At 41.9% G+C, this 288,358-nt stretch overlaps 9 protein-coding genes across 15 annotated transcripts in view; 3 read left to right on the top strand and 6 right to left on the bottom strand.

Moving 5' to 3' along the window:
• Nucleotides 1-29,461, bottom strand: part of grm1a (glutamate receptor, metabotropic 1a) — a 43,832-nt gene extending 14,371 nt beyond the window's left edge. For both annotated transcript variants that reach the window (XM_072679023.1, XM_072679030.1), the window contains exons 1-3: nt 29,377-29,461; nt 24,438-25,272; nt 18,576-18,825 (exon numbers count right to left, since the gene is read on the bottom strand). In XM_072679023.1, the coding sequence (XP_072535124.1) occupies nt 18,576-18,825; nt 24,438-25,161 (974 nt within the window). In that variant the 5' untranslated portion in view covers nt 25,162-25,272; nt 29,377-29,461. The remainder of the gene's footprint in view (nt 1-18,575; nt 18,826-24,437; nt 25,273-29,376) is intronic.
• A 6,160-nt stretch (nt 29,462-35,621) lies between these two features.
• Nucleotides 35,622-46,438, top strand: cd164 (CD164 molecule, sialomucin). Its single transcript, XM_072679011.1, has 6 exons — nt 35,622-35,799; nt 37,077-37,154; nt 41,297-41,362; nt 41,462-41,533; nt 42,324-42,383; nt 42,516-46,438. Exons 1-6 carry the CDS (start codon nt 35,733-35,735, stop codon nt 42,674-42,676), a joined length of 504 nt encoding a protein of 167 aa, XP_072535112.1. The 5' UTR covers nt 35,622-35,732; the 3' UTR covers nt 42,677-46,438.
• A 4,352-nt stretch (nt 46,439-50,790) lies between these two features.
• cep57l1 (centrosomal protein 57, like 1) lies at nt 50,791-56,490 on the bottom strand. Its single transcript, XM_072678999.1, has 11 exons — nt 56,362-56,490; nt 55,352-55,538; nt 54,557-54,733; nt 54,350-54,471; nt 53,783-53,902; nt 53,377-53,454; nt 53,185-53,277; nt 52,975-53,049; nt 52,660-52,883; nt 52,323-52,467; nt 50,791-51,545 (listed from the first exon to the last, which is right to left on the bottom strand). The coding sequence occupies exons 1-11, from the start codon at nt 56,380-56,382 to the stop codon at nt 51,300-51,302; spliced, it is 1,488 nt and encodes a 495-aa protein (XP_072535100.1). The 5' UTR covers nt 56,383-56,490; the 3' UTR covers nt 50,791-51,299.
• Nucleotides 56,491-59,341: 2,851 nt separating this feature from the next.
• On the top strand, nt 59,342-124,391 carry sesn1 (sestrin 1). Of its 2 annotated transcripts, XM_072678979.1 has the most exons (11): nt 59,342-59,435; nt 60,010-60,302; nt 119,986-120,051; nt 120,213-120,410; nt 120,533-120,715; nt 121,048-121,278; nt 121,404-121,551; nt 121,682-121,794; nt 121,906-122,096; nt 122,210-122,354; nt 122,470-124,391. In XM_072678979.1, exons 2-11 carry the CDS (start codon nt 60,048-60,050, stop codon nt 122,554-122,556), a joined length of 1,617 nt encoding a protein of 538 aa, XP_072535080.1. In that variant the 5' UTR covers nt 59,342-59,435; nt 60,010-60,047; the 3' UTR covers nt 122,557-124,391. The 2 variants fall into 2 exon arrangements, with proteins under 2 accessions (XP_072535080.1, XP_072535088.1); XM_072678987.1 differs by lacking the exons at nt 59,342-59,435; nt 60,010-60,302 and adding an exon at nt 118,795-119,111.
• On the bottom strand, nt 124,386-147,850 carry armc2 (armadillo repeat containing 2). 5 transcript variants are annotated; one of them, XM_072678938.1, is made up of 18 exons: nt 147,788-147,850; nt 146,512-146,893; nt 146,235-146,307; nt 145,983-146,151; nt 143,804-143,951; nt 140,104-140,156; nt 139,571-139,684; nt 135,349-135,539; nt 134,968-135,070; nt 134,610-134,866; nt 133,103-133,248; nt 131,915-132,014; nt 131,017-131,299; nt 129,585-129,707; nt 129,360-129,473; nt 128,231-128,363; nt 127,996-128,135; nt 124,387-126,326 (listed from the first exon to the last, which is right to left on the bottom strand). In XM_072678938.1, exons 2-18 carry the CDS (start codon nt 146,724-146,726, stop codon nt 126,172-126,174), a joined length of 2,517 nt encoding a protein of 838 aa, XP_072535039.1. In that variant the 5' UTR covers nt 146,727-146,893; nt 147,788-147,850; the 3' UTR covers nt 124,387-126,171. The 5 variants fall into 5 exon arrangements, with proteins under 5 accessions (XP_072535066.1, XP_072535039.1, XP_072535058.1 ...); XM_072678957.1 differs by having other exon boundaries at nt 139,571-139,681; XM_072678948.1 differs by having other exon boundaries at nt 146,512-146,811.
• Nucleotides 147,851-163,936: 16,086 nt separating this feature from the next.
• Nucleotides 163,937-205,200, bottom strand: foxo3b (forkhead box O3b). Its single transcript, XM_072678926.1, has 3 exons — nt 203,734-205,200; nt 167,263-168,686; nt 163,937-166,598 (listed from the first exon to the last, which is right to left on the bottom strand). Exons 1-2 carry the CDS (start codon nt 204,256-204,258, stop codon nt 167,277-167,279), a joined length of 1,935 nt encoding a protein of 644 aa, XP_072535027.1. The 5' UTR covers nt 204,259-205,200; the 3' UTR covers nt 163,937-166,598; nt 167,263-167,276.
• Nucleotides 205,201-210,107: 4,907 nt separating this feature from the next.
• On the bottom strand, nt 210,108-242,868 carry afg1lb (AFG1 like ATPase b). The gene is made up of 13 exons (XM_072695887.1): nt 242,763-242,868; nt 239,965-240,356; nt 238,742-238,793; nt 238,041-238,142; nt 237,774-237,901; nt 233,864-233,963; nt 227,039-227,097; nt 216,663-216,745; nt 216,107-216,177; nt 215,824-215,924; nt 211,876-212,016; nt 211,178-211,291; nt 210,108-210,398 (listed from the first exon to the last, which is right to left on the bottom strand). The coding sequence occupies exons 1-13, from the start codon at nt 242,866-242,868 to the stop codon at nt 210,270-210,272; spliced, it is 1,578 nt and encodes a 525-aa protein (XP_072551988.1). The 3' UTR covers nt 210,108-210,269.
• Nucleotides 242,869-243,236: 368 nt separating this feature from the next.
• snx3 (sorting nexin 3) lies at nt 243,237-264,249 on the top strand. The gene is made up of 4 exons (XM_072678915.1): nt 243,237-243,442; nt 259,446-259,541; nt 260,913-261,037; nt 263,178-264,249. The coding sequence occupies exons 1-4, from the start codon at nt 243,281-243,283 to the stop codon at nt 263,281-263,283; spliced, it is 489 nt and encodes a 162-aa protein (XP_072535016.1). The 5' UTR covers nt 243,237-243,280; the 3' UTR covers nt 263,284-264,249.
• Nucleotides 264,250-265,767: 1,518 nt separating this feature from the next.
• nr2e1 (nuclear receptor subfamily 2, group E, member 1) lies at nt 265,768-277,041 on the bottom strand. Its single transcript, XM_072695875.1, has 9 exons — nt 276,345-277,041; nt 272,833-272,978; nt 272,256-272,343; nt 271,130-271,368; nt 269,498-269,644; nt 269,242-269,338; nt 268,963-269,112; nt 268,561-268,666; nt 265,768-267,004 (listed from the first exon to the last, which is right to left on the bottom strand). The coding sequence occupies exons 1-9, from the start codon at nt 276,400-276,402 to the stop codon at nt 266,842-266,844; spliced, it is 1,194 nt and encodes a 397-aa protein (XP_072551976.1). The 5' UTR covers nt 276,403-277,041; the 3' UTR covers nt 265,768-266,841.
• Between the last annotated feature and the right edge of the window lie 11,317 nt (nt 277,042-288,358).

Here is a 288,358-nt window from a genome sequence, read left to right as displayed (position 1 = left end):
CACACACACACACACACACACACACACACACACTCATAGAACTAGCACACACATGACATTGCACAAACTGAAGTGGCTTTAAATTCCCATGTTTCTTTGCCCTGGCTGTCTAAGGTCCCCCGTAGCCTCCCTCTCTCACTGCAGATTCTGGAGCACGCTTCACAAAATTGGCTCCAGCAGCTTCAACCTAAAACACATCCCCCTAAAACAGCCCGGCTCTCGATAGCGGCGCAGAAAATGGCAGAGATTAGAGGGAGCGCGCCTCGTCGGAGTGTTTCATTACTTCAATGAATAATGGATGAAGAGAGGGCCCAGGTAGAGCCTCGCTGGCAAAGCCGCACATTGAGCATACAACACACGGCGCTGTAGTAGCTACGCTCAGACAGAGCAGAGAGGAGGGCTTAGCCCAGATCAGAGGAATCAGGCCTACTGGAGAAGCTCAGATTCACACCTTCAGGTTCCACACCAAAATAGAAATCAGGTTGTACAGTTTTTCTCTCATGCAGTCAGTCAGACAAGATATCTTGCAAATTATGTGCCTGAATCATCATTTACTCGTCTCAAACCATGTCAATTCTTTTAAGTTGATAACATGCTAATATGCTAAGTGGATAGGTATCAGCTTTACATTACCAGTTAGCTGCATTAGCCGTTAAAAGAAAATGTTGGGTACCTTGTCTTGGCTGATTGACTGCACTTACCCTTGTGTACTCTTAACAATCTGTATAGTCCCCTTGTCCAAAGGGTCAAAAGTGACCCTGGTGGCATACAGCTATTACTAAAGTATTAACAAAAACGATGTTTCACCTTTTCTAATGCTGGGGTCACTTTAGGAAAAGTCATTCAGTTTCAAGGAGAAAACAATCATTAAGGTTATAACGGCAGTTTCTCTGCTGTTAAACATAGTGGCGGGTCATTTTTGACCCTTAAGTCAAAATAAGGGTTAAGGTTAAGTGATGTTTGATTTTTAACTGAACCAAGGTTTGAACCAAGGCCATCTCTACATCTCTACGTCTTTACATTGAAGTAGGTGGGGTCCTCATTTTTCTAGTTCATGTATATAATTACATTCATTGTGTTAATTGCAGCCCTCCAACTGACACAGTGCGCAACCAAACAATACAAAAGGGCAGGGATTCGCAGTAATGCACGAGTGCAAATAGGCCATGCTTGTTGTAATTAGGCAGGAGTGTAATTTGATTATTGAAGATGAATTTGCAAAACAAGGGTTTTCTTTGCTCTGGGCAAGGAAAGAGTACTGCTTTCAATTACGGAATCACGTTCAGATTTATCCTCATTTAACGTAGGAGGCTAAAAGCGAAATCACATGTGAAAACAACTCATATTAGTACATTTGACCGACTACTGACACACTACTTGAGGTGTATGCCATCACTGCCATAAGGAGATCTAATTTTTTAAATAGTTTTTTAAAAAGTTATTTTTTCTGTACCATTTCTTTTGGAATCCTGGAATTTTGGAGCGCCACTGTTCTCCCCCAGCCCAGCCTTCTTCTCTTTTCTTCCAGTCTTCTCCTGCTCTCCTGATCCGTAGCATTGTGTCTGTGTGCTGGGTGCAGTTGGACGTGGCCTGCTCCTCTCTGCAGGCTTAGGCTGAGGGCCATTAAAGCTTAGCCAGAGGCCTTTACTAATTCATGGTGCTCCAGTTAGCAGTGACCTGGCACAACGTTCAGCTAGCTGCCTCTCTCATGCCTGCTCTGTCTCTCTCTCGTTCTCTCCCTCTTGCTCACTCTTTGACACTCGCCCCACTCCAGCTTTCATCTGTCGATCTTAAACCCAGCCCCTTCATCAGTCATACACTGCAAGACTCTCTGCATGAGTCTCTTTCCTGCCATCTAACCATGCACACACCTGTCTGTCTATCCATTGATACATATATATGCCTCCATTCATCTGTCCACTATCGATCCACCCAGTTTCCAATAGAGCCAATTTGGGACCAAAGTGAGCTATGATAATAAAATAAAGAACATTACAAAGCACAGTGAACTATTTACAGAAGCTTTTAGAGTCACCTGCTTAACTTTGTAGAGTAAAACTGTTATCATCACTTTGCTTAACTGTTTCTAATGGCATAATTCCATGATTAAACACGTTGTTATGTAATGAATCACATTTACATCCAATTTACATTCCAGATCGACAAGTTACATTTACATTAACAGGCTCATCCTCCTTACCTAATTATCAGCCTGAGTGTCAGCAGGCAGTAAACAATACATGCTGGTGTTCAAACCTGTTGAGAAAGTAAATTGGATGTAAAATGCAAATGGATTACATTTGCATCTAATTAGCATTCTTTATTGACAGGTTTGAATCCGCACTTCCTGCTTGCTTTTTTTAAAGTCAAAAAATGACAAACAAATTATTTTTTATTAATGCAAAACAAACCTTTCCTCCAGTTTATGGCAACATTATCTAGTATTTGTAGCTGAAAATAACATCTTAAAAATGTTTGGCTTGTAACAGGGTTAATGCCATCTCTATCATTGCCACTAACATGCACAAGACCCCTCGTGAGAATCACGCTGCATAGCTGCATAGCTGCATAGCTATAGTCATATTTGTATAAAATCCTATGATGTTACTTTTTCTTTCATCTCAGTACACATGCCCCTTCCACTTGTCACATAAAATGCCATGAGGGACAGCATAGCTCCATGTGTGATTTATATTTATGACAGTGGTGTAAAAAAAAAAATTAATTACACTCCACAACTGTAGGGGGAGTCCAGCAGCGAAAATATTATAATGCTCTATTTGATCATATTAATAAAGTCACCCTTCTGTATGTTAAATGTTAAACTGTCAAAGTCAATGCTGCAAGCAATTAAAATCTTCATTTCCCAAAACGTTTTACACTGTGTGATTACATGGTAAGCAAGTGTAGCTGCAGTATATATGCACAAACTAGTGTTTCTGCATTTGGTCACAGTTTATGTTACTACACTATGTGAAATCTACTAAATGTCAAACGAGATATCAAGGTCAATACACTCCACACTGACCCTGTTCAGTTCAAGACAGCCCTTATAATGATAAATATGCTTTAGTTAGTCGGTCAGTAGCCCAATTGTTTTTTGTCTGAGAAAGTCAAGTTAGTTAGCCACTGGCTGTAGCGCTGGACACCACTTTTGGTGGGGTGGCACCAAATCTATGGTGAGAAAGAATCTTAAATTGCACCAGTGATAACTGTGACATTCAAATCCACGTTCATGCTAAGCTTATGAATTGTGATTTTTAAATTTATTTATTTAATTTTTTTGCATAATTTTAAGGGGATTCTCAGCAACTGACTACGTGAACCAATTTAGTGACATTGGTGACACATGACTATGCGATTGCTCTAGCTGCCCTGACCTCTGAAAGGATGGCCTAGCTTTGAGATCCAAACCTCAGGAAATGCTAAGTTAGCTCCTTCAGCTCCCGGTACACAAATGACCCACCCAATGTGCCAGACTGTAATGTAGCGAGTATGTAATAAACTTGCGTAATTAAGCTGACATTTGGGATTTTCTGTTTGTTGTGACTGCGTTAGCTAGCACGCTAATTGCTAAGTTAGCTAGTTAAAAGTGGAGCTAAATACATAAGTTAAAGCAACACTATTCAATCTGGGCTCCCCCTACAGTTGGGAGGTGTAATTTTGCACTTTAAGACACCAATAAAAAACACGTTTTTCTGGACGAGCTGAGAGACACAGAACCGTCACTGAAAGGAAAAAGAAGCATGTGGACTGAGATGGTGGAGTAAAAATGACTCAGCAGGGTTGCACAGGGTTGCACAGCATTACACAGCGTTCTCACAAGTGTTACCCAGTCTGCTCCTCCAGTGTTACATACTGCAGTTAGTAGTGTGCTGAGCCTTAATCAGCCACGACAGTAGCACTATTCTCCTTATTACAGGTCAGTGCAGCATCAACAAGTTATTTTAAGGTAAATGTGCCACATAATTTTGCCTATATTTTAATCATCCACTGCAGACAAACACAGCAAAACACGGTTATGGTTTCCATCAAATGTATAACAGGACAAGTGCGAGACAGCGGTGTGTCTGGAGTGCCTGCAGGCGTTGTTCACTGTAACGTAGCTGCGCCGTAGGTCACTAAAACCCTTGAGACTTTACTCGCACTCCGGGCTGTTAGTGTTTCTGAGAATAACAAACTGGCATCTCACAGCCAGGAGACACACATACACATAAACACTTACATACACACATATTCTCAAGCACCAAGCCGAGACTGTAACACAAATAATAAAGTTCAGCTCAATTAAGCTAAGTTACATCAAGCAATATTTCTCCACAGCTGCACTTTAGAATCCGTCTCAGCAGAGAAAGGAAATGCTCCAAAAGGGAAAAGACTGTAAAAGAAATGGAAAAAAAAAAAGAATACAAAAAATCTTTCTCTCTCACACTCTGACAAGATTTTTTACACCACTGGGGTTAGGAACCTTCCACCCACACATCCACATAATTCTCTCCCCCACCTCGCTCTTCTTTCTTTCTCTATCTTTCTGTTTTCATTCTCTCTCTCTCTCTCTCTCTCTCTCTCTCTCTCTCTCTCTCTTACTTTCTCTTTCTCTCCCTCACTGCCCTCATGACTAATATATCCTCTAATGTATTCAAAATGGAGGGCTAATGAAAGAAAGATGTTCTGGAAAAGTGAGCCTCAGCCTCCCCGGAGCCTCGTAGAAGTCTTTTCAAACACGTTCGCCCATCATGGCAAAAAAAAAGAAATAAATAAATAGATAGATAGATAAATACATTGAGGAACGGAGGCAGGAGGAGAATGCTATCATGCTGCATGCCTCCGAGCATCAGCCAAGCTCCATACTGCAACAGCACCTCAAGACAAACTAAGAGGGGGAGCGCAAAAGAGACAGAGAGATAGAACTCCTAGAAACACCTCAGAGAAGAGGTGACCCAGTTGAATGGAAGCAGGAGCCACGGGCAGCGCTGCCAAGCCTCAAACTCTGAAAAGGGCCGCTGCCATGCTGGAATAAATCTGAAGCGGGATTTGGCAAAGCGACAGGAGACTTAGAAATGCGCAGGCAGGGGGAGAATCTAGAGCTGGAAGTGAGCCCAGGGATCTAATCTTTTAGCTAAACACATATAGACACAATCAGACTCTTCGTCTCTGCCTATCAGACACTGGTGCGGTATCCGCTGCGGATCTAGGCAAAAAAAAGAGAGCCCTGAAACACGGAGACGCTGAAAAAATGACACTAGTCCTTACAGAAGCAAACAAGCACAGCGGAGCTCAGCAATTTAGGGCACATTCTGGTACAAACAGTTATAATTGGATGCTGTCTGGAGGTCAGAGGTCAAAAGAATCAAGTCAATCTCTGGATTCACTTGCCGGAGCAGGTGTATGAAATCTGCACCGAGAGCCTGTTATATAACAGCCAGATGTTCACCACACTAAAAACGCATTAAGCTAAATAAGCTTATTGATGAAGTGCTAGACCACACATGTGCTCACACATACACACACACACACAAGCACAATTCTATTCCTATACTTATGGGCGTGTTTCACAGAACATAGTACATAACACTGAAGATAAATGCTGCTGAACGTATGCACTGCCAAACTGTGCTAGTTGTGGGAATGTGGATTGCTACGTGAACCAGGCCTCAAGACAGCAGCGTTTCCTGTCCAAAAGCTGGGGAAACGAGCTGGTAAACATGCTAGGCTAAAAGATAACCATGGCTGACTATCTTTACCATCTCTTAAGCTAGCTGACTGCACGCCACGGCAAGAGGACACAGAGAGGGCACAGAGGCAACACTATCCACTAAGACATATATGACAATAATTACAATGTTTTTGTTCCACTGCTAAAAACAAAGCTATGCTATGCTATTTTACATGGCTTTTGTGTGAGCCGCCATAGTCAAAGCAGAGCACATTCAGGGCCTGAATTTCAGTGCGGGATTGCGGGAATTGCGCACTATTTCTTCTATTCCCGCAATTTTAGCTTTAATAATGCGGGAAACTCCCGCACACAATTACAGCAAAAAACGTTCAGCAAAAATGATCCCGGTTTGGATTGTGAGACGGACGGATGGACCGCGCGTACTGGAAGCTGCACTCGGCGCGCTCACTCCTCCTCTGTCTACAGAGCTACGAGAAACTTTTGCTTTAGAGGCATTTCTCCCGGTCAACTTTCAGAACCAACACAGTCCCTGATAAGAACTTGAGGCACACAAACATGGAACGCTGGCTAAAACGCAAATCTCCATCGTCTGAAACTGAACCCGCTCAGAAAAAGGCACCGGAACCCGAACGGACTAGCACAAGCAGCAGCGTTAACGAAGCTAATCCACAGGATTCACAGACAGGTGGCGGCACCAAACTAAAGCAGCAGTCCAAAGATAAGTTTCAGGCCAATTGGCCAAGAATATATCCTTGGCTTGAACTTAATAGCGGTGAAATGAGCTGCTCGATTTGTAAAATGTACGGTGCTGCGCCTTTTACCAGCCGATGCTACAAAACGTCGACTTTAAGTGGCCACTCGGCTAGTGTTTCTCATACAGCAGCACTGAAGAGAAAGCGCGAGAATTCGGCTAAAAATGCGATGGCCAACGCTATTGAAGTTGCGCAGCTGCAGTGTGAGGAAGAAATAACGGGGCTTCTCAAAACTGCTTACTTTATTGCAGAAAACGAACTGGCTAATTCAAAATTTGGGCATCTCGTTAAATTCATGAAAGAGATGGAGTGTCCTTCTTTTAAAAACCTGAAAACTGAAATGTCAAGTTATGGAAGCTACACTAATGAGAAAGGTGTAGCAGAAATGCACCAAGCTATTGCAAGTGCACTTGTGGAAGATGTTGACAAAGCTGTGCTAAAAAGCCCTGTGTTTTCTTTAGTACTGGACGAGTCCACAGACATAAGCAACATGAAGCGACTTATAACATATGTAAGGTACATGGATGACAACAAGATAAAAACGAAATTGTTCAGGAACTCTGAAATTGTTGATGGAAGAGCAGACACCATTTTTGAGGATATTAAGCAATTGCTGGCACAGTTTCAGCACACAAAACAGCCGTAAAACGTTGAAAAAAGTTTTTTAAAAAGTTCTTAAATTTACTGACTTATAACAAGCCTCACCAATCTGATGCTCATTTCAGAGCTTGACCCCTTCCAGAGAGCAGTTGGAATGTTTGTGTTTTTTGATATTGATTTTTGGAGTACAAGAAAAATAGAAAACTACAAAAGAAAGACCAAGGAGAGGACATCAGGGTAGAGAAGAACCAAGAGACAAGTTACAGCAATGTCTATAGTTCAGCGAATATCTTAAGTTGAAGCACAGCAACAAAACTCTTAAAAAGGACAAGGTAAGACCTGTAGTTCAGCTCACCAGTAGTATCCCCCCCAAAATGTAGAAATCCCCCTTATGTGACACATTTAAGGGGGGAATTCCCCCCCATTTTGAAAAATGAATTTCAGGCCCTGACATTAAATAACAGGGCTTTTAAAAGGCCTTTTAACCCTCTGGAGTCTACAAACACAATCAGTTCATCAAATGCGATGTTTCTCGATGTTTCTATTAATATATGTGCAATATCACAGCGCAAAAAAAAACATTTTAAATATTTACTGAATCTGTGGAGTCCGCCCTTTCAATTGCATCTATTTCCTTATGTCCTGTGAGACTAAAATCCGGAGTTAAGAGGCTGTGAAGACGTCCATGTGAGTAAAGGTATGTTTTTACAGGAAATAGGATGGATTTCTAAAATTGGACATTTATTTTTAACGTTTAGGGTCAGAGTATTTCTTTACACAGTGCTCTAGGTCACAAATTGTTCTAAACATTCGGATATAAGGCATGTGGGTATTATCTTATATGCAAGTGCCTTTTATGAAAAAAGTGAAGAAAATGCCCGTAGACTTGACCCCAACCAAAGACGCATTTATTTGACACCAGCTCCCTCACGCCCTTTTCCCAGCCAGACAACACCCCTCTGGTCAGCCTTTCTCCGAGCATTGCTTTTCCAGATCAGCTAACATTAGCTTTTAGCCTTTTATGCCACATTCTTCCAAATAGCCTTTGTGTTTAGCCTCAAAGACTTTTAATAATGGGCTGGGTGTATGTACATTTTTGAGGTGTAAAAATAACGATCAAGACCTGAAGTAGGAGACAGCAGTGTTCGAGGTTCATGAGATGCCACTTTAATGCACCAAACTCTCATTATTCAACTATACCAAGATAAAAACAGTTCTCCATTCTAGAGCACCTTTAAACAATAAGGTGACATGGCTGTCATTTCCAGCACCTGCACACTGGCCTCTATTTCACATTTGTTAAGATAGAGATTAGTTGAAAATCTCTATATTTAAGAAGGTTACATTTGGTTTATAGAACGAGATACTGATTCATACACATACCCCACCACTGCCATCACCCAAATGAACAGCAACTGTGAGAGCGATAAGACCTCAATTTTACCCCATGAGCAAATGTGTCTCAAAAACAACAGGAAAATGACGGCTGATTATGCAAATACGTTTTCGCAATATTCACCCAAAATGAGTTGAGCTGAGAGGCACCACGCTGCTAATTACAGACGGAGGCTCTTGCAGCCGTCTTTCATTTTTTAATGGGAAAAGTTGAGAAATATAACGAGAAACGGGGAAGGGGAAGAATGTGGGCAAATCGAAAACGCTACTGATTTGAATTGAGGTGAGCACATGGAGTGAGATGAAAACTCTGCCACATGAAAATACATTTTGGATTAGTAAGACTTCATCAGAGGCTTGGAATGACAGTAAGTTATGATGAAGGGGATTTTGGTGTAACTTTTTACATTTTTTTGTTCTCCTGATAAGAATATTTTGTTTCTCATGCCTCATGCCTTGTGCAATCCAGCGTGTACCACCCTTAATTCCCTCATTTCATTTGTGGAACAAGCATAGCTACAACTTGTATGTTTTACCAGGATCAATTATTTTTTGCTTGTACACCATGCATCACTAGTCAGTTTTTGGTCAACATAACAGTAATACTGATATGGTATGGTGTAAGTGTGTCAGACACAGTGGCCCTGCTGGAGCACGCAGTCCATCATCCAGAAACATCCAACCAAGAGCCGCTCTCTGGTCAAGAACATGCGCAAGGGGGATGACAACACAAAATCTGCTTCTGGTGGGTTACTTTCTCTAACTGGACACCAGCAAGATGCTGCAAATTAACAATTAGGCATACATCTGTAAAATCTTTGCACATCAAACCAGGCTAGCTAAATATCAGAATATAAAAACAACATTTAAAGAACTGATGTGTTTTTTTATATATATTCTAATCTATTCCTTGATTATCTATATCTTGATTTCCTACCAGCTATCTCTTAATCTCAGATTCTTGTGTCATATATATTAGTAATTTCTGTGCTTATACTTAGCGTACTGCAGATTGAGGCAGCTCCATGTATCAGGAAGTACTAGGAGGTTTACAGAGAGGTTAACTGAGCAGACTTGTGTTACCTGTGATAATGTAACACACCGGGGGGCTCTGTCTGGCTTAGCTGTCTAATGTGGCCTGGAGGTCACGGTGGAATTCGAATTTAGAGACTTGCTTGCTTTGCCATCAGTGACTAGAGTCCAAGAGAGCACAATTGGCCATGGTGGGTACATGGCACTTTCTCCCCTCATTACTGACCCCCTGAATAATGTTCCAATAAGCAGCAAATGTAAGACATATTCCACCACATAAATAGGAGGCTGTGATTGCTTTTGGTTGTTTTGTCCATAAATATATATTTTTTAAACCAGTGCAAACCATATAAAAAAACATGTTTTCCATCACATTACATCCTTGTGCCGTGTTGGTCGGCACAGGCGTCTGGTAGCTGGTGTGGTGAGTTATGGATGGGTGGGTTAATAGTAGCAGTACCAAATTGGACATCTTGAAAGTAGAGTTGAACTGGTTTTATAATGCTCTGATTTGATAAACAAGTACTAATCTATATCAATTTATGAATCATCTGCTAGTTACCATTTAGCACAAAAGCTCTATATGGACCCATTCATTTTCACCTCACTACAGGTTCTCTGGTCTAACTGTGCCAGGTGTCAAATTTTGGACTGGTTTTGAGCTCTACTGTCTGGCCTCTAAAAGCATCTCATTAGTCCATAAAGGTCTGTTCTGTCACTGCCATTGCATCTCTTACTCACACACAGTGTAGTTACTTTTCATGTATGGCTAGACTAATCTGTGTTGGACTGATATGGGTGTTAACCGAAGACTTGATAGAACTTTCTGGAGTGAGAATGTAAGGAGGTGTTTAACACAGAAAATCAGTCAGTGTTTCTAGCTAAGTCAGTGTACTCTTAGCTACGGATGGCTGTGGCTTCACCAGGGATTGGACTGACAATGTTTGAATGATGGGGCCAGCGAGCCCCCCATAGTCACCGATTTTAAAAAAAGAAAAAAAAGTTAATTATCAATTCAGGGTATTATGCAGTAAGGTCGCCACAGCAAGACATGAAGAGAAAGAGAGCGAGCTTTCATTAAATATTGAAGAGAAATCTGTTCCTGAACCAACGGCAAGAGTAGCACTTTCAGGGGCGCTTCAAATCTGGACAGAGTTAGACGTTCCACTATGCAGAGTGACACAGCTTATCTGTTTTGCAGAAAATAAATGCCTGATCATGCATTTAGATGTCGGGGGGAAAATGCTCAGATCAGCCTCGCTGTTGTACCTGATCAGATTAGAAATACTGTCAACATGTGGTGATTAGCTATAATTACTGTCGCTGTACACAAACGTGGTTCAAATCAGAAGTGAATAGATGCTGGATGCGCTTGCTTTCACAATACAAGGGGAAGAATCAAATATTCGCCAATCAGCCATAACATTAATACCTACCTACCTACTACTGAGTAGGTCCCCTTTGTGAGCATTCATGAAGATGTCCTGTGGTATCTGGCACCAAGACGATAGCAGCAGATTATGGAGGTGGGGCCTCCATAGATTACATCAATGAGTCTTAGGTGCCGGTTCACAGGTTGTTCACAGGTGGGTACTATCCACTGCGTACTAGAAAAATCCCACAAGACCTGCCTGATGTTTTGGAGATGTGCTGACCCAGTCGACTAGAACTTCACATTTTTGGTTCTTGTCAAAGTGTCTCAGATTCTTATGTTTGCCCATCACCTTCAAGAACTGACTGTTCACTTGCTGCTTAATGTATCCAACTCCTTCACAGATGCCAGAGTAGATGACGATAATTACTGTTTGTTAATGTAATGGCTGATTAGTGTCTGTAGATCCTGACAGAAATCAAGTTCACAATCTGTGTAAAGCAAAGCTGAATGTCAATGAGCATTCAAACTAGTGGTTGAAAGAATGGACCTGACCCCTTTTTCTAACTAAATGTTAGACAGGGCCCTGTACAGCTCCTATACTTTATTTGTCTGTAAACACACAAACAACATATACAGACACATACAATATTCACTGGAGGACCATACCTGGACAACTGCTGAAGAGGAACATGGAACATTCAAAAGCCACTCTTTTCACTCAAGGGCCATCCACATGCACTTTACATGTCTCTCTCTCTCTGTTTCTCTCTCTCTGTTTCTCTCTCTCTAGTTCGTGTTTTTGAGATAAACATCATCAGCTCCTGTCTTGGCTTGAAGGCTGAGGCACAAATTAGCATGAGAACATCAGACTAGCTTCTGATGAATAAATCTCCATTACGCCCCTAAAGCTATTTTGACCACGATGCCACAGCCATGCATACACACAGACAGAAACCCAGAACACACACACACACATAGAGATAAATCTCAGTGCAGTAGGTAATCTTACCCTAATTTACTAGTGGGTGCTCACAGCTATGAATATTTTAATATGCACACAAGCAAATAAGCATACAGTGCGCTCCATGAGTAATTGGACAGTGACACATTTCTTGCTGTTTTCTCTGCAGTCCGTCACGTCACGTTTGAAATAAAAAAACAGTGACTACGATGCTAAAGAGCAGAGTATTAGCTCAAATGCATGGGTATATATATCTCCATGCAGCATAAATCATATAGAAATCACAGTTTTGCTTATAGATGGCCCCCTATTACATGTGGATGAGAAGTAACTGGAAAAATTTACATAATCTTAAATGGGGGGGATCTGAAAATCCTTTTCAGTCAGATTCTGCTTGAAGTCTGTGACCCACAGACATGACTAGACAAGCCAAGTAAGGGCCCTGCTGATGTTCTGTAATGCATTCATTTTCGTCTTGCCTTCAGCTTTGTCTTCAGAAAGTGAAGTTCATGCTCAAGCTTGGGGTTATGAGACTGACTGACAAGAACATTCCACCTCCTGTCCTTTAAAAAAAACTCTGTGAGTTCTGTTTCAAGCTATTTTGACACTGCAAGGTGGAGAGCCATCCACTGAGATTTGAAGCATTTTGTTAAAGTAGTTAAAATGTTTCTGTACTTCGCTTCCAGAATACATCCTGCTGCTGCTGCTGTCTCTGTCAGTGGCCGGTCACTTCATATATAAATAATGAGAAGGGCGCCAGTTTTACTGGGGTTATCATGGCATGGCGGAGAGGTGGGCACCAACTAGCGCAGGATAAACATGAACGTGTAACATGGACGTGTTGACCATAAAAACAACTATATTTATGTTATAATTGATAGAGTTATATAAAAAAAGTTATATAATATATAAAGTATATAGTATATAATTTTTTGGTCTGTCTCCATTAGCGGTTCGAGCTTGAATGGTGCCCTGGGCGAACCTGGGGTTGCCACCTTTCACAAATGAAAATAAGGGATGCCCACCACCGCTCCTATGGGCCATGACCACCACAGGCCAGACTACAAACATTTTTAATTTAGGAAATGTATACATATTAAAGAATAAAATTTTTTTCTTGACTAATGTATTATTCATTAACTATTATTCCATTAGTATGATTTGTTCTTTAAATGGCCATATAAAATATTCATATTGGCTAATCAATGATCAATCATTCACCTTTAAAAACTCAACATCCTAAACAATCAATCAAACCACAATAGTCTACTAAAATAAGCTATGTCCATTTTACAATTTGCCTTGTAATAATCTCCACTGAGGCTGCCCAGCCAAGGACGTGCCTCCTCCCACTCACGTCTGTATTGGACATTTATGAAAATACGGAACTAAATTGGCTCAATACTGGAAGCAACATTTAAGTGCCAAATAAAGGACGATTCTGTATTTTATGGGATGGGTGGCAACCTTAGGCGAACCACCCTTTAGCACCACTACAATCAGTACAACAGCCCCTAACAGTGTCAACAACCAGTCAAGACTGAAGCCTTGGTGGTGTTCCAACTGCCGACTGGTTTTAGATTGATCTTAATGGTCTGTATGATGAATAAATTGTGGAGAAATACATTTCAGTTTTGACTTTATTTGTGCAGGCATGCCACACTGTCCTCAGCAACATGCCACTCTGACCGGCTGCCCATGTCACTAAAGTAAATTAGCTAAAAAACATTTGATTTGTCACATTGTCTTGGCTAATGCTAACTATAGGCTAGAAGACTTGGAAAAGACTAAAATCTAAAACTCTCATGTCTAAAGACTGAGAATATTGCAGGGTCACTATTAGCAAGACTGCAGCTAGATTCCTTTTGAGATGATTTCCCATCATGCTCCTGGTGGACGTTAACTAGAAAAAAAAAACTGTTGAACAATGGAGCAGAAACAGAAGCAGCTGTAGGCCACAGCTGCCTGCTACTTAACAGTGAACCAATGATTTACTCTTTGGTCTTCATGTTGCCAGACAACAGCTACAGACTTAAATACCACATCATCATTAAAAAAAGAAAAGCAATATCAAAAATCGAGAATTGAGCAGCAATTTGTCCAGTTACTTACAGTTTCCGGAAATGGTGTTATAAATAGTTTTGATTCCCGTATGCTTTATTCAAGTGCAGATGTAACCACACTCACTGTCATTGTTATAATCGAATCTTCAACTACAATCATTTCTATTGTCACTTATGGACTTATGGACAACAATTATTTGCTGGTGGATGTTTGTGCTATGAGGTCAATCTTTAAGTGTGCGCTTTGAATTCGTAACACACAATACAAACACAGGAGAACTTGTTTCAGGATTTTGTGAAGCTTCAGACACAACAACGGGTGCCATTGTGAGAAACGTCATTTTGCGAAGTTCCAACCAAATCCAATTCCCAAGAAACACAATTCCTTTTGTGGATTTTTAATACACCTTTAACAGAGCAGCTGGCATACAGTGATGTGTCAACAAAGCTCAGAGACAACCTCAAATAGACAGAGTCAGGTCCATACGTAATTGGACAGTCCTTAGTACACCACCTTATTGGATCTAAAATTAAACGATCAAGATGTGATTGAAATGTTAACTTTTAGCTTTATTTCAAGGGGTTTAACAAACATACAGCATTAGTCGTTTAGGAGTTACAGCCATTTTTATACAGTCCCTCCTCAAAAGTAATTGGACAATTGAATGTCATGGCCAGTTGATGCCTATTTCCTCATTTACCCTTTAACACTTGAAGGCTTATTACACACTAAGTCGTATTACTCATTACAGATTGGTGGGGCTATAGAAGGGTAATAGAGGGGGGTAATAGAAGTTTGTAATAACACCAGCAATGGCGGACCATAGGATTTTTTTAAGGGGTTAACTGAGTCAAGTCAAGAACATTCTCGACGTTGGAGTATCATTGTCATCAGTGTCTATATTGACTGTGATGTATGTATATACTGAGGGCTTCTCTCAAAATGCAAAATCAGTCAAAAACAAAAAGGACAGATTTTGTTACAGACTTTGTTACAAAATATCTCAAAAGACTGCCTGGTTCTGGAACAAGATTCTTTGGGCAGAAGAAAACAACATTAACTTGAGCATGGAGAAGGAAATGAAGAGTTCATGATCTAAAGTATACCACAAATCTGTCAGACATGGTGGAGGCACTGTTATGGCATGGACATGTATGGCTGCCAACAGAACTGGGTCACTGGTGTTTATTGTGTAAGCAGCAGCAGAATGAATTCTGAAGTGTGTAGTGCTCTACCTTCTGGTCAGATTCAGTCAAATGGTGCTTCACAGTATAGCCTGATAATGAAAAGTCAGCCACCTGACCTCAAAAGCAATTGAGCAGCTTTTCAGTTTACTGAAGACAAAACTGAAGGCAGAAAAAAACACAACCAAGCAGCAACCGAAAAGCAATAAAGTCCTGGCAAAGCAGCTCAAGGGAGGAAACTCAGCATCTGGTGATGTCCATGGGTTCCAGACTTCAGGCACTAATTGACAGCAAGGATCTGCATCCAAGTATGCAAAATGCGCCTTATAATGATGTTATTTGATCCAATTTTTTAGGCCGGTGAAAATGGAGAGACTATGTACAAAAACATCAGTTAATGAAATACTTACGTAAATTGCTTCACTTCACATCCAATGAGGTGGTTTACAGAGGCAAAAAGCCCGCTTCACTGTCTAAACACTTATGGCTGCGTCTGACTGTGTGTTTTGTGTGTGTTTGCCAGCTGACGCATGAGAACTTACGTTTTTCTATCAGCACTAGTGGCAGGGAATCAGAGCTATAGTCACTCTTAGATTACTCCTAAGCAGCATCCAGCTCAGCTAATTTTCACTGGCTGCTGGCACAGACACTTTCACACCATACACACACACACACTGCAGTCAGTCAGTGAATTTGATGTTGAGTGTATTGTTCAAGACTAGATCATTAATTCCTATTCATATTCAAAGCACTGATGATGATGATTTATTTCATTTATTGTACCCCGGTTTGAAAAGGCAGATATAGAACATCTTTTTGCCTGCAGGGGTTTGGCATAAACCTACATTTCCTGAGAGGTTGCTAGATTGAATATTTAATGCTCAGCCAGCAGCATTTTTCCATACCTCAAATCAAACGTTCTCTCTCTCTCTCTCTCTCTCTCTCTCTCTCTCTCTCTCTCTCTCTCACTCTCTCTCTCTCTTTCCCCCACACACATACATACACAGACCCAGCAGAAAACAAGAACAGAGTGTTGACAGAGAGCAGAATTAACCCTCTAGATTGGTGTTCCAGCGACTGCATCACAACTTATTCATTAGTGGTGAAAAGCGCCTCTGTTGGCACCCAACATTTTTAATCTCAACCGTTTCCCTGGAAACTTGTGTGTCTGTGTGTTTGTCTGTGTGCGTGTGTGTGTTTGGTGGCAACACACAGCTAAGCATTCCGTTGCCTGGTCTTTTTTCGAGCAAGTGGAGGAACTACAGGCTTGTGCTTTTTTAGTTTTTTTTTTTATACACGTCCATGCATCTTAATGCACCTTAGACTATGTTCGAAAAGGACGCTCAGAGGATAATGATTTGCTCTGTTCTGCAGCCCTCATGCTAATGCAGAGGGCCGTCTAGGATGAAAAGCAAACACAATATCTAGGTCACAACACCGATAATTGTTTGCTTAAAGTATAACGACCCACAAGGAATCTGTGAGGAGATATTTACGCTCATCTCTGTAGAGAGACGGTTAGGCTGGAGGCTCGCTTGTTCAACAGTTAGATGTTTCATTGCAGGCAGACCCAGCATGCTTAGAGTGGGTGTGATTTCGCACACTAAATAGCCAACTTTCTACTGTACACTGGAGCTCTGAGTATTGCGTAATGTACAGTCCTGCTCTGCTCTTCCTCACCCTCCGATTGTCTGTCATGGCATCCTCATGCTGGTTCAGTTGTCTTATTGTTCTAGGTTTCTAAGCTTTAATGGCACGTTTGAATGCTAGTGTAAATTTTTATTGAAAACGTTTCGTTTGGGCAGGTGTGAATGCAGTAATTGTTCTCGGATGCGGACCAAAACAACCATATTGAGACCCTTGAGAGGAGGTAGTCTCAAACTCAGGTCAGGCCCAAAAAAATGGTTTGTTTATGCTGACAACGTGATTCGACCTCAATCCGACCCATCTATCAGGTGTACTCATCGGGCTTGAGCTAAATAGCTCCCATAGCTTGGTGTTAGTCTGGTCTACTGCCCATTCAATTACTACAGCTATGAACAGATGTCCCCTCTGCACCTAATCTGCACCAGCCCCGAACACAAGACCTTCTTCCTGTGTTTACTTTCTTGCCCCAGCACCAGACAGGTCTGACCAATAAGCAGAGAGAATGATCTCACGTGGTTTGGAGTGACGCATTTTGGTGCACAACAAACCAAATGCTCCATGTTTTCCAAACTCGTTAACTGATTCGCACCAGTGCTAACCAGCTATAGGTGTAAAACCCACTGGTCGTAATGAAAAAGCAATGTTTCAGAATATAGTCTAATATAGGTGAATCAGTATAATGAAGCTGTATAAAATGCATCATGTTACTATATGGACTTAATGTAAGAACCACAGATGGTTTTACACATATAACATCATCCAGTGTTACATTTGTGTAACATCATCCAGTGTTACATTTACAGCGTTACAATGTTTGCAATTTTTGCTGCCCAGCAGCTTGTTTTCAACAAACTGACTTTTATCTCTACGTTCATGTACTTTCATGACAGCCCCAAATAAAGACATTCTGTATATTTTCCCATGACAACCATGAAGTGAGAGCTCATTACGTTTAGAAAGGCTGTAGGCTTTTCTGGACATCTTTCTCTCTGGCAGCATTCCTTAAGAAAAGCTCATCTCGTCGTCAGTATTTTAAGCTTTTTGTGCGTTTTAACCCTTTTCTGTGCATTTTATTTGTGAGTTTTTTGCACTTTTTCAACTTTTGTTGAATTTGGGGGGATTTTCATATACCTCTCCGATGTGCTGCTTATACTACAGATAGTTCCTCTTTCCTAAGTTACATCAGCAAACATCTTAAGACACTAAAACTTATAAAAAAAATCGCTTGGATGGAATATTTGTTTTGAATTATTCTGCTGCACTTTGGCCAATTTGTTGTTTTCATAATGCTCATAAAAGATCAGATAATCAGATAATTATGACATGACATGACTTGAATACACTGTAAAAAGAGGTTAGTCAATTCAACCAAAAAAAAATACAATGACTGTGTTTATTCGATTTAGTTAAGCACATGGAACAAACCACTATAAGACTAAAAGTATGTTGAACAAACCCAGTTTAATTACAAAAAAGGGGGGCCTATATAGTACTGAAAGGAGTTCTTTGACAGAAACAATAGTGGTACCTCTTTTGGTACTTTTTGGAACAGTTCTTAAAAAGCCTATGAACTGCCAACAGGCCCAACGTGTTGTTACAAATTTTATTACCAATGAATAACCCACCAGTTTCTACTAAATTAATTGTACACCTTAGTGTGTAATAAGCCTTTCTGCATTAAGAGGTTAAAGAACCATGTGAAAGAAGTTGTCCATCATAAAACAAAGCTTTGAGTGGTCATGGTTCTATATAAAATCTTTGCCTTTACTAAAGAAACCCTTTTCTCAAGAATGTTTTGAACCCATGCTCTGTAAATTGAGCTAGATGGCTTGTGATTCTCCTCACACCTCACACTGTTACTTTCAAATGGCCTTTGATTTGTCCTTACCTTCCAATGAGCAAGAACTCTCCAGAAACGCCTCGCCGCCGCATGGCCATCAGGAGGCCGCGCACGGTCATGCCCTCGCAGAAGCAGATCACCACGCGGGCTTTGGGAAGGCGCTCCCTCAGCTTCCTCAGAAGACGGTCAAAGTGCTTCTCCCCGGCATTGCTGTAGATTTTGTCAGAGTGGGCAATGCACAGCCCTTCCTCTGCTGCCAGTTCCTTAAATGCCTCCATGCCACTTTCGCCGTAGTTGCCTGAGTTGAGACACGGAAGGGCAGATGGTTTAAAGCACGTATTGGATACCATTGCGAAAAAAGAAGCTAATCATAACTATGGTAATATCCAAAGAATACTACAAATATGAGTAAATTTTTAGGGAATACAATGTAATTATACTTTTATATGCTGTAAGACAATAGGCTTGAATTAATGCATTTATTAACATCCTGAGGCATGTTTCAACAAATGTATCCTTGATTACCTTTCAAATTAAGCATATTATTTAAATTGTATATAGTATCTTTCTAAATAAGTAAAACAATTATAATATATAAATATATAAAACGTATATATAAACAAAAGTACACTGCTGCTGTCATACAAAAACACATATTTCCACACTGATACCTTAACATGAGAAATACCTTTTTTAACATGAGAAATAACTGTCAGTAGAAGGCAAAGTAAAAAGATTTTCTTTGATATTTTGATATTTGCAAAAAAAAATGGCAAACATTTCCAATGGAAAAAAACTGCTTAAAATTCATCTTAATATTTATGACATAGGTATCAGTCCACATGTCCTTTCCATATGCAGATAAAATATTTTATATGTAAAATGTCATTTGTTCAAACAGTAAGTAAAGTGTGTACTACACATTAATACTCATTAATGTCCTTCAGGCAGTTATGCAGGCAAGCAAGTGCAGCATCATTTTAAAAAAGATCCAAAGTGGAGGCTGGGTTACCTCCAGTGACTCAACACAGTCAGAGCAGCCAGAACCCGGGATTAGAAATGGACGACAGTTCACAATGGAAGACACAAAATGGAGACAGGCAACTGAAAAAGACATGAAATGGAGAGATGGTCACTACCATTTGAGAGGCAAATGGCAGCCAGGTTCAGTTAGAAATGGGTCAACACAAAAACAAAACATGAATAATCTCTTGTAAAACAGTTCACCACCTGCACTCCTGACGCTTAGTTACTGTCCAACCCCTCTCTTAAACACACTGATCAGATGACATTCACATTACAAAGTATGCAACAAAATGGGGTTTGCATGGGAAGTCATTCGCCATTAAACTCTACGGTGCCACCAAAAGAAAAAGGCACCCGGCCTCATGCATAATTCAGTGCAAAACAACTGGTGCAGTACCCAGAGTAGAGGTCATTGCTGTTGACTGTGTGCACTCTGGACAGCTCTTTTAATCAGCAGAGTGGGGAAAACCAAGAGAGCCGGTGATTGCATGGGCACATGGACGCAGGCTGAAGCCTGACAGAACTATTTGATTTGAATGGCGCAGAACCCCAATATCAGCTCCAAAGGCTGCTCATGGCATTCTCCACCTTAACTTTGAAAGGTCAACTTCATATGAAGTTCTATTTACAGTAATACATTTGAGTGACATTTGGAGAAAGGAGCACTAGGGAATGGAAAGACCTTACACTTTGAAAGAATTTTGAAATGTTAACCTGAACTGAAATTACGGTAAATAAATGTAATGAAACTGTAAATTAATGGACTGGACTCATTTAAACATATCTACTTTTGTACAAACTTTCAGCTGTTTGCAATAAACCAATCAAACAAGACCAATTTAAACATCTTAACTAATAGAACAAGTGCTTTCTCCACATTTAACACATACTGATACTTTTAATGAACCACTGCAGTCTCACAACTATTCCACCCTCCCTTTATCACAAGCGTCTTTAGTACTTAGTAGAACCATTTTACTGTTATGACCTGCTGCAAACGCATAGCCAGACACCAGCTTCCTAATAAATCTTAGAGGAAATGGGCCTATGGCTCAGCGGTATGTCTGGAGGAGGAAGAATGAAGCATAGGCTAAAAAGAACACTCTGCCTACATTGAAACATGGTGGTGACTCTGTGATGCTCTGGGGTTGCTTTGCTTTTTCTGGAATTGAAAACCTCAGGACAGGACATCCTAGGAGATAATGTCATGCCTTGTGTAATGAAGCTGAAGCTTGGGCGTCATTGGACCTTTCAACAGGACAATTATGCCAAGCATACCTCAAAGTCCACCAAGGCTTGGAACATTCAGGAGTGGTCGTCACAGTCACCTGAATTAAATCTTAGAAGATCTTCAGTGAAATTTGAAGGTTACAGCAGCAAACTCAAGAGTATTGGTAAACTGGAGGCCCCTGCTCATGAGTAATGGGCTAGGATTCTTCAGGAACACTACCAGAATCTGGTGTGTGGCTATGCATCACGTTTGCTGCAGGTCATAACAGTAAAAGGGTTCTGCTAAGTACTAAAGACGCTTGTAATGAAGGGGTTGAATAATTGTGAGTCTGCAGTGGGTCATTAAAAGTATCAGTGTGTGTTGAATGTGGAGAAAGCACTTGTTCTATTAGTTGTGTTGAGATGTTTAAATTGGTCTTTACCCTCTTACAAACAGCTGAAGGTTTCCACATTTTGCTAATAAACTCAATTTGTAGCGAAGGCTGAATCATATCTGGAAAAGTATCGGGACACCTGCTTATTCATTTTTCTTCTGAAATCAAGGGCATTCAAGAGAGTTTATCCTACTATCTCTACTGTCTGGGAGGAAGGCCTTCTACTAGATTTGGAGGGGCATTGCTGTAAAGATTTAATTGTATGGAATGGAATTGATTTGAACCAGATTGAACTGAAATGAAATGAACTGAATTAAATCAAACCTGACTGAATTTAACTGAACTGAACTGAACTAAATTGAGCTAAACTGAATAGAACAGCACTAATCTGAAAATAACTGAAATTGCATCGAATCAGACCTGATTGTAGTGACCTGAAATGAACTTAATCAAACTCAGTAAAACCAAACTTAACAAATTTGAACTGAACTGAACTGAATTGAACTGATTCAACTGAAATAAAGTAAGCTCAACTGAACTGAACTCATTTCAACATTCATTGAAATAAATTTAATTGAGCTGAATTTAATGGAATAAGACCATATTTTCAGTCTGTAGGTCTAGCAAGAGTGTGGTTGTCAATATAATTTTTTCACAACCTGGACTAATTAGTATGAAAAAGTGAGAATTGCAGATAAATGGATGGAATTATGTGGTTGAATGCTGGAAGCACTGGTCCCTGCCCCAGCTCTCATCATTAGGCTGCAGCCTTTTTGCTGATTGTCTATTTCTTCATTTCTCCCTCGTACCTCTTTTTGACCTCTGATATGTTGTAATGGAACTTGTGTGACACTAAATGAATTCATCTCGACAGTGTACCACAGACATAATTCCGTCTGTTTCTCTCTTGTGCTGCTTTGATGACAGTTGACTGTGAGATTTCATCTATACACCAGGAACACCATTATGCAGTCCAGTTCGCTTGCCATTTGCCAATCAAGGGGAGGACGAACGGATGCCTATTGACACACGGCCATTTAAAAATGCTTTAGTCAGTCAGACAGATAGATCTGAATCTGTCCAGGTAATTAATGCAATCAGGGACCTCTGCTGTTGCTAGGGGCAACAGGCAGCATTGAAGATGTCTGTGGCAGAGGAGTGCAGCTGCTGGTGCGGCGCCTAACTCTGAGTGTGTGTATGTGTGTGTACATGTATGTTCACCCACTGTACACTAAAGGCCACCGCACAAAGGCTGGTTACATGCTTTTGCTGTGCATGAATTTTGTGTATGGGACTATTTTTAACTATTTCATACCAGCTGAGTGTTTTACACACTTTTTATAAGTTATATATATTTATAAGAGTCTACTAAGCTCAATGTTCTACAGGGGCTTTGACTGAAAACTGAAACCCAAGGTTATGGCAGCATCTTACACGTTAACTATTTGAGCAGTCAAGAAAAATGCCAGTTCAGACATCTGTCAGTGAAACATCTGCCATTTAAAAATTAGACAGTAAAGACATTGGCCTATTCCGAAACCAGAAAGGGAAGTAACCTACCGGTTTGAAATCTTACCATTTAGAAGTTTGACAGCTTGGAAAACTGAAAAGGCTCATTCATCTGACAGCTTGGCTGTCCAAGAGTTTTGAAATCTGAGTGGAACATGTCAGAGTTCTCTGAGAAGCACAAGGCCATTAGAGGCCAGTGCGGGAACTGGTAAAGCTGAAGCTGCCTCAGGAGAGCGAGAGGCAGAGGGAAGTATTAGTTCCCTCATTAAATATGGGGAAGGTGATTGATTAATTAAAGCATGCTTAGATATGCAAATAATTAGGAGGAAAGGGAGCCCACTTGTACACATCTAATGGAATAGAATTAGCATTTGATTATACAGCAACGTGGATGGAAAGTGCTGCTCTGACCATTACACTGAAATTCAGCACATCAAACTGCCAATTTCAGTTTCTTCATTTAATACAAAGAGTCAGTGTCGAACAGACAAGTGCAGCCAGACAGATACACAGAAAGACAGACAGATAGACAGACAGACAGATAGTAGATAGATAGATAGATAGATAGATAGATAGATAGACAGACAGACAGACAGTAGATAGATAGATAGATAGATAGATAGATAGATAGACAGACAGACAGACAGACAGACAGTAGATAGATAGATAGATAGATAGATAGATAGATAGACAGACAGAAAACAGACAGAAAGACAGACAGAAAGACAGAGAGACAGACATACAGTAATACAAATAGATAGATATACAGATCAAGTCATAGACCAATAGACCGTCAGACCATCAGGCCGATAGATAGATAGATAGATAGATAGATAGACAGACAGACAGACAGCCAGACAGACAGACAGTAATACAAATAGATAGATATACTGATCAAGTCATAGGCCGTCAGACTGATAGATAGATAGACTCATAGACAGACAGGCAGACTAGATAGATAGATAAATAGATAGATAGATAGATAGATAGATAGATAGATAGATAGATAGATAGACAGACAGAAAACAGACAGAAAGACAGAGAGACAGACATACAGTAATACAAATAGATAGATATACAGATCAAGTCATAGACCAATAGACCATCAGACCATCAGGCCGATAGATAGATAGATAGATAGATAGATAGATAGATAGATAGATAGACAGCCAGACAGAGAGTAATACAAATAGATATATATAGTGATCAAGTCATAGACCGTCAGACTGATAGATAGATAGACTCATAGACAGACAGGCAGACTAGATAGATAGATAGATAGATAAATAGATAGATAGATAGATAGATAGATAGATAGATAGATAGACAGACAGACAGAGAGTAATACAAATAGATAGATATAGTGATCAAGTCATAGACCGTCAGACTGATAGATAGATAGACTCATAGACAGACAGGCAGACTAGATAGATAGATAGATAGATAAATAGATAGATAGATAGATAGATAGATAGATAGATAGATAGATAGATAGATAGATAGACAGACAGACAGAGAGTAATACAAATAGATAGATATAGTGATCAAGTCATAGACCGTCAGACTGATAGATAGATAGACTCATAGACAGACAGGCAGACTAGATAGATAGATAGATAGATAGATAGATAGATAGATAGATATACTGATCAAATCATAGATAGATAGACAGACAGACAGACTGATTGATTGATTGATTGATTGATTGGTTAATTGATTGATTGAGATAGATAGATGAAAACAAGACAGCATTGGTGGTATACTCTCTTACCCTCTGTGTGCACGGCGGAGACATAGGTCCAGTTGTAGTGCTTAACGATGTCCAGCATGGCTCGCGCCTGCAGCGTGTCTGATGGCACGACCCGCAGGAAGTACTTGAACAGGGTCTTGTCGCTCAGGTCGATGCTGGTGGCCGAGTAGGCGATCTGTGGGATGTTGAAAAGCTGCAGCAGGTTCTGCACCTGAATTGCCACGGAGCTGGAGCCGGGCCCGATGACCCCCGCGATGGGCTTCTTGGAGGGCGGCGGGTGGCTAGAGGGCGTCCCGTCCACGCACCACTTGGCCCCTTCCTTGGAATCGTCCCGAATGGAGATGAGCGAGTCGCGGATGAACTCGATGCTTTGCTCCAGCGCCACGGAGGAGTGCCAGCACGAGTCCCGGATCTCGCAGCCCATGCTGATGTTGGGCAGCAGGTGCGGGTCGGAGTTGATGCGGTCCAGTGTATGGAACATGGCCTCCACCCGCTGGATGCCGTACTGCTCGCGCACGTCGCCACACTTACGCTCGGCCACGCGCTCGGCCGACGGCTGGTGGTGCACGGAAAAGAGCGCACCGATGATCACATCGCCGTCCATGCGAGCCACGGAGCGCGCGGAGGCGCGCGGCACCACCGACCGTTCGTGGAGGCTGCCGAGCGCGAGAGGGGAGAAAAAGAGCGCCGCCGGCAGCAGCAGAAGCAGCAGCAGCAGCGGCGCGCGCCACGGGCGATGAAACATGTTCGCGCGTGCCTGCGGGGACTAGGAGCGGCTGGCGGTGCGCGCTGGGCAGACGTTTAACGAAGCGAGCATGGCGTGGCGTGAGCAAGACGGGAGAGCATCCACCACCACCTGGAGAGAGAGAGAGAGAGAGCGATATAGAGAGAGAGAGAGAGCGAGAACAGACAGTTAGAGGCTGTGCGCGAAAGAGAAGTAGGCCAGAGAAAGTGTAACACTTTAAACATCCCCAATTATCCAACCGCGCGCAGCAAACTCCCCAGCGTGGAAGACAGACCTTCAGTGATAGAGGAACAACTACAGTGTCTATTTAAGCCCCGCTGACGCAAATGAACACTGAAACGCACACTGCAAGAGAGACTTTACCACTCTTAGAATGAGCTTGACACTGTAAGAGAGAATTTAACTTTGAAACAGTGAAATCAGCACACTACGAGTTAATTCAACACTGCATATGTGAATTCAACACTAAGAGTAAAAAAGTAAAACACTGTTAGGCGTGATTTCTACACTGAAACAGAGAATCCAACACCCTTAAGAGTGATTTCTACACTGAAACAGAGAATCCAACACCCTTAAGAGTGATTTCTACACTGAAACAGAGAACCTAACACCCTTAAGAGTGATTTCTACACTGAAACAGAGAATCCAACACCCTTAAGAGTGATTCTACACTGAAACAGAGAACCTAACACCCTTAAGAGTGATTCTACACTGAAACAGAGAATCCAACACCCTTAAGAGTGATTTCTACACTGAAACAGAGAACCTAACACCCTTAAGAGTGATTTCTACACTGAAACAGAGAACCTAACACCCTTAAGAGTGATTCTACACTGAAACAGAGAATCCAACACCCTTAAGAGTGATTTCTACACTGAAACAGAGAACCTAACACCCTTAAGAGTGATTTCTACACTGAAACAGAGAATCCAACACCCTTAAGAGTGATTTCTACACTGAAACAGAGAACCTAACACCCTTAAGAGTGATTTCTACACTGGAACAGAGAAACCAACACCCTTAAGAGTGATTTCTACACTGAAACAGAGAACCTAACACCCTTAAGAGTGATTTCTACACTGAAACAGAGAATCCAACACCCTTAAGAGTGATTTCTACACTGAAACAGAGAACCTAACACCCTTAAGAGTGATTTCTACACTGAAACAGAGAATCCAACACCATTAAGAGTGATTTCTACACTGAAACAGAGAACCTAACACCCTTAAGAGTGATTTCTACACTGAAACAGAGAATCCAACACCCTTAAGAGTGATTTCTACACTGAAACAGAGAACCTAACACCCTTAAGAGTGATTTCTACACTGGAACAGAGAAACCAACACCCTTAAGAGTGATTTCTACACTGAAACAGAGAACCTAACACCCTTAAGAGTGATTCTACACTGAAACAAAGAATCCAACACCCTTAAGAGTGATTTCTACACTGAAACAGAGAACCTAACACCCTTAAGAGTGATTTCTACACTGAAACAGAGAATCCAACACCCTTAAGAGTGATTTCTACACTGAAACAGAGAACCTAACACCCTTAAGAGTGATTTCTACACTGAAACAGAGAACCTAACACCCTTAAGAGTGATTCTACACTGAAACAGAGAATCCAACACCCTTAAGAGTGATTTCTACACTGAAACAGAGAACCTAACACCCTTAAGAGTGATTTCTACACTGAAACAGAGAATCCAACACCCTTAAGAGTGATTTCTACACTGAAACAGAGAATCCAACACCCCTAAGAATGATTTCTACACTGCTGCAGAGAAACCAACACCCTTAAGATTCCAACACTGTTAATAATGATTTCTGTACTGCAATAGAGAATTAAGAGTGTTAGGAGTGATTTTTACACTGCCACAGAGAATCTAACACCATTAAGAGTCATTTTTACACTGCCACAGAGAATCCAACACTGTTAGGAGTGATTTCTACACTGCAACAGAGAAATCCACACCCTTAAGAGTGATTTCTACACTGCAACAGAGAAATCAACACCATTAAGAGTGATTTCTACACTGCAACAGAGAAATCGACACCATTAAGAGTGATTTCTACACTGCCACAGAGAATCTAACACTGTTTAGAAGTGATCTCTACACTGCAATAGAGAATCCAACACTGTTAAGAATGATTTCTACACCACAACAGAGAATCCAACACCCCTAAGAATGATTTCTGCACTGCCATAGAGAATCCAACAACCTTAAAAGTGATTTCTACACTGCAACAAAGAATCTAAGACTGTTAAGAGTGATTTCTACACTGCAACCGAGAACCCAACACTGTAAGGAGTGATTTCTACACTGCAACACAGAATCCAACACAGTTAAGAGTGATTTCTACACTGCAACAGAAAATCCAACACTGTTAAGAATAATTTCTACACTGCCATAGAGAATCCACCACCTCTCAGAACCCAACACTGTTGAACTGCAACAAAGAATCCAACACCCCTAAGAATGATTTCTACACTGAAATAGAGAACCCAACACTGTTAAGAGTGATTTCTGCACTGCAATAGAGAACCCAACACTGTTAAGAGTGATTTCTGCACTGCCATAGAGAATCCACCACCTCTAAGAATGATTTCTACACTGCAATAGAGAACCCAACACTGTTAAGAGTGATTTCTGCACTGCAATAGAGAATCCACCACCTCTAAGAATGATTTCTACACTGCAATAGAGAACCCAACACTGTTAAGAGTGATTTCTGCACTGCAATAGAGAATCCACCACCTCTAAGAGTGATTTCTACACTGCAATAGAGAACCCAACACTGTTAAGAGTGATTTCTGCACTGCAATAGAGAATCCACCACCTCTAAGAATGATTTCTTCACTGCAATAGAGAATCCAACACTGTTAATAGTGATTTCTGCACTGCAATAGAGAATCCACCACCTCTAAGAATGATTTCTTCACTGCAATAGAGAATCCAACACTGTTAAGAGTGATTTCTACACTGCCATAGAGAATCCAACAACCTTAAGAGTGATTTCTACACTGCCATAGAGAATCCAACAACCTTAAGAGTGATTTCTACACTGCCATAGAGAATCCACCACCTCTAAGAGTGATTTCTACACTGCAATAGAGAACCCAACACTGTTAAGAGTGATTTCTATACTCAAGGAGTAACATCATTGATAAGGCTGAATTAAAAACTGCAATACTGATTTAAAAAATTGTCAGTGTTTTTTCAGTTGACCTTTATTCATGTAAAACTGACTGACACGTAGAACTGTGAAAAATGAAGTGCATCATTATTTCAGTGCAGAAGAGTAGAATTATTTCAACATTGCAAGAGTGAACTCAACACTGCGAGAGTACAAACAGCATTGAGAGAGCGAACCCACCACAATAAGACTGATTTAGACACTACAAGTGAGTTCAGTACTGTAGGAGTGAATCAATCACTGTTCAATTAAATGAGCAGTACAGCACTACACAGTTCGCTCGCAGCTCTGGAGATTATACTGTGTAAAGAGCCTGTTCAGCATGGACCAATGCTCCTTCAATTAACCCATCTAAAAGTTTTTGGGGCACACACCTACCTTGCACCATTCACTGTGCAAAATAAAACTGCACTAGCACAGCTTCGAAGCCATCCACCGCTCTACGATCAGCTTGCATTTTATGCTGTATTGTAGCTGTACACCAGCGAGGGAACACCAAACCAAAATCGACCTTTTTGGGGTTCCCAGTCGCCCTGCAGCCAGTTTCAGCACCGCGGACAGCGCACACGGACACCTCACGCGTCCTGAAGGTGAAAGCAGAACTGCCCCGTGCTCTACACTAGATCAGCCAAATCAGCAGCTTCACCGTTCTCGCAACGCGAATAAACCCAATACTGATTTCCATCACGGGTCCTCTCTGTACACCGCTGAGCCTCTGTATGCAGCATCGGTCCTCCTCACACTGCGACCTATAGCAGCTTTTACTGAACCACGTTCAAGACGAGCCGTCTCGAGAATGACAATTCATCACAGTGCGCGGTCGTCTTCTCCTTCCCACTCACGCGTTTGCTAAGCTCGCCAGCTTTACCCGTTCAGCAGATGCAGCGACCCCACCGTGTAGCTGAATGGCCATATAGCATAACAGTAAATAACGCGTTCCTTCACATCTGGCCAGCAGCGGGAGAACGCGCCGGTCAGGAGGTCTGGCGTCTGTAGAGGAATTTGGGAGCTACGCACCTGAGCCCTTCATGCATCGCCTTCCCAGCTTCTGGAGCAGCCGGTGCTGGGATGTGATACTTCAGTTTACACCACTCAACCAGTGAGAGACTCTCTCTCTCTCTCTCTCTCTCTCTCTCTCTCTCTCTCTCTGCCTCCTCCTCCCCCCTTGCTTACTCGTCAGTTACAACATTACCACATCTTGGTAGAGCGTGCATGAGATTGCATTCAGATCAATAATAATAATAATAATAATAATAATAATAATATAGCAATTGTTTGTTTTGTTAATTGATTAATTGATTGATTGACCCTTTGAGACAAAGGTCTTTTTTTTACAGTGGTGCACTGTAATAAATAGTAAAATACATACATACATACAACACATGATAAAGTCTAAAAAAATGTGCTTTAATTAACCATAGAACTATAATTGCATAGAATATCTAAACCCTGAGAGCAATATATCAAATAAAGCATGAATTAATAATAAAAAAAAATAAAACTTAGTAAAACAAAGTAAAACTTTGAAGTCTTTAAGTAGTTCAAATTTACTACATTTACTAAAAGGTAGTAGAGGTATCAAAATGCCTATTTTGTCCCTCAGTCCCTAAGTCAGACTGCACTAACAGAGCATTGCATGAAAATGCAATTCTTACCAAATCCTGTAGATAAGAATATCACCCAACTAGACAATCTTTTATCTCATTCATTCTGAAAGTAAGCAGAGGTGAGATGTATAGAGGACGCTTATTCAACAGAGCTCTGTAAACATAAACCAACAGGTGGTGCTTCCTTCTTATGTAGAGGGACGACAAGCCAACTTTAAACAGAGCATCAATTTAGTTTTAGTCAACGGCAGATTGATTCAATATTCATTTCAGAAAGTTGATCATTTCTTTGAAAAGTGCCATCCAGTGTTTCAAGGAGATGTTTTCAGGCTAGATTCTCTGATGTAATGCTAGTTTTAATTCTGCCTGTGGTTAAAGGCTTTGGGTTAGGACTTCATAGGGTACCCCTTAGTAAAATCTCTACTATTTAATAACAGTAGAATTGCTACTAATTCCTTTAATAACAGAAGAATTCCTAAGAATTCCAAGGCACGTTGGGTTAGTTAAGCTATTCCACTGGCTAATCTACTGCTATTCATGTTTGGATTTTGCCCTATTTTGCACCCTTAAGTAGCTAAAAGTTGAATGGAAGTATGGAATGAATATCAAAAGACTAACACTGGGAAAAAGAAGAGGTGATTTTAACCAGTTGGTCCAAGTCCAACAACATTTTCAGACTGTTTATAAGACATAAGATTCAAATGCAAAAAGACTGAATACTTTTTCCACATCTTTTTTTGTGATTGCAGTGATTTTCTTAATGGCACATGATGATAATGGAGGTTGTTTTTTTGTTTGTGTGTTTTCAATAAATGGCATGTCTTCCGGTGATCATTCGTCTGCTTGGCTTCGGTCCATGAAGCACATGTGGATGACTAGCGGACATTCTTCTCATTTCGGGTGAAAGAGGGAACAGAGCTGTTGGTGTACCACCAGCTGGGTGCATTTCATCCCCTAACCTCAAAAAACAAAAAGCAATCCATGGGACATTTAGTGCCCCCAAAAAGCTAAATATATAGCCAAACGCACACGCTTGTGTTGTGCTGCCACACAGATGAGAACAACAGCAGTGCATGAAATGCTCCACCAGTATATTGGCAGAGGTGGGTAAATTAGGCCAAATCCATACTGAAGTAAAAGTATTGTGATTAACTAATAGACTAATAGAACTAATAGAACAAGTATTATTTTCCACATTCAACACACATTGATACTTTTAATGACCCACTGCAGTCTCACAGTTATTCAACCCCTTCATCACAAGTGTCCTGCTGCAAACGTGATGCATAGCGAGACACCAGCTTCTGGTAGTGTTCCTGAGGAATCTTAGCCCATTCCTAATAGGCAGTGACCTCCAGTTCACTCATTTGTGACTGTGACAAGTACTCCAGACTCCTCCAGGACTTCTTCTGAAACCAAGCCTTAGTGAAGGTATTCTTGGGATCGTTGTCTTGTTGGAAGGTCCAATAAGGTCTAAGCTTCAGCTTCTCACAAAAGGCACAATCAAGTTTTCTAAAACTTGATTCATTCCATCTTGCCATGAGTCCACACGCTGCAGGTTTCCAGTGCCAGAGGAAGCAAAGCAGCCCCAGAACATCACAGAGCCTCCACGATGCTTCACTGCAGACAGGGTATGCTTCATTCTTCCCCCTTCAGACATACCGCTGATCCATAGGCCAGAAGAAAATTCCTGTTTTGCTTCAGCGCTTCACAGAACAGAATTCCACAACCTCTGTGGATTATTTATCTGGTTCTGAGCAGATTTGAGCTGACTCTTCTTGTGCGTTAGGGTCAGTAGAGGTCCTTGAATTTTGGACATGGAGATCTTCAGTGTTTAGTATAAAACTTCTGTGCTTGCTGCCACTAAATATTGCTGTTGGTCTTTATGCATTTACTACCAGGTTTTTGACCACCTGCCTCCTCATAAATCTGGTGCTTCCTCTTTCTGCTACGTCCAGGTGATGTATCCAGTGGTCCTTTAACTCTGAACTTTGTGAACTGTGCTTCCAGCTGAATCTCTAGGAACATTCGATGCCTTCAGTGCTCTCCTTCTGTATCCTTGTCCTTGTTTGTAAGGGCAGTGATCTCTTCTCTGAACTTTCTGGACAACTCTCTTGACTGAGTCATATTCCTAACATGCAGTCAAACACCACAGCCATCATACACAGTCCAGTATTTGATGGGTTTTTGAAGCACACCTGAAGAAACCAATGAAGCCCTGATTTGAAACCTGATTTGTTAATGTGTGTCTTATGAAGGATTCTGTTTGGGGGGCTTGAATAATTGTGAGACTGCAGTGGTTCATTAAAAGTATCAGTGTGTTCTATAGTGCAACACTCAGCAGCAGCACATTGTACGAGATTACATGTGTGTGTGAAGATGCACAAAATGTTCAACTCTTGTCAAAGTAAGAGTAACTTTCAAGAAACAGTTTGAGAACAATTACAAAAGTAGCAGGTTTAAAACCCCTTGAAGTATTGAGGATATCTACTTACAAGACTTCATATGAATTACATTATTAAAAATACTGTTCATATTCCTGCATTATTCAGTTGTTGATATGGAAACGAAGTCAGAGTGGTTTGCTGTGAATTGGTTCATTGTTAGAGAAGCCAACTCCAACAGTGATGGTGATGGGTACAAATTATGAAGTACACTGTTAAAAGTAAAAGACTTTTGGAGGTTCTTCAGTTTGACATTGTGGAGAAACCTTGTAAGGTGCTTTGATGAACCTTTAATTTTTTATTTTAAAAAAACTTTTCTTGAAGGTTCCTCAAAGCATCTTAGGATGTCCCTCTACAGTTTTTGATTGAGGAACCTCCAAAAGTACCTCAAGAATCTCCCACTCTTAACAGTGTACATGTAATCTCCATCACATGTGAATCAATAACACATGCAATCGGGCCAATAGCTTTGTGAATAGGGAGACCATTTAAGCGATTAAGATGTTATTGAAATGTAGAGTTTCACATTTCTTTCAATGAGTTTAACAAAGATACTGCATTAACTGTTTTTACAGCTATTTAAATACTGGTAGCTGTTAATAGGAACACACCTATAAGAGAGACTTTAAGAGTGGCCAATTCAACAGTGGTCATTATTTAGAAAATGGAATAAACTGCTGAAATCAGCAGCATCAGGAAGGCCAGGAAGTCAACAGAAGACAGCTAAAGTGGATGAACACAGGATTCTGTCCCTCTACGACATCTAGACATGTCAAAAGCACTATTGAAGAGACAGAGCGTGTCATTGCCCAAGTCTATAATCAAGAGATCCCTTAACGAATGTAAACACCAAGGGTTAACCTCAACATGCAAACCACTGGTAACACTCAAGAACAGAAAGGCCAGATTAGATATAGCTAGAAAACATCTCAAATGCCTGTTCAGTTCTAGACCAAGATTCTTTGGACAGATAAAAGGAAGATGAAAGGAAGGGCATACCCCACCATCTGTCAAACATGGTGGGGGCATTGTTATGGCTCGGGCATGTATGGCTGCCAATGGAACTGGATGACTGGTGTTTATTGATGGGATGGGAAACACGGGATGAATTCTGGACCGTTAAGAACTAAACTTTCTGCTCATATTCAATCAAATGCTGCAACCTCATATGATGGCCCCTCACAGGATTATGACAGAATCTGTCACCTGACCTCAAACCAATTAAACAGCTTTTCACTTACTGAAGACAAAACTGGCTACAGACTACAAATGATCTGCTTTCTTAAGTATTAGAAATATCTTTATATTTATCACTGTGCTCGTCTCAGTACTTTATTATTAATTTATTTATTATTAATTTATTAATTATTAAGGTGTAAATGCAATATTAATTCATTGGAGTTATAAGTCTACACTTTAATGTGTGTAGCTGTCCAAATCATTTTGGACATCACCTTATAAAACCTAGTGTTGATTCACTACTTCCCATTACCACCACCAAAGCATTACACCTCTTGAATAGCTTTTTTTTTTTTTTTTAAATACCTACCTCAAATTTCTACCTCAAAACTATTCATGTAATGCTGTGCTTCACGATCAATATCATATTTGTAATCATTTCATATAAAAACTTCTCTTTGTGTATGTTTTTTTCTCGAGCGTTGAGTCTGAGTGACTTTAAATTGTACAGTTTAACTATGTAAATGAATCTTCCCATTTAAGGCATCTCACACATCTTTTTTTGGTCTTAGAGAAACTGACACGTCCCACAAGTGAAAGGTGGGCTTGATCACCCAGCACCAAGCAGCACAAATTCTCACCAATGGATCATAATAAAATGAATGGGGAGAAATCCTTTGTCATTAGAATATGCCGAAGATCCATCAAAACCTGAGTACTGGAGTACATGTAACTGAGTAAACCAAACCAGTTACTTCCCATCTCAGTGTATGGGTTAGGCCTGTGTCTGATCCCAAATTTCATTCAATATGCAATGACTACACCGCACTAATAGGATGAAGAGAAAGCACATCTAAAAGAAGGAAAGCAGAAGGTTTGTTCTTCTTGTTGTAATTATCAGACATGTGGCGTCTGAGGCATCTGAAGATCAATACAGTACTGGACTAATGACACATTCATTAAGAGCCTAAGGCATCTGAAGTCCTTCTGGGCAAACAGTGGACGGATAACGCGAAGCGCGCCATCTGGCGGTCGCAACGTTCATAAACTCCTGATCGCGATGTTCTCCTGACTATTAATAATCAATTAATAATTCATTAATAATTCATTAATAATTTCTGACAAACTCGAGTACGCTCGAGAAAAATATCTGGAACATAAACAGGTGTGTTAGCCATGAGACAACACACACACACACACACAAAGCACATTTTAGGCTCAGTTTAAATTCATTGATGGTGCAGTGCTGACCTCTACTGGTCAACGCTAGGATGACGCGTGTGTTGAGTATATTTCTCCCTCAGGTCCACGTCGGCCTGCTTGGATTTAGGATTCAGTCATTAATTACTTTTAGCTATGTAGATTTCTGATCCTTACACTCAACCAGTCTGTTTTTGTTGTTGGGTTGATGTCTTTTATTCTGATTGGCTGATTTGTGCTGGGCCTCATTTACAAAGCTGGGCTGTTTTGCAGCCTAGCATCCATGTGTAGACTATATAGATGTGGAAATCAGGAAGAAATCAGACAAGTCACACAGGCAAAGACAAGAAGCATAAAATACAAACAAGGACAAAGTAATGAATTAAGGATTGTGGTGTGTGGTTTGCGCAGCATTGGAGATGAGGGTGAGGATATGATTTAATATAATCCATTATATCACCCATATATATGGTCAATGTACAACGATCACACTTCATGATATAAAGCTTGTATGCAATCCAGCAGACGGCGCTGTAGGACATCGAGTGGTCTCTGTGTTTATAAAGAGTTGTGCTGAAGGATATCAGAGCCTCTCCGCTTCCAGTGTTGATGTAGCTGCGTAGTAATTATCTGAGGTTTGTCGTGGTTGTCTGTCGATCCGATTAGCCTGTAGATACTGAATATTCATAATGATTAGTATATTAGTATGTGCCCATCGGTACGCCTGGAGAGACAGGAGGAGCAGAAGAAGGAGGAGGAGGGTGAAGGGGGAGGGAACACGTGGCATCAGCTGGGGGGGGAGGAAACCTGCCACATGACCGAGAAAGCAGGAAACGCCGCTGACCATCGTCACAAAGTACACATCCAGCATTCACCTCCTCTCCAGAGTCTGGGCTCTAGCGTGTTTTCGGCGGTCTGAGTGGGGGAACCTGAAGCTGAGACCATGTTTTGGAGAGCGTTGTTCGTAACACTGGTGATCGCTGCTCTGGGAGTCAGTTTCCAGGAAACGAGTAAGTGAGATTGTTGATCTGTTAGCAGGTTAGCACCGTGGCTAAGCTAGCTAGCTGTCTAGCTAACTAAATAACTAGCCAGCGACCCAGTCTCTCCAAGTTTTGGAGAAGTTCTCACTCGACTGACATTAACGGTGATGGTTCGAAAATAATATAAGGGTGTCTATTCTGAACACAGTAACTTTTTTGCAAACGTAGCTCGGTAGGAAACGATTAAGAGCCGAGTGTAGGAGGACCGAGGTTGCAGTTCGGGTTTGCTAGCTAGCACTAGCTGGAACGCCGGGTTAGCATCTTCTGAGTAGCCAAGTGGCCTTGACTTTCTGGCTCTCAGCTGTTTTTTTTCTCTCTCTATCTCTTTTTGCTTCATATTTGCAAAAGAGTCAGCTGGGCTAATGTTTTACACGCTGTTTAAACCTCACCGATTCTTCTGGCGGTGTTGTCTAAGGCGGTGTAATCAAACGCTAGTCCTAGACGAGCGGCTGCTGTTATGCAATGCGTAGCTGTTGTTTTTGTGAACGTTGGTTGGTTAGCTAGCCGAATGTAGCTAGCTAACGTTATTGCTTTAACATGGACTAAGAATATAAGCCCTTGTAAAGTTCTCCTTTATCCAAAACCTAGAAATAAAAACGCATGTCTTGACATGTCTGCGCCGTCGTACAGTAAACCGCCTTAACACCTTTGTCCAGAACTGTAGCTGCTGGGATCTTGGAGGCCACCTTAAGAAGAAAGTTCTCGACTAGGAGGGTTTCTCTCGGTTTCAGGACGGGATGATGATGATGATGATGATAATGATGCCGGCCTGGTTACAGATTTTATATGACATTTGCTGGTATTTTGTTATTCATCCAGCCTCCGTTGCTTTGGTCCACCTTAAAATAATGTCAAAATCCGGCTAACGTCCTGACTCTATACCAGTGAAGCAGGGGTTGTCACTGCTGTGTGCTGCGCCAGGAGACAGTGGAAGTTGTATGCATGGGAAGGGTATAAAGGTGTACAAACAGGACGTGAGTAGAGCTGGGCAATATGACGATATTTTATCATATTGTGATACATTTTGGTATGGTGATAGATAATCCAGAACAAAATAAAGACTTATCAGCTGCAGGTTTCGTTACAAACTGTGTAAGTAGACACGAGGTTATAGTAGGAAGTGTTGTTGTAACATAAATTATTTATTGTATATAAAAATTGTGTATTGTAAAAATGTCTAAATATTGTGATCTAGTATTTTTACTATAGTAATTTTTTGTGTGTTTATTCTCTTTCCACTTTTGCAGACGGAGAGTCCAGTTGTGTCGGACTAACAGATTGTGAACAATGCACGAATACCAGTGGCTGTAACTGGATGAACTGCAGTGAGTTTCTATTACTCTTATTACCAGTTTTAAAATTGACCGAGGTCTGACTGATTTTAGCCAAGCCATTGCAATCCAGCACTTTTTTTCCCCCCCAGAAACAGCCGGGTCCCATATTTTTTGTTTATAATAGTTTTAAACTATAGGCCCTCTTACTCTTCCCTACCGAGCTCAAAAAGTACTTGTGACTCACTGTGGATGTGGAGTTTTTCCGTTCCACAGTGTAGGTATCACCTGATTCAATTAGTGGCAACATGAAGAACGTCAGCACTTATTTCATTGCTGGCTTAAGTAGATTCGTTTAGATCCTTCTACATCATGTGATCTGTGCAATATATAATAACCTTATGTCAACATGAAGTCTGTAAGGGCAATATAATAAGACTTCGGACCTGTTTATGAAGCACAATATTCATTCTAAGCAAAGGTGCCTGTGGGTGAACACTGGGATGGTTTCAAAGAGCTATTTTCAGGGATAACAACATCACTGGCTATATTTGCTTATTGTTGTTTTGATAGTTGGCTTTTTGGACAACTGACTGGCTGTAGGCCAGTGGCCCTGCCTTGTCCACTCACAGGCAACTGCAAAGTGGAGCCATGTGACTGGCTATCTCTCGCTCGTCCATAGTTGTAGTTGTTTTTCCAAACGTAAGTGTCAAAGGAACAGGGTTCTCGTTGGACTACAGTAGTGGCATAATGTTGTGGTGTTCTTCACATAGTAATCGTTTGTGCAGTTAGATGAACAACTGACTGCCTAAGCTTGTGTCCAGAGCTCCTTAACCGTTTTAGCTGATCCACCCAGTTGCACATAAGAACATAACCCTGGCAGAGCCAGCTGTGCTCCTTCGCCAACTTCGCAGACTGCAGTGCATTTCCCACACCCTTGTCTTGGAAATTATGTGTCAGATAGAGAAGCTGCTTCTGCTGGAGCACAGCGTTATATTCTGCCACTCTAACAGTGTTTTGAAATTGATAGAAGAATAGGCCACTGTGTGCTCATTCATCTTGTCAGACCAAAGCTGAGCTGAGCGTCAGATGAATTGCACACGCGCACCGTATTTGTTGCAAATGAAAGTCAAGCACTGTGCACCTCAGCAACTGCGTGTCAGATGCCCGAGCAAGCTTTCCTTCAGTGTGAGGGACTTGGGAACCTGTTGAGGACAATAATGAATAAAAAAGGCTTATGTTTCATAAGGAAAGTGGGCCAGCAGAAGTTTATCCTGTCCTGCTGAGAACCTGCGAAGGTGTCTTTACGTTATTATGGAGTTCCTCCACCTCCTGGGTATTTGAAACTGTTATGAACCACTTTCCCCAGAGCTGTCAGAAACCAGTGGGGGTAGACTTTGCCCTCAAAGCCAGATCAGAAGGCAGCCATTACCACGCCCAGTGTGCACATTTCAGTGTGTTTCAGCTTTTATAGTCAGGGCAGGGTGGAGCGAAAGTGGTCCGACAGGACTGAGCAGACTTGCCATTTACAGCTGAGCCCTCTCATAACAAAGCCCGCAGCTTTAGCTTTGGGCTCAAGCGTTGTTGTTTTGTTTTTCTTTTCATAACACTTATCATAGTACATTAAATATTAGACTATTTAGAGGCAATGAGTTTTTATTACTGCACATAAAGTGAATCAGCTTATTCATTTAAAGGTTAACTGCATTACAGCATATTGCTTATTAATCAAAATGTGATCTGCTGTAAGATTTGGCGTAGAGCTATGCAATATGACTAATCTAATTGTTATTGTCCTGATAAATCCTGACAGTTTTTCTGAGCACCTCCTTTAAAAAACATTGTCCAATCATATCTTCTTTAAAAAAAAAAATCATTACTATTATATGTAGTGCTGATGTAAGTTTTTTAAAACTTTTTTTTTTTATTTTTTTTTTATGAAAATGATCCATCTCAAAATAATACTTTTTGCCATATTGCCCATATAGCTAGGTTGAAGCGTCCTTTGTGAGGTGGTTCACTGCAGTGATCAGTTCTTAAGTGGAGGACCCTAAGGGGCTTCACTTGACATTCATCGAGCCAGAAAACTTGTGTAGCAGAACAGACCGCACAGACACGGGCTGAACACGAGTGAGTCCAGGAGAAAATGGTCATTGCTGAGACAGCAGCCAGAAATATCTGCTGACCCAGTTAAATGCTTTTAAACTGATAAGATAAGGACAAGCCTCAGACATTGTTGATCCGTAATGGGTGCTGTCACTGCCTGGAAATGATACTGTGACTCTGACATACTCTCCAAGTTATAAGTATGTTTGCCCTCTGGATTTGGTGTAAAACTTGGCTTTATCTGCAGACTGTGTAAAAACAAAACAGCGAAATTGATATTCTGTGTGTTGGAAAGTGATAGTCAGTGGAACCTAATAGCTTCCCATCGAAGCTGTTTAACTGTTAAATCAGCTTTCATGACTGCGTTTAACTTCAGAAGTGATCCTCCTTTCAAACCGATGGCATCACAACATGGAATGTCCATGAGAGCGCTACCTTTCACACAGGCATGATAGATGAAACATGCTGTTCCTGGTATCTCTCGCTCTCTCACAGGCAATAACAGTTATCTGCACATTCGTTCACTCATTTGCACACCCTCAAAAACATTCTGTCCCTGTGCTCAGATAATAGTGTGACATGTGTCCGATCAGGCTAAGGTTTGGGAGAGTGCACGTACTTTATAATTGAGTCGTAAATGTAAAAATGTGGTCTACAGATAATTGCATTCCTCAAAGTCCTGGATATAAACACTTGTCTGTTATCCGTGTTCTGGCCAGGATTAGTTTGCATATGTCTAGAAAGTAGAGAGGTTCTGTCAATTATCCACAAATGCTGTTTATGTAAAACAGTAAATATCCAAACTAGGGCTGGGCGATATGGTAAAAATACTGTATCACGATATTTAAAAACCTTTATCATTTATCACAATACATTCAAATTACAGACTAAAAACATCAGTAGCGACAGATTCTTATAACCCAATATTCAGATACTCTCTTGTACTGAGTAATTTTTATGCAACATCTGCTGCTCTTTATTTAATTACACTGTAATGAAAATGAAATGAAACCTGCAGCTGATCAGTGTTTATTAAGCACTAACAGTATCCTCCATATGCTAGAAAAGCATATTGTTATAATGAATTTTTTTATCACGATTCAAGAAAATATCGCCATATTGCCCAGCTCTAATCCAAAGCTTTTGATACAATTAAAAGGCCTAGAAGCCTTTATTGTTATTGTTTTTATCATTAGTATGTATTATAACATGGCTATGGACAAATCTATGAGCCTTCATCAGGGGCAGTTTTCGTCATGTATTTGTATGATGTTTAAGATTAGTGAGAGGATCAGTAAACGCATTAGCTGGTGGTTACAATGAACATCATGCTCATTTTCAAAATCTCTTTGGTTTGAAATGAGCGGTGCTAAAAGTGAAATGAGTTGGTTTTCAAATCTTGATACCAAATAAATTAAATTGAGTCAAGTCAGGCGCGAAGCTATGTTTTACAAGAATTCACTGCCAGTTAAATGAATTACCCAACCCGACATACCGCTGTTACTAAGAAGTAGGCCAGCTCGCAGGCGCCTTGTATTAACCTGAATCTGTAAATGTGCACCTGTAACTAAGGGGCTCTGAAAAGGAAACTTGGACTGTTTGTGTTCATATGGAAGGATTGTTGCCCAGTTCAGATTATCATTATGTTTTTTGCATATATTTTGTATAAAGCTTTCCGCCTTGATTCACATTTCTATTTGTCAGTGTCGCCTGCCTGTGTCTTGAAATGAACCGCATGTCCACATAGCCATAAAAAAAGTCATGTCTACATGCATCAGCAACACCAACACCAACTTTGGTACCGACTTTAAAGAACTGCTACTGCCGCCACACTGTGAACACTGAATGATGATGGTCATGTGCATGCAAATTTGATCTGACTATACTTATGAAGGGCTCGTGCCCCCAAATCAAATAAACTTCCAACATGGGACCATGACGCTGCTTTCCAATGAAAACTATCTCTATATATGATAATATAGCCCAACACACACTCTCACCATCTCTCATTCTGTCACAGAAGTTTAAAATTCCTGCTCTCATATTTGTGACCTATATTTGATTTCTTTTCATATTTGTTTGCCTCTTAGCCAACACTACTGGTTGTTTTAACTCCAGTTTGCTTGGTGAGAACTGCACCAAAGTCGATTGCTCAGGTAAGCTTGTACTAAGTAGTATCCTTAAAACAACAGTATGCAGCCTATCGGTATTATGAGACTTAAGGTTTGAGCCAACTTCCTGTTTCTTTCCGCCAGTTTTACCACATCCATCTACGGATCCCACAGAGGGCCCCACAACACCCAACACCACTTCCATTATTCCAACAGGTAAAATCCCTCAGTCTTGCATTCTTTATCACATAGGAAATGGCACACAGTGCAACAAGCTTAACAATACAGCACATAATTGCTTTAGACGGATGTTTCAAACTGATATTTAATGTTTAGAAGACACAGAGTTTGAAAGCAGAAGTCATTACATATTGATAAAATTAAGACCTGTTATTATATGAACTCAATTCCATTTTGATTTTAGGATGACTTTAATATTGATAATGGAATACTCTCAGAGATATTAACAAATGTTGTAATGCAGAACATCACTGATCACATACATGTATTATGGACAGAGTCATGGCAGTATGATAATACATCACCAAGCAACCATCACCATGCTTCACAGTTGGAACAATGTGATTTTTCGTTCTGTTTCTCTTTGTGACCGAACGACTTAATCTGTCTCCTCTGACCATTAAATCCGGGCCATATGGTCAGCTGTAAACTTTAGTTGAGCTTGAAGGTACTGATTTCAGAGTGAGTGCTTTTGTTTAGGAAAGGAGCCTCTCTGGCCATGGTGATGTAAAACTCTGACTGTAGACAGTGACCCTGGTGTTCCAGCAACTTCCAGTTAATGGCAGACCTGTGCCTTTGGTTGCTATGTTATTCCTAACTAATTTATTGTAGAATTATTATCTATATTGAATCATTAAATACATTGAAGGCGTAATATTGCCGTTACCTTTGTGTTTATGTAACTGTACATGTACATAGCAACTGGAAAGTGTTCCTTTTCTGCCAGACCACAGTCATTTATTTTATTATTTATTTTGTTATTCAGCTACTCCACAAACCACCCACCTACCCACGTCCGTCCCAGCTCAAAACACCACCACAGCAAGTAAGTGTCTGTGTAGAATAGAAGAAGTGTTTTCTATAAAAATATTAATTCTTTCAGACTAAAAGTAAAAAATTATACTTAAGATTGTACTTGTTTGCTACTACCATATTTAAGCTAAAACCTTTTCCACAGACGCAACCACGATAATCCCCACCTCCCCTCCTTCGAAGAGGTCTACATTTGACGCCGCAAGTTTTATCGGCGGTATCGTGCTAGTGCTCGGCCTTCAAGCAGTCATCTTCTTCCTCTACAAGTTCTGCAAGTCTAAGGACCGCAACTACCACACTCTGTAACATACGTTGCCGCCATCTGGAGGCACCACCTTGCACTACATAAACACTGAGCTCACATAATCCATTCACTCACACGCACACATGCACACACACACGCACACACATCCCCAGTTTCATTCTCACACACGCAACTTGTATTCTCCCATCCTCCTGTGTTGTCAACCATGATAATGTATTTGATGCCTGTGGTTTGAGCTCTACTTTTCGATGAAGTCAAGGCTCTCACAAATGTGTAGATATACACAAAGACACACCTGTTGCCATAAATGTGACCCCCTAGAGCAGTGGCATTTCCCTGTTTGAATTCCAGTATTCTCAGTTGCAGCTCATCTCCGATGTAACCGTCCCATCTGCGTGAGCTCTTCATTGAGCTCTTATCCCAGTAGCTTCTATTATTATTAATAATAATGACCTTGCATAGGTTAAAGCTACCCTTTTGCTCCAGTTGTATTCCTGCAAATGGTTTGAAATGCCACTGCTCTAGGAGGTAAAGGTTTAATAACACCAGTTAATGCTAGCCCATGGCCCTTACATTAGCTTAATCAGAACTAAATTATGATGTTATGACAGTACTCAAAGTCACACTGGCTAGCTTATTTTTCTGGTGCTGATTGTGACCTGTTATGTTCATTCAACATAAGCCTTATAAAAAAGAAGGAAAACTTACGGATCCATCCTCCCAGAATCCTTGAAGCCATACGTGCATGTTGAAAATCAGTGAAGAATAATTTAAGTTAATAAGTGGAGGTTTTTTTTTTTTGGTTGTTTATTTTGTGTTGAGCTTAAAGCCCTACTAACAGTCACAGGCCATTTATGTGGTGTTGTTTTTGTAGCTTATGGCTGTTGTTTGTTTTGCTGCGACTCTCATTTTCTCCAAACACAAGAGCATGACCTCCTTGCAATAAATCAGAGTACCTAGCTCAACCTTTTGCCATTTACGTCTGTAATACAACCGATTTAAGTCTGGTCTAGTACCTGTTGCCAGGATTAGTCGGTAGAAACCCTCTAGCCAAATCCAGTACTAATAATGGTAATAGCGTATTGTAAGCCAGAAAGTGTTGGTGGAGGGCTCTGGATGGTCGTTTCATAAAGAAACTGTGTCGGCGTGCCTTCAGGGTTTTTGTTCACCGTGGCTTGTTCCGCTTGTTGTCGGTTATTGATGCTCTTCGTCTCCACTCCTTCCCTCTGAGCCTTAAAAGTATGAATGTGTGAGTGCTGACCACCCATTGACGCCATGCATGGGTTTCGTGGTCTGCCACCTCCTGCTGGAGCGGGCTTCGTGTTTGCACGAGCGTGTGCTCAATGTTCTCAATGAAGTTGATGTAAAGTCTGCCAGCTGGACTGATTGCTATATTATGAAGAGTCTATTAATGGAGAGATGATTAGTTTTGGTAGTTTAAAAAAATTGCCATGTTATGGTTTGTATAGTCACCTAAAGCCTTGGCTCTGTTTATCTAGCCTTGTGCTCGTCCACAAGAGCTTTTTTTTTTTTTTCCTTTCCCTGCATCTCATTGGTCCGCAGTCCCTTCTTTCTTTGAATGCAGTCATTTGTAGGTCTATATTGGTATAATTTAAGCAAAAGCTTGTATTTAGTCATATAAAAAAAAACATAAAGGTACTTTATATACTAAGCAAGACCCCCCTCTCCTCCCCAGATGGACAGAAGGAAAAGAAACTATTTGAATGCATCCCTTTTGCCAGTGCTCAGGTCAAGGGATGGCAGGGCTCAGCTCTGGCCACAGGTCAGAGGCCCTTTATATCCTGCTATTGTCTAGTCCTTGTGCTAACAGTGAGCCAAGTTCTGGTGGGAAAAAAAAGACCCTAAAACATTAAAAATATGACCAGAGCTGTTTATGTCTACCTAAGCAAGGACGATTGTTAAAAAGCTAGGTTCGTTTGTGAGAGCTAAACTCCTCAAATTTAGAAACTCAATAAGGCCACATGGTTTGGTTCGCTTGCCTAGTTTAGAACGTCTGTATAATTATCGTGGTCTGCGATGACCGACTGTAGGTTATTCCTGAATTGGATTGCATACCAAATTTCCTTGTATATGTGGCATTTCATGTACTTTGTTTGATACTCTCTTCATTTCGTTGCTTTTATCAGGCCACCACAAGAATGTGTGTGTGTGTGTGCGGCTGTGTAGATGAGGAGACGAGTGGCCGCATTGAGATGAACGGTTGGAATTCCCGTGTTGAATCGAGTAATCTTGAATAGCTTGCTGCTAATAATGTGATGTCACCTGTTCTGATGAAATGTCAGAATTGCTTTTTATTTTATTATATATATTTCCTCTGCAGTTTTTTTTGCATTGATCTTTGTGCTGTAGCTGTGTGTTGAGTTATTTCTTTTTCCTGTGGCTCATGCTTATTCGCTGACCCATCAATGACTCTGCTTAAATATTGCTGTCGCTTTGATTTTTTTGATGTATTTAAGGTCTGCGGTCAAGGCCTCCTACACGTTTCACCGAAACCACTTAAGCCAATTGTGCAGTCTTTGAATAGATTGCTTCAACGCCAAAGTTGTCTGTCCTTGCATGATTTTAGGGGGTTGCTGATTTGCTCCATCAGCTTTTGCCTTGCACTGTTGGGACTGTTGGTCATGTTTTAATGCTAAAGGAAAAAGAGATTGAGGGCTTGCCTGTTTTTGCTGGAATCATGCCAAATGACATGTATGCTAGATTACTAGATTGTTGTTTTTTGCTCTTTTCTGCACATGATTGGGTCTTTAATAGTTTTTGTTACTAAATGCCATAGATACAGAGCGTAACTAACTGGAGTCACACTATTGCATGAACAGCGTTAGTCTACATCCAAAGATCCCGTTGTGTTGGTCTGAGGCTGGAGCTTGTAAGAGGGAATGTGGAATGATGATGGGGTTGAGTTCCAGTGTTCTGCCCACAGAGAAGCTCTTAGGAGTGCCTAACTTTGCCCTGTTTTTCTCTCTCTCTTTCTCTTGCTCTTTCTCTTTTGTGCCCTCTCTGTCTCTCCCTTTTGCTCGTTCTAGTGCTCACATTTTCTCTCTCACTCTCTTTTGCACCCCCCCACCCCCACCCAACTATTTTGGTCGTTTCTCTCAGATTTATCATCCCTCATGCCGTGTTGCACCTCTTGAAGACGAAGTGCCTTAATTATGCAGAAGGTTAAATGATGAAGATTCTAATCTTTAAACTGATGGTTCTTAAAGGGACTTTGCATGTTCTTGCCTGGGTGAAAATTTAGTTCACTATTAATGTACCTATATAAACGCTGAGAGCTGAGCTTAGCGCCTAGTTTGCACCATTGCACCGCTCTGTATTTGACTCTGTTTTATCTCTGATTACTTATGAGTGGTTTGTAGAATGCGCAGTCATTTAATTTCATTTTCCAGTGCTTAGCTTTGTGTCTTTTTTTTTTTTTTTTTTTTTTTTTTTTTTAATAACCTTTCTGGTCCTTAACAGTGTGTAAAAGGAATCGTAAATGAATCTGAGGTTGGTCCAGATGTGTTAAAGGTTTCCACAAGTGCATTTTATTTGAGAGCAAACGCACATGCATATAGACACCCTGCACCTACACTTGCTATCGCATTGTGTTGCCACAAAGTCTGCCTTAAAGGATGTTTTCAGCTCTGTTGATGTTGGTTTTAGTTTCCTGGAAATCTCTTTCATTCTTTTGTTAGTCTTTTCCCTTTTTTTTTTCTTTCTTTCTTTCTTTTTTTTGTGAGATTGCAATTAGGTTGAAGATGTTAAAAACAATAATTAATTAAAAAGTGAAAGTAATAAAAGTTCTTCGTTTGTGTTTCTTATACATTGGTCCATATTTATCAAGCTTCTCATAGAACGAATGCTGGTATTAGTTGATGCTTTGGCACTGTTAACACAGACTTCAATTAAACAGCTAAGGAATGCTGTTCTTGAATCGGTACTTGTCTAAGATGCTTGATAAAGCGGGCCTATTTTGTCCAGATTTTATATATCATTACCTCCAGACCTTGAGGACCAGGTTTAGGGGCCACAAATATGAGACTAAATACAAAGAGTGGCAGTGGTCGGAATCCTGCCTGGAAAAACCACAGAGATCTCTATCCAGAATTGATACGTTGATCAGAGCTTTGAGAAGGTCATTTGGCCTGTAGTGTTCTCAGGGGAGGAGGAAGAAAATGTACAGCCCATTCAGCCCATTAAAATTGCTAAAATGGCTAAGTGTCTTTTAAACCTGTAGTTTACCTATAAAAGAGGAAATTGGCAAAGCAGCCTGTGTTCGTTTTATCCGATCCGAATAGGGAAATAGTGTACCGCTAACTGATTCTTTTGTTTTGCTCCTGGTTCTTACTCCCAGCTCTAATCACAACCACTGCATTCTCAGGTTGAAATTTTACACAAATTAAATGTGTGAAAAAACGACCCAAGAGCCGTTATGTCAGTAATAAACCTTTTAAATCAGGCCTTCACAAATAACGTATTGGTAAATGAAGCTGTCTCTCTCTTCAACTGTGGCACAGCTGGTGCTTTTGTGTCAGTGCACAGGATATCAAACATCTATGCAGACCTTACAAAAAAGGCTAATCAAAATATCCATTTGAAAGAACCACAGCAGGCAGCATTTTATGCAAACGTTTAATTTGAATGTGGACTGGGGGCTTTACGGTCTCCCTGGAATTCCATGTTCTGACCTGGACGCCAATGATCGTTATAGTACCCTCAATAGTACACAAATGGGGATCTGTTTCGGTCAGTGTAGTTCTGGGAGCAGTTCATTCATAGTTCAGAGCAGTTTATTAGGATTGCTATACTAATACTAGATAGGGCCTCCTTTTGTTCATAAAACAGCTTGAACTCTTTGTTGTCTGGATTGCTGGAAACGTTCCTCTGAACTCTTTCTGGAGCACTTTCATGCAGCAAATATCCTGTTCTACTACATGCCAAATTCCATTGGATTCACATCTGGGAAGTGACTGGGAAAGGCTGCTGAAGAACGCTTCACTCATCGTCCTGTTCATGAAACCAGTTTGAGACAACTTCTGCTTTGTGACATGGCGCATCGCCAAGCAGGAAGTAGCCGTTAGAAGACGGTAAGGTAAGCCGTTGGCGTGAAGGGACACACATGGTCAGCATCAATACTCAAATGTGGATTACAAGCCTTGAACGGTTGGTATTAACAGGCCCAAAGTGCACCAAGAAAACATTCCCCACATCATTCCTCCACCTCCACCAGCCTGGACTGGGCACACAATGCAGGTTATGTCCTTGGATACATGGTGTTGGTGGCAAATTCTACTATCTGATCTGTGTTCCTCTGTAGAAATCTAGATTTAGTCTGATCAGGCTACCTCAGCTTTCTGTTCTTGGCTGGTGGAAGTGGAACCCTGCGACATGCCTCAAGGTTTGACATGTTATGTGTTCTGAGATGCTTTTCTGCTCACTCTCAAGCGTTTATCTGAGTTACTGTAGCTCAAACCAGTCTGGGCATTTCCTGTTGACCTCTATCAAGAGGTCCCCTGATTAGATAATTGCATAAACTTAATTCCTAATAAAGTGCTCAGTGTGTCTACACTGGATATTATACATCCATTGGTGTAGGTTCCATCATTGCTTTCTCACAACTGTGTTTCTATTCTTACCGACGCTATTAAACATTTGACTCATCCTATCTCTCTGTTCGTGTTGCATTATCAAGTCATAAGGCCAGTTATCTGTCCAGTTCCACTCCACAGAGAATGGCTAACAGGATACACGCTCACCCTCAGGGTCACTTTAATTCCTGTTGAGCCAGCAGTGATCACAGTTCACTTTGGACAGGACGTGTGGGGGAGAGATGCCCTTTTCTACAGTTTCAACGCTCAACATCTCCATTTGCAAACAACAGCTGGCCACTAGAGGACAGGTCTGGTTCTGCATTTCTCATTGACATTTTGAAGCATGACAAACTCCAGCTGTCTCACACCACCAACAGCACACAATGGAATACGTGTCCTCTTCGGACGACACAGATCAGCCATAACATTAAAACCACCTGTCTAATATTGTGTAGGTCCCCCTTGTGCTGCCAGAACTGCTCTGACCTGTTAAGTCCTTTGAAGGCTTCCTCTGACATCTGACATGGAGATGACAGCAGCAGTTGGAGGTGGAGACTCCATGGATTCAATCAGTGTTGATCACTTCACCTGTTTTAAGAAGCATTGTTTTTTTTGTCTGTACCTGAGGCAACTGCCTCTTCTTGGAAAAGTCTTACGAAATGTCTATACTGGTTTATATCAGTTATCATAAAAAGCTTATGTAGGTATCATATAGCCCTACAAACACAGCCCTTCTATAAAGAGTTACCTAACTGACAAAAAAAAGCTGTTGCAGAAGAAGCACCACTGAGACGCAGTACAGGGTTCACTGCATGGTCTGCCCACCCACTGTAGGTTAATGCAATTTATTGACAGTTACAATGTAATCCAATAAGACTGACTGGACAAAGCACAGAGTTGACCGTTTCTCTGTATTAGTGTGTGCAGTATGTTCTTGTCTACAGAATATCCTTGTTGTGTTGTTTCTTGTTTCCATTTCCAGATTCCAAGTTGTGCTGCGTCTTTGGTTTTCCCCCCACCCCCCCTTCATATTAAGCCATAAAGATCTGGACTCTTCCCAGAAAGCATGTATGTAACTGTGGGTAAACGTCAAACAGGTCACTCGTCTTATGGAAACAAAGGACGAGGATATGCATATCTATTCATCGGAGTAATCAGCCCATCCAAATGCTTACTTAATAAGTAACTCCACTCCAATTCCACAGACAAGGGGGTAAGATAAAGGAGGATCAGCTGGATCAGCTCCCATTCCAACATATGTTTAAGCTCAAACTCTTCTCCCAAAACCACCATAAAACAATGTCTTGCTAATTATTTTGAATTTTATGTAATATATTTCTTAGGTAGAGCTTTTAGAGACCATAAACTTGTTGGGTGTCTGGCATCTGTCACCACCACTGTGAACAGGGCCCTCAGCATTGTACTCAAGTGTCATTTTTGAGATTGTTTTGTACAGTACCTGTAAATGAGATCACTTTCAGCCCTCCCCCTTCATCGTGTTTAAAGCTGTTAGAGCTAACGTTACAAGGTGATGTGCTATTTGTATTTGTGTGTCCACTCAGTTAAGCTTCTGGACTTTTGGGGGTTTTCCAGCTATAAGAATATGCCATACAACACCATATGTCACCACCACAGCAGCTGTTGCTTCTGTCTGGTCTTGACACACACACACACACACACACACACACACACACACACACACACACACACACTCTCTTTCCCTTACATAGACCAGAAGAGGAACACTTCTGTACGAGATGGCCTTGACCCCCAACATGTATTCTCCTCTTTAACAAGGAGATTTTTAAAAAGTTGTTTAATCATCTCAGTCCTTCTCAGAAGTGTTGACTCATACAGTGCTCCAGCGCAAGGTGTGGAGTTTCCCGTTTATCACAGGGTGTGACACTTTTTTTTTTAGCACTTTGGTATGACACTGACAGTACGAAATGTCAGCATTTTCTTGAAGCACAAGATACACAGTGCAGGTAAACAATATAGGTTACCTTCACTGTATTAAAAGGCTGGGACATTATAGATGACCTACAATGGAAAATCTTTGGATGGCTGGAAAACAAACCAATTCCAAAACCCCAAAATAAAAGTCTTGACTCATTATATTTAACCCTTAAATTACATATATTCAGCTCACTAGCAAAAACCTTTCGAGGCTGGGTGCAATAGATACTTAAGACTCAAGGCTAAAGGTTAACGAAGTGCTGAGCAGAGAAAGCATTGCTCAAAGTATCAGAACGAGAAAGCCAGGGGGAGTGCCAAAACACTAGGCCCGAAAACCTGGGAGCTCCATATACACCACAGTAATGCCAGTGAATCAAGTGGGTGCTAGGCTACAAGCTAACTCTGCCGACTGGCTAGAATTTCCACAGCTAGCTGATCTCACACTGAGCAGAGAGGACACAGGAGAGCAGCACTATCTGGTATTTATTTGTATTCAAGTATATAAACAGTTCTACGCTACTATAGGCAGCTATATGTAGTTACAGTGAATTAAACTAGCCAATAAAAAAAAGTGTTTTTCCTTTTTTCTTCTTTAACAAGCCCACTATAAAAGGGAAATCTGTGTTTTTTTTCCCCCTCAAGTCAAAATAACAGGCCTTTAATGACCATGTAAAACCACATCTGGGCATTTTACACTCACAAACTATTTATACTATTTCAGGAGTAGAAATGTAAAGCCCAAATTAAGTACATGAACAACTGAATATGCCCAGGACACGGTTTTATTAAAATATCTTAATATTTATACACTTGAGGGTTGCGCAGAGCATGAAAATAAAACACAATAATAAAAAAAAGAAAACACTGACGACAAAGAATTTGATAAAACAATGCATTGGAAAGACATAAGCTTACGAAAAAAATCCAATGAGTTGCACCATTGAGAAATCTCAGCCCATAGTCAACAGCCTACTTTTTGTCTTACCATGGTGCTGCTACATTCACTTCATACCACAATCATGCTAAACATTCTTCGCGCGTTTTCAGAGCTACAGCTCAGTAAGGGTCATGTCCTATTCCAGTTTTCTTCTCAGTTCCTACACTACGGCTGAGCCTACGTTTCCCAGTTGATGTCCTGTTCGCGGAGACTTGAGCGTAGCTTCTGGGTGTCTCTGAGGAGCTGCAGGCGCTCCTGACTGACCTTACGATGCCTCTGTGTTGTGGAGGACGAGGCTTTAACGGGTGAGGAAGGCAAAGCGCGGACCCCGCTCATACCTCTGTCCACATTACGGCCATCCGCGCTGGCTGCACGCCTGGGCCTCTGCTTCTGCTTTGGACTACTCTGAGAGAGCTTCTGGACCTGGATATGCACACACACAGACTTTTATTACAGTGGCCCATCAGTGCATTCCTAATTAAACAGACATCATGAAAGCCCTTAATGTGCCCCTGAGTTGTTTATCATAACCCTCTAATGTGCCAATTTTATGTGGGTAATTTACAGGCAGTAGTGCCAGTTACAGTTTGCTCCACCTAGTATAATAGTTCCCTTAGAGTAGAGGAACAGCCTGTAGTGCATTAAGCAGTGAGCATGAACTTCCATATCAGGTCATATTATGTAGGGTAGTAAGTCACAATTGGCTACAAAACTCAAAAGCCTAAGTTATTAGAATAATAAAAAATAAAACTTTGCATTTGGAAGAGTGCTTCTATTCATTTTACAATTTTCAAGAAATAAAAGCTGAAGCCCAACTCTCCCAAAAAGACAAAAAATATTTCAGAAGTAATAGTTAGTTTAACGCCAGGACAGCCATTCATAAGCTATTTTCCTGGCAGAAGTGGTTTTGCTGGGGTTCGTCAGTGTAGTCATGTAATTGATAGGAAGCTTAGCATGGCATGGTGCTAACTTGATAGCAGCTTACAGCTTAAGGATTTAGCTTGGAACTTGCACTTGTGAAATTTGCTTCTGCATTACAACTGCATGCACCGAACCATAATGTCTGTTACTAGACAGTTCTTGTTGAATACACGTACCGTCACACCCCTATTCCTCATACGTATTACACAATTAAATTACAATTATTAGAATGACCTACTTTGCTTTAAAATGGATGTTCAACCACAAACATGTACTCACTGTTTGCTGGTGCTTGCGTAGTTTGCAAATTTGGGCCGCTTTCTCCTCCATCCTCCCAACCAAGCAATCCAACTCTCGCTCCAGATCGTCCCTTAGTTTACACTGATCAGTCTCATCTATCTGCCTGACCAGTTCCTGATGCTCACTGTAACATACGGACACACAGTTCTGAATCAATGTGGTACCAAACAGCATGATGCCAGCTCTCAAATCAGTCGTAAATACCCTCAAATATTGGATCATTAGTGCTTACACTGGTGCTATCTTTGTATGAAATGTTCACATGCCTTTACCCATATTAAGCAAGATTAAACCCCTACATCCCACAGTTACCCACAAGCTCATCCGGCCTAGTTCATCCTGTAAGGCTAGCAGCAGTTCAGACAAACTGCCCAGAGCGGCAGCTCCATCACTGGATGATGGGGCTTGGCGAAGGCTCCTGCGGTGTTCTGTTCCGCTCTGCAGAGCACGGACCTTCTCACACAGTCGTGGCTGCCTGGTCTTCATCAGGTGCAGCACACTTTGAACGTTGGCATTAACAGAGTGACTGGGGCTTGTCGACTGCAACAAAGAGAACCAGACAAATGTAAATATTAACATCTAGCTGTGGAGGAAGGGGATGGGAGATGAATCCATCAAAATCCGTACTTACTGTTCCGGCAACGAAAGGCATGCGATTGGCTTTGGAAAGGCACTGAGAAACTGGGACCTCCGTTCTAACTGATTTCTGAAATTATGAATGTTGTTGATTGTCGGGACCGGAATGAAGAAAAAGAAGCAGCTCATAAAATTTCTCCAATAACACCCATATTATTTGAATGTAGTGCCATCTAGTGTACATCCTAGGACAGGCAGTTGTTACCTTACTCAAGGCCTTGTCTTTACTCTTTTTCTTTTTCGGTTTAGTCTCAACAGCTGAAAGGGTGACCAGATTAGCCTCCAGTTCTCTCTGTAACTGCGGGTAAAAAGCACAAACATTTACACAACACTGATATTGGGTAAACAAGCATGCCAACAGTAAGCTGATCCTCTGGGTAACTGTTTTTGTCTGTACCTCTTCTGCTTTCTCTTGCACAAGTTTGCGTTCATGTTCTTCTTTGAGTAACTTCCGTTCCAAAAGCTCAATCTTCCTCTTAAAAGAACACACAAGTAGATTACTTGTACTTGTACAAAGCACTTGAGAGAAAACTATTAGTACCCAATCAAATCCACAGTGAAGGTAAAGGTACAGTAAAGGTAAACAGAACTAGAAAAACATTCATGCAAGCTGAATTGTTGGATCTAAGGGAACTCTGTTACTTAGATTGCTCACTTGTCACCAGACTGCATGCCAAGACATTGTTGCCATCTACCAAATGTTCTTAATTATTTGTGTCTTCTATTTGCAGTAAACAGTCCAAATGGCAATTTAATCGATTCTGAATGAATGACACTTTTGCTTGAAGTGAATGTATCCATACCTCTGCTTCGGACTGTGTATTGGTGAGCTTATGGTATTCTTTCTCCAGCCTGTCTAGTTTCTGCAGCTGATCTTGGAACCGCAGATCAGTTTGTAAACTCTCATTCTGCTGCACACTCTCCTACAAAGATAAAAGGGGGGGTTTATAGAGAATAAAAATGTAGGAGAATAGAGAATAAAATATCTAAATTGTAAATATATCAATTACTTAAATTGACTGATATCTGATTAAGCCAGTTCAAATTATATCCAAAATAACCAGTGTAAAAAAGCTTTTTAACATCTAACTAAACTATTCAAGCATTCATGTAATTGTACAACCCCACTAAATACAACACATTCTCCACCATGCTTAACAGTTGGCAGGGTGTTCTTTAACTGAGCATTAACATTAGAAAAAAATCAGTGGTTGTTACTTTCCCTCCCCACCCCTCCGGGGGTGCCCACATTTTTGCATAATAAATTAACCAAATTAAGCAGGTTACTGAATAGGTGGCCCTACAGTCACTGTTGGTCCTTGGGGAATAGTCTTCCCTCCCCGTTATAGTTCTATGATCCCTGCACTCACCTCTTTGTTAACTGAGGTGATCTTCTCCCTCTCTGCGCTCTCCACCATCCTACTCATGTAGTCCAGCTGTTTCTCCAGCAGAGAGCAGCGTGCTTCTGCTGAGTGCAACTGAGACACAAGCTCTGTAGCAGAGAGAGAATAAGTTGTGTTAGTGGAGGAATGGGACACAAAGGATGTTCATTTTTACAACAGCAGGACCTCAGTCACCTTTCCTCTGTGAAGAGTCTTTCTCTCTAGCACCAAGCTGCCGTTCAGTCTGTGCAGTAGAGCTGGCATACCGGTGGGCAGCCTGGGAGAACTGCTCCACATTCCTCTCTGCCTGCAATCGCTCCAGCTCCAGTCGCCTCATCTTCTCCTGCAGCGTCTTTAGCGCAGTCAACACTGCTGCGCAACACAAAAGCATCTGCCAGTTACTACGGACCACGCACTGCTTACAGTAAGAATTATCATAACCATTTGAAGCTTTAAAACAGATACAGTACTATTTATACTCCTAAGAGAAGGTAAGAGGACCTTCTGAAAAACACAATTCTCTGTATTGCATTATAACTCACCATGCAGGGACACCACAAATGTTCCTACAGAACAAGACCAATTTTAAAGGTACTGTATTCCTATTCCTATTGTATAAACCTGTAATTTAATCCTGTAATGTAAAAGCATGGCCATCATTTGGGTACATTAGACAAAATGTTAGTATTTGCTGTTTACATGTCCACTGAATTGGTTTACCTCACTGTTTTTGTGCGGTGTGGTTGTACTGCAGGTCATACTAAGGTCACAGCAAATATATAACTCGAGTCTGATTTCTGCAGTGGTCCGATACTCAACCCAAGACCATAAAAACAACTAACCATGTACAATTATATAACTTTTAACAGCACCATTATATTGTTTATATAATAGATTTTTACAAAACTAGAAGCCATACTGTACATAAGCGCTCTGCATGGTCACCAGCTGTGCAGAGTCGAAGGAAATCAACACAGGGATGTCCCTCACCTCTGCTCCCAGCCTCAGGCACTGCTTGATACGTCTGGGCATTGATTTTCTTCAGGTGCACAGCTTTGATGCCTTTGTCCGGTCGTAGCGGCACTGTGGTGGAGCACAGCTGATGCGACAGCTTCTCTGGAGGATTATAAAAGCTCCCAACGTAACTTTGTTTTGAAGGGGAGTCTAGACACAAACTCTAAAATGGGAGCAAAAGAATCAGAATATGAAAGAAAAAATAATAATAAAAAAAAATAATAAAATAAAAAAATAAAAAATAAAAAATAAATATATATATATATATATATATATATATATATATATATATATATATATATATATATATATATATGCACATACATACAATAAACATAAACAGGTCACAAAGTAACTGCAGGTAAGAGGCTGTGCAACAAAAGATGGAAGCTAGCTAGCTAGCAGCTGAAGTACATAGCGCTATATAGCTACAGTGTATATATAAACGTAAAAGTAAACAACTGAGAGCATTCAGTCTAATATTAGCCTCATATGAAAGGTCAAAAAGGTCATTCTGTGATAAATGAGTAAAGTTAATACACTTACACATTCAGCCTTCAACATCACCAACTACAGTCCAACGTAGCACCTGATAGCTACCTATCTATAGATGGCTAGTTACTCAGGAGTCATGCAGGAACAGTGCTAACTTAGCTATAGCTAGCTAGCGGCTCGGAACAACAACTGTAGGGTAGTTAGCTACTGGTTGTACGGTAGCACTAGTAAATGATCGGCAGATTCTTTACTTTAGCTTAGGCACTGAACTAAACTGTTAAATTCGCGTTAACACTGCCTCACTGTGTTTTTGTGGCTCTTATCGCTAGTCAGGCTGGATTCTAGCTATAGCTAGCTAGGTTAGCTAGCGCTAGCTACCCGGCTGAGTGTCCACCGTAGCGCTGCTGTGAACGCTAGCTAGGCAACACCGCACCAATTCAACTAGCTAACTCCTCCACATCCAGAGCTGAATTTACGCAGTGTAACATTACCAGATCTCGCAAATGCTCCATCGTTGACCAGTACACACGTCGTCAGCAGTAGATCAGGCTGCAGTACACAGTAGTTAGCTACGCTAAAAACAGAGAGCTAACAGCTGAGTCTGACAGCGGCCGCTTCTCCGCTTTGAATTTCCCTCCTCTGCTGCCGCTCTCTGCAGCTCCGCCTGCGCTCACACTACTGCGCTCGCAGAGCCTCTAGCGACATGTTTCAGACATATCCGATATGATATTATTATAATATCACAAACAGCAACACAGTAAAAGGAAGAAAACAGCGTTACATTAATAACACAGGGTGAGTTTCATTCGTTTGACGTTTTTGATCTGAGGCCGGTTTCACAAAAGTCCTTTATATTATAATAATAAATATAAATTATATTTGTATTTATTGTATTCATTTTTTTTCTTACCTTTTATTTAAAAATAAAATTAAAGAGCCATTGATATTAGGAAAAAAATGTAAATATATTTTCAGCCTCTAAAATGATCAAATTATCACTTAACATAATTCAGTTACTAGAATTATTGATTTATATTCATTTAACAAAATGCTTTCAGATAATATGCCAGTTATTTTTTCAGCGAGGATTTGTTTATTTGTTATTCTGTTTTTCCTCAATTTTAGACATATTTACTAAATAATCTACACATTAAAAAGATCTGCAGCACAAAAGGCTACCATGAAAAATATGAAGTATATGAAATATTTTTAAAAATACAATATTTAAGAACTTACATTGTTAATTGAATTTAGGAACGTTTTAGGAACTTTCTACTCTTCATATTATTTTAAATTTCATTTTGTATCAATGTATTTCAATGTATTTTATTTTAAGCAAGCATTCAAACTTCTATGGTTTCTCTCATTGTAACTGCAGAGTGTCCAGCAATGGGTCCAGTATGCACATGTGTCCTCTAGATGGAGCCAAAAAACCCACTCACGTCCTCCTGTTTTACTCTCCTGTCATTTCTTGGAACTGCCACACTGAGAAGCTGGTTAAGCTGGTAGACCGGCTTGGCTGCTGCCCAGCACAAGCATGCTATGGTTTGCTTGGTCAACCAAAATAACCAGCTTTACCAAAGCAAACAGCTTCACCATTGTGGTGGACCAAGCGCTAACTTGACCAATGTGGTCCACCACCATGACCGCCTTGATTAAGCTGGTTGTCCAGCATTATCTTAATGACTTAAAACCAGTGTAGGGCATGTTGTTCACTGGCAAAGCTGGTCAACCAGTATCACTAACCTGAGCACAATAAACAACTTCACCAAGCCAGTCGGCCAGCATTCCTAGCTAGACTACATCACCAGTATATGACTTGTTTTGTCCAGTTGTTTAGGCCTGCTGGTCTTAGGTGGATGTTTCAGCGAATCAGCACATGTTCTTATCTGCTATAAACCTGTGTTTAAACAGACGTGTCTTTGTTTGACTGTAAAATACTAAAAAAAAAAAAAAAAAGAGCGATAGCTGCAAAGGGCAGCTCATACTATTCTCACACACTGTCTGGCCTACTTATTGGGCAGTTGAGCATGCAGTGACAGAGATTTCCAAGTAGCAGCAAGCCTTGGACATGCTGCACCTATTACTGAGTAATTTAAACCAGATCAGTAGAGAAAGCACTTCATTTGATACCTTACACCCGTCATGTGCAAACCTTGTACTCTCATCAAGAGCAAATGTGAACAAAAGCTTCATTGAGTTACAGTGCAGTTGCTGTTGCTACACTACACTTGCATCGGATGAGCAGCGGCACATGGTTTCCAAAGAGCTACCAGAAGCTGAAATGAGTTGCTCTCAATTAATTTAAAAAAAAAAAAGCATTTTTTTTAAAAAAGCATTCAGAATCATAGCAGGCTCATTTGTGCTGTTCATCTTCTGAAATGTTGAAAACAGATGGACTGTAGATATGAAACGTATCATTTCCCAAGAACAAATTTGATGATCTGACAGTAGCAGCACACCACCTGTGCATTTCTCAGCCTAATAGTGCCTCCTCACAGGTGACTGAAATAGTGTAAATCTTAGGCCGTTTGATGTGGTGAGGAAGTATGAGGGTGACGAATGTGTTCACAGGCTTCTATCATTATCTTTTTTTATATTGAATTTAATATTTTAATATTAGGCTTTACAACACAACCTGCTTACACAAACCGACCAGGTGAGCTTAATGGCCCAGGGTTCACATTGACAGTGATCTGAATCCCAATTCATATCATAAGTCAATTTTGTACAATTTCTGCCAACTACTAAATCATAACAGAGCACTAAACCAATCATGGAAAAATCACAAAGTCATGAGAGGACAGGATGTCTAACTGAAAGGCTTCTGTTGAACATGTCTGTTGTGCACAGCTCTTGCAAAGCACACATAACAGACACCTAGAAGAGAGACTCTGCAGTACAGTTATGCTGATTGTTGTATTGATATATATTTTTAATAATATAATATAATATATATGTGTTATAATATAATTATAAACACATTCTATTCTAAAATGGTAACATAGGCATATCACACGATCCAAAAAGTGCTATTATTTTTTGATACCTTTTTGCAAATGCATATTATTTAACAGTAAATTGCTAATTATTATTAATCCCCGCGTTTCTGTGTGAATAAACCGGTGTATTAGCTTCGGTGGTAATAAAAGCTGAGGATGTGCTTCACGGTTTACGTAAATTATAAGGTTTTGAGATAAACAAGTGGTGGCGGGGCTCTTGAAGTTAACAGCCCCCTCTATGGATGTCGGTAATTGAGGTTTCCTGCTTCCCGAAGCCGCATTCAACGGTATCGCGATTAAAACACGTATAAACTACAATCCCCAGAAGTCCACGCGGCAAATTGCCAGAAACGCCCATGTGTGCGCTGATTGGTTCAACAAACCGTCGTGCCCGCCCACTTGTCATTGACCCCAATTCTGTTGGTGAACAGGGCCTGTCTGTCATCTGTTTACTCCGGTCTCCGCTAGAGGACACTCCTCCTGAGTGCTTCTGTTCAGGACGGGAGAGCAAACAGGGGACGGTCCAACGGGAGCAGAAAGAGCAAGAAAGAATGTAAAAAATTGTGAGTATTAACGTTTGACATCCCGCAGTCCTCCCGCAGTTGACGAGAATGTGTTTCTGTGTCCATTTTTACTAAATACGAGCTCGTTTTCTGTCGCTCTGGGTCACTGTGGGGGGGATTGAATGGACCAGCTCCGGCTAACACAACTTCATAGCTGCAAAACGTTATTCGGTGCCGTGTGTTTTTTTTCTACAGTCAGCTTATAGCTCGTGCGTTGTTGTTGTTGTTGTTGTTTTTTTTTTATAGAAGTGCAGCTCTGTCTAACTTCTCTATAGATTTGCACCAGTGCTATGAAACCACACAGAGCTTTCAGATTATGGCAGTCCTCTTCACTGAGGAAAACATGTTAATGTTAATAAAAATCCTCCTAGGGCTGTGTTTGCTGACATTGTGTTCATACCCAGTGATGCATGCATAGCTTCCCATCTGCAAAGAGCTGTGAGTTGTCTGTAAATATTCTTTACAAATATTGCACATATGAGCAAAATATGTCTGAGCTGTAAATGTATATGGAGTGATCACTGTAAACAGCTCAGCTGACGGATGACCTGAATTCCTTGTGCTGTTGTCACAGCCCACCAGGACTAAAGCTCAAGAATACCAATCACAAAGATGGACGGCAGAGACGGTGTGGCAACGTGGGAAGGGTTGGCGAGTCGTGATGCTGGCTCCAGAGACGCAGCCATGGAGAGCCTTAAGCAGGAGGTGATGAAGAGAGTGGAGAGTATAGGACCTGTCCCAGAGACCCCTTACTCCCCAGCAGCCAGCGACCTCAATCACATACTGGCACGCATCCTCATGCTGTCCAGGAGGTGTCCGTTCGACGACGTGAGGGAGAAGTGCATCTGGCTACTCCGGAGCATTCAGGTGAGAGACAGACAGACAGACAGACAGACAGACAGACAGACAGACAGACAGTCAGGCAGGCAGGCAGGCAGGCAGACAGGCAGACAGGCACATAGGCTGAGAAAGCACAGAAGAGGGGGTGCTTTAAGTTCTGTGTGGACGTGTGCATGCGTTATGCAGTTATTTTTGGCTTTTTGAAATCCCTGCCTATGTGAACAGATCTTTTCTAATTCATGAAGGCTCTCTGGAAGAGATTAATTTCTGCTTCCGTCTACGGATGCCTGACATGGGGAGAAAGCTGCTTAAGCAGATGCGATGGGTATTTCAAATTCTCTCACCATATCTCTGTGATGACAAACTGCATTGACTGAATTCTAGCCGGAGGGTGTGATGAACATAATCCAGTGGTACCTGGTGTGCTATATCGCGATACTTACAAGGACCTTTTTTCAGGATACACACATGTTCAATGACATTTTGACACATGGACAAAAAAGGCCTAGTAGCGGCAGATTGAACATGCGACAACAGTGAAACTATTAGAGCAGTGACTTTTAACTGCACTACATCCAGCTGCACAAGACAAATGATGTAACTGAACATACAGTTGGTCTGTGTTCTTTAGGTATTGTCGATATCAATGATATGCTTAAAAAGGCATATTGTTTATCAGGATACCAACGTTTATCACAATAACGATAAAATTCTGACCTATCGCCGACCTCCACTGCAGCATAGATCTAGCTATTTAAAGACGTATGTTACAGTGCAGATATTTTCACCAATTTACCAGTTTTATTTACTTTTTTCTTAAGGAATCAATAAATCAAAAGATTGCTGAAAGTATTTTCATTAAACAGTGATGATAATTACAGTTCAATTGCAATAGATTTCCTATTCACATTGTGTTCTTTAAGTTTAGCATTGCATAAATTGGTTGTTTTTTAGAGATGGACTGTTAAGTGGTTTTGGGGGCCGGTACAGATCATCTGTTGTCTTTAGACCGCGATTGGCCATTTGTTGAGGCGCGATCGCCTGGATGCACCTTAACCTTTAGTGGCAAACTTGGTAATGCCACATTTTTGGAGTCAACCACATTTAAAATGCTGTGGAACTCAAAACACCAGCAACCAGAATTATCTAGTGCTAAAATTCCTTCACATTGGGTACGATTCCTTTAGCTTTCCGACTTTGCTGCTGTACTTTTGGTGGTGGTTAAGTGTGGTCTGCACTCTTTGCTGTTTTGTGTCATTAGGTGTGTGTGTGTGTGTGTGTCTCTTTTATTTTTATTTTTATTTTTTTAAACAAGCTCTGCTGTGTTCTGATACTCACTGTACTGGGCTGAGTGATGTACTGTCAGTGTGCATCTGGTTAGTGGTGTTAAGTCTTTACCCTCCCTCCATAGTTACTTGTACAGCGACAGATACTGTAAAAATTGCCAGACTGGTGAGTACAGCACAAGTAGTGTGAGTACAATGCTGGCTTTAATGGGGTTCCATCTAGGGGTTGAACAGTACTAGAGCATCCTGTGACTGAGGAGACTCGGCAGAGCTGCTGCAATCCTTAACTCATGAATATGATTTGATCAGCATCAGATAAATCAGGATCATGCCAGATAGTCACCGATCACATATGTTTATACAGTGTGCACATGTTGGACCGATACAAAGCCTACAGATTTTTCCATATCTAGTTGTTTTGATTCTCTCATTAATTTTATTGGATAAAATTGAGAACAATGAACAGCGGAGAAAATAGCCGTAAAAAAACGTTTTGGTGACAGGACTTATCTCTTTATTCCTTTATTGTTAGATGTGCCTTTTTGATCTGTGTAACTCACTATATATGATTATGACTTCGCTAAAATTACTTTGCTTAAATAGTACTGCTGAGAAAACACCCAACACCTGCTGACAGATAAAGCAGAGCTGAGCAATATGACAAAATATAATCGTATTGTGATAAATTTTGTTATCGTGATAGCAACATGCTTTTCTAAGCATATTAAGGACACTGTTAGTGCTTAATAAACACTGATCAGCTGCAGGTTTCATTGCTAACAGTGTAATTAGACTGGTTTAATTAGATGAAGAGCAAGTATTAAGTACAGGAGAATATAGAATCTGAATAGTAGCTTTTAGTAGCCGCTACTGATGTTTTTAGTCTGTGATTACATGCATTGGGATAAATATTGTGTATTGCGAAAAAAAAAACTTCAAATATTGTGATCTAGTATTTTTATCATATTGTCCAGTCCTAATGTCAAGTATTTGTGTTACTGTATATATATTTTTATCTATGTGTGTGCGTGTGCATGCACGCTCAGAATAGGTCTGCCCGGGTTTAAGGGGGTCAGTTCCCACAGTGCATTTTGTTCAGGGTCACAGGGTTCAGCTCTCAGGGTCAAAGAGGATCAGTGGCCCTCCTCAGCCTTGCCAGACAGGCACAGATGCAACCAAGAGGTTAACCAGAAATCACTGGACTGGAACTGTAGCTATAAGACCCTGCCCCATTGGTTAACAAGGGTGTGTGTATGTGTGTGTGTGTTTATGCTAGGGGTGTAAAAACATTGTGCACATAACAGTTAAATGCCATAAATCAGTCTCAGTGTGATGGTCAATTGCACTAGCTTTGAATGCTGGAATAGGTCATTTATTTTAAGAAGCAATAGATTTGGTCATTTTATTTTTTTGGTAAATTGAATGAAGTAATAATAAAATGAAAATGTGTGTCCCCAGGTGGTTGAAAATGTATATCAGCTGCATCTGTAGCTCCTCATTAAGTGATGATGAAAGAGAAAGTTTTCCCACTTTTGCATAGTGGTGGGTAGCAACCTTCCTCATGCTGCCATGCTTTCTACCCTGGCCGCACCTCATTAGGCAACATGCTCATTTTTGACCATAACCTTTTGTCTTTTAAAATGTGCAGAGAGTGTGGAAGCCCCAGCGATACTGAGCATGAATGAGCCTACTGGTTTAATACCTTCTGTAACACTGCATTTACTGCGTTTATTAGGGGAAACTGCAATAACCTTGCTCAAGTTAAAGACAGCTGGACTTGACAACAGCGATCCATCCAAATGACTAAAGAACCAATGATCCATGGACCGCTGTGTGTAGCCAGGAATGTCAGAGTCACTGAGGCTGTTACTCGAACTTGGCACATCACTAAACTTCTAACTAACAGTGGGTTTGGTTTATTTCCCACCGGTTTTCAGAATTGCAGCAGTCCATTAATTTCTCTTCTCTTTAGCTTTCAGCAGTCTGTAAAAGGAAGCTCTGAATTCCTGCTGAATCTGTTTGCACAGTCAGTCACACAACAGCTCTTTCTCGTTTGCGTGTTAGCGGCATTCACACTGAACGCTTACGCTGCCACTCGGTGGGTGTCGCTCCACCATCTGTGATGTCACGTGCATACCCTCTATTATGTGTGTATATATGCACTATATGCTAACTACTGTACACTATACTAACACACTGTATTGCATCTCTACTGAAATGGACCAGATTTTACAGACACATAATTTGAGGAATTCTGGATAAACCAGCAAAAACCTGGTGGTCTGATGTCATGCAGTTGGTCAGATACCTCAAACAAGCCCCTAGCCCTCAATTCTCCTTCTACTATTTTCAGTTATTTAAAAATGTGTCATTCTGTTGGTATATCCAGAATATCATTGGGATTCGAGCTCATTTGCTGGTCCATTGGGTGTTTGGGTCTGTTGTAGGGGCGAGCGTGCTGTGTTTGCCCCTGTGTGTATGGTGCGGGCATATTTACATTCACCTGTTGCTCTTCATTATGCTTGGCTCAGCCCGTCTGGTAATTAACACCAGTGTGTGATTTCATTAACCCCGGATCTCACTTCACTGCATCCCAAATCCACACACACACACACACACACACACACACAAACACAAGAGCCTCTGTTCTCCGAGATCAAACCAGGAGGGAATTCCAGCGGATGTGCAAGCCAACAGCTTTATTTTCTTACTGCTTGTGTCTCCTCAGCTTTGCACAACATGGCCTCTTCTGAGAAATATCAGTGTCTGTGTTTATTTTTCCCCCCTTTTTTTTATAATTTAAATCCATGTGTCTCTGTTTCTGAGAAGCCTCGTTGCTCTTCTTGGGCTGTCGTCTGGGCGGCAGGACGTTTTCCTTTTTTCTCAGCTCTTTTGTTTGACGTGCCTTTTTGACCCTCACTGCTTACTGTATCAGCGTTGAGCGTTCTGCTGGGATGCAAAGGATTATGAGATCTCAGTGGGTTTCAGCTAAAACCCGGCCAACCTCACACAGCACTACTCAAAAATGAAAATGACCTTTGGCCCACTAAGCACCACACATACGCTATGGCTTATATACACACACACAAGCGCACACACACAAGCGCACACAGTGAGTACAGATACGCAATAAAAATGTGTGTTGAAATGCAAGAAACAGCAGTTGTTCAAGTCATGGTTCATTGTCACTGTATCAGGACTTTTCCATTCCCATGCTGTGGTGGGCTTATTGTATGTGCAATGCTATGCAGCCAGCTATGCTAGACATGCAGCACTCTCTCGCTCTCTCTCCTCTCCCCCCTCCTTCTATTCCTGCTTTCATTCGTTCTACACACTGCAATGCAAAGTAGGTCCAAAGCAAATACACAAACTGCAGTGTTTAGGTTGGTTTATGTATCTGCACTCTGGTGTGTGTGTGTGTGTGTGTGTGTGTGTGTGTGTGTGTGTGTGTCTGTTTTTGTCTGTATGCATGTTTGCATGAGGGGCTGGACGGAAAGACAGATCTAGGTCATTGTCAAAGCTTTTTATAATGAAAGGAGAGAAAACACATTTCTTGATGCTGACTCATGACGGTAGATGAGGGCTTCTAGATTTAGAGACGTGCAGGCCTGTGTATTCTTTGAATAAGAGATCACTCGGTTCACTTTCGATAAACATAATCATGAATCATAATATTGATTATTTATGCTCCGATACGCTGCATGCTCTTGAAAAGGGATGTTGTCGGAAGATTTGGGTCCTTGACTTTTTGCACTTACAGTGTTTACACTTCAACTTATGGGGGAGACCGGATTGTATAGTGACCCGTATCTGCATCTTCAGTGTTAATGATTACGCCTTTTCAAAACAGTGCATTTCAGTCACTACTTTTTGGCCTGCATTATTAGTGGACTGAAAGAGTTTCAAGTTCTCTGCTCTTAAATTAGGTCCATGGCTTGCAGGGACTGGCCTGGAGAGTGTGTATTTGTGTGTGTGTATCTGTTGCAGGATGCTTGCAATTGCTGCCAGGCTGAGAGCGATACCATGGCGTAAGGCAAAGTATGGGGAGCTGGAGAGAGATGGGAGAGATGGGAGTTCCGTGCTCTTGTAGGGGTGAGACGAGGGTTAAGATGACCGAAATGCCCCCATGGAAACAATGCAACAACTGCAGCATCACTCAAAAAAAAGCTGTGTGTGTATGTTTGCTTCGATGGTGGTGGTGGTTGTTGGGCTGGAGGATTCTTCGACTTAGCTTTCGGAATTGTTGGGATGGTGGAAAGCTCTGCCTGAGCTGAAAAGTGACTCCTGCTGGAGAGTGAGTAATGGGTATATTGCACTTTGCCAGTTGAATTGCTTTTGGAATGGAAAGGAGTAAAAAATCAATACACACACAGACTTTGACTCCCCCACCTGCCCAGTGTCCATCATGCACAGTTCTTATGCAACGACTAGAAAAATAAATATGAGATACTCCTATTTGATAGGGCTGTAAAACTTGTAAAACACAATTCGATTCTATATGGTGGTGTCCTAGATTCCTGAATATGTGTCTTATGTTCATATACAGTTGTGGGGTCAGAAGTTTACATGTACGGATCCCGATCAGGATGTCTGTCTTTCAGTAAGGTCTTTGAACTCTCACCAAGTTCTTTTTTTCTGGCGCAGAATGAGTGTACAATACACAGTTCTTCTTCTATTAGAGTTTTTGCACAAGTTTTAATTTCTTTAGGGTTTTCTTAAATAAACACAAAGTCTAAATTATACAACCACCCACTTAGACTACTAATGAAGGTTTCAGAATGACTTCCCAACTTCCAAACTTCCCAAGGCCTCTCAACTTCCTGTTAGTGACCATGATTGACTACAGATGGTAGTGTATCTGTGTTCACATAAAACAGGGTTTGTTTAAACGGTCACCCTCAGTTGAAAGAAAATTGCTTTGGATGGTCAGGGAACAACCCAGGAACCATCAGTGCTCAGGCTTTCCGTTAACCTTTGGAAACCCAGATTCACGGTCTACAATTTCATGGACGTTTTATGGTTAGAATGACCAGAGGTATGTTCAGGGGGGCGTTCAACCCCAAGGTCAGGCCTTCCACCCAAGAACACTGTACCCTCTGTTAGGCATGCTGGTGGTGGTTGTGGCATGTAACCTGTACAGAATTTGGTGTTTCAACAGGACAGCGACCGTACACATACACCGCAAACATACTTCACAGGTGGAATGGATGAAGCAGGCTATCCTTAAGCTTTTGTACTGGTCTATCCCAAGTCCTGACCTTTTAACCCTTTCAAAAATATGTAGCTATCCTTAAAGGTAAAGCCTATGCCAGAATACCAGCTAATGTAATTGAACCCTCCCAAGAAAAAGTGGTCAAAGTTTATCGATTGCTACCAAAAGCATCTGGAAAAGAGACATTTAACCACATTTAAATGTGCTGTATGTATAAATCTGACCCCATATGTATAACTGTTTGTGTGTGTGTTTGTGTGTGTATATATATCTAAGCAGCTGTGCTAGCCACAAACCACTTTTTTAGGTCTTTGTGCCCATAAAACCCTTTGCAGCCGCTGTACAATCAAATACCATGATGTAATGTTTGAGAGAGCAAGTAATTAGCTTTAGCAAACTGTTGCTTCAATTGCTACTGCTAAGCAAACCAGACATGATTTATCTATCACAAACATTCACAAATGGGACAAAACCACAAAAATAAGTCAGTGTTACCCATTTCTATCCAGTAGGAATAGATCCACATCATCCCCCTGCCTGATCTACGAACTTTCTCTTCAGTTTTTGTTCGTCAGTTTTTTGTTTTTCTTTCTGGCTGTTTCTCAGCCATCTCTCCTTGACGATGCATGTAGTTCAACATGTAGCTAACGAGTGCCAGATACAGAGACCCTCCCCCCCCCCCGTTGCTGATTGGCTGGGACAGTGTTATGTGGTTCGAGCCGAGCCACTGTGTTTGTTTCCCATTCCCAGATCTGCTTACGAACACCAGACGTTTTGTCCAGCGTTCAAACAGACCGGAGAGCTAGCAAACCTCAAGGAAACATTAGCTGAATTTTACATAAAGTGTATTGAATGGAAATCATATACAGCTCCTTTAATAAAAAGACCAACCACAACTGTATTAATGTTAGTATGTTAGTCATTAATTAATCATAATAATGAACATATTTAAGGTTCCTTATTATATCTTTGATAAGGATTCCAACACTGCATTGATATTCATTCATTTATATTAATATTTGTTTAATTATGTTTAATCAGCCATTTTTGCTTTTACAGTTATTCCTTCTCCTGTGTTGATATTTGTCCTGTTGGTAGACGTGGGAAATATTACAACAACATAATAATAATAATAATAATAAGCTAAATTTTTTTACAATTTTATTTGAAAAACAGCATGCTATTCTGAGCATATTGTGATTATCATCAGTACTTAGTCATATTTCATCACAAGAGCATTAGTCCTGTTAGATAATAATAATAGAAATAATAATAAGTGTAGGGTAATTGCCTAAGGCTTGCAACAAGCCATAAATAAAAGCCTCTCATAGACTCTCATTGCTAATATATCCTAGCAGAAAATAACACGAAATGGATTCAGTACCAGTGCCAGTCTCACCCTCACCCAGATGGTTTCACTATCGGAGGAGGTTTAGTCTTGCTGCAGCTCTTGGTACTAATCTTAGTCTTGCATTTGCTCAGCACGTCATCTTTAAAAAGGAATGGGAGTGGAAAGGAAAAACAGGTGGAGTTAATGAGGGATGGAAGAAGAGAGGGATGGAAAGCAACCCGCCTGCAATGGAGCGGTGGCGGACAAAAGCATGAGGAGGACAGAGAAAGGGAAAACAAATAGAGACAGAAGGAGGGAGTGGAAGAGGGAGTGGGAGACGGCGAGAATGACATGAGAGTGTAGTCTCATGCTGGGTGTGCAGATCAGATTACAGCCCATCTGTTGTTGATTCATTTGATTGAATGGGGTGTAGAGTTCTTGACATACATCCATACAGAATTTGATTTTGGCCAGGCAGGAAGATCTATCTAAGAGAATTATGGTTTGCTATAATGTTAATTATTGACTTTGCTTCTTGCTTCGGAAGTCGTTTTATATTGGCCGTAAAGAAGATCCTGATTCTTGGAATTAGAGCTTTAAGTCATTTCTGCCATGATTGCTTTGATGAAGCCCTGAAAACATACAATATTCCTAAAACTCCCTTTCCTGGTTCTACAGTGCAAACGTTTGGGCTGCAGGGGGCGCTGTTGATCCTTGCTAACATCCAACACCAGCTCCAGCCTTGGCCTGCAGCGGAAATTTCCACAGGCTGACCTGAATGCTTGCAGAGTTTGTGTGTGTGTGTGTGTGTGTGTGTGTGTGTGTGTGTGTGTGTGTGTGTGTGTTTATGTGGGGTTTATTTCTTGACAACCAGATCATTTTACACACACACATACACACACTCCAAGCATGTCAAAGATTACTGTGGTGCTCATGCAGCCTTGACAGGCTTCAGGATCGGATGGCAAAACAAGCGCGTGTGTGTGTGTCAGGACAACCAAATGTGACCCAGGTCCACCCCTGGTGTTCGCCTGAGCCCCGTTTTTAAGTGTGTGTGTATATATGTATGCACCCATAGAACCTTTGCATGTAAATCAGTAATCTCTGACCATGATGGCAGTTTTATCTCCCCCTTTAAAATTTAGCCTTAGTCTTACTTCTTAGTTTTAGCCATAGTGTACGTTTTAGTTATGCACTATTATCATTATAACCAAAACAATGATGGATGACATTGCATTTTAGTCCATGAAGCAATATGTATCTGCATGTATGATCAGTCAACAACAACAGGAATGGGCGCTTGTTGTTGTGCCAGTTGTCAAACATCATCTTTAGATGGTCCTGCCTATCTGATGCTTAGAGCTGGCTTAAGAATCTTACCTAAGGAGGGCCAGCGTGGCTGCAGGTTTTCATTTCAGCCAAGCAGGAGCTCACCTCGTATAGCTAATCAGTGTTTGGAAGCCTGAGACGAACTGATTCAACAAGTGGAATCAGGTGTGCTTCTGCTTGATTGCAATGAAAACCTCCTGCTGCACTGAGCCTTTGTGAATAACACTGGGTTAGTGAGAGTCCTGGCTTAAAGAGTTTTTAAGAAGTTGTTTATGGCCTTTTGCAAACACAAAAATGGGTTTAAACTAAGACTGACCATTTTGTAGTTTAGCATATTCATCTTTTAAAATGATACGGAGAAAATGAATATGACCTCATTGAAGCTGGTAGAAGCATTTTGGCTATTTACTGACTTTAAAGTTGTAAAAGAATTCATATACAGACATGCCAATTCGAGCCATCGGTAGAGCTCCCATGAAAACAACACCTTCATATAAAATGCACAATAGTAGGACTGCGCATTCTTCTTATGCTGCTTCTTATGATCCAAGAAATCCCCAACACATTCAATGATGTAGAGGTCTGGGGTGATCAGTTGTTTTATTGTTTTTTGGACTAATTGCTATTCTTTAGTTGATGTACATGAGCCTTTTTTAACCTAAAACTCACACCGTGTGAACTAAATGAATGTGTAAAACACACAAGCACTTTCTGCTTAAGCAACAGCACAGCAGCATTCTGTGGTCTGTAATGCAGACACATGCGTGAACAGGGTGAGGGCTTGGCTGATTGCATGTTTGGAGCAAAAAATATATATATATATTGACTATATACGCCTAACGTCTTGACTATATGCATTACTGTGCATGTATAAGCCTTCTGCATAAGGAAAAACAAAAGTAAAATGGAAATAAGTGAGTCAGAAACTCAAGTTCAAGCAGTGGTTAAAGATAAAGGGAAAATGGGGCTCCTTACAAGTGTGGATAACCTGATAGGTCACCAAAACTGTCACCATCAGATAAACAGTGCTTTCATGTTTGAGAGAGAAGTTTCTGGCTGTCCTTTTAATGTGAGAACATGAATAAAAGAAGGTGGTCTCTGACACAGTACACTTTAAAGAAGAAGGTTCTTCAAGGGTTCTTTACGAAACGCAGTGGTTCTATATACAACCATAAGCACTCTGAGAACTTTAAAGGGTTCTTTGGATTGGTAGAAAACTTCTGTAGATTGTTCTCTACAGCACCTCCAAATTTTCCACTCTATATGAACTCTTATTTAGTGCTATGTAGAACCCATTTTGCTTAGTGGTCTACATTTGTATCACAAATATACATTTGTATATTATGTGATTATTAGCTAGCTAGTGTTTTCAGAGCCAGTACTGATCACCGGTTGCCTTTCAGTACAATCAGCTGATCGCCAATACCCACCGAGAGTGGAGCTGGATGCCAGTTTAATGTTTCCAGGCAAAGTTGGTAATGAATCATCATGCAGGGCTTTTGTAATGTTCAGCGCATTGTCTCCCAAGATTAGCTTTTTGGAATCGACCACATTGGTTAATTAAAAGTTGGTTGAACTCTGAGCACCAGCTGTGAGAGCCTGTGAATTCCCAAGCAGAACTGCACTGAGTAGCTCAGTGGTGTTAGTGGTCTTGGCTAGCTCTGCTGGGTTCTCATAGTAATTAGAACACAGAGTGATGGACTCTGGAGAGCATTCTCAGATTAGTGCTGTTAAAAGTCTTTACTCTTTCTCCACAAGGCACATTGCTTTTATATAAGTTTTACAAATATATGAGTTTGAATTATATATGAGAAAAAAAGAACTGGTGGTCCGTATTGCCTTTCTAGTGGTTGAATGAGGAACTTCAGCGTCCTGTGACGTAAAATATGTGTCCTATAATCTCAGGATTGACCAAGTTCGAGCTCTCTGTAGATAACTATGCTAAAACATCCACAAGAGTAGACATATCCACTCGTTCAGAATAGCTGAGTTGTAAAAGAGCTGTTTCTGTTCATTTGGGGCCTGCAGTGCCACAGTGTGTGAATTCACACTGAGGAATAGTTCCAGTGTGTCTCAGGAAGTTGTGGCACAATACTTGCCAAAAACTTGCCAATTTCTTATTATTTTCAGAGTTTAAAACCAAATGATCAAGTGTCTACTAATGGAGAAAATAATAAGCAGGTTAATCAATAATGAAAATAATCATTAGCTGGAGACAAAAAAGAGCGTCACCTCATATGCAGCTTTCTTATTTTATTTATTTATTTATTTAAAAGAGAGACATTACAAATACTTCCATTTTTAGTAAATAGTTTCAGGCTTGAATTGCTTGTAAGCTTTTGTTTAACCAAAAAAAAAATGGTAAAAATTGCATTCCTTGCAATGAAGTCAACGTATAATAATGATGATTATAATCAAAACAACAACAATGAGAATTGTGAAATATCATAGTGTGATATCCACTATATTAAGTGACATGGTTATCATTCTGTGAAAACCCTAATGTTGATTATAGATTTTATATATATATATATTTTTTTTTCTTTATATATATATATATATATATATATATATATATATATATATATATATATATACAGAAGTACTGTATGATGTTGTCCAGTCATTGTCACCTTTAAACGCTGAAACATACTGGGCTGCTTTTACTGGTAATGTGCCAGAATGTACAAATTCATAGATGTCATATTTTTCCCAGTAAGCAGGACATGACATCCTCATCCCTGAAAACTCAACTGTAAAAACAAACACGTTGCATGGTGCTTTGCCAGCTGTACAGAAGCAGCCATGCACACAAGCAGGGTCATAATTTTAATTGTTTCCCATTTTCTTTATAGTATGATGTTCAAAATACTTTTCCTGTCATCTAGATGTCATGGGTATTGCACTAGGTCTCGTGCAAGTAAATTGTTGAGCCAGCATTAAGGGGATTTCAGCTCCGGCATGTGTTTACTCTTCCTCTTTTAAGAACTGATAAATACCCAGTGTACCACAATTAAGATGCATGTATGGTGGCTTTTATGTGTTTGAGGCCTTGCGGAACACAATGAACATGAGATGGGTTCTGTTGTCATGACAGGAATGGCTTATCACACAGGTGGACTTTGATTATAGGGATCCTATGATCGGTTCTACAGCGAAGTGAAAGGAAAGTGCAGAAAGTATAATGGGTTGATCTGCTGATTTTATAGAAATAATTGTAATTGTAGCCCTATGTAAAAATCTTCCGAAGGAACACAAGGCAACGACTCCACACCGCTACCTGTTTCTGCTGGTAGAATGTTGTGTAAATATTGGTTTGGGACTTAATACATAATATAATATTGCGTAATACATACTTAATACATACATAATCTACATATATGAGTTTTTTTTTTTTTTTTTTTTAAAGCACCCAGAGGATCACTACCATCAGACTAACTTGCACTCTGGTTTCTGAAATCCCCCGAACAAAGGTTTGGCTTAGCTGGGACCATGGAAGCATGCCTTCATGAGCTGGACATCTTGATTAACAGTGATATTACAGCAGATAGGAACTACGTAGAGCTCCGTCAATCAAGGCCAGTCATATCTACACACCCACGTTAGGGAGTCAGTCCAGGTGATGGAATAATTGTCAATCCCCTAATAATTTTATAGGTGCAAACAGATCATTGTCCATACACGATGTAATGGGTTTGAGGTTCAGCGGTAAGATGACGCAAGCAGACAGCAGGAAGCATTTTTTCAAGCTTGCCTTTCTGAATGCAGCAAAACACTGATACTTTCATTAGAAACCTCTATAAGAGAACACTGTATATCTAAGTTAATGATATGCCTGGTTATAAGTACTGTCTAGAGATTCCAACAAAAACCTCAGAGACTTAGGTCTCTGGTCAGAGAGAGTAATGGTGTGCCCAGGTATAGCCTGTGGGTGGGAAATGCTGTATAATTGGGCCTGGGAATTGTGTTGATGCTGGGTATTCGTTTAAGGTGTGAACAGGACCTACAGAGTAACATTTCTTCTGTAGAAAATTTCTTCTGCGATGTAAAAGTTCTTCTCGGTATTGCTGTAAATGTGCTAGAGATTACCTGCACTCTAGGTAATGCCTTTGCATTAGTAAAATTCATGTTTTATATCTGGTTCTTCTTCGTTTACTTTCGTTCTTTTAAATGAGAAGAGGTAATTAATATTGGGATAAGCCCTTGGGATAATATCTTGGGATAAGCCCTAACATCTGGAACGGTACAAGTGAAGTATCAGTTGTGAAACTGACTGGCTTAGCCACATTTGTAGCTGAAATACTAGACATATGTACGCACGTCGACTGAATTCTGTATTAAAATGTTCATTGCATGGACCATGGAACATGGTACTGAGTCTAGGCATTAGAGTCAATGGCCTGAATTTTCCTGTCACAGTTTTAAACAAACTCTAGCTAAGAACACTTGGGGCTGACAACTACAATACCTTCATGGGTATATGGTAAGTAAACAGGATCTTCATGAGATCAGTGGAATGTAAAGCGATAGGCTACTAGAAGTGTTCTAATGTTCACCCTTTACTAGACCAGGTCAAATGGCAATAAATGCCATGCATGTGATTAGCTTGTCACTTGGCTTGCAATTTATAAGAGTGCATTTTCTGAAGGAAATGTGGAATGTTGTGCAGCTTATGTGGTACCCACTGGTTGCTATAGTGTTCTAGGTGGTTGCTTGCTGTTAATAAGCAGTTTCTAGGTGGCTGCTAAGTGGTTGTTGGCTGCAGTAGTGCTGCGTGGTGGTTGCTATGCTATCCCAGGTGGTTGGTACGATGTTGCTAGATGGTCTGAGGTCTGAGATGCTTTCTGAGGTGTTGCTAGCTTGTAGCTATGGTGTCCCAGGTGGTTATTAGTGTGTTCCTAATGATTGCTGTGATGGTGCTAGAGTGCTGCAAGAATATTGGTTTGGTATTTCAGAAAGCTGATGTGGTGTTTGGGTTTAGTGGTTCCTAGGGTGTTGGTAGATGGTTGCAAGGTGGTTGCTATGGTTATTCCAGATTCTTGCTATGGTGTTTGAGGAGGATGTCAAGTGGTTGGCTGGGTGTTTCTATTGTATTTGTATCATTGTTGCACAGGAAAAGTGCCAACGCTTCTGCACTCCATTTATTCTTATGGGGAGAAAAAAATACAGCAAAACTGCTGTGTAGAAACCTTGCATCCAGTCAAAAAGCTGCATACAAGCTCGGATTGCACTGTGAGACCGGACAATCTGGAGTTATCTGGACAATCTGGAGCAGTGTAGATATCTCGAAAACGGCTGGAAAAATAATGCGCAGCCATAATAATAAAATAAAAACTAAAATGTCTCAGTGTTCTGCATGAGCTTACTGGCCTTTTTTGTTGTTTTGCGCACCAATGTGTGACCTACTTCACACCACCATGCATCACACTTATCGCTTGTGGATGTTTGCTTTTGATATGGTGCAGTGGCATGCAAAAGTTTGGGCACCCTTGGTTAGAATGTCTGATGCTCAACATACACACACACACACGCCCGCACGTGAACTAGGGACAGTGATTTTACACACACCCAGAGCGGTGGGCAGCCAACTCCAGCGCCCGGGGAGGAGCGAGGGTGAAGGGCTATTCTCAAGAGCCCAACAGTGGCAGCTTGCCGAGCCTGGGTATCGAACCTACAACCTTGTCATCAATAGCCTAGAGCTCTAACCGCTAAGCCACCACTGCCCCTCAAGGTAGTTATTTGGTAGTTTTGAATGAAAAAAGAAAAGTAACTATGTAACTCCCTCCCAGTACACCTGAAACACCAGTAATAATTACTGCACAACGAGTGCATTTGCATATTCCACCCCCACATAGCGTCTGACTAACCAGAGACGCATTTGACTGCCAAGCGTAAATGCATGTGGCCAAAATCTAATCAGATTACAATCCAGATGCTAGTCACATGAAGTGACCAGGTGTAGAGAGGGTCTCAGGCCCTAATTAGCTGGGGTTTGTACAAGATCATTGTTCGGAAAGGCCAGGTGATGCAAATTCCAAAGCTTTAGAAATACTACTTAAACCTTGTCCCAAAATCTGAAAATGAGAAGAGAATGGCTTCTACAGCAGAATAATGATCCTAAACACACCACAAAGTCAACAGTGACCAACCTAAAGGTTTTGCTCTGGCCTTCACTGCTGCATTGTCTAGCCATCAGCGTACATCTGTGGATGGATCTCAAACGAGCAGTGCAGCAAGGTGGCCCAAGAAGCTGTGACACTTAGTACTGTTCATGCAGGGTGCCAAAACCTTCGCTTTGGGCCCTTTTCCATTTGCAGAAGGAGACTACTAAGGCAATCTTGCATAAAATATTAACGAAATGACTAGGGTTGCCCAAACTTTTGCATGCAACTGTACATCACTGTGTTTGTGCTAATTGCCTTTCGTTTTAGCTGACTAGGCTGATCCGCAGTGGATTTAACGTGGCATTTTAAATTGGATTAAACTGATATCCGTGCTCCAGCGAAGCAATAAACAGCGCTGGAGGAGCACGGGGTTCACCAGTTGAGTCAGATGACCAAGGATCTGATCAAGCAAATCTTTCTGAGAGCTGGGCTGTGCCCGACTCAGGGCTCTCTTAGGGCTCTCTGTACCAGGGCTGGTTTTCTTAGCAGCATTTCTGGGGCCCTGTTTGTGGCGACCTGGGCTTCTGTGGTGACTCTGGGCGTCAGGGTGCACAGGCGAAAGGAGGTGCCAGAGATACCACGTGAGCCACGGGCCGCATGTGCCGCAGATCACACGTGCACCCAGATGCAAAGAGGAAACTGTGGTGTTGCTCTAGAAGGCATGAGTGTTCATTTGCCGTGTTTCAAAGCGAAGTGAAAAAAAGGAAATCGCAGTAAAGGGACGTAAAACAGGAAAAAAAAATAATAAGAGTTGTCATCTGGAACATTTTACAAAGATAAGCTATGTGAATAAGAGGAGATTTTTGGAGATGCTTTGTAAATTTGACAGGCTTCTATAAGCTAGCCAGCTTTGGAAGCAATACCTGCTCAAAAAAACTTAGCACTGTAGATATATCCATTGCAGTGGCTTGAGGAAAGTAGCTAGCAGCAACTGCATTCCACCAAGTCCAAAACCTGAAAGCTCAAATTAGCCTACTGCAAGCCTCCTGTTTTTTTCCCTCCTCATTTTCTACCATGAACTTGCATTCTTAGAAATACCTCATGAAACCTTCCTTTAAAAAAAAAAAAGACTAACTTGCAGAGATGCCAGGTCCCATACCGCTCTGTTTTCTGAACCGTGCCGTCTCAGCCGGTCATGAGATGTGAGCAGGATGGCCTCTTTCATAACAGTCTCCTGCTGCCACTGACCTGTGGCGTTTTCCTTGCTGTGGTTTCTAAGCAACGTCCAAGTAGTGGCGGATAAAGGCCAAAGACTGCCTATCCTAATGACCAGAACAGTGCCTGCACCTGAACACTATGTTCCTCTGCACACTAAAAAGAGGCGCCATAGTACATCCATTTAGTACCTCAGAATTCTGCTGGCCTAGAGTGCAGTATGCACACTGAAAAGCACATTCAGTAAGGTATGCAAGTTTGCATACTCCAAATACTTTGAAGCAACTCTGCTAGGGAAAAATCTGCTAATAGAATGCTCGGTATTTGGACTGTCCTGCACTGTCCTGTCCTTGAGAAATGCAACAATTACTAGGGATCATATCGAATGCTTGTTGGCTTTGGTAGATAATAATAATAAACCTATGAAATATGAAAACATATTTGAAGAGCTAAAACATTTAACTGCATATTTATCTGAGCAGAATTTGGACATAGAGTTGATACAGTTATTGACTGATACATACAGTTATTGTGGTTTTAGCCACCTCAGCATATCAGAGGTGAAATTAAATAACGAACATGAACTCAAAGTGCAGACATTCAGACCCGGTCATTTCCTCAGAGCGTGCCGGCTGCCCAGGGGATGCCACGCTGGCAGCAGTTAGAAAAAAAGGCAGATGGTGGCTGGTTAAGTCCTTACCCTCCTAGTGTCGGGAGCATTGCCGGTGCTACGGGGAGCTACTAATGAGTGGGTTAATTGTCAGTGCTGAATTGGGAGCAAAAGAAAGTTGATGATTTAAAAATAAATAAATGAATAGACTAGCAATAGGAGCTAATTGAATGCTAAAGTAAATAAATATGTTTGTAAATATGTTCAGATCTTTGGTGCTGCTTTTTTCGGGAGTTAGGATGAGAGAATGCCTCTGCTTCAGTTTCATATGGCAGTAGTGGTCACTTTTTTGTGTGTGTGTGCATGGCTTTCCTTATTTTAACCCCAATCAGTGGCTTGTGAATGGTTTAAAGGGCTCATGTCATGAAATTGAAGAAGAACGCTACTTTTGATTTAGCTAATCCATTGAGTAATTGTCTACCTGAGGGCCAGGTTGTGGCAAATGGAAACCTGATGAAGCTCTGTGTCCAATTTGGTGAGGTCACTCGTGGGCCTCTTAAATACATTCAACGCTTTAGAAAACATGTGTGAGTGAAGAGCAGGAGAAACTCTGTGTGGTTGTTTGTTTATCTTTTATTTTTATCTTTGAGGGTGTGTGTGAGACTGTTTGTGTGTACAACCGAGGTCCAAAATTCCGTCTGTGACTGCTCACTGTGTGTATGGACAAGATGTACGCCTATGCGCAACATAAACACCTCCTGTACTTCTGGAAACAATATAGAACATTGTGTAATGTGTAATGCCAGAGGAGGGGTCACGGGCCATGGTGCTCGGAGAGGAAGAGAGCAGTGGGAGCCCATGGAAGTGGAGCTTATGACTGAGGGACAAAGCTAAAGAATTGGATAATAGGGAGAGAGAGAGAGAGAGGAATTAGATAAGTTCGGTCTTTAAGCCAGAATTTCGTAACCTGGCTCACACACACAAACGTACACACTTGTTTTGCTATATTTGTGGGGAATCATAATTCTACGAAGCTAAATCTTACAACCTATCTGACTTTAACCCTAATCGTGATCATACCCTACACTTAATTAAACAAACTCTAAGCTTAGCCCTAATCATAACCCAACAAACCCTAGTCTTAACCCTAAGCCAAAAGCTAACCTCAACCTTAACCTAAGTAACCTACAAATAAACCTAACCTTAAACTTGACGGTTCCTAAAAAAAGTTACATTCATGTAGAAGTGAGGACCAAGAAAAATGTCCTCCTAATTTTTCATGTATGTATGTTTGTGAGGACTTTTGTTTCTAACCGAGATAGCAGTACAAGAACACACACAGGCAACTGGCCAAGCCAATCCAGTGTTACGAAAGCAAGGTTCTTTAGATTTCCTTGGGCATGACTTTTGATACTGTTGATTGCATGTTATTTTTTTTATTGGCTATTGAAGTCAGTAGTAGTGTTTTTTTTCAAACCTTAAATAGTACTGAAATAGTCCTGTGGTCCTGCAGTACCCTAAAACAGAACACAGCATGCATGGACACGGGCATCGGCTACATGCTAATCCAGCCAAATATTATAAAACAGAGTTGTTTTGGATTTCCCTGCGAAAGACATTTGATAGAGTTGATTAAATGCTTATTTATTGGGTAATGACATAAACCTCTCCCAGTCTAGCGAAGTCTGCTGTGGTTGGCTAACCGGCCATCTCCTCACCTGGCATTAGTCCAGTCCTTGAGGGAAGAGGCCTGGCTTATGACAATCTAAGTTATATTTGAGCTTGGACATGCACCAGTACAATCAGACAAAGGGCCTGTCATGCGGATTGGTATGTCGGAGCTTTCTGTTTATAAAGGATGTAGCTTTTTCAAATTACAGACTGCTAGGAAACCTCCAGCAGGAGCATGAACGGCCAGAACTGTGGTTTGTACCAATAACCTGCCGGCAACCTGCATTTAGCAACGTGTGTCACGCACAGACACTGCTGAATCACTTTATGCACTTTTAGGGAAGTTGGATGAGAAAAGCATTGCCTTCTTCCTCTGCTGGCTCTTTGGAGACCATAGTGAGACTTTTAGGGTGCGTCTGTGTGTGTGTGTGTGTGTGTGTGATCATCTTATCTGTATCGGTTGTTATTATTAATGTGTTTGCATGTTGGACAGTGCTTGTTTTAAAGATGTGTGATGTGTCTGCATGGCAGACAGGAATATGGGCGCATCTGCCTCGCGCTTGTATTTTCGGTGTTTGTTTCCATAGTGATGTCAGCACAATCCCGTCTCTGCCATACGGAGTCAGCTATGTGGTCAGCTGTCGGCCAGTCTTCAGATTCTCATGTGACTTTAGCTTTTCTTTCAGCAGATAAGCCCTCTAAGCCCTCCTCATAAAGTAATCCAGGGATTGTTTGTGACCGCTGCAAAGGGGCCCTATGACTGCAATGTGGGAGATGGGTAATTAGGAATCTAACTGTACTTGCATATCTTTGCGGCCACGCAAATGCAAGCAAAAGCCATTGTCAGTAAACCAATAGAAATCATGTGGAGGAAAATGCATTGTACATTAGATCCCATCCCAAAGTTCAGGTGCATTGTTTTTGCAGTTTTTGTGTGCCCCCTTTGGCCTGTATATCGTTAAACACCTCAGACAGAAGGATAAACCACCCATTATGGTTGTTGTCAGTGTCTTGCTCACTGTTTGACCTCGAAACAGAACTGAAAGTGCAGGCTGGAACTTGTTGACGCAGAATGTAAATCACAGCGGTACGGTGGAAAAAAAGGTTATTTAGTTTGATTTTCCATCTTGAAGAGGAAAAGACTATGAAGCAAAACATTTAGGAGCTTACCCTTTTGTAAGAATCACAGCTTGTAAATGCTGCTTGTAGCACCTTAGAGCTAAGACTCTTGCAGTTCTTGTTTAGGGAATTGTCACCCAGTCATACTTGTAAAAGGCTTCTGGTGAAATCTAGAGAAATTCTTGGGCCGTCTTGCTGTCACTACTTTTTTGAGGTCCATCTACAGATTTTTGATGATGCTAGGATCGTGAGGGCCTCTGGAGGTAGATTATTTTAATGTTTAGAGTGCTAAATTTGCATTTACTGGCCTTTCCTAATGATTATTGTGAACAAGCCATAGACCTAATTAGACCCTACGCTAATTAGACCTTTTTACTGAGAACTCGGTGAGAATTCTTCATCTTCTGCTCACTTAACTACTCACAGTAACATACATTTCGACAAGGGACTAGATGGGTATAAAGCCCCCCAGCATTGAGCTGTGGAGCAGTGGAACTGTATGCACTGGAATGATGATGATGGTGCTCCATCCAACACTTTTGGAATGAGTTGTGGAGTTGGGAATGAGGTACGGTGGTGATCCTCACAGCATGCCTTCCCTGACACTAGAGACAGTTGCACCAGAATGGAAGCAGGGTGAACTTTTTTTTCCTCAAGATCATTGATTTTAATCATTGATTTTTTAAGAAACAATAAATAAGCAGGCGTCCCAATACTTTTGTCTGTATAGTGTAGATCCGTTCAGTATGCAAGACAGAATGCTGCTACTGCTCCATTTGCTCAGTAGAGAATAGAGAGTGCTGTTATGGATCATATGGGAGGTCTCTTTGTGAAGTGTGTGAGCTTTACACTGGGTCACTAGAGTTAATGGCTTAAATGGAGTGTTTCGGAGTTGTGGGGTCAACGTGAAATTCCTGATCATTCTGTGTATGCATGTAGGTATGTGAGAAGGTGCTGAGGTGTGGGTGGGTGGGTGGGTGGGTGGTTGTGTGGGTGGGTGGGTGGGTGGTTGAGTGGGTGGATAGTTGGCTATGTGTGTGTCCATGCAGGTATGTGTGCCGAGGTGTGTGCAGTGTGCCATTGTGTAAGCTCTGTAGGGCATTTCTGTAGATATTTCCTAATAAAGAACCTTAAAGCCACTTCATTTGCCTCTGACCTTTGTGAACAAACTATGAGTTGGCCTTGTCATCTGGACAGGACAACAGTGAAGTCTAAAGGATGTGTTTGGGAAAGAAAATGGTAGAAAACGATTCATTTTGGCAGTGATTTATGTATTTCTGAAACCGTTATTGATGAAGTGGTTATACTGTATTCATTTGTTCAGTTCCAAAAGCAACTCCTCTGAATTACTTTAATAAAAGATTTATTAATAATTATGATTTATAACTGTAAAACTGGGCTCCCTTGAGAAGTTTGGAGATTGTTCTTGAGGAGAATTTATTGTAATGTAGTAATCGTGATATATTCTTACTGGTAGGAGAGATAGCTTTACCTGTAATTTTCGCACATGCCTTAACAAATATGCAAGGGATTCATTGAATCAGTTTCCATCATAACAAAGGCATATTTAACCATAAAAACATCTCAAACTCTCAAATGGTTCTTTGAATTGATTGTGTTGTGTTTCCTTTTTCAAAGCACCGTATGTTGACTGTCAACACAGACCAGGAATCGCCTGTACAGGTCATTTGATAGGCTCCCCGGCCTCTGAGCCTGTCTGTCCTCCTCGATGCTGTTCGGTCTCGGTCCAGTGCAGGAGTGCTTTCATGTTCAGGTTCTTTTCTGTATCCAAAGCTGGATTTCAGTCAATCAGCGTAAGAGTGAAACCACAACGAGATGTTCTTGGACTGTTCAATTGAAATAAAGACCATAAGTGGAAAAATGTAACTCAAGATAGCATGACTGGGCTTCACTAGTCATCTCTCCACTTGCACTACCAAGAAGTCATGCTATGTCAGTCTCATAAATAGTAATACTGATAATTAATGACTTGTTGCATTTGTATTTTATTGCAGTAACACTGTGTACATGTTATAGAGCTGTACTGCAATGGACACCTCTTGAAATAGATTTCCACCCTACCACTGGTTTCAGTTACTAAGTAAGTGTGTGTGTGTGTGTGTGTGTGTGTGTGTGTGGGGGGGGGGGGGGGGTGTTTATATCTGTGTTTGTGCCCCTTCTGACTGTAATGAAGCTAATGTCCAGGTGTTTTTGCTTCTGCTCAGTACAGATAGTGCTTTCAGTTGGAGTTATAGGCTACCCCGCCCACTCACGGGCTTACTCAATAACTCATCTATATGTGTGTGTGGGGTGTATGTGTGTGTGCATGGTTTGGCCTGCAAGTCCTCTGTAAAATGGACGAGAGTCTATTTATGCCAGGTCCTGACCTCTCCGTCATTAATTCAATACGTGGAGAGTGTGCGAGAGAGACCACAAAAAAGTGGGGGGTTGGGTGGGGAGAGAAAAGTAGAGTGCAAAACAACAAGCTCAGTTCTTCACATAGCCAGTATTGCTCCACCCCTCCACTTGTTTCCTATTGGCTGAGACGCACCGCCTGGCTGTGATGCCATTGGTTCAGAGCAGACACACCTACAGACCTCTAGAATGTGTTTGTGCAAAAGAAAAAAAAAAAAGAAAAAACTGAGAGAGCAGGAGAGTGAGCGGGAGAGAGCGAGAGCAGTAGGAGTGTAAAAAAAAAGAGAGGGCTGGAGAATGTGAGTGCCTCAAACATAAGGCTGGAACACATTCAAAAACCTCTAGGAAAGCGGAGAGCTGTTTGTTTGTGGCGGTGCCCGCGAGCCAGAAGGGGGCTGACCCACTTTGGACTACTGCAATTTTTTTTCTCTTTTTTTCCATTTAAATACTGTGTCTATCAGCCACTTTCACAACGCCTTCACTTTTTTACTGCTCCCTCCAGACGTTCCTGAAACCAGGTTTCAAAAATACAGCATTGGCCAAATAGACTTTTTGTATTTAAATGCAAACAAGCCAGGGAGATACACTTGTATCGTAAAGCTGGTAGAACCACACACTAATATTTCAGGCCATTGAGCATTTCTTTTTTTATAGCATTAAAAGTTTCCTGTGTCCCTTGTTTTTCCATCCCGAATAGGAACGCGCAGTAACCTTGGAGCGCCCAGCTCAGATGACTTAAGTGTTTATGAAAACATGTAGACTTCCTGCCCGGTCTTGGCTTTTTCATGCGTTAAATGGAACTCTGAGTAAGGGCTTCAGTTAATGCTTGAGGTGAAGATCACCACTCGTCCCTTTGCCTATTATTGGCCCCGCTCACATTCATTCTACTGTAACATCTAAGTCTATGCATTGTGGGGCATTAGACATTGCTGTGCTGGGAGTTTTTCAGCTCGTCTCAGATCTCCGAGTAGTTATTTTCCATAAAAAAAAGAATGGTGCTCTCCTGCATGTGGTATCAGTCCATAAAATGTATGTTATGGATCTAGGCACACATCAAGACTGTACAAATATGTTTAGGGGCATTTTAGGTATTTAAGTTTGTTTGTGGAACAGGCCAGTGCATTACAACACCTTGAATTAAGTGATAGTATCTTAAGACTTTATACATATATAAGCTATACCTTAACCAAATACGCTAACATGGCTAAAGCTGAATTGAAGGCCTACCAAAATTTTACCAAGTGTACATCAACAACTTTTCCAGGAGGTCACAAACTAACCCAGATGATCTGGGGTGCTTTGTTTTTGCAGGAGCATGAGGACTTGTGAATTCTATGAATTCTGTGAACTATGAATTCTGCTCTTTATCCTGTGCACTGGCACAGGAAAAGACATAGTCACAAAGCCTGGTTTTCTTGTATCAGAAAACTGACTAAAATGATCAACATATTCTCCCGATGTGTTTGAGAATCGTCACTTTCATGTACTGAACTCTCATTATTCAACTCTGCCAAAGTAAATACAGTTTTCCATTCTAGGGCACCTCTAAGGGCATTTTTGGAGCGGTCCTGAGCATGTCTGTACTGATGCTGTTTTCCCTTACTGATATTGATAGCAGTCCCAGACTAGATTTAGAAGAGACTGAAGAGAATGTTTGTGTGTTGTGGGTTATCTAACTGATACCCCATATCTCAGTCAGTATGTGGTTGCTGACATAAACAGCTTAACCACAAGTGTGCCTGGCCATATGCTTCAGCTATCCCTTACCTCAGCTCAGATTCCATAACAATGTCAGCGTCTCTCAAATGCGGGTCATTTTAATACCTTATAATGATCTTCTAATTAAACAGAATCTGGCCGGCTGAGGCACGTGCAGAGCCATTGTAAAATACAAGTTATATACAGATGGCAGTTGATTTCTGCATTAATGCAAGTTGTTGTTTTCTTGGGACCATTATGTTAATGGGCATCCATATCAAGCTGTGTGTATACACATTGTACATTTATGATTATGGTTTTAAATACACTACCAACAGTAACTATTTTGTAAAATGACACTATCTTTGTAAACAGCAAAAAGCACCCTTGATAATGAGATAATGCATGGTCTTGTAGGCACTATATGGACAAAAGTATGGGGACACTTGTTCATTCTTTTTTTTTTATTATTTGAATCAGGGTTGATTAAAAAATAGTTTATCCTGATTTTGTTTAAGGAACAGTCTCTAATGTCAAGGAAAGGCTTTCTACTTGATTTTGGAGCACTATTGTGAAGATTTGATTACAATCAACGACAAATGCGTTAGTGAGGTCAGGACATTGGCTGATCATCACCCGACCTTATCCCCAACTCCCCACCTCCCCCACAGGGACTAGGCAAGATGTGTGTGTGTGTGTGTGTGTGTGTGTGTGTGTGTGTGTGTGTATGCATTTGCAATAGGTACTTCAAGTAGCTCCTTCATCAGAAGGGGTGTCCACAAACATTTGGACATATAATGTATTTCTATATACTGCCAGTACATTGCAACACAATATCAGTCTTGCTGAGCCTGGAGTTCAGCAGGGAGGGTAGTTGGCTCTACTAATAAGCCAGTGGCAAGGTGAGGTGTATTAGTGGAATGACATGTTCATTGTTTGCCTTTTGGGTCGATCAGCAATGAAATATGGTTAGTTTATCAAGGGCCTGAAACTGTCCAGGCCTTTGAAGTGAAACAAAAACAGTGATGTTGAATTGCAAAATATCAGCATTAATTTGAGGGGATTTACATCTTTGTGTCTTCTGTATGAAAAATACAATGATTTACAGTCATTTCAGGTTGACCATAAGTAACTGGCCCAATTAACTTCCTCTAGAGATCTATGAACTACAGGCATTACAAGGTCTTTCTCCATGATGTTCTATCAGGTATATAGAGCACCTGTTCTAATTTCCTGCTATATCCGTGTCCTTGTTACTCAAATGGTTTTTAGGTTGTAATTAACTTAACCAGTCTAGTTCAGAAAACCCTAATGCCTGCTTGCGGCACGTTGGCGCACCATTCCACTGAGTTCTGAGGGATTTGATTGGGGCTGGGCTGGATTTTCCAAAGCATCCTAGCACATAGGCAAATAGCACATACGTCTTTGTTAAATGGCAGAAACAGCAGCACATTAAACACTGCCACAACAAATATAGAAGTTCCTAATATTGCAGGCCCAGTTAAGAGGCTTCTGTACACTTTAGAACTGATGATGCACTAGTCTATTAATTTTTTTAATTGCACTAGTCCTTGTCACAACCTATGCTTACATCTTGCATATTGCTTTTTTTTCTTCATAATTACGCATGTTCTTTTGTCTGGTTGCATGTGTGGCTAAAAGACCATTTCAGGATTTGTTCAATGTGTACTAAATATAGGTGTTGTGCAGATGCATGAATTACTGACGTAACCCAGGCACACAGAAATCAAATGATGTGAACAGAGAATAAGACAAAGCAACCAGTAAAAATGGATTATCTGAACCTAACTTTTACCTTGAACCTAACCCAAAACGTAACCGTCATAGAAGGTGAAATTCTTACAGATTCTGCCTAGAGTTTCTGTCTGTTCATTTGTTTTTGTAGAATCGTGAATATAGCTGTAGAGACACAGGTTGTTTCTCAATACCAAGAATGTAAAGAATGGGCTTGTGTTCTTGGAAAGAGTGTTCTTGACAAGTTACCTTGCAAGAACGAACTCGCAAGAACACAAGGACAGAGGACACCTATTGAGAGGTTCTGTGTACTTGCTATTGCGCAATGCAAAGAGCCCAGCTGACAATACAATAAGCCCAGCTGATCATAGCTAACCAACTTAGCTAAGGCTACCACATGAGTGTATATACGGGCCTCACAGCAGAGCAGACTTAACATTTGTCGTTTGTACCAAATAAACTAAGATTTGACAACTTTACTACCGATGTCTTACCTCATTTTCAAAAGCAGAACCAAGAGCTTCTTCTTCGTCAATGTGTTCTTGAGTATTGGAATTGCAACTTGGACATTGGAAGATGACATCAGGGAAAACACACACAAACATATATTGAGAAACAGACACTTTTCTCAATTCTTCTTCAAGTACATTGTAGACAGGTTGTGTGTGTATTCAGAAAAACAGCGCCACCAGTGGGTGGGAATCTGTATTGTGACTGGGTAAAATATCTAGACCAGACAACCATATTCACCATTTGTGTAGGACACAGATGGAATTTGGCCTCCGCCTTTAACCCATTCGTGCAGTGAACACACACACACATACACACACTGGAGCACTGGGCAGAGAGGGTGAAAGGTCTTGCTTAAGGGCCCAACAGTGGCAGCTTGCCCAGCCTGGGTATCGAACCCACAACCCGTAGCCACCACCTCTACTCTCTTGTCCTCAAATTGAGAGACAATAGTAACAGGCTCCTGTTGCAAATGGCACACCTAGAGTTAACTCTAGTTCTCTTATATACCAGGGTATATAGCTGGAATTCAACAGGGAGCAGTTGAGTGTGAACACAAGCCAGAGTTGAAGTCCTGTTAAGACTGACAGGGAAGTTAATCAGCACGATGTCCATTTCCATAAAATTTACCTGGAAGGCTTTTATGTGTACTGAAGCCAATAAATTACCAGGGAACATCTTGATGGCCAAAGAAGGGCGTTTCCCACTGTTTCTGTTTTCATATATATATATATTTTTTGTATTTTTGCGGTTGAGACACATTTGTAAGTCATGCAGCACTAGACACACTCTTGGCTATTCATGCTGAGGAGGCCCCTCCCTGTTTTAATGGAACTTTCACATGTGCATCTCTATAAAATACTGCTATGGGCTGTGAGTTTAGTTACTGGTAAAGTTATGTTGGTAGAGTTCCTTTGTGCTCTCTGGAAAGGGTGACCATATTCAAAAGGGTATGGTTCCTATGTTTTCCCACCATGTATAAACAGAAATACCATCATATTTAAGCTGAAGATCTGTGCATGAACCTAATTTACTGTTACTACATTCCTTGTCTTGTATAGCAACAAATGAAGTTCATTGTGTGGTCACTGACCGTCCCTCTTCTCCCCTCTCTCTCACTTTATCTCGCTCTCTCAGCTTGTTTATCACCTCAGGAGGGCTCGGGGATAGGAGGAGATGGGGGGGGGTCGTTAGCTGAAGTGTGTGTTTGTGTGTGTGTTTGTACGTGCACCGATCAGACTACAAATAGTTGTTGCATCACATGAGCCCCAGCCTTCTGCTTGCAGAGGGTAAGCAAAGGACACCAGACTCTTTGCCAGCCTCACCCCACGACCCTGCCCCACACACCCCTCCTGTCATCTGTTCCCCACGCTCTCCTGACGTGTTCTTTAAACCCCACCCCTAGCGTGTTTGTGTCGCCAGGTCAGTATCATAGCGGTGCCTCGCTCCTATTAAGTAGTTGTGGACACAAACAGGACTAAAGTTAGCTGGAGCTGGAGAACAACACTGCTGTTTATCACCGCCGGCGAAAGAGGGAGCGGGAGCGGGAGAGGGCGAGGGAGAGAAAATAACAGGGAAGAAATGTGTATACTGCAGTGCTGTAAACACACTGATTAACTCCTATTAGGCTTTAAGAGTCTTGGGCCAGCCCTGCTGCTGAATAAGCCTCTGTTTGTGTGTGTGTGTGTGTGTGTGTCTTTTCCTCCCCCTACCAATCTTGAGATCAGTATCAAATTGTTTACTGCTGATGGTACAAGTGTGGGCATGTTTGGGTCATGCTCGGTGCTGTGGTTTGCTGGTTTTCTGCAAATTTCTCCTTATGTTCCGCATAGTTCTCATTTCCTGCAGAACCTTCGTGATCACCATGGAAAGAGAGACCCTGTGTTTGATCAAGTAAATCATAGGAATTCTTGTTTCACCACAACAACTTCTACAGAACATTATCTGTTATTATAATCTTAACTCAATGTAGCGTTTTTTTGTTAATGACTTTGGAATGTGGGTATAAAACCAATACCCAATACCGTTTTCTTTCTTCATTTGTATAAAAGTTCATTAAACCTGGAGCAGGACGTCTTCTCCCTTTATGTTTAGCATTTAGCTTTTAGCTTTTATTTATTTTTTTTTTTTTTGCTGCTGTGCTACTCTGAGCTAGTGTCCAGACTCACCGTTCATTTTTTCTGAAGATTGTACTTTGAAACATGATGTTGTTTCGCTGAAATAATCAGGGTGCTTGGTAAACAGGTCCATATTTGCTAGAGCCTTGAGACGCCACTACATTGTGGCCACTGTTGGGGTCTACTTGAAGTTCCATTTGCAAAGGGTTCAGCATAGTGATGTTCCCTCATATCGAGTTGCTTTTGGCTCATATCAAAGTTCATGTTGGACAGCGGACCCCTTGGCTATACAGCATTAGACGACCCCACTTTGGGAGCCATGGCTGTGTTCCTTTAAAGTGCAAAAACAAAAACACTGATTTATCTTCTGTTTCACAGAGCAAAGTGCACAACTGCGCGTCAGAGACTTCGAGAAAGACGTGTGCACTCAAACACACAAGCACGCACATACACAGTTGCTCGTACGAGTGCGAGGCAAGGGTGGGTTTCACGCCTGCATGTACCCTTCACTCGTAGAAATGAGAGAAGTTTGTTACCTCGAACAGGAACTAAGGAGAAGTGTGTTGCCCTTCACAGGAAGTCATGCTGCAAGTAAGAGGTTGTCTGTGCCTGGAGGGAAAGTCCCCTGCCACACACATTTATACACACACACACACACACACATGCCACCACACATGCTTTTTTTGTTTGTTTTGGGTAGTGTGAAGAGGTCACATACAGTATGCACATAATGTTGCTATGTAGGAAGTTTATGAACCCTTTACAGGTTGTATTTCTGTTAAGATCTATTTAACACTAATGAAAACTGTATAGTTCTTACACTTGTTTGCTGAGCAGAAGTATCCAACATAAGGTATCTTTGTCTAAAACGGTATGTGAATCTGTAGGAGTATCAGCTCATTTTTATGCTGTAATGGAAGTGAGACTGTTTCAATGAAGATGATGACCGCAGGCCCTCTCGTGTGTAAACAACATAACCCTGGGTCATCACTAACCAAGTCTGATCTTCACCACACAGGTTAGGTTCATCTTCTGAGACGAAGGATATCCAAACAGAGATCATTTAGCACCACTGTTGCTCTCCCAAGGAGTCACCATTCATCAGAAATCACACCAGGAGTGTGACAAGGACCTACAAATGCCTATTGCTTTGAAAAATGTCAATGTTAGTGAGTCCACTATCTGGTAGAGTGGAGTGGAGAGCATGGCAGGATAGCAAGGAGGAAACCACTACTCTCCAAAAAGGACATTGCTGCCCATCTGTGGGCAAAAGCCAGTGCTGAGTCAAAGCCAGTAGCCTATTGGAAGCCTGTTGCATAGAACATTTTGGTTTCAATGAAAAGCGCTATACATTACGCCAATATAAGAACCTCATCCTACCCGCAAAGCATGGGGGTGGCAGTTTCATGGTCTGGGGCTGCTTGGCTGCCTTGGAATCAGGACGGCATACTGTTAATTCCTAGACCTGTGAATTCTGAATTGTACTAGCAAATTCTTCATGAGTGTTGTGGTGTCTGTCCGTAATTTGAAGCTCACACTGACCCTAAGCACCTATCTAGGTGGGTCTGCATAGTAATGATTCAAGGAGAAATTTTGCTAAATTTTGTAAATGACCGGAACTTAACCTAATAGAAATTGTATAGAACCTAATAGAAAAGGAGCAGTTCATGCAAGGAAGCCCACCATTATCACTGACTTGAAGCAGTTTTGTATGGAGGAAAGGGCCAAAATACCTCCAGACGTTTGTGCAGATTTTTTTTTTGTTGAGGTCAAATAGATGCAAAAGGACAGACAATAGTTCTGGTTATATACTTTCTAACGACACTGTTTAAGAACTTGCGTTTTTTTCTCCAAGAAGAGAGCATAGTCATACAGTTCTCACATTCACTATACCTGTCACATTCACATGTATACACACTTTTTTTTTGTCTTTGACAGTGTAAATGCTCTGCATTCAGCAGTTTGTCTATTATACAGCTGTTTTTTTTCCACAGTAACTCATAAGGCTTTGTGCAGTGCATGCTGCACAGCTATCTTTCGCGCTCGCCCTCACACACACACGCAGAATGCATGTGTGAATAGGCAGTGATGGAGGGTTCATTGTTACTAAGAGCAGCTGGCTCTGATCTTTCCTGTCAAAACACACAAACGCTGAGGTGGCAGAGATACAGGCTGGACCGGGGTGGCGTGAGAGGTGTGTGTGTGAGGGAAAGAGAGCGGGAGAGAGAGCGAGAGAGAGAAAGAGAGAGAGGCCTGTGAGAACAAAAGGAAAGGACTATCATCCCACACACTGTGCTCCCCCAGCACAGAGCTTCCTGATCCCGATGTCCACACACACTCACACACTTTCCCTTGTCTTACATTCTCACGGCCTACATTGCATCACAGCTCATTAGCAAGGGTTCTTTATAGTACAGTCTTTAAACAAAGAGGTTCTTCAAGGGTTCTTTCGTAAAGAAAGTGGTTCTGTTACTCAAATAACCATTTGCATGCATAAAAGGTTCTGTACCTAGTGAATGGCCTCTTTAGATTAGTAGTGAAAAGTCTGTTGTAAATGCTTCTATATAGCAGCGTAAAGGGTTCCTCTATTGTTAGGGGTCAAAGACCCCATTTTCAGTATTATATAGACTTTTTTTCTTTTATTTTTGGCGATACACAAAATTCATACATTCAGTGCGATGAGACTATTTGTCAATACGATAGTTCAGTTCTCAATGCAACCAAAATGAGGAGTGCCTTGCATTCAGAGGTTTATATAAACAGCATGCAGAGGTGCACGCCACAGTCATAGTGATGTTTTCAGGTTTGATGAGGTTCAGTAGTGGGATCAAGATTCAGTTAGATAAATAAAAAAAGTTCTGCAATACAGCTTTCACTACATTTATAAGCTCCTCAGAAAAAATACTGATTATTTGCATAAGCACCTCACCCTCCCCTGCACAGTTTTACTTTGATGGGCTGCTCCCAAATGTTTAGTTGATGGTTCTTTCCATGAAAAATTATCGGTGGGAGACCCTCGGAAAAGACAGGTTACAGTTTTAAAACCTGATACTTTTCATACATATTTCAAATTATTATTATTTTTTTTTATTTTAAGATGTGTATTAAAACTAACCCTTAATTAACCCCGTACCATCTAGAAATACATGTTTTTTACAAACATGTAACAGACAGATTGATTCTTAAAAGTGTTTGTTAGACTTCAAAGAATAAGAGCAGAGTCAGGGCTAGAACTGCACTACTGTTCTGAAATTTGCAGTCAGTGTTTTCAGTCATATATAAAAACTAGTTTGGTTGCAGATAAATCTGAGAAATTTTATACCGGACTAAAATAATTTCTGGAAATATAGTTAAGGAATATGCCATTTTCATGTCATATTCCCAAAAAAAAATTAACAGAAAATGACTGTGAGGTTACAGTAATTCACTGTGATGAAATTAATGAGTCCTCACACTGTCATGTAAACGTGTGTGTGTGTGTGTGTGTGTAAGAGAGTTTTAGTAGGACCAGGTCACATAACCTGCATCTTTCCCGCTGGCCTCTAGTTATGACACCTAACCGACAGCTACGTTTGGCCATGTGAATGGACCAACAGGTTATGTCCCTTTACTTGTCCCCCATATATAATGGCCTGTAGGTGTGGGTGTGGGTGTGTTTTTGATTGTCCTCTGACACCAAAGTGTGACATTCTGCATGATGTTCCCTATATGTTATAATAGCGCTCATCTGGACTGATTTTTAGTGTTCAAGACGAGAACAGCTGAAGCTTTTCAGACCAAAGACCCTCCTATTGACTATTAAAACACACGGTGTTGTTCATGTGCAGTGTTAATCAGTCATGACCTCGGAATCTTTGATATATATAAACAGCTTAGCCATAACATTAGTACTACTGACAAGTGAAGTGAAAAACACTGATTATATTCATCTACAGTACTATATTATATTAGGCGGCAAGTGAACACTCAGTTGGTGGTGACGTGTGAAAAGCAGGAAAAATGGGCAAGTAAAAGAATCCTAAGGCTCATGGATGCGATTCATGGTGGTTCCACCTCACAACTTAGAGGTCTTAAAGAATCTGCTGCCACCGTCTTGGTGCCAGATAGCACCAGATGTCTTCAGAGGTCTTGTGGAGTCCATGCCTCAATTGCTCAGATTTGTGTGATGGCACAGGAGGGATTTGCTTAATATTATGTAGGTGGTGCTAATGTTATTGCTGATCGTTGTGTGTGTATGTGTGTGTATTTTTGTTTGTGTGCATGTGCTTGCCTGCTCCTGACTCGATGTTTTGGATCATTTTTGCCAAAGGGAACCTATTCTAGGAAAAGGCTTTTTTATGTGTAAAGACACATGCCAGCACTGAACATAAGCTCATCAGAAACGTTTCTGACTAAAGGCTTCTTCTGCAAGGAACTCTTCAAATGATAAGGGTGTCTTAATCGCACCAGTCAATCTGGAACACACTCCAGTAAAAAGCACCCTGGAACTACATTTTAAGCATTTGAAGAGACTGACAAGTTGTTTTTCTCTTCAAACACATATACACACACACACTCCCACAGAAGTTCAGAGTGTTCTTTTTATTAAATGAAAAACACGCTTTCCCTCTGTCACAAGTTTGGAAGCACCTAACTTTCCAAAATGGTTTTAACAAATTAAAACCATTTACCAATGGCAGTATTTTGTAAGTCACTTTGCAATAATTTAACATACAGTTGCAAGAAAACCAAATGTTTTTCTTTGGAATTACTGCATGAATTGCTAATTGTGGTGCGTTTTATTAAGTTGGTCACAATTAGAGACAAACTAATAACATGTTTTTGATTAAGTGCATAGAGTAAACATCCACTGTGCAGGCTAGAAAAAGTAAGTGACCTTTGAATTGAATACATTTTAGATCCCTCTTCACCCCCTTAGCAGCTATCACCTCCACCAAAATAGATTTTGACTACTTTGATGAGGAATTGTGCATTGTTCCTCCCTGGAAATGTGTTTAATTTCATCAGGGTCGAGAGTTTGATCATGTGTTTGCGAGACCGTTGGTTGGCTTCAGGAGGAAACAAATGCTAGCCTTTATCATAGGATGGGTGAATCATAGCTAGTGGGTGCAAACTTTTCAGTAATAAAAAAGAACAGAAATGAAGATTACTTATCACACGTGTAATATTGACGGGACTAGCTTGTGAATTATACCTCCCCATGTATTTTTTCCCAGCACCGTTAAGGCTGCCCCTTAAACACAAACAAGTCGAATCATCTGTCCTAGACCCCTCTGTCAAACAGTGTTTTTATTATTATTATTATTATTTATTTATTTATTTATTTATTTTTATTATCATCCTAATTATCATATTTCGCCTTGATGCCGATCGAGGGTGGGACTGGATGCCACATTAACTTTTGCAGGCAAATTGGGTAATCCATCATTAAACAGCACTTTTGTAAAGCTCTGTACATTATTTCTCGAGATGAAACGTACTTTGTTTTCTGGAATCAACCACATTTAAAATGTGGAACTCCAAGCACCAACTGCGAGAGTCTGTAAATTCCCCTGGGAACTGGAGCTCAGTGTTCATGTTGTTTGCTATCTCTGCTGATACTCACTGTTCTGGGCTGAGTAATGTGTCCCATTAGTTGTGTAACGTTAGTTTTACACATTTTACACATATTTGAGTTTGAGTCTAATATGATAAAAAAAAATGCATTCTGAGCAGTTTTCAACAAAGGATTTAATGGGTTTCTATAGCTGTGAGTGGTGTTTGTATTGCAGTCTTGCAGTTGAATGAGTAACTGCAGGGTCCTGTCGCCTTACACAACACTGCAGCAACACAGTACAATACAGTATGTCTTTTTACATTTCCAATTTAAAGTATAACAAAAAATAGCAGTAGGAGCTTAATTTAATCAGAATTACAAATTACAAATGTGCTGCCCTTTCCTACTGTTCTGCCTAATCCATATTTTCATATGTAAGCTTGATTTTTGAATCTGTGAATTAAATACAATCAAATCTTCATATTCAATTCAGCTCAGAATTCTGGATACAGCTCTACCTTGATGAAACCTGATTTCCAATATGTGGTTTTAACATTAGTTTGAAAAATGGTATTGTCAAATCACTCTTCATACCAAATAAGACTCATGGATATTTTCTTTGAGTGCTCCATTAGATGTTTAATGTTAACAAACCCTGCGTCTCCAAACCTTTGATAAGCATGGCATATGTACGTGCACGCACATTTGCACCTCTGTCCATTGTGTAACATTCCGCTGGCGATGGCGAGGCGGTTAATGTTTGGGATCACTCTGTCTCCACGATGACATGCATTAGCAACCACCTTAGAAGAAACAGTGTGTTCTCTTGCTATTCCAGATGCCTCTCTGAATCACACGCACACGTATTTTCACAGTGGAAGCTTGTGGAAAGGGTGTGGTGTGTCTCGCTGCTGGGGACCTTATCGGAATGGAAGCCATTCCTATCTGTGGCCGTGCTCGGGGTGTTCTCAGCTCCCTGTGAGAAAGTAGCCCCCCCCCCCCAGTTCTAGAGGTGATACCAGTAGGCTGAAGAACCATGTTTGTAATGGACATGTGTGAATGTGAAGAACCCTATACATTCTTTCAGGGTTCTTTATGGAGCCAAAAGTGCTTCTGTGGCTACGGCCTTGCTCAAAGAACCACTTGAAGCGCCTGTATTCTATATAACACATCTTATCAGCCTAACAGTGGAACCCTAGCAGACCTGGATGTCTGACCCACTACTCTGTAATCAATAAACCAGCACTTAAAACTCTGAGCCACCACTGCTTCATGTTGACTGTAATATAGTATAGCATATACTATCCTATACTATACTATCCTATCCTATACCATGCTGTTGAAATTAGAGTCATGTTTCATACTTGTTTGATTATGAATTTATGTTTCTAAATCTCAGCATTAAATGACTCTGGGCATCCCCAGTAATAGTCATACACACGCCGGTTGCCACAAGAGAGTGCAGAAATGAGCTGGCACTGCAGTGACTTGCCATATAGTAACTCTATCTCACTTCTCGAAATAGTGAGAAATACCTGCAGTTGAGCCTGCTTGTATTCCGGCGTAGTGGACCATGCACCGTGGGAATGTGTACACAGCTTCACAAAGTTATGTGTGTATGTGCGTACAGTATCAGTCAGTAGTTTTAGACACACTTGATTAATTGTTGCTCCATAACCTTAAGGGCATTCTGCTCTCTAGGCATACGCTCTATTTTAAATAGTGAAGTAGATGACTTGGGTATATATGGGTATATTAATGTGGACACTTCTGAAGGTGCTCTGTCTGTCAGTCTGTCATCGAGTCTTAATCTGCTTGCATCTAAATTAAGCGTAATTCCATCTGTTCAATATTGCTTCGATGCCATCGGTACTGTGTGGAATTAGAAAAGAGAGAGAGTGACGGTGGAAAGTCAGAATGCAGTGAGACAGGACGGGCCGTGCTGGCAGGGGTCACCTGATGTCACTCGAGCTGTGGGTTTCAGTCCGCTGCTCCACTACTCTGTGCAGTGATGTCATCACAGCAGCTGCTGCTGCGTGTCTCCCTTCCCTCTGGACTTCCTGTTCTGCAGGGCCATCCTCACCTCTTCCTTCCTTCACGGCGTGAGATTCAGCCTGCCTGATCTGCCAGGCTGGAGGTTTGCTTTTTAACCCCATTAATGTCCTTATTCCTCACTCCAGCAACCACACAGGAAAGCGGCTTTATAGTGGTCACTGAATGGTTCACAGCAGTTAGTATCTTATACTAGGTTAATAACTGAATAATGGACCTGCAGTTCAGTGGGGGTTCAGTTTAACTTCCCCACGATGAATACACCTCGAATCAGTCTTCCTGCCTTTTGTGTTTCAGAGTATTTCTCACTCATAGTTCATTGAAACAGGTAGACAAGAAAGAGCATTTGCAGTATTAAAAAGATGATTTGTGGTTTTAAATTTGATTAAAATTTAGTAATGTGTAATTAGAAGCCTTTTAGTCACTGTAGTATTTAAAAAGCAAACGGAATAGCTGAGACTGTAGACTCCAAATACTCAATACAATGTAAGTCAGTGTCAATAGTAGCTGTAGACAAACACACAGCGCCTTGTGTACTCAGGTGATGGTTGCTCATTTTCTGTCTGACTCTGTCTGGTCTGGTATGATTACGGGAAGTGCATTGCCGTAGATTGCCGCAAATGTGTGTTTGGGATCTCGATATGTGTGAAAAGTAATCCCTGGACCAGACGCAGCCAGTGCCCGTGTTGTTTCTGAGAGGTCAAGGCCTATGCTGACGCTTTTCTCTGTCTGTTTCTCTCTTCTGATCACCCGCTTTCCCTATCTGCTTTTTTTTTTTTTTTTCTGTCTTTCTGTCGGTGAGGCCTTTATCGAGAAAAGGTTGCAGATGACATCACTGGGTTCTGACCCCACCTGGGTGGGCATGGAAACGTGTGTGTGTGTGTGTGTGTTAGAGAAATTGGAACAAGTTGTTATGCTGGGATGTTGTGAATTTGGTGAGTTTAACCAGGTACTGATGTAAGGTACCATTCTGTTTTTCCTTTTTTATCTCCAGCTATGAAAATGGTTGGGAACCCAAAGCAGTCATACAAGTTAATGACATTTGAACTTTACAAATGGACCCAACCTACTGTGCATCAGATGAGTGAATAGTAGCTTAATTTTCTAGTTTTACATAATTAATAACCTTAAAAATGAAAAGAATCTTCTTTTTTTTAATTGCCAGTGCAATGCAGGGTAGTGTTCTGTGTGTAATTCTGCTAGACTGTAAACCTTTCACAGGTTATCTTACTTTTATGGCTACATAAGTGCTTTTCCTGACCAGAAGCTGTGCATTGGGTGACTGTGTGCAAACAATTGAGCACCCCTTGTTGGACCCCTGGTTGAATTACATGTTTCACGATTATTAAAACGAGTCTAAACAAATCTTGCACATGAAGCACAATGAAATAGGGCTTTTCCCCCAAAGTTTAGATCTACAATTTCTGTTACTTTGCTCATTGCACATTTTTTTTAAGGGAACAATTATGTCAGTACTATCAAGTACAGAGTCATGTCAAATTATGTCAAATTACAGTTCAAGCGTAACACACTCCGGGGACTGGTGAGCTGAAAGAGTCTTAAGTTACATGTTTCAAGATCTGACTCAGGCATCTATTTCTGGAATATTCGGAACTTGAAATGCAAAGCTGACAATGGCAACATTTCTAACCCGGACAAACACAAAATAGACCTAAATGCTGAAAAGTGTACCATATTTGATAGCCTGAAAGACCCCTACAACAGCAGCCGTTGCCAATAAAGTTGAACTGTCCAATTGACAACTTAAGTGACGTCTACATTGAAAGCCACGGCCTGGTTCGATTTCCGTTTAGGGAACTCCATTGTATTTATTGTCTTTGTTACTATGTCTATTGTCCTTTCACTGTTGTATAGCCTAACAGTGTCTGGTTGTACTGTACAACCCTGTACAATGTACTGTAAAGTACAATGACAATAAAGTTCAGTTCAGTTGATCTTTGGGTGAATGTCTCTAAGTAATCATGTTTGGGAAAAAACACATACAAGTATGTGCTTCTTCAAAACACACCTTATTATTTTGCTCTCATATCTCACTTTTTTTGCTCAGTACATACACAAAAACCACTGTTTAATTTGAGCTGGGAACTTCGTTACTTGCCTCTTTAAGTTAGTTCTGGGCGGTATGACAGTTCTTTTGGTGGACTGTTTTTAAAAGTTTTGTGGGCTGCCTAGGTCAGAAAACAGCTGGTTCAATTTGGCTCCCTTTCTACGTCACCAGCTGTCTCTTTAGAATTACAGTCTTCATCTACTCATCTAAATATCTCCACCCGCAACCTTTGTGGGTGTTCTGTTTTTTTTTGTTTTTTTTTCCTGGAACCCGCTAGCATTATGCTTAAAGTTTACTGCACAGACCAGGAACAAATCCCCACCACAATTTTTTATGGTGACGTCCCCTTTGTACAGTTGGCGAAATCCTATATGTGTGTGCTAACCACTTTTTAATTAAAGGTAATAAATGAGATTTTCTAGAATGTTAATGGCATTACCGGCTGGAGTTGTGAAATTGCTGTGATATTGGGGTTGGTTCTACATGTCTTGTTAGAATTAGCAGTAGCTTTCTGTAGCTGTTGCTTACGTGTTGTTGGCTTTACATCGAACCAAGTTTACTAAAGTAGTACACATCCAAAATTCAGTGCTAACATAACAGGCAAATCCCAATAACTAAGCTAACCAAGTACGGACAGTGAAACATGTACGGCCTTATTATTATTATTATTATTATTATTATAATTTCTGCTGTACAAAGCCAGTAAGAGCAGCGGTCATCACTATACAAAATCATCAGAGTGCATGCCAGAGTAAAACCCATCTCTTCACTGGTGCATGTGTCATGTGAGATACTGACAGCAGCAGATTTACACACACTTACAACAAGGCCTGTACACTTACAGTCCTACACATTGTGCATGTTTTGACCTACTTTTAGGTCCTGAGTCAACACGCCCAACTTTTGAGCACATTTCTTTTCTGCAAGTGGCTTAACGGCCTAAGGCTAATGAAATGTATGGACGAAAATGATGGCTAAAATGATTTGAAGTTCTTACAGCATAAAATAAACAGAGTAGTGCAATTTGATTCACTTAGAAACTGCAACTCAAGCAAAGTAGCTAAGACTCCTACACCCAGCCATAGTATAGATGGCTACTTTACATGTATATAATTAATAGCCTCATTAGTTAGGTGCAGTTCTAATACTTTCAGTTATACAGCAGCTGTATTTTATTACAGATACACTCAAAGTATGTTTCACTTCCAAATGGAAAGTTTCTGGAAGAGAAGGGTTCACACAAAAGCAATTATCTTTGGTCTGAAAAACGACAAGCAAGAGAGAAGTATATGCTCGCTCTCTCACTCTCTCTGGCAAAGAAAGCAGACTTTGGCTGATAGATGTGCAGGACTGTTGCCGTCTGCTGCTTCCAGCTGCACTGCTGTAGTATATCAGCCCTTCCACAGGCAGAGAGACAGAGCAAGGGGATGGAAAAAAAAGCTGTATAGTATATATAGGTTACCCCTCCTCCATCGAGCAGAGCAGCTTGTGGCGTCTGAAGCGGTGTTGTTTTCTGGCTGTGTGAGAGCGAAAGGGAGGGCCAGCTCAGGAGGAGGAGTTGCTGCAAAGTTATAGCCTTGTTTTGCTCTTCAAGACTGTAGGTTTGGTCATTTGCATCACGCTAATGAGATTTTGCTGAGTTCGCTCCTTTTGTTCCTCAAGAAACTGGAGGCTTTGTCACACACTTGGCACATATTTATGAACTTTATTCTATTTCTGGAAGAATCAAAAACAGTGGGCTCATGCTAGCAGGACTGAGGGGGTTTATTTGCTTACGGAGTGGTCAGTGGTGTTTGTGTTGTGTGGGGGGAAACACGGCACCAGATTAGACGGTATCTTCATTTAGGCAGAAGACGTGAACGCACACACACAGGTTTTTATACCCTATCAGGACATAATAGGTTATATATCCAAATGAGAGTCAGGTCCATAAGTATTTGGACAGCAAGACAGGTTTTGCCATTTTGACTCTGCTACACCACCACAATGGCATAACAAAATTATTATGTTAACTAGTTTTTCCATACTTTATCAGATCAGCAACACAGAAATGTCTGTTCGTTTGTATTATTGACTTTTTGGTCACTTTTTTCACAGACCTTTTTTGGTCTGTTTTTTTTTTTGTATTGATGGCTTTTATTTTGACATGGTTTTTATTAGTGACCTTTTTTTGACCGTGTTCATTTAGTTGACTGTTATTTTGACATAGTCTGTTCATGTGTTTGTATTCGTGACTTTTATTTTGTGTCCAGATTGAAGGAATTATTACTGTAAGAAGTAACATCAGCAGTTACACTGTATTCCACACTGTTATGGTTAACTTTGCTTAACCTTCCTCGCCCCGACCCATTCGTAGTTAGGCCAAGAAATACGTGGGATGATGTCACCAACTAATTTGCTTTTAAATTAGTTTCCAACTAACTTTTAGTTAATTTTTTAATTTTAATTGACAAAGTCCATTAGTCGCTGAAGCCCTAGTACAGAGGTTTATGGCAGACCTCATATGTTTATTAATTCATATTTTTCTATTATATTTACTAATATATTAAATTCAGCAAATAAATAAATACATAGGCCACACATGTATTATAGAAAGTGGGTGCCTATATGTAATGAGAGTAAGACCTAGTCTGACCCAGTCTCGGTCTGGGGTACTATTTGAAAATTGCAGATCACTGCACCAACCTAAACAGCCTGGAGCAAATCTGCCAGAAAGACTGGGCAAGCATCAGACCCCAACAGTGTGCAAAGCTGGTGCACCCTTACTCAAACAGATGCAAAGCTGCTATAACAGCAAGTGGAGCTTCACCTGATCTAATACTTGGCTCAATACTTTTGCAAAGTTTCATTTTTCAAGCTTTCTGTTTGCATTACAATCCAGACAGATCTCATAACTCCACCCACATATATCTTTTATATAGTCTTTATCATTTCTCTTCTAATGCATAATGTATCTTAACTAGAGTCACAATTAGAACAGTCCAAAGTCCAAGGAGTTTAAGGGGAAGGTGGGGGCGGGGGGGTGGTGAAATAGTTTTGCAAAGCACTGTATATAACAATCACGCATCCATAGGTTCGTACAGCTTGCTGAAGGCCCGAGCGCAGCACGTGCAGAACTGTTGAGAATAGCATTTAACTATGTTTGCCTCGGGGCTGCTGAGAGCAGCGCCATCCTTTGTATTCGAGCCTTCTTCTACGAACGCCACAAAATATGTTGAGCGGCGAGGATAGACACTCCTCGAACAGCCAAAGGCGGATCAACACCCTGTTTTCTTAGAAAGAGAGCAGTTCACTTTTTCCCCCCTCCCTCTATCCTCCTATGCGAAGAAGGATTGAGGGAGAAAAAAAAAGTCACTCCGTGATGAAACTCGGCCAAGAAAAATGAAGGTACAGCGCCTTAACTTTTCCAGCTTTACATTGTCGTGGCCAGAAAACGGCGAAGATGAAAGTACAACAAACCTGATTTAACTTGTTCAGAACAAACATGTTTTCCAGAAGGAAGCTCAGAAATCTCGGACACAGTGCTCCCATTCATGGACTCTGGGGTGTGAATGCGTGCATGAGTGTGTGTGTGTGTGTGTGTGTGTGTGTGTGTGTGTGTGTGTGTGAGTTTTATGTAAACAGCGACGGGCTATACCTCTAGGTTTAGGACCAGTAGGTGGATTGTTTAGAGAAGTCATCTTAAATATGTGTTTTGAGCTTGGTATGGAATGTTTTCAGATATGAGGGCGCGAGAGAGCGAGAGCAGGAGAGCGCAACATGGGGAGTAAGCCCCGCTTGTTAAGAGGGTAAAACAGTGGGTTTGGGGTGCGTGTTCTCCACTAGAACTTATTCTAGTGGAGAACACGCACCCCAAATCCACTGTTTTACCCTCTTAAGCCCTTGGCTTGTCAACAGGAAATGAACCTTCTTTTTTTTTTTATCCCTCTCTCTCTTTTTCTCTCTCTATCTCTGTCCGTCCTCTTTGGCTGGTCATTCCGCTATCTGTGTTACTTTTCTAGGAGCAATATTTTTAACAGTGTTACCAAGAATCGCTTTTCCTTGCGTATGCTTGTAGGTTTAAACTTGTGTGAGGAGCTGCTGCTGCTGCTGCTGCTGCTGCTGCTGTTGTTGTTGTTTTTCAGTGGGCTGTGGGTGTGTTGAGGAGACATAGTGACACTCCTCGGACTCTCCTGCATAATGGTTCTACAGGGCTTTTAAACACCCACTCTCCCTGAATTTAGGGGGGCCACTAAACACCCAAAACACACAAACACACAGGTCTCAGACTGGGCTGAAACGAAGACGGCCATCTGCTGCTCCAGTTGTCCACAGGCTGGATGGCTGCCCTCTATTAATGCAGTGTGTGTGTGTGTGTGTGTATGTGTGTGTGTGTTCAGATCACAGTCATTGTATGTGCGTCGGTGTGTGTGTGTGTGTGTGTGTGTGTGTGTAAGGGGGTGGAGGTGGATATATGAATGTGCATGTGTGTATGTGACCGTGGCCATGGTTCTTTGTGACTAGAAGGGCTGTTGCTGGTTAATGTGTGTGTGTGTTTTGGGGGCTTCATTGTGCAAGTCTTTCCTCTCGCAGTCCCAGTGGACTCTTCTGTCGGCCCCTTGGAAATAGACTTTGATTTTTCACCCCCATTATATTATAGAAGCAGATGGGGCAGTTCAGTGAGCCACAGAGTGTTTATAACAAGTTAGTAATTTTAATTTTAGTATTAACACAAGATTTATTTGTGTGTAAGTGTGGTTTATATGATAATTTTTGTGTATGTAAATGCGTCTCAAAGGACCTGTTTACACCTGGCATCAACGTTCGTCTTGTATCTGGATCTACTTTGACTGGATTCTGTTTACACTTGTCATTAAAATGCATCTCCAGTATGATCATATGAGATCAGATTTTACTTTCCTGCATAAAAAAACACCCGATCATCCATTTTTTTGTATTTTACGTCCTGTGAACAACGGCTTCTCACTTAAAACTGTCCTGCTCTGGCTTATCATAAGGGCAAGTGAAATCTGTTCGCGATCCGATCACCAAAAATGCATGCAAATGCAAACAGACTTACTGTGTTCATGTAACTTTTCCCAAGTGTTTTCATCCAGCACCAGGTTCGACTAATCAGTCCTTCAATAAGCTAAATTTTTAGTGTTGCTTGGAGCCAAATCTTTTAAGGATGTCCTTTTTTTGCTCCCAGTCTGTCTGATGTTAGTAAAGAATTTATATTAATTCAAATTAATATCTTATAGCTCCCAGTAACTTACACTAGCAACGAATACCTGTTGTTTTTCCCTTGACTAATGATGTGAAATAACTTTTTTTCAAAGTGTGGTGAATGCGCTATGGTTTGGTTCCTGTAACACAAGCGTGTTGGCCTTCCCCTCTCGCTTTTAAATGCACTGTTTAGTGCAGGTTGCAAACCAAAGAAAGGTGCACAATACTCTTGAGTATATCTGCAATAGCGTCATTTTTAACCAGACATTATTCAGGACGTGGTGTGAATGTATTTTGGTACATGGTTTTGGTGGTATGTGCTAAAATGACTTAAGAAAACTTAAGAGTCTTAAACGCAGCTGAAGCACTAGAACCACAAATCTTACATAACACCTTTGTAAATTACACTGTACAATAGTTCCACACTGCAGACTGTAAACTTTCTTAACTTGTGAGAACGCTCCTCATTGCTGCGGGCTATAGCTAATATACATTAATGGTGCCTAGAGGATGCCAGAGGGTTCTTTAGTAAAAGCAGTGGCTCTAAATAGACCCATAGAAACTTAAACAGAATTTAAGAAGGCTTAACTGGTACAGTGTACCGCAGAAGATCCTTTATAGATCCTGAGCAATTTATTAAAAAACATGCAATAATAATAATAAATGAATGCACTGCACACCTACTCATAATGCAGTTTTCAGCCAATTATATGTTGTGTAATGCCAATATAAATGGTTTTAAATAAGTTGCCCATGTGACTTGACTTGTTTTTTTCCCCCGTTACTCTTAACAGTCATAAAAGGAAATAATCACTAGTTAAAGCCCCCGTCGTTTCTGAGATTGCTGTTGGCTAGCTAAAACGTGATGCAGACGACCTCTAGGCAGTTGAACTTTGCATGGTTGTAATAGCTGGACTTTGTCAGCTGACCTGGTAAGTGAGTCAGTTTTTTTCCCATTTGTTGGGTTCGCTGGGTTCTGAAAATAAACATGGCGGTGCTCCAAAAGGCTCTACGGTTAGACTCACAAGAATTACCACTGACCAAAGAACAACTTCCAATGTTCGTTGTCTAACTGTCTCTCATACTGAATCATTAAAAGGGCTCCTAATCATTATTTTAATGGACATATTAATATAGTGAACAGACTTTATATTGCACTGTTAAGCATGCAAATGGTTTGAATATACTCACATATTAAGTTATGCTTTGGCTGGATAAAGAGATAATAGATAGTTTTACAAAAAGGGTTCCACTATTGTTTTGGGTAAAAGTATAAAGTTATATACTCTTAAAGTGTGAATATAAGTATATATACATAAACAACATATACTATAAAACTTCTATACCACTTTTAAAATACCTCTAAAATACCTTTTTTTAAAGATGTTACAATACACTGTATGGACAGAAGTATTGGGACACCTGCTCGTTCATTGTTTTCTCTGAAATCATCTAACTTTGTCCCAACTTCCCAACTCAGACCCAAAAGTATTGGGTGGAGCACCACACCATCATTCCAGAGAACACAGTTCTTCCACTTCTCCACAGCTCAATGCTAGGGGGCTTTATACCCCTCTAGCCCACATCTGGCATTAGTCATGATGCCAGTATGTTCATGCTTATCTGCTCCAGAGAGTCCTATTCTATTGGCAGTACTTTTCTACAGGGACTAGACAAGCTGTGTGTGTATGTGTGCGTATTTGCACATCTGTGTCAGCAAATGGTGCAGCTTAACGTAGCTGAATGCATTTATTAGAAGGGGTGTCCACAAACATTTGTACATATAGTGCACATTCTTTACTTCTGTATTCACTCATTAAATCAATACTGTATTTCCTGTATAGTGTGTTTGTATATTGTGAACCTACTGGACACTGACCATAATCAAAGGTCGGTCAAGATTGGAATGCGGCAGTACATTGCTTATATATCTGTTGGTTATTAGTGAGTACTGGAGGGGTGTGTGTGTGTGTGTGTGTGTGTGTGTGCACACGTGCGAGTGTGATTCAAATGGTCTTTTAGTCCACTGTCTAATAAAAGGGCCTTAAACATCCACCCAAAATATTGCTTATCAGCCAATTCGTTGGTAAGGACTGCAGTTGTAGCTGAACGATTCAGCACTGATCATCAACAGTACGACAGCATGGCTTGAACACTTCATACTTGTGGTCAGATAATTACATGGGCTCATCAGTGGCTTTCGATCTTTTTTTTTTTTTTTTTTTCTTTTTAAACTGTTCTGGGACAGAATAAGTGATGACATCAACTCCGCTAAAAGGAAATAAGAATGGATGGTCAGGAACAACCCAAAAACCACCAAGGCACAGGCCTGCCATGAACCGGGAGCTGCTGAAACACCACAGTCACTGTCTACAGTCAAGCAGATTTTACAATGGCATGAGCTGAGAGGCTGCCATCCAAGAAAGAAGGTCAGGTCCAGAATCTCTCTGGAGGAAGGTGACAGCCCCAAGAACACTGTACCAACTGTTAAGCATGATGGTGGTAGCAACAGGCTCTGGGGCTGTTTAACTGCCAGTAGAACTGTCGTTTTCAACTGAAGAAAACTCAGGAAAGATGGTCGGATTTGTATGGATCCGTATGTTCCTCTTGTTTTTCCTCATATGTGCGCTTTCAGGGGAAATTGGCTGAAGAAGGTGCTTGATGAAACTCGGATGACCTTCTGACATCTGACGTTGTGCTTGGCTCCAGAGCTGTGCTCGTTTTGCGCCCGTGTTCGCAGCTGCAGACATGTCACTGATTAGTCTCACCTCTCCTCACCTCCCACCTGCCAAAGCTGCTGGTTTTTAATGCGACACGTTTTTACTGTCTCTTGCAAAGTCGCAGGTCTATGCTCTCCTGGTGCTGACCATATGGCACCTCCAGGTTCCGTAGCAGATGCCTACATATATATATATATATATATATGTGTGTGTGCGAGAGAGAGAGAGAGATGCATGTGTGTCTATAAATGGAAGCTAATGAATATCAGGGCACTTTTGATTGTAAGAACGTCTAAAGAGAGAACTCTGCCACCTCTACAGCATCATGGAGCTAAATAACTGTTGACGTTCGGTTCAGCCAGCGCTCCGTTGTTATTGTCACCCATCGCACACTGTTAGTGTGTCTGTTAACAGCGTTGCACTTTTTTTTTGTCTTCTTCTTCACTGTCTTTTTTCGGCATGTTTTGCAACATGTTATTCAGTTGGGGAACTGCGAGCCCGCAGAACCTGTTTCTCTTCTTTTCTTATTCACTGGCTTGGATGGAAGGATGAGGGAGGGAGGGAGGTGGGTGGTAGGAGGGTGAGGGAGAGATGAGGGGGGTGATATTTGGCTTGCTTCCTCATTTTGTCTTCATAAATAACTTTAACCTTTAGTTACCTCGCCTGTTCAGTAACCCCCTGCTTTCTTTTTAACCCCCCCTCCTCCACAAATCACACACAGATACTTCAGCAGAACGGCAGTGGGACATTTTTTAGTGGAACAAAGACATTTGAAATGCAGAGGATGTTTTTGAAACCTTGAATGGAAGTGAGCGCTGGTAACAGTGAAGCATGTCAAGCAAGGCACATGTAAGAGGTTCATTGCGGTTCTGTTGTTCTCCTGGGCTGTGTACAGTCCGTTTCCTCCAGTCATACGCAAGATAAGAGTGTTGACCCCCCCCCCAACCAATGTGTGCATTTCATATCAGGTAGGCCTTTCTACCTGTCTGCCTTTGTCCATTTTTGTTTTCTTTTTTAAACCACCATCTCTCAGAAGTGCTCGAAGTGGAATGGTTCCAGGAAAGGTGTTGACAAGCAGCACAGTGCAGCCCATAGTTGGCTATTTCTAATTCCGCTTGACCATTTTGGTCCTGTTCTCTATTTTAAGAACCCTGACATTTTGTTTTGCAATCAACAGAAAATAAATAAAAGGTGCACTGCAGTCTTAGTCATGGTGTTTTATTTTTAAACCACTTCTAAGTAGGGATGTCCGGATCAGGCTGTTTCCCCGCTGATCCAAATAAGAGTCTCCTAATGCTGAGGTGTGGTATCAGCCGATACCGATCTGATCGGCTCTCTGTGTTTATATGAATGAAACAGACCCACAGATTGGGTCATATGAGCTGCTGATTAATCTGATTAATTAAAGTTCAGTAAAATCCCTTTATATTTAGTATCTGTTTCTATAATCAGATTATCTGGACTGACTGATTTAGTTTATTTGAGACTTTTCCTAAAATGTTTTATAATGTGTTTAATATCTTCCAATCCAGTCTGACTCTCCTCTCTGACCAATCAGGTCCCAGTTCCTTTACAACACTGCAACACTCTAATCACTTCCTGTGTGTGTGTGTAGTGGTACACACTCTGGACTGATTGTTGTTGGGCTTCTGGTGTGTAATAACTGGTTTCTAGTGGGTGAATGTGCTGTGATTGGGGTTTCTATAGTATATGTGTGTGTTAGCATTAGTGTTAGCCTCCACAAGGTTCTGAATGAGCTCTTCAGTGCTGGTTTAAAAACAGAGAAAGGTGTACGGTTCTCCCGCTGGTAAAACTGAGCATTTCAGTAATAGGGTCAGATATTATGGCCCGCTGTAAAATAGCTCCACACTGCAGACCCTAAACTAATTTATTTACTTTCTGAAAACGTCCTCACTGCTGACGACTGGGCAGTAATGTCCATTAATGGGGCCTTGAGGACACCAGATTGCGCTCTGACCACCGTGATGTAAAACAGAGACTCAGAACCGGATTGGGATTAAAATAGCCGATACCCCATCTATTAAAACATGCCTGAATCGGCCCGGATCCCGATCCACTGGATCGTATCAGGAGATCCCCAATTCTAAAATTATTTTTTTTGTGTGTGTGTGTGTGTGTCAATTTTACTATCGTTTATCCATTTCTAGCCTTTATTGCCAGCTGTGGATCCCAATCACATCCCAAACACCACCGTCACTCATTTCTTCCAGTTCAGATAAGGTCACCCCCTCTGACCTTTCGCTTCAGCGCCTTTGGAAAAGAACACTAATTGCTATGTAACCACATGCGTGCCTGATCAGTCTGAGTATTACCTAGTAACAGGATACAGGTGGACCCTGCTTTTCTACCTTCTCAAAGTGACTGCAGACAATTGTTTTCATGAGAGGCCTGGGATTTGAATCTTTGACCCACTGACCCATTGCACCGCTAACTAGCCACCTAATCGCACTGTATTGATCCGCTCTTGTACTGATTAATGACTGAAAAGGAAAAGTATCGGCTTGGATGGAAACCCACAAATAAGCCCGGGTGATTTCAGGTCTCTTCCTCTGATACTTTCTTTGTTCACACCTCTCTCTGTCTTTATCTGTGATTCTTTCTCCCCCATGCTCTCTCGCTCATGCTCTCTCTCCTCTCTATCTCTGTTATTAATTAACTACTAAACAAACAGCTTTACAGTGGTGGGTAGGTATATTTTTAAGGCTGCTAGTCTGACCCCTGAGGCCTTCCCAACGGCTCTTTAGAACGTAGCCTAGATTTTGTGCAACAGTTTTGCTGAGACATGCGAGCGCTGTAACTGCTGATGTTCTGTTTTGCTATGTTTTCAGCGATGCTTTTGCTCTTGCGCATAAATGGACACTGACTCACACGAGCATGCGAATCTGAAAGCACCGCTTTCTTTCCTGTAAATCAGTCAGTGCTGTTTAACTGGCTTCGGGACACAAACTCGGCCTGTAAACACAAACGGCACAGCTCAGGAAAGCCTAACCTAAATATTGACCTGCGTAAACACATGGGCGCCATGTTACATGCATATATGTCTGTCGTGGTGCCTGAGCCTCAGCTATAGGGTGAAATATGGCGGCTCGCATTGTGGGCTGTGTACATATTGGCTGGGTGGATGACTGTTGGTTTGGTGTCATGATACTGTATATGACCTGTGTTTGACTGATGATAAACTTGGAATGTGTATGTGTGCGCATGCATGCGTGCATGCAGACATACCAGGGTGGGTTTTTTTGTGTTTTCTGTAAAGAGAGAGAGAGAGACATCAGCAGTCGACGGTTATTAGTCTTTATGAACATATATAAGGCAGCTGTGGCAAGAAAAGGGTAAAGCAGAAGAATTTTGTAAACAATGAAGAACTAAAAGGCTGCATTGAGATGGGCAGGATACTGGGCCCAAGGCGGGGGCCTGGCCTAGCTCAGGCCTAATTTCAGAGGCCTTTCTTTTAATAGGACATTTAGATATATTCACATTGTAGTTTGGTGATTAAACAATAAGTAAACTTACAGTAAACTCTAAGTAGACTAAAAATTGTTATTGTTCTGGAAAGTAAATACTCACTTTGGGCTGCAAAGTGGAATATTTGTTCCATTATCATGCATCTTAATGCATCTTTATTTTTTTATATACTGGGTTTCTTTTTTCTCACTATGTAAGTCTGCTTGGTACTTTTAAAGCTAGGATTTTTAATCATCCATAATGAATTTACGTCTAATATCTCTAACAAATGGAAGCAATGAGGCAAGTCAGCTGGAAGGTTTTGCAGTGGCACTGTGGTGGGCAAACATAGTAATAGCCTCTCTAGTAGCCTTAAGAGAGTGGGCGACCTCAGCACTCGCTGAAAGGCCAGGTTTTCACATGTAGAAATGTACTCAGTTCAGCAACAACAGCCATGCTGGAGCATTATCAGTATCTAAAGCTAAACCTTTCTCAGTGATCTGCCATTCCCCTGCTCCGTTCTGCTACAGCTCAGCCAGATCTGCACTTGTGTGGCTTTTATTCCCTGCTCTTGTCTGGAGCACATGAGGCGCTAGCTGTCACTCACGCTGTATCTCTGCTCCAAAGTGCACAACATGGCGTAAACGTTCTGGTTCTCAACATCTGAATACAGACGCAGTTCTCTGGCAGTAAAAGTTAGATAGAGAGAATATGTAATTCGGGTGGGAGCCATGAAATCGCTTGCCTTATTGTCCTTTGGTTAGCATTAGCTGCAACAAAAAATGGGCTGCTAACCAGAGGACCACCAAGCAAGCACAGAAGCCAAAGTGCTTACATATGCTATTTTTTAGTGCAGGGGGGTGATTCGATTTCTCACTTTTGTGTGTCTGTTATGTGCAAGCCACAGACTGTCTTGCGTTCCATCAACATTACTTTTAACATTAACATTTAGAAAAGTGATCGAATTGTGAATCGATTCAAAATCGTCCACGTCTGCATTAAGATGTTTAAGAATCTAAATTTTCTCCCACCCCTATTAATGGGGTGCGGCACATCAAGCTGTGCGTTATCCACTTATGGTGTGAAATGATCTTAAAGCTTAATTCCACTGGTTACTGTTGCATAAACTGTAGTAATGCCCATTTAGTTTCACTTGATCAAAAACATATAAGCAAGCCTATTGGAGATTACGAACAAGAATGTCATTATTCTTCTGCTTCCTTCTTCTCGTCTGCTTTTGACTGCATGTGGAGTAAAGGGCAGAAATCTGCTAGTTTGCTGAATTGAGTGAGCGTTGCTAAATAAATGATACTGAACGCTTTCTCCTTGCTTCTCTCTCTCTCCCTCACACACACTAAAACACACAAGATGTTTAAGAAAGGCTTTGTAGTACAAATATACACTGTAACTAGAGGGTCAGTGGACTGTTTGTAAGGTTAGCCCAACGTTTAGAATGCCGTGACTGAGATAGCAGCTTTCCCTTACCTCTCGACTCCTAGGCTTGTCATTCACTTTTTAATCCAGAGACTTATTATTTAGTGACTCCTCAATAATAGTAGTAATCAGAGTGTGGAACCGACCTGTGGGCCCACATAGGCCCTTATCATGGATTATACAGGACCGCCAATCAGAACAGAGCTCTTTATATTTATCTTATGTTAGGCACAGTGACAAAGATAGACTGTCTAAATCTACAGAATGACTGTTTTGGAAATGCACAGATTGCTAGTGTAAAGTGAAAATGTTGGTGGTATGAAGGTAGGGAAATGTGCCTTTTAAAGGGTTAAGGGGACTTTACCCTAGGCATGCATGTGTAAGCCTCTGGGCAAATATGATAGCTTTATTTTCCCTGTAATCAAGCAAAACATGTTTGTTTCCTGTCAGCCTGTCGCTTCGCCCTGTTGATCACCCTCTAGTCCATTCTGCAGCTCATGATTAGCACACCTCTACTGAGATTTGAAAACCGATGACTCACCCCGTCTGAGTCAATAGCTTCTCTCCTGCCTCAATAAAACCCAGTTCACTGACTCCGGCAGGCCTCTGCCTTTAGACGCGCTCTGAGCGATCGTCAGAAATTTGGCAGAAAAAGAGACGAGACCTCATACGGATTTACGACGCTCTTACGATATTACCTGCCATATACTGGCACAGTAACTCACTTAGGCCTGCCAGAAGATGTAATTATAGTCGTGTTGCTGATTGACATGGAGAGAGAGAGAGGGAGAGAGAGAGAGAGACGCTTGCTTTACCAGTGTCTTATCACAGGGGACTGTATTAGGAAGAGCAATTAGTGTTGTTCAGTCTTTTGAGCTGGTGCCAAAGAGGCAAATTGCAGAGCTCAGCAGGTTCTGCTGTGGAGCGGGTTACAGGTTGCCATATCTACAGCGTTATAAAGAAAAGACTAAGCCGTACTGATAAGCTTAGGGGCGTACAGAGTATTACCCTACCCTTTAATCATGCAGCTTCTTGAATTCACAGTTGATTTACAGACATGCAGCACAGCCTGCGAAAGAAGTGTATATCTTAGCCTTAGATGGAATAATGCCACATTACATTAACAGTTACATTACATACACAGTTACATTAACATACAGCCATACGCTCCCTATCAGCTGTGAGCAAGACCTTGACTTCATCCCATTGACGTCACCTTCGCCCTCCTGACTGCAGCGATACGCTCGTATCACATTTAATGCTTTTCACCAGACAGGTTCTTGAACTTTGTACGGTACTCGGGGGCTGTGTCCATTGGTGACCGATCACACTATGGCAGTTAATAGTTCATTTGCATTAGAGTCATAAATGCTGAGAACTGTAGAGCATGGCGCTTGGTTTCTTCCCTATTAATGGATGCTTATTGTGTGTTTCCCTGTGCGCACTGTGTACAGCAGCAGCAGCTGCGGCGAGTTTTCCCTTTTAAAATAACATCCACGGGAACTTTTGGCTTCCTCGCATGCAGAGCGTTTTGCAGGCCTCCGCCTATTCCACTGGCATTCAGCGGCTGTGTGCGGCTAACTAGCTCTGTGCAGAGCAGGAGTGCACTGATTAGATTCCCAGTTCTTGAGTTGAGAAACAAATTACTCACATTAATGGATTAAACTTGAGTTAATCTCTAAATTGCATATGGCTTAAAGAGACTTTAGCTATCATTAATGCACAGCGGACTTCCTAATGATCATGCACGTACAGTTTACATACACTCCTAATAAACATGAACATGAATGTACTGACAGAATTGAGATTTTAATGTTGTTTTTTTTTTTTGTTTTTTTTTATAATATAAAGAATTTAGTGCACAGGTTTACACACAGCCTCCCTAACATTCGGTTAAATGTCCCTTTAGCGAGTTGCACCTTGACCAGACACTTTTGGTAGCCGTTAACAAGCTTGTGGCAGGTTTTGGTTGGATATTTGACCACTCTTCTTGGCAGAATTGGTAGGAAGTTCCGCTTAATGTGTTATTTTCCTGTCACAGAACTGACACTGTCCACATAATTTCAATAAGGTTGAGGTCAGGACTTTGGGAAAGCCATTCCAAAAGCTTAATATTAGCCCGCTTTATCCATTCCCCAGCTATCGCTAATGTTAGTGTGTGTTTAGGATCATTTACTTTGTTTGTAGCAGATGGTTTGAGGTTATACTGAAGGATTCTCAGCAATTCTCCTTGCTCAATATGCTCAACAGCTGGTACAGTGTTGTTGGAAGTTGAATGCCTCATCTTTACTCCCCCAAACATGCAATTGTGCTTAAAAGCTTCTTGTTTTTTTCTATGAAAGATGGGTGTTGTGCAGCACTTAATCCACCTAGTTGACTGCCTAATATATTTCCATTATGTAAATGCCTGATCACAACTGTACCAATGTCCGGTATAAAGTCACTACATCAAGAAGAGATGCAGAAGTTCCTGATCTGATCAGGCTTTTATAGATGTTGGATAGATAACTGTTTCATTTACACTAAAGTGAAATAAGATAAAAACCCCTGATTATTTTAGAGAAAATCCAAAAATGAGGAAACTTTCTATAGTAACAAGACAACAGTGCATGCGTAATTTCGTACAGGTGCGGAGCGACGGTTTGGTGAGTTGTAAACCCAACAGTTATTCAGTTATGAACTGTTGATGCCCAAAACCCCCAGAACTACTTCAGTAAAAGCAACGAGCCTCAAACAGGCCGCCTTAAGTACAGTAAGGAAGTAGCTGCAGTGTGTTAGTTTCTGTGGATGTGTTCTGCGAGCTGGAGTGCTCTATAGTCTTGGGAGGCCTTGGGAGTGCCGTTTCCTCTTCTGTGTGTGTGCGAGAGTATGTGTATGTGTGTGTATCTGTGTTTCTAGCGGGCCGCACCTCTCAGGAAGACAGATGCAAGGCTGGGCTGCTCCAATCAGGCCCGGTTGTCAGAATTCAGAATCGGCAGCCAAGTAACACTGGCGAGGGCAGGGGTGGAGGGGAGAAGGAGAGGAAAGCGAGGAGGGGAGGAGAGTGAGGATGGAAGGGAAGAAGAGAGGATAAGTAAATAGGACTAGAGAGAGAATCTGTGGTTAGAGGATGTAAGACTGTTGGAGAGGAAAAGGTGGATCTGCTAGAGAGCCAAGGGGCCAAACGCAGGCGGGTTACAAACAAAGGCTTATTGAGAGTGGGCTAGTTCTTCTCTGGTCACTGAGCTGGGTCCTGGACTGGTCTAGAAGTGGGGCGAAAACAAAGTGTTAGGAGCCCTAAACAAACAGGACTGTTTGTGAGCTCTTTGGTGAAATAGTAAAAGTAATGGGTCGGCCAGAAAGCCACGTTTACACAATCGTCGGTGCGATTTCTGAATACATAGCAGAGAATACATGCTTTTATTACTCCTGAAATGTAGTAGGATCTTGTTTTACCATTGACTTGGATTTCATGGTTAATTCCTGTTCTTCTAGCTTTATCTATACATTACTCTATGCACCTGGCATTATTTATGCATTAAATAGATGGCACTCACACATGTCACAGCGTGGTGTTACAGCACCGGCTGTCCAATCATAGCTCAAACAGTGTCCACACCTCCAGAGTTCAGTGCTAGAAGTTTGAGCATTTTCACCTAAAGTAACCCCAAACACAATCAATGATTTTGAGGTCTGGATTCGGAGGTAGTCGATCTATTGTTCTGAGAACAGCAGCAGCTTCAGCAGTTTGATGTGTAAATGTACTTTGTTGTCTGTTTCCTTTTCTCAGTAAGAGCTTCTTGATCTGCTCTGCATCCTTTCAGACCCACCGGTTTGAGCTGAAGCACCTGTGGATTTTTTCAGCTTGTTCAGCTTGATTTTGTCCTTTCTTTTTTTTTTTTAATACGATGAAAGTTCTGTTTCGGTTTCGGTGGTCTACCAGTAGGGCTGCACCTAACAGTTAATTTTTTTTTTTTAAGGATTAATCTACTGATCCTTTTTTTCTTTTCTCGATCAGTTGGTTAAACTTATGACTGATTTGTCAATTATTCAAAAGGAGTACGACTTTCTGTGTAATAATAAAAAAAACAAGATTTCCCTTAATATTTGAATATTTTCCTTAATTGTCTGCTCCTAAAAACACATATTCTGCAACAAAACGTACCTCATTGTTAACAGGTAACCCATGTTTTATGTCATAGCATAACCTGTTACCTGTAAAAATAAGTATTAATATTTGCACTTGTCCCAAATCACACACTTCTATACTCAATTACTACATTAATGAACACACTTCCAGTGGTGATGCACCATTCTTAACACACTATTTAGTTTGGTAGCATGTGATTTGGGGCACAGCCCCTGTTTTCATCATGTTAATCAACGTATTTTATGTAATCTGTGATCCCGATTAAGCCAGCCAGTCGACTCTTCTATTATTTTTTGTTTTGTTTTGTTATTGACTTTCTCTTGTCTTATGCGAGTGGATTCTTATATTTGGTCTCTGAACCGAGCAACAAAGAACTTGAATGGGCCATGAATGAAATAATTGGAAGACTGCGTGTGTCCATTTATTTTAGGTGTAATTGAACTGCACAGATCACCGCATTTGCGTCAGAGTTTGGGCAGTGGGGAAAATGGTGTTCATTCATGAACATGGCCTTTCTGAGCCCGTCGCTAGACCTTGTTCTTTGGCTGCAGTGACCAAAGAGAGAGTGTGTGTGAGAGGGGGAGGCAGAAACAATGGGAGAGGGGTGGAGGACCACCGAATTGGCAAGTTCTAACACTTTGAAGTTATGATGGAGCGAGAGGAAGAAGAAACGAGAGAGAGAGAGAGAGAGAGAGAGAGAATGAAAGTCAACTACAGTGACAACATTTCTGAATGTATGGTATTGAATTACCCCCTTCCTTTCCCCTCCTTGTTGAACTGACTTTAAAGAGACCCTTGTCTCTCGAAAGAATAACAAGACTGAGGCCCGCCGAGCGAGCAACATGCAATAAAGCGAAACAATAAGTCGAGCACAGTTGACGTGGGCAAGTGGAAGGACGTTTCTCTCTTCCTCTTTTTTTTTTATTTTTTTATTCTGGGGATAGTCACGCCATATAGTCTAAAGTTCACTGCTGCTTTTAGTCCAACCCGAAACACTCCTGCAGCGCACTAAAGCCCTTAAATAAGCAGCAGGCCAGTTTGCTCATAAAAACCTCTCAATCCTCTACAGAGACTGTGGCTAGGCCTGTGCACACAACTTCATATTGGAGTTCAACTTTTTTTTTTTCTTCCTCCTGTTTGAGGAACTAGAGTGGGGGAGTGAGCCGCAAAAAAAAGATTGGACCCTGAAACTGTTATTCTGGCCTGTGATTGGCTGACTCCTGTTGCTAGGCTTATGTCATTGTGGCTTTTCTATTTTTTTCCCCCTCTCTCTCTGTCTTCCCCCGGCTCTGCGATAGGTCAGGTTAGAACTGGTTGAGAGGAGGGCTGCGTCAGACAACTTTTTTTCTCTGCCACTTGTTGAACATCCGACAGCCTGTGGTTTTAGCGCGGCTGCTCGTTCAGCATGAGAAAGAAAACAGGGCTGAAAGCAGCATTCACACAGAGATCCACCTCTGCAAACACAGATACGCTGTTGCCCCCGAGACCTCTACAACCGCTCGCGTTCTGGTCTCGTTTATCTGGGCTATTCTTGACACGGGTGTCTTTGGTGTGCGTCTAAATAGTTACAATGCACTTCTCGGTTGCAGAACGCAACTGCTTTAAAAAAAATATGTGCTTAGGGTGCCTTTTCGTTAGCCTTCCAGAGATATGTGAGGCACCTGCAATGACAGGATCATTCAAATATTCTGGCAAATCTCTGGCATTTTCTTTCCGGCTAGCCTATCTGTGACTCACTTAATCGTGTGTGATGTGCTCAGTGCGCCGGTGGAGTCGCAACACTGCGAAAATGATGAAATCACTGAAAACACTGACCTTTACAGGCCAGTTTTTATAGGCTGTGTTTTTTTTTTTTTTTTGTTATTCATTGCTTTTCCCATTTGCATTTAGAACAGAAAGGCCTCTTTAGGTGCCTTTAGGTGCTACAGGCCCCTCCATATTGCCCCTGCCAGGCCGGACAAAGTTGTGGCCTAATGTTGTGATATACTGCGGGTACAGTAAAGCCTGTTAAGTAAAGTTTTTTCACGGACAGTCATGTTGCCCGAGCGTTTTTTTTTTTTTTTTTCTTTTTAATAAAGAGAAAGGGATGGCCGGGAGGGCGGGGGTGGCAGGGGGGTAGGCAAACGCTGACCGGTCTCTTCTGTGGGTTTGCTGAGCCACAGGGCTCAGTGGGGCTCGTCCACCACCCCCCTCACCCCCCCCTCTCAGAGAGTGCTGACTCTGGCTCCAGTCTGTTTACACCCCCCTTTACCCTCGGCGCAGAGTGGGGGGAGCCCATGGACACAATGAACATGCTGAATAGCTACTCTCCGTCGCCTGGGCCGTGCCGGACTGACGCGCATGGAGCGGACAGTGTGTGCTGCCCATCACCTCAACCTCACACACAACTCACAACACCATTTAACCTGCTTGTTGAGTTCCTAATGCACTCTTCTCCATCTCCCTCTACTTGTGTGCTAGGCTGTCACTGAAAAGTGAACACTGAATGAAAGTAGGTGAGTCTGGAGTCGGGCACTGCGTTTATTATTATTATTATTATTTATTTATTTATCTCACTTCATAACTAGAGCTAGAGTAAAAAAACTAGTCTTATCTTGGCAATCCTAAAAGATGACATTATACAGATGACATCCTAACAGACGACATCATCATTGCTGTAGTGGGGTTATTTTTTTGTTGTTGTTGTAAAGGTGAAGACAGACATGTTTCGATGAGTCTAGTTTGGAGTGACACCAAATATATTACAATTATTGGTCTTTGTGTTTGACTGTAGTCTTAAAAAGTTTCTCCACACAGGAGAGAGGCCTTGTTTTTCTTCAAGGGACATTAGGTAGACTAATGGTTAAGTGCATGCATGCATGGAAAGAATCGCCCACTGAGGTTCCTCTTTTCTAGAACTGAATCAATCAGTGGTCCAAAAGAATCAATCACCTTATCTCGGGGTGGCCTTCTGCCTCAGCGTGCCATAAAGCGGAAGGCAAGGATTGATCTTGGCTTGTTTTTCTGTTGTGCTGCAGGTATGCCGTCATACTGCTCAGCACTGTCGCTGCCCTACCACATGTACGGCCCCCAAAAGAAGCCCTCTCCCCTAACCCTAAGACTTTACTGCCAGTGTACTTGGCTTTCTGTACCTTCTGCTGCTGCTGACCTCATGTAGACTCCGGGGAACTGCTTGATCAGACCTTAGTGCCTGAAGATGAGGCAAGCTTTTTAACAGCCCTGCAAATGAGGCCAGATAACGGAGGGAGCCTATCAGAGTTGCAGGGACGTGTAGTGAACGTCGCAGGACTAGTTAACACACAACTGAATCGGACCTCAACACACAACAAGTCTGCGAGCTCGAACAAAAGACTGAGGATGTTAGACGTTCATGTTATCAGAATCGCTCCTCCGCTCACGTTTCTATCCATTAGCCAGTGCAGGCTCCTCCTAAAGACCCGCCCCGCGCTGCCCACGATTGGACGCGCGCTGGTTGTTTTCGAAAGGCGATTGGCTGACGGACGCGTCAGTAGCGCTGCGAGCCTTATTTACCACTAGAGGGCCGACGAACAGTGGCCATTCCGCTCCGGAGCTCCAACAGCTGGCAAGGCGCAGAGACCCGATGCCTCAAAGAACAAAAAGACGGAGCTAAGACAAAGTCAGATTATCTGCCGCCTTCTTTTTCTTCTCCTTCTTCTTGTTTTTTTTCTCTTACTTTCACTCCCTGAAAACGAAGTAACGGAAAATTCCAGAAACCAAACAAACCAAGCCCAAGATGAAGCACGCGTCCACAGATAACGACACAGTGAAAAACACTTCTCTGACAGTGACCGACCTGTTCAAAATTTGCACACACTGTGAGCGGCTTAGTAAAAAGGTAAGGACACGAACATGACACAGCGGTTGATGTTATTGCTGGCCGGTGCCTGTCAGGCTTGTTTCTGCCGTCGCTTCTCCTGAATCGGGCTGGTCCGTCAGGTTCAGGCTCTGCGGACGCGCGGCTGTTTTTCTCTAGCTAACGGCTCTGCAGCCCGTCTTTGTTAACTAGCTTGTTTACGGGGCTCGCGGCTCTCCGGTTTTCCTCTCAGCTCCACTTCTCCAACAAGGACTTTACCTGCGGACAGATACCCGCCAGGGTCAAGCGTGTGTCGTCGCATGTTTTGTGGACTTTCTAAGATATCTTCAGCCTCAGAAAATGGGCTCTGCGGTGGTGGGTCATTCATTCAGTCAGTCAGTCAGTCAGCCAGGCAGTCAGTCCGTTGTGCAGCGCAGGAGGCAAACAACCAAAGCCAGACGATTCGAGCTCAAATTAGCAGCCGCTGACATGGTTCAGATTGGTTAACGGAGATGTGATCTTTTCAGAGCCTTTTTGCCTTGTTCATTTCCATGCTGAAAGAAATGAGCTCCCTGAGTGGATCTGGGGTTTAAATCTAGCTCTGTGTGCTGCTTGACTAGCTAGTTGTTTTCTTGCAATGGCAGCTGCTCAAGATCTCAGGGTTGCAACAGATTATGTATTTTAGTCAGAATCCAGTTTTTAGCTGCTTTCTCCAGGGACTGTGCTTTTGGGGTTGGGGAGGGGGGTGGCTATTTGGGCTGAGAAAGGATGTGCAGTTTTTAGGGTTCTGGGCTTTTTGCCAGAAATGCTTGGCTGTACTTTTTCGATTAAACCTCGCTGTCAAGTTAGGTTTTTTAAAAATGCCTTAAACCTGTGGTTGAACATCGTACTTAACAGGATTTGTCTTTTTTTGCAGGACATTGGAGTGCGAATCCCCAGGCCACTGGGAAACGGACCAAGTAAATTCATCCCAGAGAAAGAGGTTAGCCTAAGCACACATGCTGTAATTCACTTACGTTCTTTCTTTCTGTGTTGTTGGACGTTTGTCTGCAAAATTCCCCAACAGTTACATGCACAGAATGAAACTCAAAGTCCGCCTTTGCTGTTTCTTCCTCCCCCCGTCTTCCCCCCTCATTGTCCTAGATCCTTCAAGTCAGCAAAGTGGATGCCAGAACGCAGTCCATATTCGAGGAGGCCTTTTCCCTGGGTCGCCTTGATAACATCTCGCTGGTAATGGGCTTCCACCCTCAGTATCTGGAGTGTTTCCTGAGGACGCAGCATTACCTGCTTCAGATGGACGGGCCGTTGTCTCTGCACTACAGGCATTACATCGGCATAATGGTAAGTTGAACGTCAGAGGCGAACATTCTCAATAGCAGAGCTTTTTTTGAACATGCTCATGTCTTTGTCTGAACATCTAAACATTCCCTATCCCGTCCACCCTCCTGTTCATCTCCTTTTAGGCTGCTGCCAGGCATCAGTGTTCCTACTTGGTCAACCTGCACGTGAACGATTTTCTGCAGGTTGGGGGGGACCCCAAGTGGCTGAACGGTCTTGAAGGAGCCCCACAGAAGCTGCAGGCTCTTGGGGAGCTTAACAAGATTTTGGCGCATCGGCCGTGGCTTCTCACCAAAACACACATTGAGGTATGACATGACTCACTGCCAAAGTCACAAGTCCTGTCCCTCACCCAGATGTTATGTAACAAAATGGCTTTAGTGAGATTTTTTTTTTTGCCAACAGCCCAACAGCTGTAGGTTGTTATTACCTCATTATAACCTTTAACAGTTTATCACAAGTAGGTCAGTTGGTTAATGTTTGAGTTTCAGTGTAAAAATGTGGTACAATTAAGAAGTAATTGTGGCAGCTCTCCACAAACAATAATTCCTCATTTTATAACCATGTGGTAGTTATTACTATTTTATGATGCTGTTAACTTGCATTAACTTGTGTCATTAATGCTGTTTTAAATTAACAGAGTCTACTGAAGGCAGAGGAGCACAGCTGGTCTTTGGCAGAGCTCATCCATGCTGTAGTCCTGCTCACACACTATCACTCTCTGGCCTCGTTCACCTTCGGCTGTGGAATCACCCCAGACATTCACACCGATGGAGGACACACGTTCAGACCCCCCTCGCTGAGTGGCTACTGTGTGTGTGACATTGCCAACGGAAACGGTGCTCTGGAGGAGATGCTGGGAAACCACCAGGTGAGTGTGAATGATTACACAGACCTTTTTGGACCATAGAACATGCAGAGATGTCTCCTTAGCCTGTGTGTCGGTCTAAAGGCAGATGCAGATTGAAACCCTGGTGTGTATGTGTGTGTGCACAGGCAACAGAAGTGTCTGGGGAGGTTGAAGTGCTAATGGAGAGGATGAAGCAACTCCAGGAGTGTCGTGATGAAGAAGAGGCGAGCCAAGAGGAGATGGCCACACGCTTTGAGCGTGAGAAGACAGAGAGTATGCTGGTGGCCACAGCTGGTAAGAACTACTATTGTCATCTGCATGTAAAAACCTGTGGAGGCTAATAGTCACTTCCTGCAGTGAGGGGTTGTTTTTCAAGCTAGCAAACCACAGTGTTAAGTGTGTTGTGCTTATGTGTTATCTGCAGAAGACGAGGAGTGTGTGCCATCCAGAGACGTGTCACGGCACTTTGAGGACCCCAGCTACGGCTACCAAGACTTCTCTAGAAGAGGAGAGCATGTGCCCACCTTCAGAGTCCAGGTAAGTGAGTGGAGGCAGAATGGCAGCCAGCGAATGCTTCTTTCAGTCAGACCTCATTAGTCTAATGACACGGAAAGGTGGACTGATCGAAATGTTGTATGCGGTTGTCAGGACTACAGTTGGGAGGACCATGGTTACTCTCTGGTGAACCGGCTGTATCCAGACGTTGGCCAGCTGCTCGATGAGAAGTTCCAGATTGCATATAATCTGACCTACAACACCATGGCCACGCACCAGGGAGTGGACACCTCAATGCTCCGCCGAGCCATCTGGAACTACATACACTGCATGTTTGGTATCAGGTCAGTTCTCCAGGCCGTCTGGCTCCTTCATTTTCTGCTGATTAGGATCTTGCACTTTGCTTTTAAGTGTATGCTAATATCTCTCGCTCTCTCTTTGTACTCTGACCTCGCAGATATGATGATTACGATTACGGGGAGATCAATGAGTTGCTGGACCGCAGCTTTAAAGTCTACATTAAGACTATGGTGTGTAGCCCAGAGAAGACCACCAAGAGGATGTATGAGAGTTTCTGGAGGCAGTTCCAGCATTCTGAGAAGGTGGGCGTAACACTCATCTATAGTACACTTTTTCTATTTATTTATTTATCTACTTATTATAAGTCTTATGAAGCTGTTATTAACGACCTTCCTTTTCTGTGCCCTTTCCCCACAGGTCCATGTTAATTTGCTTCTTATGGAAGCGCGCATGCAGGCAGAACTGCTCTACGCTCTAAGAGCTATCACTCGCTACATGACATGAAGTGCTATTATCGTTTATCCTTGTATTTTTACTGTCGTTGTTGTTGCTTTCGTGGGACACTTCAATAAAAGTAAAAACAACAAAAAAAAGAGGAAAAACTAAAACTAAAGGAACGGAGAAGAGGCCGAAAGTGTGGAAAGGTGAGGATCACCTTCGTGATGGACACTGGACGAAAGGAGGACAGAAAAAAAAAATATCACGAAAAAAAGTCATCTGAACGCACTTGCTGACTGAAACGTTTGGTTGTTCGGCCTGCAGTGCCAAAGCCCACCACAGGGGGGAGCTTCAGCATACTCCTTGCATTGGGACAGCCTGAGACTGCAAGCTCACGGAGGCCAGGCCTCCTTCTAGTGTTTTGAATGCATCTGCATTAAGATGCTACTCAATCATTATCTTCTTTTTTTGTGAAATGAAAGGAAGAAGAAGAAGAAGAAAAACAAATCACCACAACTCCAGTATCGGTGCAGACAGACTGCACTAACATGCTATTTACTATTATTGTTTTTTTTGTTTGTTTGTTTTCATATCATTTTTGTAGTGCAGGCGACTGGAGAGAGAAGAGCATTATTGAAGCTGCATATAAACGTGTGCCTAGTCTTTAACAGCACTGGAGACGAACGCAGAGGTGCTGTCAGTCAATGCTGCTTTTCTCAACTGAGAGGCACAAGCCTCCACACACCCAAACCATTACCCATTTTATAAGCTAACTCGAGGAACGTTTTGTGATAGAGAGGATGCGACTGGGAGTGAGAAGTGAAGCGTGTATGTGTGAGAGTGCGCGTGTGTTCACACGGCGGGGAGAGAGAGATTCAAAAGAAATCGCTGTCTGAGCCCTTGTTTTTTGGTTTACTGTAAGTCACCACTCTGTCTCTGCTTACCAACGTGTGTTTTCATATATATATATTTATATATATATATATATATATATATATATATATATATGAACCAAAATGTATCTTAGCCTTTTTTTTGGTATTTCAGGCATTAAAAAATATCAAGGCACTTTTGTTTCTGAAATATCAAAATATGCTTCAGCTCTAATGTAGCCGTTTTGGGTTTAGTGACCGTTTCCTAAAACTCACTTGTGTTTTGTCCGAGTGACAAATGAGCGAATTCAAGGAAAAGATAAAAAAAAAAAAAAGACTAAAAAAAAATAGTCTTCCTTTGTGATGTGCTTCCTGTTGCTCTGGACCCTGCTCCCCACCCCTCACCTGTCTTCCCTTTTACAGCATGGTCATCTTAACTCTTTGAAAAGCTATTGTTTTGTTATTTTGGAGTTGTCAGTATAATGAAATACCTCCTTGTTATGTATCTCTTTAGGTATCTTAAGTGCTCTTTGGCGAGCAGAAACTTTCTCCTTTGTGGGTTTGCCTGGAAGTGGGCTTCATCCTGTACTTTCAAAAAGAAAAGAAAGAAAAAAAAAAAATCAAATAAGAGCCAGGCTTTCCTGAACGGCTGTTCGGTCGTGAGGTAGACAGTCGTGCTTGTTCTCATTTTCAGAACTTTAACCAGTATAACTAAGCAGCTTTTTATGTTGAGCGTGTGTGTGTGTGCGTGCGTGGGTGTGTGTTTTAAGCAGGATAGATTCTCTGCTGTCTTCTATTTTTGTTTACTAAAACCAATCAAGTACTGCATTCTGATGATGGCTGGAACAGTCGGGTGTAGGGTGATGAGGAGAAGGAGAGAGGGATGGTACTTTTCCTTTTGGAGATGGATGTTAAGAAGCAATTTTTTTTTTTATCACTTCAGAGACTGATGTCAGTTACTGACATTTTTATATAAGACAACATTCAACAAACAAATAAATAAATAAATAAAACCAACATGATATTTAATCACTGTGTATCATTTTGAAAATATTTTGTTTCCCTGGAATGTTTTGGTTGCATCGCAAAACAATCAAATCCAGTATCCAAAAAGAAAACATCAGCTATCTGAAAACCAAGCTAAATACCTTCGTTTGAACAATCTTCATATCACATTTACAAAATAATAACCCATAACCCAGAGAACTGTTTGTTTACCTATTTTTTTTTTCACCTCTACCTTAATAACCCACTGTTTGTGGCTGTCATATCACACAGCTAGTCATCCATCAGGAATAATGATCCTAATTCTGACAGGTAGGATTTTGAGAAGGTTCCAGTGTTGCAACAGCACAGCATGGTCCACACAGAATCCTCAGCACAGCTAGTATGGGCTATATGAGGACGCGCCTAAGCCCAGTCCCAGCGTCTCAGTGTAGAGAGAATCATAGGAACGGACATTGCGGAATTGGGACTCTTCCCACTGTGCAGTTGCATCACTTGTCTACAAGCCATTTCTCAGTAGCAAGTAAATGTTTATAATCCGTATCTCCAATTAAAGCCCATCACGTTTGAGCCAATCGCTAGTCTGTGAATGTGAAATAGAATGTTTTAGCACCCAAAAGCAGTGGCGTTTGAGAGTTGAACAGCGGTTGTTGTACAGATGGTAGCAGTAAAGTGTTCTTGTTGGTGTTGAAGGATTGTGGGGCGGGAGAAGGCAGTGCCATTTTGTATCAGTTTGATGTTAACTGTTTCATAAGATTATAACTCTGTTCAGTGTTCCTTCTGGTCTTTCCTGTATTTCTTTAATAAAGCTTTTGAGATCACTGCTGTGCTCCTGGGTGTCCTTTACATCACTGAGACTGATGACTTGGTTATGAGTCCCTTTGTCATAAAGATTGTGTGAAGGCAAGGAATCTTAATTTGGAATTTCACCGGATCGTTCCAAACGGTGAATTGGGATTGCAGTCTGGGAATTCTGCTGGTCAGCTTTCAGCTTTCCAGACATTTCAGCTAGAGTTCATGTGTGCCTATTGTGGCATTTCATCGAATTGTTCCAAACTAAAAACCTGGACTGAGAACTGGTGATTTCACTGGTCAGTCAAAGTATCCCAGTATCTTAAGCCAGAAACTTGAGAATGTCAATTCTTAGATAAAAAAAGCACAAAGTGAGTAAAGTCTGGACTAAAATGAGCAGGAACTATCTGACCAGACTAGATCTAAGGTTATTAGATCTAAGGTTATTAGATCTAAAATTATTAGATGAATGGAACTTTGAGTTTCAAGTATTAGAGAAGGCCAATTACCCAATTCCTGTTCATGTGAACTCCCCCTATTACTAGGAAAGTGAAGACTAGCACATGTCTTTTGTGCAAACAATGCAACAACATTTATTTAAACATTGTTTGCAGTTGCTACAGCGTGCTGTCAGATTCACCAGTACTAGTTTCTCAATGGCTTAAGAAAGGGCACCCAACCTTGCCCTGCTACTCCACTGTCTTATAAGACAGCCATCTAAATGAGAGGGCTCTAAAATAAGGAAATAATCACGCCTGTGTTGGTATTCATTCTTCTACATTTTATAACATAGTTTATAACCATTCACAGTGTTCTCACTCATTCTGTGCTCATTCTGCAAGATTCCTTGAATTATGTTGTGCTCATGTTTAAATAATTTGTCATTTATGTTGGCAGACAACGAAACATTGTAAACATTAAAGTGCAATCATAAATACCCTGAAAAATCCTTGTTCTGTCACATACTTGGATACACACGCTATAAGTTTCGGTGTACGTGGTGAATGGTTGATCAGGAAGGCCCGCTGATTGGTTCCAGTACGGTCACGCTCATGCTCTGTATGCGTTTTTTCAGCTTCTGAGCAACAGGCAAAAAGTCTAACTCCCAGCACGACTCCTGGTACTCTCTGACATCCTCACTGGAGGGCCACTGCAAAAATGTCTGATCTGTAAACAGAAGACAACAGGGGGCAGCAAGTCAGGGCCCAGCAAACACATTGCCATTTTCACGTTGTATCATAACTTCTAGAAATGACTGCCAGGCAGGTGTACATGCAAGCTTATGTGGTCATATCAAGGTCTTATCATACAGTCTGTTGTTTTTGTTGTTTATTTCAAATTGGAAAGTAGTAAATACAGCCTCCGTAGCTGATCCTACTGCACAGTTATGTTTCATAACATAAAATGAAAAATCATCATAGTTGGCTGTGCAAAACGTTGGGCACTCTGGGCACTGCAAAGGCTTTTTAGTCTCACAAGGTCTCAGACTTTATAAATTACTCATCAAACATGAATCAGTAGTTAATGGCCACAAGACCACAAGGAATGGCTATTAGAAGGCTATTGGCGAAGCGTTTTCAGCATGCAGTTTCTGCAGTGCAGAATGTTATTAAGAAATGGCAGTTCAGGCGAACTGTGGAGGTCAAGGAAGCTATCTGAGAGAACTGCTCGTGTGCTGATCAGATATATCAAAACCCCTCCTATGACTGCCAAGAACCTGCAGGACAAAAAAAATTGACAAAAACAATTGACCAAAACAAATCAATAATTCAATTACAAGAACTGGATACTGGAACTGGATACAAAAAGCTGTGGATTCAGGCAAAGTATGTACTCAGATTGTGTTTATACTTGTCAACCTTGGTTCAATTAAAACAAACCCTGGTTCATTAGAGTAAGTGTGAACTCTGCCTTTTGAACTCAAGCAGATCAGGACTGCCTTAGAAGGATGTGCACAGGCACGGGCATGGGCACTCCAGTCCGTAGACACACCTGCCATATGCAGAATTCTAAGAGTCAAAGCAAAGTAAAGGTGCAAGTGTCTGTCACTGTACTATGCACAGCTAAATGTGTCCCCCGCATTTGACCCATCTGTGGTGATGAACACACACATACACACTAGTGAACTAGGGGCAGTGAGCACACACACACCCAGAGCGGTGGGCAGCCAACTCCAGCGCCTGGGGAGCAGAGAGGGTGATTGGCCTTGCTCAAGAGCCCAACAGTGGCAGCTTGCCGAGCCCGGGTATCAAACCCACAACCCTGTCATCAATAGCCCAGAGCTCTAACCACTAAGCCACCACTGCCCCTACCTGTGGCCTTCTGTCATACGCATGTCATATGTCACCTTTTTTCTTTTTTTGGTTCGCTTGCAAATATGTCAGTATGAACACAAAGAAAACCAGGACTAAAACCGAGGGAACCTAACTACAAGTATAAACACACCCTATGTCATGAAGTGAGAATTTACATTTACATTACTGTTACATACATACATTACATACTGGTTCAACTAGCTACAGAGGCCGTGTTCACTGCTACTTCTCAATAAAATAAAAAGACAGAATGTGTCACATGGCCAAGCCTGCCAGACATAAGACAAGTGTTAGAGCATTATACAGAGAAAATAATGAGAGATTTGAGTTTTACTAATTCTGGACTTTAGCTCCTACAGAGGGGAGCTTGTTATTCACATTCAGTCTTGTCAAATTAGACTCTGGTGCAGAAGTAATATCCCCCATAGCTGTCCAATCTGTTCACAGATTGGACAGAAGTACAAAGGCAGCAGTTCCAACAGCGCACCATTCTGTTCTTCAGCGTGTCTGTGCATTTGTACCTGAATAGAGTGAGAGTATCTCCAGCAGCTCTTGCATGTTCTGTGTCTCTCCTTCTTCCGTGCAGTTCCAGAGAGCTTGACACACTAGACCAGCCAACTGCCAGTCCCTAGGCCCGAAGTCCCGCAGACAGTCCATCAACCTGCAAACGAAGAAAAAAAAGAATGATAAACAGGTAAAAAGAGGAGAAAACGAAGGACAAGCAGAAAGTCCTGGTGCAGTTCTAAATAGGAGTACTTGTGTATGGCTCCCTCTTTCCTCAGCATGGCTCTGTTCTCGGGATCTACTGAGAGGTTCATGAGGACTCCACATGCTGAGAAACACACATCAGGGTTCTTGGAGTCCAGCATTGCCACTACAAACTGGTGTACTGAAACACAAAAACACAAAAACACAAGACACACAGTCACCCACACATACACAGGTACTTCTTTTTTAGACGTTGGGGCAGAACAGCCTTTTCTTTATTTATTCAATTTCCAGTCAAAACATGAGATATTTGTGAGCTTAAATACATTGATAATATAGATAATCCATTGGCATGAAAGAACAAGTGGAATAAGTGAAACGTCAACCACGCAAGAGCCAGGAGACCACCAAAACTGCCCCATCAAATAAACAGCCTTTAAAAGCGGCCATTTTGGGGAGAAAATCAAGCTCCACTCTTTTAGGTTAGTTTCAGGTCTCAAAAAATGCACTGATGTTTCGGTCCATCCTTCTACCGTGAGAAGATGCCTCTGTGCTGTGCATCTGAAAGGATGTGGAGCTGATCAAGAAGCTCTTACTGAGAAAGGCAAACAAGAAGAGCATTTGCAAATTACACTGCTTTGCAAATCAAACTGCTGAAGCTGCTGCTGTTCTGAGAACAATAGGCAGACTACCCGTGAATCCAGACCTCAACATTATTGAATACAAGTAGTACTTGGACAAAAAATTTTCTTCTAAGAACTGATTTTGGAGGTGTAAAAAGTTTCTCCTGACAATGTCTTCTGGGAAAAAACAAAAAAATAAAATAAACTTTAAGCGAATTTCCTGGGAAAAAAAATAAGGTTTAAGATATTTCTGCAAAACAAAATAAATAAATAAAATTGAAAAAATCCTAATGAAAATGAATAACATAATGCAGATTTTGACTGGAAATTACATAACTTTTTCATAATACTACACATAATATGGATTAAACTGACAACCTGAAGCTCAAAATTTAACACATGATATTTACTTTGAAATATGAAAGATAGATAAAAAAAAAAAACAGGACCACACACGCACACACACACCCACACAAAGTTCATCATGAGGTCCTACCATTACTCAAACCCTTTTGCAGTACTGGGAAAGTGGAAAAGATCTGTGTGAAACGCACCTTTGTTCTCGATGATGAAGTGCCGTACATCTTTGATCTGAGAGAGGTTGCCAAACACGCGTGTGGCCTCTAACACAACATCCATATTAGAGCTTAACAACAACCCCAACAACACTGTGCGCATGCACACACACAAACACACACACACATATATATAATGATTAGTGGACAGAAAACAATGATAAGCACAAATGTCACACAAGCACCTTGTTTCTTTTCTCTTACGCTTAGAGATGTGTGTGCACTGGGCACGGACCACAGAGTTTTCTTCTTGATAGTATGACAGATTGTTGACAGTAGCTGAAGCGTTTACCACCAACTCTGTACTCTCCTCCACCGACCTGACCTCTGAGGCACACAGAGATACACAATGGTCATATAGGAGTTAGTGGCAAGAATGGAAATGGCATTTGTATATGCTTGGTGGCATGGTGTAGTGGATAACACCACCAACTTCCCCATGGAACACTAGGGTTTGGTTCACCAGCTGGGCAAGGACACCACACTACACCAATAAGAAGCCTTGGGGAAGACTCCTAACGCCTAATTCACCTACCTCTGTAACATGGTTCAAATATTAGTCTCTGGATAGGAGTGTCAGTCAAATGCTAGAAATGCAAATATGCTAAAACCATGTATTACCAGTTCACTCCTTTGGTGAACATCTGTTGGTTGCGGTTGCATATCACCTTCCTCTTCAGGTGAGACGGAAACCTTTGGTGAGCATGTTATTATAAATCGTAAATCTGATATTGAGCAAACAGGAATATGATGGTGCACGCGAAAGCACTGTGGGATCCTGTTCAATCGCTGAAAAGGCTGCGGTTTGCACTCAGTCAGTTTTGGTGTCGCCCTGCAAGTGTGTATGCCGCTTAGATGGCCTGATTAGCGCTGAGAACTTTTCTCACTATTTCTGCTGCTCTCGGTTTCTTTTTCCGTCTCGTTTTCGGTCTTTCTTATTGTCACTTAAACAGGAAGTCATTTTAACTTACCAGACAAAGACCAGATGTGTGAGAATAGTCATTTTGGTTCCCTTCTCTTTTTCACTCTTTCTCTCTCTCGCCCTCTCTCTATTTTGCATAAAGGCTGTTTAAGTCATGTGAATGTAAGCTAATGCACAGAGCTTTGCATATGCCTGTTAGCACAAAGGAACCTAGCCTATATTTGTTTTGTTGCATATGATTGAACATGTGACTTTGCCTTGTTTTCATCTGCGGTAACCACTCTTACTGAACTCAAGGCCAAGATCTTGTAGCTGGGCAGTTCCTTACTACTTTTTTTTGTTGTTGGAAAAAGTAGAAAAATATAAACTGGAATTGTTGATTAAAAAAAATATCCCCCTTTCTTTCTGAACAGGAAATGATCTCTTAACCTTTCCCCAGCCAGCACAAAAACTCCTACGCAGGACTGAAAGTGGCTTTTGGTCTAAACCTAAAAACCACAGAAACGCATCTCTGAGAAATATACAGCAGCAGGTATGTGTTTATCAAAACAGGCCCTGTCAGTCACTTCTTGTTATCAGCAGAACTGTAAGCAGCTTGCATGTGTATGCATGCCAGGAAGGGACAGGATATCAGTGCACTGTGCAGCCTCACAAACAAGCCTACCTACATATGTCACGCAAACTATGTGATGCTGTGAACGTTTTCTTGCTTACCCATCACCTCCAGCAGCAGCTGCACACACAATGCATTGGCTGCCAGTGCTCTGCCCACAGTGGGGTGAATGGATAGGTTGGCCAGAACCCTAATCAGCTTCACCAGGACATCCTCTTCTTCATGCTGAGGGTTCTTGGAGGCCAAAAAAGCTGCTCGGTGGTAGCTCTGGAAGAGACCTAAGAGAATGTCTACGGCCCCCTCCCTCTCGTACACTCTTTCCCTAGCCTCGTTGCTCCTGGCTGCCAGGTTTCCTAATGTGAACAGGAGACGCACCACCAGATCCTACAGAGGGCAGAGAAGAGGATGGCAGAGGGGGAGGTCAGAAAGAGAGGGTGTGAATTTGTGTGCTCAGACACAGTAGTTGAAGGGGTAACTGAGAAGGGTGGAAAATCACATGGTTTCACAAGATGTCAAGATGCCCTAACACAGTGCTGGCTATGGCGCTGAACAGCTTCGGCCCCAATGAAGCCCAATCAACGAACTCACCTGATATTTCGCCATATATATATTCAGTGGTCATGTGGGTGGACTTGATAGCCTAGGCTGACCTTATCTAAACAGTTTTGTCTTTACTTAGAGGGAGACAAGTGTAGAGCAGTGTATTCTCTGCAATAAGGAAGTCAAGGGGACAGTATGTTCCCATATGAGGGCTGTTAAGCACAGTGTGTGTACACTAGATGTGGCTATATTGTTTAAGAGATTGTAACACACAGCGTGATCTTGTGACATTGAGCAAAGAAAGTAATGGCTCATTAAATCTCATTTAAAAAAACAACAGGTATATGCTACATATACATATGCATATGCACGCATTCTCCATACATTCAAAAAGAGAAAAAATGGGGAAGAATGTGTGTCTATGTGTGTCTAATGTACATATATTTGGACTGGACTCACCTGTTTCCTGCTGTGTTTGCTCAACAGGTCTAAAAATAACCTGTAGCAGCACGGCGTCTCAGCTAGCGCATAACAGCACCCGGCATAGGATGACAGCTTGCTGGAGACAGGGTGCAAAACATACATGAAACCAAAACACTCTGACTCAACCTAAGTCTGCACAACACAGGTCTATAACAACACAATTAGGCGCTCCCTGTACATCGTTTTTGGCCACTATCACTCATTTAGGAAAGGTGTCTGACTTGGTAAGCAGATTTATGGAGAGATCTAAGGCTTTCGGAATGGGATAAGAAGGGAGTTCCCGCTGTATTTAATGTTCAGTGTATTGTTCAAGGACAAACGGAGCAGGAGAGCACCTCATTGTTGGCTAGTTCTATTGGACATAATGAAACTCTCCTTTTTTTGAAGTTGAATGAAGAGCGTAGTACCATTAATGAAGCTGGGCCTTGGATCACCTTTGTGTTAATCTCACACCTAAAATATTGTCATATATCAACAAGCAAACATTATACATAACTGAAAAATATGTGAAGGGAAAGTAGATGCAGAGATCCAATATTCATGTTAAATTGTCTTTTAGATCATCTATCCTCTATCTATCATCAATTCCTTACTCATGAATGATGCTTAAACTGTAGAATGCATTTATTGAGTGTATTTTAAAGCAGCACTATGGAGAATTAGCATTTCTTGCTCTTGGGCTCCTCCTACAATTGGGAAGTGTAATTCGCACTTTGAGCCACCACTGAAAGACATGCTTTTCTGGGCAAGCTGAGAGATACAGAATAGTCGCTAAAAGTAAAAGAAGCTGGTGGTAGAGTAATATTACAGGATTTTAAACAAACATAACTTTTTTGCAGCATTTTGCAGTTCTTGCTGGCGTTTCCCTGCTTGTGCCTCCAAAGGTACATACTGCAGTTAGCAGCGGGCTGAGCCCAGAGTAGCAACAACACAATATTTTCCTGTTGTCATTGTTTGGTTTTGCTTTTGAATAAAGAGACAACAGCATTTGAGGTTCATGGTATGTTACTTTCATGTACCGGACTTTCGTTGTTCAACTATGCCAAAGCAAATACAGTTCAACATTCAGGAGCCCCTTTAAAAGACCTTAAAGCTGGGTTCAAGCTTAACAGTGGCAACAACACCAGTTTTCTCCAAAATGGCAGGCTAAAATCGGTCTCTCACCTGAATATCCTGGCCACATTCAGACAGACATCCTGGTCGTCCTGGTAAAGATCCATGATTTTACAAAGTGTAGAGAAGACCTCGTTGGATGAGAACAATGGACGTGACTCAGACAGGTCTGCCATGTTCCTCAGGGCTGCTGTCAGCTAGGGAAGATCGAGAGGTCAAAGTCATTAGAAAAGGTCAAAAGAGTCTGTAGAAATGAAAGTATAAGAGAAGTGAAAAAGTGCAAATGCATAATGTTAGTATGTGTGTGCGTGTCTAAAGTGAAAGTGGTCCAATAACACAGTCACAGCCTAACCACTGCCTCAAGGATACAGGTGCATGCAGACACTTCCCCTCTTATAATCAAGGAGAAAGAACGGAAGGTTTTAAAAGAGCCCTCATAAATCTCTCTACCCAGCGCTAGGCCCACTGATTAAGAGCTGTCCGGGTCCGCTAATTTCCGCCTGCCCTGGTGCGCTCCGCTCTCAACATACCCTCATTTCCGCTTGCCCGCAACTTAATGAGAGGTACTGCCTGTGACGTTTGAGAAACCATGCATGCCAAGCTCAGGAAGTTTATTTAGGCAGATTTCAAAGTTTCTGCTCTGTGCTCCTATAGAACAAGGCATACTTTGGTCTAAGGCTGTGAGCCAGAATCCAGCTCTAAAGCACAATATGCATATAAAAGAAAAAAAAGGAAACCTTGTCAGACAAAAACAAAAACAAAAGCCAAGGAAATGCGCATAAAACTGTGCTACGACCCTTAGCAACCCCACCCTTCCGAAGGGCTTGCATTTTGTCCAGATTTTTTGTTCCAAGAGCAAGATTCAGAGAAATCTCTGGGTGGAGTTCGCTCACAGCTTGTTCCTTGACTGCCAAAACATCTAATGGAGAAAAAGGGAGCATACCTTGTTTACAATACAAAGCTATTTCTATGTTAGCAAGCATGACTTGTTATGAGGTTAGTCCTAGTGTTGAGGAAAACTGAACATTCTACATATTGTTGCTCTTACACAATAACTTTGCATCTTTACAGAAGAAGACCAAAACCTTCTTAGCTTTAATGGGTATTTAGTGTAAAAAGATTTTAATACAAGTAATTTTGGAGCATTTCTATTGGTCCCTCCATCATTAAAAGTCTCACACAATGTAAAGAATAACGACTTTTTAGGTCAAAAAGTGAAAAATTGAGATACAACAGATCGGAGTTTTGATAACAGCAACAATATGCTCTTCTAGTATGAAAATTCATATTTGCTCTGTCTCTAACAGCAGTGGAAGGACAACAGAACCACGTTGGCTGCAAGACTAGCAGGAAGTACTATATTGCACTTTTAGGGAGGGTGTTGTTGATGTTCCAATAGTTACTTTTTGCACTTATTGCACCACTACAATAATTTAATGATTTTAGATTGATGCTCTAATATCTTCACCTTCTGTCTGAATGTGTAGATGCTTGACATCCAACATGTCAAACACGATAATATGGAGAGCAGAGTGATTACTAAGCAGTATCAACCCACCTGCACGAGTATGTGTCCTGCTATAGCATTCTGGTCACGTCCTCCTAATGTGTGATCAGTATCAGGTGGAGCATCAGGGTCAGTCAACTGGATGAGCCTTTGGGCGAGCTGCAGCAGGACACTGATAAAGTCTTTAGCCAGGAGCAGCCTGGAGAGGGCGCAGTTTCCAGAGAGGAGCTTCAGGGAGCCCACAGTGTACAACACACTCTCCCCACTGCTATACACGTCCTCACACTGCAGCAGCGACAGGAGCAAATCTGATACACACATACACACACACACATACAATGACCTGATTGTGAAAGACAGTTAATGACTGATCAGAGAGTGAGTGAGTTACGTAGTAACAGAGCGGCACCTATAATGGAGTTGTTCTGAAACAGGATGTCGTTATTGGAGCTCCGACTGATTTTGAAGATGAGCTTGCAAATGTTCAGCAGGTTGTTGCCACTGATATTGAGCTGAAATGACATGATGATAAACAAACGCTGGGTAACTATGACTAAGCATGATTAAAGTCCCTCTCTTAAAACCACCTCAACTAACAAACAAGCGTTTGCATAAAGCACGTGTCTGCCAAGTCTACACTCACTGATTGTGAAACAGCATTGCTAATTTTCTGAGAGGGGGAGGGGGGTTACGGACAAACATTCAGTTTACTTAGAATAACACTTCTATTTCAATTCATGAGTGAGATTAACAGTGTGTTGAGTGTAATAAGGGTACATTGTGTACTCACAGCAAGAATGAGCTTGGCCAGAGTTAGATTGAGTTGGTCTGATCCCAAATCTATCAGTCTAAACAATGCTCGGAGAAGCGTGGACCTTTTCTTTAACTGCCTTCCAAGCATGCCTCTCTCTGCCAGAACATTATGAAGAGCAGTGCAGGCGTCACAAAGATGCTTAACAGTCTCCTCTGACACACTTCCTCCTATATATGTATTAGTGTGAGGGATAAGAGCGAGAGAGAGAGAGAGAGAGAGAGAGAGAAATGTACAGTTTGTTTAGAAGGGTTTTAGACTAGGGCCCCAAATACTGATAAGCAAAGTACTGATAACTGTGGCCAATATTACGTTATATTCATACTAACCTAGAATTAAACTGTTAAACTGTTACTTTGTCATTATGATTGATATATGTATAATGAGATATATAATATTTGTATAATGTTCTGATTAACTGTTTAATTACTTTGAGGTCAGGTGACTGATTTTGCAATTTTTTAATATTCCATTTCTTTGCCTTAAGAAGCTCTTGGGTTCCTTTCACAGTATGTTTGGGCCATTATCCATTTGTTTTGTGAAGCACCATCCTATCAAGTTTGCAGCATTTGACTGAATATGAGCAGAACATGTAACATGATTAACTTCAGAATTCACCCTGCTACTTCTATCAACAGTCCCAACATTAAATAACAGCAGTACCAGTTCCACTGGCAGCCATACAGTCCCATGCCATAACAGTGCCTCCACCATGTTTGACAGGTGAATGTGTCATGAACCCTTCCTTTCCTACTCCATACACAAGTTTATATTGTGTTTCATCTGTCAAGGTAATCCTTGGTTTCATCTTGTTCCAGACCTGGGCATTTTTAGATCTGTGGCTTTTTAGATATTATCGTATCATTCTGATCTGGCCTTTCTGTTCTAGAGTGTTACCAGTGGTTTGCATCTTAAGGTATGACCTCTGTATTTACATTCGTGAAGGTGTCTTTGGTTGTAGACTTTGACAATGATACCCCTACCTCTTTGAGTTGAGTTTGACTTTTTTTCTTTACCAAGGAAAGTATTTATGCCTATTTTGGCATTTTAGTGTTGCTGGGCTCACCAGTTAATTCCTTCTTTTTTTGGCCACTACTAATGTTTTTGCTATCCCTCTGCCATCTCCCATAAACAGCTACCAAATGCCAATCCAACACTCCAGACCTTTTTTTTAAATTTAATTAATCCAGACTTTGTAATGAAATGTAGCGGAAACAGGACAAACCTGGCCGTGAAACTGCTTAGTGGTCAGTTGTCCAATTACTTTTAAGTCGTTGGCAGTGGAGGGACTATGTAACAATGGCTGTAAGTAAGTGGTAAATGCAATACGTTTGTCTCTTAAACTAAAGCTGAAATTCTAGACTTCAATTGCATCTTAATTGCATAATTTCAAATCTATTGAGATGGTGTACAGAGGTAAAACTACAAAAAAATGTTGCACTATCCAAATACTTATGGATCTACTGTTTACTGTCATTTCTTTTCATTTTTCTCCCAATTTGCTACTGCCAATTGACTGCCAATTTGTAGCTCCCCCTAGCACTAGCAATGCTCCCGATATTAGGAGGGTAAGGGCTTGCCCTCTGATACATGCGAAGCCATCCAACCTCTTTTTGTTAGGCAGTCAACACACTCTGAGGAAAATGCAGCATAAGCTTCGCTTAAGAGTAATGAGTGGAGAGAGATCAATTTTGCTGTCTCTGACTCAGGCTGCTGATGGCAAAGCAGCTTGAAAGCATTTTTTCCACACTACATGACTCTTTTCTAAAAAAAACAAAAAAAAACAATCCTGATGAGGATTCTGGATAATATAATTGCTGTAGTACTAGGGATAGAGGAGCGTTTAGGCCCTTTTAGGCCCATAGTCATACCACCCAATGAGTGGTATGACTAGTACTAGAGAATAGTCAAATAAGTACAGTAAACCTGTGAATTCTGATCTATATATCACTGCTCAATGAGCTTGGGCTGAGTCTGATGGCCAAAACTAATCTTTGCTGACATTTCGCTGACATTTATCCCAAACATCAACACCCACTGACAGAGTTATCATGGGGTTCAGCATATGCTCATTTTCTGTCAATGGCGATATGCTAGAGAATGAAGTATATTTAGTTCATAAACTATGTAGGACAGAAGCAAATGAAGGCCTATCCCATACACATAAAACTTCTTGGCCTCCAAGTCAGAGGTGAGATGTATGCACTAGGCTGACTCAATGTTTTTTCTTTCTCTTGAGTGAAAGAGTGTGAAACAGCAGTCACATGTTCCCCTAAGGATGTTTTAGTCTTTTTTTATACATGGACTCTCTTTAAGTTGAGCCAGCATATTCGTCTAGAAGCCATTTTTGTCTAAAAGTTGAGCCTGTGTCTGCTGCAAACGCCAATTATAAACCCCAGGTGAAGCATGCACACACTCTTTCCAATTTTAAAGTGTTGGAGCAGTGGAAAGAGGAAGAGCTGAGGTTTTTGAAACTATTTTGGGTAAAAATAAATGTTGCTCCTCTATTCTGATCCTGGCTGTTTCCGAAAGGCTGGCATATTCTGCAGCTCTGCCCTGTCTGACGACGCCGTCGCGCCTCTCCGCACTCTATTATGCATGAGCTGAGAGGCACTCGGGCACGATAAATATTTGATATTTATTTTTCAAATGAATTTCCATTCAATTTTAAAAGTGCTTAAATATTTACTGCCATTAGATTTCATTTCGTGGTTTTTTCTCCTTTTCCTGCACTCTCTTTGAAAGTTCAAGGCTATGCCAAACCCAACACAGATGTGTTTTTTTCATTCCCCCGGATTCAAATCTTATGTTTTTCTTTTTTTTTCCCTCTGCAGTCATACACTCTCACTGCTCTGTAGAATATGCTCCTAAAGCCAGGATCCTCCGTTAGGATCGAAAACAACATTTAAGACACCACAGAAACCACATTAGTCCTTATCTGAAGAGTAAGCTAAGAGTAGTCTGGTTATGTAAACGTATACATGCAGATGATGACAAATTCAATGAATACCTAAATAAATGATTTGAGGGACATATGTTGTGCAAATGCTTCCAGACAGGTGTATAGGATATTCAGTGAGCGTGATGCAAAAAGTGGACCACATGTTACTCATGTGACTGAGAATGTCGTTAAAGGGCATGATCAGACTAGTGAACTCAGCAAGAACAGCTTGTCCACAACCACACAGAGAGGTTTCTTACAGTAGGGCTAGACTGCAGAAACCCTTAATAACAAACAGCACATTTAAAAGCACAGTAGTGCCAAAACCACAGATAAGTGGACAAAAGTGAGATGGTCAGATGAGTCATCCTTCACCATATTCTCCACAAGTGGCTGGGTGAAGGTCTGGTGTAAACCAAGAGAATGGTTAAACCCTACCCTGAGAGGACATTTTGCAAGCCTGGCCTTCAAAATCCACTTGAGTCACCTAAGAGGAAAAAGGTCACTGAAAATCAATACAAAGGTACACTATTTGGCCACTAGCTGTCCCACACATGTTGAGACACCTGCTCATTTACTGGTATAAAAAAAGAGTTCCTGCTGTAACTGTCTCTACTGTCTAGAGAAGGCTTTCTACTAGATTTTGAAAAAGAATTGCTGTGAGAATTTGATTGCATCCAGCGAAAAGAGCGTTAATGAGGTCTGGAATGCTGGATGATCTCCACCCTACCTGATCCCAAAAGTACTGGATGGAGCACCATGATCATTCCAGAGAACACAGTTCTTCCCCTGCCCCACAGCTCAATGCTGTGGGGCTTTATACCCATCTAGCCCACTCCTGGCATTAGTCATGGTGCCAATAGGTTCATGTTTATCTGCTCCAGAGAGTCCTATTCTATTTGCAATGGTTCTCTATAACACTGGGTGTTGGTGTGCATTTGCACATCTGTATCAGCAATGGGTGCAACTTCAAGTAGCTGAATGCATTAATTATACTATAATATAGTGTATATACTATAATATAGTGTATATAGTATAATATAGTGTATATAGTGTATTCTGACTGATCACCTTTATTCTACAATGACACAGTACTATCTTAATGGAAGTGGAACATCAATTTGTTCTAGAAGTGTCAGAGCACTATAGCTGCTAGATGGTATAAGTGTAAGCAACAATGCTTTGGGTCAACTGGGCTCAATGTAGCTCAAAAACAAGCTGACACTATTTGAACCCGTGAAGTGCTTCGTTTATCCTCACCTGGTATAACAGCCTCAAGCTCCTGCAGGACAGGAAGCACCTCAAAGTTCCAGAACACGGATTCGTCCGTGGCATCTCTTCCTGTCATGTCCCCATGGCCACACTCAGCTTCTGCTTGAGTGCAACACGAAAAGAAACCACCCGAACACGTGCAAACACACATGCACACACACAAGTGCACATATAACATGAACATCGGTTAGAACATTGATGCTGCACACCTACTCGCTTCAGTGGTTCTCACCCTTTCAGCCATTTGTATAGAAATACAGGATGTTCATCACAGAACAAAAAGGTCAACACGTTGCGCCCACACATCCTTTGATTAGCCTCTGTTCTATATAGACACTTTTGTGGCTGAAGATTTGCATTAGACGCGCCATGCAGGAAGCTGTGTCTTCAAGCAGGAAAGATTTTACAAACTGATGTTGTTTCAGATGCAAGTAACACAAGTCTGTTGTCCTACACTGAAAGCCATGCACTGGATCTGATGTGTAGTTGATATTGCTAAACAAATAAGACCAAAAGCAAACCTGTATCTGTTTCCTTTGTATGAAGGTCAGCTCTGCTGGGCTGTAGCATCCCACTGATTGCACACACACATACACAAAAACACACATTGCAAACACGGAGAAAAAACAATGTGGGAAAAGTGAAGTTGAGACATGGTACAATGTTTTGTTTGTTTGTTTTTTTTTTAGATCTTATCTGCCTACAGAGAGGCACACAATGTTCTAGCATATAACAATGCCTTAAAAGCACCCAACAAACTATGTATGTTTTAGCAGCGTGTAAAATCTCATTTCTATAAACATTACATTTTTGTTCTAGAGCCTACCACCAGGTGTCCCTGTTGCAATGTACTGCCACCTATATTTCAGAGCCCTAATGAACTCAACTGGCATCTCCAAGTCTGGCCTAGTGCGTTAGTCTGTCTTGCTGCTTTGCTCCCAACTGTACAGATTCACAATCTGTAATCAGTCTGCAACAAACACTCTGCAGAACACGTATGCGTGCGAGTTGGTCAGGGCAAAAGTGTGTATGCAACAGACAGGAAACCACAGGTTTGTGTGCTTGCATCCAAGTTCATGCAAAGTCATGGTGAGTCTTATCTTAAAAACAGAGGTATCCGCATTTGCGGATGGCCTACGGCTGTGGACCACACTTGAGTAGCTGCAGGAGCTGAACTGTATGCAAACGTCTTTTTTTTTCGCTTTTAGAATGCAACTTTCACTTAAACACGGCACAGGTGCAGCCGGACGTGCTCGGCATGGTCGCTGCTGATGGGCTGCCGAGACGTTTTTATGGTACAGCCGGGCGTATTTGGGGCATTGATCGTGTTTGGCCTTGGTAATGACTTGATAATGCCTCTTTGTTGATGGGCTTTTTTGGTCCGAGACATGATCTCATCGAGAGAGTCTTGAGCGGAGCTACGCTGGCGGTCATCGGAGCAGCTTGCCAGCCAGCCACAAACTGCCCTCATAATCTAATATTGCTCCATTATCAACTACATCAGAGAGAGCTAGAGAGAGAGAGAGAGATAGACAGAGCTAGAGGGTTAAGGATCTGTGTGCTGGGGACTGCCCCGCAAAGACTGGAATCGATGCGAAAGTTTGCCTAAAGTCAAAAAATGATATTTTGTCTACAACTTGCTACATTTACAGAATTGGCTATAGCTATGATGCAAAGTCTAATATGATAGCCTTAGCTAAGATGGACCACTAGATTGGGACAGTGAAGGTTAATACACACCTCCAGCAGTGTCTGGATATGCAGCATTTATGCAGTACTTTGTGGAGAAAAGTAAACACAGTTCCAGGGCTGTGCTGTGGCATCGAGAGCATAGATTCTATTGTCCTGAGATACTGTGTGGGTTTTGTACAATGAATTATGGATGGGACTGTTCGGGGTGATAATCTGTACTTTTGTTTAGCTCGTCAGTTTAATTTCTTATAATCCAGTCTGAGCTCCCGGCCATTAAAACACTGCAGTCAGGTCACTCTGTGTGTATGTGTGTGTGTGTGTGTGTGTTGTTGTTGGCCTACTGGTGTGTAATAACTGGTTTATAGTGGGTGAATGTGCTGTGTGTGATTGGGGTTTCTTTAGCGTGTGTATGTTAGCATTAGCATTAGTCCCCACTCGGTTCTGAATGTGCTCTTCAGTGCTGGTTTAAAAACAAAGAAAGACGTGCGGTTCTCCCGCTGGTAAAACAGTGCTAGTTTTATAAAGGTTCAGGTATTATGGTCTGTTTTAATGTTCCAGTGTAAAATAACTCCACACTGCAGACTCTCGACTCTTTTATCTACCTTCTAAAATGCTAACCAGCGCTGCCTGTTGGCCCGTTAATTAATGCCCGTTAATGGTGCCTTGAGGACATTTCTCATCTTAATCGTTTAGCCATGGCAACACCTGACCTTCCTCAGTCTCAGTCCTCTCTATGAGCGGTACGGCATATCTTACTGACAAGTCGTGTCATTTTTTGTGGTCAATCCCTTCAAACATATCCGAAATTGTTAATAAATAACATTGTTTGAAGGTTTATTATAACTTCCAATGTACAGTGGCAAGAAAAAGTATGTGAATCCTTTTTATGATGTTCTGCATTATAATGTGGCTAAAAAAATAACGCAAAGAAAATATGATCTTGCAGGTCTTGAACACACTCAAAGTGCAGTTCCTTGGACGCCTTATGTTAGTTTCATCTGTCTACAAAACATTTTGCCAGATTGTTTTGGAGTGTCAGTGTGCTCTTTCACAAAATTCAGGCATGCAGCAATGCTCTTTTTAGTAATTAGCGGCCTCCATCGTGGTGTCCTGCCATAGACACCCTGCTTGTTCAAGATTTTACAGACTGTAGACTCATGAACACAGATGTAAGCCTGTACCAATGACACCTTCAAATCTTTGGCTGTCACTCTAGGTTGTTTCTTTACCTCACCGATGACTCTCCGTTGTGTTCTTGGGGTCATTTTGATTGGGCGCCCACTTCTTGGCAGAATAGCCACAGTCCCAAATTGTCTCCATTTGTAGATTGTTCGCCTTACTGTAGACTGGTGAATTTCTAAAGTGTTTAAAATCACTTTGTAACCATTTCCAGCTTCATGTAAATCAACAATTTTTAATCATAGATCCTCTAAAAGCTCTTTTTGGTGAGGCATGGCTTACATACGCGTATCCTTCTTGTGAGGAGCAAACTCTAAAACTTGGAGTGTTAGAGTATTAGTCAAAGTAGCTCTAGTCCACACCTTCAAACTCATTTTCTTAAGAAGACTCTATGCTAACAACTAACTCCTTTAAACTGTTTTGAGATCATTAACTCAAGGGTTCACATACTTTATGTACTGGCACTATGGGGTTTATATGGTTGTTCTCAATAAAGACATGAATGATAAGAATTTATTTTGTGTCATTATTTTAGGCACATTATACGTACACATACACAATACGCTTAAATGAGGATCAGATCATATTTGATGGCAAATTATGAGAATTAATGAGAATTAATGCAGTCCAAGCTTGTGTTTGAGTCATTTTACAGGAGCTTATAAGGGGTACCTTAAAATGTATCCTTCTAACACAATGCACTGCAAATCTGCAAATTTACTAGTCTAGCAACACATAAGCAAATTCAGTTTCTGCAGTGTGTGGTTTCTAAGGTGGGGTCTTGGCAGACGGATCGAATGGCTATAAAAATGGTTTATTGCTGTTATTGGTCACAGTGCTGAGATCAATTCACTGCGGGATTTTAACAGTGTTTTAAGGCTCAAGGTTGCGGTTATCTGCACCTAGGTGACACCTGATTAGGGCTGCACAATATATTGTTTTAGCATGGTCAATTTCACATAAGGCCAATTTAATTCAATATTACAAATTTGCTGCTGCTTGATGCAAAAGGAAAATTCACACTGTTCTCATATTCCTTGACACCAGAGGTAGATTATGTCTGACCAATCTCAATTATTTTACACAGAGTATATTATTAATATTTTTATCTGCTGGATCATTGACTTCTGGTGACTTGTTTTATAATACTGCAATGTCTGTTTTTTCCCATATCGTTTAACCCTACACCTGATGCTACCATGACATGAGTAGCTGTCGTCCTAATGTCCCTACATCTAAATAAGTATGGAAGGCCATCAATACATTCAAAGCATATTTGGGTCCAAGTTGAGTAGCTAAGAGACAAAAGATGACAAAAGAAGAGAATGCAATAGATGATCAAATGCATACCTATGTTTGTTAGGTGGTTCCTCCCTTTCTTGAGGGGCCTCTGTTCTTTTTCCTCTAGGATCAAAATGCTGAAGATTATTGGGGTTTGCTTGCTGAAATGGCTCCATGCTCAGTTTTGTGCGCTCATGACAATCCTTAGTTTGAAGTTCTATAGAAAAACACATACATGTAGGCATACATATAGAGGATAGGCTATTTTACAAATACCATGTTTGTCATTTGTAATGACAAACTACACAGAAAGCCCTTCAGATAAGCCCTTAGCATGGATAGAGTAACGCTGAATTAGAGATGAGCAAATCCAAAGGAGAAAAACTTTGTGGAGACACAAACACACACACACACACACACACACACACACATATATACACTGCCTGGGTGGCAACGCTCCATGCTGTGGATGTAAATTTGTTTATAACACAGCCTATGAAAGAGTCTTTTCATTTTGGCTTTCCAAAGAGTGGAGCACTTAAACAGCTGTCAGAGTGTCTTTAAAGTGCAGGGAGATGGGGACGGGGACGAGGTTACTCTAAAAAGGGGCTTCAATCAGCCTTTAAATTGGACTGACACATGAATAGAGAGAAGTGAATACATGACACAAAAGTACTGTTCCATTGCCAACAATCAAACCTCTCATTCAGCAGCACTTCTACCTTTCCTCTACATCTCTTTCACTCTCTCTCAGCACTTTCTCTGCCTAAGTTCCTATTTTTTCATTTCTTATTATTCAACCATACCACACCTCACATGAAATCTCCAAATTCTTATACACTTTACCTTTGTCTCTATTTGTCCTGTCGTATCTTACCTTCCCCCTTTTTTTACATGTATATCTCTACCCATCTCTTCTACCACTTACACCACTTACACCAGCTTATGCTCTGCTTATTATTCCACTGTTCTCCACCACAAAATGGACAGTGTCCCTTATGGACTGATAACTGGTATTGGGTTCACTTCAGCCATGCAAATATTGCAAAACATTCAAGCCTACTTTAGAGAGGACACTATAGAGTCTAATAAAAGGGTCTGGGCAGCCTTTTACCAAATTTTGTTGGTAAAAGGCTTCTTTCATTGAGGAATAGTAAACTTAGCCAATCCTACCACACCTACTGCTACTACACCTACCTACTGGTCTTAAATCAAGGTCTGATCAGCTAAATGGACATTTACATGCTTTGTAAATTCTACACTCTCTAAAACATATGAAACATGAGCTCCCCAAAGCAAGCGTCTAAAGATGAGTTTTCAATGCCCATAAGGCAGGGGATGGCCAAGCCATTTCTTACTGTAAAAACAGCTATTAGTTTCTACAGTGGCACAATGTTATTAGGAAATGGCAGTTCAGAGGAACTGTGGAGGTCAAAATGAGATCTGGAAGAACAATCAACTCACTGAGAGAACTGCTCGTATACTGGTATGGGAACACAGGAAGCAAAATCTCTATTGAAGTCAAGAGGGTGGTTCACTGTTTCTTAAACATAATATTTGTGGGAAAAGTCAAATGAAGAATACCTTAACTGTGAACTTAATGTCTGAAGAATCTATAAAGCATCTAGAGAAGCTAAATGACTTTTCAAAACAAGTGTTGTGGACGGATAAAGTCAAAATAAAAAAAAACTCACTGGCCATATTGGCAATATTGAACAGGTGGAGGGAATAATAGATTTCTCAAAAATGGCCAAATAGTTCTTCAAATCAACCATAAACAACTTTAAAAGACACAAACTGAAGCTTTTGGAATGGCCCGCACAATCCTCTAACACAAAACATCATTGAAAATGTGTAAATAGACCTTAAAACACACAAGCATGAATGACAACGCAAGAATATATCTAAACTGGAAGCCTTCTGCAAAGAACAGTGGGAGAAAATTCCAACTGCAAGCACTGAATTACTTTTATCTAGCTACATAAAGTGTGATTTCTGGACTCTGTAAGGTGTCCAAACCTTTGCACAGGTGACACTTAGGATTTTTGCTCATTTCTTTATGTTATGGAAGGCATAGCTGAGCTGTGTGTCAGATTTGCTCTAAATCTTGTGTTTTATGTTTGAGTAACAAAGGGCTGTGTTTGCTACTTCTCAATTAAAAGCGACAAAATGAGTAATTTGGCCAAAGGTGCCCAAACCTTTGCACTGAACAGGTTACCCATTCTGTTCCTCATGTACGTCCACATACCTTTTGAGAGTTGAGTCATAGGAGGTAGTCGGGTGAGCGATCGTGCTCTAATTAGTCTGGTACGGGCCCCTCCTGAGCCTCTCCTGTCCTGGCCCGCAACTGGGGGTTTAGGCACAGCTGTTCCACCTTCACTGCAGTCTTCATCCAGGGAAAGGGGCAGCTTGGGTTTCTGGTTAATGATGGTGCTTTCATTTACTTCCACAACGACATAACATGTGATTAATGATGCAAAACAGTTTTAAAAGACCTTACATGCTCCAAAGGAGAGAGACGGGCTCCAGAGCTTGGCCTGGAATCGGAAGCCTCAAAGTTTCGAGCATGAAGACTATGGGAGAAAATATACATTTGCGTCACTACATTCAAGAAGCAGAGTGTTTTAATGTTCAGCAGCACAACTATCCTGATGGTTGCTTGAACCTGTAGTGTCTGTTATGAGTGAGTGAGAATGTGTGAAAATGAAAATAAGTGAAATATGTGCATCATGACAACAAAACATAATTCACGGCAGTCTAGTCTTTTCTTCCCTAACCTGAATGAAGATGGTGGCCTTCTATCACGTGTGCGGGTCGACGCGTCTCCAAAGAGCTGCCTGAGCTCATCCCGTGGGGTGAAGGGCCTCTGAGTGCCGATGATCCGGAGAGAGCGCCGGGCCTCAGTCACTATCTCTGCGCTGGTCTGTCTCCTCGCACCACGACTGAGGTAGAAGGGATCCTGCTTGTCCTGCTTATGCTCCACAGAGGCCATGTGTGGTCTGTACAGCTAAACTAGTGCTAGGTTTAGGCCCACATACACACAATTGCACTGCAAAGGGTGAAGGTGTTCTACATATCTAATAGGAAAATACAGGAAGAGAGAGAGTGTTGTGCTGTGTCAGTTTCTGGGTTAGGCTATGAAAACGCCACCACCTAAATCTGAGACCAACAAAAACAACCACATAAATAAAGACAAAATCAGAAATTGAGGGTATAAGAAGAATACACGAGATTAATGTGTACAAGGATTTATGGGCTAATGGTGGGTTATAACATGATGCCCACAGAATGCCATATGAACGACATTGAAATATCATGGAAAAGAAAACAAAGGAGGTCTTGAAGATATATTATAATTTGGAAATGACCATTACAGCTCTTAGTACTTTTTGGGAATATGACTTGTAGGGTAGGCCCCTAAATATTAAGACACATCGACATCAGTACACTTTATTTAGCGTTTTACAGGATATTTAGAAGACATCGATGGTGATATTTTTGTGATTAGCATATAACTAAATATAAGTATCTGGACTAAAAACGTCTTATACACCTTTATTTGAAAGAAAATGTAAACTGTGGACAACACAGACTGGACACCTTGCAGAAGAAGCTGCTCCTTCCTAAGCACCGTGCACGAACGTCTTGCGCGCGCACGTTCCGTAACCATGGCAACGTGTGTAGCGGTCGCAGGCATTCAAGCACAGGGCGACAAAACAGTGAGTAAACTCGAGCCGAAATGCGTGTGAGAAACTCACCTCACCACAGACTATCAAATGTCCATAAAACATCCACATAATATCCAGAGAGACCCATTAATCTGAGATAAACACACGTGGTAGAAATATCGATAGAGCACAATAAACCAAAACCTGTTGGTCCGCTGTTTCACAGACTGCTGCGGCGAGCCCTAAAGCTAGCTAGCTACTAAAAATCGACGCATCGCTGTTTTAATGAGAAATTAATTAATTAATTAATTAATTAATTTGCATGCTCGGAAAAAAGTAGCCTCTGGTCAACTACCTCGACAAACACCGTTGAAACATGATTTACCTTCACTGTAAGGTGTTCCCGACTTCGTTTCGAGGTCTTCACAAACTACCTAGCAACTCTGTGGCGTGCACGCGCCACGCTACGTCATTACCAGAGCTGCGGCTGCGCGCACCCGCCGTGGTCACGCGCGTGTGTTTTGTAAACTTTGCTAAAAGCAAGAACAGAAGGCTTGAAAAATAAGTTTTTTTATAATTAATATATGAAACATTACAAGGTTATTTAAGGTGTCGGTGAGTTTAGACGCGAGTTGTCTCTAGTGAAAATCCGTGGCGCTGTATCTAAAGGGTTTATAGGACTTGAAAACATGGTTAGGCTTGAAAACATGTAGCTAGCTAGCTAAATATTATGTGAATTTCAGTATGGCGTTCATTTCTCTATAGGGCAGTTGTATTGATTTGTTTCCTAAATGTATTTTGTTCCATTGGAAGGTCTTGGAGGTACATCTTGGGTTGGAAAATATTATTTGGAACTTGAAACCTTAGCTAGGTGAGTTGACACTTCCTAAGGGCACACACATTAGGTAGGCCCCGAATCAGTGATTTGTTAAAAAATATCACTCAAACGAGGTCCATATTTTCCAAAAACAGAATGTTAACAAAACCATATGTTTTTCTTTTATACTGTACATACAGACATTGGTACAATAATACATCATAGATGCTTAATTTTTATGTATGTAATACACAGTGGCATGCATGCGTTTAGGCAACCCTAGTCAAAATATCTGCTACTTTTAATACCTAAGCAAGTAAAAGATGACCTTCAGAAGACATAAAGTTGAGGTTTGCACATTTATTTAATATTGTAAGCAGGATTACTTTTCAATTTCCATCTTTTACAGCTCAAAAATGGCCCAAAACTAAAAAAAGCACCCTGCAGTCAGTAGCACTTAATAGCATCTAGATATATTCAACTTTATTGTCATTAGTCTTTTCAAGGACAAGACCCCGAAATGCATCTACCAGAAGTGCAAATAGTAGCATTGTGCAAGCTATCCCAGGCCACCCAGCTGAGGTTCATCAGACCCCAGCTTGTGTTCCAGTGGCGACCGCCCATGGATCAGCCCTCTTTATCCAGAGCCACCTTGTGGCCTTCTCTGCAGTTTCGCATGCAAATCAAATGGTGCTCTTCTTAGCCACTACTGTTAGGCCCAGTTGGTTGAGGACTTTGCACAGTGAGCGTCCTGCAAAACCTCTACAGCCCACCTCTGTTGGCTCATAGTGAGTTTTCCAGCCCCCTTTCCCAGCACGTCTCCACCAGCTCCTGGTACTTTGCAAGTTTTGTGTGGTGTATTGTGCTATAACATATATGGCAATAAAATGGCAGAATTGTCCAATAACATATGGTGCAAAAAATGGCAGTATTGTGCAGTAACATATATGGTGCAAAAATGTCAAAATTGTGCAATAATTTATGGTGCAAAAATGACAGTATTGTGCTATAACACATATGGTGCAAAAATGACAGTAGTGTACAAGAACATATATGGTGCAACAGTGAGAGTATTGTGCATACATAGAACAGAGTGCAAGAGTAAATGATGATAAATAAGGAATTATTGACATATTGACATCATAAGTATAACAAGGCAGTAGTGTAGCCAGTGTAAGATGGGGTGCAGTGTAATAGTTTGTGCCTGTCAGTGTAATCTATGGCAAGCACCATAGTTTGTAAGCTCTTTTTGTACCTGGGGCCATGTCCACGTTTTCTTCTAGAATTAGTTTGTATTTAATTCAGTTCATTGATACCTCTACCAGTCAAATCTTTCACCATGCTTGTTGTTTTTTTTCTCCAAACATACCATTGCACATTGTGGCCAAAAGTTCTATTTTTACTTGATCAGTCCACATGACTTGTTCCCAAAATTCTTCAGGTATGTTTAAATGTTTCTTTAAAAACAACTGCTGACGCCAAAGCCCGTATGAAAGATGTTCTTCTGAACACTCAGATCATATTTGTGTTTGTGTTGCTGCACAGTAGAACAGTGCACCCAAACTCCAGAGTCTTTCTAAATCTCTAAATCTAATGAAAATGGAAGATTTGTGATTCTAGCCATTTAACAAAGCAGTTCTCTCTAAACATTTTTTAGTCTTTTAAACCTCAACTCGTTCCTGTTAACTGCTATTTCTTAATAACATTATCAACTGAGGAAACAGCAACCTGAAAACACTTTGTTATTAATTTTTTTATGTATTTATTATTATTAATGGTTGTTATGATAATTATTGTAATAATTGTTTAAATTGAGTGTCATTAATTTTCAATTTAGGGCAGCTGATTAGAGGAACCCGTGTCTGTAAATGTTGAGACTTGGAGGAGTCATCCCGAACAAGCTAATGAAGCTCTGAGACCTTGTTTATCTTAGAACTCAAATGACTATTGTACAAAACATACAAGTAATACACTAATCTTCTTTAAAATATTTAACTTTATGCTTCTTGAAGATAAGTTAATCTTCCGCCTGCTTTATCAGATATTGACCAGGCGTAAACTTTTGCATGCCACAGATTTCATTTCAGAATACTGTCTATCCATCTGTAACAATTTGGATGGTAAGATGTTTGCAAAGAATGACAGCTGACAAACACATTTTTAATTTCTTTAATAAAGGTAAATATACAATAGATCAACATATAGCATAGATAGTGTTGCACATATAAAGCCCACTCCCAACAACATTATAAAAAAACATATTAGAAATTAAAGTGGTGTTTAATGTTAAAAGAAATTAGATATTATGTAATGTTTAATAATAATAATGATATATATATATATATATATATATATATATATATATATATATATATATATATATATATATATATATATCATGTTATTTATCAACCCTTGTTATTTACCACTAATCCAGTGCTAGGGAGAACCTAATGCTCTTTGAGTATTTCATGTACAGGATCATTCTCTATCGCACGCATGACTCATATTCATTGCCGTTTGACCTCCAACCACAATCCATTAAGTCACAACACAAGAACAAGGTGATTCAAAGTTGCAAACATTTGCCTTTATTATTTCAGCAACAAATGAATACCCCATACGGAAACTACTCGTGTTTAGCACAGTGTTGGCAAATCGTCACATTTTTGGCCACCATTTCTGCAGCTGTGACGCATTTTTAAAAGCAAGATATACACAAAATGGTGGCCGTGTTACGTCCTGTCTACGTAGTAGAGAGTACTCTATGAGGTTGTTGTTGTTATTTTTTTTTGTTTTTTTTTTCTTACCATGGTTCTCTCTTACAGATTTGTGTCCAGTGCCCTCGTTCTCTGACGCAGCTGTAAAGTCTTTAGAATCTCTCCACCCGCTTTTACCGTCCGTCCGGTGCCCACTGTAAAACTTCCCTTCAGACAAGCCGAGCAGGAGACTTCCAGGTCACCCCACACAGCAGATTTATCAATATTCATAAACAAATCCACATAGATGGAAAGATTCACAGAGGGATCAGGAGTGAGTTCACTCTGTCACTCTTCGCGCCGGAACATTTTAACCTGGACAGCGCAAGTCCGAACAGCTTTATAGTCTGCAAGACTGACTGGATTTGTCCACTAGACCGTATACAAACCTCTCTCTCTCTTTTTTTTTTTAACCTCCACCTCTCTTCTCTTTCTCCTCAATGTAAGATGCACATATGAGCAATCTTGTGCCTATCTGGTTGGTTTTTAAATAGCTCTGCAAGCTTCATTCTCATGGATACAGGGAGTCTTATTGGCTGAGAGTAACTGAAGGGCTTGACCAATCGGGAGTCATTGCCATGGTGCTCTTCGGCCAATGGCTGCACAGAAATGGTTGCCGCTGTTTCATTGTCACTGGGGAGGGGGAGCATAGTGCCAGGGTAGCCAGGATGGTAATCTAACAGCTACCGTGCCGAACATTCAGCATATGGGAACACACATGGCAGGAGGTTGAGTGAAATCTGTAGAGGTATTAGATGCATCCCACCAGAAGCTATAAAGGTATTGGATGCATATCCAGAATAAATGTATTGATCAGCTTGTAAATTCATTCACGCACACATGCACACTCCAGGAGCTTCTTTTACGTCACTGAGGTAAATTGGTTTGCTTTGCAAGGTCCGTGGTCCTTCTTGATGGTGTGTCTCCTAGGTAACCAGATCCTAGTGTGCAGTCTTCGGACACACACTCCCTCAGTGTATATTAAAGAAGCCAGTGTTGACAAACACACATGCACGGACTTGCGCAGATGATGGAGGTGTTTAGGAACATTTTAATTTACAGGCGTCCTTCGTCCTTCTTTGTTCTGCCTCTCCTTGGGCTGTGTGGGAAGATTAAAGGGCACATGACAACACTTCCCTGTTGCTTGTGTTTGACCTGTTCTCCTTATGTATCCATGTATGACAACTGTGCCGGTTTATTTATTAAAAAGCAGTCGTAATTAATTCTTATATGACTGTTTTAGGTTACTGTGTCTTTGAGGATATACAGTACATATATAAGCAGTGATCTGATTGGCTGCCTTATTAAAAAAGCAGTCCATGTTACAACAGCCCTTTTATGGTTAGCATGCATAAAGGAAGCTAGATAGGTTGGTTTTTGTAACATCACAAAAACAATGGCTTAGGAACAACCATATTTACTGTACTAATGTTTTACATGTCTTTACATATTCCTATATTTGTTCTTTCTAGACTGCAGGGTAAAGGGTATTGGTGAAATATTAACATGTTCACACAGCATTTAACAGGTTTAATTGTCGAGAAGTGAGGATTTCCATGATGAGGCATAGAACTCCTAGATCTGTATGTAATTGTGTCCATTTTCACCCCTCATTGCTTTTGAGGCCTTGATATTTTGGTTCTCATTCTCGCTCTCACTTTCTGTCACCCCTGAGAAAAAATGGCATGGATGGACAGATTTAACAGGGATTTAACAAGGTTATAAATAATGTTGGTGTTTTGTTTGTCTTTGCATTTAATTGAGCCTTCCCTGCTGTCCAGTATGCTCAGAGAGAGAGAGAGAGAGAGAGAGAGAGAGAGAGAGATAGAGAAAGAGAAGGAAAAGCAGCTGACTGGTTGGGCTGCTGCCCTTTTCTTCTCTCACACAGTGCCTTTGATAATGACGCAATGACGGCAGACTGGTGATTGACTCATATTTGAACAGTGTAGTCCAAGAAAGCCAACCGTGCACAACCACTTTGTTGTCCCTCTTGCTCTTCAGACATACGAGACACCGTTCTTATTGGACCAAAAAAAAAACAAAAAACAAAACCCAAGGCTTTCTTGTTGGTTGTGGCCACATCTACAGTTCCCCCTTTTGCAATTTTAGGTTTGTTACACCTAACTTAATCATTAAAAAATGATATGACTTATGACTTGAATGCTGCAACAATTCGAAAATGGACAGTATGCAAAGGAGGCATTTCTCAATTTTGCTCAGTTAGTCCCATGTGCCCATTAACGCTAAACCACACATATTTTAAACTACATGGTGTTGATTTACGCTGAGGTATGCAGATGGTAGGGTCGGAATTTGGTGCCAACAGCATGAATCCATTGGCCCAACCTGCCTTGTGTTAACAGTCCACACTGGTGGAGGTGGTGTAATAGTGTGGGAATGTTTTCTTGGAACACTTTGGGCCTTAATGGCCACAGTTTATCAGCTTTAACGGCTACTTCCAGCATGATGATGCACCATGACACATAGCAAAAGTCGTCCCAAACTGGTTTCATGAACGTGGCAGTGAGTTCAGTGTTCTTCAGTGGCCCATCCAGGCCCACTAGACCTGAATCCAATATGACACTTTTGGGATGTGGCAGAACAGAAGTAATTCTCAAGCATAAGGCATTCATATACAAGTAGTAATTAAATTAAGTTCAAGTTCTGAAAGTTGTTTGATTTCTTACTGTAAAGCACTGACTCTAGGGCTAACCAGGGGTGTGTCTGTCTGCTGCTTTTGTCTAAGGATATGGGCTTCCTGTCAGCATGTGTGCTAAAAACCATTCAACATGCTGCGGTGCGAGAGTTGGATTTACTGTTTACATCAATGAAGATTTTCGTGTTGGATAATTCTGCTGTGTGATAAGATCTGACCTCAAAGTGAATGCTTCAGTTCATCCAATAATGATAAGTGATGGGCAGTATTAGTAATGCTAATAAAACAATGGTATGTAACATTAATAAAGTTAACAAACATTCCTTCCTTTGAGTGCTACAAAGCTTGAATAATACATTGGGGGCTGCATGTTTCAGGATATAATAGACTAGCAGTACTGAAGGCACATGGACATAATTGTTATAATTTGTGCCACTAAGACCCCGTTTACATCAAGTCGTTTCTTGTGTTTTGAGTACCAGGATTACATCCGGGTAGAGATCCATGTACATTTACCCAAGGCACATTTAGAATGGATTTAATTCTGATCCCTCAAAGCACTTCAGGAAATGGTCTTTTAGAGGTATTTTAGCCAGATGTTACACAGTTGTAAATGCATATGTCTCTTTTCATTACAGTTAATGTACAGTGTGGCCATCTTGGATTTTGAATTTGGGGTTGGTGAGGCTCTCCCGAGTAGGAAATCCTCCTGTGGGAGCATTCCAGTTGAAATGTCCTACTTAGAATTAGGAAATTTAGGAAAGCATGAATTAGGTTAGCATGCATACCCGCTCACTTCCCTGGTTTTCACCTCTTTGTCTGCTGCTCCCCTTGTGCAGACAGTGGCACAGGAATTTCCCAAGTTACAAGTCCTAGTTTACGTAGCAATCCGTATTTCTTTATCTAGCGGAGTCTGGCGGTAATGTGCATGCTTTAAAAATGACAAAAAGTCTAAAACCAGGTTGTTTTTCCAGCCCTGTTTTGGTTATGCTGGATTTTCTTTTCAACGAAGAGACAACAGAGTTTGGGCTTCTCGGTATATCTTTTCCATGTACCGAACTCTCATTATTTAACTATGCCCAGGTAAACACAGTTCTGACATCTAAGGCATTTAAAATAATGAATGGTTTACTTACACTAAAATCAGTTTGTAGACTTTGATAAAAGTGAGACCACCATTTTTAAGTAAACTCAGCGTTTACAGGAAACTAGAAATCAGTATTGTTGTGTAACACCAATACTGGTATGAATTATATATTGCGCAGCACAAAGCGTGATGATTGTAGTACACCTCTAGGCCATGGAGTAGGAGGATCTCATGTGTCTGTGGAGAGAGCAGGCTATAATGTAATGCCTTTTGTTTGTTTATTTGTCTACTTACAAAAAACTCTTCTGAGCCTTAACCACTGTGATGACTCTGTTCTTTTTACAGAAAGTGCTTAGCATGCAAAATCATCATAGTGGTACCATAACCAACTATTAAAGAAGATCTAAGTTTGTCACTTTTGAGCCACGTATAATAGGACCTTTATCTGTGAGAGAATGCTCTTCCAGGAAAACATGCCAGACATGCCTCTGTTACTTTGTAAACAATCCCAGCTCCTTCACATTATTGTAATGGAAACAGGTGAGGCAGCAGGGTAGCATGATGGAATTTGATGTGGTTCCGCTGCCTGAATATCCGGGCTTCTCTTTTGTCTTCTCAGAGCTCTGTCACCAAACACCTAGAGTATGAGGACGTGTAGTCCACCCCTTTACACGCATAGCCTGCACCTATGTCATGTACAAGGACTCAAACACAAAGACTGTGGTCAAGTTGATTCCTACACAGTTCTGTCAGGTCCGTCTTCTCTAGGAGTCGGTCTACCACAGCACGACTAGCAGCAATCAAAGCTTGAATAATGTATTAGGTGTTGCATGTGTCAGGAAGTAATAGCAGTACTGAAGGCACATGAACAAATGGTAATCATTTGTGCCACTAAGATCCTGTTTACACTTAGCCATTTCATGTGTTTTGAGTACCAGGATAACATCTGGCTAAGAATACATGTAAATATACCCGAGACGCATTTAGAATGGATTTAATGGATTTAAGTCTGATCGCTCAAACCACTTCAGGAAATGGCCTGCGAGGTATTTTAGCCAGATGTTTTACAGTGTGTTATTAAGTCTGATTAGCACATTAGCCGCCAGGCAGCAGTCGCGTTTCAGACGAACTCACTGAAGACGCATTTGACAGTTTTTAAGTGTACATGCAAGTGGTTATGGTCTTACATGTATGTTACGGTCCAGATTCCATGACCATGGGGTTTCATTCCATCATCTATGCCAGACATCCTCAAATCCAGGCCTGCAATCCCGTTTCTGGTCCTGGATTTTGTAACTTGTAGTTACATTGTTTTACCTGTTGATGAAACTGATCGGCCACCAGTTTAGCGTAACTTTATGAAGCTATGTGTTGTTTAAACTGATGCGCTCTGCTCCTGCACGTACACATTAGCCTCTTTTCCACTGCATGGACAGTAACTGTTCCAGTAGTATTTCCATATAGACACAGAGTGGCATGGAACACATATAAATCATTCACAACACAGATTTCTCTGTACTCATAGCTACTCATATGCTGACATAGGGATTCAGTGACTGGTTGTATCTTATCCTCCCTAGTAAAAAGTGCTTATATAAAAAGTCCAGTTCACTCCACTTCACTTCATACCAATAACCACTAAGCATTCAACAGGAGCCACTTAGTATTATCTTAGCAGGTAAGCTAAAGGCTCTGGTCACCACAGAAAAAGCTAGATTCTTGCTAATCGAAAAGCCACCGACACAAGTTGGTAAATCTTATGGAGTGAGGTCAAGCAACTGGTCCTGGAGGGACAAAAAAGCTTTTCTGTGGTGATTGGACATGTAGCCTATAGCATGATACAGTTAATACTAGCCCAATTAGCAGGCCAAATGGGCCACATACCACAGTTTCCTGTTAACCACATACCACAGTTTTGTGGATTAAGACTCAAAATTTAGTGAATGGTTTTGGAGTGACAGCTGAAATTGAACATGTTCTGTGGACTGTGTAGCTGTAAGGCTGTCAGCCGTTGGTGAGCTACATTAATGCACAGGGTTTTTTTTCCCGGTTCTAATTTAGCAGCACAGCAGAGAGAAAGAGAATAACGCCACGGCACAATTTGATGCATTTGGTTCTACAGTTCTAAATAAAGACTGGTCATAGAGAACATAGGAGTTCATGGCTACAGCACTGTTATTTACATGCTTGATAAAATGATCATGGAAGGATGTACACAACAACAGTACTGGAATCGAATTATTAAAAAACTATTTTAACCCCAAATATTGTAAACAACTCCTGAATTGTACAGTGAGCTTTCTTTACTTTTTCAGCAAGTACGATCCCTGTGCTACAAGCCAATGCACTGTATAGTAAAAAGAGACAGGCCCAGATAAGACTGATAACAGGCACTTAGATAGATAAAGAGTCTAATCACACTGCTGTCTGCCGTTAGGGCAATTTCAGTATTTCTTACGAAACCGGACGATCTTCCTTGAAGAGGACACAAGTGTGCCTTGTCCAGAAGTGAATGAAGATGGTTAGGACAGAACAGCATGCATTGTCTACTGCATGCTGATTCTTCAGGCTGATAAGTAGATGAGGAGCATGACATTTCAATGCACTTTTACCATTAGACCATCAATCTCCATGAACCTTGCCAGTCCACACTACAGTTGGGAGACTCCCCGTCTGAATATGCCTGATGTTGCAGTGTGTGTTTATGTGTTTGATAAAGAAGGGGCTGGGTCCATGTGTGGTGTGGGAGGATCGTTAGGGTGCTGGTAAATCATTTTATGCCACATATTTCCCCTCTTGGTGTGACTGACTGTCTCCAAGGGGGCAACAACCAGATTATTTACGACATTACTGCTCCATTGTTTTACCAGGCACAGACAGACAGGGGTCGATGGAACATAGACATGAATGGGACAGTGAGAAGATCTGTCTAATCTAATCTGTGGCTGTTGTACTAGTTGTACATTCTCCCTCATTCTGCCATATGACTCACCTTTTCTAGTATGTGTGTTTGTATGTCTGTAAGAAAGTAATAGGTCTAATATTGTGATTTTAGCATTCCACCATCACTGAATGTTGGGTGCTCTGAGCATCCTTTCCCGATCACATATATTCTTTGTCCGTCACTTTATTCATCACATGTAAAAAAAAAAAAAAAAAAAAAAAAAAAACATAATGCAGGCCACCCCTGGCAATATGCAGCAGTAAAACTGTAGTATAGTGTAATTATTCACACAACTCAAGCTTCTGACGTCCTATAAACAAAGAAGATTGCAAATCACATCTGTTTGTGAATATTCTGTCTGGTCCAAATAACTTAGATTGTGTTGGCACTAAAACTAATTCTGAAAACATCCTGCATGATTTTAAGCCAGACTTTACTGCCACGACTAATCCCAGATCAATCACAACTCTCAGTCTGTGAGCTGTCGCAGATGTCCGATATTTTATAAGTGTAAAAATCTCTGAGCTTCTCTGAGCAATGATGAACAGCAGGCAACAAGAGCCCGAGGTAAAGTCCTTGGGAAGCAAGGCCCCAGCAACTGAAACAATAACAAACATGAAGATAGAGCGTTTTCGGAAAAAAAAATTGTGTGATTATTGGGGCTGCCTGGGCTTGGAGCTTCTTCGTGAATATTTACAGCAGCTTTTCCCTTCTGGCCATTCACAATGTCTGGAAAACTGAGAGAACTATGACTAGAGACGACTAAAGAGACCATTAAGTTCATTTTTTAGCATAACTTAATGATAAATCCGCGCTAATTACAGCTACTGTATAGCATGTAATGGCATGCTAAGCATGTAAGCATCTGCATGAAGATCTGAAAGAAAAGCTATAATTGTTTTCAGCCTGCAGTGTCTACAGTGGCTGAACGTTATTAGGAAATGGCAGTTCAGGGAAATGGTGGAGATCAAGATCTGGCAGTCCAAGGGAAATGCTCATATGCTGGTAAGACAGACAAAGCATAACTCCTATATGACTGCTAAGAACCTGCAGTGATGTACTGTACCAATGTGGAGTGTTAATTGCACACAGCATAATCTGCATGGAAGAGTAATGAGGATGGAGACCTTATTTGTGGCCTTGTAAACATTTGTAGTATACTACAGAACATCTAAAGAAGCCTGATGAGTTTTGAGAGTGCTGTGGACTGATATGGTTAAAAGTTGCCGCCAGTGGCATTAACAAAAATGTGAAGGTAGATAAAATAATGGATTCCACATAATGCCAGCAAATCCTGGTTGCAGTTGTATAGCCAACAGTAAAAAGGCTGATTCTGGATGTAGGATGGCTTTTACAACAGGATAATGACATAAACTACCTAAAGCTTTTGGAATGACTCCCACAGGCTCTAAACTAACCATCATGGCACATTTGTGGATAGACCATGATTTCTCAACAAGCGTGCCCAAACGTTCGCATTAGGACAGTATGTTTCTGTTTGAGTTTAAGAAATGTGACCACTGAGAACAGTCATATTTCGCAAGTGGGTGATTTTTACAGTACAGAAGGTTGGAACGAGTGGGTTGATGTCAGGCGGTACGCATCTCGCTCTGTCTCTCATTCTCGTTTTCTCGCACATACGCATACATGCCCTTTCCATTTTATTATCATTAGATGGCTTTAGAAACAGAGTAAGTAGCGCTCTCCCTTCCCAAGCGTCTCAATTCACACTTTCTTCTCTACCACCCTTCCTCTTGTGCTTTTTTCTACACCTTTTCTGTAAGGTGTTGGTGTCTACAGCTCTGCATGGCTTTCATCTTTTCATCTAGAGAGCGTGTGCGAGAAACGGGGAGGTGTTGAGGGTTACAGAGTGGCATTAGTGTAGCGAAATGTGCCAGTTTTATTGTGTAATTGTGGTTTGTGTTGAAATAACCCTTCATGTGGCCAATTCTAGTCAAGTAAAGTTAATTTCTGTACCATAAAAAAGGGTGCTGTTAAAAAAACTAAAAAAACAAGGCAACATCAGACATGTAAAAAAATGGGCAACATCGCCCACATCCTTGTAAAACTGTTTCCACCTGTATTCCTTCCAGATGTTATGTGATATCAGTGAACATGTGCATCATTAATGTTTTAATTTTGTCCTTATTTGAGGTTTTATGCAGCAAGGTAGCCTGCATGCATCCATTTTTTGCTATGATCAGGGTAAAGCACCTTACAGAGGAGGTAGTAATGGAGACGTGCCACTGGTGATACAGCCAAATCTTTGGACTTTCTTTAACAAGGAGAAACACCCAGTAAAACCAGTGAAGGGGTGCATTTAGGCTTAATTAATTCATCTATTATCATTGAGTTACCAGCCAGCTACCATTACCAGCCAGCTACCATTACTGCCGACGCTGCTTCACAATTATTTCAAATGTCATGAAATAGAAATGTCAAAACTGTGCATTTTTGGGCACAGTATTTGGGTGATTGGGTGGGTAGATTAAGCTAGCTAGCTAGTTAACGTTACATAGGTTTTACAGTTGAAAAGAACATAATTAAAGTGATATAATGTAAAGCATATCGCTCACCTCGTCCAAAAAATCATTGTTTATGATGGAGGCATGCACACGAGTGCAAACAGGCGTTTCATGACTCGTAACACTTTTTTCACAGCACTACATTATATATTAAGGCCATATCATGAGCACAGGAAGCCACAGATCACATGTGACTTGAAATGTACATAGAGAAAGGCAGCCAGTCTTTTGGTAAATAAACGAATGTTAAGGTCAGGTTACCTCAGCTGGCGTTACTATCATACCCTGCACAGCTCATATCTTCAAGCTGGAAAACAGGCAGTTCACAGTGGGGGAAGGATGCCAAGAATTTTTTTCCACCCATTGCCTATAGGACATGTAAGCTGCCACTGCCCCGTTCTTTTCATATCTTTGAGGAAAGGCAGACAGAGTTAAAAATAGATGAACATCGTTTGGCGTTACAGCCTTCACCTAGTGTGGCAGTGTCCATGTGTTTGCCTTTGTGCTGCACATGTGCCCTCAGCAATAAAGCTTAATGGTGTTTCCAGTAACAGGACTGAGGGCGCAGTCCCTCACACTGATGAGAGACAGATCGTATTCTACTGCCTAATGGACACTAGAGCTACAGTAAACCTGAGATCACACGTCTCGGTCTCTGTCTCTGTCTCTCTCTCTCTCTTTCTGTGGGTCACACAAAGCCTCCTTTCAGCAATGACATCACCACACTGCAGCCTAGTTCTCAAATCTCCCGTGTCACCGATCCTTCCTTGCACTGCTCCAGCCAATCAGACTAAGGCAAGGGCAGCGATGACTTCACTTGAACAGAGGTCAAGACACATGAACACGCACACAGGCACACAAGCAAATATTTATGCATATACGTTTGTGGTCAGAAGTATACACATAGTCATCATCGACATGAATGTCATGTCAGTATTGGGCTGTCAGTTATTCCTTTTGAGGCTGAAGAAGATCTTTAATAGAAAATAATGTACAAAGAAAGCTTTTGTTTTGTTTTTGTTTGTTTTTTTTTGGAGGGGGGTCCTGTTTTCGATTGGCTTAAAGGCTTTGGGAATGCCTTTCATCATTGTCTTGTTGGAACACCCAGTTGTCCCAAGTGTCAGTCATCTAGTTGATGGTTTGAGATTATGCGGTAATCTTTCTCTTCCATTATTGCATCCACTTTGTGCAATGTCCCAGTTCCACTGACAACAACACAGCCCCAGAGCATGATGCTTCCACCACCATGCTTAACAGTTGGTATTGTGCTCTTAGGATTGAATGTCCCATTATGGCAAATTCTTTGTCTTTTCTGTCCATAAAAGGTTCCTGCAGGAAGGCTTTGTTGTTCATGTGGTCAGCTGCAAACTTTGGTGCAAAATGCATTTAAGCTTTGTTAATTTATCTATTAGTATTAAGGTACTCTACATCACAGGGGAATTAGTAATGATAGCCAACTAGCTACCATTACTGCCAACGCTGCTTCACAATTATTTGAAATGTCATGAAATAGAAATGACAAAACTGTGCACTTTTGGTTTTTTCGTTGCAAAAAAATTTATATTTCAGGAAGTTAAATAAATACAGGAAGAGGAGAGAAAAGAGATCAGTAGTTCTGGGGCTGTTTTGTTGTGCTGACAACAATAATAAATGTCATGATATAATATATCGCCCAGCCCTAAGCTGTAGTGCAGCGAATGTGAATTAATAAGCTTAATTAAAACTTGTGCACCAAACATGTCATTATATTAATAATGACACATCATTATTGATACATCATGGAAGATATATCATGGAAAATGAGAACAATGCAGACTTTTCTTTTGTATCAAGCAAGTTGTGGCATGACGTGTTTGCATGAAATTTGCGCATGGGACGATATATTGTGCAGCCTTGTTCTGACTATGTTTCTGCTGTGCAGCTGCTTTTGAATGAGGCATAGTACAGGACAGACAATCAGAACAGAGGGCATTTACATGTTTGAGTTTAAAAAATGAGTAAAACACCAGTAGCAAAACTTTGGAGTCTTTGATTTTAAACGTCTCAAGTGGTAAAAATAAAAGAAAAGATAGAGGTGGGATGTCGACCTAACATCACAGCAGCATACTGCATTGATGACAACACTACACTTATGACAGATTTCTTTGAACTATTAAGACTCTTTGAAATAGTTCATTGCTGTTGTGGTTCTGGTTGTAGTCAATGGAACCATTCATGTTTCTCATTTAAATACAGTGATTCAGACAGAGTGTGTCATCTGGAAACAAAACCCTGATGGCCAAAAATATGGCTTCCAAGAAGTCTATAAAACCGTTATTATATTGTGTAATTTTGCGTAAGGGTGGGCGATATGGCATCTTATTTGGAGTGGAGAAAAATAACCAGTGGTGACCGGCGTTTTTTTTTTCTTCTTCCTCTTTTTTTTCATAAGTGCATTGTGAAAATAGTGTTGTAATTTAGAATGATGCCAAATATTAAAAATGTATAAAAGTATATATACATTTGAATTACTGAAACAATATACCTCTGAAAGTCGTGTAGAGCCTGTAAGATGCAGTCTAATAGAGGTTTTGATATCTGATAACAGTTGTCAAGACTCAGCATGTAGATATGCTTAAACACACATGGGCATTCTTTTTACTTAGTATTGGCACAACAAAGATCGCCCTTGGAGTTATGCAACAACTCCTGACCTTTGGGCAGTGTATGTATGCATGTGTGGGAAGGGATGGTGAATTCCAGACATTGCTTGTGGCTCTGGTAAGCATCTTTGCTTGTTTTTTGTTCTGTTACTGTAAAGCAGACAGATCATGCTCTGAAATCAGATAGTCAGAGCCACGCGATTGTAAAAAAATGTAATACATTCACTTTAGTTGTAAAAAAAAAGTATTCAGACATCCCATTCTAATCAGTAAATTCAGCTGCTTTAAGGTATACCAATTGCTGACGCAAGCATTTAGTTGCACACACACATTGTTTAATCTCCATAGAAAAGCATTACAAATTGAACGGGCACTGGGCTTGTAATGGTTACTAATACATTGCTTGACGCCCAAAATATTTCTTTTTTTTTTTTTTTTTAATAAAGGCCTTATTTATTTAATTAATAAAATTAATGCAGGTCTGCTGGTGGTTTTGGATAGCAAAAAGGATATTAGTGTATTTGTGCAAATTTGTGTTGTACATATTATTGGTTCTTTTCACCATCTCTGGTAAGAAAATAGTAACTTTGACCCTGTTTACACCTGGTCACTTCATATGCCATGAGTATCAGGATTGTATCTGGATAAGGCCAAGCCAAGGCCAAAATCCCCTGTACAGTGACTGTTAGGCATTCCCACTCATGGTTTATTGCACTGTTCTACTGCAGTGGTCACTAACCCACCCAGAGAGTATGGTGATTGGGCTCCAGAGAGGTGCAGGCATCTAAGCCCTGGCCCTAACATCTGGTTCAATCCCCACAGCCATTCATGGCCAAGAGTTCAAGAGAGCGTAATTGGCCTTGCTCTCTATGTGGTAAGTATGAATGGCCCTTCCTTGCTAGTTTGGGCATCTGTTAGCTGATGTAGCAGAACTGGCAATTAGTGTTCTTCTCCAAGCGTGTTCAGCTATCCAGGTATGTGGTTGGCTTCATGTGACTCAGAGGACAGAGCACATGCTAGCCTTCACCCTCCCAGCGCTGGTAGATTCATGTGACAGGGGAGTCGTAACTAGCAGGTGGGAAGTAATAACGTGATTCAGACAAATACAGCTCAACCAAGCTTTATTTACATGCGCACCATTTCTTATACAAACTAGATTACAATTCAAAATGGAGTACACAGGGGAAAAAATACCCACTAACATCAAGAAGAGAAGCCATTACTACAGGGTCAAGAGGCAAAGATAAAGGGATGGGCGCGAGGATGGAGGGATATAGACAGGGATAAAAAATTAGAATAGTGGTACTCGTATTGCTGATTCTCAGCATGGGTATATAACACCTTTGATTTATGAGGGATAATAACGCTGGGTTCAAACAGTGAGACAAGCAATCCTGCCTTATTCCCATGGAAAATGTGGAGGAACCTGTAAATTATTCTTGTTTTTTTTTCTCCAGAAGTAGGAAGAAGAAGAAACGCATGCAGGGCTAGTTTGAAGAATAAAGGGAGGAAAACTGGATTCTGTTGGGGTATTCTCGGTGCTCCTAAGTGCTGCTGTTCTCTTTGAAGGATTTTCCAAACAATATGTCAGTTGCAATATGGGATGTCAACTCTTTCCGTCGGTTTGACCGTACTCCATGAGGTCATTACGGTGCATGTATGTGTAAAAATGCGTATGAATAGAGCAGCAGGGTTAGGTTAGGGGGCGGGATCATGCTACAAACCCCTGATGGCACTGTAAGATTGTGTAGCCAGCCATGCACACACTGTCCATTCCCGCAACACTTGCACAGCATTTGGCCTCTAGCTTGTGGGCTCAGAGGCTAGTCTGGCTTCAAAGCAAATAATAATAAAAGGAAGTCTTGGAGTATTTTACAATCTGGGATTTGAAGTAGACCTCCCACGAGTGGTACAAACCCCTTCAACAAGTATGCCCACACTATTGTCATCAATACATCAACTTTCCAGAAAAAACTGGGACTGCGTCATCACAACATTACATGAATTTAAGCAGGATGTACACACACACATATATACACATATATATATATATATATATATATATATATATATATATATATATATATATATATATATATGCGTATTTCACACGATGCATATGCACAGTTACATACATGCATACATGAATGTACGCTGTGGAGGGTAAGTGGGATGGGGAGAAAGACACAGACCATAGAGAGACTGGGGATTTGATGCTTTTATGGTAATAGGTGAGCGTCCTGAAACAAAATTCCAACAGAGAAGGAAAACCACAACCAATATCCCCAGCCCCTCTCTGAAAAAAGGAAAAACAAACAAAAAAAGAAAACAGCAACTAAATTATTCTCTGTTGTTTTATATTGTTGTCTTGTTGTGTGATGTATAAATGTTTACATACCGCAACATTCGTTTTATCCTATAAACAAATTGTACAACCAGGTTGCAGTTAGGTCTAGATGGGGGCCCTGATGTTGTCATGATGACCCCTTTCACCCCTGAGCCATGGTGATGTTGTTTGCATATAGAGACGGAAAGTCCCTAAATTCAACTTTGTATATATATATTTTTTTCGTGGTTTTGGCTACCAGCATCTCCTACATGTTCAAGTAATTTGGCAAATATACAAAAAATAGCTTATTGTTTTTTTTGTTGTTTTTTTTTTGTTTTGTTTTGCTCAGTAAAAGATGGCTTCCAGAGGGAAGGCCTACCCACCACTGAATGCTGCCATATGCTAATCGCTAATGCTAATTGTTAATGTTGTGTCCTTCAAGCCTTGTAAACACACATGGCCTTAATCAAGGACAAGGCTCAACACTGATTATTTAGCACCCGGTATGGCATGGAAATGTTCACAATGCAAGCACATGTTTATTTACTCATTCATTTGGCTACATGTATATGCCAGAAATCCCACGAATGCTTCGCTGGCTAAAAAGCATCCTTCCACCAGCTAAGCTCTCACTTAGAAGCATTGACAAGAGAGCCAGAGCTAATTACCTTTTCTTTCTTTCTTCTTTTTCTTTTTTTATAGTTACATACAGTACACACAAACAAAAGTACTTTCTCCTATTATATTGCGCTACAATAAGGTATTACTTCAGTAATGGTATTAGGCTACTACTTCAAAATGGAGACTGATTATGCTGCTAACAAAATTCCAAACGCAAGCAGAACCTGAAGTGCACCAATTTAAGATGTTACTCCACCTGAGTTGTTAGTTTTTGAAATTTACAAGGTTCTAGGTGTAAAGACTGACGTGATTTTGTCCTTTCATGTTTTGCCCATTTGGATCGGTTATTCTATTGTGAGCGCTTGGAGGATGACCATAGTGACCAAGCATTTGACAAGTGGTAGAAAGTCTTGAATGCAGACCATGAAACTACTGTTTTTTTCTTAACTATGCATTACTTTTCATCCATCCAAAACACTTTGTATCTTGTATCTAAACAGAGTTAGATTATTTAGACTTGCATAACGTATAATGAAACAATTCCATAATTCATTGGAGTCATCTTGTTGTCTTGTTCTAGGAGGATCTGGAAGCTGGCTGGCACTCCTGTGTGGGTCTTAGCAGTCATTCTTTCGTGATGGTGTCATGATGTGTTTGCTGGACTGAAGGTAAGGTTCTCCAGAATTGTAGTCTGTAAACAGGTCTATGATCCAGTGCTTGGTGCTTACGGCAGGCTTGGCAATGGAGGGCGTGAGTCTGTGTAGGATGGAATTTTGTTCGTGTTTATTTTTTATTTTTTGCACTGCAGTTCTGGGCCTAGACAAGAAATAAGAGAAGAGAGATCAGTTAGTTACATTTGGTGTTTGTTTATTTTTTTGTCATAGTAGTCATAGTATTCAAATACAAGCTACTTTGCGTTCATTGGGTGTTTGATTGTGCTGGAGTTTCCAGCATGACCAAACACCCCCCAAACATCCATTTCGTCTCACTGTTCTACTAGTTAAAGGGGATAACTGATGGATGAACGTGGCTGTGCTAAAGAAAAGATTGCAGTGCTCTAAGCCAGGCATTTTTCCTTTTATTTTACTGTTATATTACACCGTTTGTTGTTTCCAATTTCCTGCTATCTACATGTCCCCACGGGCCACCACTTTCTTCTCCCACAGCATGTCTAGCATATGATGACCTGTCACTCACATAACACTGTAGCTGGTAGGACAGCTGGCCTCAGAGAAGCTCTAAACTGACAGTAAGAAATGGAATAATCCATCCTTCCCACCAATTGAATTTTGACAGCTCAGACATTACTGGGAATTAACTCATGACCCAGTAATCAGATGCAACCACTTGTATAACATATAAAGTAGAAAATAATAAGCAGAAAAAGGGGATGTTTGACTTTTCAAAATGACAATAACATGGAATATGAATATAACTAGACCTCATACTGTATACAAACATGAATAGCAGTAGAGCTCACCTTTGCAACAGTTCTCAGCCAGGCACCCAGCTTTGACTGGACTGCTTTGTCCCATTGAAGTTGCCAACAGGGTTGAGGTTTACTGCATTCTGCACCAAAGCATCAAAGTTAAAGTCCAGTCCATCAGAATCCATCAGGTCTGAGCGGATTATGGAATCCACGTCACAGTCGAGACTCCCGTTGAACATGTCTAAGTCCAAGTCTGATGGAAAGCGATCTGTCCCTATTCCACTGCCTCCATTCAGCCCAGAGTACAGAGAAGTCTCGCTCAACAGCATGGACTGCTGCTGAAGATGCTGCTTGGCTGAGGCTATGTTGTTAGCATCATTGGCCAGGCTTGGGAGGCCATTTTTGGGGAGCAAGTGCAGTGAGCCCTGGGTGTTGGAACTCTGATGATGTCGGTTGTTCTGGAGATGGCTGTTCTGACCTTTGAGCCCAGAGCTAAACGATGACATCATGGGATCGTTTGGCAGCATCAGGCCGTTGCGGAGGCGGGAGTTGTGAGAGGTGACAGCTGCGCTGGTCTGTGATATGAGTGGGTCAGACTGTGTCATCATGACATCACTGTGGCTGTGAGTGCCTAGAGAGTCTGAATTCAGCAGCTCCTGAAGTGTGGTGTTCCCAAAGTGTGAAATGCTTGAGAATGACGTCTGCTTGTTCTCCTGGATGGTCTGCATGGGCGTCTGGCGTAGTCCTGCAGTGGAGGGCCCAAAAATGGAATTACCAAATCCTCCGCCATTGCTGCCACCGCTTGTTGAGGAAGTGGAGGAGCTGGGAGAGGATGTGGTGCTTCCAAAACTGAAGGCAGAACCTCCCTGACCTGACTGTGTAGTCTGGACAAGGGTTATGTTGTCCAATAAATCTTCCATAATGTTATCAGTTAGACCATCGTTTAGATTCATGGTGCTTAATCGTGGAAGCTCAGCTGGGCAAGGTTTGGAGTTTGAAGAGGATGACGAGGGCGGAGAGAGGCTGCTGGGACTTGAGTAGAGCATCGGGGAGAGGGGTGGAACCTCGTCATCTGGAACCTCATCTAACTCTGGGTTGGCCAGGATGGGTGACAGGCGGCCACTTATTGTGCTAGCGTTGGAGTTTGTTCGTGAGCGAAAGTCAGTCCAACATGAATCCAGTTCATCGCTGCTGCGCGATGTTGGACTTCCTGGCCACTTGGACAGTCCTCCAGCAGACACATTCTCTAGCGAGCCCTCCTGGGCAGCCTGTAATACTGCTGCCTTCTTTTTAGCTGCACGTCCTCGAGCACCCTTGTACTTGTTTCCATTGTCCATGGAGACAGCACGACGACGTGGTGCCTTGCCTCCTCGACCCCCTTCAGGATTTATCATCCACCAGGAGCTCTTTCCAGTTCCTTCGTTCTGAACACGGACAAAACGGCTGTGCAGGGACAAGTTGTGCCGAATGGAATTCTGTGCCAAAAGAGAGAAAATAGAAAATATTAGCCAAAAACTGAATAACGTTTTCCTTAAATGTGAATCAGGACTAGGGTCATGGTATATAGCTAGAGATGTTGATAGTTTAATTACATTATTATATAATGCAGTATTTAACATTTCACGTTAACATTTACTGTTCATGATAACATAAAGAAATTAGGACTGGATCCACCTGTATTAGGAGGTACAACAAAAAGTCTTTGTCTGTATTGGTGTATTGTCCCTCAGTCGCCCATCATACATTCATTCACAAGTGCACAATTGAGTTCGGACCCGATACATGGAATAAGGCCACAATAACAGTGTTACATAAGTTGGCTTTGTTAGGCACAGACACAGAGAGCCATATGAGTCATGTATCTCATTGATGAAACGCACCCAAAGATAAAAAATAATGTTCCCCTCACAACAGTCTAATCCACAGCTGGAGGTAGCAAATGAGCCACAAGTACTTTTGAATATTAGTCAATGGGAAGCCTGGGCAAAATGGTTTCCTTTGTTTGTTTAGCCTGCAATACGATCACAAGAGTCATTTTCTGTTGATGTTTTCTTTTAAAGCAGGGCTAAAGACATGTTGCCAGTTAGTTAGTGTAAAGAGAAAGACAAGCAAAAGAATATTACTGAATGTTTTTACAGGCGTACAGCTCTATGCGAACGCTTGGGAACGTTTGATGAGAAGTATGAAGCACAGCCTCTGTTCTTTTCAGCAAATCCTAATGCACTAAGTCTTACTCTTACTCTTAGTCTTTCATAACACCCACTCTGGCACAAATCACAGCTCGCAAACGCTTTCCTTTGTAGAAGGCCTCTGGAGATATTCTTGGGTTGCTTTGCATGCACAGCTTGTTTCAGGTCTGGCCACAGATTTTCTATGATGGTCAAAGGGACTGTGGGTTTTAGGGGAAGGCTTTGAATGGCTTAGGGTGACCAAACTTTTGCATAGGCCATGACTGATTGATGAAATCATGAAATGAGATCATTTGACCAATGTTACCCCGTCCATTGCAGCGTTTCACAACTGTTTTTTCTGGAGAGAGTAGTGTGATTTCATACGTATGCAGTGTTGATCTCTCAGTAAGGGGAGAAAAAAAGAGGCTCATTATATCTTGGATCCAGCATTGAGCAGACATGCACACTTACTCACACATACAGTGAGAATACACCCTCCCACACAGTATGTGATGGATCCTTCCTGTATGCACGCACGCACACACACACACACACACACACACACACACACACACACACACAATATAAACAGTATATCAGCTGCTCGTGAAATCTGGAATGACACACATTTACAAAAAGTGAAGAGCACCAAGCATGAACATTAACCATTTGCTTACTTTTGCTCAGTTGAACTTTATTAACCCCCACGGTACTGTATGATAATCCACAAATTATGTGCTGATATATGCAGCTGATATGTTGGCCTACAAAGCCAAGAATGGACAAGCCTCTCCATACATAATGGCAAAGGTCTAAAGCCGGTCAGAACCAAGAGCCCTTCGAGTTTCATGGAAGACAAGCATCCAGGCTTTTTTTGTCCTGGCACCTAAGTGATGGAACGAACTTCCCCTCGGTCGCTGTCTTCAAGCGCAGACTGAAAAGCCACCTCTTCTGAGAGTACTTGGGTGAAGTGTAGTGTCGAGTATTTATGGTGACCTACTACTATTATACTCCATACTGAATTTTGTGTGTAGTAGTATCCAAGATTAGGATTATCGTTTGCATCCTAGTCTATACAAACAAGCTATAAAATATACTTTCTAAATAAACAATGAAGCACTTTTGTAAGTCGCTCTGGATAAGAGCTTGTGTATACGTTGAAGCATTCTTAATTTAGTATGATTTTGAATAGTCTCATTTAGTTTAGTGCTTATCCATAGAGGAGAGCGGGGCACATACTAATGCTGGGTAAAAATTGTTTAGTAAACAAGTTTAAGCAGAAAATTCTTCATGATCCCATTAGTTACTCAAGATTCACCCTGATGAGTGTACCATTGCCATTAAAGTGACTCTTTCAACATAAGTATACTTGATTACTGAGCTGAGGTCAGTCAGGGGTCATATAGCAACATTTTTGAAGGCCATAAGAGCTAGCTAGCTAGGCTACAGTGTGGCCTCCACATGGCAGTAAACAGTTAGGTTAGGGAGTTTTTAAGCACAGATTCATTGTAAATGCACTACAGATGTCATGTAAATAAAATCTATTTAAGCTGTATCATGCTGATTTTAGCGCTGCCTGGCTTTGACTAATAAAAAGAGCCACTTTAATGGCTACACGTATTTGTACATTTGGATTGGAAAGCTTGTCTGGTTCAAATAATGAACTGCTGACCTCAAATTATGGACTGTTGATCTAACGTTTGCACTCACATCCCTTTTAGTTGAATTGTTCATAAACAATAGGTGTTGGAAGCAAAGCTTATATTTGCATGTATATATATATATATATATATATATATATATATATTATGTATAGTTTTGTGCAGACTGTGTAAAAAATACTGTGTACAATATTAATCACTGTCAGCCCCTCGTTATTGCGACCTCCCCCGGGGCTATTCCGAGCCGCCGCCCACAGGCTCACAGAAGGACTTTTGTTGTGTTTCCGTTGTAGTTTGATTCAATGATTTGATTCAGTGTCTAGGTTCATGTTCATGTGTTCAATTCCGGATTATGTCATGTCTTGTTTTGTAATGTGTTTCACCTGAGACGGGGGGTACTTAAGGAGCTCGGCTACAGAGCTCCTCGCCGAGAATTGTGGGTTCAGAGCCTTGAGGTAGCCCGAGAGGCTCGTGACTCAGATCACGGTTTGTTTAGGCCAGTTTGGTTCACAGTTCAGGTCCACGAGCAGACCTTGCTTCTAGCGTTGAGTTTTGCGAGGCACCCTCGCTCGCTCCCTGGATTTATTCTAGCTAGCTGACCCTCTTCGACTTCGTGTCTTCAGGTTTGGTCGGCCTAGCCATTTAGGGTTCAGTGGCTGGTTCCCCTGCTCTCTCTCCCCAGCTCACCTAGCTCAGCTCCCAGGGTCCCCCCTGGTCTCAGGTGCGTTTTTGTGTTCATTGTTTGCTTCGTTTAGCCTATGTGTTGTACCCCTTTTTTGTTAATAAAAGTACTTGCATTGGATCCATCTCTGCGAGTGTTCGTCCCTCTGTGTCTGGCCTAACCAGCCATGACAATCACCTTGTTAAAAAATGTGAATTGACTTGTGCATATGATTTTAAAGCTTCTGATAGACAGACGAGAGCTGAGGCAAGGCCATAGCTTATTATTGCTGCTTAGATTAGCTACTTTTCCATGCAAATGACCTTATTCCACGCATGAGCCAAGATGAACAACGATACCACGAATAGTGGTGTTTACCCAGCAAAGTCTCTCTGGAGATATGACATAATGTTTGTGTGAGTGTGTGTGTGAGTGTCAGTGCACATGTGTCTGAGGAAAGAGAGGTAGGAGGGAGGGAATCACTAAAATCTCAATGGAGGAACATGTTGTGAATGAAGTCATTAAGGTTTAGTCTCTCTTGCGCTCTCTGCTTGGCAGCTGAAAACACATACAGTACCAGAGAGGCTCAATGCCTTTTTTCCATCCTTTTCCAATTTGCTCCTAATTATTACCACCCTGTTTTTTTAAAACTGTCATGTTTTCCCCCGTGTGCCAATACTCTGAGCATGCCAGGTCTTCTGGGCAAGGGTACGCCTTGAATGAGAGCATAAGCACATGCAAGGTCCTCAGTATTTAATTCATCAGCTCTTTTTAGTAAGACCTAAGAGATTTTTTTTTTTCCAATCCCATTAACAAAGGTACAGTTAGCCGTAGCCAAGTGTGATTGTACACCATCGCTCGTACTATACTTGGACATCTACAGTCACATGCATGTGGTTGGCGTAATAATATAACATTGAATTTCCAAATTGGTAACATGAGAATTAAAAGCTAACAAACCAAAAAAATGTTCTCAAAGAAATATTTTGGTAAAAATAGGCTGCTAGGCTAATGTTGTGATCTTAACTGTTTTGTATGGATTTAGAATACATTATGGCTATTAGTTATTATTACTTATATTATTATAATTACTTATATTTTTTACTTTAGACTATTCAAAGAAAAATAAACTCATCACAGTTGAATTGTGGGGCAAAACCACTTTCACTGCTTATTTTTAAAACAATGTCTGTGTTAAGCTATACTAAATTGATAGATTTTTGAAGCAAATACAGTTTGATTTCGGGCATGTGTTTAGTGAGATGAGATTGCTGACGGTCTATGTACAATGCTATTTAGCCACCCTAGCCTAGCATCTCCTGCAGTACTCTAAAGAAGCTCATTTCAGACCTCTCAAATGAAACATGGTTGGACGACTGCATGCGGGGTAAGTGATAAACCCTGTAAAGTACATTTTTTACCAAACTATTCCTTTAAATTGCGACTAGACATGCAACAAGATTTTTATTCCAAGTACTTTTGGACCATTTATATTGGTTATGAAATGGAATGAAGTTATGAGGTTCTGCTAATATTTTATTCATCCTCATATTTTGTATTTATCCAAGTTTTAATTGATGCTGTGTGTGTATGTGTGTGTGTGTTTGTTGCGTGTGGAGGACTGTTAACTGAGAGCCCAGCTGCACACTGAATCTCTCTGGAACACAGAGGCCTTTTTGTCCATCAGCAACATGTGGTAACAATCCATCAATGTCAGCAGCCACACAGTACACACACACACACACACACATTTATAACTTTACTCTCATACTGTTTCTGTGTGAGAGAGGTATGTAGGAGCAAGTGTGGCATGCTCTGAATGTAAATACATTTGCATATTATAGCTGATTCTGCTTCCTAATGACTGCCTTTTTATGTGGCGTGAGTCTCAGTCTGAGGAGATCACAGATTTGTCCAGAAGTTTACCAGAAACCAAACCACATCCACATCGCAACCAACCTTCTGAGTCACCCTCAAACAAGCCACCCTCTCCAGAAACCTACCGGAGTGTCTAACAAACCCCTCGCTTGTACTACAAAAGCAGAAGATCCACTTCACTTCACTTCACTTTCACCACAGTGCAAGAAAGTCTACGGACATCAGCCGCGTATGTTTACTGCGTGTCCAAAGAGGCCACACAGCCAGAGGCAAATGCTGAATCTCGCACTAGAATATGGGAATATGACACAGTCCTGTGAGCTCACTCCCTCAGTGCTCTGGAGAGAGGCAGTGCTCCAGAGAGTGTCAAGGCCAGCCCGCAAAGTAACTCATGACTGCCGATTCCCACCCTCTGCTTTGACTTTCTGCAGCCGATTGGACAGATCCAGTGACCTGACTGTGGCCCTTGCCCAACACATAGGCCTAGGTCACAGCATTCTGAATGCTCTTTATCAGCCGGGATCATAATGGAAAGGAACGTTTCGTCTACAGAGAAGTGTTTATCTTCACATCTAGACCACATCACTTTGGGCAGCATTCGTAAAAACAGAGTTTATATATATATATTCTGAGCTGAATATATCTCAATTCTGATCATTTTCATGGGAAAGCAAAAGCATTCTCAGCTTTTATTGTAAGTTAATGCGACGAGACTTTTTTCAGAGCAATTTTGGAGTACTTCTACTGGTCTACAATCATAATGAAAGTTTTACAATTGAAAGGGGAACCACTACTGTGTTCGGATCAGGTAGAAAAACACAACATTTTTGATAAAAACTGCTGTTCAGATACTCTCCCATACTTAGTAGCAGCCAGCCTTTGCCTCTTTTCCAACTGCCACCAATGCAATGCTATCACTCAACCAGTGCGCTCGGAGGAAAGCGCTGTGTACCCGGCTCTGGCATATCAGCAGATCAGTAGATGCCAGGGCCGGCTAGCATTGCACGGGAGTGATGTGGGGAGAAAGTGCCATCTACCTACCCACTAAAGAGCAAGGCCAATTGTGCTGTCTTGGGGTACGAACCAGCGATCCTCTGGTCATATTGACAGCGCCTTATTCCGCTAGACCACCCGGGGCCCTGATTACTTGCACTCTTAAAAACAAAGGTGCTTCAAATGAACTCCAAGAGTCATGCTTGTAACGGAGATGTGTGAGTGTGAAGAACCTTTTAAAGAACCTCGATCTTTAGCATCCTGCAAAGAACCATTTGAAGCACATTTATTTATTTAAGAGTGTAGGCGCTTTTTGAAAGCTTCCTACCAAGGTTTCCCGGGGCAGTTGCTGTTCACAAAATGATGATATGATATCAGCAGTAAGAAGAGGGAGCTGTCTTTAATTTGCTGCACTGAAGAGACCTGATGACAATCAGCGATGGAAAAAAAAAAAACCCTACTTCCTTATGTGTACGTGTGTGTTTGTGTGTGTGTGTGTAGTTGTGTGTACATTTGCCCTGGTCTGTTTGTGTGTGCTTGTGTTCCCTGGAGGCAGCTAATCCTCTTTTAGCCTCTCAGTAGATTTCGCATACGTCATAACAGTGAAACACAAAACACGCCGAAATGCATGTCTGCATATCATCATGAATTAAGTTTCTTAGTACTTCGCAACTTTTTCCTCTTAAACAGACAATCACACACACACACACGTGCGTAGCTACACCAGGGGCACAAATGTGTTACAGTGTGGGCTGGGGCATTTTATGTGGACGGGTTTGGCAGAACTTTTCACCACAGTGAACTTTCTATGAAATACAGAGAGGGTGTGTGTCTGTGTGTGTCTGTGTGTGTCTGTGTGTGTGTGTGTGTGTGTGTGTGTGTGTGTGTGTGTGTGCCACTACTTTTCCAGGAATAATTTTCAGAGCTTGTTTCTTAGTACGCCTAAAGTAGGTTTATAGTTCTCTGAGCATTTGATTTAAGTGTGTGTGTGTGTGTGTGTGTGTGTGTGTGTGTGCTTGTAGGTGACCGAAGAGAAAAGAAAATACACATTAGCGAGGAAATGTTTTGGGTGTGTTTGGAAAGAAAGCAGAGGGATAAAGAGAGAGAAAGCAGAGAAAGGCATGGAATGGAATGAAATGGAACGGAGCAAGTAGAGAAGCAGAGGGAGAGACAGAGGTTTGGGGTGGGAGAGTGAGTTAGTGAGTTAGCGAGAGAAAGGGCGAGAGAGAGCACAGCAGACCATTGACACTTAGGAGGCAGTTTATAAATAAACTCGGACCAGGCGCTGATGCTGCAAAGGAGAGAGGAGTTATTTATACACACAATACACACACACACACACACACACACACCCCGCGCAAAACCGCTTAGACCCACAAATATACACTTGCTGAAAACACAAGACACGTTGTCACAGATTTACTCTCCCTCACCCTCTCACTCCCTCTCTCTCTCTCTCTCTCTCTCTCCCTCTCTCCCTCTCTCTCTCCTCATTCCCAGCTGCTGTAAGGGCTGGAGTGTAGAAGAGAACATTCCATTCCGTTCTACCAAATGTGCGTTTTCCGGCCAGCATGGGCCTCTCTTTGCGCAAGTGTGCGTACTTTTTGGTCAAGCGTGTGTTTGTGGCCGCTCCTATATTTTTATATGGGTGTGATCGTGTGATCATGCTAAAACCATCAACTGGATAGCAATAGAGGAGGAGGCTCCAGATCTCTTTAAGAATGTTTTCCTGTGTTGTCGTTCTTTCATTTTCCAGCCCATCTGGAGTTCATAGATCATGTAGAAGCGTTTAATATAGAGCCACACACATACACTCTCTCTTTCGCCTCAATGGAAATCACGCTCATTCATACCTACAAGCTCGGTAATACCCCTACATTCTATTATGTCCATAATTATACAATTATGCTTCATTGGCCAACACACCTATGCACACTGGAAAAGGCCTGGTGCCACAGAGATGCATGAGGCGAGCAAAGCCTACTGAGCTTTGCATTATTATTTTGTCCTGCAGTGTAAACTGCACTTATGGGAATTATGAATAAGAGGGGTGGCTTCTTTTTTAACTGCAGGGCCATATGGTTACTAAGGTTGTGTCGTATCGTTCCGCACTTGTACGAACCCAGTTCCTGAATCAGGATCAGGAAGTGCACAGCTAACGCTAGCTAACTTACCGAAGCCATAATTAATGTTAGCAGTCTGCATGCATAGCATATCTGCATGCATAAATCACACTCGTCTCAAACCACATTTATAGATGTAGGATGTCAAATAATGTTGTAATCCATTTAAATAAGTCTGTTCGAAGCTAACACGCAAGTGTGTGAAACGACTTCGGCATGCAGTCAGCACTATGCTAACAGATAGCCTTGGTTCTGGTATAAAAAATGATGTACAGTCACAAAATCAAAAAATAAAACTTATATAAAAATGATATTTGGATTAACTTTGGTTAATCACCACAGAGTTAACTAGCAGTCAGTTGGTGCTAGACACTACAGGAAACCTTTCGAGGTCTTGTTGAGTCTGTGCCTGGACAGGTCAGAACTACACAATATTTGGCTGGTGGTTTTAATGGTATGGGATGATCGGTTTAAGTCCAGTCTGTGGAGACAGTTCTCTGACTTCTGTTTATTTTGTCTTTGAATATTACACATATAACATATTATTGTAAGTATCCTTTATTCCAAGTCATTTCAGACCATTTCTACTGACCTATATATCTTGACATGTTAACTCACTGTAAATGTCAGCTAAAGCTTTCATAGAGTCTGAAAAGAGCATGCAGCGGCAATAATGTGAGAAAAGTCCTTGATCCTCCATTTTTATGCGGCCCTTATTCTCCTAAAGAGTGCTCTGTACAGCTGTGGGCGTGAGTGTGCGTGCGTTGCATAATGGACCATGCTGAAAGACTGCCTTGTTTACCCGAGACTTCAGAACCAAGGGGGTGGCAGCCTTCCCAGCCCACCCTCTCCAGCCAATCACAGCGCTTGGACAGAGGCGTGCTCACCAGTTGCTTGGGTGACCCCGCAGCGGGTCAGAGTTCTGGCCTGTCAAACTGTTATATCACTCGCACGCTCTCTCTCTCTCTCTCTCTCTCTCTCTCTCTGTCTCTGTCTCTCACACACACACACACACATGCATGCGCTAATCTAAACACATGCACACTTCTCCCCGCAGGTGCTTTCAGCCTTGCCAAAGCTTGCAAGCAGCATAACCACCCTCCTGTTGTGCACGTTCAGGACATGACTGACACCTCGGTCCAAATCAAGGCATTGTTATTGATGTTTACTACATAATGCATTGAATGACTTAATCAGATTACTTTAGCAGCTCTCCTAGTGCAGCGCACGGATAGTGCAGGGAACATCTCAGGACAAATTTATCAGTGTCCCTGGTACAGTTTGTTCCGTAGCTGGGAATTTCGTCTCGTGCCAAAGAACCCCACGTCCCGTCCTCTCGAGTGAGCCAATGTAAACACGCACACATTGAGCTAGCTGAGAAAAAAAAGGAAAAAAAAAAAGGATGGAGCAAGGCAGAAAACGAAGAAAGAAAGAGAGACTTTTCAAGAAAAAAAACAAAACAAAAACAAAACAGAGCCAGCTCTTTAGTTTCGGAGGCAGCTAATCCCTTTCATGTGCCCCTTTCTTCTTGTAATTTTATCCATTCACTAGGTTTGTCTGGAGTTTTCATGACTGGAGACCTTTTGCCCTGCAAGCTGCATAAAGTAAGCATGGATCGCTCACTACAATATCAATTCTGGACGGTTAGATTTACTCAAACTGAAAATAAATATCTCATATAATGTGTGTGTGTGTGTGTGTATATATATATATATATAATATCATAATATTTTCAGTATGTATAAATAAGTGCGTCTACTGTTTTCCAGCTGTCCTCCCAAACCATTGATAAAAAATGTTTAGAAAGCAGTCAAGAGTTTCAGGAATCTATCTAGCCAATCCTGTGAGGGAGACGCCCTCTTCCCCCTAATCAGGAAGTGCTAAATGGGCCCTTCCTGTCAGGGGCTGATGAATGACCAAGCAGAGGCTGACCACATCTAAAGCTGAGAGGTTTTGCATGACCGACAAATCACGTTTTACGGAGAGGAGAAACCTTGGTTTGCTGTGCACGCCATCCGTGCACTCACAGGTATTATTTCTCACACATACTTTGCCCATAATGCTCAATCCACGCCCCTCTTGCTGGTCACAGTGCCCCTAACCCATCTTTAGGAGTGGATAACCCCAGAACTGGACACCCTGTACAGTCCCGCCTGGCTAAATCTGTTTCTGTGAAATCACAGACACACTTCCAAGAAAACCTTCAACAACAACAGCTAGATGCAGTTACATTCAAAGCTAATTCACTGAACAAAGTAAGCCACCATTCAACGCCATACCCCTCGTCACTTACAGACAAAGCAGCAGGTTGGGCTGCTGTGCATACTTGTAATCGCTGGGACACTCAGATGTTCTCTGTCAGTCATGCTGTTGTAAAACTGTTCTCCCCCATTCAGAAAAGTTGTGACAAGCTTGTGTCAGCTCTCCACTGACATGAGTGATGTCATTTCATGTTTTAGCATTGTCATATGTAGAGATGGACCAATCAGACAGTTTCAGCTCAGATCCATTACACCACTACTGTCATTCTTTTTTTCTCTTGGGGTTTGAATTGTAACATGGTATTCCAGAAGGATTTTGAGGACACTACAGTCTCCCACAATTCACTTTCTAGTCATCTGAAGTCATACCACAGTCACACTACTGAGTGACCACTGAAAACAAAAGGTATTGGCTCTCGAATCTCGGATAAAACTGTGCGATTAAAAACAAGAGACTGCTGCCCGTTATATAGTGAATTAGCCTAGTTGGGTTTTCAGCTCCATACAAGCAACCAATGTTGTTTGTTGGATGTGTTTCAGTCTTGTGCCATTCCGTAGTCAACAGAATTGTCATTCTGATATTATGAATGGTGGATCTAATCTGGATCCAAGCTGGATTTCTCCATAACAAAGAAATATAATTTTTTTTTTGTGCCCTGTGGTAAACTGAAGCATCCCATACCTGAGACCTTTTGTCCTGTGTACAATTTTCCAAATTGTCACTGGATTCTCTGAATTATGAGGTCTCAAATGACATTATAAGACTGGTAATAAATAAGACTGACAATAAATACCCTCAAAACAAACAAGCAGGCTTTGTTAAATAACATATGGTACATATCTGTTAGGCACAGGGCACAACTGCGGTGATGTTCTAAAATCCAGCTTAGACCCAGAGTTCCTAATATAGGCTTGATGCAGACTACTGAATGGAAGAGAACGTTCTCAAACAGTATGAAAGGTGGAGAAGGTTATTCAAAAGTGGGGTAGAGCATTTTAGATGCTTCCAACAATCACATACAGGTCGGACACATCAACCAAACATTTGTTTTTTTTGGCGTGGTTTGAGGAATGTTGGGTCAGTGTGCTCTGGACTTCAGTAACTGACTCACCAGTCATTGTTTGGACAAATGCAAGTGCTGTGTTGCAATTTCAGCAGAAATGTTCCATGACAGTTAATTGCTTCATGGCTGTTTAATAGAAGTCTGAGAGCCTGGAAGGGTAATTGGCTGGAGAAATCATGTACATTTACTAGCTAGTTTGTTCCCCACAGAGACCACCTCTTGTCCACTGTAAACCCTTCTAATTAATTTGACCTTCTTTAATAGGCACCTACATTTACATTACATTTACATTTGTGGTTGTGGCTGACTGTCATTTGAATCATCTGCTTGCCAGGCAGGCGAATCGAACCCCAGCCTGCCTCGATAGGGTGCTGTTGTTTCCCACTACCCTCTACCACACCATCCTCTACCACAGAACAGTGCTGTAACCACAACGAGCCACAGGGAGTGCTGCGAATTTGACGTGACTACGTTTCTTTTGGCCCAGCTTGCGTGTGCATGTGTGCGTGTATCTGTGTGTATGTTTGTTCCCCTCGTGCCCATCTGGGCTCCATTAAAGGAAGGGCCTGCTCTGCTTTATTTTCCTGTGCGTGTGCATATGTGTGTGTGTGTGTGTGTGTGTGTGTGTGTGTGTGTGTTTAGAAAGAGGGACAGAAAGCTAAAAAAAAGAAAGAAAGAAAGAAAGAAAGAAAATACAGCAGCTGTCTTAAGGGGCCAGGCGGAGGTCTCTGAAAAGGGCTTACTTACATCAACATCCAAGGTGCATGCTTTGGTGCTTTAGTGACAGCAGGTGGTTCTGACCTCTGATTGTTCATGGTCAAAGTTCGACGGCTGATCGCAACTGTGTGCTCTGCCCTTTAAAAAATGACCTCACTGAGAGACTGAGCCATAGCCTTATCAGTACTGAACAGTAGCAGTGCATGTGTGTGTGTGTGTGTGTGTGTGTGAGAGCATACACTCTATTTTGCTGAGCTCATCAGTCAAGTCTGAGCCAGTCCACACGCACTCAATGTCCCTCTTCGTTGCAAAGGAGAATTCAACAATATAACCGTGTACCAGTGTACATAGCAGGCAGTATGTCCTTACGCAGTATGGGTAGTCATGTATATTAGTGCTATCCTGCTGTAAACTGATTACCCTTGCCTCACCACAAGCATTTTGAAGCAAGTATGGCAACAAATAAACCTCGTCTTGACTTGTAGCAGGTAGCCAGAGCATAAGGGCCATGACGGAGGGCAAAATACATACTGAAAAACATACTGTAAAGTCGCAACAGAAAGTGTGTCACAGGATTTTCTGCTGCAGCAGCAATTCTCACTACCCCCCACCCCTAGTTCCTGCTCCCCTCGACTCTCAGGTCACGTGACTTCCTGTTTCGGCTGATGTGTTGGCAGAGGGAGGCAACAGAAAGGCCTTTCGGCTCCAGCGCTCACTGTACATACAGTCTCTCATCTCCTGAGATGCTGTAAATGCGTTCCCTTTGGGGAAACACTTGTTCTGTGACCGTGTGACCTACTTCTGCCGCGTGGCACACAAACACACATACACGCGCTATGGAGAACACCTGAAGATGGGCTGATGCTCAGAAACACACAGGGAAGGCCAGAATCAATCAGTGTGTGATTATGCAGCGCCCTGTTCTGCATACCAGTGCGAATGCATGTGCGGCCTTTACGAGAGTAAACTGTCTAATTTTAGTGACAGAAAGCCAGAGGCATACCTATAAAACACACATGCCTTACTGCATCTTCTTGACTTGCTACTTCTCCCTCTGCCTGGCAGCAGTGGTAGCCTGTAACCAATTAAAGCTCATTGAAAAGCTTGTTACATCATGTTTCTCGCAAGCCAATCTAACACCGGCAAAGCTTTGGCAGATCAACAACAACAACAGCAGCAGCTCAATAAACAACGCGAGCAAACAAACACAAAGTGACCCCTGGGCTCCCTGCAGCCAGAACACAGCGCACCTTTTTTTTTAGTGGGGTTACAGCTCAGCGCAGTAGCACAGACCATGTCTTTGTACGACAGACAAGACGCTTAGATTTGTCACTCTTTCACTCTGTTTCCCCTTTCCCCTTTTTTTTTTTGGTTAATTCTCCGTTTCTCTGTCTCTGTGCCTTTGTTCTGGCTCCGTGAGGCGCAAAGGGCTTAGCCACATTCTCACTAATGCAGCTCCGAGGCATGACGAAACCCACTGAAATCCACCGCACACACACACACACACACACACACACATGCACTCACACTAATGCTCACAGCCCACTTCTCACTCATCTATTGATTTTCCTGCCTCACTTTCTCTTTGTTTGTCTCTCTGTCTCGCTCTCGCCGCACAATACCTTACGTTTGGAGCATCGCATGCGTGTTAGCTATGTATGCGCGCAAGTGCGCAACAGGAAAATAATCCCACAATAGAAAGTAAAGCCGCTAAGTAGAATAGTCTCCGCTTAGGCCATTGACACAGTAGCATCCACAATTTGCTCGCCCATGACCTAAAGCCCATTAGAGTATTACCGGCTTGACCTCACTCTTTAGCCTCCCCGCACCTACGTAGCCACAGGCGTCAGGAGCTCGTCTCTGCTGATCCAAACTGTGTGTGATAATCTGTCAAGAAATACTCCAGCGTTTTTCAACGTGATCTTCACCCACCATAGCTGTAGCAAACAGACAATTACCACAGGTGATGATTTCCGTGCTGTTCTTTAGGATGTTACTGCCGTGCAAAGCAAAGTCTAATCGTGCGTTTTTTGCAAAAGTGAATGATGAATGGACCAGTAGAAATGTTTCCATGCATGAGCATGGTGGTCCCAAGTGTTTTTGGAACATCAAAATTACTGCTTGACAATAAATAATACAGATAAGAGTTTTAGTTGAAAACTTTAAATAGGGGAATTCCACCATTTTTTCTAAATTGTTGCTGAGGTCTATTCAGCTCTATTAAAAAAAATCTGATAGGACATGGTGCATCTTAACTTGCTTAAATTTCCTTAGAAGACACTCCCCAAATTTTCCTTTTTTATTTTTAATTTACCCAATTTTATATTTAATTACCCAATCCCCATTCATGTGAGCTCCCCCTATCACTAGCAATGCCCCCAGCACTAGTGGGGTGAATGCCAGTGCATGTCTCCACATACAGCCCAGCTCCAATACAACAGCTAACAGACGTCAGTGCTGACCAACATCACACTGGGAGTGCCATCAACCCACCCATTAGAGAACAAGGCAATTGTGCTCTATCTGACTCCGACTGCTGATGGCAAGCAGCATGACACGTCATCCTCGGATCACAGTGGCAGTGCCTTAGTCTGCCGGACCACTCCGAGCCCAGACTCTTGTATGCAGCAGAAAAGATCAGCAGTCCGTTGTTCTGCTTTCCTATGCTCCATCTTGTAGCTTGGAAACTATTAAGTATTAATACTTCACTTATTCAGGATGATTTTAGGTATACTCGAGGAACAGTGGCTCCTGCTTTTCAATTATGATACCCTGGGGCGAAAATGATTCCAAGTATTTCGAAACCACACCACAGTTCCTTGAATACTGGCGGCTTGAGTACAGCGTATTGACTGCTAAATTGTGGGACACACTGTACTTTGAAAGCAACAGCGTTGCTTCATAGATGCCCGTTAATCTAGCCTCCGTTTGATCAGCTTACTTCTTTTCCCACTCCCATTTTTACTTTCCTCCCCCCCACACCGCTCCCACCCCATTCATTTGACTGGATGACTTCTCTAAAGGGCATTTCAGTGGTAAACCCCTTAACAAAAGCTCGCCAGTAACTACCTCTCTTCTGTGTGGGGCTCACTGGCATGCTGCCAGAGCACTTACAGACACACACACACACACATAGACACGAACACGCATGCACACTTGTGCTGGAATGCTGCCAGCATAGTTCAACACTCGCGCAGGCCAGCACTCCGGCGGAGCTGCACCCACTTCTTTGAGGATTTAGTGAAAGAAACGGAGGAGGCCCAGAACCTCCATGCACAAGACGAGTGCACATATGCGCTAGCATTCCGGCGATTCAGGCGAAATGGTGTGGAGGAGGTCGAGAAAAAAGGCCCTGCGGGCCTGCCACGAGGAGTGGTCTCCCTGTTCATCACTCTGAGAACAAAAAAAAAAAACTAGAGAAAGGAAAGCGCTGACAAATTTGAGGCTAAGCAGAGCAGGGCACTACCTGAAAAACCTGTGCGGCGGCCTGCTCTCACACGCCAACTCTTCGAACACGCTTGTCCTCTGTCCCTAAAGACTCGTAAATCATGGCTTTAATTTTCGAAGCGCATTTCGTGCGCTTGGGTGTATGCTGATCCAGAAAGTGTGTCAGCACACCTGGAGGCCAATGCTCGTTGCTCTACCAGACACACACACAGACACACTCGCATGCAACCAAACACAAAAACCGGTGTGTAATAAGAGGGCAGGTTGCAGTTTTTAACATGCCTACTTGGGCTCACTGTCCTTTAGAAAAGACCTACAATGACTGAAACTTATTTGGACCAACCCTTCATTTTCTACAGCAAAAAATAGATAGTAAGGTAGCAAATTGGCTGTACAGTCCACCAGTGTCTTCCAGTCAAAGCCTTCCATGTTACATGTGTAACACTACACGTATGCACCCAAAGGTACTCCCAGAGCAATAGCTGAGTCACTGTGGTTTGAAGCAGCCAGTGGAAAAAGGAAATGTGTTTATATTTTGCTTCCAGGCAGACCCAAGCAGTGGTCAGATCACGAGACTCCAGTGTGCTAAGCGAAGGGTGATGTATGTTTGTTCTTTGGTTCCTCTCTGCCTGTCGGCTCTGACGTGGAGAAACTCACTTGTCTGCTAGGGTGCTAAAGGTGTGCCCAAACTGACTCTCTCCATCTTGTTGCTTGCTCTTTCTATCTCTCTCTCCGTCTCTCTTTGCTCTTTCTTCTAGCTCTTTCTAGCTCTGGCTCGTTGTGTGTGTTCAGAGGTGTGAGCTTAATACCTGTGTAAATATAGTCTTCTCACACCATGGCTTAGGAGGACTTCTGTGGCTTTTGTAACCAACTGAGAAGCCGCACTGGACCATGAAGCCACTTTTGAACACTGTAACACTGTTTTTGGCAGTGCACTCCTATATGTTGCTCATGAATAGTTATGCATGTCTGTTTTTGGCATGGTAAGTAATAATGTAATAATGTACTTTTCACTGACCACAGGTAGTTGGGGTTTAAGCTTGGAAGGTTGTAGGAAGGTTGGGGAGTAGGGGAGCCCTTTGGACTTGCAAGCCAAGCTCCCCAGATTTCTTAACTGCTCAAAAAGAGTCCTCGGATGCCAATGAAAAAGTTACAAAATGTAATTCGTCTTGCTCTTTTGTAATAGCGGACAAACCCAAAGGTCCTCGATAGTGACCTCAATGGCTGCACCCTGCCATGCCTCACTGGTTTATACTATTTCTGCAACGAAGCAATAAATGAGTATTGAATGAATGTATTTGTGTGGCCTGTATGAAATCTGGGTAAAGACCCTGTGAATACCGAGCCTGCCATCAGTGAATAATTCATTGGCAGAGCACTATCACTGGCTTTTAGTGTGTGTAGGAGTGTGTGTGTGTGTGTGTGTGTGTGTGTTTGCTTTTAGAGTTTGTTCTCTGTAAAGTGCAGGGACGGTGAAGCTCATGAGTGTTTAGTCTGGCCGACTGGCTTTCGGTCTAGACAACCACTGTCTGGTGATACCAGAGAGGTGACAACTGACGTTTACTTCAGTGCCAAGCTATGTGTGTGAGCGCATGTGTGCATGCATATGTGCGTTGGGAGGGGTTCAAGGTTATTCAGTCGAGTATGTTCGGTAATTCCCTGTGGATGGAGCAACTGCAGCTCTCTACACTTTCAATTAAAGCTATGTGCAAACCAGGGAGTGCCAAAACAGACAGGGCATTTTTAGGGCACAGACTCTCTGAGGAGCTGGAGCTGTTCTCCAAACTCCTATTCTTTATTCAGCCCACCCTCGTCTCATAACTCAAATTAGGGCTATGAAATGTACTGTGTCTGTGTTTTTTTTTATTAATCAAGGTATTCCGAAATATGTGCTTTAATGGGTAAATGATGTGTACAAATACTTTTTAAATTTTTTTAAATGTTTACCCTGTCCATAATTTTAGCTTCCGCCAATAGGCAAGGCAGCCAACGCGCTTGGAGGAAAGCACTGGAAACCCAGCTCTAATACATCAGCCAACAGAGACCTGTGCCAGCCAGCAATACAATGGGAGTGATGTCGGGAGGGAGTGAAAGCTACCCACTCATTTAGAGAGCATGGCCTTATTGTGCTCTCTCGGGCTCTGGCTACTGATGGCGATCCTTGGGCCGCAGTGTCAGTGTCTGCCGACTGCTCAGAGCTCAGTGTCCAAATACATTTTGAGGCCACTGTAGACTACGAGGCATATCATAATCGTGGTATTGTAGCAAAAACATGTCACAGTACTAGCTTTCTAACCCTACTATTGTCGCTGTCAGGCAAAAACTTCTGTTCTTTAGATTTTGACGTATTAGACCAGTAGTAATGCTCCAAAATGACTTGGAATCAGATCTTTTTACATTGACTTTCATTGGAAGTTAAAAGAGTTTTCTTTACTTCTCCTGTAAAGTTGGAGTTTTGGAGGTTTGAAGTAAGGCTGGGCGATACACAGTGATTTTTATTCAACATCTGCTGCTCTTCATCTAATTAAACCAGTCTAATTATACTGTTAGTAATGAAACTTGCAGCTGATCAGTGTTTATTAAGCACTAACAGTGTCCTCCATATGCTTAGACAAGCATATTGATATATGGTAGCAAAATTAATAACGATACGATAAAATATCGTCATATTGCCCAGCTCTAGTTTAAAGGTTTTGCTCCAACAGCGACAATAAGGACAAAGGCTATAAGGACACTTATTGTGAGATATACCAGCACAGCAGTTGGACGGTTTGACCTGTCATCATGGTAACCACTTGCCATTCTCCAAGCATACACTCCTGCTCTTCGCAGCAAGATACAGTTTGCATCACTGACACGAGAATGAGGCTGTAATTACCGAGCTTCTCTTCAGCCTCAGACAACTGTTGCAAAAACAGGAAAACAGCGGCTTCAGTCTTCAGTTGTTCAGAGTCATATTCTCTTCTGCACAACTGGACGCATATTGCACTGTGCTGACATGGCAATAAGACTTAACTGACCACGAGAGTGAAATTACTGTGAGATTTCCTGCATTGCAAAAGCTGCACCAATTATACTGTAAGTCAGTGTTGAGGAATTATAGGCTGGTGGGTGTTTTTTTTATTGCTCTGTGAGTTACAGGCGGAGTGTAGGAGGCCTCTCAGTCAACTCTCCCCTCTGTGCTTCTCTCTCTTTCACTCCCTCCCCCTCTCCTCAGTGCTCTTCTCTCACTCTGAAGGAGTGAGCTGGAGCGCTGCCAGGGTACATGGTCACAGCGCACACACACACACACACACACACACACACACACACACACACACACAGACGCACAGGCACACTCTGAGCAACCCCACTACACACTGACCTACATACACTTCCAGGGCGCTGATTGAGTGGCCCACTGAACGCTCAGGCCAATCAGATGTGAGGGAGGAGTGCCGTCTGGCCAATAGGGTGGGCTCCTCTCAGCGCACGCTCTCGTAGTCTCCGTACAGTTTAGCAGTTATCAGGCAGAAAGAGACGGAGAGAAAGAGAGGCTTTGAAAGGAGAGAAAAGGACATGCGGTTGGAAGGGTGGCTTAGTAACAGAGAGAAAGACAGGGGAAAAAGGAGGGAGCGAGAGAGAAGAGTGAGAGTTCCACAGAGCTCAGATGACAGAACTAAATGGAGCTGATTGTGAGCCAGGACAGGGAGACGCTAATGCAAAGCGCTAATGACTAGACCGCTCTCTCCCAAAGATTAACACAGAGGCCTGGGGCCGGGCCCTTTCCCTGCCAATCACACCCACACAATTTCACTCTCCTCCACTCATCACCTCCCCCTCCCTTTTGGCTGGACTTTCTAATTATAGGAGAAGCATCGTTCAGCAATGTGAACTGAGCAGAGGGACTGGTTTCAGTCCCGTGTCGGAGTCGACTTTTGGTTTTGCTAGTTTCTTGCTCTGTGGTCCTCACTAGAATTGACTCAATATCTTGATAGACGATATTTGTGGGCCAATGCTGTCTGATATTTTTCAGACAGATACTGATGTGCTAATGTATAAACTTACAAACTATACAAAAAGGTGGCAGATCTGGACTAAATCTACCTTTAATTAAGAAGGGAAAAACACCTCTACCTCATAGCCTACAGTGAAACTGAGATGCTAACACTGCGGCCTAAGGATCGCGAGATTGAACGCAGCTTTGTCATCAGCAGCCGGAGCCAGAGATAGCACAATTGGCCATACTCTCTTAGGGTGGGTAGATGGTGCTCTCTCCCCTCATCAGTTGGGTTTATTTTATTCCGGAAGAAGATGTTTAGGTGATGCTGGACTACACCCTTAAAAATAAAGGTGATTCAACAGGTTCTGTGAGCAATGTCGTAGAAGAACCGTGAAAACTATAGAGTTTTCCATGTTTGTAATGGAGTAATGTTTGTGAGTGCAAAGACCCTTTACATCAAATGATGGTTCTTCATACTCACACCTCTCTATTACAAACATGTTTTCTTTATGAAACCTTTTCAAGCCCCTTAATTCTGTCTTACGTGTACTGCACGAATGGTGCAAATATGCTAGTATATACAGTGCATCCCTATGTCACTCTATAGATACTACAATAATTGGCAGTAATTCATCGGTATCTGAATTTTTGTGCTTGTTTTTGATTTGGCCATGGCTGCAGAGTGCAACGGCTTCACATTAGTCCGGTCACAAGCTGCATACCCAGCATGCACCTACAGCTGTATCAGAACTTCCTTTCCTGTCTGCTCTGCTTTATTTTGTCTGGTAGCCATGTGGATCCATGGTATACAGATCATGTCTTTGTCCTGCTGAAATACTCTGTGGTCACTGTTAAGACTCAGTGATATAATGCTCGCTAGCAGCTAGGCAATATATGGCAGTAGGGTAGGAGAGAAGTGAATTTTCTTTCAATTTAAGAAATAAGACACCATAACACCGACTGCCAGTCACAAAGTTCCAGTCTTATGATCCTTCTAACAAGCTCATCCTTCAAGTTACTTCAATGGTACTTGTATTAACATCCTGTTTTAGCCAGGATCATGGTGCATGGGGAAATGGTGTGTGTCCATTTATTGTGATTAGGGCCCTTAAATAGTCAAAGCAGACCCAGCTATCCAAACTCCACTGCTAAGGTTATACTGTATTCAGTGTTAGGAAGGGAACACATATTACATTGGCTAAATGCCAATTCCGACATGTTTATATCCAGAATATACAAATACACAACTTACTGTACACACCCGCTGAATAAGGATTATTGAAAGGTCATATCATAGCTTGAAAGAGTGTTTTTTGTAGACAGGTGTTTGATAAAAAACAGCCTGATAAGGTGCTTTCCTCAGTAGCATTTCCTCTTGTTATCTACTGTATTCAATCAGCCCCTTTTATTCCATCTTGCACATGGAATGCACTTGATTCGGTGTACATTGTGTTCATAGGAGCCTTTTGTAGTTCTGTAATTCCAGACTGTAGTCCATCTGTTTCACAGGACCACCACAGAGCAGGTAGTATTTGTGTGGTGGGTCATTCTCAGCACTGCAGTGACACGGACATAGTGGTGGCTATTGTGATAGCGTGTGTTGTGCTGGTACAAGTGGATCAGGCAACAGCAGTGCTGCTGGAGTTTTTAAACACAGTGTCCACTCACTTACTCTCTGTTGGTCATGCTCTAGTCCTTCATTAATGCTCATTATCGCTAAGGTGTTTAAAAACTCCAGCAGCACTGCTGTGCCTGATCCATTCGTACCACTGCAACACACACTAACACACCACCGCCATGTCAAATCAAATCAAATCAAATCAAATTTTATTTGTCACATACATAGTCATACACAGTATAACTTGCAGTGAAATGCTTTTATGACAGTCTGCCCACATCAAGCTATACAATAAAAATCTACATTTAAACTTAACTAAACCTTAACTTAATGAAGTGCAAAAGTGCAAAAGAAAAAAATAAAAATAAATAAAAATAGAATATAAAAAATATGAAAATATAGAAATATAAGCAAAAAAAATACAAAATACAAATATACAAATATATATACACAGATGTCAGTATCTCTGCAGTGCTAAGAATGACCCACCGCCCAGATAATACCTATGACTGGGACATCATGTGGAAATGACGCAACACACACAGTCCAATCAGATGAATTCAAGTGAATGGCAGCTAGGTGTAATGGTAGGTTGATTAATGTATGCTGCACTCACAGTTCCACCCAGTGCAATCAAAACACACACACACTCACTCACATTACACATAAACTCCCCCCCCCAGCTCATATGACCAAGCACCTGACTAAGCCTAAGTTTACATCGCTAATCCCCATACAGCAGCGGCATTACATTAGCGCTGGCGGAAATCTGCTGCACAGAGCAGCACGCGGAGCTTAGTGCACCCTCACGCAAGACGTACAGTTGGTGTGCAGACAATCTCTGCTAATAAAGATACATTAGAGCTACTATTCAGCACACTCAATACCGCGTCTGTCTATAACTGAGGCTCACAAAGCATCGCTGTGTAGAGGCAGAAAAACCGCACAGGCGTGAGCCGAGGCGGCGAAGGGTTTTTTGTGCTTTTGCGGCTGCAGTGCTTTTGTATTCTCGTGGAAAAACCTTGGATCCCTCTGCACAGCTGCAGGAAGAGGGGGGTAAAAGGAGGGAAAGAAACGCTGGGTGGAAGAAAAGGAAAAGTTAAACAAACAAAGGGAAGGAGACGGGAAAAGGCACACTAACCCATATTTACAGAGCCGTGCTGAAAGGGAGAGAGAGAAAGAGAGTGTGTGTGTGTGTGTGTGTGTGTGTGTGTGTGTGCGTGTATGTGAAAAGCAAGGACAGCTTGGATGTTTGCTATATGGGGGGTTGTGTGAGTGCAAGGACACAGAAATACTGTACATACGGTACAGTGCATGTCATTGAACATGAGTCCTGTGTATTCCGTGTAAACAAACACAGACACACACACACACACACACACACATGCATGCACACACAGACACACAAACATACCATGCATTAATCAGACTAAAAGCCCTCTCAGACAAGCAGTGAGGTCATTGATAATAATCCAATCCCACTGGATTCAATCCCCTGGTGATGGTTTCTATATACTGTGCTTTTGCAGCACATTTCTATGTAGGATAATATAAACAGAAAAAAGAAAATCTGACAGTTGCAAAAAGACCTGCAAAAAAGTTCAGCTGACACAGGAGTGGTGCACCTTTCTACTCTGCAGCTTTGCTTGCTAGTCATGGTTAGGCATTAGATTGGATCTATATTTTGGGGCTGCCTGGCAGTCAGTGGCACAGGAAACATTGCATGTAGGACTGCACAACACGTCGTCATTCATAGCTTTATTATTGTAATGGGAACATCGCAGGACGTGCAGCGTCATGTGCAATGTCAAATTGCTGTTTGATACAAAAGGGAAATTCTGTGACATATCAAGCATAAGCAGATTAATATCTGCCCAATATCGCTTATTTTTCTCCCATATCGGATACACAGAGTGCAATACTACTATCATGACATGCTGAATCATTAAAATTCCTGTGAATATTGCAATATATATCGCAGAACAACAAAATATTGCATTTCAGTTTTTTCCAATATTGTGCAGCTCTCATTGCATGGGTAGATAGAATGGAGTGGATTCCACTAAATATCAGGAAATTCTGGAAATCTCACAGCCAATCAGAAACTGAAACTAAAAGGAGGCAGGGCCTCTACAACAGTGTCAAACTTAGAAGCACTCTGCAAAGAATAGTGGGTGAAAACCCTCAAAACAGGAATAGAAAAGACTCCTAGCTGGCTACAAAATTATTGCATGGTGTCTTTATATATATCGTCACTGTCGCGCAAAAACCTCCTATCTGCAAAAGACACCTTTACTGTAGAAGAACTGTTCACTGTTTTTTTTTTTTTAGGTTTTACTACAAGATATTTTGGAGCATTTCCATTGTTTTTTTTTCATATATGTGTGTGTCAGGCAGGCATTCGTAAGATGAATTAGGAATCATTCAGGTGCTTGCATGAAAATGCATTCAGACATGCTGCTGATCTAAGGGTGCAAATATCTGCAAATATTCAATAAATTATCACTTCTTGTACTATTTAGTGTGCTGGTCTAAGAATGTACACTAGTGGGTCAACACATCACCTAAGGCCATGAGAGACAGTTCTTTGATATTTTCACCCTGAACACATGCTCATTATTCTAAGGCACACTTCAGTTATATCACTTTGATTCAGAGGGAGGCATAGCACGCTCGCTTTCATTCTTGCCACTGTTTAGGAATCTGAATGGTCAAATGACCAGCTCTTAGCTCAGTCCAGTGTTGCCTGGACACTGCTTGAATAGATGAGATGGAAGGCTTCACACGCACTTAAATATGCTTGTGTTTGCCTACTCGAATGAGTAGTGCTGTTGGCTGTATTGGCTACAACTAAGCAGAGGAAAGTGGTGAGAAAAAAAAGTGCTGTACAATGCATTAGTAACCCATGCTGTACTGTGCTATAATGGGCTCTATTGGTTTAGACTGTTTGTTCCCTGAGGCCATACATATACAGCATGTGATCTCTGAAAAAAGAGAGGGGACAGGATGAAGCAAATGAAGAAGAAAAGAAAGAAAGCAAGGGGCCTCTTTATGTCACCCATTGTGACCCCTCACTGGGCCTCACAGAAAGAAAGAAAAGGTGGAGGAAGAGACTGTAACATCACAGCCTAAACCAGGGCCTCCCTACAGATACTCACCACAAACACCCAGTATGCACAGTCACAGTGGGCCCCAGTGACCAATCACCAGTGGTTTAATGGTTCTAATGGTCATAAACCCACACCATTGCTTTGCCAGGCGCATTTAATGTACAGACTGACTTTGATTTTTTTTTTTTTTTTTTAGTGTATTGTTGGAAAGAGCGGGTACAAATGTAGCACAGATTTTATATGTACTTAAACAAGTCAAAGTAGAGTATGCTTTTGGACATATTCTCATAGCAACATCATATTTCTCATAATAAGTGTCTTTAACAATATTTTCATTCAAGATATAACCACCAGGCTGAAGTACGGCCTCCTCACAGGGGGGTTAGTTGTAACACAGTGTTGCAATCAAGCTTCCCAGAATTAACTAAATTCAGTTAGTTCTGAACTTATGAATAGAAGAAAATGGCTTTAGATGTCAAATAACAAAAATATACTTTCTACATTGTGGCTCAAAAATGTTTTTGATGCAGATATGCTTATTTAAGCTTGTCTGGCTCAAAAATGCTTATTTAAGCTTGTCTGGCTCAAAAATGCATACAACTATTGAATTAACTTTGCTTGAATTTACCTTAGCTTACCATACCTTTAGGTTACCTGTTACAATTAAGCCTGCCTATGGGGTAAGCTGTAACCTCTAAGCACACTTCGCTTACTGCTAGAGTTTCCTGTTTCATTTGTAGCAGAGATGTGTAGGTTGCTTGTATAGAAATACCCTCTACTTTTGCCTGTTTAATGCTAACTAACACAAAACATTGCTCACATTGCTACAGTGAGTATGTGCAAGCTTGCACATTCGAGATACAAGGGTGAAAGCAAAAAATGAGGGCACTAAAATAGCCTGAGGAATATGCAGTGTCTCGCAGAACTAGTGTTCTTTGGCAGCTGGATTACTATCCGTGCTCTGTTCCACTATGCCAGATGCTGACAAAATTTGTCACTGCCGATAGTAATGTCCTGATCAGAGAAATGGAATCCGGAAACCTTTGACAGCATATTCCTAAGTGTTAAAGTCAGCCAGTGATTAGGAGAAGCGCAGGAAAGGACCAGACAGGTTGGTAAGAGAAAGAGTGATGGTCTGAGTAAGGCAGTGCACGAGATGGCTCGGAGCTCTGGAGCGATTTCATGCCCCCCGTAGACAATGTAATGCACATGGGACGAGAGAGATGGTGAGAGACGAGAGAGCAGGGGGGAGGAGGTGAAGTGCAGATTGAACAAAATTAGATAAAAAAAATACAGATCTAGCCACACAGAGAACTGTCTGTAGCTGGAGATTAGGATTTTAGAAGTGCTGATAGTGTTGTAGGTGCAAACCTGTCGGCCCACTGCGCGCGGCACTGAAAGTTTACTGCTGGAGTTTACTGCACCGTCAGCACTCTGGCTTGAGCCTTCCTCGAGTGCCTCGGAGGTGCCCCCCAGGGTCGCCATAAAGACAGGTGTGCAAACACTAAAAGTGTAGAGAATGGTGATAAATGGCCACTGATAGCATAAGGGGGTGATTTGGGGGGTTGGTCGTGGCCTCTTTACGCACATTTGCCACACGCCAATCTTGAACCCTCGCAACCCTGTGGAGCTTCGCCCCTGGACTGGCCTCTCTGGTTTAGAACATACTGTAAGATAAGAGCTGGGCGGGTGCTGCGCCGTGCTGCATGATGTGACTGTGACAAAAGTTCCAAGGTGCGTTGGCGTTATCAGAGGGACAGCTGTAAAGTAATAGGGAATAAGACAGACGGTAATAAAGCTGAAGACTGCGCGAACAGCATTCCACTTTCGATAGCCATGTCTCGTCTTACCCAAAGGAAGATGGGTCTTTTTCTCACTCCGTTACTCCCCCTTGGTTTTCATTACTTTGGGTAACGGATGCTAATGCTGTAACGATTTGCTAATTGCTGGAATGCAAACTGTGATTCGGCAGCGTAAATAATTAAGCTTGCTGGCCTACAGTAAGTCCTCACAAATGAGCACATGCAATAGCACACACACACACACATGCAGAGAGCTTGAAATGAAACTTCACAGAGTGTGTGATCATTAGAGAGGGCTAGCGGGTCTCTTCCGAGCTGCCCTCCACTTTGCCATGGTTTCTGACCCTCTTTGAGTGTGGCGGTAAGGATTAAGCCTTGATGCCTGGGAAGTAAATTGGCAGAGACCATTTTTTCATTAATATCAGGGAATACAGCAGTCTTTGTCGCTGCTCAGAATGGAACCTGAGAGTGCAGAGCATGTCCAGCAGCAAAGAACAGGCCACTTAAGTAGTACTTTTCCCTGTAAGGGAAAGTCCTGGACGTTGACAAGAGATCATGTACATATTACAGCCTTGACAAACAAATTTCATACTTGCATGGAATAAAATTAAACAGCCATTTGTTTAGCAAAGGAGGGAAGTGTGGCCAGTGGTTCCAGACCCCGGAAAGGGAAGAGAATGCGAATATTGCAAACTTGCCAGAGGGAGAGCATGTTAAGCAAGGTTTTTAATAAAAAACAGAAACTCAAATGAAATATTCCTCAAGGGCCAAACCAGCGCAAAACCAAGTCCGGGGAAAACAACACAAATACCATCAATCTTCCAATCCGCTGCATTGTTCTCTCTGGCCAACCCTGCTTAGCTCAGCACTTCTCCAGTAGGTCACACTGTATCTTTATCCTGTCTGAAGGGTGATTAGGCCACAGAGCTGCACCTGTGCCCAGTTTAGGTGGGACAGGCATGATGACTGGCCTAGGATCCTTCTTAATCAGACTATTGTCCTCGATGAGGATCTCAGACAAATTGCGAGATTATCCATATAGCCTAGTGGTTTTTAATCCCAGTCAGTTTCTGAATAATTTACTTATTTTATTTCATTCATTCATGTTTTAAATGACTATTTTTACTGTATTTTGCTACAAATTCTCCAAGCTGATGCCCATGCTTTAACGGTTTAGTGTGCAACAGCAAGTTCCTGTAGAGATGAACTCATCTGGAATTCCCCAAATTGTCTTCGATAGTAAGAGTAGGGAAAAGTAGGGACATTCCATACAATTTCACAACATTAACCAATTACATTTTAAAATTGGGCACTGTAAGCGCCCTGGTTCCACTGTGATAGTTCACACCAGAGTAAACATCACGTGTGGTTGGAGATATGTGTATGTAAAGTCCAATACCAGCACCTTTTTACATTTTACATTGATGCCTGTGAAGTGACAGTACAATCAAATATCTTACAGTATAACACTGTAAGTGACCAGTATAGCATATATGTAGTACAGACTGTGGTCAGTATAATGCCAGTGTTTTACTATAAATCCAGTCAATATGATGCCAGTAACAGACTACATTATTAGAGTTATTATTGTTAGTATTATTAATCATCATTATCAGTATTATTGTAGAGTAAGGAGCCCTTGCTCTGCTTATTTTTGGTATTTTAAAGCATCATAATGTCTTTCAAGATAGAGGTCAGATCTATTAAACAGTTCCACCCTTGGGACTGGGAGCCAGTACTACTGGGATTAGAATTGGGTCTAAATACAATTATTAGTAACAAATAAAATACTTTAATAAACATTGTTATGTTTCATTATATTGTCTTTTGATGTCTTTGTCTTTGTTTCATGAAAGCCACTTGATGCAGTGTATTACCACAGTTCAGGGGTACAGTTCATCATATCAAATCATACTAAAGAAGAGGGGATAATGAGAGAGGAAGAAAAATGAGAAAGAGCCCTCTCAGAGAGTAAACTCTGAATGCTGCAGAGTTCAGATGTAGTTCATGCTTCATTCTCCCCACACAGCAACTAAAACACTAAAAAAATACCACTATCCAGCTCTTCTCTGCGGTAAACCACCTAATCCTAAAAATATTTAGAGCGAGCATGCACACCCCCACTCCAACACCTAAATAAACCATCTACATCACGGCAAGGCCGATAATAACCCCTCAGACCCACTCAAATACTGCTACTCCCTAACCATACACCAGACAGATGAATTAGAATGTGTAAGTCAGGGGTGTCTTTACGGAGAGTCCGTTTTTTTTTTCTTTTTTTTTTCTCGCTCCCCCTCAGCCGAAGTCATTTTTCACTACAAAGCTCTGTCTCTTTTCAAGACCGCCATCTCTGTGTGGCCGGGAGCTCCTGACACAGAAAGCTAGCTTCATTGTAGTCAATTAATTTTTAATCAAGAACAATTTAGCAGTGCCGGCGCAGTGGCAGAGAGCCGTAATTGGAAAAGACAGGTTGGGAGGAAAACAAATTAAACTTTCAAAAGCCTAGGGTCAGTGCTGCAGGGCAGCACACCTTTCTTACGTCCTCTCGGAGAGACGGGGAGGAGGCGTAAGGGGGGCTTTTTGGGGGCACTGAGAGATTGGAGTGATGGTTAGGAAATATGGCCTTTAAATGCCTGTACAACAGTGCCGGCATTTCTCATAGACTACAGTCCTTGCCTGCCAGGTCTTTAGGCCATCAAATAATCATAAGATGTCTTAAAAGTTTCTGACAGGCCTGTGGGAGTGTGTGTGTGTGTGTGTGTGTGTGTGTGTTTATCATGGTGGAGCCCCTGTGCCATATGTTTATCAGAGTGTACAGGAGGAACAGAAAGTTTTTTTTTTATCGTCAGACTGCGGTCACATTGACCTGTCACTTTGCCCTTAGGCTCTGCAAGTTGCCATGGCAACACACCTGTGACCTCGCACTAGCCACATCAACAACCCCCCCCCCTTACTTTTTTTTTTCTTTGTGTCTTTTCATTTTTTTTTCTTTCTCTTTCTCTTTCTCTAACTCATGCACACACACACCCACACACACACACACACACACACATATGCTTTGTGGCCGCAGTACCAGCCAGTGAGGCGCCCAAACCACCTCACCCTCTCGTGACCTTGCGTGACAACACGCAAGCAGCCATGGCAACCAGCCACCAATCACACGATTGTACGAAAGAACACAGACCATCACTTAGGACCACGTATGAATCAGAGTTCTACCGTTCTGAGAGAAAAAGAGGTGAGACAGGAGAACTGCTGCCTGTGCTTACACACTCTCTCACACACACAAACCCTCACTTTTTTCAAATCCTGAGGACAAAATAGTCATTTAGGACTCATTAGTGCAGTCTCTGCCCCTCTTAAGCACTGTTATTGTGCTTTCTGCGTTTGTGGGGGTGTGTTCCAACAGTGGAGTGAATGAGATGGGAGCCTTAAAATGAAGCCTGTACCCACTGGGCAATCACAGGATTAAAAGGAGAAAAAAAGGAACTCCAAATAGCCTTTGGGCACAGATCCTGTCCTGACTTATCCTGTCCAGCTTTACAAGTCTTTTGTGTTAAAACCAGCAGAACTCAATCACTGGTTGATTCCAGTACAGTAGACAAGAGCCGTATAAGCTGCGAGGTTCTATATGCTTTGGCTTTTAACAATAGTAGAAGCCCCATACATGAGTTTCTCTTGTAATCGAGGAATCATTTAACCAGCCAAAATGACGCGCAGGTATTACACTAAAGCTCTTGTAGACGTTTTTTAAAGAGTGTACCAAAAGACACAATATGTCCAAATGTTTGTGGACTCCCCTTCTAATGAATGCATTCAGCTGTTTGAAGTTGCACCCATCGCTGACATCCAGCATTAAGCTGTGGAGCAGTGGAAGTGTGTTCTTTGGATGGTGCTCCATCCAATACTTTTGGGATGAGTTGGGGAGTTCTGACCTCACTAGTGCTCTTGTCACTGAATACTATGAAATCCTCACAACAATGCTCCAAAATCCAGTAGAAAGCTTGTTCCCTGGACAGTAGAGACAACAAAATCAGTTTATTTCAATTGAATGCCCTTAATTTCAGAAAAAAACAATGAATGAGCAGGTGTCCTAATACTTTTGTCCATATAGTGTGTGACATAGTGTCATGGTGCAGTGCTTGTCTGATGCATTAAACTGCAATAGTGCAATTGCAGCTGCATCTGTGTTAAAACGGACTCCCCTTAGCTCAGACATACATGATAAAACACTAAAAACGAGCTCTGTGTGGTTTAGAGCTGCTGCAGAGATCAATTTTGCATAGACTTTAGCATAGACTTTATGTGTGTGTGTGTGTGTGTGTGTGTGTGTGAGAGAGAGAGAGTATGTGTGTCTGACCCTAAACCAAAGAGTGGCCCTTAAAAATTAATAAAAAAGATCTGAATTAATACTTAAAAGCAGTGAATAATTTAACGACTGTGTTTGAACAAGGTGTAGAGTAGATCATTTGGCACTAGAGCAATGATCTGCAACAGTGTGTAATGGAATGATGAATCAATAGAATATTCTCTCACCCCTTTTGCACCTCCAGAAAATACTCAAACCTCGAGATGACTAGCCTTCTTGACTTTACACACACACACACACACACTCAAACCCCCTCATAAACGTCTGAATGTGGCATGCTGCATTGATGCCTGAAATATGTGTGATCAGCATTATATTTCTTACAACAAATCTCACTACAAGAGCGTTAGCGAGGTCAGATCATCTTCACCCCACCTCATCCTCAACTCCACAACTCATCCCAAAAGTATTAGATGGAGCACCAACCATCATTCCAGAGAACCCAGTTCTTCCACTGCTCCACAGGCTCAATGCTGGGGGGCTGTATACCCCTCTAGCCCACTCCTGGCTCATATGTTCCTCTGATCCGGAGAGTCCTATTCTATTGGCAGTATCTATTGTGCATTTGTACATCTGTGTCAGCAGATAAATGGATTCATCAGAAGGGGTGTCAATTCTTAATTACATTGATGGTTAATCTGATCGACACTTTAGGGCTTTAGGCCTTCACTTCCACCAGTAAAGTCCTGATCAATTGGAGAGCTCCTTTTTCCTGCCAACCCTTCTGTCACCAGCCAGAATTTAATAATGAAAAGAGACTGTAGTGTAATATTGCAGAGCTTAAAAACAAGCATGATTCTAGTGAATAAAAATACAGTAAAATTACTGACATGTATTTTCTTTCTCATTCTCAGAAATCATTAGGCCTTCTCTGCTGGCCTAGAAGGCCCTGAGAGCTCTCCATAGATAACAATATAGTTTGGAAGTATGTGCTTCATACTAGTTTGTTCGTTTGTGCCACAAAGGGGAAAAAAGGAAAAAAAAACTAATGCTTTGGGGGGAAAATGGCTATCATCAGATTTGGCTGGTGGAGAAGTCAGAGCATGTAGAGTAGGCCATAAAAATGAATGATTGGTGCACCCCTACAATGCACTCGTTGTTGCAGCCCCCCCGTTATTCTCTCATGTCCTTTACATGGAATGGTGCTGGTGACTGGGGAGTTTTATGGGTGCTGCAGTGTCACCTACACTGTCAGTCCTGTCCCCTCCCCCTCCTCTACAACTGCAGTGGATCCTGGAAGAACAAAGGAAACTCCTGCATGACATCTAAACACCCTCATTAGTCAGGACAGGGGCCACTCGGCACAGCGAGGCCATATCTGTGTGTTTTTCTTATATCAACAGTGGACAAAGCCAGTGATACATATCAGTCATTCTTTTGTATATTTCCATTGCTATTTTAAATATATATATAAAATGAATCTACCAGCAATCCGAGCAGTTGCATCATATTGTTGTTATTATTGCGGATCGCTATCAGGATAATCTGAAGTATTGTTTGCGACACACATGCACTGAGATAAAGCCAACCCCCCACCTCCCACCACACACAAACCAGTTAATTCTCCTGCTTTCGTTTCTCCTCCTTAATTTGACATGCTGGCGCAGTGCCGAACCTTCTATAATAGCTCCAGGACGAAACATGTTCTGCAGCACCCAGGGCATTGTCCTGCTCTCCAACTTTTTCACACAGGCCTGTAATTGTGACAGCATGGTGCTACACGCTGCCTTGTTCAGATGCTCGATGCTCGTGGACTTTCTTTTATCCAAAGCCTTTCTGGAATATGTTTGCAAAGCACGTGATGCTGAATTTCCCCAGTAGCCCTTAACCTAATATCCTAATATGCTGAATAAGCTGTGCAGGATGAATCAGCGCTCATGTGTGCTTATCAGACCTCTCATTCTAAGTAAGCGACGGACAAAAAACACTTATGACAGTTCTCTCCCCTTCGCTTCCTGCTCTCCCTTGTGTCAGCACAGTGCAGAGGAGACCACAAATCAGTCAGCTGTGGACGAACGACATGCTAACCATCTTTAAAAGGCCCATTAAAATGATCATGATCCCTTTTTTGAAGAGAGATGGGGGGTAGCATGTTAACCTGAGACAAATGAATGACATAAATTCAGTACAGCTTGGGGCTACCAACGTCCAACGTTCCACGGAGCTGTGCTAAGACTCGAAACCTGAAACTCGTATGTGTAGGCGCAGACCTGTTTGCATAACAGCCAAACAGAAAGCGGCGCTCTGCATGTCTGTGCATCAGCTGTGCCGGTGCTGGAACGCAAGCCGTGCTTCACGAGGCTGAGGTTAAGTAACACTAAAGTTCACTGGAACAGGGCCAGGAAGGTTTTCCACATCCAGAAATGGTGGCGTGCGCTATTTTGAGCACATGCTCTGGTTGCAGGAGGTACAAAGTTTTAGATTTCAGACTGAAATCCTAGGTAAAGTCTCACACCTATGGCTTTTCAAAACATGCTTCAGTGGGTAGTGGAGTTTGTGGTGGTGTGGGTCTCTCTGTACAGTAGTAATGAATGCTGCAAATATACAATTGAGATTGGCAGCGATAGGTGACACCTGTGAAAGATCAAGTGATCAAAAGGTAACAGATCAGTGCTCTGATTGTCAAAGGTGTCCAATCAGTACTCTGACTGTCAGTTGTGTCCAATCAGTACCCTGATTGTAAACCGTGTCAGGTCAGTGCTCTGACTGTCTTAGGTAAGAGCTGCCTGTCAAAAGTGTCAGGCCCTAACTGTCAACAGTGTCAGATCAATACCCTGATTGTCAACAGTGTCAGATCAATACCCTTACTGTCAAAGGGGTCAGTGCTCTTGATTGTCAAAGGTATCAGATAAGTTCCCTGGTTGTCAAAGGTGTCCGATCTGTACCTTGATTGTCAAAGATCACAGGGTTGTCAAAGGTGTCCGATCTGTACCCTGATTGTCAAAGATGTCAGATCAGTACCCTGATTGTCAAAGTTGTCAGGTCAGTACCCTGATTGTCAAAGTTGTCAGGTCAGTACCCTGATTGTCAACGGTGTCAGATCTGTACTCCGATTGTTAAAGGTGTCCGATCTGTACCCTGATTGTCAAAGGTGTCCGATCTGTACCCTGATTGTCAAAGGTGTCCGATCTGTACCCTGATTATCAAAGATGTCAGGTCAGTACCTTGATTGTCAAAGGTGTCCGATCTGTACCTTGATTGTCAAAGGTGTCAGGTCAGTCTCCTGGTTGTCAACGGTGTCTGATCTGTACCCTGATTGTCAAAGGTGTCCGATCTGTACCCTGATTGTCAAAGGTGTCAGGTCAGTCTCTTGGTTGTCAAAGGTGTCCGATCTGTAAACTGATTGTCAAAGGTGTCCGATCTGTAAACTGATTGTCAAAGGTGTCAGATCTGTATCCTGATTGTCAAAGGTGTCCGATCTGTAAACTGATTGTCAAAGGTGTCAGATCTGTATCCTGATTGTTTAAGGTGTCCGATCTGTAAACTGATTGTCAAAGGTGTCAGATCTGTATCCTGATTGTTAAAGGTGTCCGATCTGTAAACTGATTGTCGAAGGTGTCAGATCTGTATCCTGATTGTTAAAGGTGTCCGATCTGTAAACTGATTGTCAAAGGTGTCAGATCTGTATCCTGATTGTTAAAGGTGTCCGATCTGTAAACTGATTGTCAAAGGTGTCAGATCTGTATCCTGATTGTTAAAGGTGTCCGATCTGTAAACTGATTGTCAAAGGTGTCAGATCTGTATCCTGATTGTTAAAGGTGTCCGATCTGTAAACTGATTGTCAAAGGTGTCAGATCTGTATCCTGATTGTTAAAAAGGAGTCATGTCAGTGCCCTGACTTGTTTTGCGTATTTCATATTGGTTTGACAGGTCATGCTATTCGGTGGCCAAAGTTATCTGCACCAGACTCAGACATTTGACCTCAGCATACACAAACGGTATTTCTGTGTGTGAGACCATGACAGAAGGTAGCTTCTCGCATGGCCTGCGTTGACCAGAACCTCCCCCCAAGTTGTTATGCAACCCAAAACTCTGAGCGCAATTCAAAAACCAGAGTCAACAGACTTGGCAGCACTCCGCACCCCGTCCACTCTTATGTAAGGCGCGTGTGTATGTGCGTGTGTGTGTGTATGTGCGTGTGTGTCATGAGTGCAACAACACCACTAAGGCTCCCCATCTATGCGTAGGGGAGAGTTTGGCCGCTGTGAACAAGCTTGTGCTCTTCTCACTGTATCATCACTGGGCTTCTCAAAGGACGTTCTTGCTGCCTGTGCTGACACCAGCTATTACACGACTGGAAGAACCAGTTCACCCAAAGCTTGCTTGAATTTGGCTCTCAGTTCCCCTTTGGCATCCGGATGAGTGTTTTTGTTTACATATGACGTCATCCGAATTGCCACGGCGGCTGCGTCACGCGCGCACGCGCTCCCTGTGCTTTTTTATTTTTTTTATTTATTTTTATTTTGGTGCGCGCGCCTGTCGCGGAACACGCGCTACTAAGCGTCCAGGCTGCTGTTGTTTTTATTTTGGTTCGTGCTAACTACTCACACACACACACACACACAAACACACACACACACACACACACACACAATCAATTATACACACACACGTATAAAGAGAGAGAGGGGGAGAGAGAGAGAGAGAGAGAGAGGGGCGTACCTTCCAGCCAGCGGAGCTGTTGCTGTCCCCTTTGTCTTTGAAGTAGGGCACGCTCCTGACCATCCAGTCGTAGATCTGAGACAGGGTTAGCCTCTTGTCCGGCGTGCTCTCGATGGCTTTGGTAATCAGGTCCGCGTACGACAGGTTGCCCCACGCGTTCCGGCGCGAGGACGCCTTGCGCGGGGTCGTCTGCTGCCCCTGCTGCCCACCTTGCTGCAGCTGCCCCTGCTGTCCCCCTGCCTGCTGCGCGCCCTGCGCCGCTGCACCTCCGTTCGCGCTGGCCTCCGGCGGCGCACCGGGGCTGCTCGCGCCGTCGCTGCTGCTCGCGTTCACGGCCATCGCGCCCCCGTCCTCCTCATCGTCCTCCTCCTCCGGAATGATGTCCGTATCGGCAGCCCCGGGCTTAATCGAGCCGGACTCGGGCAGCGGCCACGTGCACGACCGGGGACGCTTCTGAGGCTCGAAGTCCGGGTCAATGGCCACGTCCAGAGGAGCCAGTGGCTCCGGGGACGCCGCGTCCGCCATCGTGGAGCTCCGGGGAACCTACTTCTCGCTCCGACGGATAGAGAGAGACAGCGTGCGTATGTGTGTGTATGTGTATGTATGTGTATGTGTGTGTGTGTGAGAGTCACGAGGGCTTCTCACTCAGACAGGTAGAGGCGCGCTGTCACAGTCCAATTCCATGAATGCTCAGTGTCCGCAGGCAGTGAGACCCCTGTGCGTGTGGAGAGAACGGGCACGCTCACTGCAAGCTCGTCATGCAATAGGAGGTCATCAGCACACACAGGGCATCATGCAGCCGCGGCTGGTACGTCATTACTGGGAGTATATAGCGCGTAAGCACAAAGCGTTCACCTACAGCACCTCAGATCCTGCAAGATCCGCAGAGCTTCGGAGAGAGAGCGAGCCAGCGAGCGAGCGGGCGAGCGAGCTCCGCTCCAGTGTCGCACTTGAGACGAGCCCGAGCACCGAGCACCGAGCACTGATGTAATGCAATGTCGAAAGCCACAACGTCACGAATAAAACAACCCCATTCAGCACCAAAGTCCCGGCGGGTTCAAGTCATTCAGGCGGAGTTTAAGAAGCACAAAGTCCCGCAGCTTCCACCTTGACGCTGGTGTGTCCCTTTTTTGCTCTTTGAAGTGAACTGAACGACGAGAGAGAGAGAGAGAGAGAGAGAGAGAGAGAGAGAAAATGAGCGAGTGTCCTCTCAAAGCAAAGAGAGCGAGAAAGCGAGCGAGAGGGAGAGCACGATCAGATACGTGTTAGCGTGTCTCGCTGAAACAAAGAACACACGCTAAAAAAAGAGAGGCAGGAACACTACGCCACCACTTTCGCACCGGAGCCCATTGCAGCGCTCGAGCTGCTAAACCCTGCGCGCTCGGTCCTTCCCTCAGCAGTTCAACTTACAGACGTCTGCGTGTAGAGACAGAGAAAAGAGATGTAGGCTAACCCCGTCAGACCTCCCCCCCCACCTCTCTCTCTCTCTCTCTCTCTTTCCCCCTCCAACACACACACACACACAGAGACAGACAGAGCCTCCCCACCTCCCATGCATGGGATCGCCTTTTAAAGGGCCACAGCTCTAGAGTACAGTAAAGCGAGCGAGCAAGCGCGCGCGCACACACACACACACACATACACCCGCTCACAAGGGCATGTTCAGGCAAGCCACGCGAGCTGGTATCGGTGCGTTTGGACGGCCAAATATAGTTCACGTTGTGTAAGAACGAAAGCGCAGCATGTGGCGCCCTCATGAAACCAGACACCCTTTATCAGTGGTGGACCTTTCGTTTGCTTTCCTATCATATCATATCATATCATATCATATCATATCATATATGTGTATATATACGCTGTGAAAGGGGAGAACACAATAATACAGTCATATTAATAATATAACGTCATATTAATATTCATAACCGCTGTCTGCTTATGACACACTGTAATCTCAATATCTGTCTGATAAGAGCCAGTCTGATATCATCAGCTCACAGCCTGTTTCGGTTCTCCGCGCTGGCCCTTTAATCCCGTGCGAAGAGGAAAGGACACGCCCCCTCTCGAGTTCCCCCCCCTTTTAACACATGACGTCATCCCGTTTGCGATGACGACATGCCGAATTCCTACGCTCACTCCGCGCGCTTCTCTTTTTCTTCAGCCAGCAAAGCGCTGCTGCTCCTTTGTTCCCTTTCAGATGTGCTGCTGATCAGAGAGCCGCGCTGGCGCTGCGGTAAGGACGGGAGCGCGCTGCCAGAAATGCGCGCCCCCGCCGCACCTGCGCGCAACCTGCGTCAGGGAATGAGCACCAAGTGTGAATGAAGCTGAGCCGTCGAGGTTCTCTCAGGCTGTAATTCACATGGATTGACACCAATCGAACAGCACTGTGCACATGGTCTTGTGGCAGTGCAATATGATGGTTGCTGTGGTATTTCTGCATAGATACATGCTCTACCCCCTCTACAATATCATACAAAAAACAACCCCCCCTCCCCCCTCCCTGTCTCATTCTCTGGCTCCTTTGTTCCCACCTAGGCCTGTATGAAGAGAAAGGGCTGAGGCAGCAGGTAGAGGCTGTAATGGTTTTGCACAGCTGGAGTCTGTGGAGGCTGGTCAGAATGGGCATCTGCAACAATGAATGCGAGCTGATGGAGCACCATTCGCCAGCACGGCTCATCAACTGGTGTTTCTTTGCAGGGAGGGAGTATCTGTTGCCGTACAATCTCATGTTTCCCAACCTGATGGATTTTCAGGGATGCTGAACACTGTGCAGCTCTGCAGCTCTTTGCTTGGTTAGGCTTAATTCAGGAAACTGTGACTGCTTAGACACAACTAAACATTTACAACTGTGTATAAACAGCCTACTGCGCTATAGGCCAGCACCTGAGCAATGGACCACAGCTACCAGCAGAGCTTAGTCTGATTGTAAATGTCAGCCTAAGACATGCTGTATATGGTTATTTATATGATGCTCCTGTTGACCAGCTCTGCCTCTGTGGTGGTGGCATTGCCAGACTGCTGCAACGTCACCCACGACCAAAAACAACAAAACACATGGTCACCTGCAGTCTACAGCGCTGTCCTCTGCTGCCATCTAATGGTCAAACAGGGAGAAACAATCCATAGGCAACTGCCAGAAGTGAGGTACAGAGCGGCTAGGCGGTGTTTGACAACATCAGCCTGCTGGAGGCCAGGAGCTTTAAAAGTGATGTATTGTGATTTGAGGCAGACGCAGAGGAAACGCTGCTATCTGATCTGCTGGAAAACTGAAGGAAGCTATTAGGTGTCACCAGCAATTCATAAACAAAACGCAGGGCAAAAGAAACAATAGTCGGTAACCTGAAGCTGTAAGTCCATTGTTTACATTGACATTGTTCAAAAACAATGGAGTAGGAAACTGTCCTGCTGGCCTTCGGTAAGAGAATTTCTCACGAAAAAAAAATACAAAAAAATGGAGGCATATGGATGAGAGCCCTGAGCCCTATACATTTTCAGAGAAAGCACAAAGCATGGCCCCTAACACTCACATGCATGCCTGGTAACTTCTATCAGTCAAGTTTTAAACAAATAGATGAAGTCTAGTGCTGGACCTACCTATACAATACTGAACGCCCTCTAGTCTAAGTTTAAGGCTGGATAGGTTTATGAAACTCAACAGATTGTCTTATCCAGAGCGGCCTCCAAGTCTTGCTCAAGGACTCTTAATAGCATGTATAGAAGGTTGTATTTGCCCAGGCTTTTTTACAGGTGTAGGTGAGAAGGAGTGCCGCTAGTTGCACTCCACTGCATTTTTGGGTGAACCACTGATTACAATAGCAGAAGGTTTTCCATTGCACTTAATCGTGTCAGAGCATTATAAATATGTGTTGCAGTAGTAAATGCATATAGTAAATGGTATGATGGTAAAAATGAAGCTTTTGACAGAAATAAAATATTAATTAAAAAGGGATGTTAGTGAGCCACATAAACAGAAAGCTGAAGATGCACTGCATACATGTTGGGCCTGCATGGGCCTGCTGTTTCCACAGTTAACCAGCGGAGGGTGCTATGGGCCTTCCATTTTTGCTTGTACTACCATTTGTGTCCAATTTGCTGACAGAAATGGTGTAATAATGTAAGTTTGTGGATGTATGTATCCATACTTTAGAACCTACCTTTACAGTCAGTGCCTTGTTATGCACTGTTTTGTAGAGGATAACCAGGACAAAGACGTAACCTGATGACACAAAAACTAACTTTTTGATGATGATGATGATGATGATGTATGGAGGAAAAAAGAGTAAGGCTTTTAATCCAAAAAATATATATATTATGTTATGCATCATGTTAGGACTGGGGCACTTCAGAAAGTAGATGGCATCATAAAGAAGGAATATCTTGGAGAAATACTCCAGCAACAGCACAAGGTAGAGCCGGTATACCCATACCAACCGATTTCTCAAGCAATTTCACTGTCACAGACAAATTCCCAATATTGGGATAAAATGACTTGCTAGAGTTGCAGCACGTCCCAGTCATCTCCATCGTCTGGAGGTCAGGGTAGCGGTCTTATCTTCTTACTTTTAACTTGAGTCATTTTCTCATCTTGATGTTCCAATGAAATCAACCATGTAACATCATCACAGGTTCTTAGTCTTGGCGCAGGCAATTTGTGACGTGGACATTGAAATAACCAATAGGTGGAGGCAGCAAAGCGGCTACTGGAACATTTCTTGGAGTAGGCGAGACATGAGGGAGGCCTTAAATAATAAATAATAAATAATTATAGTACATATGTGGGCTGAACTGAATGAGTGTTTTTAAAGAAAGAAGGCCAACATAAAAGACTGAATTACACCTGTTCTTTCAGGAGGAATGGGATAACACCCCCCCCCCCCCAAAACAAAAAAACAAAAAAACAAAAAACAAAACAAAAAAAAATCATCATGATACCTTAAGAGTTTCAGTCAAATTAAGCAATTAAGAGAATGAGCTATTGAACTTGTTGAAAAAAACAACAACAGATATTGGATATTAAGGTTAGGCGATATCCACTTTTTCATACCATTCTCAAAACTATTACCATGGTATATGGTACAGTACGATTACCAAAGGCAGGGAGTAACATAAGTTGCGCAAGTAGCGCAGATGCTTCCATACCATCTTATCCTGTGTAATTAATATTTAATAATGTATATTAATATATAATAATATAATACTTGTATGAATAAATGTAATTAATGTTCAGTTTGCTCACAGGGTGAACACTTTAAGTGACTTTTAAATCAGTCATTCAGTAAGTGTTAAATCATCAGTTTGACAACACAGCTGAGTTGCAGTTTGATTGCTCGAGAGAAGCTGGTTAGCATTAGCTTAGTTAGCAGGATAAGCATCTGCTCACCACAGAAAGCACACTCATAAACGACAGAAAATTTTCTTTCTTCTCTATGGTTTTAGATCTGTAGCCCGCTTGCTTAACCAGCTCAGCTACAGTTCCAGACAGCGCAGTGCAGATTCTGCTGACTAACTGCTGAGCTACCCACACAAGTGTTGACCATAAACACTTGTGTCTGAGAGAGCGAAGTTGAGCGACTGGAGTTGGGAGTGACAATGGTTAAATGAGAGACAGGTTCTGCTGTCTCTGGACTCGCAGCCGAAACACCACAGCACAAAGTGTTTTAGCTAACTGAGGCTCAAATCACACAGGTTTAGAGGATAAAGCCTTATATCTGAGAGCACAGAGTCAAGTGAATGGTCTTAGGAGGGTTTTTCCACTGTTTCTAGGCACATTTAGTAGACTGGTTCATCCAGGTTTGCTTGGTCTCCCTTTCAATGAAACTCAGCATGTTGCTGTTATTTGGTACTATCATAATACCGGATGTAAACTTTTAGCCTTGACTGTAGTGCTAGTTTTTTATATTACTGGTGACATAGTTGACCTAGGGGAGTGCACCTATTGCTGACACAAGTGGCAAACATCGAACAGAGGGGTATAACTCCTCCAACACTGATGTGGAGCAGTGGGACTGTGTTGCATAAAGTAACTGAGCACCACCTCACCTCTCCCTTCAGTCCGATCCTCTAGGTGCATTGTAGATCTAGCATCTGTAGTTTGCTGTGTTGTCATTAATACTCAACATACCCCTTCAGTTGCTGTGATCGTATTGTGCAGCTTTGTTCATCATTTGCTGTTAAGAATGTTCCTTTCAGGGTCAAAGAGCTCAGATCTCAGAAAAAGCACTGGAAATGAACTGAAATGCAAGTTATGGGTGGTATATTGGTAGCAGTGTGTTGATTCTGAGTTACATTGCATAATTGTTATCCTATTGAGGAGGATGGTGCCTCATATAGGATTGAAAGTTGGTATGTTGATGTTATTTGTCTAGTCCACATAATGATTTCTTGTTTTTGCATTTTTTTAAATGCAGCTTTTATTTTATTTGAAAAACATCACAGAGTTCATTGGATTAGATTCAACACAACAGCATCAACCCAAGAGTAATACAGAAGTCAATTGAAATACCCCCGATAAGACAGGAATAGAAACTTGAGTGCATGTTTTACATTTGACTGCGATCTCCCTGAACCCAGTACTGCTCTGTCTGCATCTCTGTAAGTCGAGACAGCGTCCTCTGGAATGCGAAAATTTCTTCCTCGGCTGTGAACAGTGTCAGTCGCTTCCATGACTCCTAAACACATAAGCACACAGGTGTACGGTCAAATTAGTGGGTATAACAACAGAATCCCACCACCTTTAGCTCAGAAACGGATATTTATTTATTCACATCTTCAGCACTGACTGTTTATCACTACTAATTACACTTTAACTAGGAATAAAACAGCATGTTAATTACTAATTATAATTGTGATTTCATAACCATTCAAGCAAGTGCTTTCATTTTTATCAGATGGAGACACCATTTTTCAGACACCTGAAGCGTTGTTCTAAGCTGTCTACATTAGCTGTTTTTTTTAATAAAGCCTTTAAGATATTTCATATGGAGGGTCTTAACTGGTGGGCCAATACCTGAATCTGATATTTTTTGTGTGCATAACAGCCAATGCTGATACGATACATACCCATTAATAAAATGTGGAAAGTGGGATTATAAATACAGTAAAATTAATACAACACATATGTTTTAACGTGGTAATCCAGTGTCGCCTTAACATTGCGCTGCCTCCAGAATCTGCAGATAACGAGATGATATATACATTATACTGCTACCACTACTACTATTATGAGTACTACTGCTACTTGTCAACCAGTCAGGTAGCTTGTTGTGCTGTCTGTCCAACAACATTAAGTTAGTGGCAGTTAAAAAAAAAAAAAAAAAAAAACAAACAAAAAAAAAAAGAGTATCTGTGTGATTTGAAAAGTCCAGGTTAATCACTGGGAATTGTCAAAGAAGACTCTGAGGAGAAACACCCTTCCCCCCAAACTTTAGTGTTGCTAAAGCACTCTCACATTGGTCAGGCCAAGCTCATCCAACATCAGGCGGTCGCGCTCTTCTTCTCCAGACAGGGGGCCCCCAACAAAGAGGCGCTGCAGAGGGGCCTCAGCCAACACCACTACTCTCACCTAAAGGGGAGAGCAATAGAGAGAGCAATAGAAAGAGAGAGAGACAGCTCTTGAGAGTTTGAGACATGATGATTAAGCTGGACTCAAACAGGCCAGGCAGGAGAAAGGGGCTGAACGGAAAGAGTAGAATCACACAGTACCTAGATCACGGTGGCAGGCAATGTGGAAATAACCAGGGCCAAAGAACAAAAACTATTATAATGTGATGTAAATAAATGCCTAGCATAATTAAAACATTATTAAAAACTGGCACATCACACTGCTGGCTGATCTTTACCAGACAGAATCAAGCTGCTCATCTATATATAAATAAAAAAATAGATTGGAATTGGTAGTTAGTATTACGTTAAAATGCTATTTTGAATAAGTGCCCCCATTAGTATAAAAAGAGCCCTTGAATCTGAGCCAGTAAATGTACCTTTTACTCATCCATCTGTTTGGGGGAAAAAAACACCACTTAATGCTGCCTCTTAAAAAATGACAACAGCAGCAGAGTGTAGCTATATCTACTTTTATCCCTTAATGTGCCAGAACTATGCTAAATTGTGTTCTTTCAGAGTACGCCTGCGCTCGCTGCAGCTTACCTTTTGGTCGTAGAAGATGTCAATGAGTGTAATGAGGCGCCTGACTTGGTCCTTAAGTCCAACCTTCAGTCGAGGCACATTGCGGATGAAGACTGTGTCAAAGTGACGCGCTAGCTCCAGATAATCGCTTGCGCCTAATGGCTGAAATGCACACACAAACATGCATACAAGACACCATTGAATACTCCATTCTATATCTCTCCATTTAACAAACCGCTATTTAATTAGTGGCATTAGAGCAAGAGCCCTTACTGTAATAAGCAGAATTTCAAGTGTGTAAAGCTCGGCGGTTTGCTTGCCTAAGCCCTCTCAACCTCCGCAAACAGTATATGGTGTGCACCGTTTGTGAAGTCTCCTATGTGCCTTTTCACTCATCCATCTGTTGCTCATCTACTGCTCTATTCCTCTGACCTTTCCTCTTTTTTTTCTAGGAAAACCAGGCAACAATGTGACTTGTGTGTGTGTGTGTGTGTGTGTGTGTACAAGTGCGCCTGTATGGTAACCAAGCAGGAAGGCACATTAGAACATGCTGACATTGTCCCGGCTGCATTAGTGTGACCATGAAGACAAAGAAATTGAGGACTCTTCATACACACACACACACACACACACACGCACACGCACACGCACACGCACACACACACACACACGCACACACACACGCACACACACACGCACACACACACACACGCACACATAGTAATACACACAGAGATGCACAGCATGGATGGAAGTGAACAGCACTCTCGAAAGGGCTGAAGGACACAGACAGCACGTCAGCTCCATTAGAGAACAGCTTGCTGATTCTCTCTTCCCCGCTCACAAACAAAAAGCTGACACGCAATCGCGCCACCGGCAATAAACATCCAAGGCTCTCTCCATCTCTCTCGCTCTCTCCCTCCCATACACACAAACTCTCACCCTAAGAGGTCTTTGCTTAGGGTAGCTGTCACCAAGGCTGTGGGGATAAACTTCTCCAGTCTTATGACTGGAGAAAGAAGAAAGGAGTCTATTCACGATTTCAAAATCTCAACTGAAAGCCTAATAACCACTGCTGCCTCTCTGTGACATGCCGACTGGCTCCACAGCCGCTTGTTGTTGTTTTTTTTTTTTTTTTTTTTTTAAATCAAACATAAAACACTTAAACTTTTCTTTCATTGAATCAAAAGCAATCATCAGTGCGGCCTGTGCAAAGGTTTAGACGCCTTAAGCATTGCAAAGACATTCTCTGACTCTTCAAACCTCACGCTAACACTCAGACACCCCGAGCTCCTCTAAGCAACTGTCAGAAATATCTGACAACGAATGTAATCAGTGCCCATAGGGGGCAGTGGAAGGCTATAAGAAGATAGCCAAGCATGCCCGGTTTGCAGTTTCTACAGCGTGGAATTTAGAAAGGGCAGTTCATCGATGTCGAGATGAAATCCTGAAGACCAGAAAGTAAGCAAACTTCCTCGTATGACTGGTGTAACATATTGGTGTAAAACATGCTGCCAGTGGACTCTGAAAACGAGGCTCTCTGGAGTGATAAATAACACTGCATCTGGCGTGTAAGGTGTATGGTTATAGAACGGGATTTCCTACAAGCAAATATAGCTAGCTCGCTAGATCGACAGATAAATACTTTATTTATTACTTTTTTTTTACTACTTCAAATGCTTAAATTAGAATCAGGCCACATCAGCTGCAGATGATCGGAACATCATAAGATATCTAGTTTGGTTTGCTCTCGATTGGTAAAGTGAGTGTTAATATGTAAAGTGAATATATATAGATATAAAACACATGTGTCCACATACTTTTGACCATGTAGTGTAACACTGGACAACAAATATCATGGAAGGTTTTGTTTTCTTGCTTTCCTGAAATAAGCAGACTTTGACAAACTGAACACAAATATGTTATACTGTCATGTGAAAAAACAAGGACAAGCCATGGGAACCTTTGTCTTTTTTTAACGTAGTTATAAACATATTGACATGTTAAATAACAAAACACACACAAGTGAAGAAATGTCTTTTACAAATCATTTGTAAAATGTAATTAATACAAATATACACTTCCTATAACAGTATTTCCCAATTCTCCTCAAGCACCCTTTGATATATTAAAGTATTGACACATTAAAGTACTAGTGGATCCTATGTTGGAGAGCTCTCCAGGCCCTACTGCAGGAAAAGCAGTCCCAAACCATGACACACAGTTTATATGGGTTCTTGTGCTCAAACACTGTCTGGTTTGTGCCAAACATGTCCTCTGTTACTGTGTCCGAATAATTCAAAGTAAGAGTCATCTGTAGAGGACATTTGAGGATTGCTGGAGACTTTGTTACTTATCTATTTAGTCTGCTTTTGGGATGAACTTGCTAGGAAGGCCTGAACTGGCCGTGTTGACAGTTGTTGCACTTGTAAATAGTTTAATGGACAGCGGAGTGGCTGATTTCTAGGAAAAAAGGTTTAAATAAGACAGAAATCTTATATCCTCCAAAATATTCTAATCATCTGCAGCTAATGTGCTGCACCCAATTCTTATAGGCATCTAAAGTAGTAATAAATTTAGGGGTGTCCAAACTTCACAAGCAAATAGTATTTCTATATATGCATTAAAAATAGTTAATATTAAAATCAAATGTACATATGTTTAAATGTTTTTGTGGGTTGTCCTATTTTTTTCACATGACTGAATGTATAATCTGTAAGAATAAAGAAAATAATTTTGCAAATGTGAGTCTGATATCAGGTGTTTTGACTGCTGCGACATCCCAGCAACAGTGAACATCACTATTAATCTGTGGATTGACTGCCCAAGAACCTCACATAAGCAGTCTATAAGTAAGAAATTCACCCAAACAAGAATTGAAAGACTCTTAACAACTTGACTAAAGCAACTGTTCAGATGGTTTAAAATGACCAAGCAATGCAGGGCTCCTTAAGACTATAAAGTGGTCATTTGTTATATTTACGGACCATGCTAATACCACCAATATTTTGGTTTAACATGATGGTATTACTAGGGATGTCCTAATCCGATCCAGTAACTCAAGTTTGGGGGCCAGTCAAGGCATTTTTAACGGCTGGGTTTGCTGTAGCCATCAAGTTTGAGTGCCATCTGGCGTCCTCTAGGCACCATTAATAGACCATTAATGATCTTCAGAACTTTTCATTGTTTTGAAAACTAAAAACTACCCTAGATCTATGTTATTGGTAATTGCTGCTGATGGATGTTAGCATTTAGCAGCCAAAACAAAAGTTTGAGTTGGAATTTTTATTTCAATTCTCCATTCTACCTTAAATAGTGCCACATCCCTTTTCAGATGGAACTAAAAGTTTTGGGGAAGAGAAAAATGCGATGCAGCAACAACAAACGGCTCACAAAGCAAGTTAAGAGTGTGTTAGTTAATAAAAGAAGGTTTAAACTCTTGCTATCCCCTTTCTGCTGCGACATTGTGGGACTAATAAAGGATTATCTTATCTTATCTTACCTTAAAATATGTTTGTTTCTTTTTTTTTTTGCTGTTTAGCAGCAGTTTAGTTGTGCAATGACAATTTTATTCCATTAGATCCATTTGGGAAAATCTAACATTCCTCCCATCCCTTCTTTCCTTTTGAATTACGCCTGGTTAGAAACCAAACGATGGTGGAAATGCACTGTTCTACCAGCGAGAGAACCACACTTCTTTCTTTGGTTCTAAACCAGCTCTGAGCAGCACAATCAGAACCAAGGAGGAAGCTAATGCTACTGCACATACATTGAGTGATCAGACTGCAGAGTTGTAAAGGAACTGGGAGCCCAACGGCCAGTTGGCCCATAAGATATTAAACATATATGTAAGATATTAAACACTATAGACTTTAAAACAGTCGTTTGCGCCAAACAAAGTAAATCAGATTAGAATTTAATCTAATTGGTATGGGCTGATATTGGAAATATATTGAAAGCTTTACTCACTCTGTCAAAGAGCTCTTGGAAGGTGCAGTCAGCGACGGTTCCACAGGTGCGGCTTAGAGTCAGCTCTCTGCCCTGCACGGTCAGCACTCTGGGCCTTGTTACTGTAGGATTGCACAACCAACTCAATTAGCAGCGGTGATCCTGCTGTATAAAACTTACATTAAACATGGGGGGGGGGTTCTCAAAATCATACACAGTAAAAAGCATGTCAGACAATTGTTCTGGAAATACTCTCTGCCTCTCTCTCTCTCTCATTGTAACTAAAGGAAATTAACTTGTGTACCATCATTTTGTCTGCAAGCCAATTCATCGAACAGCGTATTCACGGCACCCTCTGCATCGGGTTCACTCGATCTGTGGAAAGCAGGAGTGAAAGACAGAGAATAGAATATGAAATTAACCAGGTCTGAAGTGCTCGGATCAAACAGAGAGTGGTGCGGGGCTGTGTTTAGCTTTTCAGGGCGACTCAATAGAACAGGATGCTGGGTTCAAAACAAACACTGTGGATGTGAATGGGAGCCAGCGGCAATCGGGCACCTACCAACACACACACACACACACACACACACATTAGCATACACTGAAAGGGCAGCTGTTGAAGAGCATAGGTTTGTAATGAGTCAGTGGAAGACACAGTTTTTATTCCCTGCATCTCCCCTTAAGTGTTTTTTCGTCCCCCTCTGTATTCCACTGAAAGCACTGCACAGTCCATCTTTCAGCTCTGACATTTCCACATCGTCTTCTTGGTTTCTTAACACTGTTTTTGTATCGCCACACAAACACACATAAGGAGACTGTAAGAGAAAGGCAGCGGGAGGGCAGGCAGACAGGAGTCTTACATGTAATAGTATTTTTCTGGAGGCACCACCTCCCTCCTACGATAGTCTATTCCAGTGTCCAAACTGAGAGTGTGGCAATGTTCCTACAAGCAAATGCAAAAAAAGAGTGGTTAAACAGGTATACAGTAAAGGATTCTGTACAGTATGGATTCTGGTGTTTGATAAGGGCCAATTCATTTTGGTAAACGTTTCTCTAAATGTTGTAAAGTTTAGTACTGAAACACACTGTGCTCTGCTGCCTGTTCACGCTTGTTCTAATGCAATATAAAACTCACCTCAAGGCGGTGACAGTGGGATGCTTTACATCGGTAGCCTACAAGCAGATATGTGAAGGTGCTGACTTACTTAAACCCATGTCTAGAATTTAAGAAAACTAGCAAAACTGCTCATATGGGCTATTCCCATGGCTGAGTTTATTAAAAGTATTTTCGAAGGGCTCAGTTCTTACAGTATTTAACCATGGCCTGGGAGTTGCACAGCTGACTGTCATTCAGAGTGGTTTGCTGTTTAATTGCTCTGTAGGGAAACGTCCAGGCTCTGATTTCTTAACAGAAGTGGTCACAGGAATCAGGGCTTGTGGTCTTATCACACAACTTTTATTTTTCTATTTTGCTTGTACTGTAAAGGTCTCCTAACTGGACGTTCTCACTAAGAGTAAAATAGGGGAACACCCCTATTCTTAATTGCTCAGTCTATAAATGTCTTAATGGCATGGGATCAGCATATTTATCTGATATGCTGCAGCTATAGAAGTCGAGCAGAACTCTCAGATCTATAGGAACTAGTCAGTTAGTCCTGCCTATGGTGAAGACTAAACATGGAGAAGTGGCATTTAGCTACAAAAAACAGCTGACAGAAGGCAGTAGATGAGCCCTGACACTTTTTATTGACTAATTTATTTCCATTCATATGGAAGCTAAATGTCATCCTAAGATTTGTCAGCTCCTTTTAAAAAGTTTGCTAGCACAGATCTCTCAAGAATATGTCTGTGCTGGCAAAGCTTAGAGGCTGGTTACTTACTTAAAGTAAGAAATTAGTAAAGGTAAAGTCATAGCTGCTATTCAGCATATCTTTCAATGATCTCCCCGTATCTCCCCAGGGTGCTGGGAATGACTGCAACTCAACGCGGTAAACCTTGATTCTATGTCACACTTTAACTTTAAGTTATCCCAAGGATTGATCATCAACTTTGAGGTTTGTTGCTCTTCCTCACTTACAGTGCTGAAAATGATTGATGACATGTTATCCTAAGCTCTCCACTCCTAGAAGTTGTAAAATGTTGCTAGCATGGGTGTCCAAAGGATTCATTTACAGCTTAGTGGCAAGTCTTACTTTTGAGGTTAAATTTTGCTCAGTAACTATTATTGTTATTACTAATTTTATTTTTTAAATTGTATTCTTTTATTTTATCTTTCAGTGCTTAAGTTCTTCTTTGTATTTTTCTGTTTATGTAAACCACTTGCCAATTGTTATTGGTGCTATACAAATAACATTGCCTTGCCTTGTACTATGTATATAAATATATAAATATATTTCTATACATTTATATAAATATATTTATAATATTTATATGTATATAAATATATATAAATATTTCACACCAAAACCTCCTCAAAACTACAACTAAAAAAACTGTCTAGGGTTGCAGCAGTATAGCAGTTTAATGTATACCACTGTATGAAAATTCATGGTTATCATACTGTGTAGAAACAAAACAAAACAAACAAACAAACAAACAAACGAGAATCCCACCAGTTTCTTACTATTTTATTTATAGTTTTGTAAACCCGTCAGGGTATTAAAAAAAAAGTAATCATCAGATTAATCTATATAAAAAGCTTCACCTCATGTGTAGCTCCCTTATTTATTTGTTTGTTTATTAAGTTTATTATCAAAAAGGAGGCTTTTTACTTATACTTTCATTATAAAACAGATTATAACTGATAATGATAATAAGAATTGTGAAATACTGTATACCATGTACTATGATACCATAAAAACATGATATTTTCGGAGACATTTTTTTTATACCGTTAAAATCTCGTATTCGTACACGCTTTTGACAATAACTTTCAGAGGGCATAAACTATTCAGACATCTGGTTCTCATCACCAATGCAGACTGAAATAATAGAGCATTTAATACTTCACCTCTCATAAAGACTGTTAATAATGTTAATATGCATAGTGATTTAATTATGTAGAAATTTAGACAAATTAGTGGATTTCACAGAGTACAGCTACCCCTCTCTCTCCATCTATGGATATATACTTTGACGAGTAACTTCTTTAAACTTCTACTGGACATGGATATTTCAGGTCTAGAGCTTCTAAAGCAAGATGAACCCCCCCCCCCCCTCCCCACCAAAAATAATAATAATAAAAAAAATCCAACCAGTCTGGTAGTTTATTAGCCACTCAAACAAGTGAGTGCATCCAGGCTGCGAGAAACACTCAAACTAAGCAGAATGCCACAGACACAAGATGACAAAAAAAGAAGAGCTGATGAAAAGGACGGATGATTATTTTTAACAGAAGTAATAATATATGGCCTCTGCCTGAATCAGTCCTCGATGACAGTTCCGGCGAATTATGAAATCAGTGAATTTTCCGCCACCCTCCTCCTTGAACCAGGGATAATTAGCAATCACCACACAGAGCGAGAGAGGAATGATATATTCCTACCCCCCCCCCCCCATCTCTCTGCTCTTCTCCCATTCTCCGATGCTGTCAACTTTTCTCTCTCAAGCTCAGAGTTCCGCGTCCGAGCCAATTGGCTGAATCAGACGTAATGACAGGCTGACAAACCGCGAGCGGCGAAACACAAAAGGGAAAAGTGTTGCTTCATCAGCCCCGAGTGACCTCGTCACCGAGTCGCCTCGTAAACAGCCGCCACGGCGCAGACAGCCACCAAATCAGGTTGGTCCTCCCTCTTTCCGCTGTCTTACCTCCTTTACCTCTCTCTGTTTCTAAAAAAATGTTTTTCCCCTCATGAGCGTACCTTGACAGCTGGTGGGTTAACCGAGACGTCCCTCAGAAAAGGGGGAAGTACTGGGTGTGTGTGTGTGGGGGGGGGGGGGGGGGGGAGCAAGGAGTGAGTGGAGGAGAGCAGAAATACAATCAAAGTGTGGTTATATATAATCAGCTGGAGATGTGTCCCCTTGTGGATCATTGCATGATTATGGCCTCTGATGGGTTCATTAGAGACCTATAACTCCGCGAAGATCTTCATCTTCAACCTCTCGCTGTCGGCCTCCCCCACAAGACATCCCACTGCACATGTCTTATTAATACCGAACCTACTTTCAACAAGACACACATCCAGCCAGCGTGCCACACACTGTGGCGCATCAGGGCTCTTGAACAAATGCCTAATTGCCCGTTCCTTCCAGAGCAAAACTTAACGCAAAACGCGCAACTTCTAAGGTTGTAAGAGCAAGCAGGCCTTTAGCACGACCCTTAAGGCCTGGGAGCCGACAAACTGGCCCGTTTGTCGACAGACCGTCAACACGTACGCACTTTTGCAAGGGTGCGGAAGGCTACTTTGCTTTAAAGTCAAGCCGAACACATGTAGCTGCCGTCCAGCCAATATACTGGATGTCCAGGCCTTTTCTGGGCAACAGCTGAGAATGGAAATGAAAAGGCGAAAAAAGAAGAAGAAGAAAAAAAGGGCTTGTGTGCGTTTCTCTCTCTGCCTCTCTCCCTTTCTCTCTCTTGTTCTTCAAAAAGTTGCCTTTCAGTTTTTCAAAGCGAGCCTTGCCATTGAGACCGAACAAAAGCCAAAGATAGCTGGCGATTGGGCCCTGATGAGGTCCACTACCTCATTACTGACGGCCGAAAACATTTGATGCTTTTTTTTTTTTTTTTTTGCGCACCCCCCCTCACCCTCCTCCCTTTACTAGCGCTAGAGAATTGACTGAGCTGGGCTCAAAGAACGCAGGGTGGGAAGACTGAAAAAGAGAAGGGGGTGGAGGGGGGGGAGGGAGGAGGGGAAAGGTTGTTGTCCATTCATCTGTGTGTGTCTTACAGCCACTGTGGAAAGAGGAAAGAAAAAGGGGGGTGGAACGGAGGGAGGGCTCGAAAGAGAACGAGAGACAGCTTAAAACAGTGCCTTTATGCTTTTGAGTCCAGGACGACTCCTCTTACATCAAAGTGTTTTCACCACTGTGGTGTGTGATTTTGTGTGTGTGTGTGTGTGTGTGTGTCTTGGGTGAGCGTATTCAGAGATTAAGTGACTAGTGAGTGAGTGTGTGTATGTGTGTGTGTGTGATGGGGGTGGCCAAAGATGTGAACACACTAATTACACCTAATTATCTAGTCCCTTTACATGTAGCAGGCTTTGTTGGCTACTCCAAACGTTCTCACAACGTATTTGAAACGTTCTCACAACCTTGCGCTGCCCTGTGCCCAGCTCTTAAAGAGGCAGCATCTTTAGAACATCTGCACTGGACCAAGCCTGGACCACCCCAGAACTCACCCTCAACCTCTCCTAGGCGTCTCCTCAAACTCCACACTCCTCAAACCAAAGGCAAGCACAAACGCTGACCAGCCAAAGTTTAAGGTAAGTGAGAAAAGCGCACAGTGAAGAGATGGCAGGGGGAGCAACGCGTGCTGGCTAATGGAAAGATGAGCAGCTTGGCTGTGGTAGAGATATAATGGGAAGCGACATTAGATATAATCTCTCTGTCTGTCAGTCTGCCTGTCAGTCTGCCTGTCAGTCTGCCTGTCAGTCTGCCTGTCAGTCTGCCTGTCAGTCTGCCTGTCAGTCTGCCTGTCAGTCTGCCTGTCAGTCTGCCTGTCAATCTCGCTCTCTCTTTCCCTCCTCATCCTGAATGCTTTATTGGTTTAGATCTCTCTCTGAGGTGGCCTGCTCAGACTAACCGCCTGCGCTAATTAGCCATCATTTCTCACAACAGCCAAAGAGAGCACTCGCTCTCCTGCACTCATTCAAGTCGCTCTCCTCAAACACTATCAAGGCTGAGTCGATTTCTCTGAACACTTTGAACTTTACCACGTAGGTTTGTACATTCCGTCTCCAAGCAAAAAAAAAAAGAATAATAAATAAATAAATAAATAAATAAATAAATGGTATAAAAGGGAACTGAAGAAAGAAAAGAAAAGAAAAAAAAACACGAAATATGAAAAATAAGGAGTTATTGTTGGCTAACCAAAGGCCAGAGGCACAATAGCAGTCATTCAACATCAATTCCCTCTCTCTGAAGCGCACTCTCTATCCATGTCACTCCATCAGCATACTTGTGACTCTGTCCAGTGGAGTCCTTCACCGAGTGTACCCATGCGCGCACCCGCGCACGCAGCCCCGCCACCACTTACATTTATTTCCCATTGTGTAATAATTTAAAATACTTGGCTTACCGTACGTACCAATTAGTCCCGACAAAAGAATGGAGGAGGAGGGAAAAGAACAAGGAACGAGAGAGAATAAGAGGGGGGGGGATGAAGAGAGACACTTGAGCTAAATTAAGGTTATCATATTTCTGAGACAATGCTGTAATGCTTCTACCTGGACGGTAGTACGAGTGAACGGAAGAGGGTTTAAAAAAAACAACATGACAAAAAAGTCAAAGCGCTGCTAGAGTTTGACGCACAAATAATGCTTGACCCTGGAGAGCTGGATGTGGAGAATAACAGGGAAAGAAAAGAAGAAATACCGCGCTGTTCAAAAACATTTCCCAGACAGTGGTGCGACCTTAGACTTAAAAACCCAACATACAAAAGTGAAAAGATGAATGGAAATAGTGAAAGGAGTATTTTTCCAACAAGTACTATGAGAACTGAGGCTGCTCTTTTTGAACTCACTTCTCTGAATTAAGGTAACAGAGTTGCCTTACTGTACGCTATGGTACAATGCGTTTTAGCCACCTTTAAAAATGTGCACTGAAAACCCACTTACCTGGGCCCAGTTTCCTAACAGCGCACCTTACTGCTAAATTAATCTAACACAACTGTTTGAGTATGTACAGGTTGGGTAATTGGCAACCCAAATTGGGTGAAAAAATATTAATAATAAAATGTAAAACATCAACGACAATGATCTCACAATGTTGTCACAACTTAACTGCGTTTGCTGGGTTTGCGAGCACACCAGTCAGTTGTAGTAGAGTGCAGAATGATCGTCATGGGAAAAAGGGCATGATCTGACTCCAAAAGGGCACGATAATAGTGACTCAGACGAGGGATAGTAGCATCTCCAAAACCGGCAACTGCGTGAGATGTTATAGAGCCGCCGTAGTGAAAATGTACAGAGAATGGACTTCAACACTGTGTACCTCGCAACAAACACTGTGCCTGTGGTGCCCCATGGGCCATGGATGCCAGAGGGGAACAACGACTCTGACTTGAGTGGTACAGAGCAAGCAGTGGACTAGTCAACCTCCCCAAACGCCATCCCTCACCTGATACAGTCCATGCCATGGCATCTCACTAGGGTCATCCGAGCCAAGGGTGATTATTCCCACTATTATTTAGTCATATTAAGATATGACTGTATATATTCTAATTATAAGGCTTTTTTGAGGCGAGTGATTCTGAATAATATGCTTATGTGCCTAAAACTTGTATATTTCAACATTTCCTTTTGATATAAAAAGGGAACTCTGCTAGTCTCTGCTCTTGCTATTCCCTTACATTCCTATCTTTGTGTGCTTTTGTGTACTAATGATATATAGGCTTCACTGGTTCAGGCAGAGATGAGTTTCTGAAGTGGAATAACATCCTTTCAGGCTGAGAAGTGAGAGTATAGTGCTGGCAAGAAACCTGCAAAAATATCATGACAACAAACAAGATATATTCTCTGTCCATTAAAAGTTAAGGATACGTAGCTTTTTAAAAATGGTTTAGTACAAATCTGTGCTGTCTTGGAGCTTAAAATATTAATGATTAATTAATGTGTTCATTTTCAGGCTTACCATCATATGGACATCAATGTTTTTAGAGTGGGTGGCAAAGCAGTGATTGGCTAAAAGGAGTGATTTCATTTGGGCCAAAGGCGATAGTGTGAAGAAGTAGATGAATTTGCAGGTGTATGGAAGCATACAGTCAGAAATATCAGTCTACAGAAAATTCGGGCCGCCAGTGGGTTTCATGACTTAATGAATGATGAATGAAAATCACTTAATTTCCAGGCTAGAAGAACAGTGCAGGTCCTTCACCACCAATTTCTGAAAGAATATTTTTGTAGGGAATTGCAGACCATCAACAGAGCGGAATGTAAGAGCCCTTTGCTCACTTCTACTCAAGACTTACTCCGGTAGACTGGGGTTTCTGCCACTGCTGGTAGACCTGCATGACCATATGCCTCCATATACCTGCAGATTCAGCTATTTCTTTCACACTATGGCCCCTCATGTCCAAATGCAGCCGATCATTAATATCTGCTTTGCCACTCATTTTTCACATATCCAACAAGACATTCACTGCACTGCACCACCTGTTACACCACCGTAGGTATTTATACATACCTATCATCTGCAGGACCCAGAAGTTACTACAAGATTAAAAAAAACTGTGTTTGAACACATAATTATAAGCAATCATAAGTCATCATAAGAGTGTGAAAATTCCAATTTCAAAAGAAGTCACATCTTAAAAAAATAGATTATACTTCGAGCTGTAATGACTGAGAAGGAGGGGAGGTCACAGACCCTCCACACACCCAGTAAAAACCCAGATGCCATGTCCCTCACACGTGTTCTCTCAAGACTTTCGATTCAGTCCCACATGCATTTAAAAGTCATCAGGCCTGAGTGGACATGACACGATTCTCGCAGGCCACCCTGGCCTGCTTTGGGCTCCTGCACTGCTGAAACACACCAAACCCAGATGGCTTCACAAAGGAGCAGAGGAACAGGGGAGGCGAGGAGGCCAAGGGCTATTCAGCACCCCTATCAGGCAGCATTAACGGGGAGCAGAGCACAGAGTGACTTTAGGGACCTTGCGGCTCTAATAGGGAATAAATGACCTGAAGGGGCACGATCACTGTGTTGGCCCACTGACCCCGAAGACCAGGGGTCCAAACATGAAGGAATCGCTGCCTGAATGAAATTTTTTCTGACACCTCGTGGCATGGTCTCCTTAGCACCCTGTGTCCTTAGCAACCTGTGTGCATAGAGATGTTTTTTTTTCCCTCCTTACTCACAATGAACTAAAAGCCAAGAACAGCACTCCTCTAATTCCAATACCTTCACTTTTCTGTATAATACTAAACTTAAGCTGAATTTAAAACAGCTTAAGTGTGTTTAATCAGAAATCTGATTAAAAACTCCCCTCATCACTGGTGAAGAAAATTTTGTTTACGTGACCATGACAACACACCAAGACCGCTTGTCTTTTTAGATTTTTCACTCTAAACGGTTGTTGTGGTTTTACAGATCTTTACAGATCTCTGATATCTGTAATTGAGTTACCAGCCAATACATAGACACAAGCTCGAGCTGTGACTTGGGGAGTGGATATTCCACAAGCCCATCGTCCCTCCCGTCCAGCACCTCTCGCCGCTCACCTCTCCATTTCTCTGCTTTGGCAACCAACTATGCGCTGTGCTGGTAGGGTGAGGTATGGATGGGCAGCGGGCAGTGCATCCCTCCAGCTACGGTGCTGGGGCGGTCCTCCTGTCTGTCCCAGCACTCAGCTGCTAAAATCCGAGGTGACGCAGAGAAGCGATGGCGCAGGACGTGAGGGATGATGTGGCATGTGGGGCAGCAGTTCCCCCAGTCACGGCATGAGCTTGAGATCACCAGGTTTAGCTTTAAATTTAGCTGTAACTCTTTAGATTGCTCAGACTTGAAGAGAGGGCGGATGCATGTAAGCCATGTGATTGGTCAGGAGTATGCTGACGTAAGCCTGACCCACTTTTAGGGCCGCCCATTCCACATGGTAAGGTGAGCACTACACCAGACATTATTAGACTTTTCCAAGATATTTATAAGACATGATTCATACCAGATTAACTTCATTAGACATAACCTTTAAGGTTTAGGTCCCAGGGACTTCCACTCCACTTTCCACTCCAAATAACTACAACTAATGTGGTCATACTGTGTTACAGCGCTCACACAGTCATGCAATCCCAAGAAGTGGATTCAAGTGAGTCAAATCAAAGGTCTTTCAGCAAAACCTGGCTTTGTGTGCATTTTAAATGCTGTACATATTTTTCTGGGTCATGCAGTGCATGGATAATCCACCAGGGAGCAGAATACATGTTTCTCTTTTTAGTTATTTTTAATTAGTAGATTATTTATTCTTTTTTTATGTATTTATTATTATTCTAGTTATTATTTCCATAATATCCATAATATCATTACTTAATGCAGTTAATTGTTTGATTATTACACTGATGTTGAAGAGGCTTAAATTTCATTTTAAATAGTCTGCTATTTTGTGGCAGACTTTGATTAGTAACAGTACAAGGATGACAAGGGGGGTTGGTTTGTAGAGAGGGGCATCTTGACTCAATAATGGGTAATGGTTCAAGAATTTCATATTTCTTACAAAAGGAATGACAGCTGTTCCAGTTTATTTCCTCAACCTGTGCTGGTTTATGCATCATCAAACCTTGCGCGGTACACTGACACTATTCTTTAAAAGGGCATTTTGCTCCCTTTCCACCCACATCACAGCAAACCATTGAAATACCCCCCCCAAATGATTTTGTTACACAGGACGTCAACTGTATAGTGTTTTTGAAGCAATAAATCACTCATTTCTTGCATACTAGCTAAATAACCCATGTGTGCATGCGTGTTAGCCGTTTAGCCTGCAAGCTGTAAGTATACCCAAGAAGGGTATACTCTCACTTGCTCTTAACCTGCCCCTTGCTTGAGCGTATGCACAGTCAAATGTGCAAGAATGTGGGCTGCTGAAAATGCCTGGCAATGATAGTCTGATTATTTATGACGCCGGCCTGCTGTAGAACTGTGGTAATTGCTCGGATAGCACGCGGGATAATGCCAATACCTGCTTACAATGATGCTATTAAATTACAAAGCAGATCAGAGCATCCTCTGCCGTCCGTGGCTGTGCTCACTTTGAAATGCAAGCAGGCGGCCTCATTCCAGCCAACCCACGCTAGTCATTAAACAGCCGTCCTCTATCTCTCTCAATCTCTCCCTCTCCCTCTCTCTCCCGCCGTCTCCCCTGTCTCTCAAATATCCTCTCCCTTCTCCAGGTATGATCAAAGGTACCTTTTCTGTGCTGTGTTTTTTTTTTTTTTGGCTACTTGCGCTGCGCCGCCGTGTGTTGCGCCAGTTACAAAATACATCAAAAAGCAGACAAAGAGGTGGGGCGACATAAAGAGAGAGGGACACGAAGAGTATAAAAGGATAAATAAATTAACTGGGAGAATGACTTTGTCTTTACCTTGAGCACGCCGATGAAAGGCACGAAAGCAGCTCTCTGAAGCCCGTTTTTGTAGAGTTCTGAGAGAAACATAGAAAAAGGAATGGAGAGAGAGAGAGAGAGAGAGAGAGAGAGAGAGAGAGATGATCAGGCATGGCTTGTATCAGCTACACATCTTTAGCCTCCTCATAATGTCATTTTCCTCCTGTGATTGGCAAATAAAGTGTCTATTGATGAAGTGAAGGGAGGGTGGGGAGGAGGGACAAAAGGGACAAGGAGAGGTAGAAATTGATTTCTGTGTGCAGCACAGGAGAACAACAGCACATGAAATTCATTACATTCCCTAACAATGAGCTCAGGAGAAGAAGTCTCTCTCTTTCAGCACAGACAATAGGCCAACATCAGAGTGAATAGAGACTTCAATTAGCCCCACAGGCATTACAAACCCTGATAACACACACAAACACACAGGCGCGTACACACACACACACACACACACACACACACACACACACACACACACACACACACACTCTCCAGAATGTAAAAGAGAGGATGATGAGATACTGTTATTGATGACTTGTTTAGAAGCACACAGCAACCGATGACAATTCCTGGAAGCAGTGGCAAGGGCCGTCTCCTCTTCAAAGAAGAGGCCTGTTGCATACAGCAGGCCTACATGCTTTCCTTCTTTAACCAGTGACCCTCCCTGGAGCCCTCCCTGGATGTTATATAGTCATTGGGAGCCAGTCACAGACTGTAAGGTTGATGGACTTTGTTGTGTTTTACTACTGGCAATATAATTGAATCTAATACTAGGCTTAACTACTGTACAAAACACTGATAATTGTCTGTATGGGTTTCTGCTTCAGTGCTAGATGTCAAGTAATTTGAGGAGTAATGTAGTATCAGATGTTTCTGTCTGGTGTTTTGCTCCCATTTGCCTTTATTACAGCTTCCATTCCACGCAGGTGACATGCGTCCAGTTCTTTTAAAGAAATTAGCAAGAAATGAACGTTGAGGTCTGGACTCTGGGGTGGGGGACAGCGTCCATCTTCTAATTATCTTCTCACAGTGGATGCATGGACAGAGGAAACACCTGTGGATTTTGGATTTGCATCTGAAGCAAAGTAGGGCTTGTTTTTTCCTCATTCTCAAAAGATAAAGACTGTATCTGATGGGGGTAGTTTTGGTGCTCTGTAAGCTGTTATGAGCCCATTTAACTTTTTTGTATACAATCGTTTTTCTCAGGGATATTGAAAAATTAAGAACTTGTACTTAATGGACATAATGGTCTCTTGAACAGTCACTGTAGCACAGTGCTGTATTTCAGATGTAACGGAGTAATTACATAATTTAAAGGCCAGCTTAAGCAGAGACTGGGCTAAAAAACGTTGCCCATAACATAATTTGCAAATGTACGCCTGACTCTCTGTAAAATAGCATGACTGACTTCCTAACGTGAAGAAACCATTGGAACCATGTTGCCCAACATCTGATTAAGAGCTCAAAAGCAAAAGCTATGGCTAGGTTTGTCCCCGAATGAACAGCAGCACCCACTTTTTCACTCCATCCCACCTTCCTCACTTTCTCCAAGTGGGCATTAAAAGCCGAAGCGATTGTTCTAGATGGAAAAGAGTATCTCCAAGTTGAGGTTCAAACGCGCCAGCCTCTTTGACGGCCCTTCACCAGCGCGTCTTTCCCCCGCCTCGGCAGCGGCCTCTCTCCCTTCCACAGCCCTTGCTCTCCGTCTTTCATGTAAGCCAGCCCTTCCATTAGTTGCCTAATTAAAATGAAATAAGCTGGCTATTAAGTTTTAGCGTGCGCTTTGTTCTCGGTGGCTGGTTAATGTCGGTAGAGAGCGTCTTTATGCAAGTGCTCGCCCGTGGCGCACTCCATGCGCAAAGGCCACTTCATGCAATGAGACATTAGCGGCACTCTGAGGAAAGCGGAGGAAGAGAAAGGGAAGATGACAAGGTTGACTGTCTCAATTTCTCTCCTTATCGCTCGCTAAAGCTCTCTGCGTTAATGTAACATCACAGCTATTACTAAATGGCAACTGTTGAATCAACAATGAGGAAGAGCGACGGCAGGGCGGAGAGGGAGAGAGGGAGATTAAAGAGTAACTGCTGGCGGTTCTGGGCAGGGGGTCAGGTCGCGGGTCTTATGTGTCTTATGTCTTTTATGGTGAACGGCGTGAAAGCAAAGAGGCTTTGATGGTGATGACATCGGGGGGGGTTGGGGTTTGTACCGAGTATTCAGGTGTAAATGATAAGACCTGAATGCTGTGACTGACGTGTGTAAAGCTTCAAAGACTGCCAGTGGTCTTGTCTCTTTACCTTTCTGCATCGCTCCACCTGTCAGGTGGAGGTGGAACAAGTGCACAGCTGGGGTTAGAATACACTCTAAACCATGGTGAGGTCAGAGATCAGAGTATAGACTACTATCCGCACCTGACTCCAGGTGCTGCTTCTTGGTCAGGGCGTAGCCAGTCCATCGCAGGGTGCCACAACTAGGGGCAATTTAGCATAGCCAATTTACCTAACGTGAGTTTTTTGGAAGTGGGAGCAACTGGAAGAATCCCACGTTGACCGTGACAGAGACTGTGGAACTGGGAGACCCTGGAACACTGCCACTATGCTGCCCGCCTCCTTCCAACGTCTGGCGAATAAATTCAGATGTTGTAAAGGCAGAAGGGCAGAATCTATACATCTAAACAACGTGGAAGTTGGAGGTCAGACTATATATGCAGGACAATCGTCGTCCAACTCAAGAACGTAACACCCTTTGGAGCCTTGAGAGCACTGAGAAATCATAGGACATGACAAGAGAGACCCTCGTTGAGGTTGCGTACACTTTTAACCTGAGAGGAAACATTTTGTCATCGCAAACTCTGTACAAGGTGATCTGAGGAAGGGTGAACAGGACAGATGAGCGGAACAAAAGCTGCAGAAAGAAAGGAGAAGCTGACATACGAGAGTGTTTGGAGCTGGATTAAGAACACGAGAAGGCCGTAAGCTTTAGGAACATGTTTGACTTTGTTCAGCCAACAAAAAATGCACTAGAGGCAGACCATTGTCGGTAATTCTGTAGTGGCGACAAGCGAACAATACAAAGTGAGAAAGCAAACTGAGGTCATGTAAGCTGCGCAGGTGACAAGGTCAGAAATAAACTTTCATAGAACACTGCAGCTTGAGTGCCATGACCTAGTTGCATGTTGTGCAATGTAGTAGCCTACACGCAGATCAGAAACCTTGGACATGACCTGGGTCACACAATGGAGCGTTTCAGACCTTAATAATCCAGAAAATCTACGTTATTTGATGCATTTGTCGGTCCTGCATGCACATATACTCTTATTCAAAGGTGTCAAAAGTATTGACATTCATTACTCAGGTAAAAGTGGAGACACTATGGTTTAAAAAGACTTCTATAGCAGTTAAAGTATCAACTTAAGCTTTTTACTCCAGTGAAAGTGTAAAAGTACTGGTTTCAAAACTACTTTAAGTAGAAAAGTAAAAGTAATGGAAGGAAAACAAATGCCAAAAGCTTAGGCCACACCGCAGGGGCCTATAGTGCACTACCCCACCTCCCCAAAAAAACATTTTTCTAAAAGCCATAATGACGATGATGTTGAAAAATGTTGGGCTGCACTAGGCTGCCTGTTTCAGCTGCAGATCTGCCCATTGAAAATGAAGAATTTTAGTAATATCAAATATATTAAAAGAGTGTCTATGTGCACTACTAAGCATTAACATGTGCTTCATGGAGGGAAAATATGATGAGTAGTTGTCTATAAGTATTGTAAGGGTCAAAAAGTCAAACTTCAGAGGCATGTGATCAATAAGCTTTATTGGACTGTAAATGTAAGAGCTTAGTCGGGACGTTTCACTCCAGTTCTCTTGAGTCTCTGCTATCTTCATACTAGGCTACATACGTCTGCTATGTCCCTGCTGGAGTGTGATGTGACATGTGCAGGTGCGATGGATCACTTACAAACCAATAGGGTGTCAGAATGGTATGAATGGTAGGTTTCCGAATGGCACAATTTATCTGGATAGTTTTTTTTTTTTGTTTTTTTTTTACGATAACGAACAGGAATAAAAACAAACCTAAATGAAATAGGAGTAACGAGGCTTTTTTTTTAATGTAAAGAGTAGAAAGTTTAGATAATTGGGAGAAAATGTGAGGAGTACAAATAAAAAGCCAGCTGAAAACTAATTACTCCAGTAAAGTATAGATAACCAAAATATCTAATTAAGTAAAGTAACAAAGTATTTGTACTTCGTTATTTGACACCTCTGCTCCTATTGCAACTTCAGAGAAACCTGTTAGAAGGATAGGTGCAGTATATGATGAATCAGTGCACTGTAAGCCAGATTTATTGAGTGTACCTACAGATTTGCTGTAACATTAATGCCATGTACACACCATATGACCTTTGGAGTGGTCAGATTGCTGTACCGTTCACACTACACAACCTGTTGTCTTCAATTACAAGATCTTTTGCCAAAAACAATCCCCAATGAGTGTGTCTGCTCTCCAACCTACGCTTTGGTGTAAAACCACGCTTTGGTGAATGGACAGAGGAAAGGACAGGACTTTTTTTCTTCCAAAATGGATGTCTGTAAGAAATGGCCAGTCTAAGCTGTTTGTGATTTCATTTGCAGTGAAAAGATGAGACCCAAGATCTGGTTTTGTAGCTTTTTTTTACCCAATTTCCCCCATTTTCTACCCAATTTGAAAGGCCAATTACCCAATCCCTGTTCATGTAAACTCCCAAATCACTAGCAATGCCTCCACCTCCTCTTTTTTAACGGCTGCTGATACAGCATCACTCACCCCTGAGAGAGAAAAGCCAACTGTGCTCCCTCTGACTCCCCTCTGGCTGCTGAAAGCAAGCAGCATGAAGCGGGATTTGAACTAGTGGCAAAGCCTAATGTGGCATAGTGGCAGCGCCATAGCCATGCTTGTTAATGTTGTGATGCTGTGTTTTGCACTCACATTGGCTATAGCTTACTGCCAGTCACAAACCAGTCAGATTACTTTTAACACTATGCGATCTGGGCTGCCAGCAACTTCTCAGATTGTGCCAGAGAACAGTTGACGAACAGAGATCATGCCAGTGCTAAGTAAGCGCTCATAATCTGACTCTGATCTAGGGCTCCAGGGTTAAAATTGTGTAGTTTGAAGCATTAAAAAGGGAAATAGTGTCAAAACAAGCATAAAAAGTGCAATTGGGCTGTCCCACAGAACAGTTTTATGTACAGTGCCTTGCAAAAGTATTGAACTTTTCAACCTTTTGCCACATTTCAGGCTTCAAACATAAAGATATGAAATTGTAATTTTTTGTGAAGAATCAACAACAAGTGGGACACAATCGTGAAGTGGAACGAAATTTATTGGATATTTAGAAATAAAAAACTGAAAAGTGGGCCATGCAATATTATTCAGCCCCCTTGCGTTAATACTTTGTAGCGCCACCTTTTGCTGCGATTACAGCTGCAGGTCGCTTGGGGTATGTCTATCAGTTTTGCACATCGAGAGACTGAAATTGTTGCCCATTCTTCCTTGTAAAACAGCTTGAGCTCAGTGAGGTTGGATGTAGAGCGTTTGTGAACAGCAGTTTTCAGCTCTTTCGACAGATTCTCGATTGGATTCAGGTCTGGACTTTGACTTGGCCATTCTAACACCTGGATACGTTTATTTGTGAACCATTCCATTGTAGATTTTGCTTTATGTTTTGGATCATTGTCTTCTTGGAAGATAAATCTCCGTCCCAGTCTCAGGTCTTTTGCAGACTCCAACAGGTTTTCTTCCAGAATGGTCCTGTATTTGGCTCCATCCATCTTCTCATCAATTTTAAGCATCTTCCCTGTCCCTGCTGAAGAAAAGCAGGCCCAAACTATGATGCTGCCACCACCATGTTTGACAGTGGGGATGGTGTGTTCAGGGTGATAAGCTGTGTTGCTTTTACGCCAAACATAACGTTGTTTTGCATTGTGGCCAAAAAGTTCGATTTTGGTTTCATCTGACCAGAGCACCTTCTTCCACATGTTTGGTGTGTCTCCCAGGTGGCTTGTGGCAAACTTTAAACAAGACTTTTTATGGATATCTTTGAGAAATGGCTTTCTTCTTGCCACTCTTCCATAAAGGCCAGATTTGTGCAGTGTACAACTGATTGTTGTCCTATGGACAGAGTCTTCCACCTCAGCTGTAGATCTCTGCAGTTCATCCAGAGTGATCATGGGCCTCTTTGCTGCATCTCTGATCAGTCTTCTCCTTGTTTGAGCTGAAAGTTTAGAGGGACGGCCGGGTCTTGGTAGATTTGCAGTGGTCTGATACTCCTTCCATTTCAATATGATCGCTTGCACAGTGCTCCTTGAGATTTCTAAAGCTTGGGAAATCTTTTTGTATCCAAATCCGGCTTTAAACTTCTCCACAACAGTATCTCGGACCTGCCTGGTGTGTTCCTTGGTCTTCATGATGCTCTCTACGCTTTAAACAGAACTCTAAGACTATCACAGAGCAGGTGCATTTATACAGAGACTTGATTACACACAGGTGGATTCTATATGCACTGAAAGTAAAGGGGCCGAATAATATTGCACGTCCCACTTTTCAGTTTTTTATTTCTAAAAAAAAAATTTTAAATATCCAATAAATTTCGTTCCACTTCACGATTGTTGATTCTTCACAAAAAATTAAAATTTCATATTTTTATGTTTGAAGCCTGAAATGTGGCAAAAGGTTGAAAAGTTCATTCGGGGGCCGAATACTTTTGCAAGGCACTGTATGACACTATGACTCATGCAAAGCAAGTTTGTTGCCCAGAATGTTCCTCACCTTCTGGTGGCCGGTTCGAGGTGGCCACTAACACCACGCCACATGAAAACAAGCCCTCGAAAAGCTGCTTCAGAATCATAGCATCAGCTATGTCCACCACCTGAGCAAATTAGAATAAGAAGGAGAGAGAAAATCAGGGTGGTTAATGTCAGCTACAGTCTACAGTCTCACTAAAATGTCATTTTTCGCCAACGATTGGTTGACTGAGAGAGGTTGTTGCTGAGCTTAACTGGGTTAGACGCAAATTCATCCTCAACAACTCACTTGAACACGTATTTAACAAATCCTCTGAACTGACCAAACTAGAAACAATTCCCTGGCCCTATGCCAGGGCATCCAAAGGTGAGGGTCGGACACGCACCGTTTGTTCACTGCCCAGAGGAGGATGGTCAGAGGGCTATGGGAGCAGACACAGGTGGATGAAGCCTAAAGACGAGCAAAGCCCCACCTCCCCTCCTCCTCCTCACTCTGCCTTGAGCTAATTACCGCGATTGTGATCGTGTGTGTACACACATACGATTGAATGAATACCAGGTGTTGTTACATTTCAAATCCATAACCTTGGCCAAGGTCCATTGACCACCACGTGCGTGAGCGCGCACGCACACAAAGCCACTCCACCTGACAGCAAAATGGCCCTACGGAGCCGCAGCTTTCCGCCGGATGACAAGGACGAGTGGCTCGAGGTGGCTCGTCTGAGCTAATCAAGTCAGGGCGGCCAGACAAAGCCTGGGAATGAAATGATAAATGAATGGATGGATGGAAGGATGGATGAATAAATAAATAAATAAATAAACAGGGCAGCGCGAGGCAAAATCAGTGACACAATGGCAGCCAGATGGCCACACATGCGCTGCGGACACACACATACACAGATGCGTTCCCTATTGTGCTTTTTAAGGGCCTGGCATGGCTGTCCCTGAATCTCGGCGGCGAAAGGGGGTGGTGGGGGGGGGGGGATGAGTGGTTCTTTCATTATCATTCTCATCATCATCATTGTCGTTATTATCATTTAAACGTTGCCTTTTTCACAGCAGCGAGCTGTCGCCTCACACACATCTGCAAAAACATAGGAGCTGCTGACCCTCCCTGAACAAAAGGAGCCCTTTAGTCAATAACCTACAATGAAAATCCTCTTCCCTTCATATTCTCTCCCTCTCCCTCTCTCTTTTCCAGCTATCCTTCCATCCCTGCAATCCTTTATGTTTAATATGCTCTCAAGTGAGCAATATATTTGTAGGTTTGTCCCTGAGTGCAGACGTGTAGCCTGCAGTGAGCACATCTCAAGTCCTATGCTGTCCTTCAGCCGACCACTATTGATTCGGCGAGTCTCTATGTAGTCCTGGATATAGCCTACAGTACTACTGTCTTTATTGGCGTTCCACTTTGGCACTGTCGTGTAGCTTTTATGGGTGGGGAGAGAGGTACTACTGACCCCCCTACCCTCACCCCACCCAGCACTGACGGACATTATTCGTGAACATTTGTGAAAAGGAGACACTTAAGGCGGCCATACCCCCAGCATATGTTGTTTTTCTTACATTGAAGTGCTCTCTTTTTTTGCATACTAAACCTTCGGCCCTTAATCTAACCCCATTAGCATCTGTGCCGCGATTTTACTTTTGGGTGGGCGCATGTTGGGGGGGGGAGGAGGGGGTGGTGGTTTTACAAAGCCGAGGTGCTGCTACCTAAATTGAATCGCGTTTCATTTAACCGCCTTTTTCTATGGCTCATTTCAAAAGAGTCATTTAATTATGACCTTTTCATCCTTCCTGTATTTGTGTTTTTTTGTTTTGTCGCACAGGCATCATGGTGCACACACGCATACACAAACACACACGTTCTCTTTCTCTCTCTCGCTCTCACACACACACACACACACGCACGCACGCACTTGGGTGGGTATTGTTTGCCAGTTTGAGCAGAAGAAAGCGCTGTGCGGTACTTCGGTGTTGTCGAGGACAACCTCCAAAACAACGGCGTGGATATTCAAATGAGCATCCAATTACGGCAGCAAAGAGTCACTTTTGTGCGGCGCATACGGGTGCCAAATTACGCTCTTTTGATCTTAAACCTTTACTTACCCAAATCCAGCGATGAGTAATTTCTGACTGAGGGGCCGAGACAATGCCTCAAGCAGTTGCTACTCCCCTCTTCCTTTCCCCTCTCGCTCTCCCCTCTATATCTCTCTTTTGCCCTTCTCTCAATGCCTGGCATTCATTAAGGGAGCTGAGGGGGACAAAAGGGGAAGGCTACAAATTACTGATAATGACGCCGGACTAATGAAGAGAACGAAGAAATTTCATTAGCATTTAAGAGGCACGGATGCATGCGACCCGCCGCGGTTGCTCTCCATTACCCCTCACTTAAGGAAGCAAGAGGGGCCGGCTGAAACCCGATGCCGCATTTGCATGCCTAAGTGGCCGTGGCTCCTGATTGGTAAGGGCCCGTCAGGCTCCTCATTTATGCATCGCAAACAAAAACGCGTGTGAGCGCTCCATGTTGGCTCTCGCCGTGATCCACAAGCCGAGCGGTGACGTGTGCGCCCAAGCGTGAGCACGCACGCATATACACACACACACACACGGCAATATCTGTTCTGAGGTAAACATTTAAATTATAAAAGGGACTAATGAAAAGAGCGGCCCTTGATCCTGACAGATACAAAGAGTGAGGACACGAGTGCGTCTGCTTGTGTTTGCGCGCGTGGAGACAGACGCTTGATTATTTAAGTCCTGTGTAGAGAAATCAAAGAGCTAATGATGCCAGGGCACCTCAGTCCTGAGGTGGATGACCTCCCTATAAGAAGCACCCATGGAAAACATGAGCCGCTCCTCAAAACGGTCATTGTGTCCAGTGTGGATCTAATCGACAGCATATGGCTGGAGTGTTCCTGGTCATGCCTGAGAATGACGGCAAGGCTTCTTTTGAGAAACACCCGTGTCTCAACTGCTTAAATGTAATAAAGTTGACTATATGACAAAAAGAGAGGATGGAGAATTGAACAGTGGGAGCACTAAGGTGGCCAAATGTTTTTTCTCGTTGTTTCAGCGATGCTACTTGGTTTTACGCTCATTTATTTCATGTTGCCTTAATGGAACACCTCAGTTTTCAAGACTGAGATCATGTGTATCGGTTCTAAACTCCACTAGATGGCTCCAAACTGTACAAAGTTGAACAGAACTCTGTTTGCTGCTAAATAAACAACAACCGATGGGGTATTTCACAAAGCAGGATTTCTCAGTTAGCCAGATGACTTAAACCCAAATGTGAGTACTGTCCAATAGGAATGTCCCCAAGTCTTCCACTCTGGACTGACTAGACTGTAGGCGTATGTTTCAGGCTAAACTGAGAAAGCCTGCTTTGTGATATACCCTGCAGGTACTCATATTTGTAGGTCCATCCCTCTAGACAATTTGTGTCTTCTGACTCAAACAGTAAAACACTGTAAGACGTTAACTTCTTTGATTGTTTGGCCTCAAAAACAAAAACATTTGGCCACCTTAGTGCTCCCACTGTTCAATTTTCCAGGCTCACTTTTTTCCCCATTACCTCAGAAACTCTCAGCATCCTTCCACTACATATTGATAATCACTGGCTGTCTTTTTTTTCAGGCATTCAAAAGAGCCAGCATAAAATTTGGCCACTGCGGACAGATGGTAGAGAACTACAGTAATCACTAGTGCAAGTATGAATGTTACATTATACAGTGCACACGCTTTACTTTGCATTTCAATGTTGTTATTTCCATGCTAATGATTTAACAAATTGGCTTTGTGTTATTAGTTCTTGATTTGCAACACCTGTTGATCCCCTCCACCCACCCACCCCAGACTGCCGAGCCCTCAGCACCTTCTTTAACTCCTCAGCCGCAACCCCCCCCCACCTCCCACACTACCCCCGCCATCACCTGAAACTCATCCAAGCATAAGAGGCAGGTTTCTGCGGCAATCTCCATGGCAACAGGAAAGATGGGATCGTAGATTGTCATTTTGCCTATCCGTCGGTTCGGCAGACTCCGTTTCAGTCTGTGGATCCCTAAAACCAAACATTTATGGTCACTCTCAACAATGCTGTGCGAGCTGTGGTTTGGCTTTAAGAAACAGCATAAAACTGTTCCATTCCCAATGGCTATTACGTTTACACATTTGGAACTCTACAAGTGTGGAAAACCTACGTCTGTGTATGTCTAACATGAAGCTGTTGAAGTGAAGCCTCTTTTTCCTGCTGTTCGTCACGTGAGAGTAAAACAGGTCCATCAGCATTGTTTTCCCACTGCCTGGAAATACAGAGCACAGGGATTGGCATTAATGTTTGCATGTTGCATGTTTGGCCGAGTTCATATACAGTGATGGATAGTAAGGCCTGCATTTTATAATACGCTACTGTGCAAAAGGCTTGACACCCCCCCCAACATACTGTTTAAAGCCACTGGCCTTGGCAATAAGCACACTTCTTGTATAAACAGGCTTATATACAAAGGTTTGGCTCCAGTCATGAATTTTTCATGAACAGCAACCAAGTCACCAACAGCAACCCTTGATTTAACTTACTGGTCTTTTAAGGTTAAACTGGGCTCCAGATTTGCCTTTCTAGTAGCAACCCTACAAGCAGTGTTCTCAGAAATTGCTGTAAAAGCAATTGCTCTTAAGCAAATGCTGGCCGGCACAGACATCTGTTAGCTGATGTGGCAGAGCTGCGGACCCGGCACTTTCCTTCGGCTGTAGTTCGAAAAGAGGCAATGGCTGGCTGTGCATGTATCAGAGGAGACCGGTCCTTACTCTAGTGCTAGGGGGAGCTACTAACATTTTCTTTAGGTGTCTAAGAATTTAACATAGCACTTTATGTTTTAACTTGTTGATATCTGCCATAACTCACCAACACCACCATAAATATAGCATCCACGAGGGAGAGGTGGCTTCACAGATGCCTGTAAGATAAAAAGTTATTCCATTATATATTACAATAGATAAACTAACATGTGAACAAAACAGGCACAGCACAGAGATCTACTACTGACTCATATTAGAAACAATGAGTGCTCTGACAGCCATTAACACAAATCTTTGCAACTTCCTTTAAAAGTTATGCATTTTCATGCTCCAAAACTATTCATTAATGTATTATTGAAATTACATTCAGCCAAGAAAGCCAAGTCACACAAGCTTTGTAATAAACTTTCTCAGTTAACATAAAGAGCTAGCATCACCACCCCTCCTGTCTCTCTCTTTTCCCCTCTCCCTGTGCTAGTCTGAGGTGAGCCGTGCGTAGATAACAGCGCTGTGACTTCTCGCTGACTTCCAGAACTCTCAGCGGCCTAGTCATGCTAGAGTGGCCAAACACAGCGCACTGACTGAGAGAGGACCGGCCCACAAGGTGGAGTCACCCTTCAGCCTTTCACTGAGCGCTGTAAGAGACCGGGGGCCAGCATATCCCACGCCAGCACCATCATGTGGAAGAGTTCTGTTTCCGCTCTCTCCACACAGCACGGGAATTGTTCTTAGTTTGGCTCAGCACTTCAGCTGAGGCTTACTGCCACCTTACCGCAGCATTAATAACCCTTTCCCAAGCGAAAAAAGACAAAAGGACAAGCCAAACCACTAGACATCTTGTCTCTTTCAGTTCAAAGAGCTGCTTATGTGGCTTCTGATACTGTATCAGAATGTAGAATAAAATGCATGGGATAAAAAAAAAACTGAAGGCAAACCGTTTACATTTAGGCTGTTAACAGTATAGACTGGTTTATGTTCCCATTAAAAAAAAAAAAAACACCCCAGACAATGGGCACCCCTCATTATAGCAGACCATTTTTTGGTGAGGGCAGACACCCCTTCGGTCTCAGTGGGGACTCTTCTGTGATCCAGAGAGGCCTGTGTCTGAACCCACCCCCCCTTTATATACCCACACCCACAAACTACAAAACAACTAGCTTTGACCTAGAAAAAAAAACAAAAACAAAACAAACAGTCCGCCCCCCAACGAGCAACACACAGACACATTGAAAGCGGTGGAGTCTGGGTTGATGCTGGGTCATGTACCTTTCACAACAGTTGCACGCACCACAGCTGAGGCTCAACCATAAAAACAAGCAGACCATTTACCTTTTCTCCATTGCATTCTTCTTTTTCCACCTCTTTCTCCACTGATGTTACGTCTTCAGAGTCTCGGCATGTCACTGGTCCATAATTAGCCCTGGTCTTTGTCGTTTGTCTATTCTCTGAATCTTTGGAGACTTTGGATGGGCCCAAGTTTAAGCTACTGTCTCTAGTCTGGGCCTTCGGCTGTGGGAGAGATAAATCTAGGGGAATATTGGTGTATCCTGCTATCAATCCATGCAGCTGCTCTAACCGCCAAAGTGCAGCTCTCTGTTGAATGTCCTCCTGGAGCAATCCAGAGTTTACCAGGCTGTTGTAGTGAGCAGTGGGTCCACTCTGTATGGTGCCATCGGAGATCGTTGATGATGAAGCATGTCCTGGAGATAATGTGGAACAACCTGTAAGAAGATACAGTCACTGAGTGTTTGTTTTTCCTCTGACTTGCCATTGGATCCTCTGAATTGCGAGGTTGTTAGGACGGAATATGAATTTTGTTACATACAAGCTAACGCTGCTACCGAGAGAATAGACAGCATAAGCCTGGTTGGTCGTGTGTCTTTGGCAGTAGATTTTAAGTAACTTGTCTTGTTTAATAGTGTTATACTTCCGAGGATCCAGAGTTAACCAGGATCCAAACATACAGGAGAGAAAAGCTTTCTGTGCCCAAAAAAGCAGAAGATTTAAGTCAGCCCAATCATGCTGCCTGCCATCGGCAGTCAGAGCCCAACAGTGCACGACTGGCCTTGCTCTGCCCGGGTGAGTAGCTGGATCTCCCCCTCTTTCTCTCACTCTCCCCACATCACTTCAGTGTGATGCTAGCCGGCACAGGAGTCTGCTAGCCAATGCATCAGAACTAAGTACTTGGTGGAAAAAAAAAAAAAAAAACGTGCGTTAGTTGCCCGGTGATGTTGTATCACCAGCAGTGAGAAAAGAGGCATTGGCTGGTTGCACATGTGCCAGATGAGGCATGTACCAGTCCTCACCCTCCCAGTGGCGGGAGCATTACATGTGATAGGGGGAATTGACTATCCAAATTTGGGAAGGAAAAATGGGTAAAAAAATAAAAAATAAAAAAAATAAATAAATAAATAAACAAACAAACAAACAATTACAGGATTAGAAAAAATGATTACATTGGGTCATTTAGGCAATTTTCGGACAGTTTATTTCCATTAGGTTGGGGGGTTAACATTTGTATCCATTAAATATAAAAAAAAAACAACAACATTGGCCTTTGGGTAGCATCTGCCACTCTGAGTCTATTACAGCCCAGCATACCAGCTACCCTTCTTCACAGTGAAGATAGACAGAATAGCTTGATAAATGTTAACTTCATTGCAGGTGGCACCCTTCAAAATGACAAGAAAAAAAATTAATACATCGAAATTACTTTTTAATGATGTCTGAGGTCATGTCTGCTGAAGCTGAAATAACATAAAGCGTATTTTGGATTTGGAATGCAGCTGCTACAGAAACGACTGTACATTTTTAGAATGCCTTTTCGAGTTATGAAATGTATCAAAAGAAGCATTTAGTTTTTTGCTAAATAATTGTCATAGTGAGACACATATTTTTCACAATCGACCTAAATGTTAACTTTTCCCAGCACCATTTATGAACAGCTTAACCAAAGGCATGTAAGTCCAAACGCAACAGTGTATGCCAAATATCAAAACAATATTATTTAACTTTATTTTATGTATAACATCTGAACATCCACACATCTTATGTGGCAGGATACAGACTCATTTGATTGGGAGGCTTAGCTGTAATGAACCTTGCCATTCGGAGGTTGTGTAATTATCTTCAAAATACTATTACACTCACTAAGCACTTTACCAGGGAAGACCTGTACATCTCCCCATCCATGCATTATCTAATCAGCCAATCATGTGGCAGCCTTGTTATGCATAAAATCAATCAGATTAAGGGCCAGCAGCTGAAGGTAGTGTCAAACCTTGAGGTGGATGGGCCACAACCGGCAGACGACCACGTCAGGTTACACTCATGTCAGCCAGGAACAGAAAGCTGAGGCTGCAGTGGCTCAGCACAGGCTCACCACACCTAGATAGTTGAAGACTGGGAAAACAAACATAGCCTGGCCTGAATGAACCTCAACCTGAACGCAAAGAGTACAGGCAGACCAACAGCCTGAATCCATGGACCCAACCTGCCTTGTTCTCAGCAATTCAGGCTGGTGGAGGTGGTGTAATGGCCTTTGGGGGCCTTCCCAGTAACTGGATCTGTATATAATAGAGTTGCTTTAGGATGTGGGAAATAATATGGCAGCATATAAGTGCCCCATATCAGGTGACCCAGGCATGTAAATATGGACGATAACCTCAAAGGAACCCATGCCATACACTGAGGCTGTTCAGAGGGCAAAATGAGGGCCTACTCAGGATTCGTACAGTGTTCCCAATAAACTGCTGTGAGTGTAGGCCTATATGTCGGACACTGCCCAATCTGACCCTGTGTTTACTAATGCAGAAGTAAGCTGAAGCTATATATAAAAATATATAAGCATGAAATACATCATACATGAAAAACACACTTAGGTCTGTTTGATAAAGCACTAATACTCGTGAATATCAAACGCAGACCCAAGATCCAAATAAATGATCATCTTCAAGAGGGGTAAAAACTAGCGGGCAACAGGCATTACATTAGCCGGTGCAGGTTCACCTGTAGAGACCTGTGCTGCACGCTTGTGCTAGCCGACTGGAGCCCGGCTAGCTAACGACAAGAACTTGGTCCAATAACTGCCGTGTGTCGCGGTGCACTTGGAGGGTGTAGGCGCTCACCTCTTGCTAGGTTAAATACTGTACAACTCGCTCTTCTGGAGACCTGGCTGACTTTTAAATAGCTCGCAATACACCTTGCTATCAAACTCGGCGAGTGCGCTGCCATCTTTCTTCAAAACGGAATGACTTTATGTGACACGCTGGTCAGTCTCTCTCCTGGCTGTGAGTGAGTTTTTTTTTTTTTTTTACATAATATTTTTGTTTTACAGAATCAATTAAAAAGGGCCTATAGTATACGATATCAAATAATACACACGAAATGTTCATTTTAAAGCATAAAAAAGATCATCCATTGAAAAAGGATATGGCATAGAGCAACGACACATCATCGCAAGATGCTGCGATTGGTTGTTTCCAAAGTTCTCCCTTCTGTTGACCAATCCCAGCGAGGTACGATTAGTCATCGGCGGGGAATGTGGCGTTGTTTTTTGCATCGCCATGTGTCAGCTGCGCCTCAGCTGATCGGAAGTCAAATCGATAGCGTTGTTGTTGAAGCGCTAAAGCTTTAACGGGGAGCGATGGCAGATACCGTTGCGGATACGAGGAGACTCTTCACTAAACCGCAGAACCTCAACGATGCTTACGGACCGCCAAGTAACTTTCTAGAGATCGATGTAGGGAGTCCGGAGACTGTCGGCGTCGGACGAGGGAGATTCACGACGTATGAAATCAGGCTGAAGGTGAGCCGAGAATCAGCCTGGTGGGAAGCAAGCTAACCTAGGAGCTCGCTGGCTGCTGTTGGCCCTACTGTTCGCCTCAAAGGGGGCGTTTGCTTGGCCATTGATTCCTAATCAGTCATTTAGCTAGCTAGCTATATACAATGTAAAAGACCACCCATGTCATACTAAAAGCCCACCCAAAAGATGATCACGGCGTTGCCATGATCTTGTTAGCGCCACACATCTGTCACTATGTGCCTAACTAGCTTAGCTCGTTAGCTAGCAAGCTGTGTTACCTGTTAATCATGTCAACAAACCGTTTAATCGGCCTAACCATCCCTCATTAGCTACATTCTTCAAGTAAAGACATAGCTAGAGTACTAAGCTAACATATCTTACGTTGTTAGCTAATAGTTTTGTCTGGATTTAGCTAGCTAGCTAGCTAGCACTAGCTACATTACTGTAAACGTTACGGAGAGTGGTGGAATGCAGCTAGTGCTAGTCATATGACAACCAGCTAGGTTGAGTGCTAGCTAAATTAGCTCTCGTTAGATGACAGGAGGTGCACAAGTTCACAACAGCTTAAATATCACCTTCTTTTTTAGTGCTAACTTTCGTGTATGTTTTTGTGCCGTGGATATTGCCGGGCCTGCTGTTGAACTTAGTTCCTAAGGGTGTTTATTTTGTAGCCATTCCCTTTAATAATGTAACGTACGAATATGTAGAACCTGGTAGCTAGCGATTATTTACAGTGGTAACATTAGCTAGCACTACGTAGCTAGCTATCTAGCTATCTGTCCTTCTAGGTAGTATTTGTGTTAGCTAGTCTGTCCGACACACTGCTCATACAGTCGAGACAGCTACAAGTTCATAACTGAAAAAGTGATCTGGCTAGCTATAGCTAACAAGCTAGGCTCATCCAGTCCTCCCCTGACCGCACCCCTCAGCGTGGATGGCGAAGATAGCTAGCTAATAGTATTTGTCACAGATAGGAAATGTGACCCTAATGGCCACATGTCGAAAGATAACCTCGATGCATGCGGCTTAAAAAAAGATCAGTTGGCTTCAGCAATGTTATCAAATGATCTCAAATAGGAAGACAGTGGCTGTACTTTAAAACGAGCCTACAAATGTTTCCTGCGCCTGATCGTGGGTGACCCTGCAGCCCTGGGATGTGCAGAATGGTAGTTTGTCATCTGGATAATCCTTTTTATCCATTTTTTTTTTCCACCATTTGTTGTGAAAGGACTGGATTTGTCTCCTTTTAATGTGTAGTAATGAAACACACACACATTTAAATGTTTACCCTGAGCCCAACCGTACTCCCTCAGCATGTTCGCTGAAGTCTAAAGTTCTTTAACATTTTACGCTGGAGCTACAAGGCCAAAACCACAGCCGGTGGTGGGTTCAAACAAAGAGGGGAGGGTAATGAGGTGTAAATAAAAATATTTCATCAAGGTGCGGAAGAAATCTAAGATCATAAGACTCATTTGAATGTATATGAAAACTAATCCACACTCAGTCCAGGTATATAAGACTGTAAACCCTCATTATTATGAAATACACAACTGGTCGGATCAGCGGAACAACATTCATAATATCCTGAAAACAAGACAAATTATGTGATGTAATGTTTCACGATAAATAATAATGTTGTCAGATTGGCCACCCATCCTTTTAATATTATTATACGTTTTAATTTTACTCTAAAAGAGTCTCAAATTGTGAAAAAAATAAGGCCGGAGGCTTTACAAAGTTACTGATTCTTTAGCTTTGTTGTTGACTGGAGAAAATAGCACCTGCCTATGTCCCCCCTCAGTTCGGGCCATGCACATAGCCTTCCATTAGTTTTTAGCTGCATTAGCTTTGCAACACTGAAAGAAGCAAAGTTTAGACGCCAGATGTGTGTGGCTGATTGACCGAGTCTGGGGTAAGGGGATGATGTGTACTCCTGAGTTTATTAAAGCTCTGTTAGTTATTAACCAGTGTGGGTGGTCACTTTATACAGCCAGTGTAGTGACACAGGGCTGTATTAAATTTACCCTCATAATTACTGTAGACTTCAGTCTTATCACTCGGCTAAGCAATTTGAAAGTCAAATACGAGCCGTTGTAAAGACCTTGAGTTGCAAAGCGATCATAATTCGGAGGAGGTGAGCCTCTCCAAAGCTGACACACGTTTGTGGAACAGGGATTAAACCCCACTGTAGAAAGGTGCCTAGTGACTGAAGTGACTGCCATATCTTAGCTAGTCTGTTTTTTGGGGGAGAGGTCTTTGTTGTCCTGTTGAAGGCATGTTTCTGCCAGCCCTAAGTAATAGTCTATATAGCAGCTTATTGGATAAACGTGGACGGTACTGACACTGTGGTGCCCTGTTTGTGTTACTGTTGATACCTTGGCCTGTTACGGGATGACAGGGTCTGGACATTCTGACCACCTCTGTAAAATAGTGCAGCTCATATGCTAAGTCTAAATAACCTTGGTGGCCAGTGAAGAGGCAAAGGGCCTTGCTCGAGGGCCGGACAGTAGCAGCTTGGCGAACCAGGGTATCTGACCTACAACACTGCTCTGAGTCACTATTGCCCCTACAAGTCAAGTGGGAGGCTTTGTGCTTTAAACCATTTAAACCTGACCACTTTAAACACAGCACTGGCTGCTGGCACCTGACTTTAATCCAATTTTATTAATATGTATTCTCATTATACTAGGGCCTCTTCCTCTGTCCTGAAGAAATGCCTGTCTGTGCAGGTGTCTGAGAGACAAACCTAAGACACGCACTGCGGATATGTAGATCTGTGGGAGTGGGAATTTGTTGTTTAATAGACGGTCCACGATCACCACATGCTGTATATTAGTTACAGCCTGCTCAGTCGTTGATGAGTATTGGTGTTGATCTAAAAATATTGTGGTACTATGTAAGAGAAAAGGCAACGCTGTGAGAACAAGTAGGACGATAACTGCAAACATATTACCAGATGAATAGCACTGAATGTTGCATTAAAGGTGTGGTTATACCCCCATTTCCAACAGGCTAACGCAGTTTCTTGGTGTTGGTGCAGTTAGTTGTTGGTCATAATCCATTTTACATTTCCTCACATGTTGGTAACCATTACTTGGAGCTTTTTCAGAAGTCGGCAGTTAACTTTGGCAAAGCATTCGCAGTGAATTTAGGCCGAATAGGTAAGTAGTTTGTTTGTGTACGCACATTGATGTTGGAGTCATATTGGTATCTAGAGATAGTTGCTTTAATGATGTAGCACTTATTGTACGTTCAAAGAACAGAGCATAGAGTAAGGGGGTAGGGCGACATGGTAAAACCCTATATCACCATGTTTAAAGACGTTTTTGGCGATACACAGTATTTATCACAATATATATAATCACAGACTAAAAACATCCCTAGCGACAGATCCTCAGAAACTACTATTCAGATACTCTTCCGTATTGAATACTTAATAATTAAACATCTACTTAAACCAGTCTAATTACACTGTTAGTAGTGAAACCTGCAGCTGATCAATGTTTATTAAGCCCTAACAGTGTCCTCCATATGCCTGGAAAAGCTTATTGATTATCACGATTACAAATTTTATCACAATATGATAAAATATCATCATATTGCCCAGCTCTAGTAGGGGAGGGTTAAAAAATAAATACTAGATCTTAAAGACAATTCAACAATACATTATGTATCGCAGTATTGCACTAGTAGCAATAGATTATCAAAGATTCAAGGTATGACTTGTATGGTATGATGTACAGTGTTTTTTTTTTTATTAAAACATGCAATTGCTCCTTGTTAGAATTGTACAGTTTTTACAGTGTCATTGCAAGCTTAATATTCTCCAGATAGTTACACTGCAAATAGAGTGTTAGTACAGATGTTTTATGTATGCCGTAACACGGAAGAACTAATCAAGGTTTAGTTTTAAATTCCTCTCTGTTGTCCGAATGTGTGTGCTCAGACAGGTATAGCTCAACATGGTTTCAGTTTGTTTCATGTGGTGTCATGTGTTTTAATGTATGGGAAAGGCATGATGCAAGATTGTAGTTGCTGTAGTTAATCCAGTAGCACTGCCATAAACACGCCTGATCATGAAAACCGCACCACGCCCTGTATCTTCTTTAGTCTTTATGACCTACATTTGCTTAAAAGCCCTTGAATTTAGGTGGTTTTAAAGTAGAGGAAAAAAAGGTCAGACTGCTTTGTACGTTTTGGGCTCTGAAATGTCCAGGATGTCAACTCTAACAGTTGTGAGACTGTGACCAGCTGTTCAGCCAGGTTGTTCCTAATTTACAATTAAGTGTGTTTCGAGTTTCTGAATTTCCTGTTTTCCTTGGTAGGACCACAAAATCCTTTTCAGCACCGTTTCCTGCTATCTTTATGTTAAATGGAATCGAAGCCAGTTGAGTTACAGTAGTTTTTCCACATGTTGAGCACAATTTTGTCATGAGTCAAGGCTGGCATCGCATGGAACACCCCTTTCGGTGGAAAGAGGAACGTTGGGTCAATGAGAGAACTAGTCCACCACAACTTTCAGCTTCCTTCCTGTAAGGGAGAACAAGGCCTTACAACCTTACAGGAACAAGAAGTTGGTTTTGTAGACCCTACAACACAAGGACCTGGGTTCTATATTAACAACTGTTCAGGACAAGTAAAGTACTGTGTCAGGACCAGTGGTGTAACGGATCATGGGTAATCCATGATCTGTATGGATCGCCCCCTCACGGTTCGGAAAGAATTTCAACCACCAAAGTTTAACATAAGCGAGGGATAAGTTTTACTGTCGCTGTTCCTTTTTACAGTAATAATTCCCTCAATCTGGACGCAGAGCTGCAGTGAGATGTGTGGAGAAAACCGGTACGGTTTGTAAACACTGAGCCGTGAAAGTCTTTACACAACACATTTGCGGAGACATCACTCTTTGCGTGTGAGTGGAAAGCAGAGTTCTACTAGTGTGAGGCGTGGAAGTCTCATATGGACATGGAGTGTTTAAAAGAAGAAATCTTCAAATAGGTCAACCTCAGATCGATGGACTCCACTATTGACTTTTCAAATGTGACAAAATAAAAGGCAAAGGGCAATAGCTCCACTCAGCAACCACATAACAAAACACACCGTGGCAAAATAAGTCACTCATACAAATGTAGCAGTAACACAAATTACTGTCTTTGACTCCAGTTCAGATGTTTTGACCACCAGTCCGGGCAGCAGCATTGGAAAAATCTCATTAAATAATAAAATGCTTTTGACAGTAAAGGGTGTATGTGGCACTAGGATTCTTTTAAGCACTAGGAATTTTAAGGCCTGCAAGTTTTGAGGTGGACTTCATAGATCCATCACAGCAGTGCCATTCGTTCATGGGCCTTGGGTGTCCATACCCGGTCACCACTTCGTGGCTTGTTCCACCTTGGACCACTGTCAGTAGGCACTCGCCACTGCTGTCTGGAAGCACCATACAAGCCTTGCTTGTATGACTGAGTGGCTGGCTGATGACTTTGCCTTTGCCAAAGGAGTTTTTACTGCTGCCCATTTCTCCTGGGTCCAACACGTTGTCTAAGAGAACCAACTTTCCATGTACATCTAATACGGCCCAGACTCGGCAGTGGTGTTGTCGCAAGATAACCATGTTAATCATGGCTTACCCTGTGAGTTCTGTGCTATTTAATGCTATAAATTTTTGTAAATATCATTTCAATTTTTTTAATGTTTAACTCTCCTTTGGATAGATGCAACTAATGCTTAATTCATAGTTCTTTTTGCTTTGTGTGTGTGTGTGTGTGTGTGTGTGTGTGTGTGTGTGTGTGTGTGTGTGTGTGTGTGTGTGTGTGTGTCTTCATTGTGTGGTGTTCGGAGCACCATAATGATTGCATTCCTCTTGATTTCCTCATGATTACAAAAAAGTAGATATGCAGAGATATGTACCCCTAACAAATAACCACAAAGCAGTTTTTGTGCCGTCCTTAGAACTAATTAGGGATCTTGACCTGAGCTATACTTTTCATCATAAAGCGCGCGCACAAAAGAATGCGCATAAGACGGCCTCGATTTAAGACAACTCAGCCCTCTCAATTTAAGCAGTCATTTCTTCCAAGCTGATGAGTTTTGACAGACGCTCTTGTGTCTGGTAATGGACCACAGGCTCCCCCTGCTTTCCTATAGAGTATTTATAGCTTTCCTCTACCTACAGAGCGAGCCATCGCCAGCCATTAGCCCAAATCTAAAGCTACTGTACTTGATTAGCGTGTAATAATTAGCATACGCGTGTAATCAGCATTATTGTGTGTCTGCGAGCCCGCGGTGACCCTGCTTTGCATAAGGGAGCGCCCCGCTCGTCCGCCTCTCGGTGCTGTCACTCCTCTCTCCAGCCTCAAAGATGCGGAGAAAGAAGAGGAGCTGTCAGCTGCTGAAGGAAGCGCTGCTATGCCAGGAGATAAAAGCGATGCGCATGTTTTGCGCTTCTTGAAGTTAACAGCGGCGCCCATATTGATTATGTGGTCCTGTGTGACAGGGGCACCTACCTCCTTCCCCCAACCACAACCCCCCCACACACACACCGCTCTCGCTCTCACAATAAGTTGTCGCCCACCCCTCCTTTCCATTTGTTCATGCTGTCTTCATGCCCCACACCTCGGAGATGATACGTGTGTGTGTGTCTGTGTGTGTGAGTGAGAGAGTCTGAGAGTGAGAGAAAGACTGTGAGCGCCTGCCTTCTTAATCCCCTCATTGAAAGAGAAGTGGAGTGAATGAGTGGTGATGGTGGTGGTGGAGGTGATGGAGGGGTGGAGTAGACCTCATTTTACCCCCCCCCTCCAATTCACCCCTTGCTGGATGACACAGAAGCCCCCCTTCCCCTCTTCTGTGCTTAGTTGCGTCCCAAGATCGACTCGGGTCAGTGTCAAACCCCCCCCAGATAAATAAAGGATGGACCGTTGAGTTACTGTACTGAGTCACCTGCTCATGTTCAGAAGTTTCATAGGACTCGGCAGGGCGAGCGGCGGGGGCGACAAACGTTTGGCTGTTTCTTTGTACCAAAGGTTAACTAAGAGACCCTTTGACCGGTTGCAGTTTTCTGCTTCTATTGATCTCTAAAGGGTTTAGTGCAATGGCACTTGTGTGGCTTGAGCCTGAATAGGGAGTGTGGGGCACAACCTAGTCTACTTTGTGTGTTGCTGAATAATTGTGTAAGTATTTGTGCAAGACTAATCATTTTGTAATTTTTTTTTTTTTATGTAAGAAGTCAACACATCTCTGCTGCAATTGTAAAAATTAACTTTGTTCCCACCACCTCTTATGAACAGTTCATAAAAAAATAGTATGGTTTATTCGGTAGGTATGATGAACGCAGGGGCTTGTAACAGTCAATAATGTAGTTATATATATATATATATATATATATATATATATATATATATATATATATATATATATATATATATATATATATACACACACATACACATACACAATTTGATATATATATATATAAATTAGATTCGAAAAACTAGAAAATAAATTAATTGGGGTTGCACACAGATATTTCGTCATATCAGTATGCACAAATAATTGCTTATTAAAAAAATTGGTATCAAGTGCATGATTACATTTGAATTTGCAATTTTAAACCGATACCTGATTCTGTATTTATTGTTTGTAGAAGGTTTGTGCTGCTGCGCTAAGATATCTATGCACTTGTAACTTCACAGACGTAACTAATTTGTGATGGTAATTAAGGTAAATGTTTTCTCAATGTCTATGTTTTATTAATTTATACATGTATCGACATTGCCCTATTATGTTTATGAGAAACATTGGCGTCAGCATCATCCCACACCAGCTCAAACATGAACGGTAGGCTGTTTGGAACTTTTTTTATAGGTGAATATGGACTTCTCTCACTGTTTGCTATTTACTATGGTTCCCACTATGTGGCGGCTGTACCAGGCAGACTGGTTCTCACTGTAAGTTCTTTGCGCGATTCAAAGTATGGTTCAGTGTCAAGTACGGGCCATCAAGCGGATAAAGTAGTGTAGGTGGGAGGTCTGTGACTTGAATGGAAAGTGCAGTAATCAATAAAACCCTTCAGTGTGAATCTTAAGAGAGATCGTTTGGATTGCTGTGAGAATTCATAGATTATGTTATGGGAGTGCAGTAAAATGGCCTAGAGCGTGTTCTAGTGTAGATCTACTCAGAATGTTCTTGTTACCTTGTGTCCTGTGTTAAGTTGCTGACTTATTTGTAAAAATGCTCAAACCAAGGAAGCAGACTTTGGGCATGAAAAGGGGACGGTTGTCTTTGTTTGTTTGTTTGTATTTTTGGTTCTCACTAAGTGCAATTCTCTTTGAAAGAAAGTTAGTTTGAAGTGCTCTGCCGACTGACCTTCTCTCTAGACAGACTCGCACTGTCTGTTTTTCGCCTGCTTGTTTACAGAATGAAGAAGCTGAGCGGCATTAGACCTGGCCCCAGTCAAAGCCCCCTCCCTCTGTGGCTCCACTGGAAATGCATGGGAGAGGACTTTGGGATCCTACTTTGTTTACAGACAGGAGAATGAAAACCCTTCTGGGTTTTTTTTTTTTTTTTTTTTTCCTCCGCTTCTCTTCTTAGTCCCTTAGCTCTCCCTCCCTCCCTCTCTCTCTGTCTAACTTGGTGTCTCTCACTCTCTTTCTTTCTTTCTTTCTCACTCTCTCTCTCTTGCTCTCACCTCCACCTCTTCATTCCCCTTTCATTCTCTCCTCCATTTCCAAACCCCTCTCTCTCTCTCTCTCCCTCCCTCACTCATGCTCTCCCTCTCTCTCTCACTCTTGGCCATTAATAAAAATGGCTTGCTTGCCTGGCTGTCAGTCCCAGTCAAGTGTAATCCAAAGTCTACAGCATCCTCCCTGACAACTATTTTAATGGTAATGGGGACCATATTGTATCAAGGCTACCATATCCTACTTGAGATGACAGTATTAAAAGTGGGAGTTGATGCTATGGGAACAAAGAGAGGGGGCAGCTTTTTGCCAGAGCTGGGTGGGGGGGGGGGTGTATGTATGTGTGTGTGTGTGTGTGTGTGTGTGTGTGTGTGTGTGTGTGTGTGTGTGTGTGTGTGTGAGAGAGAGAGAGAGAGAGGGAGAGAAACACTCTGTGGAGGTGTGTGTGTGTGTGTGTGTGGTAAGGGGGTGAGTGTGAGTGCTCTCATTGTCCCTCTCTCCTCATCTCTTTGGGGATATGATGCGATGAGATGGCATTGTGCATCCATTTTTTTTTTTTTGCTACTTTTATTTTGAAAAAGAGAGAGAGGAGGGCGGAGAGATGAAATGCGGCTCTCTTAAACTTGACTTGATCCGGCTCGCTAAAAGCTAATGCATAGCCGGTGCTGAACCCCTTACAGTGAGTGTGGTGACCTCTCAGTGCAGGGTTTCTTCTCCTCCCTCCCCCCCCTTCTTTTCCCGCTCCCCTCTCTTTCCTCCTAATGAGGACACGCCATTGTCCCCCAGCGCACACATACATCTGAAAAAGAGGAGGGAGACTGGGACTGTGCACCCACCCCTCTCCCCACCCGCCTCTTCTCGGATCGGCATAAGCCATGTGGAGGCTTTTAACAGTGCCGAGGAGTGACTGAAAGAAAAAGCGCATTTAGTACATCTATCAGACAATTGGCTATTTTGGGGTGATGTGTATAAAATGGACTTGGTCTCTCTTTCTCTCTCTCTCTCTGTTTCTCTCTCTTTCTTTCATATTTTTTACCTCATTCTCTCTATCCCACTATAGGTTATTATGTCGAACGTCATGTTTTCATATCGACACTTCAGTCTGTCCCACTGAAGCCATTCCTTTGCTTTGTAACTTCGTCCTACTTCATAAACTGCTACGATTCATTTATTAATTTAATTTTTTGATAAAGTAGTTCATGAGAACAGTGTTCGTTTGACCTATTCTAGCAAAACACAGTAGAGTAGAGACTGGTGGCCAATGTTTGGTGCAAAGCTGAAAACTGGCAACAGGTTGCTGTGTCCTCCACTGCGATAGTTCCATATTAGTTAGGAGGCCTGATGCTAACAACACCTGTCGAACCTCAATTAATGAGCCAGTCTGTAGCCAGTCAGACATTCAACTAACAGACTAATACGGTTAACGTCCTGCAGCAAGGAACACCAGTAGTTGTCTACATCTGATTTCAGTTCTTGAAATCATGGTGGATATATTACACCCCCAGTAGTTACTGCAGAAATAGAACATTTACTAAAGTCTTTAAATTCAGTAACTAATAAATTGGTTGCTAAATACATAGTAGTTGTTGAATAATGTGTAGTAGAGTCATTTATGGTAGTTACTGAATAATTTGTAATGGGTGCTGAATAATTAGTAGATACTTAATTTTAGTATGTGTAGTAGATACTGAATAATTTGTAGTAGTTAACGAGTAATTAGTAGTAGGTACTTAATTTATTTAATTTGTAGTAGTTACTGAGTCATTTATAGGAGTTTTGGAATAATTTGTAGTAGTTAATGAGTAATTATGAGTAGAAGGCACTCAATTAGTTCAGTATGTGTAGTCGATACTGAATAATTGTGGAATAATTTGTAGTAATTGCTAGTAGGTACTAAATTTGTCCATTATGTGTAGTAGGTACTGAATAATGTGTAGTCCGTACTGAATCATTTCTAGGAGTAATGGAATAATTTGAAATAGTTAACGAGTAGTTAGTAGTAGGTACTTTGTTTATTCAATATTTGTATTATTTAACGACTAATTATGAGTTGAAGGTACTGCTTTTGTTCAGTATATGTAGTTGGTACTGAATAATTGCAGAATAATTTGTAGTATTAATGGATAGTAGTTAATGAATAGTAGTAGGTACTTAGTAATTATTCAGTAACTACTACATAGACACATGCTAAATAAATGAAGTACTGGTTAATAGGTCTTTGAGTCCCAAGCTTTGAGTTAAAGTTCTGCCACAGCAAGGTTTGTATAGGCTGATTATATAACTTAAATAAATAAATTATTCTATTTCTAGAAATAAATTAGTTCTAGGCGGAACAAAGTTACAGCTGCTTTTCTCAGGAGGCTTTCTTCTGTCAGGTGTCTTGTTCATTTCAACCGTTTTGGATGTAAATGCAAACCAGTCTCTCTAAATTGCTGATGCCGATTATGTCTTGCCAGGATGTTTGCTGTTGCACATGACCTTAACGTGGTAATGAAACTGAACTTTATTTTTACATAAGGTTGACCTAATGTTGAATTCTGACAAAGCACCCCCCCCCCCCACCCTTTTTCTTTTCTCTTCGTTCTGTATAGTGCTGATGCAAGTACATTTTAATCCCAATTTCTACATTATCTAAATGTTTGTGTCAGCATTGGTAGGTATTTATGGGATATCTGGGCACCCCTAGTTTTGTAGCCGTTTTCTACTTCTGTCAATAAGGCCAAGTTCCATCTAATCGCTTAAGCGAGCCTGTAGTTTGCTGGTGCGTTAATGGAAGCCAGCGCAGTCCTCGGCAAGCTTTTTACCTGTCGTTCGGACTCCGCGCGGCAGTCCTTCTCATCTCCGTGCGAATAAACAAGTTAACACAAAGATATCGACAGGTCTCTTAATAACCTCTATCTGCACGCTGGCTGTAAACGCTGCTGCACGATGAATGGGGCTGTTTTCATCTGATCATCAAGTGTTTGATGTGGAAGCCTGCTTCCGCCTGTGTGGTTAACTTTAGTTGCCACAGTAATCAGGGGCTTTGTTGTGCGGTTTTGTTTGGTTCCTCAGCTCGTCTCAGGTTTGATTGAGATCATTAGCACCGAGATGAGGCCAGTCAAACTCAGAAGAGCACAGATAGACGCAGCTGTCTACACAGTGCCTCGTTGCCATCCCCTTTCTCTGTTCCTTGGTGGTGTCGCTCACGAAGCTTGTGTTGTTTTATTTATTTAATTTTTTTTTTTTTTAAACTACCTCTTGAGTTGAATTTGAAAGGGATGGCCTCCATGCTGTTTTGTCCTGTAATGTTAACCTATGATCAGTAAGTACGTTTACCCCATTACCGCCCTTTTATTTCAGGCAGGTTTTATTAACTTATTTATTAGTTTATACAGTGTCTGTAGTGGAGTTTTTAACACTCTGCACTCGCAAATGATTGTGTTGCAAGAGAGAGCTACATGCAAAAAGCTGCGGATTCAACTTTTTGGCACTGTAATGACCTTTTACCCAGCTCAGAAGCTGCTTGGTCACCCGCTCTCGACTAATTCCAATCACACACAGCCTTGCAGCCTTCGCGCTTTGCCTCGACAGTGAGAGAGTATTACATTACCTGATCGGTTGACATGGGATTAACTTCTTTACACTTCTTTGCTCAGAGGAAACCAAAGCCAGAAGCACAGCCATTCAAATGATATTAACAGCAAACACAAGGCTTGTACCCTCGCTTCGTAAACGTTCCATAAATGCCAGAGTAACCCTACACTTATAGCGCACAAGAGGACCTGTTAATTCCCATCTCTAAGACTGGGAATTAAGAAAGAGGACATTGTTAGGGCTTAGATGGTTCAGAACATGTGTTGAAAAAGGCTAAATAGGGGGAGGTACTGGAGATGATGCCAGTTTCTCTGTGTTTAATGTATTTGGGCAGTGGTGGATCGGTGAAAAGAGCTCACAGGGTTGTGGGTTCAGTGCTGGAGTCTACTAAGTTGCCACTGCTGGGTCCTCAAGCAAGGTGCTTAACCCTACAAGTATGTAAATGTAATGACACTAGGGCTGCAACAAATGACATTAGGATATTTTAATAGCTGATTAATCAGTTGATTGTTAAAGCGAATAATGGATTATTCAGGCTATGAATTGTTCATTGGCAAATAGCTTTCGGCTGTTAAAATTAGCTTGAGGTTGCTAACTGTTAAGACAATAAAGCTAAATGAAGTATTAAAATCTCCCTGTTTTAAAGAACTTTCCTGCTAAATAAATAAAACTATATAACAATATATATATTTTTTTAAATCAAGGATGTGCAAAGTAGCAGCAATAAAATATAAACCAACAATCAGTTTTCCCATCATTTTAAAAACAAAAGGATGACCATAACTTTAGCATTCAGGTTGAAAGTACTTTGTTTTACTGCTACGTTTGTATTGGTGGTATTTGTTTTGACACAGCCTGGACGAAGTGTTGACCAACCTTTGCATGCAGCTTAACCAGCAACCCGATTGGCTCTTTTTGTTGAAGGGCGGGGCGTTATCTGTAAACGGCCACTGTGCTGAGCGGTTCCAGAACTCCCGTTTGTATTTCCAGGGACCAGTCTCGATTCTTTATTCTCTCTGGGTTGACGTACTTGACGAATTTCCTTCTTACACTCAGCCATGTCCCACGCCTCACACTAGTACAACTCTGTTCTGCACTCACACACCAGAGTGATGTCACTGCATCGCACTCTGTTCATGTGATGGAGAGCTGCTCAGTCTGTGGGTTTCCACTTCAGCTCTGCGTTGAGGGAATTATTGAGGGAATTATTAGTGTAAGAGAAACAATGGCAGTAAAACTGTATTTCACACTGCTATGGTTGTTAAACTTCGGTTTTAAATCTGCTGTCTACACACGTCTAGAACAGTATCTAGTACCTAATCCACTATAACATTTGGTTTACAACTAATTTGGTTGTCAGTTTTAGTCTAATCAACATTTATTAAAATGCTAAGTGCTGTCTTTCCAAAACATGCTTAAACATCTTTATCTGGAATTAAAAGCATTGAATAGAATTAAATTCCTGAAAACAAAGCCTACCTCTCACATTTATGATCGCAGAGTTACAGATTAGTTCATATTGGTTACTGCATTTTACATGTTCATATTAATAACTGAATAATAGACATGTGATATGAGGAGTATGTAATGAAATACTTTTACAGTATATACAGTATAATTCAATACTTCCAAGTCAACTCACCCAGGCACTGGGGTGATGTCTTTACCAGACTGCTGGGCATATCGCACACAAACCATTCATAAGCTCGGGGCATGCAGGTCAGCTTGTGGCACATTTATTATAAAATATTGTACTATTTATAATGCTGAATGCTGTTGAATGTAAGGCTGCATTCAACTATACATGCTAATGTTGCTTATAGAGAATGCAAGATTGTAGTCATCAGCTAGCATGATGTCATCTGAGTGTGGCTAATTGGTCATTCATTGGTTGGATTAGCGTGACTGACTGAAGATTAGTGTGCTGAACATGGAAATAAAGGCACCCTTTATTTGTGCAATATACATATATGATTCACAAAATTCAGAATTCTGAATTTTGTGAATCGTTACATCTCCACCCCAGTGTAGTAGTTCTCCGTGCCGGGGAAAGAGGAATGCAGTGAGGGCAGCGATGGGCTGATACAGGTGTGTTTGAATCCAAATATCACTTGGCTGAGCCCCAGAGAGTTATAGAATAAGAGAACAAGGTCTGAGAAGCAAGAGGAAGGTGGAGAGGAGAAATGGGACAGGGTTGGTAAAAGCTGGAGAGGGGCTGTAGAGAAGGAGCGTGGCTGTGTTTCATCGATGTTGTCCATTGTGAGCAACGATGAGCACTGGCTGAAGAGGCTCTCTCAAGGGCAAGCAGTGACTTATTATAGCATACAGAGAGCTGGGGAGGATGAGGATAGGGTAAAGGAAGAACTAAGGGGGTAATAAGGGACACGATGAACACTTCTGCCTTCTATACCCAATTAGGGCCTCACATAAGGATTTTTCCCAAAGCGGACAGTCAAGACATTTGTGTTGACGTTCATCAATTATCCATTTTTCAGACTACCAGGCTTCTGTTCTCTTTTTTTTCTCTCTCTCTCCATTCCTTTCTTTAATGAAACCTGCACTTTAAGATTTGCTTGTATGCAGCAGTATTGATTGGAACTTTGTGTGTTTGCGTGTGTACTGCTCTCACTGCCTTTTGCCTCTTCAGCTTTCTCCTTGAATGGTGACTCTCCACATTATGTTGCTTTTCTCATTGTGTGTAAGGACCACTGTCGTGTTTTTGCAGTTTTTAGATCCGTCAGGGCTGATATGCTTTCAGAACAAATATATAAAATACACAATCCAACAATAACTTGTGTTGTATGCTGCAGTTTTGGCACCCCTTGCCAAATGACAATTTGTGGTCATTTTTGCGATGAAAAGAAGTAAACGTGACCTCTGCAGCAAACCTTTGGAACATGCAGCTGGCTGATGTGTAAACAGCAGGATAGGTACAATAAAAAAAAATTCAAAGTGCTTCCAGCTCATCGTGGCAAGATCTGAAGCCCAAAAAAAGGACAAACTGTAGAAGGTTTTAACTGAGAGTGGTGATGCACCATTCTACTGTGCAGCATTGCTTGGACAAACTTACCTGAGACCTCATGACAAAAGTCGATGTATGGCGCTGTGGACTGATGAAGTAAAATGATGAAGGAGCAGCATTTAATGGGGTGGGGCTGAACTTATTTGAACATCATTCAAAATCTGTGGGTAGCCTAGATTCTGCGGTATGGCCCAGAATGTTGCACATCTAGAAGGGTGGGTGGAAATGCATAAAACAAGAATCGTAAGACACCTTGCAAACTATGATGTCTGCCAGAGGTGGTGTTGCTAAGTGCATCAATTTGGTAGAGTGTCCAAACTATTGCAAAGAGGTATATGCCCTCCAAGGTTATGGCTGTGCAGTTTGGCTCTGTCTTTGAATTAGGGATGTCCCAATCAGGTTATTTTGCCCCCTTTCCAATCCGAGTCTCTTAATGCTGAGTGTCGGACGATACCAATCTGATCAAATCTCTGTGTTGGTATAAATAACATAGCCATACAGTTTATATCAGATGAGCTACTGGTTATTCCGTTTAGTAAAATCCATTTATTTAATCCCTTTATGATCAATACTTTGCTTAAAATAACTTTTTTTTTTGTTTGTTTTATAGTGTGTTTAATATCTTATCATCCAGTCTGACAGCAATCCTGCAGATTCCTAGGGCTGTATCAGAAGGGCAGATTTGGTTATATGCTTTAACTCGATACGTCTCTGTGTTTGTTCTTGTCCTCAGACAAACCTTCCCATCTTCAAGCTGAAGGAGTCATGCGTCAGGAGGAGGTATAGCGACTTTGAGTGGCTTAGAGGAGAGCTGGAGAGAGAGAGCAAGGTGAGCGAGAAGAGAATTCGTTGAGCCAAGAAGAGAGACAGCACTGTGGCATTCAGGCCTTGAACAGTGTCACAATTAAAGTACTTGTGTTACTTTTCTAAGAAAGAGGCCTCACTCTTCCCCTGTATCAAGGCTCTTGGCTTCGGTGTCAGACTGGATACAGACCTGGACTATCCATGCTTTCCCAACAAATGTGTTCATGTGTTCTTTTGTCCAAATGCTGGCAAAAAGTCCATTCAGCCTAATGAAAAATAAGGAGGGGAGGGGAGCAGGGGTTGAGTTTGTTTGACTAAAAGGAGACTTCCATAAACCATTTTTAAGATGTTTTAACTACTGCATATTAATGTTTTAGACTGTGCATAGTATGTCTTGGATATTGGATGTGGAAAATAGTTAAGATCTAAGTCTAATCATAGGATGTTTTAGAGACAGCTCAGGAGCTACTGGACATGACATAGTTAACCTACTAGTCATAGAAGGTTGTGCTACACCAATATATTACATCAGGTATTACTGGTTTGTATTTATAAATTCATAAGACCATACTTTTTCAGTTTATTAATGATCAATAGCTATAGGTTGCTCTTGTTTTTAAAGAATTCATATTATTGTATGGTAAAGTTTTATTTTAAAGGGTGCAGTACTCTAAAAAATCGAAAATCGTATATTTAAGATATATAATTGGTCAATATTGTTTGTTCATATTAAGGCGATGTACAATTTGATGTTACTGGTAATGTTTATGTTACAAAATATTGAACTTTGCTCCAGTTAGGCACAGTGTGCTTGCTTTAAGCTCATTAACCAATAATGATTAAGCCAAATAAAATATCTTCAGTCTTAAGATCTAAGACCCTATTAAAAAAAAAGTTTAGCATTTAGTAATTGGGATATAACCTGCAACACAGGGGGCTGTGGGGTAAAAAACACAGGATACTTTAATATAATGCAATGTAATTTAGTGCAGAAAAGGGTAGGAATTCTCAATACATTAAAACATGCAGTCACCAGTAACTACAAATAAGTTGATGTTTCATTTTAAAATAATACATTTGGGGGCATTTCTATTGGTCTCTTTGTTATGAGATTTGCATGTAGTGTAAAGGGTGAGTTTCCAAATGATGTCAAAACCTGAACACTAAAGATACCTAAAGAGCGTTTGGAGGTTCTTCAGTTTACGACTCTGGAGGAACCTCCTAAGGTGCTTCAAGAAAAGGTTTTCAAAAGAAAAAGTTTCCTTGAATGTTCTTTAAAGTATCCTAATAGATTCCTCCACAGTGTCAAATTGAAGAACCTCCAGAAGTTCCTCAAAGGTCTAACACCTCTAAGTGTTGTATATTGATGAGTGTAATGATTGTGTGTGTCTGTCAGGTGGTTGTCCCTCCTCTGCCAGGGAAAGCCCTATTCAGGCAGCTCCCATTCCGTGGGGATGATGGCATCTTTGATGATTCCTTTATCGAGGAGCGACGGCAAGGCCTGGAGCAATTCCTCAACAAGTAGGTCACAAGGAGGTCAAATTGGTCAAATTGGTTTTCTTTTGCACATTCTGACACATAATTAATGCAATATTTTTCTTTCTTTTTTATTTGTAAGTAATGGCACATTTAAATACATTGTTTTCTTTTTTCAAAATTTTATTTCTGTTTAAAATGTAATTTGTGTATAAATAAAAATGAGTCATTCTTCTTTTTATTTTTTTATTATTTAATTTAGATTACTGCACTTAATCTAGATTAAGTGGACTAGATTACCAGGTAGCCACAGTGAGGAATAATAAATATTCCTTCCTCTTTTCAGTTCATTCAAAGTTTCTTAGATTGAAGTTAAAGGGAGGAACAGATACTTGCCAGCCTTCATGTCAGCTGATGTCTCCACTTTCTCTTTTTTTTCCTCTCTCTTTTTCTTTTTTTTCCCCCCCGCACTTCTCATAATTACCTACCGAAGGATCGAAACTGATGAGAGGCCGCAAGTGCAGCCAGCTTTACTTTTTACATTTGTTTTATTTTCGCTGTGTAATTTATGATAATTGCGAGTGAAATTACAGGCATGCGTTCCTCTTCCCTGCAGGATGTTGTGTGCACCCCTGCTTATTTTTGATCTGAGGTGCCGTTCCCCCACCGGCACAGACAATAAAAGTTACAGTGCGATTGTAATTATTTGCTGTGATTGCAGACTTTGCTATTATCTTTGTTTCATGTGCAAATGTGCCGTCTCTACCTGTTTGAATTTTAATACGAGACGAACCGCTGTAAATTAGGTTTGGAGACAGAAGCAATACGTGGGTAATTAAGATGGTTTTTTTTTCCTCTCTCTCGTAACAAAAAATCCTGAATTAAATGTCATTGTTCAGCGCTAATAGCACTTAGGGCTCCACACACTCGCTGCGTGTTCTAGACTCGCTAGGCTTGTGTGCATGCGTACACGTTGGGGTGTGATTAAACACATTGTAAAGGTGCGTTGACTGTTCCCAACTCCGATAATGATCTTCTGCATCGGCTTTGTCTCAAGTTGTGTAATTTTACAAGTTTGTGGAACTTGCTGCTGAAAGATCTTATCAAAGTCTGTCTTTTTATGGAAGGCAGTGAAGATAACTGCTTTCCGCTTTACCTGTCAGATTTGACTGGAAAGCATTGTTTCACTGAAATTTGAGTTTGAATTTGGGTGACCTTGGACAACAAGCTTAGCCACAGCTACTGCCACAGGTCATGTAACTTGTCCTAATTACAGTACGCAAATCAGCTTATAATGACGCCAGTTTCTCAGCAGCTTTTTACTTTTGTGTGGTGGATGCTCATCAGCCTGATCCCGATCCTGATAGTGGTGTCTTGCAGTAGTCTTGATTTTCTGTGATCATTAACACAAGGTATTCCGGGACAGAATAGTCAGAAAACATAAGCTAAGTGAAAAGTAGGGATGGGCAACATGGAAACAATGTCATGATGATACTATATGTGTGTGTATGTATTAATACTCCACAGACTGAATACACTTGTCTCAAACACTTAGTACAATGACTTCAGTTTAACGTTTGCTGCACTACATATTTAACAGGTCTAAGTACTGATATACTCACAATAAATTGCATAAATACATTTAGTCAATAGTAAATAACAATGGCATGGCTATGTGCAAAACTGCCTTTTTAAAAGTCATTTACCTGAGTTTTGACTTCCATTTAAAGTTAAGTTGTTGTTGTTTTTTTAAGTTGAGGCAAAATGGACATAGTTGATGTAATAAATAAATGAATATTAGTTGCAGTCACACTAAAGCTTTGACTTTAAAACGTAAATATGTATATATATATATATATATATATATATATATCTTATTATATCTTATTGTATATATTATAATATTGTGTAATCTGTGGTATACTTTGAGGAGATTGAGAACCAAATGTTTGTAAGATTGTCTCCATCAGTGCTTTGACTTTGTTAATAGAAATAAATCAGATAAAATATTAGAATGTCATCAGATACTCTTGATACTGTGCTATATTTAGAAAATCTCCTGACACTCTATTTTATCCCTACTGTCCATTCCTTTGCCCATGTTTGCCATTGTGACTAGGTCACCTCTTTCCAAAATAGTATTTTATTTAATTAATTATTTATTTTGTGGGTATGTGTTTTTCAGAGTGGCTGGTCATCCACTGGCCCAGAATGAGCGTTGCCTGCACATGTTCCTTCAGGACGAATCTGTGGATAAAAACTACACCCCTTCCAAAGTCAGACAAGCCTGAACTGCCTACACTAGAACTCTCCACATACATGGAATAAGGCTCAGTCACCCAGAGCTCTTCTCCTGGAAAGAAAATGGCCCGTCTAAAACGTTCACTCAACATACTGCGTAAAATGGTCCTGAGCGAGAAATGTCCTTTTGATGCTTAAAAAAAAAACAACAAACAACATCTCAACATCGCACTTACTATAAAGTGAATTGGCGACGCCCTTTCACCTTATCAGTGCTCACTGCTCCATCACTTTAGTTCACTGTTCTCTTTCTTTGTGCTCTGATTGCTGATTCATTACAATACCAACTGTTGCTTTCTCTGAATCAGATCAAAGTCAGACATGAAAGGCATCTTTATGTGTAACAATTGTGGTTATTTATGATAGTTTTGTGTCTGCAAGCACCACTAACTACTTTTTATGTAGCTCAGGATGCGTATCTTCACATGAAACATCTGACAAAAATGAACCAAATAAATAAATATATATATTTACATTTATGCAAGCATTATTTACCAGTGTTATATTAAATCCTACGGAGTTTCCTTTAACTGAATTTAACTCTAAGAGATTCAACTATGTAGGAGTTATTTTAACACAGTGGTTTTCTCTTCTTTTCCTGACACACACACACACACACTTACTTGCACTGCTCTTAACGTTTTAAGAACACAAAATGAACTGCAACTAGTCCTTCTCTCACAGGGCAGAACTCACTTCAGTGACGGATCTTTGAAGAGTTTGAATATGCGATGTGTGGATGTAACAGCCAGCACTAGCCGAGCCTCGGTATGAAGTTATGTGTTTGTTTTTTGTTTAGTTTTTTTTTCCTCTCCCCTCTTCCTTTCTGATTGAAGCACACAAACGCAGAAGGCTGTGGTCGGCGCATGTTTTCAGATTTGTATACTGCTGTGCCATTATTTGTTTGTTTCTGAGAATTTTCCAATAAAACTGGTCTCACACAGACTGTGATAAAACCACTGTTCTGATTTCTCATTTGGCTTCTCGTTGCTAACTGTCTGACTACCCAGCTATATGCTGCACAAGTTTTAATACACAAGAAGTACTGCTCTCAATCCAAGCCATATAACCAAACCACTTCCTCTGGGAAACACGTTAACCTAGACCCTGCTGTGGACAGCAGCAGGATACTGACGTTTTGTGCTTTCATTGTTGAAAGTATAAGATCCTTTAGGAACTAACTGGAGGTTTTTGAGTTTGAAGCTGTGGAGGAAACGGTTCCTTGAAAGTTCCCGAAAGCACCTTAAATGATTCCTCCACTGTTTTAAACTGAAGAACCTCCAAAAGTTTCTCAGGACTTTTTTAAACATTGTTGTTGAATCATTGTAAGCAATTAAAATGAGGTTTTATTTGCCTCATTGTCCGGTTCCATTTTAGATCAGTGTTCTGGGTGAGGGTCAAAAAAGTTTTTTGTTTTGTCCAAATACTTATGTTCTGGGTCAGAGCTAGCTTTTTAAGACTTTAAAAAAAGGTTTTAACGTTGTTTTATAAAATATTTCTGCATCATACTTGGATAAAATCAATATATAGACAATTTTACCAGAAGTTGCTAAATACTTGTACTATGTGGAGGATCATGAAATTGTAAAATGTCAGTGTTAAAGAATCTTGTTCAAATATGCCTAGAATTTTGTCAATATGGAAATATGGCTTATAGAAAAAGTCTTTCTTAATAAAACCATTAAATCAGGTGGAGATTTGTAAAACCTAAAAAAACTTTAAATAATAAATAAAAAGGGTGTATTGGTTATTTTAGGGAATCAAAAGTTACATCGGTAAAGAGCCCTTTATTTATTTATTTATTTATTTAACCTGTGCAGAGTATCGCCCAGCTGTGGCAGGAGGAGCTACGTTAGAGGACGTTTTGCCAACTGGCCCTCCATAGTGAGGGGGGGGGGGGGGGGGGAGAAATGCTAAAGGGCACATCCGCTTGGTTCTGGCAACCTTGCAGTTGTACAAGCCCGCGTTAAAGGAGTAAGCTAAATTGGATTGAACGTTGTCATCTGCAATCATGATTCTTTCCATTGTGTCTGCTCTCTCTCCAAAAAATGAAGATTAAAAAATGCAATTTGGGCAGAGCCCTTGATTTATCAAAGAGTGCTCGAAAGCTCCGGGGCCCGCGCGAGGCACAGCAACTTAACTCAAGGTCCGGGTGCATTGTATCGGCGACGGTTCAATATGCACTCCAGGCCAGACATGAACCTCTCAACGTCCTCGTTTAGAGAGAGTTTAGGGAGGGAGGGAGGAGGAGGTGGGGGGGGGGGTTCTCTTCGCAGCAGAATCGAGCAGCATGTTGGGCTGCAAAAACAAATCATCATCGTCAACAACAACACCAGAAAAAACAACCCCAAAAGTCCAGAAGACTTCCAGCTGTAGAAGAAAAGTGGAAAGCAGTATTGCTCAGTAAAAAGAAAAAGGCGCAAAGATCAATACTCAATATTTATTCTAATATTTAGACAACTTTCACCAAAAATTATTACTTTTTACAACAGGAATGTATTTACAGACTACAAAAACAACCCTTACAAGTGCTGAACGTGTGTGTGTGTGTGTGTGAACAGGTGTTAGTAGGAACTACTCGTAGTAAGCTCTGAAGGTTGCGTTGGAACACAAAATAGGTAGTTTTTAGGTTTGCTTATTTATTTATTTGTTTGTTTGCTGTTGTTATTTGTGTGTTTTTGTCTTGCTGTTGAAAAGTTCATCGCAGCAGCAGCTGGAGGGGCTGTAGTGTCCCGCTGCAGCGCACTTGTAAAAAATGGTACGTCGTTTACGTTGCCGAGCCGTTTCTGCGAGCCGGGACAAGGTCAGAGTATCACGCCTCCCGTCGCTCCTTTGGTTTTCAGCACCATGCCGAATGGACAGCGACCACTCGCGGCTCTCTCCGGCTCTCTCCGGCTCTTCCTCCTTTTCCCTTTCTCTCTCTCTCTCTCTCTCTCTCTCTCTCTCTCTAACTTTCTAAAATATATAAAATATATATATTTGGTTTCGGCCAGACTCTCACAGACAGAACGCTGCAGAAGGAATAAACGGCAAAGAAAAGGCATTGGTCGGAAAAGCTCATTGGTCTTCTTAAGAGTCCATTAAAACGTCCTGCCAGTGAGCAACCGTTCATGATTGTACGCGACTACCCAGCCGAGCGGCTTACAGTGATTTACCGCTTTCCCCACCCCAACAGCTTTGAACCAGGTTATCTCAATAAGTAGACTTAAATACCTTAGATTAGATGTACAGTTAGTCCTTAAACTCTCCCCCTGCTCTCTGACCTCCACAACCCAAAACACATCAAGTCTCACGGCTGGGACTCAAAGCTTTCCAACAAGCTCTTAAGCACATCGTAAGATCTCTTGATCTCTTGAGGAGGCCTCCAGGTGTTTTGCAGGACCGTTGTGGACCGTCTCCCTCTTGTAAGTCTTTTTATGGTGTTTGACCTGTAGGCCAAAAGACAGTCTCTCGCATGCCAGCATGTTCCCAGCTTCTTTTTTTTCTAGCAAGTCCTGGTTGGGGATCACGCACCTCGTGCCTTGTGTGTGTGTGTGTGTGTGTGCTTTTCAGATGTCGCTGGATTTGTACATGTCGGAAAGGAGTCGTGTGATGGGGACGTTGCCGATGGTCTTTTTGAAGAACACCTCTTCGATGGTGGACGGACCGACGGAGCGCAGCGCAGGCAAGAGCAGCAGCAGCTTCCCGAAGCGGCACGGCTGAGTGGGGTACCTGAAACACAGCGATCCCAGTCAGGCAGGCACTCCCAGTAGAGTTTTCACAGAGGTGCTAATCCAATTACGTCTGCAACATAGACCCCCCCAGCCCCTCCCCTTTCTCAAACGCTTAATTTCACACTTCCACACAGGCTCGATTCAGGCATTAGGTAATCAGATAAGAAGGCCACTTTAAGAAAGTCTTGCTTGTTCCGATCTAGCTCATGCTCTTTACAAAAAAACTGTGCTTTCCAAGAAATACACCTGGGGTGGCACCACTTCCTCAGTACCACTTCTTCAAACACATGTGAACTTCAATTTAGTCATTTTCTAAGTCCCACCCGCTATTTAGGACTGCACCGTTACACTACTCTTCTCCAGTGCTGAGCGCATGAAGGCTAGCATATGTTTCCTCTGACTCACATGAAGCCAGCCAACCGCATCTAGCACTGACTGGTGGCTCCATAAAGAACCATGATTGTAATGTAGTGTACTTTATGGGACTCCCGGCCACAGATGGCTGTGGCATCACCAGGAATCTTGACCCACTTGACTTGACTTGTATCATACTAGAATATAGAGGCAGTGGTTAGCTAGCGGGGCACTTGAAAGCCAGAGGACTATTTTTAATGGGAAAGATGGATGCCCAGTACCATAAACCTTGTCCTCTAAACCAACCAAAATACTTTTTTTTTATTAAAATTCATTCTGCTAGCCACTCATCAATTTTTTTTTATTGTGGCATCAAATGGTTACTTTCTCTCTCTCTCTCTCTCTCTCTCTCTCTCTCTCTCTCTCTCTCTCTCTATCTCTTTCTCTCTCTCTCTCTCTCTCTCTCTCTATCTCTCTCTCTCTCTCTCTCTCAAGCAGCCAGCTAAATATCTGATTTAACTTCATGAGTTTATTATTTAGCCTCGTTGGCTTTAGATAGAGTGCAACACCACACAAGAGAGAAACTTTACTGACTGTTAATTTTCCTAGGACTGAATCCAGTGCAAGCATGTGATATCTCAACAGTACAACAATGGTGAGCTGCTAGCAGAAGGATTTGGCCAATTTGTTATTATTATTTATTTATTTTTAATATAACAAATGAAGCCTTTTTATCTGGTTTAAGTTTTTTTTATTATTATTATTTTAGTAGTATTGGGCACCTGCTATATTAAAGAATACACCTCTTAACAGTCAGGGCTTCCTTTAAGTTAACTAATAACAAAGTTTGGATTCTAGACTACTTACTTACTTACTTTATTTATGTATTTATCTATTTATTTATTTATAATTAGGTAAAGGAAATGTACAGTGCGCACTTCCCTCTTAGTAAAGAGTAAAGTACATGTATATCTCTAAAGCTTGTTTATGGTACACAACTGGACTTTAAGCACACTGTTGATCAAATGTACCCTTGCAGTGCTCCTCCCTCTGACAGTGCACATATAATGCATTCTTTCTTAAGAAAGATAGATGTTGTTTGTGTATCTTTGCACTTATTGGTGTTTCTTGTGTTCGTTGGGTTTGTTTATGCTGTTGGTGTTGCGGCGCAGAGTGCCGAGAGACTGCTGCGTTAGGTACCTGGTGTGGATGTAGCTGTTCAGGGTGAGCTGAGCTTCGTCCTGTAGAGCTGCGATGGCGCTGGCATTCCGGAAGCTCCTCAGCTCTGAGCCACTGTGTGTTGGAACTGCACAATTGACACAACGAATGGGCAGGTTATGTATTTGTGTGAAGGGGATTGTTCACAGTGGCTTCTACAGAGTTTAATGCCTCTACAAGGTCTCTGACAGATCGTTGTTATATGGAATGGATATTGTGTAATGACCTTGTTAAAGAAGGTTTCTGCCTACGACATGTTTCAAATTACCCCCAAAAACCACATATTTTTAGATTTACTACTATTTGTACATTATTGAATGCTAGCTGAAACTAGTTAAACACTAAAATGCTTACTTTACTTTTTACTTTGTTCAGCATCCTCACCTGCTTTAAAAGTGACTATACACTTGAGGCAGGCGAACTCTGTGGCGTCCAGCCGCAGCTGCCTGAAGCGCGTCACCACTTCCTGCAGTGCTTGGATCTCCGCCATCAGCTTGTTGAGCCTCTGAGACTCTGTGTTTTCCGCCGTCATTCCTGCATGAGCAAACATGGACAAGGTGAGGAAGGCTACCTGCGTTCCTTTAGACTATTAGTGCTGTTGGGAGTGTTGTTACGTGCACGCTGGAGCACTGGGGGTGGTGACCAGCAGGCAACTGCCAATACCTGAAACAGCCAGCAGAGTGTTGGAGTCCACGGGAATGGCCCACTGCGCTATGCCCAGTACGAACAGTTCCCTCCAGGCCTCCTCTAATAGGATCAGCTGTGAAACGGATTACAGCACTCATTAGCACTAGGATCGATTCTCTCCAGAAGCCCTACATACACTGAGTTCACTTCACACAGCATCAGTTCATACAGTACTTTCCTTAGAAATTCACAGTTACGCTGTTTGATAGTAAGCAGGCTCTGAGTGTCCTACCTGGTCAGGTAAGGGCAGGGTCGAGAAGGCAGGGACGCTCTTCGCCCATTTGATGCTCATGAAGAGCAGGCGCGCCGCTGATTCACACACCGACTCAGTGGCCACTTCATACAAATACAGAGGTGCACCACTCACTTCATGGGGGTACTGAGGAAAGAGAGGAAATAAAGAGAGGGTCAGGAATGCTGTGCCCTCAGGTAATTTAGGAGCAGTATGTCAGAAACCCTTGTTGTTCATTATTATTGTGTTCATTAAAAGATGTAAATTAGCAAAATGAAATTGTGTAAATACGCTTATTCAATTAGAAAAGGAATCTTAGAGGAGAAATCGAATGAATTTCCTGGGCCTACAACATGTGTCCTGTATTACCCCATCACAAATAAGCCTAAAAAACACTTGTAGCAATTTAATTTAATTTGAGTTGAATAAACCTAGTTCAATTATTTGTTACCTCTCATAAACAGACTGTTGTACAGTGTGATTTGCTCAGGATTCATTTGAACAAATAATCTTTACTCAGTCCAAAAATAATGGACCCTCCTTTCTTTAGCTGAACACAGTGACACTGTCCATTTCTTCATTTGTTTTGCACTTTTTTGCCATATTTTGTCTTTTTTTTCATTCTGTCAAATTTCCAGATGAACGGATCAATAGAAAAACTGACTTCCACTAAAAGCTAAGAAGGTTTTTTCCCTCCTTGTATAAAGTTGCAATTTCTAAATTAAAACTGAGGTCAAATCTTGGATTTGTTTAGCTTTGCACATGCATTCATTCACATTCATTCAGTGGATGTATTTGAGCTGAATAAAACTAGTTGGTTTTACCATATGAAGCATTTTTTGGTTCAATTAAGCAGCCCTTGTTTTATAATGTGAGGCATCTGAAAGATTTAGCGAGCAATTAGTAGCCATTTAGCAGTCTAGATGATGGTGTGTTTAAAAGAATTAAATGGTTTTATTCAAGTCAAATTAATTATTTCCTGAAAATAGGGCAAAGCAAGTTTTAGTTTATATGAATCAATGCATAATTGCTTATCAACCCAAACCCCCAACATCTGCCTTTTTCCATTTGTAGAGTCCCAAAAAATGTTTCAAAAGTTCCAACTAATGACTAAATTATATGACTAAATTAAAGCAAATTAACAGCTTTTATTCAGCTCACATAAACGCTCTGAAACAATTAATAGCAATATCATAAATATATATACAGTCTTATGCAAAGGTTCGGGTGCCTCTGGTCAAATTGTACATGTTAATTAATGTAAAAAAAAATGTAATTTAATGTAAAAAAATTAATTTAATGTAAAAACAAATATTTTTGTCATATTTTAGAGCACTAATTATTCTAATTTACTAAATTTGATTTATTGAAAAAATATTTTTAGTCGCTACAATTAAAGCATTTTTGCAATTGTACATTTTTAAAGGTGATTATGCGCAAAAATGTGCAGAACTCTCTCTGTAGGCTTTCTCACACTTCTACAGAACATGGAATTTGACCACAGGTGTCCAAACTTCAGATCGTGTATATATAAGTGTAGTAAAATATTTTTCCTTCTTCTGTAAAGTTGCAATTTATTTTTATGCAACTTTTTTCTCGATTAGCGTTGTAGGTCTGCATGCTTGGACTCACTTTAGGAGTGGGCTGAGCGAGCCCCACCATGGCCTGCTGGCGCTCGGGCGTGCTGGCCACTGTGTTAAGCTCGAGGCTGTGTGTGTCCAGCTGGCTGACCGTGGTGAAGAAGGGTGGTCCAGGGATGGAGGCGGCGGGAAACGGGGCAGACGAACCGTTCACGTCCTTGTGGCCCCTGAAGTAGAGCGCCACCTGCTTCCTGATGGTGGACGTTCTCGGACCCCGCTCGTGCTGGACGGCTGTGAGGAGGGGGAGGGGCGAGCAGAAGAGAAGGTTATAGCCCACACTGTTACTGTCCATAACCATGATTTCAAATGCAGACTGTGCGTACAGTAGTGTCGGACAACCGAGAGTCTCTTAAAATGTAAATGTGTTTTTATGGTGATTAAGAGTTTTACTAAACATCTTTACAAACAAAATAAAAAAAACATAACAGCAAAATAATAATAATAATAATAATAATAATAATAATAACAATAAAAAAACGATACAATAATGGAAGTTTTTTTGTCCTCTATAGAACGATTTCTAAAATGTATATCAATAATGTATATAGCCTACAAGAAGTCCTCCATCATAGGGAACAACTATTTAACCAGGTCAGCAACCATTTAAGCATTTAAGTGGTTCATTGAACCGCCTCGGTTCAATATAGATCCACTGCCTTTACTAAAGAACGCTTGAAGAACCCCCCTGCTAAGGATTTTAAGGATCTGCTGAGGATTAATATCTCACCAAATACTGGAGAATTCTGACTGAATATCACTGAAGAATGCTGTGATCTTATATAAGTCTAACCTTCATCACGGTCAGAAGAAAAATTGCACCTTTTCCTAAATGGAATCAAGAGCATGATTGACGCAAAGGGGTCCTGACTGTGTACAAGTCTACTACTGTCGAAATATGAGGTAAACCAGCTGGGAATAGTTGTTTATTATAGAGGGGAAAAAACAATGATGGCCACTCAAGTGAGTCTTACATTCGCTGTGTCCCAGAGAGCAAGAAGAGGAAAATAATAAAAAAAAAGAGCAAGGAGTAACTTCAGGTGAATATGGTTGAGGTCTGCTTTCCAGGATATCACTCTAGTTACAAACACACACACACACACACACACACACGTACTTACCGTCCTTATTCATATTCACTTCCAAACACTTCTTCAAGCGACAAGCACGACACTGATTCCTGTGAGTTTTATCCACAGGACAGCCGCCCTGAGAGAGTGTAAGAGAGAGAGGGAGATTATGAGAATGAAGGAGCGCCGCTAAACTCATCTTTTTCATTTAAATTTGAGAGAGAGAGAGAGAGAGAGAGAGAGAGAGAGAGAGAGAGAGACTCGGCAGGTACGGCGCAGTAATGACGGCCATTGACTCGCTCCCCTGCCGCTTGGCCAATAGTCTCATCCCCGCCTCCCTCTCCAAATCCACGCAGTCATGCCGGTGCGTTAGATTGGATTACACCTGTTCCACTAGACGGGCCAAAGGGCCCTCAAAGGCGCGGGAGGAGGCTCACTCCCACCATAATCTTTCAATTAGGCAGCGCGGCAGAGCTGTAATGTAAGCCCTGAGAGGGCCGGGCGCTCCGAGCCCGCAGACAGCCCGGAGCAACGCCATTACAGTGCTGAGCAGTGCGTGTGTGTGTGTGTGTGTGTAAGAGAGGCAGAGAGAGAGAGAGAGATACAGATAGGGAGAGAGAACACTCACCTGAGTGCCGGACTTGCAGACGTATGTCCGGTTCCTTCTGATGCTCCTCTTGAAGAAGCCGGAGCAGCCGTCGCACGCGTACACCCCGTAGTGTTTACCTGAACTGCGGTCTCCGCACACTTTACACGGGATGTCCAGAATCCGACCTTCAAAACAAGCACTCCTTATTTTAGAGGCTGAATGTGGGGCACTGACTGTGTCTCTGTATGTAGAATACAGGTAGACAGTGTGTGTGTGTGTGTGTGTGTGTGTGTGTGTGTGTGTAGAAAACATAAGCCTATAATGTGAAGTGTGGACATATTTAATTCATACGTATTAATAAGTACATATAGACCAGAAGGCAGGCCTGTCAAGTGGCCCCTACTCTCCGGTGGCCTTTCTGGCCGGCCATTAGCGGGATAAACAGTCCCTTTGGAATCCACGAGCCAAGACCCAAAAGGACCGGGTTCAAGACCCCCAGAAGCTCAGAAACAGCACCTGATTAATACGAATGAGCAGCTGAACCGGAGTGAGGTTTGGACAGCACCATACCACCATTTGGACAGGTCTTCATGACCTGACCGACTCCTCACTGTAAACTTCAGGCTAGTATTGAAGTACTCGCGCTCGCGCTCGCCTGCGCGCAGTCTTTAACAGGTGTGTGTCTGCGGGAATGCGCGCGCGCGCGCGGTAAAACAATGTCGTCCGGGCGCGCGCACAATGGCCACATTAGGGAAAGTGTTAACTTAATGATTTCCCCCCATTGAGCCTCGTCTGACTGGACCGATCTGGACAAGCTGCCAGTACAACCCCCCTGCCGCCCCCCACCCCACCCTCCATCGCACAGCTCCCCTCCCCCTTCCTCCCCCCCATACACACACCCCCGGCTCATAATGAAGCTCGACAGCTGCTTTCTTCGTCGCATGTATGGCCCCGCGGATTAGGGAGTGACACGGCGGAGAGCAGAATGCGCACCAGCGCCTCAAATGAAGTGTATGCAAATTAGGTCGGAGTAAATGAAAACTGTGATTTCTCTCTCTCTCTCACTCACTCTCTGTCTCCCTCTCTCTCTCTCTCTCCCTCTCTCTCTCTCTTACGTGTGCGTATAAAACTTTCTCCCCCTCCTCCTTCTGCGTCTAAATCCGTTAATGGCGCTGTATTCGCATGTAGATGGGGGAGTGGTGCGGAGGAGCGGCCGTGTAATTACTGACATATGTCCACCTGCTCATTGATTTCCCAGTGACCCGTCAAAAACGGTAGCATGGGAATTCGGATATGGCTCGGTGAGGGCCGAGCGTCACAACAATGAGGGCAGTGGCAGGGCGGTCTGATGTCAAACTGCAGCCAAATGATCGCTCGTTGGAAACTACTTTGGCAGCATTTAGACGCGTCTTCTCCTCGCTCGAGCTTCTGTGAACGAGTGGCAAATAAGAAAAATGTCAAAAGTGTGATGCGCTTTATCTTTTAGGCCATGTTCTTATTGCATCCCTATGTAGATCCACTGTATGTTTCATTGTCGTTTGGACACATGAAGACACAGGGGCACTGTCACTGTGTAAAGGTTAAAAGTACAGTTAAGAAAGAAAAAAGTAAGAAAATAGGAAAATGTTTGCGACACAAAACAAACAAAAAAACAACAATTCTAATTTATAAAAATTGTTCCAGACATTTGAGGGATAAGTGCTATTTGGACTCCTTGCGGATTTAATTTCAAATCCGACATCGTAAGAAAATTAATCAAACGCAAATATTTGTTTCATTTGTGTTTTTTTTTTTGTTTTCGTTCTGTCCATTTTATTTGTAGCAGGAGTAAACAATTTCTAAAAGTTATCCACCCGCCGCCCTCCAAAAAAGATACATGTCACAATAATTAATAATGAATTAATTAATAAATGAATAGATAAAGAGTGTTTTCTGAAATTAGGCCGATCGCATGTTTTACTGCTGCTAAAGCTGGGCTGTACACTTGAGCTCCACTCCATCGCACACCTCTGTTTTTATTATTTACAGTGTAAAATGATCGTGAAAGAGGGGGCGCGGAGTGCGTTATAACCGTGTGTTATAACTCACTCTGTACCGTTTTATCCTCCGTGTGTGTCCCACCCCGAAGCCCCCTGTGCGCTCTGATTGGGGGCATGTGGCAAATTTCATTACTGTAATCAGCTTCAGGCCTACAGACTCCTAACTCATTCTAGGTGGAGCCGGGGCCACTCTCAGGACCACGGAAACAGAGTGTCGCTTTGAAACATATAAAATAAAATAAAATAATAATAATAATAATAATAATAATAATAATAATAATAATAATAGTGATGTTATTGTTATCCTGTTTTAAAAGGAGGGGTTATATGAAGGCGCTGATCGAGATGTTCAGTGTCTAAACTTCTGAGAGACGTTCAGGGCGCGGTAAAGCGAGCTGAGTGTTGATGAGGCGCTGGTGCAGATTATATTAAAAAATAAATAAATTTTTTCAAATTTAAAATGTAAAATAATTTCAGTTTAATTCACTCAGAGGTTGTTGTGGGGTTTTCTCTAAATAAGAGATTTTTAATGGTTGATTTTTTTTTTTATTCAGAAAACTTAACTTCTGCCGTCTATTAGGTACAAAACCCGGGTAGAGCACTGCCTCTGTTAATTACTTTATTATTACATTTAGATGTGTTTATATTATACATCTAAATGTAATAATACATATAATATAATATATATATATATATAGTCTCGTAAAACCTAGTGTCTCCAAAACAGCAACTATACAGGAGAAGAAAGATAATTCTTCATTTTTAATGGATGTCAACAACAACAACAGCAAAACCGCAAAAACATTTTTTTTGCGTGACAAACGACGAAATGCATGTGTAGATCTGTTTTTTTTTTTTTTAAATGCTGAATAAAATCATATCTGTACTGTATTTATAAAGATGGTCAATCATCCGTATTTTGCTCTTCATTTTTCCAAAAAATAATTTTAACACGCGCTGATCGTTGCCTAGATTTGAATGGATTACCTGGAGAACACGCAGATCCCGAAGAAGACAAAAATACAGCTCGGTAGAACTTTTTAAAAATATGGTTATATGAGCTGAATCTGAATCTGGAGTGATGTTAGACACAGCACACGCTTTACTACATGATGAAGAATGAACAGGTGAAAGTGCGCGTCTCTGAGCATCTCTGTGTAAAAACAACACCTCAGTCGACAACATATTAAACACCTCCACTGAGGAATTAAAAGAAAGGTGGTGGTGGATTTACACGATTACAATATGTCAGGAGGTGAAGATGTCTCGTGAATCACTCTCGTTTAACAACCTATGGTCACCTCCTGAGACAGAACAGCCAGCTTTAACTCATTAAGATAAAACTAGATTTTCTTTACCAGTGAAGCTCAGTGCAAAACCTGAGTGTTCGCCTACAGTTTACAGTGTCACATGACCTCCTTGATTCTTCAGACTGATCGGATTCAATGACAGTAATAAATCATTGATAGTGAACCGGTGCGGTACGTGGTGTAGGAGTGGCGCGTTACTCACTGGACTTGACGTTTAAAATATCCAAACAGCCACTTGTTGAGCTGGCAGCTTTACTCATCTTGGGCTCCTCTTCCAGTCCGACCGAGGTAAGGAAAAGTCAGCAGAGGCTTTTTAATCAGTTCAAAGTTCAGTCGAAGCGGTCCGGACAGGTGGCGCTGATGGTGGTGGTGCTGGTGGTGGCGACGGCGGGTTGTTCCGGCTGTTGACGCGGCGTGTGTGTGCTGAGTGTCCAGCGTGTCTCCCCGGAGTCCAGCGTGGATGACTTTTTTGTGCCGAGCTGCCCTGAGGCTGACTGATGTGGACCGGTCAGTCCCGCAGTCCACACACACACACACACACGCGCGCGCGCGCGCACACGCACACACAAGTGGTGGGGAGTGACTTACACGGGATGACCCCCGGGCAGTCAAAGTTGCAGCAGTAGAGTGAGCTCGCGGTAAATGTGGCCCAAAACGAAAAAAAACACACACACACACACCCTACACACACACACACACATACACAGAGGGAGATAAACCCAGCCGGTCACAGCGAGAGGAAGACTAAACAGCAACAACAGCAGCAGCAGCAGCAGCAGCAGCAGCAGCAGCAGGAGAGGGGAGAAAGCTCAGAACGGAGAAACGCGGGCAGCCCCGGAGCCTCGCTGACTTTGTGATGTGCGCCGTCAGATTAAAGCCTTCGGGAATATGCATGAGAAGTATTTGAGGAGGAAGCAGGAGGGAGAGGAGGAGGAGAAGGAGGAGAGGCCCAACTTCCCTTTTTGCCCACTTAGCTTTTTTCCCCTGCCTTCTTCTACTCCAAGTTGGCGCATGACGTCACCTGCCAGGGGTGGGCAGGGGGTGTAGAGGGACTTACAGAGTGACGTTTCCAAAGGCTCGCAGGGAGAGTGAGAGAGAGGGAGAGAGAAAGAGAGAGGGAGAGGGGAACGGCACAGGCTAACCCACCGCTGTTCTGAGGGACTGATTAGCCAGGGATAGCCGGGCTGTTTAACACCAGCATATCGTCATTTTCTTTTTAATTTTTTATTTTTTTTTGTTTTTGTAATTTCCATCCATTTATTTGATAGCACTTTTTTCAGTTCTGTATTTTATTATTTTTAATTTATTTGTATGCTTTTCGATCTATTTTATTTTTATACGCATTTTATTTTTTAATAATCGTTGTGTTTTGTTCTTATTTATTATTACATGTATTATTATTCTAGTTATTACACGTGTTTTATTATTATTATTATTATTATTATTATTATTATTTAGTTTTTTTATTATCGGACATTTACCTCACGTTTAGTCTACAGGTAATGCGGCTTCAGCTGTGTGACTGCACTGTAACTGTAATCAACGTTACAGAGACTCGGAGCGCGCGCACCTGTTGATCCCGCGCGCTGCAGGGAATCCAGCTGCGCTTCAGCTCTGCTCCTCTCTCCACTCCCTCTGTTCACTCTGTGGAGTGTGGCGGTCCTCTGCTTTCCACTGTTGTTTATCTAGGACTCGCTAAATACTAGCTGTGTCTCCCTGCTCCCAGTCTCCCATCTCTCAGTCTGCCTTAAAGCCGCGAAGTGTAACGAAGTGACGTCGGCTTTTATTCACATGACTGTATAAAAATATATATATATTTTAAATATATATATATATATACAGTTTTGCACTTTATCAAAAAAAAAAAACTGAGTGCTGACATCGTGCGCGCGCGTGTGTGTGTGTGTGTGTGTGTGTGTCTGCGCGCGCCGGGGACCCCGCAGTGCTGCACCTCCGCGCTGTAATGACGGTCATTCCCACGGTGGGCCGGGGGGTCTCGGGGCTCGCGCGCTGACCGGGGCCAGCCGGTCACAGAGCCGTAGCTAATCGAGATTAGTCATTCTCATGTCCTCCTTTAAACGAGCGCTTTAAAGACGGTAGAGGGGTTTTCTGACAGGTGACTGACTGTGTGTTCACTTCTTCGGAGGACAAGACGAGGCGTGGCACACTGAAACTTTACAGAGTGATATATTTATAGAGAGAGAGGGAGAGAGACATAGATAGATAGATAGAGAGAGAGAGAGAGAGAGAGAGAGAGAGAGAGAGATGTAAATGTAAATGTAAATTTGCCACATATTACTTTTTTTTTTCATTTAAATAAATCAGCAATAATCAGCATTAACAGAGGATCAGTGAAGCTGGGTGGAAACAGTCTTCCAGTACGATATTAATCTCTCTCTGTGTATTTGAGTAGGTCAGTAAATTCTAAAATTGGATTAATATCAATTACATGTTATGAATTATATCATACAATCACTCTCTCTCTCTCTTCTTCTCTTTTTTCCCTCTCTCTTTTCTTTCTCGTCCTCCTCTTTTTTATATTTATCTTTCTCTCTTTCTTTTCCTCCTTCTCTTTTTTCTATGTGTGTGTGTGTGTGTGTGTGTGTGTTGGGGTGGGGTGGTCTGCTCACAGTAATCTCCTTAACTCACCCTAATCCTGTCATTCAGAGATAGTCTTTACACAAACATAACCAACATCATGGTTGCCCCGGCTGCTTGCTTTCACTTTTTTTTTTTTTTTGAGCTGGGTGACTCCGCTCTCAATAACAGTCAATGAAAATCTTTGACAAAGGCCCATCAGATTGTGTATCTAGTTGTTGGTATGCAGCTACTCACATGGTCCTCAAAGTGGAGTGCAGGAGCGTATTCCAGTCTTCAGTGGCCACCATTGTTGTCACACCCCTACTGAAGGTGGAAAAGGATTAAGCTGTGTTTCTATCTGAAAATGATCCGAAAGAAGAAACCAGAGAACATGTCCCTAGTGCTAAAACCAACACCTACGGTGTGCACACTGGTTAAACAAAAAAAAAAAGGTGCTACCAAAGGTTCTTTGAGCGATGCCATAGGAGAACCCAGACTGGACACAGAACCCTTTTTCCTTATGCTGAGGTTCTTTAATCTTGGATATTGTTTAAATAAAGGTTTGTAAATGATTCTTGGTTTGCATATACGATCAAAGGGGGGGGGGGACCCTTTATCTAGTATAGAACCTTTTCCTTATGTAGAGCTTCTTTAATCATTAATCCCATCAAATCTACCATCTTACACTCCCAAAATATAAATTCCTAAAGGTTCTTGGTTAAAACGCACATTCTTTAAGAACATTTAAGGGGTATAGAACTTTGATCTTACATAGAGGTTCTTTAAAATTGAATGTTTTAACCAAGAATCATAGAAACGGTTAAACGTTGGGTCTATTCATGTTCTATACACATTCAAGTGCTTTGTTACAACTGCACATCTAAGCCAAGAATGATGTGAGAACCTTTCATTGAGATATTAGGTCTCACAGAGTTAAAGAACTGGGTTTAAAGGTTTAACCAAACGACAGGTTTTCACACATCTTCACATCCCTTTTACAAAAACGGTTCTTTATGGAACCAAAAAATAAAACAGTTCATCTATGGCTTGGCCAAAAGAACCCTCTGTAGCGGTGCAGTGTGGCTTGTTGTTTGCAGCCTGACGTGGGCGAAGGTGCTAAAATGAGGAATCATGAATGATAGCTCAGGACTGTTTTCAAGCACTCGTAAAAGACATGTAGATACTGCACCTGCAGTCTAGTAATGAGGTTGCTACAGCGTTCCAGGGTACCAATAGGCAATTGGGTCTTGGTCAGCCTAGGCGGTGTGCCTATTACAATTCTCAATCTCAACTTTTTAGTTGTGGTGTTGGGGCAACTGGACGCTTAGAAATGATCAGATGAGTCCAGTTTGACTTTATAAGGAAGATGTGAATGCAGAATGCAGTGTTTATATTTCAGCTCAGTTTAGTTCAAGTTCTGAAAACCAACTCAAGCCACAATTTACATTATTTTAGGTTCAAATGAAAGTTAAATTGCTTATATGTCAAACAAATAAACAGTGATTCAGCGTGCAACTTATTTCCACTGGAAAAAATATTAAAATAATACCAAAAAAAGTTAGATGTACAGGGTTGCCAAAATGTCTGCATATGACTGTCTATCTAACGTGTTTATTCTAGCCACTCACATTGTTATTGTTAAGGGCTGTTTCAGCTTAGACTGTTTTTTAAATGTATACAGTCTTAAAGGCACAGTACGAAAAACAACTTGTTACATTTGAAAGGTGTTAAAATGAATGACCACTTTTTGGTACACAAACCCGGGCAAATGTCACAGATGTCATAAACCAGTACAAAAGTAAAAACCCTTGATGAAAGGGTGGCCAGATCTGCTGCATGCTGATTAGTAATCATCACTATTACTAACATCACCACTATTTTACATGTTTTTCAGACCCCCCTCAGATCCAGATTTCGGATTATTTACAGTAGCACATGCTGAACTAGTGGCTTTGTGTAGGTGCGAACACACCAAAACACATACACACATACACGCATGCACACACCTGGAAATTGACTATCTATCCATGGCACGGCCACCTCATCCCAAACAAGCCCCTGCAAACCCACCTCGCCCCGTCTAACTGGCAGGTCGATGGACGCTTTCTGACAAATCTATTTGGGGCAAATTGTCAGTGAGAAACTTCCGCCTGAGCTGGCCCGGACAAAACTGGCTGTTGGACGGACTAAATCCTACTGCAGGAGGGTTGGGACAATGAGCCGTGAATGTGTTGATGTGCTGGCAGTGGCTTGGGCCTGACAATGGCCGGATTAATTGGTCCCTTGGCTGACTGATTTGAGATGGCTTCACTCGGGTCCTCTCCACGGGGAGCCCCATTGTCCTGCTCCTGATTCCCACTTTTCACAAACTCCAAACAAAAGTCAATTTCTTTCTCAAGGGGGTTTGGGAGAAGAGGAGAAATATCGGGCCCTCGTGTTTCGGCTTCGGGGAGAGGTTGACTCGAAAAGAGGGCTCCCTTTTCTTTCCTTTGCCTCCGTCTTCGTTTTTTTCTTTTTTTTTTAAATGGGTGACTTAACTCTCCCTCTCTCGCTCGCCCGCTCTCTCTGTGCTTGTGCGTCTCCTCCTCTCTTTAAGTCACAGTGCTCCTCCTGGTCCTAACTTGCCTGGTCATGTGTATAGAGGACACTGGAGAGGCTTTAGAAGAGGACCAGTGGCTGAGTATTATGTAGTGTGTGCTGCCGCGGCACCTGTTGAGAGAGCTGAGCTGAAGAGCCCACTCATTAATATTAAAATATCAGAGATGCCATCATGTTGCTGCGCTGAAATCGGCCTGATGTCGGCCATATCTTCCCCCTCCCCTCCTCCTCGCTCACCCCGGGACTCCCCGGGGACCGTGCTCTCTCTCTGCTTCCAGTCAGCCACCTCCAACCCCCGACATTTCTCCTGCCCTCCTCCTTTTTCTCCTGCCCTCTCATTATCATTCTCTTTTTTGAAAGGCCTCGTTAACAAATTATGACAGCTGGCTAGAGAAGCTTGGGCCGTTCACACCATTTAGACAAACAGTTCGGGGGCTCGGGACGAGCAGGCTTCGTTTTTTACTCTGACATTCAACTTGGTTCTGTGCTTTTGCCACGGCTTATTGATCTCCTCAGGTGACAGCTCATGAATGGAAGGGTCCGGAGAAATGATGCGCCTGCCAAAAGCTATCCGATCACGTTATGATTATGATAATCCTGATATAATAGCGATATGATGCAGGACACTTTCTGCCACCGACCCACAATGCAGCACTTTGGGTTACGTGAAGCCAACGCTTCAGTCAAGGGTGGGAAAACCAATGATGCTCAAAAAAACAGTAACCAGCTCTGTTACTGTATGCTGACCAACATGTCTTCGCTTTCATGCAAAAGCCAGATTTAGATTTTTCTACTAATTTTCACAATTTTAGGCATGTGAACGTGAATCTGGCAGTTGTTGTTTACATTGTGTTAAAATTTCAATTCATGATGAATGGACCAATAGGAATACTCCAATGACTTTTATTAAGGTTAAGACGTTTTCCTTGTGCTGTAAAGTTGTCATTTTGGTGATTTTGACATTCTGCCACATACGTCCCATTATTTCAGAGCAGAAACACATGGAAAAAGAGCAGCCAAATGAAGATTAAGTGCATTTTTCAACGTCAGATTAAACCTCAGATGAGATTCTGTAGGCCAGTTAACCTGCAAAAAGAAACCCCAGCTGGATGCTGGAGCTGATCAAATTTTCCATCCGTCTTTTACGAATCATTATGAGCCCAAGCAGCACTCCTCCCATAATTGCAGTTCCCCTGCTTCGCTCGGCCCCTCTGTGACCCAGCCCGCAAGGGTCAAAGGTTTGGAGTCACAGCTCTCGACAACATACCCCCCCCTTCACCTCCCAAAATCACCAGCCTGGATCACAGTCACAATACGTTTATCACTCATCTGGAAAGTTTTTTTTTTTATGTGCATATATTTGTTTCAACCTTGGTTCGTTCTTCCTCAATCATTGCTCTCAGTCTGTCACATTCCGCATTGCCGCCCACCCCCTCTGGATTTTCATCCCAATTATCATCGTTCACATGTACCAGTTATGGAAATGAGGGTTACATAATGAACTTAACAGACTGGATGTAACAGTGTATCGCTGAGCTGTTATTAAAGATTGAATCTATGCTATGTTGCCAGGTCTTTTCCTTGCTGATTGACATACTATATATAAATACGCGGGATGTGCCGCAGCAAAAGGCCTGAAGGAGCTGTTTCTTGTATAAACGGCTTAAATAGCTTTGTGGGTGAATGGAGAATGGAGCAGTTATGACTGTGTGACGTTGGCCTTTCTGACTGTGGGAAGATCACACCCCACTCATTAAGTGAGGAAGCTTCATTTTTTGGGATCAGACCGGGGGACGGACAGCGAGGGGTGGGGTTAAGGGTGGTGGGAGGGAGGTGGGGAGGTGTTACTGAGGGGTTCCATTGTTTTCCAAAAGAACAGTTTGTGTTGTTATTATGCTCATTTTGCATGGCTGGCACCGTCATTTGTTGTCTAAGTGGATTAATAATATTTAAGTGATTTAAGGGTGACGTTGATTTCAAATCATGCTCATTAAGCACCCTGTGGCCTCCCTGCTCCTGCTTTCTTGCGGAGTGAGTGTACAAATATTTGGGTGGGTGGTGCGGTGTGGGAGCCAATAAGTGTCACTTCCTTTACGGTAGCAACTTTTACATTCTGTTTTTCCTCGCAGGGGAAAAGATAATCGTGCAGTTGCCAGACTTGTTCTCTCTCTTTTCCCATACCCGGATTCTCTCAAAAGGTTCAAACACAAACGGTGCACAGAAGCCCGGCCCTTGCCCCTCACTCCTCGGACCCCAAACTATCATTCATAACCTTTCTGAACGGCTCCGGAATAAAGGAGAGGAGAAGAGAGGACAGGAGAGGAGAGGAGAGGAGAAGAGAGAGAGGGAGGGAGGGGAACGGGAGGGCCGCGGGGAGGACCATGAACGCTTATTTAAAAAGATTTCCTTTATTGGACCATGTGCAGGCAGTTCACTCACAAAGGCCTTAAATAGGATATTTTCTGTTCCCTATAGTCGCTCTCCCTTTTAAGTGCCGAAGCGAAAAAAGTAAGTTTACAACTCCTCGCACAATGGAGCTCTTCACTCTCAGGTTGCTGAGACCCGGGCTGACCTGGGAAAGTTAATTAGGAGGCCAACAATGAGCGAGCCTGAGCAAAATACCTCGCCTCTCCTCCAGCCAAAGATGTCATCCATTAATTAGGCAAATCTTTAAGGTGGGCTTATTGAATTTACAGAAAGGCCGCGGTTTGGGCGGGCTGCGTTTTTTTGATCAGGCCCTCGCCCCCCAAACAATGCCTTCTCCTGGTTCAGGAAGGAGGGAGGGGATTGGCGGAGAAGAGGAGGACGAGAAAGAGAAGGAGGGAAAGAAAGGAGAGAGAGGGAGAGAAAGAAACGTATGGGTTGCAGAGCAGCTAGCCTCAATGGGAGTGATGGGGAGATTCACAGGGGGGACTTTTGCAGGGGTGGGGGGGGGGTGCTCATGCTTTGGCGATGATGTCATGCAAAGGCAACCTGGGGCCTTGGGAAGAGAAGGAAAGGAGGGGGCAGTCTCCAGCCACGGAGGCCACTCAAAGTTAACATTACTGCATCTGGGCCAAAGCAGCCTTTTCAATAGAGTACTCTTGCCTCACACAAACACACACAGAAACACACACACACACACAGCCGTACTGATCAGAACTCTCACCTTGCCTCTGTTCTTCACCATAAGCATCATTAGCACATTTTGGAAAATGCCTTGTGCTTGAATGTTTTCAGTTGATTGCTGTGAGTGGGCTCAATTCAGCGCTTGATCAGCACATCTTATTCCTAATTTGGCCTCATGTTTGTCGCAGTCTGGGCTTTTTGGGGGAAAATGATCATGTAAGTGTTTAGTATTAAACATTAAAATGATATATTCAAAATATTGTTTTTTTTGGACCAATCCTACTTCCCGTAACATCAACATGTGTTTGGCACAACAGAATATACCCCTGATTTTTTTTTACAGCTTATTTAATCACTGCCTTTCTGAAGATTCTGGCCATGTAATCTTTATATTTCCATGCTCTACATTCTTTACAACAGATATAACATGAACCCTCCAAAAGAGGCCTGCTGTGACACTCTTGGGCACAACATATAGCAGAATACACACAATACCAAATAATAATAAAATAATAAAAAATATGTCTCAGGCACATATAACTTATACATTGTAGACAACTCCTTATTACAGTCAGACCAGGCACAGTTACAAGGCATCCAATCTCATCCAGAACAAGTTTAAGCACAACATAAGTTGCAGCAGTAAAATGCTACTATGTACTCGTTACATTTGTTAAGCCTCTGTTTACTTACTTTAAGTTTAAAGATCACCCATATATTGTGCACTTTGCACATACATACTGTATATATTTTTAATTCATTAACCCCTCACTGCAAATTAAGTTTATTAGCAAAATGCAGAAACCTTCAGCTGTTAAATATCTCAACACAACTAATAGAACAAGTGCTTTCTCCACATTCAACACACACTGATACTTTTAATGAACCACTGCAGACTCACAATTATTCAACCCCTTCATTACAAGCGTATTTAGTACTTAGTAAAACCCTTTTACTGTTATGATCTGCAGCAAACGTGATGCACAGCCAGACACCAGCTTCTAGCAGTGTTCCTGAGGAATCCTAGCCCATTACTCATGAGCAGTTGACTCCAGTTGAGTAATACTCTTGAGTTTGCTGCTGTAATCAGCTTCTTCAAATCCCACCAAAGATTTTTATGGGGTTCAAGTCAGGAGACTGTAACGACCTCTCTAGAATCTTCCAGGGCTTCTTCTGAAACCAAGCCTAGGTGGACTTTGAGGTATGCTTGGGATCATTGTCCTGTTGGAAGGTCCAATGATGTCCAAGCTTTAGTTTTCTCACAGAAGACATGATGTTTTCCTATGATTTCCTAGGAAATGATTGAATCCATCTTGCCCTCCACACTCCAGGTTTCCAGTGCCAGAGGAAGTAAAGCAGCCCCAGAGCATCACAGAGCCTCCACCATGCTTCACTGTAGGCAGAGTGTTCTTTTCAGCATATGATTCATTCTTCCTCCTCCAGACATACCGCTGATTCATAGGCCTGAAAAGTTCATCGTTCCACAGAACAGAATCACAAACTTTCTGTGGCTTAATTATCTGGTTCTGAGCAGATTGGAGCCGACTCTTTATGTGCTTTAGGGTTAGTAAAAGTGTGCATCTTGGAATTCAGACATGGAGATCTTCATGTGCCTTACTATGCAAACTGAGACCTCAGTGCCTGGTCATGTCCAGGTAGTGTAGCCAGTGCTCCTTAAACTCTGAACTTGTGAACGGTGCTTTCAGCTGAATCTCTAGGAGCATCAAGTGCTTTTCCTCATTTTTTTTTTATCCTTTTCCTTGTTTGTGAAGGCAGTGCTCTCTTCTCTGGATTTTCTTGACTGTCACAGTCATCAAACCTTGAGCCAGTCCAGGTATTTGATATGTTTTATCTCAAGCGCACCTGATACAACTAATGAAGCCCTTAATTTGCCACCTGGTTTGTAAATGTGTGTCTTATGTGGGATTCTGTTGAGGGGTTGAATAATTGTGAGACTGCAGTGGTTCATTAAAGGTACCAATGTGTGTTGAATGTGGAAAAAGCTTAGTTGTTTAGTTGTATTTAATTGGTCTGTTTTTATTGGTTTATTGCAGCTGGAAGTTTTTACATTTTACTAATACACCTAATTTGCAATGGGGTTGAAACTGTGTGTCTTTGGTCTTTCTGGTCTTGCCTCTTAGTTTTTTTTTAAGCTGACTCTCATGTAGGCAGCCAGTAAGCTGTGTAAGGCTTTGAGTTTGGTGGCTGACATGAGGAGGGGGGGTATCTTTCTGCCCGCCCTTTTGACATGACCAGTCTTTGTGCTCAGAAGCTCCTACCCTTGAAGACGAGATCCCCCCAAATACTCCCCTTCACTTTTTCTCCTCCTCAGTCCAGTCTGCTTATAGGGCACCAGTTCCCCCATGCACCCCCTTCCCCGGGAGCCTAATCGGAGGGGTGGGTCCATGTGTTTTGTTGCTGGTGAAAAACAATCACTCTCCGGCCCATTACAGTTGCTGCACGTCCTCCTTTAATTGGTGTAACGTGCGGAGGAATGAAAGAGAGGGCGGCCCGCGAGGAGAAGGAGAGCCGTCTCGCACTAAACTGCACTCAAGGGCCAAAAAAAAAAAAAAGTTCAGAGTTGGCCACTAACAAGGAGGCACGGGGGTGGGGGGTGGTCTTTCTTTCAGAGACATCATGCTAAAAAAAAAAAAGCCCAAATCAGTGTTTGGCCCCCTAGAAGTGTTTGCTGCTCTTCTCATTTGTAAACAAGACAAAAATTACTGGGGAAGAAAAATTTCTTCTTGCAGCTGTGAAAAAAAAATGTAAGAACAGACAGCACTGTGCAGATGTCTGAAGCAGTGATGAAAACTGTTTTAAAATATTTATCTTAGCAGAATGTGATGCCTGTAAACAACAATATGGCATTAAATAAATAATTACAAATAAACACAAATTCAGTCAATAGTCAGAATGTAGTTTTCAAAAATGTTATTGGCAAGTCAGAAGAATGCAGTTAGAAAACCAGCTAGAACAATAGAAGAAATAGTTTGAGGACACAGTTAAAAAAACATATTGAAAAGAACACAGTTAAAATAGTTAGAAGAACACAGTTAGAAGAACACAGTTAAAATAGTTTGAAAAACACGGTTAGAAGAACACAGTTAAAATAGTTAGAAAAACACAGTTAAAATAGTTAGAATAACACAGTTAGAGGAATACAGTTAAAATAGTTAGAAGAACAGTTAAAATAGTTTGAAAAACAGTTAGAAGAACACAGTTAAAATAGTTAGAATAACACAGTTAGAGGAATACAGTTAAAATAGTTAGAAGAACACAGTTAAAATAGTTTGAAAAACAGTTAGAAGAACACAGTTAAAATAGTTAGAAGAACACAGTTAGAAGAATACAGTTAAAATAGTTAGAAGAACACAGTTAGAAGAATACGTTAGAAGAACACAGAAGAACACAGTTAAAATAGTTAGAAGTACACAGTTAGAAGAATACAGTTAAAATAGTTAGAATAACACAGTTAGAGGAATACAGTTAAAATAGTTAGAAGAACACAGTTAAAATAGTTTGAAAAACAGTTAGAAGAACACAGTTAAAATAGTTAGAATAACACAGTTAGAGGAATACAGTTAAAATAGTTAGAAGAACACAGTTAAAATAGTTTGAAAAACAGTTAGAAGAACACAGTTAAAATAGTTAGAAGAACACAGTTAGAAGAATACAGTTAAAATAGTTAGAAGAACACAGTTAGAAGAATACGTTAGAAGAACACAGTTAAAATAGTTAGAAGTACACAGTTAGAAGAATACAGTTAAAATAGTTAGAATAACACAGTTAGAGGAATACAGTTAAAATAGTTAGAAGAACACAGTTAAAATAGTTTGAAAAACAGTTAGAAGAACACAGTTAAAATAATTAGAAGAACACAGTTAGAGGAATACAGTTAAAATAGTTAGAAGAACACAGTTAAAATAGTTT

This window comes from Salminus brasiliensis, chromosome 1, assembly GCF_030463535.1.
Source record: "Salminus brasiliensis chromosome 1, fSalBra1.hap2, whole genome shotgun sequence".
Taxonomy (NCBI): domain Eukaryota; kingdom Metazoa; phylum Chordata; class Actinopteri; order Characiformes; family Bryconidae; genus Salminus; species Salminus brasiliensis.
The sequence above is the reverse complement of the archived record's forward strand: the minus strand, read 5'-3'. Positions and strand labels throughout refer to the sequence as shown.

Excerpts from the sequence above, each read along its gene's own strand:
- cd164 (XM_072679011.1), top strand. The coding sequence starts at position 35,733 with ATGTTTTGGAGAGCGTTGTTCGTAACACTGGTGATCGCTGCTCTGGGA. Across the intron at positions 41,363-41,461 it reads CACCAAAGTCGATTGCTCAG|TTTTACCACATCCATCTACG; the intron begins GTAAGCTTGTAC and ends TCTTTCCGCCAG. Across the intron at positions 42,384-42,515 it reads TCAAAACACCACCACAGCAA|ACGCAACCACGATAATCCCC; the intron begins GTAAGTGTCTGT and ends CCTTTTCCACAG.
- cep57l1 (XM_072678999.1), bottom strand. The coding sequence starts at position 56,382 with ATGGAGCATTTGCGAGATCTG. Across the intron at positions 54,734-55,351 it reads GCCTGAGGCTGGGAGCAGAG|CAGTGTTGACTGCGCTAAAG; the intron begins GTGAGGGACATC and ends TGTGTTGCGCAG. Across the intron at positions 51,546-52,322 it reads TACGCAAGCACCAGCAAACA|GTCCAGAAGCTCTCTCAGAG; the intron begins GTGAGTACATGT and ends GTGCATATCCAG.
- sesn1 (XM_072678979.1), top strand. The coding sequence starts at position 60,048 with ATGGACGGCAGAGACGGTGTGGCAACGTGGGAAGGGTTGGCGAGTCGT. Across the intron at positions 60,303-119,985 it reads GGCTACTCCGGAGCATTCAG|GACATTGGAGTGCGAATCCC; the intron begins GTGAGAGACAGA and ends CTTTTTTTGCAG. Across the intron at positions 121,795-121,905 it reads TGCCCACCTTCAGAGTCCAG|GACTACAGTTGGGAGGACCA; the intron begins GTAAGTGAGTGG and ends TGCGGTTGTCAG.
- armc2 (XM_072678938.1), bottom strand. The coding sequence starts at position 146,726 with ATGGCCTCTGTGGAGCATAAGCAGGACAAGCAGGATCCCTTCTACCTC. Across the intron at positions 131,300-131,914 it reads GCAAACACAGCAGGAAACAG|GATCTGGTGGTGCGTCTCCT; the intron begins GTGAGTCCAGTC and ends TGCCCTCTGTAG. Across the intron at positions 126,327-127,995 it reads GATACTCTCACTCTATTCAG|ATCAGACATTTTTGCAGTGG; the intron begins GTACAAATGCAC and ends TTCTGTTTACAG.
- foxo3b (XM_072678926.1), bottom strand. The coding sequence starts at position 204,258 with ATGGCGGACGCGGCGTCCCCGGAGCCACTGGCTCCTCTGGACGTGGCC. Across the intron at positions 168,687-203,733 it reads ACAGCTCCGCTGGCTGGAAG|AATTCCATTCGGCACAACTT; the intron begins GTACGCCCCTCT and ends CTTTTGGCACAG.
- afg1lb (XM_072695887.1), bottom strand. The coding sequence starts at position 242,868 with ATGGCAGCGCACTCGCCGAGTTTGATAGCAAGGTGTATTGCGAGCTAT. Across the intron at positions 238,143-238,741 it reads CTATATTTATGGTGGTGTTG|GCAGTGGGAAAACAATGCTG; the intron begins GTGAGTTATGGC and ends CTGTATTTCCAG. Across the intron at positions 211,292-211,875 it reads ACATCTTCTACGACCAAAAG|GTGAGAGTAGTGGTGTTGGC; the intron begins GTAAGCTGCAGC and ends TCTCCCCTTTAG.
- snx3 (XM_072678915.1), top strand. The coding sequence starts at position 243,281 with ATGGCAGATACCGTTGCGGATACGAGGAGACTCTTCACTAAACCGCAG. Across the intron at positions 259,542-260,912 it reads AGCTGGAGAGAGAGAGCAAG|GTGGTTGTCCCTCCTCTGCC; the intron begins GTGAGCGAGAAG and ends TGTGTCTGTCAG. Across the intron at positions 261,038-263,177 it reads CTGGAGCAATTCCTCAACAA|AGTGGCTGGTCATCCACTGG; the intron begins GTAGGTCACAAG and ends TGTGTTTTTCAG.
- nr2e1 (XM_072695875.1), bottom strand. The coding sequence starts at position 276,402 with ATGAGTAAAGCTGCCAGCTCAACAAGTGGCTGTTTGGATATTTTAAAC. Across the intron at positions 272,344-272,832 it reads TCTGCAAGTCCGGCACTCAG|GGCGGCTGTCCTGTGGATAA; the intron begins GTGAGTGTTCTC and ends ACACTCTCTCAG. Across the intron at positions 271,369-272,255 it reads AGTGAATATGAATAAGGACG|CCGTCCAGCACGAGCGGGGT; the intron begins GTAAGTACGTGT and ends CCCTCCTCACAG.